The sequence below is a fragment of the Astyanax mexicanus genome, chromosome 3, assembly GCF_023375975.1.
Source record: "Astyanax mexicanus isolate ESR-SI-001 chromosome 3, AstMex3_surface, whole genome shotgun sequence".
In the NCBI taxonomy this organism is placed as follows: domain Eukaryota; kingdom Metazoa; phylum Chordata; class Actinopteri; order Characiformes; family Acestrorhamphidae; genus Astyanax; species Astyanax mexicanus.
The window spans coordinates 26,962,674-27,251,031 of record NC_064410.1 but is presented as its reverse complement, the minus strand read 5'-3'; the positions used below and the strand labels follow the sequence as shown (position 1 = coordinate 27,251,031).

The 288,358-nt window shown below is 37.7% G+C and overlaps 8 protein-coding genes, 3 long non-coding RNA genes and 1 other non-coding gene across 32 annotated transcripts; 5 read left to right on the top strand and 7 right to left on the bottom strand.

The window, feature by feature from the left end:
- Positions 1-42,191: 42,191 nt before the first annotated feature.
- Positions 42,192-46,224, top strand: LOC125799500 (uncharacterized). Of its 2 annotated transcripts, none has more exons than XR_007438465.1 (5): positions 42,192-42,401; positions 43,493-43,643; positions 44,112-44,178; positions 44,675-44,795; positions 44,906-46,224. It is a non-coding gene; the product is annotated as an uncharacterized LOC125799500 (long non-coding RNA). The 2 variants fall into 2 exon arrangements; XR_007438466.1 differs by having other exon boundaries at positions 44,656-44,795.
- Positions 46,225-99,351: 53,127 nt separating this feature from the next.
- On the bottom strand, positions 99,352-108,530 carry LOC125799465 (uncharacterized). 2 transcript variants are annotated; one of them, XM_049476249.1, is made up of 3 exons: positions 108,453-108,530; positions 107,956-108,036; positions 99,352-103,186 (listed from the first exon to the last, which is right to left on the bottom strand). In XM_049476249.1, the coding sequence occupies exon 3, from the start codon at positions 103,034-103,036 to the stop codon at positions 101,492-101,494; it is 1,545 nt and encodes a 514-aa protein (XP_049332206.1). In that variant the 5' UTR covers positions 103,037-103,186; positions 107,956-108,036; positions 108,453-108,530; the 3' UTR covers positions 99,352-101,491. The 2 variants fall into 2 exon arrangements, with proteins under 2 accessions (XP_049332206.1, XP_049332205.1); XM_049476248.1 differs by having other exon boundaries at positions 107,960-108,036.
- A 7,134-nt stretch (positions 108,531-115,664) lies between these two features.
- Positions 115,665-144,849, bottom strand: LOC103032585 (uncharacterized). Of its 6 annotated transcripts, XM_022666814.2 has the most exons (14): positions 144,728-144,849; positions 144,508-144,615; positions 140,792-140,853; positions 134,846-134,922; positions 133,115-133,179; positions 132,456-132,573; positions 123,736-125,546; positions 120,899-121,107; positions 120,751-120,817; positions 118,606-118,754; positions 118,320-118,528; positions 117,742-117,904; positions 117,017-117,127; positions 115,665-116,615 (listed from the first exon to the last, which is right to left on the bottom strand). In XM_022666814.2, the coding sequence occupies exons 7-14, from the start codon at positions 125,499-125,501 to the stop codon at positions 116,506-116,508; spliced, it is 2,784 nt and encodes a 927-aa protein (XP_022522535.2). In that variant the 5' UTR covers positions 125,502-125,546; positions 132,456-132,573; positions 133,115-133,179; positions 134,846-134,922; positions 140,792-140,853; positions 144,508-144,615; positions 144,728-144,849; the 3' UTR covers positions 115,665-116,505. The 6 variants fall into 6 exon arrangements, with proteins under 6 accessions (XP_022522535.2, XP_049332202.1, XP_049332203.1 ...); XM_049476245.1 differs by lacking the exon at positions 132,456-132,573; XM_049476246.1 differs by lacking the exon at positions 144,508-144,615.
- A 4,379-nt stretch (positions 144,850-149,228) lies between these two features.
- On the bottom strand, positions 149,229-152,854 carry cks1b (CDC28 protein kinase regulatory subunit 1B). Its single transcript, XM_007230512.4, has 4 exons — positions 152,705-152,854; positions 151,851-151,933; positions 151,576-151,703; positions 149,229-149,670 (listed from the first exon to the last, which is right to left on the bottom strand). Exons 2-4 carry the CDS (start codon positions 151,907-151,909, stop codon positions 149,621-149,623), a joined length of 237 nt encoding a protein of 78 aa, XP_007230574.1. The 5' UTR covers positions 151,910-151,933; positions 152,705-152,854; the 3' UTR covers positions 149,229-149,620.
- Positions 152,855-156,190: 3,336 nt separating this feature from the next.
- znf687b (zinc finger protein 687b) lies at positions 156,191-171,266 on the top strand. Of its 2 annotated transcripts, none has more exons than XM_007230509.4 (10): positions 156,191-156,268; positions 158,623-160,954; positions 161,143-161,432; positions 161,549-161,733; positions 162,890-163,066; positions 164,229-164,391; positions 164,697-165,032; positions 165,785-165,897; positions 166,184-166,286; positions 167,657-171,266. In XM_007230509.4, the coding sequence occupies exons 2-10, from the start codon at positions 158,644-158,646 to the stop codon at positions 168,236-168,238; spliced, it is 4,260 nt and encodes a 1,419-aa protein (XP_007230571.3). In that variant the 5' UTR covers positions 156,191-156,268; positions 158,623-158,643; the 3' UTR covers positions 168,239-171,266. The 2 variants fall into 2 exon arrangements, with proteins under 2 accessions (XP_007230571.3, XP_049332200.1); XM_049476243.1 differs by lacking the exon at positions 156,191-156,268 and adding an exon at positions 156,309-156,655.
- On the top strand, positions 164,460-164,598 carry LOC125799536 (small nucleolar RNA SNORA13). Its single transcript, XR_007438518.1, has one exon. It is a non-coding gene; the product is annotated as a small nucleolar RNA SNORA13 (small nucleolar RNA).
- A 2,645-nt stretch (positions 171,267-173,911) lies between the features above and the next one.
- Positions 173,912-185,335, bottom strand: aqp10b (aquaporin 10b). Its single transcript, XM_007230514.3, has 6 exons — positions 184,977-185,335; positions 183,383-183,509; positions 182,979-183,116; positions 182,732-182,850; positions 180,220-180,437; positions 173,912-175,460 (listed from the first exon to the last, which is right to left on the bottom strand). Exons 1-6 carry the CDS (start codon positions 185,061-185,063, stop codon positions 175,259-175,261), a joined length of 891 nt encoding a protein of 296 aa, XP_007230576.3. The 5' UTR covers positions 185,064-185,335; the 3' UTR covers positions 173,912-175,258.
- Positions 185,336-188,789: 3,454 nt separating this feature from the next.
- Positions 188,790-197,023, bottom strand: hax1 (HCLS1 associated protein X-1). Of its 2 annotated transcripts, none has more exons than XM_022666818.2 (7): positions 196,867-197,023; positions 195,039-195,286; positions 193,702-193,928; positions 192,875-192,935; positions 192,639-192,760; positions 190,291-190,408; positions 188,790-189,078 (listed from the first exon to the last, which is right to left on the bottom strand). In XM_022666818.2, the coding sequence occupies exons 1-7, from the start codon at positions 196,935-196,937 to the stop codon at positions 189,005-189,007; spliced, it is 921 nt and encodes a 306-aa protein (XP_022522539.2). In that variant the 5' UTR covers positions 196,938-197,023; the 3' UTR covers positions 188,790-189,004. The 2 variants fall into 2 exon arrangements, with proteins under 2 accessions (XP_022522539.2, XP_022522538.2); XM_022666817.2 differs by having other exon boundaries at positions 195,039-195,289; positions 196,867-197,020.
- A 1,417-nt stretch (positions 197,024-198,440) lies between these two features.
- On the bottom strand, positions 198,441-225,947 carry ubap2l (ubiquitin associated protein 2-like). 12 transcript variants are annotated; one of them, XM_049476235.1, is made up of 30 exons: positions 225,832-225,947; positions 223,101-223,241; positions 221,267-221,344; positions 220,124-220,234; positions 219,420-219,594; positions 218,528-218,623; positions 218,389-218,434; positions 216,537-216,581; positions 215,976-216,082; positions 214,730-214,792; positions 214,559-214,611; positions 214,381-214,466; positions 213,434-213,614; positions 212,901-213,102; positions 212,298-212,617; positions 211,937-212,100; positions 211,220-211,340; positions 211,080-211,119; positions 210,791-210,986; positions 210,641-210,704; positions 210,174-210,510; positions 209,788-209,876; positions 208,961-209,014; positions 208,769-208,850; positions 208,182-208,402; positions 206,846-206,951; positions 205,003-205,148; positions 201,416-201,499; positions 201,129-201,323; positions 198,441-200,167 (listed from the first exon to the last, which is right to left on the bottom strand). In XM_049476235.1, the coding sequence occupies exons 2-30, from the start codon at positions 223,197-223,199 to the stop codon at positions 200,072-200,074; spliced, it is 3,657 nt and encodes a 1,218-aa protein (XP_049332192.1). In that variant the 5' UTR covers positions 223,200-223,241; positions 225,832-225,947; the 3' UTR covers positions 198,441-200,071. The 12 variants fall into 12 exon arrangements, with proteins under 12 accessions (XP_049332192.1, XP_022522545.1, XP_049332191.1 ...); XM_022666824.2 differs by lacking the exon at positions 225,832-225,947 and adding an exon at positions 225,654-225,825 and having other exon boundaries at positions 201,416-201,483; positions 204,999-205,148; XM_049476234.1 differs by lacking the exon at positions 225,832-225,947 and adding an exon at positions 225,654-225,825.
- A 2,946-nt stretch (positions 225,948-228,893) lies between these two features.
- On the bottom strand, positions 228,894-256,285 carry tuft1b (tuftelin 1b). The gene is made up of 11 exons (XM_007230528.3): positions 256,189-256,285; positions 243,585-243,652; positions 243,437-243,503; positions 243,281-243,346; positions 241,757-241,846; positions 237,889-237,987; positions 236,639-236,856; positions 235,830-235,935; positions 235,308-235,391; positions 233,201-233,292; positions 228,894-230,140 (listed from the first exon to the last, which is right to left on the bottom strand). Exons 3-11 carry the CDS (start codon positions 243,467-243,469, stop codon positions 230,068-230,070), a joined length of 861 nt encoding a protein of 286 aa, XP_007230590.3. The 5' UTR covers positions 243,470-243,503; positions 243,585-243,652; positions 256,189-256,285; the 3' UTR covers positions 228,894-230,067.
- Positions 256,286-265,389: 9,104 nt separating this feature from the next.
- Positions 265,390-266,759, top strand: LOC125799477 (uncharacterized). Its single transcript, XR_007438455.1, has 2 exons — positions 265,390-266,512; positions 266,548-266,759. It is a non-coding gene; the product is annotated as an uncharacterized LOC125799477 (long non-coding RNA).
- Positions 266,760-283,081: 16,322 nt separating this feature from the next.
- On the top strand, positions 283,082-283,949 carry LOC125799464 (uncharacterized). Its single transcript, XR_007438441.1, has 3 exons — positions 283,082-283,141; positions 283,308-283,343; positions 283,830-283,949. It is a non-coding gene; the product is annotated as an uncharacterized LOC125799464 (long non-coding RNA).
- Positions 283,950-288,358: the final 4,409 nt, after the last annotated feature.

Below are 288,358 nucleotides of genomic sequence, written 5' to 3'. Positions count from 1 at the left end.
TTGTTTTGCTTTCCATATGTTTTCTATTTCTCGCAATGAAGAACTTGCTTGCATATTCTTGGCTATATTTTGAGTCCCCATCAGAGCACAACAATATAATGTTAATGTTTATACAGTTTAGAAATATCAAGCATCGTTTGGCTGGAAATAATTTTTGTTTTAGTTATTTCATGAGGCTAAACAATTTTTAACCATGTTAGAATTCCTTTCAGGATTTCTTTTTTTATTATTATTTTTTTCTTTTAAAGTTTTTTTTTGGAGGGATTTTTTCTCTTTTGACTGATTGTTGCTCAGTGCTGTTTTCTGGGTGTTTGAGAAGGCGGGGGTGGTGCTCATCACAGGAGTTTTGACCCTCAGAGACAGGGTCCTCTGCAACAGTACTGTGAACATCATCTGAACCAGAGCACTTCATGAGGAGAGTCTCAGATGAGAGACTGTGTTTGGTCCAGCTGTCGGTCGATGGCTGGACTGCGTCTTCACCGGACCTGCTGTGATTGAAATGTTACAGCACTGGTCCAGGAAACTGGTTTCAGATCTGGAAGAACTGAGCGATCAGAGACCGCTTCAGACAGCACCTGCTCAACCATCAACACCACCCACCCCCAGCAGCCAATCAGCCCAGTGGATTCACCCCTCAGCCTGAGCCAGCAACAGAGACGTGAGACCAGATTTTTTATTTTTATGCCTGTTTACTTTTTTCCATTAAAAGGAGTGATTTTATTTAATTTTTGATGTTTATGCCTCATGTAGAAAATGTTTGGTTAAACTTTAAATCTGGTGGTGACTCAAATTATGACTGTTTTACCTTTCTTTTTAAGAAAAAAAAAAAAAGGGAGGTTTTAGCTTTTTTGGTTTCTCTTTTAAATAGTGTTTCTCATCAAAAACTTTGATGAATTAAAAATAATATCTAGTTCAGGGAAAAATCTTTAATTTCATTGTAAACAGTAGCCAAACATGGTTGCTGGGCAGATTAATACATTAAAGGCCTATCACACATTGGCCCTCAATTTTCACTGGAAAGTTTTTTTTTTTTTAGGTTTACATTATGTAATTTATGTTGCCTAATGACTATGATTTGTATAAAACATTTTTAATAACAATCATCTCCATTAAGGCTTATGTAAGGGAAGTTGTTTACTGGCTTTTGACAAAATTAATACATATAAACTCAGATGTAGTTGTAACTAGCTAAAGTAACCAAGCATGCTGGCTTAAATAAAAAATCAACCATTTAAAATCTTATTAATACATCAATGTAGACTATCAACTACAAAAAGAGCTTTGCTTGCTCCAAAGGTTTTTTAAAAATATATATATAGGGTAAGATAGAAATCTTTCTCTTATATGTGCATTAATATTAATGCTAAATTAATTCAATATATATAATAATAACTAGCTTGCTAAACCACCAGCTAACAGTCTTGCAACTATGCCAAACAAGTGAAACTTAAATATGTTTTTATTTTTTGCAATTAATTTACAGGTAGCACAGTTCGCAAAATATATATTGGAACTGAACAAGGAAAATAAATATTAGGCCAATAACTTCAAACAGGACCACTGCAGCTCATAGCTTCAAAATCACTGTCATAGGAACTAGTTAGTCTAAACTTAGGTGGACCATGCCTACAACAGCTTGTGGACACAACTCCACACACATTTAAATTCTAACATCAGCCAAATGTTTTTAGACTCAAGTTAACAGATGGAAAATAAGTTTACGAAGGATATAGAGGAAATGCACTGACTGCATCATACTCATCAGTGTTTTGGAAGAACTGAACTCTCTACTTAATAACTAAAATAAAAAGGGGGTGTTTTATGCTCTTTGTGTGTTCGCCCTCAAATAACAGCACTAATCAGACTAAATATTCTGAACAATGCTTTAAGGATTTCTGAGTATGTGTAAAGTTGAGGATTGTGGGTCTACAGATTGGCATTAAGAATTTTGGCACATAACAAACTATTTTAAAATAAATAAAACTAAGATTAATCTGAAGTGCACAAATAAGTTTTAGATGTGCTTCAAAGGAAGAACTGGGTGATCCCTGATGGATATAAACTGATAGAGAGTTACAAATCTTTGGTGCATAAATACAGAATGCAACGCTAAATGTTCTCAACAAATGAGCTGGAATTGTCGATCTGTCAGGAGTCCTGATATATACTTAGCTGCTAAGCAGTTAAGAGATTTTTACACTTTTTACACTAAATGAATATTAAAATCCAATCTAAATAATCTTCTCTCTTTTTTATGTGTGTGAGTTAGAACTGTAGCTGCAGCATTTTGACCACAATGTAATTTGTAAATTGTATAGAATAATAATTGTAATCCAGAGAATAATGCATTACAATACTCTAATCAAAACAAAGGTGTAGATCAGCTTCTCAGCATCTAGTGTAAGAAAATGTCTAATTAATGTATAAAAAATATATACATTATTGTGGTTGAAGATTAAATTAGACAATGTGAAAGGTTAAAAGAAAATATGAAGGCATTTGATAAATAAATGTTGAGACTATGTATTCTATAGTCTAGAGCGAAAACAGTGACAATGTTGAAAAACATTGACTTGATTTTAACACTTTTAAACTTCATGTTGTAATTCTGGAAAAAAAAAAAAAAAGAGAAAGTTAATGTAGTAAAATTTGTTTATGAATCTTCTCAGATCCATGGTGGGCATGACGAGGCAGGGAGAGTCCGGCGTGGGGACTGGTGTGCAATAGGCCCCAGCATGTCCACAGCTGAGATGAAGAAACACTTGTTCTCATACTCTGTATGCGGACACTTGTCATTACTCCCGGGGCTTCTTAGGCGTTATGTAGACCATCATGGAATCTTGGATGATTCCATTTGGTCTAGAAGGGGGGAGTGAAGGGTGTGATTGGAGATAACCACACCTTCACACTCTTATTCTTAAATGTTTTATACATTTATATATACAGTTATTATTTTTACTGTTCACATTATAATTCACTTAATAACCTTATGATCTCTGCTCTCTTTTTAACTGTCACTATGACAAGGCTTTGGAGGTTGGTTTTTTTTTTACTTTTTTCAGGAATCAGGAAGGTCAGAGTGTTTTCATCAACAGTGAGAGCTGTGAGGAGAATGTGACCCTGAGTGGCAGAGAAGCTTCACTGCTGTTCTGCTGTTCTGGGACCAGTGCATATGAACTAGGAGACAACAAGTTATCTGAGTGAAGTGCTGGAAACCTCTCCTCAGATAGCCAGAAGATCTTTACATCCACTCTTTTCCTCTGTCTCATCTTCTCACAGACTTTAGGACACTTAAGGACTGTCTGCTGTGTTCATGAAGGACACAGTGCTGAACAACATCATGATAAGAATCTGTTGCTCAGACAGGCTGGAGCTAATCACGTCATTAAAACTGGACAACATGCTGTTAACTGGACTCTGCTGACGTAATCATATTGATAAGTTCTGTACAATCACATGTCATTTGCAAAATGTATAACTGCTTGGATGAAGTATGAGGAATTCTCTCTGGCCCTCGACTGGCTTTAGTTTATTTCTTTCTTTCTTTCTCTCTCTCTCTCTCTCTCTCTCTCTCTCTCTCTCTCTCTCTCTCTCTCTCTCTCTCTCTCTCTCGCGCGCGAATGTGTTGACCTATCGAGATTTTATTTGTTGATGTACTTTTACTCTTTTCTAATATATATATCTATTAATTTTTGTTCCGCCATATGCAGAAGAAAGGCCAGTTTCCTGCAAGTTACAGTAGATACAATAGAGTTAGATACTGCATTTGGGCTAGACCGTTTGTTTAATGAAGGTAAAGAAAATTAGCTGTAAAAAGAAAATTTCATTATTGATTCAGAATCAAAGGGGGGAGTGTGATGGAAGGTGTTTATTGAAATGATTCATAATCAATGACGTGTGATGATTCATAAACAATGACGACTATTAATGATATTACTTTTTGTTCTATGCGATGATAATGTGTACTGTGACCATTCTACCCTCAGTGAGCTTTTTTGAAATGCTGAGTAAGAGTTTTCTCTATCTGGCTATGTGTATGTGTTAAGGAATGCACGTCACAGTTGTTCTACAAATTCTGGCACCAGGGTCATCTTCCTTTCTGCTTGCAATGTTTTGAGAACCAGCCTGATATGCTCACTAAGGGATTATGTCATATCACATGTCAGAAGAAGTTGACGTGTCACAATGGTGGCACTGTGCCCATAATTGGGAAGTAAGGGATGGGAGGATCTAAAAGGTATAAAGAGAGCTTGGCACCTCTTGCAAGGCAGGAGTTCACTCTGTATTCATTACGTGTGGCTTCTCAATAAATCTTGTTACTCATTCTGATCAAGACTCAGAGACTCTGAATATTTCTTTCTTCCTGTCATTATTTTTCCACCACACTACGCACCGGTTTGGGAAACACTCTTTAATTAACGATCAATCTTAAGTACGAGTTAACGAAGTTCTTAGCGTTACGAAGCTTTCGGGAAACCCACCCCTGTACTTTATTAAAGTACATTTGAAAGAAAATATGTACTATCTTCTATGTATTTTTGATGTAGAACTACAAATAAACACTGTAAACCTAAGCAATATAGATAATTTCTTTAGTAAATTTTTTGTTCAAGCGCAATAAAGGCTAACATGAGACACTGTCAGTACTATCCAGTGCCGGTTCACCAAGTGCGCACCTAAATCATGTTTTACAGTAGCCGCGTGCACAGCGGCGCTGGGGGAGATCCTGCTCACGCTTCTCATGCAGAGACTAAAACTGGAACAGAAATTAGTTTTACAGCATTATGTATGTTTAAAATAATACTACTGTAAGAGTTTAAATGAACAGGATGGCAAATGTAAGAAAATTAGTTTGATGTTTGTCACTTTTAATTGTTTGATATCAAACGCAAGTCAACACAAAATGCAGTTTTTAAAGGACCATGTAGATTTGGATTGTTTTCTCCTTCATTAAAAAAAATCATTTTGTGTTGTATTTGAATAATACAGATCTGGAAAAAAATAAGAGACCACTTCAGTTTCTGAATCCGTTTCTCTGATTTCGCTATTTATAGGTATATGTTTGAGTAAAATGAACATTGTTGTTTTATTCTATAAACTACGGTTAACATTTCTCCCAAATTCCTAATAAAAATATTGTAATTTAGAGCATTTATTTGTAGAAAATGAGAAATGTCTGAAATAACAAAAAAGATGCAGAGCTTTCAGACTTCAAATAATACAAAGAAAACAGGTTAATATTCATAAAGTTTTAAGAGTTCAGACTGCTCCTCCATCAGTCTTACACACTGCTTTTGGATAACCTTATGCCACTCCTGGTGCAAAAATTCAAACCGTTCAGCTTAGTTTGATGGCTTGTGATCATCCATCCTCCTTTTTATTTTATTCCAAAGGTTTTCAAGTTAGTAAAATCAAAGAAACTCATCTTACTCATCTTTTTTTTCCAGAGCTGTATTTAAATTTATTTGATGATCTGAAACTGCAAAACAAATAGGAAATCATGAAACACTGTGTGAAACACTTTTTCACACCACAGTATATAGACAAGAGTTTGGAGTCTCATAAAACATAAAAATCAATATTCTCATATAACACCACTATATTTGTAAAAACCTAATTTTCATGTATTAAAGGAATATGTTTTAAGTGATCCTACTGTAGCATTTTGAAGTAATGGGAAGTGTATTAAATCAAACTGCAAATGACACATTACATTTTGAAGAACCTTTTTTCCGGTACTATCCGGTACTACTCCTGGAAGCTGTTTTACGTACTTACATAACTTTCTCCAACATTTTTATGTATGTGTGTTTGTAAAGCTGTCAGAAGGACATTGCTGCTTTCAAATCATTTTGAAAATATAATATATTTATGACATAGGTGCACATGTGGATGAGTGCAACAATCTTGTATTTACTAGTGAAAACCTTGAGTTTTTTGATAAGTTGTGACACATATCGATAATAAAAATGCTGATTTAACAGCAACCCTAACAGCAGTCTATTTTTTAATTATTTACTTTTATCCATCAATGTAATAATCATAAATGTACATATGCTACTGACATTTCTACTATATAATAATATCACTCAACTAATGCTCATACTTTGCTCTTTAGGTCGGCCTGTTCAGTGTGTGTGTGTGTGTAAGAGGCTTGTGTGTGTGTGAAGACGCAGCCTGCTCTTCCCTCACTGGCTGGACGCAGCCTGCTTTTCCCTGATTGGCTGGACTGGACACAGTGCGGCGGCCGGATTTATTTGAATAAAGTTGAGCCGGAGGGCGGAGCTGCGTTAAACGCAACGCAACCCGGCATGCACCGCGGCATGCAGCGGCTCTCTCCATTGATTTTATGTATGATGTTATTATGATATTATTTTAGTAAGCAGTCGCTGTTAACTGAAATTATAAGATGTAAAATGTTAACATTGTCTTCCTGGTCTTGCCTAGGCTGTAGCAATGAAGAAACAAAAAACAATAACAATATTCTAAAGTGTATTGCAGCATATATATATACATATATATATATATATATATATATATATATGTATATATATATGATTTTACAGCTTGGTCCCCCCCAGTTCAAAATTTCCATCTGCGCCCCTGCAGTCTAGTATTGAACAGAGTGGTTTGTGAATGGGTACAATGGCTGCCATTGCCTGTATGTCAGCGACAAAAGGCCCACCTACAGTAACCCTACAAAAGTATTAGAAAAGTGAGATTCTCATTTGAGTTTGACATTGAAAATGTGGAGTTTTTCTGTTGAAAACAGTGAACCTAGCTTGTATGCACAGTCCTTTGTATGCTATCCTAAGCCATGACACCACAATATACGCTACTGAAAAAAAAAAATGATTAAAGTATACTAAGCATTATTATGCTATAGTGCACTATAGTGTTCTTGTAGCCACATTATCAATCAGTATATTTAATGAGTGCTAAAATGGAACAACCTATTTTGTACTTATTATACTTTAGTTGTATAAAAATAGCACAAAAGTCTTACTTAAATTGTGCTTACCTGTACTAAAATGGAACTATTTTGAACAGGGCATCTGTGAACTGATATACTGGAGCCAAGTCGCTGCGCTTTCCTCCCAGTGCGCTGTGATGCTCCTCGGTAATGCTGCATCAGCAGCAGCTCGAAAAGAAGCGGTGGCTGATCTCACATGTATCGGAGGAAGCATGTGTTAGTCTTCACCCTGCTGGTGTGTTGGAGCATCACTAGTGATAGGGGAGTCCTAATGAGTGGGTTAGATAATTGTGTAAATTGGGGAGAAAATGGGAAAAATTAGGAATAAAATTATAAAAAAAAAACTGATTCAGATGTTGCAAACAGGAAGAGCATTTAACAGATAGGATGTTTCTGTTGGCATGTCAGTGCTCAGAATTCCCCTTTTACACATCTCAGATTTATGACACACAGATAATTAGCTATATGTAATTAGCTATATATTACTGACTAGCAAGGCTAATTAATGCCAGTGAAAATGCTTTAAGCAATTGCACTTAACCATGTTTACTTCCATGACCACAGAGGCTTTTCAACACCTCTTGTTATCTTCTTTACGTGCCTATATTGTTGGAAAAGCAACAGTTTTAAGAGCCAGTCATGGTGCGAGTCTGGGGTTGTGCTGTGGCCCCTGCCAGGAAAAGCACCCCCTCTTAGCAGCATGTGGTTTGTCACTTGAATCCAAAGCTGGGACAATACGCCTAGACTAGTTTGTTTCATTTTGACCAAACAAACTTAAATACATCTCATTTCACAAACCAAAATTCTGAGTCACGATATGTAGTAAAAGATTTAAAGCTAAGTTCATGCCATTTGTTGTATGCTGCTTGTCTGTATTGTGTGTATAAGCAGTGCTTTAATAAACTACCTGTGCTCTTTCTCAATTCTCAGTGCTTCGTTTTAAATTTCAGGGTTCTTGGAATTCTATAAAGATTCTTTAAAAATCATCAAAAAACAAGTGGTGTAGTTTATTATGTTCAGTCCCTTAATAATATGCACCCACTTTAATCACACATTCTCACTGTCCAATGAAAAACAAGTATCTCCATTTTTGTCAATTTTCATTTTACTACATAATTTGAACACACACGTTCTCTTGCGCTGATAAATGGACTAATAAAAAATTATCCCAAAATACTTAAACTAAAATATTTTTACATTGACTTTCATTAAAAGTTAAAAAGGTTTTCTTTCTCCTATAAAGTAGCTGCTTTGGCGATAAAAAGTCCAAATTACTCTAGAGACCAGGTTGGGGTTAATCAATATTTATACAGGAGAGCCATTGCTGATACAGAACATCACTTCAAAGCTGAAGACTTTTCTTTTGTGCAACAGTCTGCTTAAATTCCTTGTTATGAGAGGCAACTTTTTCCCAGTTGGGCCACTGAATCAAGAAGCTGATTTGTTGTATTAGCTGTTTGCACTTGTCTTTATCTCTGCTGCAGATGCTTGTTATCTCTTTCTCTTTTTTCACGTCTGTTAGGTCACATCACTGCAGACACTGTTTGTCATGTTGTCCCAGCAGGACCACTGTTTGGTCTTCAGCCTTGTGTGGGCTGGTTGCACTAATTGGTAGCACCCAGGCCTCAGCAGACTGGCCAGGGGACCTATATTTACAGTGTCATCTGTAGCTGACAGTTACACTAAGCCAACCAGTTTAGGTGATATTTGGATTGGCTGCCAATCAGGACAATGGTTTCTCCTTTATACCATCTACTGTTTGCTGAGATGTGATGACAGCACTAGTGGCATGGCTTCTTCCAAGGCTGTGTGTGGAGAACTTTTACTGGGATGTCCTTGATTCCAACAATCACTTGCTTACCTGTTGGAAATTTCTAGAGCTAGATAATCAAACGTTGGTTGTTTTTTATTATTTTGCTTTGTGCCTGATACACATGTCTTAAGAGTACAGCAATAGGGGTGAAAGGAAAAGGTTCCTCAGCTAGAGGGCAGCTGTCAAGTTCTGCACATTCATCAGCTGGCCACCACCATGAGATTTTATTGCTTGTAGATCATCAATGTCAAGTGCTGTGGTGAGTCTGACTGTTTGACCTATAGACTGTATATAAGAGTGGACTGGGTGACAGTGGTTGAAAAGTCTATCCAAAACACGCAATACGCTCTCTGGTGTCTGCAGTACAGTTTTTTACCCAAATCAATCCCATGTAAGTAAACAGAGTAGAATGGAAACCTTTTGTTATACATACAGATTTTTTTGTCAGTTCTGCAAATTCCACCTTCACCAATATACCCCTAGTGATGTACTGTATGCTAAAGAGTGTGGAGATGAGGGGATAGCCAGCTAAAACTGACTGACTGATATTGTGAACATGCAAGCATGTTTTTACGACAATACATGGCATATAGATATATAGTACCAGTCCAATTTTTGGACACACAGTCTCATTTTTTTCTCTACATTGTAAATGAAGGCATCATGTTGTAACTTGAAAGTAATAAACAGAACAAAATATTCTATGAAGCTTATCTGGGCTGCTGTTAACGTCTGGTTTCTGAGGCTGGTAACTCAGACACTTGGTATCTCCTGTGCAACGGAAGTAACTCTTAGTCTTCATTGTCTTGGGGTGGTCCTGATGAGAGCCAGTTTCATCATTTTTTCATCTGTTTTTTTCATTAGTTTCAATGTTTTAATGGTCTTTGTGACAGCACTTGAGGATATTGAGTACATTAAGTTCTTGAAATGTTTAAAATTGACTGACTTTCATTCAATATTTCTTAAGTATTTTGTCTTTACTTAGTTAAGTAGTCATCACACGGATTAGAACATTACTCAAATGGGGCTATTCACTGTATTCACCAACTCTACCTCTACACAACTTTACAACTGATGCTCTCAAACACATTAAGAGAGGAAGAAATTCAAGTAATTAACTCTTGAAAAGTTCAGCACAGCTGTTAACTGAAAACCATTCCAGGTGACTGTACTTTATAAAACTTACTAAGAAAATCCAGCCAAGATGAGCAACTAAGCTCCTCACCTCTCCTTTTTTTTTTAAATAAGCTCCATAAGAACTTAACAATAAAACACAGTCCATGCTGAACTACAACAGCTGACATAAATTTGCACCATTTGCCTCATTATTTACAGTATAACATTACACTTAAATATTAATACTTTAATATCATTTTTAGCACCTTTATGTTTTATCAGCAATACCACTGAGTAGAGCAGTCCTGGCTGTTCTAGTGCATATAATATAATATATAAGTAATTAAAGCAAACATATACCGTGTTTATTAGAGGGTGTTTGTGTGCGAGAGAGAGAAAGTAAGAGGTGTTTTGGCAGAAAGGAGGCACCTGGGCCTTCCTGCTGCAGGTGCAACACTAATAAATATTGAGCACTATAGCGTGGGCACTAGCTGTCGGCCGTAATTGTGGCCGTCCTCCCTCAGTAATTGTGCGGATAATGAAGACACAGAGGAGCCAGAGAAAACCATCTGTGCAGGTACAAGAGGGAGAGCGTCCACCAGGACCTGGAGAGAGAGTGAGAGAGAGAGAGAGCTATGCTTTTTAGGTAAATGTTGCCATTGGTTGATTTTTAAGGTTGCAGATGTCTATTGGTTGCAGATGGGCTTTATGGTAGTTGTACACCGGTGTTTACAAAAATACCCGAAGGGTTAATGCATGAGAAGGTAAGGAAATTAGTCTGAGTGTGTGTGTGTGTGTACAAATTCCAGATTGTACACCTTCAACTTCAGGACATTTTACAATTTGAGAACAAAAATGAATGTCCTCATTTTTTTTAAGTTATGAGAGTGTCTGTGTGTGTGGCCCCATGCCCAGTCATGTCTGCAGATGATTATTAATTATTATTATTATTATTATTATTATTATTAGTAGTAGTAGTAGTAGTAGTAGTTGTACTCAGGACACTTAAGTCTCACACATTGGGCTCTCATGTACAGTAAAACTCCCATTTTTAATTTTTAACTTTGGATGAAGAGGAGACGTCAAGCATTTCTGACAAATCTTGGCATACACCACTTAATAAATTGACAAATGTACCTACTCAACAGCCAATCAAAAAATAGCATTATTGTATCTGGGTAAAATTTACATGATTACATCAATAACTTTCCAAAGAACATGATGCAGATTCAGACAATGCAGACACATTGGACAATTAGGGAGTGAAATTAGGGATGAGTAGTATAGAGTGCAGTATATTGTCGCATGGTATATTGCTACTAGAACAGTATATCAATATTTCTTCATTAAAAACTTTAGCCCAATCTGCACCAGGCACCACATTTCAGACAAAAATCACACCTTGTCGTTTTCTTCAACTTAATAACTCAGAAATGCCTCAACACATCAGCATAAACCATATATATCCTCAGTAATAAGCACTCCTTTAAAGGTTTTATCAAAAATAACTTTTTTTGTGACTCGTTTACTGCTTCATTTCTCAGTTTTCAGTTACAAACTCACAGTATAATAAGCTGTGTATAACTACACGAGATGATATCAACGCATGGGCTTGTAAAAAAATGTTCTGAATTATTGATTCAAATTTGAACTTGATTTATGAAGCAATTTACACAATAAGTCAACTTTACACTTAACCCATTGTGTAAGCTCCTTAAAATGTCCAAAAAAAACACACAGATCACATGATTATTCATAAATATTTGAAAATATCAGCACATTTTAATGTTTAACTGTATCCCAGCTTTTAAATACCTTATTATCCAGTTTCCTCTGCTAATTAGTGACTAACTTAAACAAAACATCACACAAAGACTTGTTTCTTTTATTGAATTTTGACTCCAAACGGGAAAGTACATGGGGATTTTTTTTTTCCAGATATTTTCTGATTTGAGTGGCTCCCCTCTCAGACAGCTCATAACTTACAAAGTTATCAACTATCATATACATTTCCTAAACTTATTATATTCTTACTTGGAATGAAGAATAAATATCATTACATTGTTAATAATTCTTTTTTTTAATTTTATTATTATTAAAAAAATTATTCCATGTTCGATCTTTTATTATTCTATTAATCTCTGATGTTAACCTCTAGGTTTTTGCTATGATATGGTTTTAGTATAGGTAGTGAAATATTGATGCAGATATCGTATAGAAAGTCATAGTTTTGGTATCATGATAACATCCCCCTCCACACCCCTGTGCACAGACACCTCTTGCCAACACCATGTCTGCACTTCCTGACAAAATCTCACTCTGAACTGACTCTAAACTTAGAAATAGTAGAAGAAAAAGTAATAGTAGTAGTATTAGTAGTTGTAGTAGTATTTAACTATTTAAAAATTACATATTATTATTACTATTATAGTTGTTTTGTGTGTGTACATGCGTATCTGTGTGTTTATATGTGTGCCTTCTGAAAACATATATCAGCAAATGCAGATGGTGCCCAAGCCCCCCACCATATTGCCATGTCAACAGGATAATTCAATTTAGAGGACAAACGCAGGGCACAGGGCAGTGTGAAAAATAGAAAGATAGAGAAAGAAAGGGAGGGCAGAGAAACATTATCATTATTCTTTCTGTGCATCTTCACAAACACACATTTGCTCGCTTACTTTATATTCTTTATCCACTTCCCCCGATATTCCTCACTGTGCCCATTACTACAGATAGAGCCAAAGAGGGGCAGAGACATGGGCAGCCAGACAGAGAGAGAGAGAGAGAGAGAGAGAGAGAGAGAGATGGAGGGGAGATCAACAGTGGAGAAAAGACTTTAGGAAGGAGAGGGAGATGAAAGAAGGAAAGGGGTACACAGATAGACTTTCACTGCTTTAAACCTTTATAGTCTGAATCTCTGAGGGGAGAGTCAGTTCACACAGGGCAGGCAGTTTAGTTTTGTGTTATTTTGTTTTGAAGTTTTCCCACTAAACTACTGGACATAATCTATGACAGCACATGAAATATACTTTAATAAAAAAATAACACACCAAGAAATAGAAGAAACTTTATATGTTTGAAATATATATATATATATATATATATATATATATATATATATATATATATATATATATATATATATATAATTACGATATTAGTGTACATTTAAATAATGTATTTTATTATAGAGTTAATATCAGCATAGTAATATTGGAAATGCTGTGTGCATTACAGAAAGAAAACAGAATTTATATATTTTTTACATAACTAGAACTGAAAGAGTTTAAAAAGAAAAATTAAAGCATCACAGAACCTTATTGCAAGGGGGAAATAGCCATTCTATGGACACAGTGCAGGTGTATATACAGTTAATATATACTGCTTCTTTCTTTTTCCTAATCTAAACCTAAGTTGTGTAAAATGTATGTTCCTGCTTACGAGAATAGCATAGTGCCGAGTATCCAAATAGAATTTAAAATGTTGTTAACAAATAAAGCTATTTTATTTAATGGACTAGGTTGTTTTTTCTGTCATCCATGAAGGCATAGTAGTGGATTATGCCTTCATGGGGATCTCAGACAATGTGCTGTCATGGTTCAGATCATACCTCACTGGGCGCTCGTTCAAGGTGTCGTGGCAAGGACAGCTGTCCTCAGCCCACTCCTTATCCACTGGGGTTCCCCAGGGTTCAGTACTGGGTCCCCTTCTCTTCTCAATATACACTGCCTCTCTTGGTCAGGTTATCCACTTACATGGCTTTTCCTACCATTGCTTTGCTGATGACACCCAGCTATACCTGTCATTCTCACCTGAAGATAACTCAATCTCTGCACGGATATCGTCGTGTCTCTCTGACATATCACCTTCAATTAATCTCTCAAAGACTGAACTTCTGGTCATACCAGCAAAACCATCTTTTCAACACAACTTCTCTATAAGCATCGACTCTCTCTCTCTCTCACCGACAAAGGTTGCTAGGAACCTGGGTGTTCTGGTTGATGACCAGCTCTCCTTCACGCACCATGTGGCCTCAGTTGCTCGATCCTGCCGCTTTGCGCTTTACAACATCAGAAAAATTAGACTTTGCCAAACATTCACACAAAGCAATCCAGACTGTTCTCATACAGAGTTCGCCAATGGTGAACAAACTACCGTCCACTACCAGATCAGGAGAATCTCTCACTATCTTTAATAAACTCCTGAAGACAGAGCTCTTCAAAGAGCACTTACTCTCCTAACACCTCTAACACACTAACTACTTCTAACCTCATTTCCTTCTTCCCCTCCTTTACTCCTCTTTCCTATTATTCCCCTTCGACCTCCTTTAAACCCTGTCTAAAGATGTTTTTACCTTTAACTTATATTACTTTGTACTTAACTAGTGCTTTGGACAAAAGCGTCTGCCAAATGTAATGTAATGATTATGTTCTGTTTAATAAAAAAGCTATAGCGAGATATGAGAACAAAATTGCCTCCATTATTATTAAAAACATATATTAAAAAAAAGTACACTTTTTTCATTTTATGTAGCTGGAGTAAATTTAGAAAGGTTTATAAGGAAAAAAAATGAATGAAGGCAAGTTTGCTGTTGGGCCACGTTGTCATATTAGGACAGGGCTCAGACACGCGCATGTAGCAGATATGTTTTATTAGAGTAATCAGGTCAGTAATGGTTAACAGCAATCATTAGGGGAAGACATACCATAAACGAAAAACAGTCCTGGGGTCATACACAGCAGAGCAGTATCAGAAAAAAAGGCAAAAATCAGAATAAAAAAACATTACTCAGCCGTAAGTGTGTGAGTCCACAGGTGTAGAACATTTAGTTGATTAGCTTCCTGGAGGTGCAGAGTCATGTGATCGTGTGATGAAATGGTAGGGTGCGTTCTGGGTAACGTAGTCTGAAGACTGGAGAGCACAGGCAGAGCCAAGTGTGGGAGAGTTAGATGCCTTATGGTGCCAGGCATGACACACCTCTAGCCTGCATATACATATGATGTGCTTGCCCAATTATTCATACCCCTTGCATTTTTCATACCATTTTGTCACCTTACAACCACAAAATTAGATGTACTTAATTGAGATTTTAAATTATAGACCAACACAAAGTAGCACATAATTGTGAAGTGTAGTTTAGTCTCAGTATAAATATAAACACCTGTTTTATGAAGGCCTTATGATGCATCATGAAGACCAAGGAACTCAGCAGACAGGTCCGAGATAAAGTTGTGGAGAGGTTTAAAGCAGGTTTAGGTTATAAAATCAAATTAATCCATCACCCGGAGCAGGGAAACTGGTCAGAGTTGATGGGAAGATGGGTAGAGCTAAATACAGGGCAATCCTGAAACAAAAATCATGTTGGGGGCTGCAAAGGACTTGAGACTGGGTAGAGATTAACCTTCCAGCATGACGATGACCCTAAACATACAGCCAGAGCTACAGTGCGATGGTTTAGATTAAATAATATTCTTGTGTTAGATTGATCCAGTCAAGTCCTGACCTAAATCCCATTGAGCTTCTGTGGAAAGACATAAAAATTGCTGTTCAAAAACGCTTAGGCTATTTTGCAAATACGATCAGCTGGTAAAGACATACCCCAAAAGACTTGCAGCTCTACTAAGTATTGATATAGGGGTACAACCCCCCCCCCCCCCCATATTTTATACAAATTTTAAAAACCATGTATTAATTTCATTCTGATTCACAATCATGTACTACTTTGTGTTTGTCTATCACTTTGAATCTCAATACAAATACAAATTGTGGTTGTTAGGTGATAAAATGTGAAAACATTCAAGGGCTATCAATTATTTTGCAAACCACTGTAAATCTGGTTACCAGGTAGGCCAAGTAGATATCCCTACAAATTCCTAGCTGTGTGGGTGAGATTTATCCAGCTCAAAATGTCAGTTGGAAACCCAAACCCAAACCACAGAACCTGAATTTGTCAGTAAAAATAATATCTTACCAGTCCATAATAGGCTGAGTATCTTGTTCATGAAAAACACCACTGCAAAAGGTGCCATTCATTTTTCACCCAGGCTACCACACAAGCCAGAACCACTAGTGACTGCTGACATGTTTCCAAAACACAGGTCAGGAAGATGTGGAGGTGTATGCTGAAAGAGTCCAGTCGTACAGTACACTACATAAACCTGGATGTAGTGCTGAAGGTTCAAGATTTATCAACTTCACTTCACTGATCCATATGAAACACATTAACGGCACGGGAGCAAATTATACCCCGCGCTGGCTGTAATTCTGCCACAAACGCAGCCCCTCTCTCAGGAAATGGCAGGACCATTCATGCAGATACCGTTTGATCGCTGCAGCTATTCCAGGCTGCTTTAAAGCCCACTGCAAAGAGAGCTTTCAAGACATGCCGCTTTTTGATAATTGCCCACTGTCTAGAAAGGTCTTCCTTTCATTCAACAATTACTGTCGTTGAGAGCGTAAGTGCTAGACTTTTCTCCCCCCTTTTTTCTTCTTTCTTCCTGAGCAGTAGTTATATCAAGCACGTGGCGTCAGACCTCAAAAAGCTTTGACGAATGAGAGCGGGGGTCCGGAGACACCTTTGAAGCTCATCAGAATAGTAGAGCTACTTTTCTGTAGGGAAAAATAAAATAAAAAAAGCAAAGAGAGGAAAAGAGCAAAGAGAAGCGAGATTGAGAGAGAGGAAAAGAGAGCCTTGTACAGTAAAGATAAGGTAAGGGAAGGAGGGATGAAAAGAAAGGAAATCGTTTGAAAGAAATGGTGTAGAGTTGTGCACTTAGAGAGAGTGGATGAAAAGATAAAAACATAGAAGGAGAGCCAAATTACACGGGTGGAAAACGCAGGAGGGAGAGAGTGCCTTTCTATGAGGTACAGAGACGGAGGGAAAGAGCGAGCAGGACGGGGGGATAGGACACTCGTGTCCTGCGAGAGAGAGCATGGTGCAGTGACCGTGAAAGTGCTTAAATAAACACTGCAAGAGAGGAGAAGAGGGAGGGGGAGAAAGACGGAGGCAGCGAGAGGGGGAGGCAAGATAAAGAGATGAACCAGCAAATTGGGCCGAGGAACAAGAAGAAAAAAAACATGGAGAAGAAAAAAGAGGACAGAGGAAAGAAAACAGCTGAGAGGGGAGGGGGATAAAAAGAGAGTAAGAATTAAGACTGAAAGGAGGAGGCAGGGATATATAACTAGATAACGAGGCAAACATGTAAATGGTGGTACAGATGGACAAAGAGACTGGTGATGCCTTTTTATTCACTACATACACTTCATACATGTATGAGTCTAGCAGCCTGTTTGAAGTACCATCGTATTCTAATGAACACTGGCAACACTTTAGAATGAGGGCCAAAATTTTATCTCTCAAAAAGCAGTACTGGTTGTACAGGACCAATGACGGTAAAAAAAAAACATGGACGTCTTGGTTCCAGTATCTTACGTTCAATAGAAATGCCAACAGAAGGTTCAGCACCATGCTAAATGATGGGAAAGAGGGCGTGGCCATCCTACCCACCCTGTGTTAGCCGTCAGTGTTGTTAAACCCTTTCAGACCCTGTGTCAATTACAATAGACATCATGTTTTTTGTTTTTTTTTCCATCAGAACAGATCATAAACCAGCCAATGAAACAGTAGCTTAGCCCCACCCACTGCACTTAAAAAAAAAAAAAAGAAAATCAGCAACTCAGACATTTGAGGAAAAGTAATACAAACTAATTTTTACTAATTCTTAGTGGTCAAGAACTCTTTGTATCATGTTTAGAGGAAAAAATATTGATTTTATTATAGATTTAATATCAGGATAGTAATATTGGAAATGTTGTGTACATTACAGAAAGAAAATTGTATTTAAATATATTTTTACATAACTAGAACATAATTCAGGTCTGAAAGGGTTAAAAAAGAAGAATGAAAGCATCACAACATCTTATTGCAAGGGGGAAATAGCCATTCTGTGGACACTGCTTCTTTCTTTTTCCTAATCTACCTATTTACAATTCAAAACTTTGCAAGTTGTGTAAAATGTATGTCCCTGCTGACGAGAATAGCATCATATATCCAAATAACTAACTTTTAATTGGGACGTATTGTATTATACCTCTTTTTTCACAAGTTAGAAGAGATCTCTGGTCTGCATCTATTCATGTTTATGAAATTCTTCGTACGAAATCACTCTCACAGAATTATATGAGGAAGGGAATGTGGGATGTCAAATGGAAACCACATGCTTAATTAACCTATCAATTACTGGTATATTCATATAGTGTACAAAGCCTTCATTACCCTCATATTCATTCATTCATACACACATTAGTTAATGGTGAGGAATTTAACCTTGCAGTTAATAATATGTTTGTTCCTGCTTAATTCATCCTTACTTACTGATGAGTTCAGCCTTAATGAATCCCTTAATTAATGTCATGTCATGTACCCTTATTATAAAGTGTTACCAAGACATCTCACCAGCTCTGTTCTTGGCAGTTTAAGTGCCTTTTTGAATGAGCCATTTTCATGCAAATGCAAAGCTGTTGCTGGACACCATGCCATGTATACACTGGGCGTTAACCACACGTTAGTGTTAGCTTGTGCTAAATGGAAAAACTGTGATAGAAACACAAAACTCATTATTTAAAAGTACTTACATCATCACTCATCACCTCATCTGCTGACTTGCCACAGACAGTAGTTACAGATCCCTTCCTCAGACGAAGTCTGCAGGTTAATCCCGCTGTGTACTCTCTGAGTTCTCAACCAGCAAAAAACGTCACTTCTTCAACTGATCCAGTGGGTGGGTCTCGGGTGAGAGGTGGTGCCAAAGTGGTTCTATGCACAGCTCTTTATTGTGACATCACAATAAGAGAGCAATCCAAATGGCTAATAGAAGAATCTGATTCCTGAAACCTGTTGAAACTCTTTCAGCTGAAATCAGGCAAAAAGTGATTTCAAAACGTTTTGCCTAATATGATACAAATTTAAATGATAGATTCATTACTACTACAAATGTGGATCTTACTTTTAGTTACTGTATCATTGCCTTTTTTACAGCCCATCATTTTTGCAGAGATTTCTTATTCCATGCAAATTGGTCATTTTGTTCCTGTACTTGTTCCAATACATTACCTCAGCTCCTCAGGTAAAAGGAATCCCATCTGAAATGGCCTTCAGTGTACAATATGTGGGCGTGTGAGGGAATGGTATACATGCATTCACATTTATGTCAGTGGTCACATGGCCCTCGTGTCACTTGTGTAACTCCCCTGAAAGAAAAACACCAGAGCAGAAAGGAACAAGCGGCTGAAGCGGCGATCAGGGGAGGGGCAGCGACAAAGAGGTCACGGAGGAGGACGCCACTGGCAAGAGACCAGCGCGGACGGAATGAGACGGACTGACAGAAAGACGAGAGTGACCTCTCCCGCCCAGGCCGCAGTCACGTGCACTATTTCTCCTCTCTCTTGCTCTTTCACCATCTCTTTGCCTTCCCCCTCGCTCACCCCCCTCTCCCTCACTCCCTCCCTTCTTCCCTCTCCATTTCTCTGCCTCCATTTCGCTCCATCGGTCCGCTAGCTTGAGGCGCTGCTGTCCGTTCTCCTCTTTCACCCTGTGATGGAGGAATAGCTTGTGGAGTGAGGGAGCAATGAAGCGAGTTTCTCTCTCTCTCACTTTCTTTCTTTCATTCTTTCTCTCTCGGTCACTCCTGCAGTGGGAGTCATTATAATGCTGTGGAACTTTCCGGAGTGGGGCGCTCTGAGAGCGCAGTAATGAACTTCAGTAAATCACTGGCAGTGACGGCTCAGATCACTGAACACTTCTGGATCCCCAGAATGGTGGAACAATTCAGGAGATGCTCCCAAACTCTTTGATTACCCAAATGTTTTATACTGCTATCAGTGGTGTAATTTAATATCTGCTAAGAATAATAACCATAAATCAAGAGTGGCTGTAAGTCAATATCCACCAATCCAGCTTGAGGTTGTTTAAAGGTTGTTGTATAACCACCTGGGAATGATTAAAAAAAAAAAGCAAACACACACACATTTACAAACTGGTAAAAACACACACAAATATAGCCCTATAGCGCGTTGCAATGCTCTTTGCTATCCTAAACCCCCTTAACAGTCTATTTTTATGCCTTGCGCTCGCTCCGTTAAAAAAGCATCAGAGTTTAGGAATAAATCTACACTGGTGGGTAGAGGTGGTCTAGAAATGAGGTGTGTTTAGGTACATTTCTGGCGTGTTTCTATCTGGGCGGCACGAAAATCAGTCGCCCAATCCTATCTTAGCCAAGCAGGAGCGCCATGCACTTTCACTTTAACAATAAACTGAATAAAGAATAGAATAATATTGCTGTTTCCAGCATCTATGCACAGGTAAGTATTCTCTGCTGAGACTCTGCTCTGCTCTGCTGTTCAGATATCAATGCGACAAAGTCTGAGCACACCTGACTCTTCAAGGGAATAAGAACTGGTACACTAATTGATTTGTTTCATGTTACACCCAAAACACTCCCATGATTAACTAAGAGAAGTAGTTCATACCTTTTGTACATTTCTAACAGTGCATGACATATTTTTTTCTCCTGTGTGATGTGCTATTGAGCAGTGCACTATAGATCGCTAAAATAGGGCCCGTACTGAGTGTTTTAGAATGATGGGCAACCAATTGCTGCAGCACTCATGAAGTTATAAGGGTTATGGTTATATTAGTAGTAGCTTTACTCAGTGCTCTACCCCCTGAGCCACCATTGACCTATAGCTAGGGTTGCCACCTTTCAGAATTTAAATTAAGGGCCGCCCACCACAGCTCCTCTGGGCCATGTCCACCATAGGCCCGACACTTCTGAGACGCGGCACCCGCAGAAGTGGTATTTTTTATTTTGTGGTGGTGTTTTTAGTACCAAGAAAGTAATTAGTCATACTTAAAGCTTGAAATCAAATCTTAATTTAAATATGTTTGTTTGCAACAACAAACATTTAAAATATAAAACAAATAAAATGAGAACTCAATGTAACTTTTTATGTGTATAATTATAGGGACACATTTTGAACCATGGGGTCATTTTTACTTAAATAGGAGGAAACTGAACAAACAAAACAAGCTTGTAAACTTATAAAAACTAATAAAAATAAAGTGCAGTTACTCCTTCCCTCAGCAGTTTTGGGTTCATAAGAAATAATTTCTTTTTAGATTATTTTTTTGTACAGATTTCTGTGTATTGTTTGTCAAAATGTTTATATTTGGAAGACATACAGTTTCCAGTGATGGATTAACAAGATTAACAGTTAATAAATACATTTGTTAAGAGAAAAAGTAGAACAAGAGAACCATAAAAGACTGGCAAAAGTTCTTATTATACAACAAATCTCTGGTGGACACTCTTATTCACCCTCTAACCCAACACCAATAGCATGAATAATGCTCCACCAATGGAACTGCCACAACTAAATCTCATTTACATATAAACACAACATATAAACACTCAAACACACACTCATATTCCCCCACTCCCAACAACAACATAAAACACCGCAAAGCATTCCGGCAGTGAAGCAAAATCAAGAGGCAAAAGCACTGTGGTTGAAGCTGAATTTGAATCCTTTATTTTGAACATTTTTAACACTATGGGATCCACTGTGTAACAAAAATACCAATTGAAGCTCGTAGCTTGTGTGAACATGGCTTATGTAGAAGTGTGCTCTACAAAATCTTGTGGCAGATATTCTTTTGGATCCAGTTCCAGACCTGCCTGGTGCATTTCAATAATTAATTTCCATTCCATGTTTGTCTTTAATCAGTAATGTTAACAGACTCAATGTAATGTTACTATTGAAAGCTTATTGGTTCATGCAACAAATATGCAATACAAGCTTTTTTAACCTTTATTTTGATATTTTATCCTAGTGAATCTGTTGTCTGAATATAACATTCTGGTCTTGTTTACATTTACAGAACACAAAAAGGCGAAAGAAAAAAAATAGGAAACAATGGTGCGAAAGAGGTCTTCAATCTGACAACAGATTTACTGGGATATAATATTGTATTTTATACATGAATTCAACAGCCTATTAGTGTATGTGTTGTGCTGGTACAATTATATCAGGTACAGAATTATAGCTTAGTGGAGCTGAGGTCACTGAGAGCCACTGATGAAGGGCCAGAGGATGGCTAAAACACATTGTGCAGAATAAATGAGCTGTAGTGTGTAACAGGTCCTATGGTGGTGTATTTCTATTGATAGATGGGGTAGAATGTGGCTGGTAAATTGTGCAGCAACAAATGGGCTACAGTTAGTATTTGTAAACCTGCAAAGTGCAACTATGGAGACAGCGTAAGTGTGCCTGATAAATGGCAAAGCCGCGTAGCTCATACAGCAGGAAGATGAAACAGTGGGCTTCATTTGTAACATCCCCGCCATGTGTCACAACTGCCCAGGCCTGCAATATCGAGCACTGCTTCTTCCCAAATACTCCCCAAATTTTATCAGCATGTCTCCATTCCAACAAGAAGAGGGAAGAACCCAGTGGACAGTGTTTACTGCAAAACAAAGAGAGCATTCAGAGCTGTCTCCCAGCCCACTTCTGAATTTATGATCACTCCTCTGTGCTGCTGATCCGCACATACCAAGCACTTCCTACTACAGAGGATAATATTTACAGTAGCTATCAGTGTGTGGCCAGAGGAAGCAGTTACAGCTCTGCAAGACTGCTCCAATTCCACTGACTGGATCAAAAAATGTATATTGGAAAATGTATAGTTTATACATTCATCATTTGAATACAACAGCTATCCTTCATAATTTGTGACAAAGTTCATGATGTATGGTGGGAGGGTGTGCAGATCAATCCAAAAATAGATATTCTCACTCACCAACCTTGGTATTGTTACTGGATCAATATTAGCATGATGGGATCAATAGGTTCCTCTTTGTTCAGTTCTTTCCCCCCATTTCTACAAAAAGTAGACACACTGTAAAAATGAAAAAGTGCACTACATTTTTCCAGTTTTAATGCCAAGTCACTTTACAGTATATTACAACAGTAAACAGGTGTATCTCAAAACATTTGAATATCTTTGTAAAGTTACTTTATTTCAGCAATTCTGTTCAAAATGTGAATCTCATACATTATATAGATTATAATATGTGTTACACACAGAGTGATCTATTTTTTAATTGTTGATTATGCCTTACAGCTAATGAAAACCCAAAAATCAGAGACATGTCATCTGCTGGTGTTGATCCACTATGTTATATCAAGTTATATCTTTAACAGTACTGTGTAAACTAAGACTTTTAAATTGATGTTTCGTTTCATAATGTCTCTTAATATTACACTCCTAATTAGGCAACTGATTGCTGACAAATTTAACATACACACTTCCCTCTGAAATTTTCTGCATTTGATGTCCATTTTTCATTTCTTTGGAGTTGTAAGATGCTTTGGCTCGTTTTTTTTAAAGCTACAGCTGCGCATTCTCTCCGCTTTTAGCCCATTTTCTGCTCTACAACTGTGCATTCTCGCTGCTTTTAGCCTCTTTGGCCTGTTTTCTGACACCTAGTGTTTAAACTTTGAATCTCACATTATAAAAACCTACGAGCCAACTTTCATTTTATTTCTAAAATACCTTGCGGGCCACTTCAAAAAAGTCGTAGTTTGGCCACCCCTGTTCTAGTGTTTTCCCAGAGAATCTTATAGCACTATATGCTTCCCTCTGCTGACAACTTTTATGGAGATACGAAATTTCTTTTTCTAGCAGGACCTGACAACAGATGAACCTGATGGTCCTCAGTTACTGAACTACATTACAACATCCTCGTTTCTCACTTTCATCATTTGCACTTACCTGACTGCTGCACCCAGTCACTTTAAGAGATGTTGCATTCAGTTATGTGGACCACTTTAATTATGTGCAGTGGAAGCACTTGCAACAATATTCCCAGCAGTTAATGAGTGTCAGTTTGCACTAATAAACCTGTACATGTGCACCCCCTCATCCACTGTGCTTCTTTAGCTTCTATTCTGTACAATAATTTGTACAGTGATTTGTGTAGTTTATTTAGAGTTATAGTTATTGACAAATGATGGTAATGCATTGTATTAAATAGATTTACAAGCATAATCAATGAGCTTTAATTACATTTTATTACATACATAATACAAGTAACATATTTACTCCCATTTTGAAATGTATTGCAGGTGTAAAATGCAGGACTGGATGTATGTTCGTCAGAAAAATAAAGAAAAATAGCTTGGAATCATTCTGTCTAAAATTAAATACAAATAAAATCAAATTAATAACACTGCATTTTTTTGCATTTTCCACAACGTCCCCACATCGTTCAGATTTTATCTTGCTTAGCTTAATAACTCATAAAAACTAAAAAAAAAATGCTGATGCTAAAACCCTGCATATGTTAGATACATCAAAGCCTGCAGAGGAGGAAAGATTGAGAGCAGATTTTTTTGCTCTCCTAGTCAGTTTGCTGTAATGAGGACAAAATATCCATGCACAAATTTTACAGGATACAGACTCAAAAACACAGTCTTTTAACAACATCCAGCAGTACTCTCACATTCTTCACCCGGTAGTGTTTGATTAGTACAGATTACACAGCTACACAGTGACTTTACCTCATCACTAGACCTAAACTGCTCTTATTTCAGCTTATATTTTGAAATGTGAGGCAGGCTGGGCTGAAATGTTGGAATATATGTACATTAATAAATGAAATGAAGTTGAGCAGACAAAACATTACATATATTGGGTTCATACTGTTTGAAATGAAATACAAGTCAGATTAATAAGTGTTTTTCGATGTTAATTGCTATCTCACACCCAGTCAACAGTCTATTTTTACACCTTGCGCCCACACCATTACAATAGCGTCAGACGAACGTGATGGTCTGGAAGTCAGGGGTTCTGGCGTATTGCTATCTTGGCTGTGGAAAACCCAGGTGCGCCACTAACTGATTTAAACCCTGACAACAGACATTGGTCAGACATCCATATGTATCTTAGGTATGCAGGTGCGCCGTGCACATTCAACACATGTACACCCCCACTCATTACACACACACACACACATGGACACACAGCAGTGTACAAACCCAACTTTTGCATCGACAATAAACAGAATACAGAATAAAATAACATTGCTGTTCCTATAAATAAGCTAAATAAACTGTTAAAATACCAATTCACCAAAGTCAAAGGAAATGGCAAGTGATATGCTGATTGGTTTATTCACGTTACACCCCAAAACCCACTCATTATTAATTAAGAGAATTAGTTCATTTCTTTTTCGTGTTTTGAGATGCGCAAGGCATATTTTTTTGCATTATCACAATACCAAAGACATGCTATACATGTAAGAAATGTAAAGAACCACTATTTTTTGCTGTTGTTGTTGTTAGTATTTTCAATACAGTCCCAATTTTGTCTGATATGGGGTTGTATTATTTTAGCTTGCTTTGGATAATGACTCAGCCCAACATGCTGCCAATAAAGTGCTGCTGATGTGACATGAAGAGTAAGAAACATCAAAGCCTGCAGAGGAGTTAAGATTGAGAGCTGATCTCTTTCAACATTAATCATTTTTTGTGAGCATTGCTCTCCTAGTCAGTTTGCTGTAATGAGGACAAAATATCCACGCACAGATTATACGGGATACAGACTCAAATCCAGCATCCAGCTGTACCATCACATTCTTCACCCGGTAGCGGTAGCGGGAACAGATTGCACAGCTACAGCTAGTGGTGGTAATAAGGACAACCTGCTGTTAGCATTGATTAGTCTTTAGTTTGTACCTCAATCAGAACTTGAGGAACAACCGTGACGATCGCTCTGCTCTGAGTGCACACAGCTCTGCTTTTAGATCTGGGAATACTCCAGCAAGCAGAGAATGTTATAGGAAAGTTTAGCAACATTTTAAAATATATAATAAATAAATATTGTTCCAGGAACATTCTGAGAACAGTGACATAATAATTTTATTAGAACGTTTCTTGCTAACCACTTTACAGCTAGATGAATACTAACATCGTGGAAACATAAAAAGTAAAACTTAAAACATTGTGATGTAGATTTGTCGTTATCAGAACGTTTAAAGGTCTCCTTCCACTAAAATTCAATTTTTCTTGTTCTTTGTGAAATACTACAGGTCTCTCTGCCTTGTAAATGCAGGCTGCATATAAAACTGTTCTTCAGTCTCTCTTGTCTGCAGTAGCTGAGAAAAGAAGAATCCTCAGAAATATGAGTTAATCAGAGAGATGTTAGATGTCTACATCAACCAGTGAATTTGCGAGTCTGCAGCATTAAAAACACTCAGTGCTATATCTTTATAACTAAGGCTGTATCTCTGAAAACATTTTGTCCTTTGAGTTTTAGAGCTGTAAAATTTACTATGGGGATGAAGGCAGGTAGGTATTCTCTGCTGCAGTGTTGTTAGCCAATCAGAGGCAATATGTTTGCATGTATGAATATTCATGAGCACGAGCCAAAAACCTGTCATTCTTCAGAGACCACTAATTTAGTGAAATAAAGCAGGGCTAAATAGAAACACCTGAGCACTTTTTTTTCCACACAAAACGGCTCACATGGCATTCATTCATACTAGAGACCACAACTAGATATTTTAAAATGAATGAAAGAACAATAAAATGAGACCTTTAGCATTAAATATTTCCCTTTGACCTCCTTTGGGTCCTGTCTAAATATGTTTTATCTTTAACTTCTATTACTTTTGTACTTCACTATTGTAAGTCGCTTTGGACAAAAGCATCTGCCAAATGTAATGTAATGTAATATAATGTGTTTAATTCACCTGTACATCTTTGTTCCTGTGATAGATAGATGGATGGATGGATGGATGGATGGATGGATGGATGGATGGATGGATGGATGGATGGATGGATGGATGGATGGATGGATGGATGGATGGATGGATGGATGGATGGATGGATGGATGGATGGATGGATGGATGGATGGATGGATAGATAGATAGATAGATAGATAGATAGATACTTTATTTATCCCGAAGGAAATTTAGGCAAAATTTGACAGATTAAATTGGAAATTGAGACAGTTAAACAGAACCTCTACATTTTGCAGAATAAACCTTCCTATTTGTACTCAGATAACATTACGATGTGAAGCCTGTATGAGTGGCCCAACTGAACCACATGAACGTAGGTTCACTGGGTAGTCATTAATGTTTCTCCTGATTCAATAACACTTTAAAATAGTCTGGAATCACGTTTTCTTTACAGGTGAATTCTATTGACCATATTTACAATTTTATTTTCCCTCAGATCACAACTTCTGTTCTGAAGTTTTTCCGTCCATCCACAGCGGACACAGTTCGGTTTACTGTTGTTATGGATACTGGTCCGCATGCAGTGATCTAACGCAGGAAGGGCAGTGAGTGATTAGCGTCCTCCTTCACTCCTTCAAAAGGCTTTTAATCAGCGGAAGCTGGAGCTGCAGCTGGTGAGGGGAAGTTTTGATTCAGTATTCAAATGCACTGGTTATTCTGAGCGAAATGGGGGTTCATTAAAAACATGTGAGGAAAGGCAGGCGTGACACAAGTGTGTGAGATTATACCTAATTGTGGACAATCCGTGAGTTGGCAGCCCTGCTTTAAACTGAGAAAAGGCTGACACGATGTTTCCTGTGTAATCAGGTTTTAACACGGTATGGACAAAATTATTGGGACACCTCGGACACTATAAATATAATTTTTACAAACATAAAGAAAAAGAGGACAAAAAAAACGAAGCAGCTAAAATAACACCAAGACTATAAAGAAAGTAAGATGGAATTAAAATAGGTAAAAATATAAGTAAAATAGGTAAGGTAAAACAGAAGATTAAAATAAAAGATAAAAAGCCAAAAACAGGGAATAAAATAAACAAATGGATGAAATTAATAAAATAACTAAAGTAAATTTTTTATTTACTTAAAGGTAAAACATTATAATAAAATAAAAGATAAAAGAAAAACTCAACTAAAACAGTTACAGGTTGTCTGAATGTGGTTAGAAACTAAAAGAATAAAATGATTTAGTGACACCAGCAAGCTGAGTTTTGAAGTTTCCTGTAGTGAATTCCAAATCATGAATCAAATCGTAAATCAAAAATGTAATCAAACTGTTGTTGGAACTGTGCTTTACCTCAAACTTAAACAGTAGCAAGTGTCTGTCTGTTTTTACCCCATTTACTTCTTTAAACCTGTGTTATGATTGGAGTGTAATCATTACCACATGATGCAAACACAAAGGTACTCAATCTACCTTTAAAGCTCCACTAGGTAGGATTGAGATTTTGTGATCGTGGGCTCCCCCTACAGTTGTAGAGTGTAATAAATGTATACAGCACTGTCGTAAAACTAATATATATATATATATATATATATATATATATATATATATATATATATATATATATATATATATATAATTTTTTTTTTTACATATATACAGTAGACTGTTATGTACTACATAAATAGTGGAAAATCCACCTGCATGTAAGCTACTTTTTCCATCAGAAAGTAAAAAGCACACAAACATAATTACAACCATCATCAATTTGTCTCTTTTAGCATGAAATGTTTACTTTATTGCTTTATTGTTATCACGACTGAACAAGACATTTCTTCTGTGTCTACAACTGATAAAACAGCACTGTTAGCCCTCACCACCAAACAAGCACAGCATGAAATAATATTAAAACAAGAACACAGTATCAGTAAAAGCTTTTACAAGCCCCAGACTAAAATGTATATTTCAGTTTGGGGCAATTTACTGCAAGCTAAGCTTACAAACAGCCATATTTTACACTTAACATGATATATTTACACATTTAACCCGATCACTAATGCTAATGCTAATCGCAAATGCTAATCGCTGCTAGCTCCCGCCTGCTAGCCTACAGCTTTAGCAGTTAAAACAAACAATTTAACTCAACTTATACATCACATTTTTACACTCTGGTTGTTTTAATAACCTTTTAACTCTCTTATTAACATTTTAAGCTCCCTACAAAACAGAAATATTCACTGATTTACTTATAATCTGTCTTTACCTGGTACTACCTGAACTCACCAAAGCTTCTCCGGTACAGCACAGATGAGCAGCACAAAAGACGAATCTTTTGAACGAATCTTTTTAGTGAACGGATTCTAATGATTCAGTTCATCTAAAAGAGCTGCTGTGCCTATCGCTACTAGTTAGCTTCTGTAAAGAATGAACCAACTCCAAATAGCGGGTTTTTGTAGTTCTTGTAAAACTGTTAGAACTACATACAGGTCAGAAAGCAGGTCGCAGTTCTGGAAAGAGGCGCAGTTCTCGCGAGCGTTGGTCACGGCCGCCTAGGAAAACTTACTGGTTTGAGCTCAGAGGAGCTCCGGCACAGACACGAAAGGGCCGCTATTTCTCCTATTACACCTCAATGGAGCGCTACAATGAGTTTCAAGCTGTGATTTCACTTCTTTAAAAAGTTTAATAATCAAGAAAATCCTACTTAGTGTGCCTTTAAATGACTAGTCCTGTTGACTAGTGACTGTTTTACCTGTCTAAATGTGTATTGAGTGTAATTATGTGACCGCATAGTACCTTAGAGCCAATACTAACGTACCAAACCTTCTATAAATCACAATAGTCCTGTGGTGAATGTATCGCCTGACAAATAGCGAGAGTTTAATAACTGGGGAGAAATGTAAAATTCTTATTATAGACGCCCCCTGATAAACAATTCCAAACTGAACAGGGCTTTAGGTGCTGCAGTCTAATAGAGCATTTCTAAACCCCTGGTCCCTTGGCTCCTGTGTCTTGGGCCATAACGGCTAAATTGTCCCTGGATTTTACAAGGCCAAGTGCTAGCTCACCAGGCATTACTCAGAGCTGCACCCCAGTTTTTATTTAATTAGACCTGGGCTGCTAGCAAAGCACAACACTTTGCACTTAGCAAATTAAAGCAGATGTTTGCTCTCATCTTTATTGCCATTTTTCTGGATCCAGCTATTTACAGGCGCCGCATCAGGGGACAGCACACTTACCTTTGATATTGTTTCATCTTTTATTAGTCCCAGGTCAGTGGAACCGCCACTTAGCATCAATGAGACTTACCGACACTCCAAGGTCAGGGGCTGCAGATCCTCAAATTAAGTCCTTCTGTCCGTAACAGCACCCTCACTGAAAATTCCCGGCCCTGTCATCTCACTGCCTTAAACAGGACTAGTCTCGCAAATTCAACCCTTCAAGGTCTGTCTGAGACTCAGTTTTCACAGCCCTGCTATTGAATGAATTTATCAGTTTGCAGGTTGTGGCTTTAGACGCAGAGTCTCGTCTTGTCTTGGCTTCAGTGATAAAAATGATGTGCAGATTTGTGCTTTGGAAAGTAATAAATTGCTTGATTCATTTAGTCTGATTTCTAATTCTTATGCTTTGTTCATGAGTGCCATTCACAATTCTTAGGCCTTATAAGAAATAGCCGCAATTTATTTATTAAAAAAACAGCCTTTTTATAGTGCACACATTAAGAAAATGAGCACTCAGCTTTAATGGCACCAATGTCCTCTGTTTTTTATGTGTAAGCATAAGTGCCCACGCATCTTACTGTTATGGGCTGTTGAAGTGATACACAATAAAAATACATACTTACATTATTTTCACACAGTGCTGCTCTGCCAGTGCAGTAAACAGACCTGGATAGATTTTAAGTCATTTAGTGGTGTTTTTTTTCTGGCTTTACATTTATGTGTTCTCAGTGAATCACCTATAAACCAGTTACCACAAAAGAATGTCTATATCAGATCATAACCAAATGACACTGTATAAACACTATATGCTATAGTCTATATAGGAAGTGTAGGAAACAGCCAATTTGACTTTGATATTGGGGTACAACTTTAAAATAAGTCTATCTTTATAAAGGATTTATAAATGGTTTGAAAATTAGATTATTACTTATTATTGATTAGGTTGTAAATGCCTTAAAAACATTGATAAGCAGTTAAAGTTAAAGTTTAGTAATTTAATTTATGGTAAATAGTTAAACATAATTAGAAATATATTAATATGACAGGTTTAATGCTGACTGATGGAAAACCCAAAGTAAAATAAGTATCTAGAAAGATCTGAGGTTCGACAGTAGAAATGAACTTTCAGAAAGCTTCAGCTCACTGTTGCTATTTACATTTATGTGTTATTTATTTATGAACTGCTTATAAATGGGTTTTAAAGTATTTGCAACCAGATTAATAACCATTAATAAACTCCTTTTATAAACCCTTTATATAGGTAGTCTTATTTTAAAGTGTTACCGATATTGGTATAAACTGTCCAGATCTACTGTGTGTGAGCAGTCGTAAAATCAAAAGAAACAAACTGAACATTCTCTGGATAAACTGGTGTGCATTTTTTTTTTATCTTACCTATTTGAGACGAGTAAGAACTAAAAAGCGTACAAACTAAACTTTGACTTTGTACAGGAAGTTGTTTTTGCAAATGTCCTCATATGTGGACAGTAGTTTATTTTAACATTTAAAATGAATCCTTGCATGAATTTGGAATTAGAACAACATAATTAGTCCAAAAACTGAATTTTAGCTTTCTACAGTAAATCAATAAAACTAGTTTTAAACATAAAATTGGATTAGAATTTTAACCTGGCCCATGTTTCTGTCTGGACTGGCTGAAGAGACTTTTGACTGGGATTCCCAGTTGAGTGTAATGTTTTTGTCATGTGAATACTAGATGGAATGGACAGTGTCTCCATATTAGGACAAAGGGTCAACGTTTTAAAAAATGAAGTATCATTGTGCAGAGAAGCAGAAATGTAGGTTAATGTCCTCATTTAAGGACTCAAGGTCTCAGTAACAGATTCATGAGTTATTAAGAGTGAGTGGAATATATGCAGAGTTGGGTAGTAGAATACAAGTAAGGTTACAAGTGTTACATATTTAGGATACAAAATATAGTAGCTAATCCATTAAAATAAAAAAGTAAGCAATTTGATTACAGGTACATTTTACAGTTTTTAAAGACTACAAACAAGGATTGCATTACAGCCTAAACACTAGAGCTTCACTACTCTTACATGTCTGTGTCTAATTCAGTGAACATGTCCGCTGCTGATCTGGTTCAGTGTAACTTTTTTTTTTCTGACACAAGCTAGTTCAGTGTTGACAGTCCCAACACGGTGTGCAGTAAAAATGTATTCAAAATAGAAATAGCTGACTAAAGGTTGAGGTGTTTTCCACATTTTTTTATATTTTAATATAATATTTTAATACAATAAACTGTAAACTACATATAATACACCAGCACTAGCACTAGCCTTTTGGGTGCCCTATGCACAAATGCTTTATTATTACAATTGGTTTAATTATGTTTATTTTAGCTGTAAAACTTGTTTCATTTCTAGTTTCCGCACAAGCAGCTTCTCCCCCAGCTCTGCTGTGCACGCGGCTACCGTAGTAAAAAGTATTCACTTTCACACAGATTAATCCTTTTTTTTAATTTTCTTGCTCATGTCTATTAACATGCTTCACATTTCTATTTTAAATATGTCATTATTATGTATTTATGGCATTTAGCTGACCCTTGTTACAGAGGTGAGCCAATGTAGTTTTGTCTTGAGTCTTGCCCAAGGACTCTTGTTGGTGTAGCACAGCATAGTTAACCTGACCTGGAACTGAATCCCAGTCTCCAACATGGTCTGTTGGTTGGTGTGGTGTTATCGACTACACCACACCAACCATGATTTCTATTATTATGATGATTTTTCACACATTTTTAGTGGCCCTAAATGTCCACATGGGTGGAGCACCGGCACTGTTATACACTGCGGAAACAATTCATAGAATTGCAAGATGTCCTGCAGGTCAGTTTAGCTTTGGTTCTTTGGTTTCATGGGACATAGCAAATGTCATGTGATACAGAAGGATACTACTACAATGTCCCATGACATATGGCATGTCGGTGTAATGCACTGTAACATGAGCAGTGGTTAAGTTGTGACCTATACTATAGGTTCTCACCTATTTCCCACAAATAAACGTTTCAATATATACATAGGTCTCTCTGCAGATCAAAGGTTAGCATTAGCACCACATTCTACAATCACTAGATCGGTTAAACTGGCACTTAGCGTCCGTTCCTGCTGATCGTATTGACAGGGCCCATTTTAGGAGATGTGGCGCTATTAGCTTTGATGCTATGGCTAAAGACGCAGCCGTTCAGTGGTCTCTGGGTCAGGGAATAGAGCACTTAGCTTTGATGTAGCTACAGAGTTGTTTATGCTGTCAGTGCTGCTGTCAGGCTCAGTGCTACGGTTCGGGCAGCAGTAGCGGGAACTAAAGGAGCAAAGGGTGAGCCAGGTTAGCTGTGATGTGAGGTTCAGCGCTTGTTCGTGGGCACAGAGTGCACCATTAGGCAGCTTCAGTGATATCGACCTCTGGAGCCTCATTTACATCAAATGCATTAGCACATCAGTGAGTGTGTATGTGAATGTGTGTGTGTGTGTATCTGTCAGTGTGTACAGTACATGTGTGATTGGAGGGATGATCAGTATTTTAGTAATTTTACCAGCTAATGCCTTTTATATTTTTTACACCATGCCTCATTACACGAATACTAAAACGTACGCTGTAATAACAGAGGATAATGACAAGGATTGTCACAGTTATTCCCCCACAAATACAGGATAGTACCGAAATGAGCTGTTTCTTTCATCACCGCTGTGCTCTGGAGCTGATTTGGACAGCTCTGCGAACGGTGTGGAGCTGTATGAGTCAATATTTTGCAGCGGCTCTTGGATCAAAACCAGAGGCCTATATAATTAGCGAGTGCTGTTCTAACCTCTGAGAATTCAAAATGGATTGTAAACAGATGGATGGAAAAGGTGAAGAATTAGAGTGTGTAATGGGCAAAAAAAAAGAGGTGAAAAAAAAACAAGAGGAATGAGAAGTAATGCTGCCGGAAAGCGCAACAACAAATTGCTGCTGTCAAATCAAACCCTCATCACTCCTATTTTCTATTTACAATCTGAAAAACAGCTGCCCTTTACATTGACTGTATAACAGGTCAGAGAACCAGAGCAATGAAGCAAGTAGAGCACTTTTACCTGCACTATTTATCTAAATGAAAGACTTTCTGTGTAAGTAACTGTGTTAGCAACAGTAAGTTTAACAGTTCAGTCTTTTTTCATTTTTCATTTTGGGGGATTTTTTCCAGTATATTTAGTAACCTACAAATATTAACAGGATACTGGGTTCATACACCATTTAAACCAATACATTTAAATGACTATTTCATGACTTTCCTAAGCCTTCAACGCAAATATTTATGATGACCATACAATATTTTAAACATCACCTAAAACATATACCTAAAATAAATCTGATCAAAAAAACATTTCTTTAAAGGGGACATGAAACACTTCAAGTATTTAGTTTAATTCACAAGATGTATTTTCACTCTAACAAATTTTATAAGTTTAACAGTTGTCAGTGAAGCGGAATTAAAATAATAAGCAATCTAAATGTCATTTTTTTAAGTAAGGGCAGCGCCATCTTGTCCCAGCGCTGAAAGTGACGTCACGAGGTTGGTTCTCGCACGCCTCACTACTAGAATCTATGAGAATACCGTAATTTAGCGCCTCAATAAATAATAAAATCCAAACCAAAACTCAATGCAGAGCGGGGGGGCTCTTTTGTATTGTCCCTGTGTGTAGTAATACTGGGAGTAGTGAAATTTAATAAGGTGAGGAATGAGAAATATTTACTTTCACTTTCATACCTTCAGCGGGGGCTCGCAGCACTGAAGCGTGAGAATCCTCCGGTTAGCTGCAACGCTAGGGGTTAGTGGCGAGCACTTTCTAGACCAGGACTATGTGAAGGAGAGGGGTTTGAGTCAGGAGCATTAGCGCCGGATAAATAAGCTGCAGTCCGAGGCTTTTTTTCCTCCGTTTTTTATTTTTCCTCTGATCAGCTGGAATGTACAGACCGTCTGACTGATGGTAATGTTACTATGAGAGCAGCAGCTGTGAGCCGCACCAGCCAAACAACACGCCCACCCAGCAGAGCAGCGAGAGGTACCGTTACCGAAAATCTAGATAAAATAGATAATTTAAAGATAACATAGCTAGCGTTAGCTACTTAGCTAGCTATCTTATTCTAGCTAGCCAACGCTAGCTAACTAGCTAACACTAACTAGATGAAGCTAAGTACCCAGTAAGCATTCTAACTTCTAAACTGAACGGTTTATCAACCAAACAGTGCCTGGATGTTTCAATATCCACTTAAATCATGTTCGTTTCATTCAGTCTTAATGAACTCTGGACTTTGCATGTTAAATAGCTAAATGTATATAAAATAGCTGGTTAACTGGATGGCAGTACCTGCTGTGGACGCGCTGCAGGGTTCTGCACGGCTCCACGTAGAGAGAGAGAATAAACACTCCCCAAACCCCTCGCTCTCAGAAAAGCATCTAAAAAGTTCTGCTCAGGTTTATATAGGAAAGATCTCTGAGTAAATGCTCCATGTTAGCCTAGTTCAGCTTCGTCTTCATCCATAATCTCGACAAACAATACGCTCTTTTCCTCTAGCTATATGCCTGGGATCTTAAACCAACCAACCTCGTGACGTCACCAGTGCTGCACGGGCAACATGGCGGCGCCCTAGCTCAAACGTAACAAACATAAATATATTATAATTTAGTGTGTAAACATTTTATATAAAAAAATCCCCCCCAAATAAATGCCATTATATTTAATACCTTAGAAAACTTGTACAAACTGAAATGTTTCATGTCCCCTTTAAGCAATGCTGACACACGACCTTCGATAATAAAATGTGTGTCAGATCCTGAGAGCTCCATTGTTAAGTGCTAAATGACTCTAAACTCTGAGCTTATTCCATATGCTGATAAGCATTTCTAATGTTTTAACCTGTAAACAGTGCTTCATACTGTCACAGGTTTTAGGGAACAGTGAGTCGCATGTCACGACACACAGCTCCTGTCTGTCACAGCTGGCACACATTGGACTGATTAGGCAGCCAACTGAAATGAGAAGAAGACTAAGGATACATGGACTCAAAAACTGTGAAGTTACGTGGCTAGAGCCCCATTGGGATATCGTTATGTTTGTTTGGGTGCGGTGGAAACATTTTTGGCAAAATAAAGGTTGAATAAATGTTTAAGTTCACTCTCTGTCTCTGTGTTTTTCTGTGCTTCTGGACTGTTGAGTCAAGGCCCCTCTCCAGGGGCGCTGTCACAATAATTAATAAACAAAACAAGAGTAAACAAAAAGTACAAAAGAGAAAGCAAACACAGGTAGGGTTACAAACACAAAACAAACAAACAAGACTAGGATAACTAAACTACAAAGACAAAACTAAAGAAAAAAAACCTGATTAAACATGACGATGAAAACCAGGCAAGGAAAATCAAACTAAGAAAACCAGACTAAGAAGAATAAACTGATTTTTTCTTTACTAAGAAAACATAAAAACAAGGAACAACCAAGAACAGGACACGCACACGAAAAACCGACAGACCTGACAAAGCATACAAAAGCCTAGACAAGCAACACTGAAACAAATGGGCTCTATATACACAGCTAGACAGGGAACACCTGGGGCTTTCACTTTTTACTTTTATGTGTTAAGTGCCTTGTGAAAATACTGCTTGTTTCCACTAATATGCATTTACCTATTCAGTTAGCATTAAGCAAAATCAGCTATCACATGAGAGTGTGAAAAGTCCTGAGAAGCTAGTAAAACAGGACAGAGTCCCAGAGTTGAGATGATATTGATAAAAATATTAAAAGTCACAATCGTTTATTTTAATCCCATCAATATTCACACCTCTTTTTCCTTCCAGACAGATGTAAAACCTCTAAATGAAATGTGTCCGCTGATGTGTGCCATACTTAGCCTCTAAACACATACTGTATATAAGTTCTCCTCCAATGGAAATTAAACAGTTTCTAAATCGCTAAACTAATATATATATATACATATATATATATATATATATATACTTTTTTTTATAGATGTACTCATACGACACAAAGCCAGTCCATAATATACCACATGTACTAAATGTATAATGTCACAGTGATTGTAATCTACATCAACAGATCCCATCTCAGAGTGGAAGTTCTCATCCAAAGATGGTCCTGAAAACACATATTTTTATTTATTTACAAAAATAATTTAGATCATTTAGAACATTTTAGTAACAAAGTAAGTATACCCTTTGAAAATTCGTGGGTTTTTTTTTTTGGATAAATTTGTCAAAATATGTGATCTGATCTTCACACAAGTCAAGGGTATTGTCTTTAGTGAACACATTCATTTAACATATAAAGTGGTAGCGGAAAAAGTAAGTAAATCCTTGGAGTCAAAAGCTGGTTGATCCCTGCTGGCAGCAATAACCTAAAACACGCACTTCATGTAGCTGTGGATTGAATTAAACCTACACATCATTCAGGTGGGATTTTAGCCCATTCTTTTAGGCATATTCCTTAAATGCCTCAAGTTTACAACTCTCTTCAAGTCAATCCAGAGCATTAGAGGTCTGGGCTCCGACTTGGCCACTCCAAAAAGGAGATTTATTATTATTATTTTTTAAAGCCATTTTGTTGTGGACTTGCTCCAGTATGTTTTGGTCATTGTCCTGTTGCATTACCCAACTTCTACAGAGTTCCAACTGATGTACAGGCATTCTTACTTTATTCTGTAGAATATTGTAATATAATTGGGAATTCTGCTTCCCCTTAGAGCTCTAGACAAAGCTTCATTCACTTTGGAACGGCATTCTATAACAAAGCGGTTGAGAAATGCAGCCCATTACCACAGCAGCTTAGAGATTTGTAGTTCAAGCAGTGTTGGTTTTGAAAACTACTAAGGTTGAGCTCTTTTTTTTAGATAAGATCTTTTGACTTATATACCAAACAACCAATCCCAAACCCTCTCTAACACAAACTAAGGGAGGCACTGGACCATGACTTAAACTAAAGACTGCAAACCTAGTGCTAATATGGAGAAAACCATTGTAGTGAAACTGTAAAGCAAAACAGCCACAGTTGTGAAACTGCTGTTAAAATTGGGAAGGCAGTAGGGATTTTAAACTGCAGAGTTGCTACAGCAACCAGAAACTCTGAGCTGTTTTCCTGTGTATACACATTTTACTCACCGCCTCTGTCTCCATTGGGGCTGCCACATTTGCATTTTTCCCCACTAAGTTGAGGTAGTTCAAAAACGCAGTCTGGCTGTTAAAAACATGTTTGGGCTACTTTCTAGGTGCAGTTCAGCAGCAAAAACCTTACACACTTTATTTTTAGACAACAGACAATAAATTAAACAATAAAACAATAATAATAAAAATTAAACATATTTATGAGTGAATATTGATTCTAGTGTTGAACATCTGGCAGTCTAAGGCCAGTTGTGCTCACAGAAGAGAGATGGCAGGTTTGATGGTGATCAAGTGCTAATATTATATTCAGCTTAAGGATGTGACCATTCTGACAAAAACCATTGCCTTAAAAGAATGTTTATGATAAATAAGAGCTGATTAAGAATTGTTAGATGCATAAAGATTATTTACAAATATGTTTTATGGGGGTTTGTTTTAAATTCAAAGTATAGATATGGTTTAATACAATAAAATGTGCCTTTTGTGTCCATAGCATAGTTGTTTAAATTTCATACAGTCTATAAAATGTAGAGGAATGTTACAGGACCATTAAAAAGATATTTTGTGTAGTAGTAACTTATAACATGACCAGGATGTAACATGTTCAAGTTTAAGCACTGGCAGCTCTTGTCAACAGAGCTTCAGCCATGATTTTCTTATTTGAACTGTGGAGTACATCACGGAAATATGTGTGGATTGAAGCCTCCGAATCTGCCCATTTATGTGTTTAAAGAACACATATATTTTCTTAAAGGTTTGAAGACTTGATTATTACATTAAATGAAATTTTCACCTTGAGATAATCGCCCCTTTGAAATCAGTGACATCACAAAATTTACACTGTTTTACTTTTTTAAGGGACTAAAGACACTTACCTTTTCAGCGATTAATAATAAAAATGTCACTGTCAGGTAGGGAGCAGCAAGGATATGTGGAGAGCGGACGTACTTGCGAGAATCTATTAATAAACATGAATAAACAATCAAACAAATCAAACCAAAAAAAAATAATATAAAATAAACCCAGGTAACACAGACTGCAAAAACATGGCAACATTTTATCTGACTGACGATAGACATACAACCACTGACAAGGGACACTAAAACAAAGGAGACTATTTCTACACACGGACAGGGACGGGAAACAGAAAACACCTGGGACCAGGTAACAAGAGGGCGGAGCTACCCACAGGGCACACATGAAGGGGAAGATAAATAAACAAACATGAGGGCAGGACAATGAGAAACACACAAAACAGGACGAGACCATGACAGTAACTTAATATTTCTCATATTGTCTTCAAAATAAAATATTGAGCTGTTCAGACTATTGTGGTAAAATATCTAAGTAATTAAAAAAAAATTACATTAAAATGCAACTTTAAAATGAACAAAGTCACAATAACCACATTTACACAATTAACATATTTGCAGCTCTAGGTCAACCATGTTTCAATCAAATGCAAAATTGTCACTAATATTGTCCACCCTGTCATTGTGCACCCTGCTGGCAGCTTATTATAACAGAGGGGATGCATGCATTACGGGTGTGAAATAAAATGTGAAAATATCGATTTTTTGGGGGATTAAGCTGTAAAATATAAATTCTTTCTAATCTGTAAGTTATGAGAGGCCAAAAGGCACAGTATTCTGATAATGACTCACTTGCATTTCAGGCTAGTTTCAGCTTCTGCTTTGCAGTCCTACAGCATTTTATCACGACAGCAACTAGATGCACAGGAGCCGTTTGAACGACAAACTCTCCATCCATTCATTTGTGAACTATTAGCATATTCATTTACTCTTCCTCGCTGCTGTTATCAGGCTCTCTCGCACTCTCTCTTCTGCAATAAACAACAAAAAGATGATTGATCTGGCAGCCTCCCCGATGGCCGCCGGCCCGCTAGCTGTATCACACGCTCGGCGGACGATAGCGGCGAGCTCCTTTGTCTTACAGTTCCGCAGCTTAATGAGGCTCTTTATCAAAGCTCTCGCTCAGTCCCCCTCATTCGCTTAATTGAGATGCGCTTGTTTTTGTCTGTCGAAGCGGTCCAGCAGCCACATTGATGGCCGACGTCTTGTTTATGTCATATGTGACCGAGTCTGATCAATTCTGCCCAGGCACCGTGATTGATCACCGATAGCCAGTCACCGTTATTGACTGTAGAGGCCGGGCATTAGCAATTTTTCAAGATTAGACCTTTCTCTGGTCTATCTGGAAGCCTCACTCTCTTCAGGTTCCTCCCTCATTCTCTGCGTCCATCGCCCTCACTCTCTTCTTCACTCTCTCTAGGTTTAGCCCATTTCATCTATCTCTGTCTCTCACCACCTCCCCTATTTACTCCATCCATCTCTCTCCCGATGCTCTCCACTGGCTCTTACTTCTTCTTTCATCTCCACACCCCTACAGAGGAATTTCACCGATGTTCAAAAACTCTGCATTCTTCAGTGATTAAGATTTAGAGCGCTTTAATTTTGCCTAATGCTCTAGGCAAAAAATAAATAGCCACTGTTGGTTACTGGTGGAGAACGGGTAAAATCACAACAAAATTCATTCTTAATTCTTTACCCTATCACTTCCCCAACCTCACTTACATACAAGTACATTTACTCATGATTGGGTATTCACATATTCACTTCTCAGAACTTTTTTGTAACGTATGCATATTTCTATTTCTATTTCTATGGCAATAGTCAGCCTCTGTTAATTATTTAATGACCATTAGCAACATCTACTGCACTGCTCCGTTTACAGATAGATCTTTATCTTGTATAGTAAGTTTTTATAGCCTTATATAGTTTCTATTCTCCTGTGTTTAAATATGTTTCTTATTGTATTGTGTTGTTGCTGCTGGATACCTACATTTCTAAATGTCTGTCTGTCTGTCTGTCTGTCTGTCTGTCTGTCTATCTATCTATCTATCTATCTATCTATCTATCTTCTGAACTCTAGGCTGTTTTGGTGTGTTTTTTCTTTGTTTTTTGTCAGTTCCTCTTTCAGGTCTTATAACACAGTAATTATAAAAAAATATAATTATTTAAAATGTAAAATGAAGCAGAATTATTATATTTTGTTGGAACTGGTCATGTTTTGGCCAATATTTTACCAAACGCCTGTTTATTTATTTTTTTACTTATTTTTAAATGTATAGACTTAGAGTATATATATTCACACCTAAGATATCTTTTCAAAAATGGTTAGACTAGAGTGTTTATGAGATGAAAGCATAAGAATATTGATAATAGTTCATTATATGGTTTATTACTTTGATAAAATACATGGAGAGCATCAGGCGGACTTATTTTTCTTGATAATCACACCTCTAGGAGACATGTAGATTACTAAAAACCTGACACTCAGAGCAGCCTATACCTTTCAGTATTTTGATCAGGGCCAATATGGCCAATAATATTTCAACTAATAACAAAACTGATTTACTAAACTAGATATTTATTTTCAGCTGCTTATAATAACAACAAATATCATAAATTATCAGTTATCCTCACTTTATGCACATCAACTGGTGTTCACTGTCTATTGTGTTCAACTGCACTACCTCCATTCTACATTACACACACATTAAAGACTGTACTTTTATACTTTTCATTTTATTTATTTTTTATTGTATTTATATGTATCGTTATATTTTATCTTTTTGTAACGTTGTGTACTATACACACCTGTGTCACGTCTGGTGCTGTTAGCTCCTCTGTCCCTTCCACACCAAGCTCTAACGGAGGTTCTCAGGTTAACAACTACACTACCCAGAATGCACCACCCGCTGACATCACGCACTCACCTGATCACGTGACACCTCACCTGCTTCCTCCAGGAAGTCCCGAATACTGATTACTGGCACTATAAAGGTGCACACCAAACAGACTACCACGCCACGTATTGTAGGTTCTCCTCTTTACAAAGCGTTCTATATCTCTTGTCTCAGTTTATCTTGTGTATGACCTTGCCTTTGTTTTCTCGACGCCGATTATTGCCTCTGCCTCTGATATTGGATTGTTTGTGTATGACCTGGACTGTGTTTTCACTACTGCCTCTTGGATTACCTCTGATACTGGATTGCTTGTGTATGAACTCTGGAGGAGCCGCTCGCTGCAGCCTGTAGGAAGGCGGAGTTGGACATCCAACCCCGCCCACATCCAACTCCGCCCATGTCCAACTCCGCCTTACGTCTAAAGCAACACCCACCTTACGTCCGTCACGAACGCCTACATTTACTCCCGGTAAACAGGAATTGTAGCCGAGAAAGCAGCTAAAGCATCTATCTGATTTATATCTCCGGTTATGGCGGTAAGTACAAATATTGAGTTATTTTTTAAGTTAACAGAGCTATTTTTATAATGTCCTCTTGTTTTTCTATATTATATTTTATGAATAAACGGTGAGTCGTTGATACGCACATGAAGGTTCTACATCGGCGCGTGTACCATGTGGTTTGTTTGCTTCTAGCTAGTCATATTGCCGTTTTTTTTTTTGATGGATTCTAATGCAGAATTGCACCCAGTCTTGTCTAATTCAAACTTTAGTTATCTTACCTTCTGTTTTATGGGCTAAAATGCTACCAATTAATGGTATCACAGATAAACTCTCATAGCTAGTAGTGAGCTAGGCATCAGTTTTGTTTTTAAGGCATAGCTAGGGGTTATAGTCAGCTAACCTAAAAAACTTTTTAAACTGTCTATACAAGAAGTTAATTGGCTAACAAGATAGCAAGATAATCTAGCTAACTAAAATTGGTTCAAAGTCTTAGTCATACAAATAAATATTTGAAGATATCAATGCTTAATCCTCCTATTTAATTTGTCAGGAATAGCAATGGTATTCCCGGGTTAATTTGACCTGGTTCATTTTTAATTATCCAAAATATTTCTGAAACCAAAATAATCCTAACCAGAAGAGTAAATATTTAATAACTAACTCCATTGCTGATTGTTCTATCAACATTTAGTACAATAGTGTACAATAGAGGTAATAGTTCAATTAGGATAATTCACTTGTTTTTCCATTTTAAAAAATCTTACTTTTTTTTTGTTTTACTACTTTGTTACTTTTAAATGACCAACACAATATTTTTACATATAAATGAAACATAACATTACAATTTCGTTTTAGTTTTAGTTTTTGCAGGGGGTTGTTGCAAATATGAAATTAACCATTTTCATGTTATATGTTAATTATACAAATAAAGGCAAGCTGAAGACGTTTCATACAGAAAAAATACTTTTACTATCTTACTAAATGGATCAATTTGACACGTAACGTAACAGGAAGGTTAAGTCGATGCACATTTATTACCTTTGTACTGAATGTAGTTACAATTAATGTGCACCGATATAGTAATTGTAAGCTCATGTTGTGTTTTGTTGCTTTCTGTTTTACAGCATCCAACACATGTCCAGGCCACTCCTGACCCTTCACGGTTTGGCCAGTGTGGTGTTTTCAAATGCCCCTGCTTCAGTTTTGACACTGACCAGCGATTTAATAACAGCCTACATCTACAAAACCATATCAAACAAGCAGTCGAGAATAACGGTATGGGGAAGTATTTCTTTAAACAGAGAGAGAGATATTGATTTTATTGGCTATAACAAAACATGTAAATGTAATATCTTGAATCAACAAATGCACTTACATCTTACACTCAATTTATGGGCATAATGAGTTGAAGAATATTAATATTTATAGGCTTAATTGCATGTTGTGTGCATTTTGGTCTTACAGTTTCCTTCATCTCTAAACTGCACACCTACAGCACACTTTTATTGTGTCTATTGCAGCCATACAATACTATGCAAAGACCAGTTCAGACATCATGTATCTCTGTGCAGCAGTGCAACCAAGACCACTATAGCAGAAGTGTTTAATCCACAGACTGTTGCTACTTCTGATGCACGTCCAGCTCCCCCTCTGCCAGCTACTCCTGATATACCTTCTCCCAGTTCTGGTCTTGCTTCCTCTGTGCATGGTATTAATTATATTAATTATTATATTTTCTCTCAGGAAAGTTCAGCGTGTTGAACGTGTGACTGATGAAGGAGATAGAATGGGCAACGTCTCCTTTGAACAGGTGTGAGGGTGTGGATGTGTGTTTTTTATTTCGGGTTAATTTAACTGGGCCATTTAAAATGTTTTACTGTTGTGGTTTGTTTTCAAAAGTCTGAATTGGGCTGAAAAGATAAGTTGACATTATTTGAAATTTCGACTTGACCTAGTGTTGACTAGTCATTTCAAGGGCATTTGAAGCCCATAAGCTATTGGAGTGCTATCATTTTAAAGGGATAGAAAAGCAGAGAGCTGTTTTGTTACGTTAAGGCAGAGATTAGTCAACAGAATGACGCTGACTACAGTCTTCAGGCAAAAATGCTAGCCATTCCTACAGTAATCAGAGATTGGGGATATGATTGAAATAATAAGTGCCGACTCAGATTAATAGAATACCAAAATAGTAATTGGTTGCAGCCTTAGAATGTTATCTGGTCATTTTTTTCAATTACTATAATTTTCATGAATCAAAATCTACATGCTTCTGTAATGTTTTTCACAGATGCCCCTTATTCTCATAGATACAGTTCTGGAAGAGGGTGACAAAGCTTTTTTAAAGCTGTCACTGGTTTGTCGTCTCTTCCGGGACATTGTTTGGACAACAATCATTCCGGGCCCGGGCACATTTCGAGTGGCTTGACAGTAAGCATGATATTTCAGTACAGTTAAGATGTTTGTTTTCCCTTAGAAAAGGAATTACACTCATTGATTTTAAAATCATTTTAAAATTCTTGATTTTTTTAAACCTAAAGGTGTAGTGCCATGAAAACATCACAGTGCTGCATGTAAAGACGAGTTTCGCAGGATGTACGAACTGCAGTGCTGCCAGAACTGTCAAGAAACTTGTAAAGACTGCATACTGGGTATGTTTGTTCTAAATAAATTTTGATAATTTTTTCCTGAGGTCAGAAATTGGTACGTCAATATATTTAAGGTATTGGGGCTTGAGAGATTGTTACTTTGTGAAAGTGTGTGCTTTTACTTATATTACAGGCTACGTTGGGCATGGGAGACGAGGGGAGCTTGTGGCATTTTACAGCGAAAACGAGCACCCTGGATTCTGCAGCCAGCTTCATGAGTGGCAGGGTGTGTGAGTGGCAGGGTGTGTGAGTGGCAGGGTGTGTGAGTGGCTGGGTGTGTGAGTGGCTGGGTGTGTGAGTGGCTGGGTGTGTGAGTGGCTGGGTGTGTGAGTGGCAGGGTGTGTGAGTGGCAGGGTGTGTGAGTGGCAGGGGGTGTGAGTGGCAGGGTGTGTGAGTGGCAGGGTGTGTGAGTGGCTGGGTGTGTGAGTGGCAGGGTGTGTGAGTGGCAGGGTGTGTGAGTGGCAGGGTGTGTGAGTGGCAGGGTGTGTGAGTGGCAGGGTGTGTGAGTGGCAGGGTGTGTGAGTGGCAGGGTGTGTGAGTGGCTGGGTGTGTGAGTGGCAGGGTGTGTGAGTGGCAGGGTGTGTGAGTGGCTGGGTGTGTGAGTGGCTGGGTGTTGCATTTTTAAATAAAGACTTCTGTATTTGTTTGACCAAAGCATGTAACCAAACATTTTAAAGGCTAGTGTGCCAATAAATGCCAATAAAGATATTGTATTAGCTTGGACAAAGTGTTTGTAAATGGAGTTAATTTCCCTGGGAACTACTGTCAGCCATACAAAATTGGGAGAGGAGAAGCAGGAAAGGGATATTATTATTATTATTATTATTATTATTATTATTATTATTATTATTATTGACAAAATAGCTATGTATACATATGATATTTTAATTTCTGAAACCACAGCATTTGATATATTGTACTCTATCGTTATACACTATCCAGCATACCATTATTACCACCTGCTTGTTTCTGCTTCTATTATTATTTTTTTAGCTCCAATTAGCATCTAGGACACTTTAGTTGCATAATGGTTTACTGGTGTATAATATACAATAGGTATAAAACACTGTTCACTCTATTAGACACTTCTACCAACAGCTGCTTTACATTGTGAGTGAAAAGTCAGAGACAGAATCTTTAAATCTGTTGCTGCACAGTTTGTTGCTCATCTGCAAATTCTTCATCAGTGCCCATGGGATGCTGCCTACTTGATGCTGAATACAGGACGCTGCCCACATGATGCTGGTTGATGGAGCATTTCCTGTCCAGTAGTGACAATGAGGTGTTTAAATTCTCCAGAGGCACTACTTTGTCGGATCCACTCATACCAACACAGCTCTTAACACCACTATGTCAGTGTCACTGTAGTGTTGTGAATAACCAACAAGCCACATAATAGCTGCTCTGTGGTGGTCCTAAATTGTATGCTATACAGTGCAGCTGTGTCATTCTCATCTGTAATATTTTCAGCACCCTGTTGACAGTGAAGATGCAGAATTACTTCTAATATCATTATTATATATTAGCTATGACTATGACACAAATAGCCTTCCCCCTGCTGAGTGGTGATAAGAAGCACTCTGTCTATCTGTAATATGAAGTATAGAGCATTACAGTACAGAGAACAGGTGTGATCTAACAATCAAACACTTTAATAATCAGATGCACCCTTTGACCAGCCTCTACCAGTGCAAAGCCATGACTGATAATGTGCTCTTTATTTCATATGGAACATAACCAAAAACTGTATATCGTAAGTTTTAACTTTATATAATAAGTAAATAATGATTCCTATGATAGCTAATCAATAATTCTGGAGATATTTACCAGTCTAAAATAAATTTATAAAATCTACACACTCTGGCAACTAGTTTAACAAATTTAAATGTAAGGATTAATGCAGTGAAATAATGGCTTACTCTGCTGGTGAGTGGGACAGATTAATGTATAATGTATTGTGATATACAGGACAGAGGCAATTGATCTTTTGGAAACAGCAAACCGTTGTATGCAATTATTTGCTTATTGTATAAAATAAAGGAGAAATGGCACACGTGATGAAAAAGAAGAGCAAGAGTTCCCTCTGTTACACAGAATGAGTTACCAGCCTCATAAACCACAAGTTAGCAGCATGCCATATAAGACATTTATTTACAATGTTAAACCAAAAATGAATGAGAAAGTGTTTCCAAACTTTTGGCTGGTACTGTATATATAGCCTATTTTTTGTGATATCTGTGCATTACACTACAGCATGTGTAGTGCTGTAGCCAAGGCTACGTGGTGGAACTACTCACAAGATATGCGTAAATTTAGCGCAACATCGGCGTTATATGCGTATTTCACATGGCACACAGTGCTTCTTGAACAAAAAAGTAGGGGGGTTGGCGTACAAGAGCACATGTGGGCGGGGTTGGATGTGGGCGGAGTTGGATGTCCAACTCCGCCTTCCTACAGGCTGCAGCGAGACGTACTTGGAACTCTGGACTGGTTATCGTTTATGGTATGGTTTTGCCTTCATTGCTCTGTTTACTGGTGATCACCCTTTTCTCTGTATCGACCCTGATTGCATCTGTTTATTTTTATAATAAACATATATTGCTTTTATCAGTATCTGCACTTGTCTGCTATTCTGTGCTGACCATGACAACCTGCTGCTGGATGTCTAGAATTTCCCCATGGGGATCAATAGAGTATCTATCTATCTATCTATCTATCTATCTTAATAAAGAGTTATTCCACAAAATGATAAGAAAAACACTTATTTAGGACACACAATAAAAACTACATACAAAAATGTAAACTTTTTAGTCTAAATAAATTAAAATGTTTAGAGCAAAACAGCTACTTAATAAAAATGTGCAAGTAAAATAAAAAACATATAAAGTAGTGCACAGCATACCTGGCTTTAGTTTGAGTGCAGGTAGTTTCACACTTTTTCTGTGGAAACTTTTGAGTTTATCATTTACTGATATTATTTGGTTTAAAACATCATAGAAAATGTTTAAAGCACTAAAGGTAAATAATATTTGTTGGGGAAAAGCAAATTGCCCCTTTTTTTTGTTTTTGTGAGGAAAGTCCTTTTTTTCAACACTTTGAGGAGTCAGTGGCAATGATGACGTCACGTGATTTACTCAGAGAACCGAGAGTGAATGTAAATACAACTTATTATATGTTTTGAGCAAATAAGTAGAGTTAGAATGAAAGAATTAAACAAGGAACTTTGAAGGAGATCTTACTTTTTAGGTGTATTTCTCAAAAGATTTCTTGTAGATGCTTTACTGTTCTGATATGTGATCACTATTTTTAGAAAGAGTAAGTACCGCCCTTTCTAACTATATATGGATTATGATTATGTGTGAGGGAATTCCTGAGTAATTAAGCTAAGAACTCAAGGTGCAATTTTGGATGTAAAATCCGTCCGTAGGTTTCTAAGGGTTAATTGTGATTAATTGCATTTGTTCTCCTGCTCTTTAAGACTTGCATGTTTGAGTTCTGTCACTTCAAATTCGAATCATTTAATGTGCTGAGTAAAAGGTTAAGGGTAGTGAGAGTTAGTTCTGAGATTTATTCCATATTTCAGCATAAATAAAAAGTAATCTATAATATGAAGAAAACAGTAGCAACACTATGTTTACATCGCTAAATAAAATAGCTAATACACCACCAGGCTCTGCAAACTGGTGGTGTAATTGATTTCCCTAGTAAAAAAAGTAGATTAAAGTATACTGAGCATAATTATTCTTAAGCGCAGTAATATGTACTTGTAGCCACATTATTAATCAGTATATTTAAAGAGTGCCAAAATGAAAAAAAAAATTGTACTTATAGTTTAATTGTATAAAAATAGTACAAAAGTCTTACCTAAATTGTGCTAAGTGTATTTAACTGTACTAAAATGGAACTATTTTAAGTATACTTAAATAACATTTAAACATACTACTCTAGTATGTAACCCCATATATGTTGTAAATTTATACAGTAAAATTATAATACATTTAATGAGTATTACAACTGTATCACTATTATACACTGGGTATATCAGAAATTTTCTAAGAATTGATGTTAAATATATATGATCTATTTCCATTAGAGTACAAATATGCTTCTTGTTCCTGTGTTTTGTAAGTAGCACACTTCTAGTATACTTTGTTGGGTATAAAAATATATGTTAATATACTGTACTACAATTTTTTGCGTGTTACAAATTTACTTTTGTTTTTATTAGTAGTAGTAATTTAATTTACTTTCTAAAAAAAAACTACTGTAACAGTTGTTTTTAACACACTTTTCTAAAACTGCACAAAGGTATATTTGGAAATAGGTATTTTAGAAGTATCTTAAATAACATTAAACTAAAAGTGTACCTCATAGTAGTCTTTTTAAAAAAAAAATCTGGATTGTACTTACACATATTACACTTACTATATTGTAAGTACATAAATCTGTTAGTATACTTAGAGCATACTTAGACATTTCTCAATATGTTTTAAGTACAATTAAGTGTATATTTATTTCACCAGGGTTGCCTTTGCAAAAAAATATGCTTTTAAGTTTTCAGATTGATTGCATGCATTAACATACACTGAAAAAATGATGCGTAAAATTTACTTAAAAAACGTTTGCAACTTTCTGCATTTGCTTTTTTTAAGTAAATTTATTTCATGTAAATTTAAGTAACTTCAGAGTAAATAAGTGAACTGAACTTCAGTCAATCTTTTCTTATAGTAAACTTGACTTAATTTATTTTTGCTAAATCAATCCTTTCGTTTAGTAAACTTTACTTAATTTCTGCATACAATATTACCTAATTACAATTACTTAATTTAAACAATATTTTTACATATAATTTTAGTTAAAACACACATTCAAATATTTACATAATCTCAAAGATTTATTTTGTAAACAGTCTCACTCTCTCAACACATGGGTGGCATGTAATACATACTTTTAAGCACTAAAAAGAATGTTTTACATGCCATCCATGTGTTGAGAGAGTGTAATATGTGTGTTTTAACTAAAAAAAAAAATACATTTCAGGAATTATAATATATTATGTATCCTAAATTATATGAGTAATATAAATGAAGTAATTGTAATAAGGTAATATTGTATGCAGAAATTAAGTAAAGTTTACTAAAAGAAAGGATTGACTGAAGTTCAGTTCACTTATTTACTCTTTATGTAACATTTAAGTCTTGAAACCAAGTTGAACTTACTTCAATTGTGCCTCCACCACTGTTTGCTTCCCTCTGCTGTTTAAACTACACTTGCTGGAATATGTGGGTGGGTGGGCCGCAGGGGACCAATCACAGCTGCTGCTGTCCGCATCACATAGCTACATTTCTAGGGGAGTATAGACAAGGCTACACTGTAGAATTGCCTCAAAAGTATAATTTGCTTTTCAGGGTATTAAGGTGCATAAAGGGTATATTGTGTTGCCTCTGAAATAGCAATCTGCCAAAGACAGAGCGGAGCTGTCTCTTAAAGGGAGTGGCAAGTTACACACTGATTGGTTTATGGCAAATTACACTCAAAATACACCTATTATTAATTTTAATAATTAGTACATGCTGTTTGCATGTTTTAAGATGCCCAAGGCATACTTTTCCTGTCATTATCGCAAATAATATTGTGACTGATATAGGCAACTCTTGGAATGCAGGTATAATGCTTAGGTATGGGGTTGCAGAGGTTCTTAATGTTTCTGTTTTGCATTTCTGTCCTGTAATAAACCATCCCAAACAATCTGAATATTTACACAATATGGGGTGGAGTATTGAAAACATGTCCAAGAGCATCCCACACATTTTTAAACAGTGATCGCTCTGCCGATGCGGTTGGTCATGACATAGCATCTGCGTCTTTAAATCAAGCTCTTAACATTTCAGATGTATGTGCACGAGCATTATCCTATTGAAATAGGGCACTAGAATGTGTATTCAGAAAAGGCAGGGCCACTGGTTGCTGGAAGCTTTTTTAATGTAAAGTTGGACTTTCAAACTGCCTGCAATGTTTGACAATGTTTGACCAAAGATGCTCTGGGATTGTACAATATTGTGACAACATTTCTGTCATTTGTTCTTTCTGGGTGCAAGTATTATTGTGTATTATTTTTTTATGTATTTAGTTTATTGAATTTTTTAAAGCAACAAACATAAATTAGTGAATGAACTGTTCCAGACGTTTTCCAATTACCAGACAGATAACTAACTGCTCCATCTGTTATGTGTGAAGAGTTGTTTTACAGAGGACCAATATTTGTGAGTAAATTGGGATCCCCTGTGTTGCTTTACTTTCAAGAATCCTCCATTAAATAGATTCCGTCAGTTAGTGATGGTTCTACAGGTTCTTAAGGAAACCTTAAAGCATGGTTCTTTAAAAGCGCACTGCTCCAGATAACTCCTTTCAGCTGTGAGTTTAATTCTCTTACCTTTCATATCCTTATCTTACTCTCTGTTTCTGAACCACTTCTACGGTTCTTTATGTCCCACATGTCTTCCTTCTGTCCACATTCATTCGTTCTCCCTGTCTCCTCTCATGTCCGCCTGCACTCCCCCTTTTCCCCTTTCGCCATGCGAGGCCAATTAAAGTAGATCCCAGATTCTTCTCTGACTCTGCAGAGATGCTCTCAAGGGCCACTAATTAAACACGAGCCATTCCCTCTCTCTCTCTCTCTCTCTTTCCCTCTCTCTCTCTCTCTCTCTGATTCTCTCTCCCTCTTACAATCTCCGTCAACACCTCTCTCCATCTGGCTCACTCCGTAGCCGTGTGCTTCTCATTTTTCCTCACTCCATCATTCTCACCATCTCTCTTTCTCCATCAACACTGCACATCCAGTATACTGTTGCTGTCTTGACTAAACCTCATACCAAACCATAAGTATTGGGACACTTAGTCACTTATAGTTTCTTCTAAAATTGTCTTGCAGGGAAATCCTCAATGTAGCAGGGTATCTCAAACCAAACTTAGCCCCTGGGATGGTACAAAGCTGACGTTAACATTCCCAAAGGCGGCATACGTTTGGTAACCGATGAGGTGTAGTCTGGTGATATTAACACACTCTTGCCTCCATAGTGAAGTGGAGAAGTTTTCCTTGTGTGCTGTAGTGTGTCCGTGCAGACATGGAAGAAGTAGTGTTGCCAACTCCTCAGTAAGGAAAGTAGCTAATGGCTGACCTTAAAGTCGCTAAATGACATCATCGCATTTGCATAATACATGTTTTTGAAGCTGTAAAGGAATAACGTTGTGGGAGAGAAAAAAGTGAGTAAAAAACACCCTAAATATGTTACAAATGTTACAAATAAACAACTACTGTTGCTTTTTAAATAGTCAGTTCTCAAAATAAATTAATTTTTACGTAAATTACATGAATCAGTTTTTTGCCATGTTGTTAAATGTTATTATAAGAGCAGCAGTTTGCCGGAACTGTTATTCTAAGTTTTTTTGTTTGTTTGTTTTTTGTTTTGTTTTATTTATTTATTTATTTTAAGTTTTCTTTATTTTCAAACCTATTATAGGCAAATTGGTCAATGATGAGATAGCTAGATGATTAGCTTCTTACGAAGAGGCAGACACTGTGAGCGAGATGAGGCTATGTGGTGAATGAGGTGAGTGAGTGACTGAGACTGTGAGTTAAATTCAGTGATTCATTTATGTAAATACGGGGCGGAGTCAGTCAGTGGCAGCTTTGGGCATGCGCAGTTGATTTACAGTGTGGGCGTGGAGGGATGTGGGTGTGCTCTGAGTGTGAGAAACTGCAGTGTGAGTGTTGTGGGGCGGGGCTCACGGCGGCAGCGAGCTGCTCGCTGAGGGCAGTAACTGAAGAGCGTGTGTTTATCTCAGAGTCGGCAAAAGTCTCCAATAACACCGCAAAAACTCGATAGATTTGTAGCTACTCGCTTTTTTTCAAAAAAAAGTCGCTAGAGGGTCTGAAAAGTCATAAATATAGCGACAAAGTCTCTAAGTTGGCAAAACTGGGAAGAAGTGGACTCTGACAATAAAGGGGCGAGGAGGCGCTCCGTCTTTAGGTTTCTGGTCTTTAGGTGCTCTGTGGGCTCTGTCCAGTAGTGGTTTCTCTTCCAAATTAAGTACATTTTGAAGCAGTTCAGCAGTAAAGTTTGTAGGTTGTGGACCTTCAGAACCTTCTGGAGTCCCGGATATACGCAAATTATTTCTCCTGGAGCGCTAGTTTGGACCGCTAGCTTAGCCACCGTGGACTGCTTTGCAAAAGGGTGGCATTAGTGGCCCCTTGATCTGGGGCTACGGCCCGGTTTCTGGGCGTCTGACTTGCTGCGAGTTGCGGACATTGTAAGCAATGAAAGGGATGAGCGAGAAAGAGCAGAGTGTCTTAAAAGTAAAATAGAACTGCAGAGACTAAAATAAATGAGCACTGTGCAGAAATAACTCGAATTTTAAGCCTTAATTCCTCAGAGCTGTGGGGAAACACGCCTACATCCTTCTCGCACCACAGCACACCCCCCCCCCCTTCCTTTTCAAATCAAAAATATTTTATTTGTGTTGGAATTACCTATCTTTACAATTCAGGAAAGGCTTTCAGAATTTGTTTGCATTCAGCAATAAGAGCATTGGTGAGGTTAGGATTGCAGGGTGATCATTACTCCAGCTCATTCCCAACTGCTCAACTCATCCTAAAACTACTGAGAAAACACTGCAGCTTGTCCTGCCTCAGTGCTCTCCTTCCACACTCCCAGACAGTGTTCATTTTGACCGCAAATTTTGATTTAGTTTTAGTCATAGTCTTGTGACCTAAATAGCATTTAGTTTTAGTCATAATTTAGTCATCTGAAACGTTTTTAGTTTTAGTCTAGTTTTAGTTGACTAAATCTCTATCTTTAGAATATAGTTGACTAAAATTACAGTCAATTTAATCGACTAAAATGTAAAGGATGCAAATGTTCATGCTTTTTCATCAGTTCCCTTGAATTATTACCTATAGACAGATTTTAAAGGATCTAGTTTTATCTCCAGCACTAACCCAGCACACCTACTGTAGCTACATTCTATAAATGAGCTCAAAAACACACCTTCACTCACTGTCCTGTAGAGATGCTCTCAGGATGTACTGAGAGACTTCATGAGCTAAAGTAAGAAACTGATGAGAAAGTGCTGTAAGGAACTTCACACAGACTTTTGGGTTCATAGCTTCACTTATTTTATTGTTATATTTTCGCTACATCTTTTTCCTTTCTGACCTGTTCCTGCTTTCAATGCTAGCTCTAAGTTTTCTTACTGTGGGAAAAGAAAAGGCGGGTACTGATTGGATGACTACCCCACTTGTCTTCTTCACCTTCGCTAAAGTAGCAGTGATTGGATCTCTTCCTAACTGGTCCCTACCTTTGACAAAACTAAATCAGTTCTGATTGGATGTCGTCCCTGCCAAACATTTTCGTCTCGTTTTTATTTGTTGACTAAAATATCAGTTAATTTCGTCTCATTTTTATTTTTTAATGCTGTTTTTATTCTGAAAAAAAGCTTTGTTGACAAAAACTATGCCGAAAATTATTCGTCAACGAAATTAACACTGCTCCCACCATTTCTCAAAAACCAACAGGCGATGACGTCACAGTCAGCCGCTCGCCTTCACCCAATCGCGTTCCGCTCCGACGCTCAGAGTCACCTGTGTTCTGAGGAAGTTCCAGTGTTCTGTCGAGTTGTGCTACCCTATCAAACCGTGCTACCCTAGTGTATTTTTCAACCTAATAATACTATAAAAGCAACCTATTTAAAAAAGCGTGGGTATGATTTTTGGAAATCTTGAATCAATATTTTAGGGTAAGTTACAGATAAAAAAAAGGTGTGATTAGAACCCGTTTTTGTGTTTTTCATGATCTGTTTTATAGCTTACACATTTTAATACAAGTAATGACAGGGAAGTCCTGTTGTTTAGTGCACCCAATTAAAACAGAATTACCTTAAAAACATATGAAATATTTTTTTAAAAATGCGGATCCACGCTTGCGCACTGGTGGAAAAAAGCACATATCGATGGGTAGCACAACTCGACAGAACACCGATTCACTCTAAGCTTGGATCCTGTTTATAAGGCTTCAGTTTATAATCAAACTATGCAAGATCACTCCACAGCCTTAAACCCCTCTAACCCATGCCTGGTGTTATGCTTGGTGCCAATAGGTTCATGATTTTCTATCTATAGAGACCCTTATTATATTGTCAGAACCCTAAATTGACTAAAATGTCCAGTGAAAGAGTGTTTGCCCCTTCATGATTTCTAATTTTGTTCCATGTTTGTCACTTATTAATGTTTCAGATCATCAACTTATTTAAAATATTAGTCAAAGACAAGACAAGTAAACACAAAATGCATTTTTTTGTTATAAAATGAGACAAAAAATTGTGTAAAAAAGTGATTGCCCCCTAAACCTAATAACTGGTTCGGTCAACTTTAGCATCAACAACTACAATCAAGCTTTTGCTGTAACTTAAAATAAGTTTTTCACTTTTTTTTTTGTAATTCCGCCACATTGGAGAGTTTTTGAGCATGGACCACCTTTTTTTAGGTCATGCATCTCAAACATTCAGAGGTGGACTTGCTGGTGTGTTTTTGGATCATTGTCCTGCTGCAGAACCCAAGTTCATTTCAGCTTGAGGTCATGAACAGATGACCGGACATTCTCCCTTAGGACTTTGTGTAGACTTTGTAAGTCTTCCAGGTCCTGAAGCAGCAAATCAGCCCCAGACCATTAAACTACCACCACCATGTTTTACAGTAGGTATGATGTCCTTTTTCTGAAATGCGGTGTTACTTTTAGTAACGTTTTACGTTTATTTTACGGGTTAAAAAGTTAACTATTGTCTCATCAGTCCTGAATTCTGACCTTAACTGAGACAAGTGACGCCTGCAGAACTTTGAATGTTGTTGTTGAGTCTTTTGTGATCTCTTGAAGACAAAATTAGTGGGCGGGCTCTCTTTTGTCTACATTGTGAATTATTACAGACGGAACACATAAAGAATCATGTTGCAAACTTATTATAAGTGTTACTTATCCTGTACAACAAAGGTAACTCTCTGTCTTTTTACCCAGGGGCAGTCCAGATGAGAGCCAGTTTCATCATCCTTTAATTGTCTTTATGACGGCATTTGGGGATACTTTCCAAGTACTTGACATTTTTCGAAAATTGCCATAATATGTATTAGAGCATTACTCAAACAAGACTATTCACTGTACACCAACTCTACCTCTTCACAACTTTACAACTGATGCTCTCAAACACATTAAGAATACAAGACATTTAAAGTAATTAACTCTTGACAAGTTCAGCACAGCTGTTACCTAAAAGGCATTACAGCTGACTGAGAAAATGCCAAGATGTGCAAAGCTGTCTAATCTAAGCAAGAGAAGCTACTTTGAAGAATATAAAACATTAATCATTCTGGTTTGTTTAACAAATATTGTTTATGAAATAATTCCAAATGTTTTTCTTCATAGTTTGGGTAATTTTAATATTAATCAATGCAGAAAACATTTAAATAATAAAAAACACTGAATTTAACGTGTGTCAAAATCTTTAGACTGGTACTGTATATTAACAGTTACATTTACAGCGCAGCTGGTTGGCTACACAATATATAAGTATAAATATATATCTAGTGTATAGCTGCTTTGTGACAATAATACTGCCAAATTGATTTACCTGTAATTTGAAAAAAAAAAAAGAAAGAAACAGAGGTTGAATTGCTATGACAATTATAGTATATAAAAAAAAATGAGGAAATATTCAGGCTGCCAAGTGACTGCCATAAAATATTAAATCATTAAGTTCAATCTTGGTTTTGCATTCGTACCCACCATTAAGCAGCCCACTCCTCTGCCTCTCCTACCAGTGCTCCCAGTGACTTTACTCCACTGCCAAATCCTGAGGTGGTCTCACTAATGAGGTTGCCATGGAAATGCAAAGCAGACTTCTTTCTGAGGGCAAGTGGTTAACTTGCGACTGGAAAAAGTTAGAAAACATTTGCCCTCGCCAGAAGTGGTGAACTAACAAAGATCTCTCCAAGAGCAAGGCGTTTAATAGTTGACAGGGACCACAAGGGTAACTTCTAAGCAACTGAAGGCCTCTCTCACATTGGCTAATGTTAATGTTCATGAGTCAACACTCAGGATACAACTGAACACCAATGGTGTGCATGGTAGGGTTGGAAGACGAAAGCCACTGCTCTATAAAAAGAACATTGCTCGTCGTCCACAGTTTGATAAAGTTCGCATGGTAAAATAGAACATTTTGGTTTGCAGAAATAAAAACACTACTGCATTCCAGCATCTGTGAAGCATGGTGGTGGTAGTATCATTGTTTTAGCCTGTTTTGCTGAAAATGTCAGGACATCAGTCCATGAACTGAATCTCAAGAGAGCGTGGGTTATGCAGCAGGACAATGACCCTGAACACACAACTAGTTATACTAAACAGTGATTCAAGAAAAAAATAAAGTTTGGAATGTTCTGGAATGACATGACCTTAATCTAATAGAAATATAGTGGAAGGACCTGAAGCAAGTAGTTAATGTGAGGAAACCCACCAATATCTCAGAGTTGAAGCTGTTCTGTATGGAGCTGTTCTGGGCTAAAGTTCCTTTGAGCCGGTGTGCACAGGACTGATTATCAAACAGTTATCAAAAACATTTAGAGATTGTTTGCAGTTATCGCTGATATTCAGAAACTTTTGTCACTAACAAATATCTAATATTGGACAAATTTCCTTCAAAAAATAAGTGGCCAAGTAATTTTTTTTATCTTTTAACCTTTAGGACTTCTGATAGAAAATCTAGAAAATCTGATGATGTTTTAGGTCATATTTATTCAGAAATATAGAAAGTTCTGAGAGTTTTATGAACTTTCAAGCACCACTGTATATGGTTCTAAATTTGCAACAATCAAAACCCAGGTATTAAAACAGTTCAATTGGTTCTAACGTTTGATGGGAAAATAATTTAAATAAACTACTATCATTAAATAGAATTAAATAAATTACATAGCAGTCTGTAAACAATGCAAGATGAGGCAATTTTGGATACAAAGTGACGTGAAGGCTATAATTGTAAAAACTTCATCTATTGTCCAAAAGATGTTGTTTTCTGTACATTTCTCTGCTCTTTTCCAGTATTGGTGGAAGTATGGAGTCATTTGCTTCTTCCTTTCATGATGCAAACCAAGATCAGAAAATACTCTCACTTTCCTCCTCTCAAGCCTTCATTCCTCAAGCAAGACTAATCCTGACTAAACTCACGGGATTTTTCTCATATGTGGTCACACTCTTCTATTCCTCCCTCTCTTTCCCTCTTTCCCTCTCTCTCTCTCTCTCTCTCTCTCTCTCTCGCCTCGCTGCTCTTGAAGTGGCACTAATCCTCCCCCTCTCTTGGTTTCATCTCACTTCTCCTCCCGTTTCTGTTTTTACTTTCTGTCATTACCAGAGCAAAACTAATCTTCCCTTCATCCATTCTCCTGTTCATCCCATGCATCCTCCTCACCCTCCTCCTACTCTTCTTCTCATGCCATCTCTCTTTGTTGATATACAGTCTTATGTGTCAGATTCTTTGGCCAAGTGACACAGTTGTTGCTGCTTTATTGTGAAGTAGTAAACACAGCCTCTGTAGCTAAACTAAATACTATGAAGCCTACTGAGTCAGTCGCCGGCCACAATCATTACCACCCACTGCTCTGTCCACTGTGGGTGGTGATGCCTTCTACAATTGGACTATACCAGAGGTGAAAAGTAATGAATTACATTTACTCACGTTACTGTAATTGAGTAGATTTAATAAGTAATTTGTAATTTTTAAGTAGTTTTGTAAATAGGTAAATTTAAATATAACTTAAATACCTTAGCTAATGATCATGGATTACATAGATCCCTTTTTTGTACATTAAACAACGCTGAACTAAACTGGAGACATATCAAAGTGCCTAGGTTAGCTAACAAGTTAGTTAGCTAGCTAATCTATCTAACGGAGCTGCGCTACATTACGTGCTTAACCTGCGTCCACAAACTGAGTTTACCTTTCTGAAAGTCTTGGTGGTGAGAGAAATACCTCATAATATTCGCTGTGTTTATGTTCCGCTGTTTGCGCTTTTTTCTTCTCCATGGCAGCGCAGCTAAACTTTTCCCAGCAGTGTTTATTACAGTTAGCAGGAGAGACGCTGTGTAAATCAGCTGTGTAGGCTGGGGTCTGTGCACGCGGTTCGGGGAAACCGGTGTTCTTTACGGCACTGCGCATGCGCCAGCCAACATTTTTTTGTATGATTTCATGTTTTTAATGATAATTCCTTAAGTTTTTATTGGGAACATTAAACAATCTTTTTTGTTTAATACATCAAATAATTAAATGTAACTATGTAACTTTTAATCAAAGTACATTTTAAATTAGTACTTTTTTACTTTTACCCGAGTAGATTTTTAGATGGGTACTTGAGTAGAATTTTTAAAAAGTAAAGGTACTTTTACTTAATTACAACTTTTCAGTACTTTTTCCACCTCTGGACTATATTAACTAATTAAGTGAGTTTTGAAGGCAACTGATTGCAGGTTTATTAAGGGTTTATTTGATTACAATTTTGCGAATCATGTATCATTTTTATTCCACTTCACATTTATGTGTTACTTTGTGTTGATCTATCAATTAATATCTCAATAAAATACAATTAAGTTTGTGGGTGTAGGGTGACAAAATGTAAAAATAAAAAAATCAAGGGAAATGAACACATTTGCTGTAGTATCAAAATCTCTGGTATCAAGTTCTCTTGGTTCTAGTTCGGTATCCTCTGCCCCTTTACATCACTGCTGTCACGACGGCCCTCGTGAAACCTGACTTGAATACCACCTCACTTCATAATTAAAGACCCCTCTCAAATATCCTCTTCCCAGCCAAAGTGCTAGACATTTACAATCCCACCTGCCCACCAACAATACATCCCCTTAAGCCCTTCCAATCCCGATTCCACCCACTATACAGCAAGGTTATGAAGGATCAAAAGGATCTCCTGTCTGCTAACTCCAGACGCTAAATCTTTTCCTTATCATTGACCTCAGTGTGCTGGAGTGCAGTTAGTACAGTAAAGCCAGAGGAGTTAAGAGAGTTACTACTCAGTGCCTGATTGCTTCATGCGAGTCAGACTTGAGTATTGTCAGTCTGTGGAGTTCCATCCAAGTAAAGTCTCAGGTCTTTCAGGTTCGAGTTGAGTCTTGAGTCTAAATGCAAATTTAAATACAGTGGTGAAAAAAAAAGTATTTGCCCCCTACAGATTTCTTTTGTTTTTGCTTTTTTTTTTGTCATACTAGTGTTTTTTCGATCAACAAAAAAAATTTAATTCTCTGAGTTGGAGCGTTTTCTCCCTTTTTTTGGTTTGGTTTCACATAGGCACCAATCTAAATCTAAACGCACCAAAATGCGCACCAATAAACCAAGCGAACAGGCTGTGCTCTCTGATTGGTCAGAGCTGTTTGGCGTGGGAGTAAATAAGTAAATACAGCAGGAAGATTCTGTGTTCCAGCGCGAATATCTGTGCTTTAACACTGAACGCTGAAACGCTGCGCTTTTAAACACAGTGTTTGGACTAGCAGCACAGATGTAGCCGATACATAGTAAACACGGCTGTGAGTAGTGAATGCAGCACAGACCGCACATGCATGCACACAGCGTGAGTTTATAGCTGTGGTAGTCAGCGTTATCTGGATAATATATCAGATTAAACTGTGCTTTATCAGCAGTTTAGCTCAAATAAATGGACTATATTTAATAGCTGGGTCGGATCGAGACGGGATCACGTTCTCACCACAAGTGAACCGCTTCAGAGTTCACTTGGGACCGAGACCACCTCCTCTAGCAGGTCTGGTCCGGTTCTTTTGATCCGCACCCGAGTGGCATTACTGTTTTCACACCTGCTCAATCGAACCACACTAAAGTTACAAACGGACCAGAGTTTGTTTTAACGAAACAAATAGTGCCGGTGTGAAAATGCCCTTAATTGGGTCTCAAATCTCTGGGCTACAAATCCAAGTAGAATCTCAGCTCTCTCATCTGGGTCCCTGAGGTTCGAATCAAGTCTTGAGTTTCTGTGGTCCACGTCTAAGGCACTGATCACACAAATCCGGATATTAAAAAAAAAAAAAAAAAGGTTTTTGTCTCCATTTTGGCCTTGTTTTTTTTCGAAAACGCCGTCCAGGTGGAGACTTAAAAAAAAAAAAAAAAAAGCTTTCTGAAAACGCTGACATCACACAGCGAGTCTGTGCATGTCTGCTTTTTTTGTTTACATTAGCTTAGCCTGTTCAGAATAAGCCTGAAACTTGAACAGCACCTGGATTGGTTCCGTTCTGTCTGCGTTTTGTGGATTAATAACATGTTTACGGAGGCTCCACAATGCGCTGCGTGCAGTTTTTTTACGATCCTCCTGTCCGGAAGTACAAACCATACAATGAACAGAGATGCTGATTCAGGCCTGGACCAACAAACACCTAAAAAATTAAGTAATTGTTGCTGAGGAGTGACGAGAACATTTTTTAATGTCTAGAGAATCCCTGTTCATTTCAGTGTGTTTTTGAGTGGTATGGCGTTTCCGTATGGACAGGATTTTTTTTTAAACATGACAAAAACATCAGTTTTTAAAAATATCCGGATTCATGTGGACTGGGCCTAAGTCTGGAGTGTCAGTTGAGTTTGAGACTATGAGTTGCAAGTTTAAGTTGTCAGTATCAGTTGTCGAGTGTCAGTTGTATCTGACATGAGTCTTTGAGTTGGGAGTCGATGTCTCTAGTCCACTGTGTAAAGGGCTGGTCTTTTAGCATTGTTATGTTCCCACTTTCTTGATCTGAAGTGATGGTGCACTGATAAACCTTGACTTCTGTAATGCAGAATTGCATAAGAAATTAATTGGAGGTCTCAAAATGAGATAGGTCTTGGGACCAGACCAATTAACTACCTCACACATTCAGGATCGACATGGAGAGTTTTTTGGCTACAATAAAAAAACTTGTTAAAATCTAAAGCGATTTCATTCTGTGACTATGCTTCTGGGAGGGTGCATTTTTGTAAATGTCAAAGACCCTTTGGCATGCAGGCTCCCAGGATGTTCACCCAGGCCACCCTGACATTATCTAGGTTAATGTCACTTCCTGTCACTCAATAATAACAATAATAACAATGTGTTGGAACCTAATTCTAGTTTTCAATGCTGGCATGCCAAAAGTCATGGGATGGCAGTATGCACATTGGTCTGTGCTTGGTAGTGCTACCTCAGGGAAAGATTTGGGAATCCCCATGATTGTATGGGTGGTTGTGAGTTGTTATCTTGTTATCTTGTTATCTAAATGATGTTGAACACTGGTCCCTGTGTTTATAGCATTTTTAAAGTGAGAGTTAATGCAAGGCCTGATAGTGAGTGCCTGATGGATGAGACATTTAGCTTCTGAAGTTGTGGGGCATTACCACCCAAAGTAGACAGCAAAGTGTGTTGTAATGATAGTGACTGATGTCATCTAGTTTAAATGGTTCATTCAGACAGACAAGAAATAAACAGACAATAAAAGAGGGCCGTTTCAGCTCCATTGAAACAAGGTAAGCAAACCAACCAATTGCCTTGGGTCCCGATCTGGCCTGGGGCCCCCAGAAAAAGACTGGTTCTGAATTGAAAGCAACGACAAACTGTGCGAGCACCTATTTACATTCTGCAATGGTCAATGCAATCCCCCTCAACATGGCCCCCTCCTCTAGTTGCTGACCGTAGAGCCAGTCAGCCAGGTTAGTGATTCCTGCAGCCAGCAAAATATGATACAGTCATGAAGCCAGAAAAGAAAGGACAGGAAGGAAGAGAATGGTGTTTTTTTTGTTTTTTGATAATATGTATATGTTTACTATGTGTGCAGTATTTTCACTGTCCAAAATATTTTATTGATATAAAGAGTGGCTGAACTTAAACAGTGTTTCCGAGCTGTGTTTGTTTCTGTATGTTTTGGGTAGGCGGGGCCGGGTGGTGAGGCGTAGTGTCATGTTCTCGTCCTGTTCCGTGTCTTTCCTGGTCTACCTCTCTGTGTTTCTATAATTTCCTGTACCTGTCTGTTTCCCTAGCTCTCTGCGTTTCTTACCTTGTCTCTGCACCAGTCTTCAGTGCTCCGACGTGTTGTTTGTAGCTCCGCCCCCTCGCTACCTGTCCCCAGGTTTTTCCTGTCTAGTTTCATATACAGCTTTAAAAAAACAGATTTTGCTATTTATAGGCATATGTTTGAGTAAAATTAATATTGTTGGACAACATTTACAGACAACCCATATTTAAAAAAAATTGTCATTTAAAGCATTCATTTGCTGAAATTGAGAAATGGCTAAAATAACAAAAAATATACAGAGCTCAAGTTCATATGTATAAAGTTTCAAGAGTTCAGAAACCAAAATTGTTGCAATAACCCTGTCAGGAAGGATGGATGACCCAGGCAGGGAGACGAGGAGAGGACGCAAGTGCAGGTATGGCGAAATGAATAATTTAATAAATAAATATAAATAAACAAAGAAACAAGAAACAAGTAAACACTTGAACATAGAACAGGGAGCTATATATAAGGAACTGGGGAATAAACTAAATAACTGAAAATAGATAAACATATAACCGCAAAACCAAAACAAACGAGAGAAACTAAAGAACATAAACAAAACAAACTAGAGATAATAATAATGATAAACAAACAGGGAATATATACAAGGAGCTAAACTAGGAATCAACACAAAGCAGGGTATATACAGGGAGCTAGGGAACACGGAGCTAAACAAGAAACTAGAAAAACCAAACATGAAATAAACAGAGGTAAACACAGAGCAAATAAACGACTAGAGCTAAGAGATACGAGGAAAGACAAAACAACAGGGGAAGGTGCAAAGACCGACGAAGGACAAGTGACAGAGGAGATCTATTTAACCAAACAGGAAACACACTAGAATTGGAAACACCTGGGGAAGGGGCGGAGCTACAAATGAGACATGTGGTGGAAAAGTACTGAGACGGGAGACACAGGGGAGCACAAGTCACGTGGGGAAGACACACAGAGACATGAGACAGGGCTAAGACGTGACAAACCCTGGGTTTTCATTGTTTTCATTTCACTCATTGTTGTCATGCATCTTGGCATGTTCTCCTCCACCAGTTTTACACAATGCTTTTGGAAAACCATCCATCTTCCTCTTGATTATATTCCAGAGGTTTTCAACTTGGTAAAATAAAAAAAAACATTTTTAAGTGGTCTCTTATTTTTTTTCCAGAGCTGTATACAGCCCCTTAGTTTTTATGATCCCTTGTTGGTTTTTGTATCTGTTCTCCTTAATTTCTAGTCTCTGTTTATTCCTAGTTTTTTTTTTCACATTTACGTCTGGTTTATTGTCTGTTTCTGTTTATTAAATTTATTTCTTTACATTTGCTTCCGCCTCCTCGTCTCCCTGCTTCACACACCCTGACACATAGGGTTTTTTTTCCTGTGGTCCAGGGGTGTCAGTGGGATGTCTTGAAAGAGGCCCTGGCCCAACACACATATTCCACAGATCAGAACAGTGTTCTTTACCCTCCAAGAGCCATGGCAAAAGTCACGGGACATGTCACTAGTAGCTGAAATGATTTTCACTTCACAGTAAGATCACCCTGAGCTTGTCACTTAATTTCCTTAGTGCAACTTCTCTCCTTGTTAATTAGAGGATGTTCCTAATATGTGCAGACAGCCAGATGGCTATGCATTTGTTAGAGTCTATTCAAGGTAAAACCTCCCTTACTCTCTGACTCACTTTAAAGGCTTGCCAGCTAACAAAGTGACTTTTATAAAAGGTGTTTTTTCTCTCTCTCTCTTTTACCAATGGACCAAATGAATATTTCATGTCTAGCTAAAAGCATTGTCTGATTCTCTGTGTTCTAATTCATTTGAATGAGCATCTCACTGTTCAGTAAACATGAAAAACAAATCACTACACATCTTATATCTGTATAGTTCTGCCAAGGAAAACTGTTTCTTTTTCATTTGCATGAAGTGAAATGGAATGGAATCATGAGATGAGTAAGTGGAGACATCAGAAGTGATTCAGACTGCATAATATTCCTTTTCACATACAAATGTTTAACCATCTAGAAGTTTCTACTGAATTTCCACGTTTTTTTAAACGTTTTTTGAAAGATTACATTTTGTAAAGGGTCTCTTACGAGACGTGATATTGATATTGAAATTTTTTTGACTAAGGAAGCAAAAACAGGGCTAGAAGAACATGCATCAAGCATGAGCTGAAAATGCATTAATCAACAGAATAAACTGTTGATAAACTTGTTTTATATACAGAGGAGTTTGCTCTCAGTGTTCTGTGGTCACTTACAGGAACATATTGTACATTTTTAGGGTGCTCTTACAGTTCAGATTTCCCAACTGAGATGGTGGAAAGCTAATGGAAGGCCTCGATGGTGGGGCATTTGTCAAAACAGCCATCCTGCTTCTCTTTGCAATCGGGTTTAATTTGGGTCTGTTTTCTGCAGACAGATACAAATGTTGTACACAGGAAGTGATGTAAGAACTGTGGTTGGCTTTGCTAACATTGATTTGACCAGATAACTCTTTTTCAGCACATAGACACACCTGTATGGCACCCAAGCAGAGGAAACTGTCATATCTGCTAATGTTATTAAAATGCAAAAAAAAAGAAGAAAAAATGCAAAAAGAAAAATGTATTTATATATATATATATAAACCTATATATACAAATTTTCCAGTCAGACTTTTATATTTTAGTATTAAACCTATGCCATAGCCCGACACAAACCTACACTAAAATACAACTAGGCAATGCTGAGCCGCACACACATTCCTTTGATGCTATTCCCCCTGCCGTGTCAGTGCACAGTCATAAACACACACACATACACACCAGATCAATTTAAGAGTATATATTTTTCTGGGTAATTTAGAGTATCCAATTAACCTGATCTCCATGTTTTTGGACTGTGGGAGGAAACCAGACTCCCTGGAGGAAACCCACAGAGAGAACCTGGAAACTCCACCTAGATAGGGACTTGAACCAAAGACCAAAGACCAAACGTGCTAACCTTTAAGCCACCGTGCCGTTAAACAAAAGAAGAAAAAAATAGAACAGGTGTTATACTAAAATCTGTCTCCCCTTCACATTTACACCCATCACAAAGAGGTATGGGTTGCAAATGCTTACACTCAATACTCCTGTATCTACTGTAACTGTAGATTAGCCCTTATTTATAAAGGAAAAAAAATGAAAGGAATCTGGGGGTAAACTATTACACTCATTGTGCTGCTTTTCTATGCTTTTTCATAGTCCACAGTTGATTGTCTCTACATGACAGACGTTTCAGACTTTTACCATGCTTATCAATGTACAGAAATAAGCCAATGAATGTATATTTGCATAGTGAGGAATGCAGTGCACTACGTTATGCAGTACATAATCCAGTCCCTGAGAGTTTATATCATTTAAAACAAAATTAGATTTCATTCAAAATACACATCATGCATCAATGCCAAGAAACTAAATGAGAAGCACTAAAGCTAAAGCTAAAACAGGAATAGTAAAAAGTGTAATTAGATTATTTTTGTGCCACATCTTCCTCACGTCTAAGCACCTCCAATGCTAACTGCGGTGAACCTCCCGCAATTTACTCTGCTTGCCACTGCCATGTCTAATTGTCTTCTAGAATATGCTTTACAGACCTTATTTAGAGACTGATTTATTTGAATCTGCACATATTTACATATTTATATGGTTATAAATATAAATTACCCCAGTAGACTATTTTAGCCCCTTAATAAATACGGATGAACCTCGGCAGTTAAGAATATACACTATGTTCAAGCAGAGGCAGAGACAGAGAGAGAGGTGCCATGAGGTGATTTGGTGAGGCCTATTATAATTTATGGTATCTGTGTTTAATAAAATCATTAATTATAACAGTATATAAGGATTTAAAATAAGTCATGTACTGTGTATGGTTACTGTTTGGTTACAGTGTGAGAATGATTGCTGGGAAATGGATTTTACTGTATACTGTAGCGCAGCTTAGTGATGCTGTGATGCTATGCTGAGATTAATGCTATGTTGTTGATTAGCTGCAAGTGTTGTAGGCAAATAATAAGTGAAGTAATTCACTAGCCCACCGCACTCTGCAAAAAACAAAATTTATTTGGGGCTTTCATTTGGCGCCCCCTCTAGTGCAGCCTTTTGCGCCACTGTGTGTCCCTTAATTGTTTTGATGTCCTTAGTATTAATCTACAATATAGAAAATAAACTAAATTAAGAAATAAAGAAAAACATTGAATGAGTGTGTCCAAACATTTTACAGGTGCTGTATGTGACAATCCCAGTATTCTGACCACTGAATCCTCCCCTTCAGTTTCAATAGAGTCCAGTTTGTCATGTTGCAGAGCAGTGAAGCTCTTATTTCTGATTTTATTTCTGAGTCCTATAAAAATAATATTCTATCAGTTTACCAGAGTCTTGTGGTCAGAGTTCAGACAATCGTTTTTTTATGCAGGAGCCGTTCCACTGTTGTAAAGCAAAGCCTCTGACTGACCACAATTTTTTCTTCTTCTTCTTCCACAGAATCAATTACAGTCCTGCACTTCAAATAACTTTCTGATCCCTCGTAATAACCTGTCTGTCCATCCTCGCCCGTACAGCCTTTACTCTAGTCTCTGGTAACGGCATGTCTCCTTTTGCTGCTCGTGTGGTCCTTTGAAACGGCTTTAAATCTCCGGCTGTGGTCCCCACACACATTTATTCGTCTCTCTCTCATGTTCTCCGGTGCTCCCTCTATCCCCCCGCTCGTGTCCTTTTGTGTCTCCGCCGCTTCTTTGACAGGCTGCTGTGAGCGAAGTTAGCTGCGAGAGCCGCCTGTCAGCCTCTTTTCCTCTGCCGAAGGAGGATATCGAAGCCGGCCACGTAATTACAGCCTTATCTTAGCCATTCATGGACCCCTCAACCGATGACAGCGAATGAAAAGGCCTCCAATTAAGCAATTATCTTTAGAGGTGCTGCCTAATTCAGTCATTTGAGCAGTGCAGGGGGGCTGGGGGAGGGCTGCGTCACAGCCGGCGGCTGATAACTAAACACGGGGAAGCAAGATGAGACGTTTTAAGGCATTAAGCATGAGGATAAAAAGTGGGCTGGGGAGGGTCGGGTCGGAAACTGACAAATCCGTCAGGGCAGATACTTAATCGTGGACGCATAATGACCGGCGCACATTTAGCCTACCAAATAGCTTAATTTCCTTTTTATGAACGCATTCAAAGGCACTGCACAGCGCAGTGCCTTAATATAGTGTACAACTGGAGCCTTTAATATAAACAGTGGTGAATGGCTAACCTGAAATGGTGTAAAACCTTTAAATTCTGTCATTTTTAATTTCAAACTCACCTATATACTATTTACGAATATGTTTTTTTTTTATATCACAAAAACATTGGCTTTTCTATCCTATTTTGCTTCCTTTTCTAAGAATATCTATTTGCTTTGTTCTTACTGTTTCCTGGCTTGTATTTTATTAAGATTTTAAGTGATAGACCAACTCGAATGAACATATAATTATAGAAAGTGAAAAATGGAAAAAGTATTCTGCAAGTGCAAACCTACCAAGACATGGCCATCCACTCAAACTGAAGAGAGCACTGATCGGAGAAACAGTCAAGAGGCCCTTGGTCGATCAAAATCCAAGAATTAAAAAAGGTTGGGGAGAAGGGTCAGAAACTAACATCCGTCAGGGCAGATACTTAAATGTGTATGCATGATGGCCGGTACACACATGTAGCTTTCCAAGCAGCGTAATTGCCTTTTCATAGATGCATTCAAAAGCACCACAGAGAGCTGTGTCCTAATATAGTGTACAACTGTACCCTATAAATACAAGCAGTCGTGAATGGCTAACCAGAAATGGTGTAAAGAATTTACACAGCCTATAAACTACACTGTAACAATACTTGAACAATAAGTTACTTTCTAACTTACTTTTTCATTTATCTTAACTCATTAAATTAAGTTTAATTAGAATTTATGAGATTTCAGAACTTTCAGCTCTGGTTTCTATGTTAGTTTAATCAAGTGAAAATTTGGAATGAGTTAAATGAACTTTAATTTATAAGTTCTAGGTCAAACCTTTTCCATTGGCTCCTGCAACCATTTATTTGCATAATGTATGCATATTTGCTTCCTTTTACTTGGTTTGTACAAGGTTAGTTACAGTATGTAATCAGCGAGCTGCTTTGCCAGGTGTTGTGCTGAATTCTAGCTCTCTGTCCGAATTTGACTCCCCTTTGTGTACATGCACGCCCTGCAGCAGAATGAGTGTGTAAGATTTTCCTCAGATTCCTTTTATTTCTGTTAATTAATAAGGGTTAATCTACTATTATGCAATTTTTCATCTAGAAAAGTGCTTTCACACTGCAAACAAACCGGATCAGGATTCAGTAGATCTGGATCAAGACCACCTCTTTAGAATTTAGAGTTTCCAGGCTTTCAGCTCTAGGTCAAACCTTTCCAGTTGGCTCCTGCAAACATTTATTTGCATAGTGGGCGTGTCTCCCTCTCTCCTTCACTCACCATTAGTGTGTAGTTGTGCCCCCCAGGCTACCTTCTCTTTTGTATTCTGTTATATTTCATGTAAGTGTTGAATAGCAAGCCTCTGTTGCCGTTTGCTTCATGAATGACTTTCACTTATGTCTAAAAACTACTTGCCATATTCAACATTTCACTCACAAAACTGCGCAGAAATCTGACCCCACGTAACTTAAATAAGTTGTTAGCGAATAAAAATAATACTTCTTCATTTATTTACTTTAAAACTTTAAGGCAGCTTTTGAACTTAAGTTTTTGAGTTAAAGCTGCTGATATTTATACAGTGTATTTACCATTTAAAGATATGTTTTTTGAAGAATTATTCACTAAAAAGTGAAAGAAACAAAGAAGCTTCTACCTTATTTTGCTTCCTTTTCTACGAGTGTCTATTTGCTATGTTCCTCCTGTTTCCTGGTTGTTAGTAAAAAGGCTGAGCACAGAAGCCTAGGCTGAAAATGAGGGGCAGCCATTAAGCCCACCCACACACACACACACACACAAAAAGATCCCCTTATGCCCTTTGCTCGCTTCCTTATGTTTCTTTGATAAAGGCTTGCCAGCACATTCAATAGTACCATCGTTTTTCACCCATTTTCTTTGTTTCTGCCCCCCACCCATCCCTCTTTTCTCTCTCGACCCATCTCCTCTACTGCAGGAAGCCATTATAGCCATTTCCACTCTCTACCTAATTGATCTCTCTCTCTCTCTCTCTCTCTCTCTCTCTCTCTGTCTCTCTTTCATTCACTCACTCTCTCCACCCCACTCTCTTTCTCTTTGTTTTTTTTCTCTCACACTGTCTCTCTCAATCACTTACTCTGTTTTTCTCTTACCATCTCTCTCTCTCTCTCTCTCACTCTGTTTTTCTGCTACTCTGCATCTGTTTCTCTTTTATAATCTCGTTGTTTCTCTCTCTCAGACACACATACATACACACTCCCTTTCTCTCCCTCTTTTCTTTACTCTCTTACTCTTTCTCTATTCTCTATTTCTCTATTTTAAGCTTTTTAGTTGACTTTCCTCTCACTCCATTTCTCTCTCCTGTCTTTTACACACTCTCAATCACTCTTGTTTCACCCTCATACTTTGTTTGATATAGATCACATGTGTCAAACACAAGGCCCGCGGGCCAAATGTGGCCCGCCACGTCTTTTAATGTGGCCCGCGAGAGCTTGTAAAATCTTAGTGTCTATAATAAATAGGTCAGAAGCGTTCTTTGACCAAAAACTACATTTCCCACAATGCTTGTCGATTGTATTACCCGCGAAGTTACAGCTTACTGCCACTACACGGCAGTGTAGTCACTGATGTGGAAACCCTGCCGGAGGGAAGGTGTAACTTCGCGGGTGGAATTGAGACATGTTTATCCCATAATGTCCAGAAAAAGAAAAGTTGATGCAGACGGACGGCTGTGCTTCAAGGTGAAAGACCGGTATGCCTTTTGTGTTACGAAGAGTGTTACTGACCAAAATAAACGCTTGTTAGGAGAGATATAAGTTATGTGTAAATATTTATAAGACAATACCTGACAAAATCTGTTTTAATGTTAATAAACATCACTGTGACAGCGCTAGTCACAGTTTCACCGCAGTAAAGGACGAGGAGGTGAATCACTTATCTAACCAGCCTGTACTGATTTCTGCCCCAATAACCCTTTCAATAACCTCCAATAGCCTTTAATAGTCTTCAGTAGCCTTCAACAGTCTAACCTTGCAGCCGTGGTGTGTTCTAAACTCCGTAGTTATAAACATCCTGAGGTTAGCAGCACGCTAACTGACCTGTTTATAATGTAATCCCAGCAGTGACTCCGTGACTCTGCTCTAAACTGCTGCTGTTAGCTGCTTGGGCTGAAAGATGAACTGTAGAGAGCTGTATTATCCGGTTAGTGGGGTTAAAACCTTTATTTCCTATACAGAATAACTTAAAAAACTGTAAAAACGCTCCAGACTGGCTCAGCTGAGCCCTGTAGCCCGTGGCTCGGCTGTAGCTCTGACTCAGTAAAGACTGCGGGCTTGTGCTGCTGCAGCTCCGACTAGTGGTTGGATGAGGAAATGCTAAATCTGAGGAAATGCTAAATCTGAGGAAATGCTAAATCTGTCACATGTTCTTAACAGCTCACAATTTTTGATTTTATATTTATTAAGCCTCTTTTCAGTATCAAACGCTTTGATCAAAGTTAATATAACTTGATGTCATTTCTATTCACTTGACTAGTTTGGCTCTTGATTGATGGAGTTTTTGGATTTCATAACATGACAAATTAAAAGGATTTATGTTAATAGAGCAACAAGCAACCATTTTTTTCCATGCAACTGTAATATTTGATTGAGTAAATAATATATTGAGAGTTATTTAACATTAAGGAGTAATTACATTAATTTTATATTACATCTGGTTACATTTTCTTATATTTATAAGTTACATCTGGCCCTCGGAGGACAGCCAATATGCCAATGTGGCCCTCGGCCAAAATGAGTTTGACACCCCTGATATAGATTGTCAATATCAAATAGATTGTTTCCCTCTCTCTCTCTCTCTCTCTCTCTCTCTTTCATACATACACTCTCTCCCTTTTTCCTTCACTTTCTCCTTTATATCTCTCTCTTGCTTTCTTGTTTCCTTTTCTCTCACATCATTTCCCTCTCACTCTTACTCTCCCAACCTCACTTTTTCTCTTTTTTCTCACTGTCTCTCTCAATCACTTACACTGCTTTTTTTCTCATTCTCTCCCTCTTTTTCTTTCACTTTTACTTGTATTGTTCTGCTGTTTGTTCTGTTTCTCTCTCATTCTCTCATGGTTTCTCTCTCTCTCTCTCTCTTTCACACACACACACACACTCCCTCTTTCCTCTACTCACTCTCTCCTCTCTACGTCTCTTTTTTTTGTACTGTTTCCTTTTCTCTTACTTCCAGTCTTTTTCACTCACTCTCAATATGTTTCCCTCTCTCTCTCTCACACACATACACACACTCTCCCTCTTTTTCATTCACTGTTGCTCCTCTATTTCTCTCTCTTGCTCTCTTGTTTTCTTACTGTTTCCTTTTTATCTAATTTTCTCTCTCTCTTTCTCTCACTTATTCTGTTTCACTCTTTTTCCTGCTCTCACTCCCTATCTCTCTCAGTCACTCTCTACGTCTCTCACATGCTCTTGTTCTTTTACTATACCGCCCCACCTTCTCTCTCTCTCTCTTTCTCTGTCATTACTGTTTTTTTTCCTCACTGTTTTTCTCTTTGTTACAGTTTTTCTTGATTGTTTACACACATTTTCTCAAAGCATGCCTCATACCCTCAAAAATCAAACACACAAATCAATAAAACATGCGCACACAATGGGCAAAACCCCTCGATTCTTCTGCAAAATGAAACTTTACATTCAAAACAATGTTCTCTCCTACCAAAATGATATTTTGTTTTCAGATGATGCACACAAAATATCAACTGAATAAACCTTTATAAGATCGTGTTGAAAACTGATGAGCTCAAAGTAAAACACTATGATGAATAGAAAACACTTCTCCATTTATCATAATGTCTCAGTCCTTTTTATGTTCACATCGAAAACTATGTAGACAGCGTACATCCCATCGAACACACAGTTGCATATACTGTGGTCTAAATACTAAACAACAGAGAAATTTACTGTTTACAGTTACAGTAAAAAAAACTATGCTGGCCACAGCACCTCTTTCACATCACAAGCACTGTTTTTACTGATCAAGCAGTGGGGAAATATCCCCTAGCATGGCGAATGCAGTCATGAAAAGATTCAAAAAGTAAAATACTGTAAATACTGTGTAAAAACACAGTATGAATACATTTCCTAAATAACTGAAACATAACATTTGATTTCTTAACTATTCTCATTTCTGAAAGTCCAGATGATGAATGCTAAAGTGTGCCTGCTCAGATTTGGCTGAGCTCACCTGTTCCTCTTTCATGCTAAAGCTCTGAGTGCTGATTATAAATTTGTGTGACAGGAGTTTGCCCACGTGATGAGTCAGTGTGCATAGTAGGGTAATTAACTTTAGAGTTTGGAATAACAGTGTGTTCCTTGTAAAAAACAGAGATTTTCTTTATGTAAAATTGTGTGAAGTGTTTTAAAGAAAATGTGCTTGTAGTTTAGCAGAACTGGTTCATGGGTTTGGTACATGAGTTACATTTTGTGATCATTGTGTCTCAAGTACCAGTATTTCTGTTCAGACAATCGAGAAAAACTGTAATTTCTCTCTCTCTCTCTGTCCCTCTCTTTATTTCTCGCACATTCTCTCTCTCTCTTTTTTTCGGTCTACTCCATCCCCCTCTCTGAGAAGGCTATGGTTTGTAATGGTCACACTATCATCATCATTGATGTGCTTTTCTTTCAATTTTTTTTAAAAGAATTTCCACCTTTAAACTCTTTCCCCTCTGATCACGCTGTAGCTTCCTTCTACACACTCACCTCCCCTCTTCCTCCCCTCTTCCTCCTCTCTTCCTCCCCTCTTCCTCCTCTATGCTCTTTTGTCACTCGAGCGATGTTTGCTGGCTTGCTTTGATGTCTGTAGCTTTTGTAATATGTTCCTCATCTATCGGTCTGGCAAACATGCAAATGAACAGACATGATTTCAAATGGACAACCAGAACATTAGAAAGAAAATGTTGACGAGAAAGCGAATAACACAAGGCTTTTCATGGCACAGATTTTAGTATTTTCTAACAGAAGCTTAGGGCCAAGCAAGCTGGGGTGTGTTACTCAAAAACATTCAATCTTAGAGGGTTTTTACATCTGAAATCTGCACCAGACTCCTCACCACATTTTTATATCTTTGTCACATTGTGTTCATTTGATTTGATTGTTAGTTTTGGTTTCAGACTACAGTTTAGTGTGCAGACTAAATAACTTTACTACATCCTGTCACCAGCAGCTATGTGGGCGGAGTCTCTCTGTGTTTTGAGATTTTTTTTTCACATTTTATAAGAGAAAATTAATCATATTAATCAATTAATTAATTAATCACAATTAATTAGACTTGTTTTTATTCTTAAGGCAAACAAAATAATGAGTGTAAGATTGTCCAAATGGAATAAAATCTAATGTATAAATAAGAACAATGTTCTGTAATTAATCATTATAAAAATCAGGATTTCAGATATTTAAAGGCTGCTATTTCCCAGTGAGTGAGAAAGAGTGGTAGGAAATTAGGGTTAGTTATGAGATTTAATCTATATTTCAGCACAGCTTCCTAAGAGTTTTGGGATTATAAGGACCCCGGTTAGTCCAAAAACTAAAATTTATTTTTCCACAGTAAGTAAATAAACTAATTTTAAACATAAAACTCAATGAGAAATTTTACCTAACCTGTGTTTCTGTCTGGACTGGCTGTAGAAACTGGGATTCCCGTCATCTTGTTTTCAGTCAATTAAGTGTAATGCTGTCATGTGACCACTAGACTTTATGGGCAGTGTCTCCATATGAGGTCAAAGGGTCAATGTTTTAAAAATTTACATTATTAGTATCAAGGAGCAGAGAAGCAGAATTGTATTGTCCCTACATGAGGAGGCAGGGTCTCAAGAGGATATAAAAAGTTATGTACCTTCTGAACTTGACAGTATCAGTGCTGTGTTTACTGTACATCACTAAATACAACTTCTAGTGCATCACCAAGAGCTGTTAACTCAAAACAGTAAGTAAAAAACTAGGTTCAAACATAAAATTCGATGAGAAAATTTACCTAGCATGTTTCTGTCTGGACTGGCTGTAGAAACGTTTGACTGGGATTCCCGTCATCTTGTTTTCAATCAATATAGTGTAATGTTGTCATGTGACTTTTTCTGATCTGAACGCTTGGGACACATCTTTATATCAGCAGTAAATGGATCCTTTATGTTGTTAGCTACCCAGTCTAGACTTGCTCACAGCTAGGCACAGCAATAGGCTACTCACTTCAGGCTAGACCGCACCACTACACCACTGGTCAGACCTGTGGAACACTGAAGTGTTTCTTCTTCTTTTGCTATAAATGGATCTCAGCGGGAGTCCTTCTCTATTTGAACAGTGTGTGTGTGAAGTGGCATTGCTTGGAGGCATTTCCTTTAGCATGGCCTCAGTGGTTTCCACAAGCTAAGTATCTGCAGGCTTTAGCTCCAATTTAGTGTTTGGAGTTCCCCTGACTTCACTCCAAGCACTTCAGCTGAAATATCCTGTACTGAGAATTGATTCTACTGTCCAGCTCTGCTGGATTTGAGCTATCTAAACACGTATAGTTCTCTAAGCATTATTCTAAACCGCTGGCTGTAAGTGGGATGATGGAGTACTTGGTGGTTGGTTGAACATTATGTAAAATACTTGGCAAACTTAAAAAGCAAGAACAAAGTTCTCCTATTGTAAACAGATTATTATAAATTATGTAGCCAACACTAAGTGCCTACAAATGATACACAAGCAGACAGTAAGAAAATGAGTGTGCAGCTGCATACTACACGTATTTATGTCCAAGACAAATGTGCTCTTTTTAACGGCTATGAATTTCTCCTCTACCCAGTAAGCAGGCCACTGCACAACGTTTTTGAGAAAGCAGGTAAAGGCCAGGTCTAAAACCTAATTATCTCTATAGTAAAAAGTCATATCTGAAGCTTTTGTTAAACACTCCATATATGCAAACATATGCATCTTAACTCTGTTTCTGTTGACAGATTTTACACATAACAATAAGAATGAATGTCAATAACCAAAGACAAACATTAATATATATAAAACAGAGTAAAAGGTTCAATAAGCAGGGTAAGAGCACAGGTTTGCTCAAACTTTTGCAATGCACACAACATTATGGGTGACAAACCAAATTGTTGGTGCACGTCTTGCCGGTGCATCTGTGACCAAGACAGCAAGTCTTTGTGATGTAACAAGAGCCATGGTATCCAGGGTAATATCAGCATACCACAAAGAAGGATGAACCACATCCAACAGGATTAACTGTGGACACAAGAGGAAGCTGTCTGAAAAGGATGTTGGGGTGCTAACCCGGATTGTATCCCAAAAACATAAAATCACTGCTGCCCAAATCACAGCAGAACTCAATGTGCACCTCAACTCTCCTGTTTCCACCAGAACTGTCTAATCCAAACTGTTCTAATCCAAAATTATCAATAATCAATCCAAAAATTTAAAGAACTCTGAAAGTGTCCTCAAGTGCAGCAGTAAAGACCATTAAAACATTATAATGAAACTGGCTTTCATCAGCACCACCCGTGAAAATGAAGAGCAACAGTTACCTCTGATGCACAGAATAAATTCAAGGTTATAACGGTTTAGTTTATAATTTTTCATTATAGTTTTTTTTTTTTCATTTTCATTTTTCATTTTTTTCTCAGTTATTTTTAATTAGTTTTTTTGCTAGTTTTTATTAGTTTTATTTTGTTATCAATGCTTAGTTTTAGATTTATGCTTAGTTATTATTAATTCTAGTATTTGTTTTTTTTTTACTTTAAATTATTTGTTAGGTGCAGGATTTAAAAAAGGTATTATGTAATAAAAAATATATAAATATTCAGTTACTGTGAAACAACCAACTGTTCACAAAAACTGTAACAGTCCACAAACTAGCAGCCTTAAGTGCAAAATATATGTAATGCTGCTGCTTAATTTAGCCAATAGAACCCACATAAACATGAAACACACATAACGTCAGAGTGCTCAATCTGATAAACACATAAACAAACTCAGAAACTCAATAAACTCTACAGGTTTCAGTCATTTTAACTCAGAAATAAAAAAAAGGAAATAGACACCTTCAAATAGATGACTTCAGTCTTCTTTTTTAATCTGGGGAAAAAAATCTAAAAATAAAAACATGAGAAGGTGTGTCCAAACCTTTGACTGGTACTGTATATTGATACTGTATATACTGTATACATTAGAATGGTAGGGGTAAGAAATCCAAAGGAATTAAAAAGATCAGATGTATTTAGTTGTATTGGTAGTGAATGTATGTACACCAATCAGTCACAATATCAGGAGGCACCCCACTGAAACCCCACACATGTCTGAATCTCAGGTGGCTCTTTTTAAATATATTATGCATTATATTACGCATTTAACACACAAGTTGTGCACTACGCAGACAGCAGGGAGCCAATTTAGATTATGCCTGAGTGAGGGAAAGCACACCAATGTTAAATTACTATATTTATACCAATATAGTTATTACTTCAAATAAAATCTCACTGATTTGGGCTTTGGCTCCACAACAGTAAAATTATATAGCAATTTATCATGAGATTAGATGGTAATAAGATGATATAAACTGTAGCATTTTGGATAAAAAAGCTGTATCATCCTGTGCCGCTACACTTCACTCTGTGCACTCAGTCCAAACACTGTGGTACTTCATTCAGCTCAAGTGCACCAGCCTGCTCTTTCTCTGTACGAGAACCTGTGTTTACACCTTTTACAAAAACCAGGATCAAGCAATATCCATTCGAGTGGAGTGAGGATAAAACACATTTGGCCAGATCTCAGAATCAGGCCAGTTATTCCGCTCCTCACTGAAGCATCTATCCTCTAGATGAAAAGGGGATACAGGACTGAAGAAGTGAAAAAGGCCAGTGAGTGGGATTTTCACCTGTATGTCCCAGATAACACGGTAAAATATTAATGTTTTTGATAAAATAGCACATGCAGGTTGCTGTATTATACGTACTGTGTCATATAAACTCCATTATATTATGAATGTAAATTATTCTGTTTCTTCTTATATACTGTAAGTCACTTACTCTCCTGGAAAATCTCTTTAAATCCATTTACAGTTTTTTGTTTGTTTGTTTGTTTTTGTTTTTAAAACCTCTGATTCTAGAATCTTTTCTTGGTTCAGCACCTTCAGGAACTCCTTCTGTAAGGGTGCTTTCACACCTGAAAGTCTGGACTGTGGTCCAAACCAAGGTTCATGTGTTTGCTACATTGTATATATTTGGTCCGCTTATTTTTGTTTTCACACTGCAGTTTAAGGAGCGCACCAAAGACCTTTGTGTGATACTTCTACATCCTTTCATCATCACTTACGTATCGATGCGTTTTCCTTTACTTTACGCTGATTGGTTTTTAGAAGGACATGCGTCTGACGTTGGCGGGTTGATAATTCAGCGGGTGGTTCATTCGGTGGGAAGCCTTTCCAGGATAAGGATAAAATGAATGAACAGATTAATTTCGTCTCCATAGTAGTGCTGCTATTGTGTTTTAATACCAGCAGCAGCAACTTCAGGCTCTCAGTACTCTAGGTTAGTTCAAATTCGCCAAATGAACGTGCTGGTCCTGAAGCAGCTGTAGCCATGGCTAATTTTCCTGCTTTTCCTGTTATTTTTCTTCTTCTGCTACCGTTGTTGAGGAACGCCTGCTCAGCTTCCTGTAATTGGTCCGAAAGTTCGAACCATTAAGAAAAGCGCTTTCACACTGCAGGTGAACCGGACCATGGTTCAGAAGATCCGGACCGAGACACCTCTCTTGGTCGGACCAAAATCTGGTCATTTGGTCCGGACCGTGGTTCGCGGCCCCTTTCACACCTGCTACTTTGGTTTGGACCAAACTGTCCGAAAGTCCGGACCAAACAAGGCAGGTGTGAAAGCACCCTAAGATGCTGAGAAAACTATTCTAGGTGACTCTACCTCATGAAGACACAGAGATTACTAATAACTAATTATAGTTCTAAAATGTCTCATACACCCTTTAATGCTAAATTCACAAAGCGTAAAATGCACAGTTCATATATCATCTGCTCAAGGACAAGGAAAATTATTTTCTGGTTGATATTTTATTTATATTTTATTTGTAATTTATCTCCCAGTCTTTCTAGATAACATAAAGATAAACTGCTAGTTAGATAAGGCCTACGCCAATAAATGTGTTCTAGCTCTATTTATTTATTTATTCATTCATTCATGGCAAGCATTATAAGTTTACACTTGAGTAAGTAGATGCTAATGTTATCTCTGAAGGTATAATAAAATGTTAAGTAGTTTACAGACTTGGTATATGTTAAAAAATATATATATAAACACCACAGGTTTACACAATTTAACAGATTATTTGGTTTGATTTGCGAATTATAATTAGTTTAAACACCTATCAGTCTATCTAGAATTCAGAAAAAGGAAGTTAAGTTTAAGCAGCGATCTCACAGCACCGAAAACTGTTCACAGCTGTGGCTACCCGATTTGTGCCCCAGCTCAATTTGCAGTGTGCATGCGCTGCACAAATCAGGCAGGGGGTACAAATTAAATAGTGACACCCCCTACTTTACCTATGTTACAAGGGAAAATGTAAACTGTAGCAAAAACTAAAACAACAAACTGAAAACAAAATGGAGAGCACTGAACGTCTCTCTCAGGTCTTTTCAGGGGTTTTTTTCTTGTCCTTTTATAGAGTGTGCCCCTGGTGGCCAGTCATGGTCCTGCGACTAAAAACTCAGAACAAACAGCACAGAGGGCACACAAAGAAAAAAATATATACGACCAGGGGTCATAACACAAATGAGCACATACAATTTCCACTGTAATAGTCAAAACATCACTATTAGCAGGGCCAGACCGAACTCTATAGAGACATCCTTTTTAAACACTATTTCAACATGAGAAATTTGTATATATTTTTTTTCGATTTCTTACAGTGACAAGGGTTAAGTGTTATATGTCAAACCTCCGATATAAAGACAGCTTTTTAACCAATGTTCATTATCTACACTCCACGAATGACTAAAGCAGACTACGCAGTACATCCTCCCATCCAGATCATTTATCAGAACATGTTAATTATGCGCACAGTGCTTGAGTGCACCTGTCAGGAGGCAGCTTTCTAGAAGACATCTCAATAAAATAATGACTCTCTCTCATCACTAATCAATAAAAACGCTTGTGCTGGTGTCATATCAAGGTGGTTGAAGATTGCAGTGTCTGCCTCATTCAGATCAATACACACACGCTTCGTCTTGAGCACTTTTTGTAACTCCACATCGCCACATTATGTCCCTGCCATTTATACAGATTCAGTTACTCTGGGCAACCAGGACAGCTTGTAGTACATATACAGTTTCTAATAGCCACAGTCAATCGTCTTAAAATACTGAGCCTTTTAACAGAAGTGTAACTGTAACCTGCTGGAGAACCCAATCCGTTCAGCTAATGTATGTGGGATGTTTTAACTTTTTTATAAATACACAACAGTGAAATGAAATAAATAATACAGCAGATTCAGTCATTTGTGTGTGAATGTGAAGGGACTGTTCTACAATAAAAAAGTTGGACACACCTCTTCTCACCTCTTTTCCTTCTTTTTTATGATTTTTTTAACTGTAAATTTAATAATGAAGACTATATTAAAAGCTGTACAGGGCCACATGCGGAACTACTTTTCTAAACAGAAAAAACTGAAAATGTGTTGCACTTTAGATTTTTCTAAGTATCACATTTATCTTTGTGGACAGATCTGCACACTCTTTGTATTTTAATCTCAGTCTCTTCATGAGGAAGAGTCAGCTGGAATAGTTTTCTCAGCGTCTTGAAGGAGTTTCTGGAGGTTCTGAACAATAGCTGCTGCTTTTCTATGGCGTCACATCAATGTCAAAAGTCGAGCACAAAAAAAACAGGTGAAAAAAATGAACCAGCGTGTTTTAAAATTTTGCGTGTGTAAATTAACTTCTCCTGAGCACTAATATGAAACTAGCGAGCAAAAAAAAGAGAATCGTGTGCGTGCTGAAGAAAATGTTGCTCTCGGGCTTCATTTTTCTCCTCTCGAGTGCTTTTTTTCCTCGCGCGCTGTGTGAATTACCTGCAGCAGCAGTTTGTGCTCAACTGAGTTGTTTGCGCTCAAGTTCTGAAAGGGGTGGTTTTGACAGTTTGGGGCGGGGCCAGGGTCACCTCTCTCAGCGAATGCTATTGGCTGATATCTCCAGGGTTCGTGACGGACCACCTACCTCCACGAGCCGGAGGAGGGCAGAGAAAGAAGGACGGCAGGAGAGTTAGCTAACTGGCTATGCTAACATCCACACAACCTGCTCTGTCTGCCTGAGCTCTCATCTGTAGTGACCCGCTCTGTGTGTCCGCGTTTAGTGACCGGAGCCACCCGCTCTGTCTGCCCGGGCTCTCGCCCTGTAGCGTCCGTCTCTTGCCTGGAGCTATCGGATGCCGGCTCTGTCTGGCGAGGCGATCGCTCTCCGATCGATAAACTAATCAGCATGTCACCTGCCAGTTACTTTAAGGGTCAGGTAACCTTAGACTCTGAATCTGAATCTGTCAGATTGCTATTTTAACAGTGCAGGGCTTCTGCTCTTCTCAGCAGAGAAAACTGACCTGTGTATTCACGCTGTGAAGGTGTGTGGAAAGGGAACAGAAATGATATTTTATTTTTTTATTCTGTTTGTTGTTGACGTTTAACTTGGGTCTGTGCTCTGCTGAGCTGGGTGTACCTGCGTCACCATGACAGAAATTAACGTCTGACTGTAGACTGATGTCAGGGTTCAAATCAGTCAGTGATATACCTGTGTCTTCCGCTGCCAAAATAGCAATACACCAGAAATGTATAAAACCGGAATACACCTCACTTCCAGACCACCACGCCCATCAGTGTAGATATATTCGTAAGTGTGTTTGCTAATTTAATGGCACAGACACAAGGCATGATAATAGACACTTGGAAGAGTGTAAGATACCAATGAGCATCACAACACGCTTTGTGCAGGGTGTAGAATAGGGCCCATAATGTTCCAAACCTTCCGGTTTAGGAAACACTCAGCAGCTTCTGAATTATGGAAAATTTTGATCAGCAGCTGTGAGAACAAGTCTAAAACTACACGCATCTGTATGATTTTCTTTTCGCTGCAAATACGCAGGAAAACAGCATCAAAGTCGACAGAGAAACTTGTAAAATGAAAAAGAAACAAATCAAAGTCACTTCGTACACTTGGCCTGTGCATGGGACGGAGCTGACGTGGTTGTTTTGTCCAGCAGTTATCAGACGTCTGGGCTCCCCCCTGGCCTCCAGTAACAAACGTAGCACACAGGCGAGTATGTGAACAGTTACATTCACAACGCACTCAGACTTCAAAAATAGAACATCCCATCTACCTGATACCCACTATCAGACCTTGCTTAAACTTCATTCATGTCACCTCGCCATGAGCACACTGGCCATTGTCAGACTCACTCACTAGATAACACCTCACAACTTATATAGGTGTGAGCCCTCCCAAGCCACCCATTCATGGAAACACTTCATAATCAATTTACATACTCCTATCCCATGATGTTTAGCATGGGCTGTTTATCTCGTAGATTATGATTTTGGCACAAAAGATGATAAATGGCGCCATAATTGATTTTTCTATCATGAACTAAATATCATTTATGCACATGTCACTTACACACAAACACATTGTGTAATTCTTGCTTTATAGATTCTCCAGAATATTGTTAATTATTGTTCTATTATTCTTCCTAATTTATTTTCATGTCCGTGTACAAAACGGATTGTAATTTTCCCTAAGGTTCTTTAACAGGTGTTTACGGAAATCTGTATTCCTCTTACTCTTCTTTTGCAGTGAAGTATAATCTGTTCATTTATAAAGGCTGGAATGTGATTATTTCATGTATGATTGGCCTCATAGTGCATGACACCTAATGTCAATAATGCAGTCTTTCTTTTTAACATAAAAAAGTAAATAAATTAATACATAAACTGAAATCCTATTCATCAGGAATGTTCTACTGTAGACCTATCAAGGTTGCTAAAGATGTGCAAAAAGGTCGCCTGAAAAAAAAAGAAAATTGCCTTCGCTTTTAGCCGACTCTGAATAATTCATACAGTCATTTATTAAGGCCAGTTTATAACATTATGAATATTAATCCTTGAATGAGATTTGTATTTGCTCACATAGATTATCCTCATTAATCATTGAGAGGGGGTAACGCAATGACTTTGCTTCATGGAGAAGTCTCCTTTGACATACTAATGGAGACACTCTTGCTCTTGAGGCTTTGCACTTTAGCAATCTTTACCCCCCTCCTTTTCCCTCATCCTCTGTTTTCTTTTTCTTCCTCAGTTCTCCAGCCGCCCCCCCTTTTAGTCGGCCTCCTGCTGTGATAGTGACACCCAGACACAAACACCCTCCGCGCCACCTATTTCCATCCCTCTGTCTGACCTTCTTTTCCTCTCTCTCCTTTTCTGTTGCTTGTAAAATGTATTCTGCTCGTTATTAAGTATGTATTCACACAAGCCATTTGAAAAGAATTTTTTATTTTTATTTTAGCATCATTTGCACATTGGGAAATGAAAACGCATCATTCTGAGGATGAAGAATGGTAGTGCAGAAATGATGGCAATGACAAGAACCAGAGATTCAAAGCATTTAAATATGATATAAAATAAATAGTGGTTGCAAAAGTATTTTGAAGCAACAGGCCACGGTAGAACATAGGGGTGTAAGGGTATGTGCAGTCATGCTAAGTCAACATGGTCCAAAAGCCACGGTTTAGTGCATGCAGTCACCAGGAGAATATATGAATATACAATGGTGTGAAAAAGTGTTTGCCCCCTTTCAGATTTCTTTTGTTTTTGCTTTTTTTTGTCATACTTACATTTTCAAATGATCAAACAAATTCTCATATCAGACATAGATAACCTGAATAAATACAAAACGCTGTTGTTAAATGATAATTTCATTTATTAAGGGAAAAACCCACAATTTAAATCCACCTGGCACTATGTGAAAAAGTAATTACCCCCAAATAATTAATTGTGATTAACCACATTTTTTGGAAAGCTGAGTTCAGTTTCACTAACCACAACTTAACCTAAGCACACAGGCCTGATTACTGCCAAAACTGTAGAATGATAGAAATAACTTAAATCACAACAATACTCCAAAAGGGCATGGAAAACTCATAAAGGAGGTCACTAGAGCCCAGAACAACATCTAAGCAACTGCAGGTCCGTATATAAATTTATGTTTCCAACCGGAAACTATAAGCCTAAAAAAATGTTGTCAATTTGGTAAGATAACTTTCCATGTGGGAGCCAAATTCTGCCCCCCATTTGAATCCAAATTCAATCAGTGCACAAGTGTCAGACAGCACAATGAGTGTAAAAGATTACCCTCATGTTTCTTTTATTTCTGTTTATAAATACAGTTATAGTAGATAAAGGAATCACCACCGTACTAAACCTCCAAATCATATTTTGGGGTTCGCGGCCCCTTTCACACCTGATATTTTGGTTTGAACCAGACTGAAAATCTGAAACGGTCCTGAGTAGATGTGAAAGCACACGCTCACATTAAACAATAGGATTAAATACAATACCAGTCAAAAGTCTGAAAACACCTTCTCATTTAATGTTTTTCTTTATTTAATTATTTAATGATTTTTCTAGATTGTAGATAAATATTAAATACATGAAAACAATTAAGGGACACATAAGAATTTTGTAGTAAACAATTAATTGTTTGTCCTCCACAATCCCCTAACCTAAACCCAACTAAGATGGTGATTTGGGATGAGCTGAACCTCAGCGTGAAGAAAAAGCAACAACTATTGTTCAGCACCTCCAGGAACTCCTTCAACACTCAAGACTTAAGAGAAAACTATTCCAGGAGAATCTTTCTCATGAAAATACCAAGAGTGTGCAGATCTGTCCTTAAATCTAAATGTGGTACTTAGAAGAATCTAAAGTATAAAACATAGCTATAGCTGTATAGCTTTAATGTTTTCAACATTACATTTACAAGTTAAAAAATCATAAACAGAAAGAAAATGAGAATGAGAAGAAGTGTATCCAGACCTTTGACAAGTATTGCATTTGTTCTTATTGATTCATGTTTTAAGGTTTTGTATATAAAACATAAAGTATAAAGAGAAATCAGAGATGGTATACATAAAATAAAAATATAAAAAAATGTACAAAGAGATGATATAATATATCATGTAGTGTAAAGAATGTAGTAGTGATATACACACTAAACCTACACAATAAAGAAATGATGTTCATATGACAGTTAATCTGCAACAAAGAAATTATGCTGAATTTTTTATTTAGATTTAAAATTCTGAAATTCAGGCTTTAATTGCTTTGCCATAATATACAGTACAAATTGAAATAACACCACATTAAATAAATTAGCCTAACACTTCATATGACTTTGCATAGAATAAAAAATACAAAACAGATATGATAATTATGAAGGAAAAAAACAGGACAGCTCAGTGCCAACACAGAACTTCGAAAGTAAAAAAAAAAAAAAAAAACTCTGAATTTAAAAATCACTAATCTATCCAATATTGAAAAGTAGGCTACCTAATTTACTGGGTGTGAGCCTTACGCCTTAACAGCAGAGAAATGCACTATAGTGCTTTCTGTTTTCAGAACACACAATGCATCAATTCATTTTTATCTTCCTTGAGAGAGCTGTGCGTTTTTTTCTTCACATTGTTCTTAATGATCTTGCTGTTGAGTATGTAACTGTACTCTTATATTAACAATGCTCCAAAGACCTCATTTCTGGGTCAAATATGAATTTAAGGCATTCTAGGTACTGTTTTAACAGAAAAGTGAATTAGCATCTTGGTGTGTTTTCCCTGCATGAAAAATCCGAGCTGTAAATGTTAAAATGAGTAGATTACTGTTCATGTGTACTACTGTGTGTGTGTGTGTGTGTGTGTTTTCATCAGAAATCTCGCAATCCCACAGCTTTAGCTGATTATTGGGATTATGGAGAAAAACACATGTTCTGCAACATGACAAATGTACTTTGAATCAGCAGGGATCTTCACTCTGCCAGGTAGGCCTCCTTATAGTGACAGATGGAAGGTGTTTGCTGCTCTCCCTGTTGTGCTGTTCCAGGTTTTCTAATGGCTTCAAACAACCTCTCACATTAAGCAGCAGCCTGGATAAACTGACCATCTTACTACTACATCTCAGATTTCATGATTGTTCATGAATGAATGCTTTCATAATCATTATTTAGCAAATCCTACAAGTTAAGGACATTATCTAAATATAAAATAAGATCTAACAAATGACTGGTATTTATCACATTTTATGTACTGTATTTTTTGCACTATAAGGTGCACTTAAAATCCTTTAATTTTCCCCAAAATCGCCAGTTACCTTTATAATCCGCTACGCCTTATGTATGAATTTTACCAATCAGATTGTAAGGAGCAGTAAAGCCACTATACTAATAGAGTTTCAGCACCGAGACTGAAGCAGTATTAGCATTAGCATTAGACCACTAACCCCGCTCTTTCCCCGTTCAGAGGGGAGTATTTTTGGACTTTATACAACAGTTAGTTCTGACCTCACAATCTGATTGGTTGAGAACTGTTGTAGCCATGCTGACATTTGTGATAACATCACGGCCTTCTCACACTAAACTTGTATCACTCCGCCGACGCGTTGCCGAATAACAGCATATATACACAGTACAGTTTTGAATCATCACTTCCACCTCCACCAGCAGCAGCGTTAGCTTAGCACAGGCTAGCGCTCAACCACGGCATGCTCGCCCGCAACACTGGCTCGTCTTTTGTGGAAAAAAGGGAAGGAAACTCGCTTGGCTAATGCCGTCTGACAGCCAGGACGGTAACTTAACCAGCCAGACTAGACTAAGCTAAGTTAATGCTGAGCTAAAGCAAGCTACGCTAACCTAACCACCAGTGATGGTAGTAATGGCGTTAAAATAAACGGCGTTACTAACGCCGTTACTTTTTTCAGTAACGAGTAATCTAACTAATTACTCTGACTGTAACTATAACGCCGTTACCATTTCCGACACCCCGTTACTGCACGTTACTTTAGCAGCTGAATTAACTTTTTTTTTAAACTTAGCGCATACAGACAAAAGGCCCTATGGTACACCCCGCGCAAGGCGTGGTGGTCTGGAAATGATGTGTGTTCAGGTAAATTTCTGGCGTGTTTTTATCTTGGCGGCGGGAAAAAGCTTTGCGCGATCGATCACCCTGCACTCCAAAATACTCCATCACTTCTTTACCACAGAAAAATAAACCTCACCAAGAGCCTTCAGCAATCAACTATAAAAATTAAATATACTTAAAAATCTGCACAGCAACTATAAATTATTATTAGTTATATTTATTTCTGTCAGTTATAAGGATTTATATTTATGTTTAGTACACAGACTAAATAAATGTAACTTAATATGGGCATTCTGCTGTTTAAGAATTTCAACAGATGCTTATTCTCACTCAAATGTTGGAGTTTTTGAAATGGAAAATTAAAAGAGAAAATAACTTTGACTAAATATAAATTTATTTTAGTTAACTTTGATATTATTTAACTGAATTTCACTTTTATATCTGAAAAATAATGCACATTGTCAACCTGGCGCTTGGTGCTGCCCGCCTATTATATAAAACTTAAAACATTTGAAATACACAGAAATATAAAGCTATATGTTAGCATTCGTTTCTTATCACCAGGGCAAATTTAATAAATTTATTATTTATTATTTATAAATATATTAATTCATGAATTAAAATCTCGTCCAGCGCTCTGAAATGTCAGGCACGCAAAGTGGTGCTTGGCGCAGCGCGCGGTATTGCGCTCAGAATAAAATCTCTGTCTTCTAAAAAAAAGTTTTAATAAATAAGGTCGGACAAATATAGTAAAATTAATGTTATTAAACTTACTAAATGCAGTAAAGCCAACAAATGCACTGTTAATTAATAAAGAGAAATCAGACAAAATGCGCTGCGTCTCTCTCTCTCTCTTTCGCAGCACGGAGCTGAATTCAGCGCGAGGCTATACATAATATAAAACTCAGTTCAGTTAAATAAAAATAAGTAAGGACCTCTAAGTTCATCAAATATTGTCAAATATAAAGGATAGGTTGAGGTTTTGGTGAGCTGTTTTCATGATTTGAAACTGAAACTAACCGAAACTTTTATTATTCTGCGCAGAAAGCCTGTGATTGTTTTAAATGAGTTTTTTAATGCATTGGTTTTGTCCATTCTTTTGTTTTGTTTATACAGACATTTTCCCTTTGAGTGTGGTTTGGTTTGTTTAATTTATATCCCCAGACACGTATTTGGTTTTTCCGGGGGTTTTTTTTCAGTATTACAAGTCTTAGTAATTTTCTTTGTGGAGTTTTTTTTTTTTTTTTTTTTTAATTCGTTAGATTATATTTTTGTCAACATTTTGGGTTTATTTTCGTTTGTTATTTTTCTAATAATAATAGTAATTACATAATTCATTTTCTTTTGTTCAGTTTTTTTACAGGGCGAAGTAATGCAATAGTTACTTTTACTGGTAACTAGTTACTTTTATAGTGAAGTAACTCCGTTAGTAACTCAGTTACTTTTTTGGAGAAGTAACTAGTAACTATAACTAATTACTTTTTCAAAGTAAGGTGCCCAACACTGCCTGTATCTGTGTATAATGTGAACAAATCTGTCCCTGAAACGCTTCACATGCGCACATTGATATAATTGTATAAACATCGCCGCCTTCACCAACAACAACAAAAAAACGTCAAATTTGAAAGACGACTCGTAGCTTTATAAAGGGAAATGGATGTGTTAGCATCTCATATGTGGAGCATCTTTTGCTGGAGTGGAGAAACAGCAAACAGCTGGTCTGAAGTTCATGTTCAGGTCTAGGAGAAGAAAAAAGGCCAGGTGGTTTAGCTTATATATTTAACCTGACAGGCCTAAAACTCAGCTATTAACAAAATACACAAAGCAATACTGCTGCAGTTATATCAGTCAATTTTTATAATCAATAGAACATTTTGTATGTAGGTTACGTTCCACAAGAAAGGAGATAACATTTACACCTCCTTAAACTTTTGGTTAAAGACAGAAATTTAGCTCCCTTACATGTAAAGAGTTGTTCCACTGCAGCCAAAAAAAAGTTCTGGGAGCTTTTTACATTTTCAGTGACTTTGCCTCTGTCTCTTTAAACTTTTCTCATCCAGTTTTGTTTTCTGCCATGTTTTTTGCTGAAACTAATGATTTACTTACTATTCTTTGTTGGTTTTCAGGCCTGTGGTATTTACACTTGACAAATGAATAAACAATGTTTGGTTGCTTTATATATTTTAAGGTTCATTAAGAAAAAAAAATCTTTAACATTGTCTAATAGAAATCAGTTGATGTTGAAATTCTAACATTGAATTAACATTCATTAAAGGGTTTTGAATGGTTGGGCTGCTCTGTTTTACTCACATTAATGCTTATAGGTAAAAGGTGCTTCCCATAAATACCTATTTAAAAGTCCCAGTCTACACTGCAGGACAGTACAAGATACAAGAAAAGAACACAAACAATATGTACATATTTAATTCAAGCAAAGTCTGACAAATACAAAATCATACATATAAAACCATAACATTGAATAAATGCTAAAATACACAAAATCACACTCAAGCTAAAGTGGAAATACCCAAGATAAAATATCACTGCAGTAAAAATAGTAGAAGTCCTCTCTTCAATTAAGCAAAAATGCAGCAGTATTTGCCTTGAAACATACCTAAGCATAGGCACTCCCACAACTTTACACTGAATAAAAGTACAGAAACCAATAAAATGTACTATAAAACTGTCCTACATTGTTAAAAATGTGTGGAGATGAAGTTTCAGTTTAAGAAGAACCAGTCAGTTCTGAGAAGCTGCTCCTCAATTTTAAGCAGTGGCCTCTTCCTCTTCACTGGTGAGATCATGGTCTTCTTAAACTCCACATTGTTGGAATATGAGGATTGAGGGTTTCAACCTACCTTCAAAACAGAAAAAAACATTATGATCATTTTAGGTTTAAAAAGAACATAAGGCAATCACATAGTAGAAACCCCATTTAGTCACTGAAGCCCAGTAAAATGTGGAATCCAGCAATAGTATTGAACCAATGTACCACAAGATAACTAGTATAAAACAGGTCTAAAACAGAACCCTGATTTCTTCAGTGAATTACAGAGGAGAAACAAATTATATATTAATAAACTATAAACATACTAAACTGACTAATTTTAACTACTTTCTCCAGTAGTTTCACTCTTTACTCTCCCTGTTTGTAAGGCCTGTGTTTGGTTGGTATATTTAACAGGTTTCCTAACCAAAAACCTTACAAACATTTCTGCCTGTTCTGTTAAAAAAAAACACTTAGTTTAGTAGTTTAGCATTGAAACTCTCACCTGCAGCAGCCTTAAAACTTTCACAAACAGACAACTACCCCAATCAGCTCAGATATAGGTGAACAAAAGCACCAGCATCTCAGTTTACCACAATTCCCATGTCCATGAACCCCTGGATCTGTAGCCTATCTAAAGGGGAAAACAACATTATCTACCAAAAGATAAACTAAACAAGTAAGATTTTAGGCTAGACTTAAAGATCAAGACTGTGTCTGAGTCCTGAATATTTCCAGAAAAGTTATTCCAGAGGTGGGGAGCTTTATAAGAGAAAGCTTATTCACCTGCTAAAGATAATCACAAACAGTGAACATGATCAGTAGGATAATATTTTTGGACACATTAAACATCAAGAAACAAACCTTTTTTTTTTTTTTGAACCACTTTGACGGAGAGCTTCATAGCTTCATAGCTTCATAGCTTCATAGCTTCATAGCTTCATAGCTTCATAGCTTCATAGCTTCATAGCTTCATAGCTTCATAGCTTCATAGCTTCATAGCTTCATAGCTTCATAGCTTCTCCTGGTGAACAAATGAATGCCCATACTGAACTGGTCTGTGCCTCCTCTTTTTAAAGTCTTAGCCCCTCCCTCCAGCACAATCCAACTGAAGAAGCTTCAATTAACTAAATTATCACACAAATAAATTAACTTAAAGTGTATAAACCCATGTGATATAAACACTGAATCATATGATACACATTAGAGCATAAATTAATAAATTATACTACTGAACACATGACAGAAACCTAAGACTACACTATAAACCCCCCTGCCCCAACTTCAGGAATGGTATGTCCCACTCGGAAAGGCGGGAAACTTCCCTATAACTGGGCTGATTGGGGTGATTGCTTCTGTTTGTGAGTGTTCTGTGGTTTCTGAAGGTAAGGGTCTCAATGCTTAATGTTCCTTTTAGAAAAGTAGAGTAAGTTTTTGCTTAATTTAATTAATTTTTTTTAAAGTTGTAAACAGAACAGGTAGAAATGTTTGAAACGTTAAGGCTTGAGAGCAGGTTTTGGGAAGTTAAAAGTTAAAGACCCAGTAAACAGCAGTGATGGGAGTAAGGGCGTTGAAATAAAACTAACGCAGTTACTTTTTTCAGTAAGGAGTAATCTAACTAACTACTCTGACTGTAACTATAACCATTACCATTTCCCATAACCGTTACCATTTCAGACACCCCTTACTGCACCTTACTTTAGCAGCTGAATGAACTTTTTTTTTTTTTTTTTACTTGGAGCATACAGACAAAGGGCCCTATCATACACGCACGTCCTTAAAATAGCGTTGGACTTTTGGAATATATTAAGGCCGATGGGCGTGGTGGTCTGGAAATGATGTGTTCAGGTAAATTTCTGGTGTGTTTCTATCTTGGCGGCAGAAAAAAAGCTTTGCGCGATTTTTCACCCTGCGCCCTGCTGCTCCAAAATACTCCATACCATCCCTTCTAACTATAAATTATTATTAGTTATATTTATTTCTGTCAGTTATAAGGATTTATATGTTCAGTACACAGACTAAATAAATGTAACTTATTATAGGAGAATTTCAACAGATGCTTATTCTCACTCAAATGCTGGAGTTTTTGAAATGGAAAATTAAAAGAGAAAAGAACTTTGACTAAACATAAATTTATTTTATTTAACTTTGCTATTATTTAACTGAATTTCACTTTTATATCTGAAAATAAAGCACATTGTGGGCGTCTGGTGCTGTCTGTCAATTATGTAAAACTTAAAACATTTGAAATACACAGAAATATAAAGCTATATGTTAGCATTCGTTTCTTATCACCAGGGCAAATTTATTAAAATATTAAATATAATAATTCACTAACTAAAATCTGGTCCAGCGCTCTGAAATGTCCAGGCACGCAAAGTGGATCTTGGTGCAGCGCGCGCGGCATTGCGCTCAGAATAACATCTCGGACAAGTATAGTAAAATCCATGTTATTAAATTCACTAAAGCCAACAAATGTACTGTTAATTAATAAAGCGAAATCAGGCAAAATGCGCTGCGCCTCTCTCTCTCTTTCTCTCTCTCTCTCTCTCTCTCTCTCTCTTTCGCAGCACGGAGCTGAATTCATCGCGAGGCTATAAATAATATAAAACTCAGTTCAGTTAAATAAAAATAAGTAAGGACCTGTAAGTTAATCAAATATTGTCAAATATAAAGGATAGGTTGAGGTTTTGGTGAGCTGTTTTCATGATTTGAAACTGAAACTAACCGAAACTTTTATTATTCTGCGTAGAAAGCCTGTGATTGTTTTAAATGAGTTTTTTAATGCATTGTTTTTGTCCATTCTTTTGTTTTGTTTATATATAATTTTTTTTTTTTTGAGTGTGGTTTCGTTTGTTAAATTTTTTATCCCCAGACGCATATTTGGTTTTTCCGTTTTTTTGGGTTTTTTTTTTTTTCAGTATTACAAGTCTTAGTAATTTTCATTGGTTGTGTGGAGTTTTTCATTTCCTATTTTTTTTTAATTCGTTAGATTATATTTTTGTCGACATTTTGGGTTTATTTTCGTTTATTTTTCTAATAATAGTAATTACATAATTTATTTTCTTTTGTTCAATTTTTTTAAGGGGCAAGTAACGCAATAATTACTTTTACTGGTAACTAGTTACTTTTATAGTGAAGTAACTCCGTTGGAGAAGTAACTAGTAACTATAACTAATTACTTTTTCAAAGTAAGGTGCCCAACACTGCTAACCACAGTCCAGATGGCATGCTAACCAACACCACCCAGCAAAACAGGCAGAAATGCTCAAACATGCGCAGCGTTCACCTGAAGATGACTCCACTGAGGAGGAGAATTTTGCTTTCAAGCTAACTTTCCTGGTGTTAGTCTGCCTGAACCGTACACCGTTAGTTAAGTTTCAGGTTGTGTGTTATCACGAATAACATCATGGCTGTGATGATCTACGGCACTCGCCTTCGGCTCGTGCCTACAACCAAATCACAGCCGTGATGTTATTCGTGATAACACACTCCCTCTCGTGCTCTATTGCTTAAGTAGCCTGCTGTAGCAGCATTAGCATTAGTGGCTAACTAGTAACCCACCCCCCCCCCCCCCCCCCCCCCAAAACCACAGCACCACAGCACTACAGTCTTCAGTCATCTGTGAATGGAGAAAGAGCTAGCGCTTATGCCGGTTAGCAGCTAATGCTGTACCCAGCCTTAGTGGAAATCTGGAATTTTTTTTTTTTTTTTTTTTAAGAATTATACTTTTGTTTACTTAGCTAAGCTACGCTTTTAGTTTTAGCAAAGTTACTTAGGTGAAAATAAAGATGTTAGCTAACTGTGATATGAAAATGTTTTTAAATAATTTACTGAATTATCTGAACTGAAACATCAGCAACTCAGACATCCGAATGCTGACGTAAATAAAAGGCACAGCTTTAAATAATGTGTAAAAAAAATAAATAAAACTAAGGTAGAAAAACACATGCCGTAAGCTTTTTAAGGCTGTTTATTTAATTGTATGCTTTGCTGTGTGGATAATTAATAAACCATCTGACTATATCTGAAATCCAGCTCTGAAAAGCACCCTGGTCACAAAGCCACAGTAAAGAGAAGGCTCCCTGACATATAAGCATTTTCTGTAACAAATAGTGTGTGAGCTTATACTGCCCTCTTGTGCAAAAGTACAGAAAGTGCAATAAAAAACTTTTCTGTACTGAACATATAAAACTATTCTTGAAATAATTCCCTCTTTTTAGGCCTCTCACTCATTTTTATTGGAGGAATCCTGGCCCAAAAAGGACTGTAATAAACAGTATTATTGTCTAACAAATTATGTCACTAATATAATTATTATGCATTAGCACAACAATGCAATTACACACATTTAAAGAACAATTAACTTGTGATAATTCTGAATATTGAGATATTGCAATTGGAATAACTGTTTAAATACATTAAATAAATAAAGTAAAATCAAATAAAGTAAAACAAATCAAATAAAACCAATTAAATCTACATACAAGCTCATTCAAATTAATTTGCTGCTCTCCTTGTTATAGAAGAAATTCAGAGTGACATGAACCTCTCCGTTCACCCCGGCATTTTCCTTCAAAAAATATTGCACACTTTCTGTAAATCCTATAAACTTCATTTCACTTCTCAAATATCTCTGTGAAAATCATGAAAATCATCAGGGGTGCCCAAACTTTTTCATACCACTGTATATATTGAACTTTACAGCATTTTCATGCACAGGATAATGTTCTGTTTTTTTTTTAATAATTATCTCTTTTCCTGAAAATAGTTGAGTAAAAAATAAAGCACAGTGAACACCCCAAAGCACAGTATATTATACCCCAGAGGATTGTATCACACATTTAATTTGCATATAAGTTTAAATAAGGTAATACTTATCATGCTGAACAATAAAAGCAGTGTCTGTACTTCCTGCAGAAACTGAGGAAAGCATATCTTCCACCTCCCATCCTCACCATGTTCTGGAACTGCAACATTTTGGATCGCAAGACCCTACAACGGATGATAATGAAGGCTGAGATGATCATCTCTGCAGACTCTGCAACAGCTTCTTCCGCCAGGCAGTCAGACTCCTCAACACAGAGACAGAACTGAACTGCAACCACCACCACCACACACCCAACACACTCAGACAGAACTGAACTGAACCCCCATCACTCTACACACACACACAAACACAGTGTTGTGCGTGAACGAGTTCAAAAGAACGTGCTCATTTTTTTGTGAACGCTGAACTGAACGCAACACATTTTTAATAAAGAACTTGAACGTGAATTAGTTCACATTATGTGTCATGAACGGCAGACACGCCGCATAGCAGACAACGACGAGATCGCGGAGGGCTGGAGAGAGAGCGAGCGCTGCAATAAAAAAAAAGGCTAGTGGAAGTGAGATTTGCTTCATTACCTTCATTCAAGAGTTTTGCTGATTTCATACACACACAAACATATGTATATATAATATCAGATATATCAAATAATATATACATATTTCATATTCTATATTCTTTTTTTTAATTAAATGCTGGTAGATTTCATTGCACTAAGTATAGGACTGGTCTACCTTGTCTGTACTGCTGCAAGTTTCATCACCTGGTAAGAAACCCACAATTGCAGTGTCATGAGCAAATGTCTACAGTGAGCAGTTTCAAAGAACGTATAGGGATTTCTAGCTTGTAGTGTGAAAAAAAGTATTTATTTGAATATCTCACGAAAAAAAGTAAAATGAACTGAACTTTGAACTAGTTCAGAATTAAAATTGTGAACTTTGAACGTGAACTGTTCACTTTGAGCATGTATGAACTGAACTTGACAGTAGCGTGCACAGACATTTTGGGGGGCAAGTGCTCAGGGGGGGAAAGGGCACTTTTTAGCGCACGTGGAACACTTCATTACAAAAAAAAAATACACGCATATGTTGAATTAAATTTGACTTTTATTTGTAACATTCTCTGTCACACCACCCACTGATAAAATACATATACAATATTGACTATATACAGTTATTGTTAAATTGTGTCTTTGCCCCCTAAGTACAAGCAAGCTAAATACAATTTTTAAAATGACCTCTGAACCAATCACAAAAATGCATTTTACTTTACCTCATACAATTAAGACAGTATCAGACATCCCAAGTTGCAAAAGTTGATTTCAGGGAGGTTACCCCCCCGCACACACACCAAATGATATCGAAACTTTACTTTTCTCGCTGAACTGATCTGCTGCTGCAGTGCGTGACCGTGAGGAAGAGAGAGGTCGGGTGTGTGCGAGCTGATTTCAGGGCATTCTGTTTTCACTCGTTTTTAATCGCTCAGGTTTTCAAAAGATAATTTCAAACCAGCCTAAGTAAAATCTTAATAATAATAATATAAAATAAAAAATGAAAAAAAGTTTCAAAAGGGCACTTTGATTGATAAAGGGCAGAGTTGGTGTCTGTGTCTGCACGCCTGATGTCTATGTCTGGAACTTGAACTAGTTCAGAAAAACAAAAACAAACACACATACACACACTTATCACACAGAGACTGAAAAGTCTCTTCCCCTATCAGCAATATTTGCTGCTTCATTCTCTAAGAACTATAACTCTATCTACCTACTCAGTAGCGGCTGTGATTATGTATGTACTATAAGTTACAGTATGTTACACATCTCTGCACCTTATCCTCACTATACACACTTCAATGTACTGTATCGTTACTGCACTGTCCTGTCTGTTTAACTGTCTCTCCTCTGCTCTATTTATTGTATTTATTGTAGTGTTACGGTTCTATATTGCACTTTCTTTACACATTTGCACTTCATATTCGTCTGTTGTATTGTTGTTCACTGTTGCACCATGGTTCCGGAGTAATGTAATTTCCTTACACTGTGTATCTGTACTGTTGTAATATGTAATAACAATGAAAGTCTCTTGACTTGACTTGAAATACTGCCAGGATATACATCTCTGAACAAAAATTAAGAGGCCACTTTACTCTGAATCAGTTTCTCTGATTTTGCTATTTATAGGTATATGTTTGTGAGTGAAATGATCATTGTTGTTTTATTCTATAAACTACGGACAACATTTCTCCCAAATTCAAAATAAAAATATTATAATTTAGAGCATTTATTTACAGATACAAGAAAACAAGTTCATATACATAAATATTTAAGAGTCCAGTTTAAGAGTTTTGAAATCAAAATTTTGGAATAACCCTGTATTTAAATCACTGTTTTTATGCATGAACAAGTTTTGGCATGTTCTCCTCCACCAGTCTTACACACTTCTTTTGGATAACTTTATGCCTTTACTCCTGGTGCAAAAATTCAAGCAGTTCAGCTTGGTTTGATGGCTTGTGACCATCCATCTTCCTCTTGATTATATTCCAGAGTTTTTTTTAATTTGGTAAAATCAAAGAAACTCATAATTTTAAGTGGTCTCCAGAGCTGTAGACTAGGTATACATGCTTGACCTGCTAAGACCCACATTCTGTATGTGTGTGTGTGTCTACATGATAAGAAGTCGCACAACACAGGAAATCGCACAATACAGGAAGGCCTGCAGGCCCTTCATATCAAAACCACGAGTTCACCCAGTGCACACACACATATATAATCTTAAAACTTTCCTCTGCCAGAATCAAAACACTCTAGTAGAACAAAATGTGAAGACTTTTAAGGTTAACAGTCAAGGGAAAAACTTTTATTCAAAGTTAAAATCCTGCTTTTCTGCCACCACATACTTTTTAGAGTAAAAAAAACATCCGGCGGGCTGCAGTTCTACAGAGCAGAAAAGTCACAGCAGAAATATTACGTTAGATGCCAACCATAGGGTGCAGATTGGGATCAGCTTTTTATATTCTACACTGTATTTGGTTTTATCCTGAGCAACAACCACAAAAATCTTTGGAAACACACTTCCCCAAAACATTTTTGTTAAAGTTCTTTTGCTCAATAATCCTAATAAAATTAGTCATTTAAACTTAAAGGGTAAGTTCGTAAGATTTTTTACACTGTATATGGCCAAGTCATAAGGTTGTGTAAAACCACATCTGGGCAATTTGTATTAATTTTTAATACTAAATAAATTAATTCCATTGCACATTTAAAGATTTAAGATCATTTTCTTTTTTATTTTTGTTTACAGACACAATAATGTGATATCTGATTATTAGGAGACACTTTTAAACACAGTGACATGGATAAGCTCTTTGGGAAGATAATAATGGTATGCTTGTAATATACTGTAACATCTCACATACAAGAGCTTTTGCTGTATATAAAAGCAAAAAAACTAATATAATAAAAAAGAAATATAGTAAAATACAACTTATATACGAATAAAATAATCACATTACATAGCAAAATATTCCCAAACAGCTCAATTGATTAAAAACTGTTAAAGCTTTTTTTTTACATGGGCAACAAATCTGGAGAAGCGATACTACTAGTTGATATATTAGAAATGATTATATATGCATATACAGTAGAAAAAATATGTTTAAATGTTTAAACAAAATTGAAATAAAGCAATTATTAAAAATACATATAATGTATGTTATGTATGAAAAATATAAGGATAGCATCCAAAAAGCTAAAAAAATAAAACGGGATAAACTGGTTTATATAAGAGTAAAATATATATAAAAAAGGGAGATGCCAATAAAAAGGGAGATGGGGTGGCAGGCATAAGCCCCGGATGTACAATGTAAACAGTATAACAGGGTGACTCCGCTCCAACAGAGAAACAAAAGACAGACGGGCCAAATTCAATCAAATAGCCAAACAAAAAAGAAAGTATGATGAAATATATCTTGGTTTTGGATCCACTGTAGCTGTAGTTTGAGAACCTCTGCACTATACCAACACTGGAGGAAAGTACAAGAAAACCTTTAAAGTTCTGTCCAAGTTCTGTTGTTGCTGAGTGGAAAGCAAAGACCTGGTCTTGGCTTCAAGTTTTAGGATCAGCCAATGTGGGAATTGCAAAAGGGACTCCGAGAACTCCAGAAGTTACATTTAGAAACTTTTGATGTGTGGTGGAAATTTGTGGTAGACACAATAAAATCAAATCCTGAGTCGTATGTCGAAGTGAGTAACAGGCTTTATTGAGAGTTAGGTACACAGATGTTAAGCAAATCTCTCTGCCTAAGCAACTCTGAGCTCTGTGAGCACAGCAGCAGATTCTTATAGCTCCCCCTCCCCAGCATCCTTTCATGGTTACAAACATGAATCATGAAATTTCGAAATATATCATAAGCTTCCCTAATATGGTAATCCTACTCAACACATTTACTGTCATTCAACACTCTAGGACAGGGGTGTCCAAACTTTTTTTGTTGGGGGACAGAAGGAGAAATATATTTGAAGTCACGGGCCACAGACTCTATAATAAAACAAAAAATGAAATATACCACTTTAAATAATACATTTTCCTGATTACTTTCATTTACACACCATTTTACTTGACTTACTATCTTTATCTATCTTTGACTGAGTTGTGTAAACTTAGATTTTTCAAATTGATGTTTCATTTCATGATGTCTCTTAATATTAAACTCCTTAATTACGGCAACTTTTAGACTCTTTGGCCCATTTTTCTGCGCTACAACTTCACCCTCACTGCTTTAAGACTCTTTGGCCCGTTTTTCTGCGCTAAAACTGCGCACCCTCTCAGCTTTTAGACTCTATGGCACGTTTTTCTGCGCGAAAACTGCGCACCCTCTCCGCTTTTAGACTCTTTGGCCCATTTTTCTGCGCAAGAACTGCACACTCTCTCCTCTTTTAGACTCTTTGGCCCGTTTTTTCTGCGCTACAACTGCGCACCCTCTTTGTTTTTAGACTCTTTGGCCAGTTTTTCTGCGCTACAACTGCGCACTCTCTCAGCTTTTAGACTCTATGGCACGTTTTTCTGCGCTAAAACTGTGCAGCCTCTCCGCTTTTAGACTCTTTGGCCCATTTTTCTGTGCTAAAATTGCGCACCCTCTCTGCTTTTAGACTCTTTGGCCAGTTTTTCCTGCGCCACAACTGCGCACTCTCTCAGCTTTTAGACTCTTTGGTCCATTTTTTCTGCGCTAAAACTGCGCACCCTCTCTGCTTTTAGACTCTTTGGCCAGTTTTTCCTGCGCCACAACTGCGCACTCTCTCAGCTTTTAGACTCTTTGGCCCATTTTTCTGCGCTAGAACTGCGCACCCTCTCCACTTTAAGACTCTTTGGCCCGTTTTTTCTGCGCTAAAACTGCGCACTCTCTCAGCTTTTAGACTCTTTGGCACGTTTTTTCTGCGCTAAAACTGTGCAGCCTCTCCGCTTTTAGACTTTTTGGCCCATTTTTCTGCGCTAAAACTGTGCACCGACTCCGCTTTTAGATTCATTTGCCTGTTTTCTGCTTTACAACTGCGCACTCTCTCCGCTTTTAGACTCTTTTGCCCGTTTTTGTGCGCTTAAACTTCACTCTCGCTGCTTTTACACTCTTTGGCCCGTTTCTGACCCCTAGCATTTAAACTTTGAATCTCACATTATAAAAACCTGCTTAACAGCGGGCCAACTTTCATTCTATTTCTAAAATACCTCGCGGGCCGCTCCAAAAAAGGAAGCGGGACGCAAATGGCCCACGGGCCGTAGTTTGGACACCCCTGCTCTAGGACTTTCTATCAGAACACATAGTTTACATTTTCCATAATAGACGATAAAGTTCAGAACAGGATCAGCCAAAAATCCCAAATCCCAAAAATCAATGTATTTACAAAACAACATAAGTAAAAAAAAACATTGAGGTGATCTTTTTATATGGTTTGTTCCTTTGATACAAATTGTTGTTGACATTATATATTTAGCATTTTTTCCAAAAGAATCCAGGAATGCACAACAGCCATACAAAAAGATAATCACAGAAAAAACACAATATATGATACACGATTATATGAATATGACATGCAACAGGATGCTGTGAATGTCCTGTGAAGCATCTATACAGATGTTTGATGAAATGCATTTATTGTGAGCATCTCTTACTTGGAACATTCCAATGTGGTGTCCAAACGCAAAACTGTAAATCAGTCAGTCTTTGAAGGAAAGGGGATGTTCTAAAGATGACTTATAATGGGTGATATAAGTTTGCACTGATTAGTTAGATAAGGCAGATCATTTCAATTGATTTAAGCTGAATCCAAGATGGCGGAAAAGGTGCTCTTCCAGATCTGGGGGTTCCGTTTCCAGATTAGGGTTTTTAAAATACATGCTCTAAAGATGTTGCGAAGTTGATTCGGACATGCAACCCATCTATGATGAATTCATTTGGTTTTGCCAAAGCACTACCTCTGGGTTCGATCACATTGACAAAGTACGGGTACACGTGAATTCTGATGTCACTGGGCATCAGTGCATCCACATGTTGCTGAACAGCATACTTCAGTAGGAACGTGTGGAGGTATGGAGTCAGAGGGCAGCCCTGACACAAGCGTGCTTTTGATCTGCCATCCATCTGAATAATTCTGCACAAGGCCTGAGGAAATCCTGCCCAAGAAGCAACATTAGTTAAAGCCCTTTCAAGAACATGCCTCTCGACAGATTCTGGAACTTTGTGGAAGAAGTAAATCATTGATACGTGTGTTTTCTGGTTTGGCTTCTGGTGACTCCTTGACTGGGATTCTAGCACTTCATCCAAGTACTTGGCAAGGAGAGCTGCCAAGATTACATAGTCAACGTTGAAAAAATGAAAGCCATTCCATGCAATGGAAACATTGAAATAATAGTGTGCTGCATCAATTGATCCATCCAGAATTCTGCTGTACAAAACCTGCAGATATTGCAGTTTTGTAGGGTCAGTAGGGACACTCTTGTACACAGATGCAGAGATTCGATCATGTCTTGGTGTTTCTGAGACTTGAAGAGACTTGATGGCCATTGTAATGTCCTCAGTTTTGAAATACAGAGGTCCCTGGATAGATATGAAATATTTCATGATGTTTGTTGGTATTGGATTATACATGGAGTGTACAGCAGCATTGTTCAAGTGGAGGCTCACAGGAAGATGGTCATTAGAGCGAACATCCTCAATTTCACATTTCTCTACACGCCACAGACATTCGCCTGGTACAAAGAAGTAGTCAAGCCTTGAATTACTTTCCCTCCTGTAGAAAGTGTAAAAGCGCTTAAAATTATATTTCCATCTCCAGACATCCACCAGCTGAAGAGACTGCATGAAGAGCTTGAGCTCCTTCAGCAAATCAGAGTGACCCTGATTTACTGTTGGCTCTTTTTTGTCAACAAAGGGACTGAATACAGTATTGAAGTCACCTCCAATCACCAACAATCCGATAGTATTACTCTGCAGATACTCTGAGAGCCGTCTGAGAACGTAGTCTTGATCTTCATTTCTGTCAATGCGGCCTGGAGGTTGATACACACACGCCAGCGTATACAGCTGGCCATTTAACCTACACGGAAGAACTATCAAAAGATCTTTATACCTACAAATTGCTTTCTCATTGCATTCAAACCTGACACTTCCCTTAATAAATATAGCTACCCCCTTTTGAGCTTGCTCAGACTCAGTATAATACGTGTACCACCCTGGAAAGTTTTCCTTAACGCTTTCTTGGCCTGTTTTAATGTGTGTCTCCTGAAAGAAAACAACATCTGCTTTGTTCATTTCCTCACGCAAGTCTTTCTGCCTGCAAGGGTCCTGGCTTCGGTTTGGACGCAAAGCAGTGTCGAGGCCATTAACATTCCAGGTGAGGAAGCGAAGCTTGTTAACATGGCTAGCATCCATTCTTGAAGGCAGATGATGAGGATGAAAAATACTAACAATAAAACAAAAAGCTGCTTTTCCAAATTTGATTTTCGAATATCAGTAAATCTAAGCCAGAGATGGCCTGCAGATATGGATGAAATGGATGTTGGTCTGATGGACACTGGCTTCCTAAAAAAAAAGGGGTAAATCAATAGTTAATGTCAAAGGATTTTATGCATAACATATGTAGAAAATATGTAGTGAAGTAAAAGTGGATGTAGAAATAAAAATTATACTCATTTAGCATTTTAGTGAATTAAGTGAATTTAGTACAGTAGTAAAGTAGTTCTACTTCATTACTATACAGTTGCAAGAAAAAGTATGTGAACCCTTTTGGTCATTAAATGTGTTCTGATCTTCAAGTTACAATGGCAGACAAAAACAGTCTGCTTAAACTAATACCATTAAAAAATGATATGTTTGGATGGTTTTATTGAACACAACATGTTAGTATTCACAGTGCAGGGTGGAAAAAGTATGTGAACCTTTGTTTTAAATAACTGGTTGATCCTCCGTTGGCAGCAATAATCTCAACCAAACGTTTCCTGCAGTTGCAGATCAGACCTGCATAACAGTCAGGAGGAATTTTGGACCATTCCTCTTCACAAAACTGTTTCAGTTCAGCAATATTTTTGGGATATTTGGTGTGACTCTCTCTTGAGGACATGCCACAGCATCTCAATTGGGTTGAGGTCAGGAGGCATTTCTTTCTGTTAGAGACATTCGGTTGTTAATTTACTTTTATATTTTGGGTCGTTATCCTGTTGCAACATCCATTCTCCATTGAGCTTCAGTTGGTGAACAGATGGTCTTAATTTTTCCTGCAAAATGTCTTGGTAAACTTGGAAATTCATTTTTCCGTTGATGACTGCAATCCGTCAAGGCCCTGAGGAAGCAAAACAGCCCCAAACCATTATTGCCCCCTCCACCATGTTTCACAGTTGGGATAAGGCTTTGATGATGGTGTGCTGTGCCTTTTTTCTTCACACACAGCGTTGTGTGTTTGTAAGAATATGGAGGAGTTTTGCCTAACAATGTTCATTGTTCATTGATTAAAGGGTTAATCTGTGTGTTACTGAATCAGCATTTAACTTAATCAGTATGTTATTCAAGCATGATTCATGATGATTCACGTTGTGTCGTTTTCTTGCAACTCAGCATGATTGATTCCACAGGTGTCCAGAGATACTGTGTTTTTTTCCAGCAGAACCAAGAGTAACCTATAGTCTGATAAGGTTGGGGTGACCGAGTTCTCGGCTGATTGGATAAATAACTGCTTAGGTGCCAGGATCCGGTGTGGTGTGAGGAGCCTCCTGGCGAATGCCTGTATTTATTAGACTCCACTGTCTAGAAAGGAGAGTTGAGTTGGGCGGGGGATGAGCTTCTCCCCGGTTGGACTAGAGAGCGGGAAGTCCTGGTCAGACAGCCGAGAATTCTGGAAACCTCAATTTTCTCTCACCTTTGGGGTTTTCCTCTTACTTTTCACCTTTTTAATTTCAATTCATTTTAATCATAGACTGTATATAGCTGGACAGAGCATCGTCTCTTAAAAGTGAAGCCACCACAGGTCGGGCGCCCCCTGCTGTTCGGCTGCAGAAAGCTGTGTAACTCCACCCATCCCCATAGGTTTCAATGGCGAAACAGACAACTTTCAATCACGTTTTTTCTAATATACTGTAATTCCACCTCCATTATTTAAATGCAACAGCTAGTGTAACCTCTGCTTATATTGTCAAATTTTTATATCCCCACAGAATTCGGTTTTTAGAAGGTTATTCAGTTCTATTCAAAAAAGGTGTGGTTATGGTAAAAGGGCTGCTTATGGGCGGGACCAATAACAGACCGTCAGCTCCGCTCCGCCCCGCTCTGCAGTCTGTGACCGCGAGGCAGCCCTCAGGGGCGGGGTTATTTAAATGAGTAGGCTGCTATCCACAGTCTTTCTCCTTCCTCTGGTCTCTACTGCGCAGAATCAGGTGGCAGGATCGCCAACATGGCAGAAGATTTTGGCTTCATTTTCATTGAATGAATGGGAACGGAGACACGGCGTCCATCTTTTTTTACAGTCTCTGATTTTAATCATCTTTTTACTCATTTTTGATGTATCCAAAAAAAACTGTTTTGCTCAGAAGATTCTTTGAATAAAATCTGACGGAACTACAATTTTTGGACTGGATCTCCTTTTTCTTCTTCATGACGTATCACGCCAGATACATCAGAATTCGAACAGTAGATAAATAATCTTTCAGTGTTCCTTCCACACAACTCAATTTTGGTTTCATCTGTCCACAGTATATTTATATTGTGGAACAACCAGGTGCTCTTTTGCAAACTTCAAACATGCAGCAATGGTTTTTGGACAGCAGTGGTTTCCTCCCATAAACGGCATTCTTGTTTAATGTTTTCCTTATTGTAACTTTGTCAACAAAAATGTTAGCATGTGCCAGAGATTTCTAAAAGTCTTTAACTGACACTCTAGGATTCTTCCTCACCTCAGTGACTGTTCTGCGCTGTGCTCTTGCAGTCATCTTTACAGGACAACCACGCCCTGGGAAAGTAGCTATAGTGCTGAACTTTCTTCATTTGTAGACCGTCTGTCTTACCGTGGACACATGAATATCAAGGGCCCTATCGTGCATTCTGCACAAGGCATGTGGCCAGGTGCGTTGCTATCTTACACCCTGTCAACAGTCTATTTTTACACCTTGTACATGCATGTTAAGATAGCATTGGACTTTAGGAATATATTAACACTGATGGGCGTGGTGTTCTCGAAGTGAGGTGTGTTCAGGTAAATTTCTGCCATGTTTCTTCCTTGGTGGCGGAAAAAAGAGCTGCGCGACTGATCCGAATAAACCACGACAAAAGTCAACAGTCAGACGCAACCATGACTGGATCACCGCACACCATCATTTCTTTAACACAACAAAAAACCTTACCCAGCCTTCAGCAATCAACTATGAATACAAATATACTTAAAATGTGCACAGAACTATGTTATTATTAGTTATATTTATTTCTGACATTTCTAAGGATTTAAATTTATGTTCAGTGTACAGACTGAATAACTGTAGCTTAATATTGCAGATGTAGGCTTCCTGCTCTTGAGAATTTAACAGATGCTCATTCTGAATCCTCTCTCTCAAACCCTCTCTTAGTTTAGGAAATAAAAAATGAAAAGAGAAAAGCATTTTGACTAAACATAAATGTATTTTATTTTACCTCGCTTTTTTAACTGAAATTCACTTTTATATAAAAAAAAAAAACTAAGCACATTGTTTGGGTCTCAGCTGTTAGCCAGTTATTCAACACTTCAAGAAATGTGAAAAACACAGAAATATAAAGCTATATGTTAGCGTTCGTTTCTCATCACCAGGGCAAATGTATTACAGTATTAAATATATTAATGTATTAATGAATCTCATCCAGTGCTCTTAAATCCCGCAGGCATGCATAGCGGAGCCTAATGCAGTGCGCGACATTGCACGCGGCAAGAATGCCCTGTGCCTCATCTCTTTCGCAGCGCAAAAGTTCAGAGCAAGGCTAAATATAATATAAAAAAATAATGTCAAATATAAAGGATAGGTTGAGGTTTTGGTGAGCTGTTTCAATAATTTGAAACTAAAACTAATGTTTTTTCTGCGCACCATCTGAAAGCTTGTGATAGTATTATATGACCTTTTTATATTATTTATTATTATTTTTTTTTATTAATTTATTTATCAAAGCTTTTATATATTTTGTGATTACCATGTAATTACTATTAATTTTGTAATTTCTTATCATTTAACTTTACTTTTACTACTATAATCTTTTTCTTCATAATATATAAATCCTTTAATTTATATGTGTCAATTTGTATGGTCTTTTTAAAATTTCCTTTTTTTTTACATACAGATTTTATTAAATTAAATTTCTTAAAATCTTTCATTTATTTTATTTATTATAATTTTGTTCCTTATTATTTCTAATGTCTTATTAAATATTTTCAATCCCTTTTAAACTGTAAATGCTGGTTGATTGTAAATGACAGGCACTCTCAATGCATGAAAATAAAAGTTGATTGATATTCAGTGTTGCAAACCCAGCATGTACATAAACAATAAAGAGAATAAAATAACATTAAGATTCAAACGAACAAAAGTCAGCACGCACCTGTGTCTTACAGGGAATGACTACTGGCACTCTTATTGGTTTATTTTATGTTACGCTCAAACCACACCCATGAGTAATTCATTGAATAAGTACACGTTTTTTGTGCGTTTTTGTGCCTATTTTTGCGCCCTCAAGATACCAAAGACACAGGACACGCCCCTAAGTCCAGAGACTCAAAATTAACTAGTGCGCTATACATCACTAAAATAGGGCCCCAAGGCTTTTAGAGATACTTTTGTAAACCTTTCCAGCTTCATGCAAGTTAACAATTCTTGATCGTAGGTCTTCTGAGAGCTCTTTGGTTCGAGGCATGATTCACATCAAGCAATGCTTCTTAAGAAGAGCAAACTCAAAACTGGTGTGTTTTTTAGGGCAGGGCAGCTTTAATCAACATAATCTCATCACATCCTGGCTCCAATTAGCTCCTAGAAAAACCATTAGCCTAGGGGTTTACATACTTTCCCCCCCTCACTGCAAATGTTAACATGTTGTTGTTCAATAAAACCATGCAAATATATATATAATTTTTTTGTATGGTATTAGTTTAAGCAGGCTGTGTTTGTCTATTGTTGTGACTTGTTGTGAAGATGAGAACACATTTAATATTCAAGTAATTTGTTTTTTGCCTATACTAAAACTTCTCTGCCTATACTAAAACATCTCTGCCTATATTAAAACGTGAAAGATTCTTGCCTATACTAAAAGGTGAAAGATTCTTGCCTATACTAAAACGTGAAAGATTTTACCCACGTCTTTCTTGCGCAGTGGAGTTTGTAGACGGCCTCTTTGCTTTTGGTCACAGCTTGCCAAAGTCATCAATGAATGTTCTGTGGGTTCCAAAAGGCAAACATTTTAGACTGTAGCTGCTTGCTTTAGATGTCATCACCAGTAATTTTCCAGTAGCAACCCTTTTGCACACAGTTTGAAAGTTACTGAAAAAAGAAATCTGAATATGCAAATATTCAATTACATTTGTTTAATAACTACAGTAATAAAGGAACAGTTATAATGGTGAAAAGATGGTGGTACCCCGTTTAAGCTTTTACCTTCACTTTACATGAACAGTGTATTATTTAGTCACCATGCATGACAGTGCATTTCAGGAATGTAACATCTAACTGTAGCTGAACAACTGTTTTTCTACATTTAAAAAGATTCAAGCTACCTCCAAGCAATAGATTACAGCAAGCAAAACATTAATCCTGGCTCTGACCTTCAGTTGACTTAAAAAAAAAAAACTTACATTTTCACAGCTGTTCTCTTCAAGACTTGCTTTTTACAAAGGTGAAACCATCCAGCGATGAGTTTGTTTATTAGTTAGCGCCAGCCCACTGCTTGGTTGTTGTTATTCTACTTTGGCGCATGCGCGCTGTCTGCCCTTCTCCTGTGTGTACCCTTCCCCCGCTTCGCTCTTCAGTAAAGTTGTGCTGTTAACACACACACATACTCTCTCGGCTGTGAGTTATTCCTAATTACTGGCGTGGTGGCAGCGCAAAGTTACCGAACCCAGCCTTTCATCTCCACTTTCTCCAACTCCGACGAACGTGTCAGCAGGCGAGGTGGTAGTTTGAGTGAACTACAATTTACGTGATGGCAGCTAATATCAACCGTGCACCAAAACAATGGTGTCTGACCAAACAAGAGACTCTGAATTCATTCGAAAACTGGAAACACAACCTACTATACACACTCTCGATGGATCCCGTGTTTGCTCCATTTCTCATCGATGGCACGTCATGGGGTAAGAAGAGCCGTGATACTCCTCTCCGAGGATTTCAAGATGATGGTGAGTCACTTGCTGCAGCACACAGGCGGACTGCCCAACAAAAAGTTCGCCAGTTAGAACTCATGCTAGGCCAAATTGCCAATTACTGCCCTGTGATTTCTCGTAACACTATTGTCAAAAATTCCACATCCGTGGAGGGCATATGGCAAGCCATTCGTTTACATTATGGCTTCCAAACCACAGGGGCTCAGCTTATTGACTTTGTAGACATTCATTTAGAAGCAGACGAACGTGCTGAAGATTTATATCAGCGGCTTATGGCCTTCACAGAGGATGGTCTCCTTAAGGCAGCCGGGTTAACTCACCATGGCGTTACTCTAACTGAGGATGAAGAGCTGTCCCCGTCCCTTGAGAATTTTGTAGTCGTGTCATGGCTGCGTTTGATTCATACTGACCTACCTAAGCTTGTCAAGCAGAGATACGGCACTGAATTGCGCACTCGTACATTGGCGTCTATTAAACCCGAGATTTCCCAAGCTCTAGACTCCCTGCTCTCTGAAATCCGTTCAGCTGACGACGCCAAAATCATGCGAGCAGCCACCTCTAACCGCACATACAGTGGCGCGGTACCCCGTCAGCCCCTCTTCGGTGCCCTCAAAACACAGATGCGATCAAGCCCACGAGAAAAGTCGTGCCCCCTGTGCACACAAGCAGGCCGTCAAAACAACACACACTTCCTCAGTTCATGCAGATATTTACCCGAACAAGACCGTAAATTCATGCTCAAAGCCAGGCAGATTGTCTCTGTGCTCGGTGAGGAATCCACCGACCCATCCACTTACCACGTATATTCTGATGACGAGCCACCTCCCCCTGTGTGTCCTGAGCTCACACAGCCCCACACTGCCCGCGCTGTTCAAGTCAGACAGTCACCGTATATAGACACCTTTTACAAACACCACCATGCACGCATCATCCTCGACACAGGCGCCACTTGCAACATGATCAGACTGTCTGCTGCGCACCGCCTTGGTGTTCACATGTCCCCAAGCTCCCAATCCGCTCACCAGGCTGATGGTTCCTCTCCCATGAAGGTGGTGGGCGAGACCCGTCTTACTTTCAACCGGGGTGCCAATAAGTTCCACTTCGACGGCCTGGTTGTGGAGAACCTGGATGTGGACATACTCGCAGGCACCCCCTTCATGTCTTCGAATGACATTTCAGTGCGTCCCGCCAAGAGACTGATTACCTTAGCCGATGGCGCCGTGTTCCCTTATGGCTCCACCGACACAGGTCTCTCAGAGAACGCGGTTCGCCGCACCATTACGTTGCGTGCCCCTCCTGTGTCAACCACCATATGGCCTGGTGAATTCCTTGAAATTCCGCTCCCACCCCACGCTCCATCGGATACAGCCTATGCCATGGAACCCCGCCTGGGGACACGCACAGGCAAGGACGTCACAATACATGGTTGGCCCTGCCCTGGGGTAGTATCCAGCGTCGCAGGGAGGATCCGGATCCCAAACCTGTCGGGCGAACCGCACGTCGTGAAGCGCCACCAACACGTCTGCCAAGTGGACCCCCTCTCCACACTGACTGTTCCGTGTCATGCGGCTGACACACACACCGTCATGCCTATGGCCCGGCACCTTCCAGTTCGACCCGCTAATCTCCAGCATTCCAGGGGCGTCCAAGTTGATCCAAACAACCTCCTCCCTCCTGGCTTCAGAGATAGGTTTCACTCCTTGCTGGACCGATACGATGAAGTTTTCGACCCTGCTATCTCTGGCTACAACGGCGCCGAGGGCACGTTCGAGGCCAAAGTGAATATGGGTCCAGTCGAACCTCCACAACGAAAAGGTCGCTTACCACTGTACGGCAGAGACAAACTTGCTGAGCTACAACAGAAGTTTGACGAGCTGGAGCGTCTGGGCGTCTTTCGTCGCCCTGAGGATGTAGGTGTTTCGGTGGAATACCTCAACCCCTCCTTCCTCATCAGGAAACAGAGTGGTGGTTATCGTTTAGTAACCGCCTTTGCTGACGTCGGCCGCTACTCAAAGCCACAACCATCCCTCATGCCCGATGTTGACAGCACCCTACGTCAAGTTGCTCAATGGAGACACCTCATTGCCACAGATTTGACAAACGCATTCTACCAGATACCACTGTCACGCGACTCCATGAAGTATTGTGGCGTGGTCACCCCCTTCCGTGGAGTTCGTGTCTATGCACGCTCAGCCATGGGCATGCCCGGCTCGGAGACTGCACTTGAGGAACTGATGTGCCGCGTGTTGGGTGATCTGCTGCAAGCTGGCGTGGTGGCGAAACTTGCTGATGATTTATATTGCGGTGGCAACTCACCTGAGGAGCTGTTGAACAACTGGTCCTGTGTCCTTCATGCTCTGAGTCGTTGCAACCTGCGTCTCTCTGCATCCAAGACCGTCATTAACCCACACTCCACTAACATCCTTGGGTGGGTGTGGACCCAGGGTACGCTTAAGCCAAGCCCCCACCGTGTATCTACCCTGGCTGCGTGCGAGCCACCTAAATCAGTGGGAGGCATGAGATCCTTCATTGGCGCAGTTAAAGTAATGGCCCGCGTCATCAAACACTGCTCTGCCCTCCTTGCCCCCCTTGACAATGCCATAGCAGGGAAAACGTCACAAGATCCCGTCGTGTGGACTGATGAGTTACACTGTGCCTTTAGTAAGGTGAAGGAGTGCCTCTCCTCTGACCGTTCAGTCGTCCTGCCCCGCCCAGATGATCAACTATGGATCGTTTCTGATGGCGCAGTTAGGAGACCTGGCATAGCTGCTACACTGTATGTGATGCGCGACAACAAGCTCGCGCTTGCTGGTTTCTTTAGTGCCAAGTTACGCGACCATCAGTTAACATGGCTGCCCTGTGAAGTGGAGGCTCTCGCCATTGCTGCGGCCGTCAAGCATTATGGTCCCTACATTATTCAGTCGACGAATAAAGCATGCGTCCTCACTGACAGCAAGCCATGCGTCCAGGCCTACGAGAAGCTGTGCCGAGGCGAGTTTTCAGCAAGTCCCCGTGTGTCTACGTTCCTCTCCACGGCGAGCAGATTCCAAGTGTCGATCCGACATGTGGCTGGCGCAGCTATCCTTCCATCTGACTTCGCCAGCCGTAACCCTCCCGACTGCACAGACGTGACGTGCCAAGTGTGCACCTTCGTGCAACGCACCCAGAACTCAGTAGTCAGGCTGCTGTCCATCGATGACATCCTGGCAGGTCGTGCAAGACTGCCATTCACAAGCAGGACGGCGTGGCGATCACTCCAGTCTGAATGCCCTGATTTACGCCGTACCCATGCTCATCTTACTCAAGGAACCCGACCATCTAAGAAGCTTACGGACATCAGAGATGTCAAAAGGTACCTCAGCGTGGCATCTATTGCGAGTGACGGCTTGCTCATCGTTAGACGTGAAGAACCCCTCTCCCCATGCCGGGAGTGCATCGTGGTTCCCAGGCAGGTCCTCGACGGCCTTGTGACTGCGTTGCATTTACAGCTCAGTCATCCCTCTGCCAACCAGCTCAGAAAGACGATGGGCAGATACTTCTTCGCTCTCGATATTGACAAGGCTGTCCTCCGGGCCACAGAGGGCTGTCATTCGTGTGCGGCCCTCCGTCATACGCCTCAGGCCATCATCGAACAGTCATCATCTGCTCCCCCCGCTGCGATTGGTGTCGCCTTTGCTGCTGATGTCATGAAACGCGCACGCCAACTTGTGCTGGTAGTACGAGAGTGTGTGACGTCGTACACAATGTCGATGCTGGTAGATGATGAGGGTAGTCAGACCCTGCGGGATGGACTCATCAGGCTTTGTGTGGAACTACGACCCCTGGACGGTCCATTTGCTGTGATACGGACTGACCCGGCCCCTGCTTTCAAAGCCCTGGCTTCTGACCCGCTCCTCACAAGACATAGACTCTCGCTGGAGCTGGGTCGAGCGAAGAACCCTAACAAAAATCCTGTTGCAGAAAAGGCGGTGCAGGAGTTGGGTGAGGAATTGCTGCGACAGCAGCCTCGCGGTGGCCCCGTATCACCCAGACTCCTGGCAGTCGCAACTGCATGCCTAAACTCCAGACTGCGTTCCCGCGGCCTCTCTGCCCGGGAGATGTGGACACAGAGAGACCAGTTCACCTCCGCCCAACTGCCCCTCGCCGACGAGGAACTCATACGTTTGCAGCACGAAGGGAGGATGAGGAATCACGTCCACAGCGAAAAGTCCAAGGCCCCTCGTGGTCAGACCCTAGTCCCATCTCCAATTGGGGTCGGTGACCTTGTCTACCTCCACGCTGACCGCAACAAGGCATGCAGCCGTGACCGATACCTTGTTGTGGCTGTTGAGGGTCTCTGGTGTGGCCTGCGCAAGTTCGCGGGATCGCAACTTAGGGACTTCACTTATCGGGTCAAGTTGTCGGACTGCTATAAGGTCCCGGTTACCGGCCCTGACATCACCCGTCCCTCTGAGGATGGCGACGCGTCTGATGAAGACTGCCTTCCAACCCCGGAGGCACCCCAGGTGGTGCTTCCTCTGGCACCTGCTATTCCTCCGGAGATCGCATCGGTCCCCTCCAATGCTGGGCCCTGTGCGCCCTGCTTTGTTCCGGGATGGCAACTGCCTGCCGCCGGTACTGTGCCCAGTAACCCGCCTGAGGGCCCAGGGCCCCCCTGCATTGACCCTGGCTGCACACCCTCCTCGCCCAGGCGTGGTGCCAGGCTACGTCGGCAGCCGTCCCACCTCAGTGACTATGTGTTAGACTTGTGATGGACTCACGTATCCTTTCTTTTTGAGTAATGTTCTGTGTAGTTCTCACTGTGTTGATGGGTTCTGTGTATGTGTCTTATGTGTTCGGATAGTGTTCCTTGACCCGTGCTGGCGCGCTGGTTGCCCTTGTGTTGTTGGGTTGCTTTGCTGTGTTTCCTCTGGTTGGGGGCGGGTGTGGGGAAGAAAGGTGGTCACGCCAGCCCACTGCTTGGTTGTTGTTATTCTACTTTGGCGCATGCGCGCTGTCTGCCCTTCTCCTGTGTGTACCCTTCCCCCGCTTCGCTCTTCAGTAAAGTTGTGCTGTTAACACACACACATACTCTCTCGGCTGTGAGTTATTCCTAATTACTGGCGTAGAGTATATAACTAAAGCTCCATCAACATCTTTTTATACTGCAATATGAATCTATACTGCAATATAAGACTCAAACAAGCAGCAAGATGTTTGAGATCTAACGGGAAAGGACAGTCCGCTCCACCCAGCAGCTGAACAGGAAACACGTGACACAGAAACACACACACACACACACGCACGCACGCACGCACACACACACACACACACACACACACACACTTTCCTTGCCCATTCCTTCGTTGGAGGATGGTGTGAATGCTGAATTTAACGAAAATGTACTCTGCACAGCTCTGTAAAACTTAAAATCCTTAATTTTGACACCACAGTGTACGAGCTGTTTGCAACAGTGTGGGCGGAAGTACACCTTGGCATTACCTACCCGATCTGTGCCCCTGCTCATCTCGCTCAGTTTGCAGTGCGCATGCGCGGCACAAATCGGGCAGGGGGTACAGATCGGGGAGTGACAGGGGGCAGTAGAGATCAGCAGTGGTCAGGAGAGGATAGTAGAGATCTGTATTGATCATGAGGAGTAAAGCCAGTAGGGGGCAGTAGAGATCAGCAGTGGTCAGGAGGGGTTAGTAGAGATCTGTATTGTTCATGAGTAGAGCCAGTAGGGGGCAGTAGAGATCAGCAGTGGTCAGGAGGGGTTAGTAGAGATCTGTATTGTTCATGAGTAGAGCCAGTAGGGGGCAGTAGAGATCAGTAGTGGTCAGGAGAGGATAGTAGAGATCTGTATTGTTCATGAGGAGTAGAGCCAGTAGGGGCAGCAAAGATCAGCAGGGGTCAGGAAGGGTTAGTAGGGATCTATACTGATTATGGGGAGTAGGGTCAGTAGGGGTAAGTAGAGATCAGCAGTGGTCAGGAGTGGATAGTAGGGATCTGTATGATCATGAAGAGTAGAGCCAGTAGGGGGTAGTAAAGATCAGCAGTGGTCAGGTGGGGTTAGTAGGGATCTGTACTGATTATGAAGGTAGGGTCAGTAGAGATCAGCAGTGGTCAGGTGGGGTTAGTAGGGATCTGTACTGATTATGAAGGTAGGGTCAGTAGAGAGCAGCAGTGGTCAGGTGGGGTTAGTAGGGATCTGTACTGATTATGAAGGTAGGGTCAGTAGGGGTCAGCAGTGGTCAGGAGGGGTTAGTAGGGATCTGTATTGATCATGGAAAAGTAGGGCCAGTAGGGGTTAGTAGAGACCAGAAGGTGTCAGTAGGAGTCAGTAGGTGTCAGGGAGAGTCAGTCAGGGTCAGTAACAGTAGTGGGGGTTCAGCAAACCTTTATAGAGGTTAATATGCCTGTATAAGGGTCAGTACAAGGCATTAGGTGTCCGCAAGTATAAGCAGGAGTCAGTTCAGCTCCTTAGGAATCAGCGCATCAGTACAGCTCACACTGGAGTCACATTGGAGTCACAAAACTTTACAACACTTTATCTGAAATGGAATTTTAACAACTGCTTGTAAATATCAGCTGTAATGTAAATTAGACAATCACTGTCATTTATTACAACAGGAAGTAAAGAGATCTACTGAATAGGATTGCTCATTATGAACTGTGTGTTCTTTACAACTCAAATAAATGGCAATCTGATGATAAGGCTTGCTTTATTTACATCAAATCATTTGTGTACAATCATTTGACAAATCACAATACATCACAATATAGGTAGATTAAATAAACTCTCAAAAACAGTCATGTCTTTTATATATTAAGAGCTTAAATCAACACAAACACTCTAAACTCTAAACCCCAGCATAGCATAGACTAGTAAAAATCTGCCCAAACCTGTGTTCACATCATGGTTCAACAAGTATGAGCTTAGCATGATATGTTAAATGGTAAATAAACCCCCTGATTTTAGATAACCTCGCCCTCAACTCCTCAAAAAATGGGAGTAGTAGGATCACTGGGTGATGTTTTGGTTTAGAGGCAGGGCGCAAGGGGGAGCTGATTTGGCTGAGCAGTCTGTCTCTGATAGAGGATAGGCGAAGCTGGTTAGACATCACCAGAGGTGTGGTATAACTGATTGACTGATTTGCATATTGTAAGTGTGCACGTACCAAAGTACACAGACACATCATGCTTGCTCATAGCTCAGTTGAACCTGCGAGGGCGCTGCAGAGGCGGAAATGACCATAATAAAAGCATAATTTAAAGGTTAGAAAAAGGTTTATAAAAAAATATTACACAACTTCAAAAGGAACACATTTCAGCTATTAATAAAACGATTTAGGGTTTAGTGTATTTTTAAAACAGCATTTTATTATATCTGATATTTTCTACTGCTTGGCTTACCTATAGAAGGACTGCAACAACTGCAGTAAAGAGTAATCAAACTTTAAGACATTTTCTGCATGTGTCATTGAGCTACAAACGCTATTTATTGTTGCCAACAACTTTAAAATTTAAAGGTAAAGACCGACTGAAATTACACGTCATCAAAAAGGTTATATAATAAGGGGCTTCCGCTTGCCCGGGAATCACAGATATAATCTGGGGCTGTACCAGAAGTTACTGTTTGGTTTCCATCTTTAAAATCTGTAAAACAAGAAAATGAAAAATGAGTTAAATTAGCATCATCTAGTCATATGCACCCATATCTGCATTTTAGCTAGGGGCACTAAAGAGTATCTGAGGTCATATTTAAACATTTTCTTATTCATACATGTTTTTGTTGAGACAGAATCAGAGGTGTCATACAAACAGTTAAAATGCCTGAATTAGCAGGTTATTCGTAAAGATAATTTTTTATCTTTCCAGCTTGAATGGAAATCTGACTAAGGATCTAATCTGTCAGTAGGCAGTCAACTCTATTTTTTTCTAATATTCAGAATTAGAGTGTCTGTTAAATGCATAAAATATAATATGTGGATATGTACAATAAATAATAAATATAAAATTAGATTCAATGACCACTTTAAGTCTGGCATCCGACTGACCTCTCAGATCCTTCAATTTCTTCCGATTATTCCGGTCTGCAACGAATCTCAGCCATTTCATAATTTCTCTTTCTGTGTCAGTATGATCTATCCCACGATACAATGCAGCTTCTAGGAAGAAAGAGAACAAGAAACCCAATCTATTTGTATTGCAACACTGGTGATTTATACCGCCGTCTCTTTTTGAACTGCTGCTAATGTAGCTTTGCCTAGTAGCCAGCGCATTCGGAGGAAAGCGCAGGGTCTCAGTTCTGATCGACATCACCCTACGAGTGAAGAGGGAAACAAGCGCCATCAACTTACCCAGGGAGAGCAACGCCAATTGTGTCATTGAGTTATTATCCATTACTTCTCTGATGCAGCATCCATTACACAATCCTCTAAACTCATCACTCAGCAGTTTAAAACCCCCAGCAGCACTGCTGTGACTGACCCCTTATACCAGCAAAACACTCAACAAACACACAACCACTGTGCCAGTGTAACTGCAGTAATAAGAATGAGCCATCACCCAAATAATACCTGCTCTGTCATCAAGAACAGTGTGAATAGAGGAAACAAGTATGTAGAGAAACAAATGTACTATAGTCTGCAATTATAGAACTACAAAGTGCTCCTGTATGCTCAGTTGACGTACAAACATGGTTAATGAGTGTAGAAACAAGGAGGTGCTCATAATTTTATGCTTAATTGGTCTATGATCTGCTGTTAAAAAGTGTACTAACCTTTGATTACTCTACTTAATGTCAAGACAGACATTGCCTTTTTATTTTGTCTTCCCTTTTTCCAACTGAATGCCTCAGCAAGATCTTCTGTCATGACTGCCTGCATGATTGTCCTGATGATCTTTTTGTTACCAGTGCCTCCAAGTGTCCTAAGATGTTGTACCTGTCAAAAGAATGGTTTGTTTTTCATCACATTAAAACCCTGATTTTATTTACTATGAATCATAAATACAATAATTTGTCATTACAGCTGTTTATTACTTTCTAACATTAGCATTTAAATGCCAACTTGCCAATTGGGTAACAGCAAAGTCTGATATTTAATTAGGGCAAATTAGCCTAATGTGAGACATTTTTGCATTCAAGGTGCTTTCTGTTTGAGGGTTGTGCTACACTTTTCTAAAATAGGATTTTTTTAGAGGCCAAGTGATTTTGATCACATGTTATCACAGCTTGTGTTAGCCCATAGTTCAATTTAAAGAATTTAATAATCTAATAATAATTTAATAATCTGGAAAATAATCACATACAGGTTGAACATTCTCCATCATTGCATTTCCCTGAAAATCAAAACTCACATAGTTTTGCATATTTGTGTCATCTTTGAGTTCCTCTTCAACTCTGTTGACTTCTTCAAGGCTGGTAAGAGGCAGTTTGGGCTTGAATGTTTTTGACAGCATGCTCCGTCCAGGCTGGTCCACTCTCTTCAGTAATACTCCTAACATGTCAGAATTCTTTTGGACCTTGCTGTTGATTTCTCTCAGCAGTTTCATGATATTGTCTGTCTCTGTTCGGAAAACATGCAACTTAGTTTGTCTTAAATGAATAAATAATGAACAAATTATTAACATGATATTTGCTTACCATTTGGTTTTGGTCCCAACTGGGTACTTGGTGCAGCTGGATGTAAATGAGAGGTTACAGCTGACTGGGATGGGCCGGGCTGCAACTTTTTCTCTGTAAATAGCTTTTTTCTTTTTAGAGGTGATGGTCCAGGTTGTGGTGAAGGAGGGCTTTTGTAAAAAAAAAAAAGGTTTGCACATTCATATGAGCCTTTTTTTATTAAATATAAAAGAATGCATTATTTTATTAAAAATGCAAATGGTTAAATTTGAAAATGATTAACCCACCATTGTAAATTAGGTGTATTGGTAAAATGTATAAAACTTAGGGTGTTTGCAATCAACCAGTCAAACAGAAATGATAAAAATAGCTAAACACAAATGTCACTCGTAATGACTACTGCAGTTTCTGTATTACTCAATCCCTTTATAAGAAGCATATTTAGTATCTAGAAGAACACCCTTCTGCTTTTATGACCTGCTGAAAACATTAAACATTAAATTTTGATGTCTCGGGTGTTTCTGTGGAATCTTGGTCCATTCTTCATGGACATTGCGTGTGCTGCAACCACTTTCTTTAAAATTGATTAAAGACTTCTCTATGGGATTCTCTAAGTGATCTTAAGTTGATTGTCTTGTTGGAAGGCCCAATGATGCCTAAGCTTTAACAGTGCCAGAGTTCCTGTAATTCTGAATTTATTCTGAATTCTGAATGCGTCCAACTGTATTTCTAAGAACATTAAATGTCACTGCTATCCTTTTTTATCATTTCCCTTTATTTGCAAGGCAACCGTTGTGTTAACTTAGCTATATTTATTTTAACATGCCATCAAATGTCACAGTTTACATCCCCTAGCCAGCACAGGTCTTTATGATGAATTCTAATCAGTGAATTGACAGCCGTAGTCATTAAAAGTGCCATATTGTGTTAAATATAGAGAAACCACTTTTTTCATGTTAAGCTACTTAAACAATTTGTTCACCCTCATTTGATTGGTTTATCATATAACTTACTCTAGAATCTAATTTACACTAGTGCCTTAATCATTATGAATTTAACTACACGGTAGAATGGTTTTAGCAAAGTTTGTTAATCTTAAACAATTTCTTAAATGGTGATGATCAGTAATTTATTACTAAGGAATTATTTGAAAAAGCTGTTTCCACTCATTCTCATATTTCTTAATGGGCTACATTAAGCGGCATGATTCCACCTCTCTTTGGCCTAAATATTTTGGAATTCATATGACTAAAGACGAGCATGAGTAACTCAGCTAATGGCTATGCAGATTTCAGTTTAAACTTGTGAATGTCTAGTTTTGGAAACACAATTACTGTAATTTTCACACTATAAGGCACACTTAAAATACTTTAACTGTCCCAAATATCATCAGTGCGCCATATAATCCTGTGCCGCTTATGTATTAATTCTACGAGTCATGAGCAGTAAAGCCACTCCGATGAAAAGCAGAGTTATAAAGTTTTAGTGAAGTTTCCTCAGCACCGAGACTCGAGACTGGAGCAGTATTAGCATTATCCGCCTACTGCGCTAAGTGCTAGCTTTTTCTCTATTTAGAGGTGAGTATTATTAGCCTATAGCCTGCTGCTAACCCCAGCTAGCACTGCTGGAGCAGCATTAGCATCACCCGCTAACCATCCTAAGCACTAGCTTTTTCACCGTTCAGAGGTGAGTATTATCGGCCAGTAATCTGCTGCTAAAACAAGCCACGTGGGACAAAACGTTATTGCCCTGGCTTACCAGGTTCCTTGGTTTAGCGCTGTCCGTGGTGTTGGGTATTAGCCACTAACCGTGGCTTGTGTTAGTGGTTAGCTGCTAATGCTGCTACAATCAGCTTTTGTGAAAATATGGAAATCTAACCTTACTGTTAATAAACGGAAGCACTTACTTACCCAAATAAACAGTTTTCAGGAGAGAAATCTGTATAGATTAACATCCAGCATTTGTTTGACTTTAAATTTATTTTTTTTAAGAATTACAGTTTTGTTTACTTAACTTATCTTAGCTTTGCAGTATTAAACACCAATAATCATAACAATTAAACCACACAAAACAAATATAATGTTATCAGGTGCTGGGGGTTAGGTCAATGTGATGAGTTATTATTCCATGTTTATTTAAAGTTTGTTTTGAGACAATGGGACTTACATTTTTTTCTTTGGAACTTCTTGGCTTCTAAGCAATTGTTGGATTTTCTTTGCAACATCATAGGTGTCTTAGGAAAGATTAAACATGCTTTAATTTTACTTTAGCATAATAAAACATTTATGAAAAGTGATTAATGTGCAGCACATACCAAATTCTCCTTGCACAGTCACATCTACTTTTTCCCACAGCTTCCCTTGTGTCACCGGTACACGGCTGTCGATAACAGCTTGTGTGATGCTTTCAGGTGATTTAAATGGTGGCCAGTGGGACTGTTGTTTATCCTCAGTTAGCCAGGTTTTTGCTACCACCACCACTTCCGCAGAGGGTTTTAAGGTAACCACCGCATACATGGTTTGCCTAAAGACACAAGACAACACAGTGGGCAACATTATCCTGGTGTTCACTGTCAAGATTTTATTAGCACAGTGTTATCTACACTTAATTGCTTATGAAAAGTCGATTTTCATGAGGAAGAAAAAAAAGTGCCTCTATTCACACTATAATACAAATTAAATGGAAGCTTATATTTTTACCAGTTATGACCAGTTTCTGAACACCAGAATTAAGCATGTCACTCTGACATGGTAGTTACCTGACCACGGAAAAACACTGTAAATTCCAAATTCCAATGCAAATTCAGTAGTGCAAATTCCCTTCAGAAAACATATGCAGTATTTGGCACTGTGTGAACTTTAGCATTTTTTAACACTAAGAGCTAGAACATTGGTCTTGCTTTCTCAGGTTGGTAGATTGCACCTCTTTTCTCCCCATAACTCAACACAGAACAACACAATAAGAGCCAACACAGGCATCAGTTATATGATATAACTGAACTATAGCAGTTGGGTTTCCTTCATTTTTCTGATGACGCTGTAAAAAGAAAAATATACAACGGCTTCAACAAATGACATGTCCTAGCCTCCAATGTCCCAGCCAGGTGGTATTATGTGATGTAGTTATGTGTTCTATGTATTTAATTGCTAAAACTAATCACTTTAAATGCACATAAAACTGCCAACTAAATGTACAGCTATACAATCAAACTTTGGGGCTTAGAGTTTAAATATAATTTCAATTGTTTAGTCACCATATCACCATCTTAGCAAATGTTCCTTTACACCAAAACCCTCTACAGAGGAGTAATTGTACTCTTTAGTAGTGAAAAATCCAGAAAATCAGCACCATGAGTCATTAGGTAAACTCTGGAGTGTTTTTTCTTAATTAAGTTATTAAGTAAACTTAAATCAAATAAAAGAAAAAAGTAATGTGTTCCTCAGTGTAACGCTGTCAGGTGGCATAAAGCTAACGGTTAGCTGCTAAGGCTGCAGCCTTAGTGAAAATCTGGATATTTAAGCCTACTGTCAATAAACGGAAGTGCTTTAGAATTCCGAATAAACATTTATCAGAAGAGAAATCTGTGTAGATTAACATTTAGTGCTCCTTTGACTCAAAAATGTTTTTTGTAAGAATTATAATTTGGTTTACTTAGCTTAGCTTTACTTTTTTATATACTTTTCTCAGCGTGTCTCTCCACAACCATGCAACAACCAATCAGAATGTTTTCTGAATTTCCCAGGAGCGAATCAGCGCTCTGATAGCAGACGCTGAAGATTTGAGGGCCAAATAAACAAAACTTTCTCAGCTGCGTGAGAGAAAAGTACATTTGAAGAGGCGCCTCAGCTTATAAATCCGCTGTTTGGGACTATTTTGGGCAAAAACACAGTTAGCAGATAAAGCACAGAGTGATATCAGTTTGGTATTTTCTTAAAGTATGTGACTGGCTGACAATATTTGTTGGTTGAGTTAACTGAATAATATTCATGTTTACATTTTATATTACTGAACTTTATTTAAATTTGCCTGTTTTTGATTAATAGTAAGAATAAGTGTTCCTTTTTAATAATAATAATAATAATATGTTGTGATTTTAATTCCTCTGTGCTTTTTTCTTATTAATATTGGCTCTGCAATTGTGATTAGTAGCACCTAGTTGATTTGAAACAGAAAGGGTTAAAAGCACACTGCATGTTGGAGCTAGTTCATATTGATATATATCGAAACCGAAACGAAACCGTGGCTCAAGAACCATGCGTGATACGAACCGAACCGTGGCACACTGTACCGTTGCATCCCTAGTGACAACCCTGTTCCTTACTAGTGTCGCATAATGCGCCTTATTATGAAGTGCACCTTGTGTATAGAAACAGACCATAAAAGACGTTTTGATTGATAGTGTACCTTATAGTGTGAAACATACGGTACTTCATTTAGGTTTGCCTCCGTACTCTGCGTGTAGCTGGGTAATCAAGGCAGCTACTATTTTAGATAGGTTGCTAAAGTGATCTGAACAATGCTGGTTAATAAGTTACAACATGCTAATGTGAACTGCTAACAGTTTACAATGAAGGAGCAGCCAGGCCACAGCTGCTTACTACCTTGGCAGCAACCAGTATGACAGAAACATAAGCCAGAAACAGAAAGCTACTCTCTGTATTGAGTGTGTATCCAAATGTCAAGTGTGTGAGCTCTTGTGGGATAATACATTTGTTGACCAGTTTTAGGAGTATGACATCATCGTTTGCCAATCTGGCATCCTGTATGAACTGTGCCTCTGGGGACGCTTCACATGTGTCGGAGGAGGCGTATGTTAGTCTTCACCCTCCTGGTGTGTTGGGGCATTACTAGTTATAGGGGGAGTCCTAATGAGTGGGTTGGGTAATTGGCCTTGTAAATTAGGGAGAAAATAGGATAAAAAAAGAAAAAAAAGAATGACACCTGTAAACTTCATTCATGTCTAAACACATCAATTTATCAGATGACAAGTCAAAATTTAGGAGGCACCTTATTCTGGACTGTTTAAATTCTTATATTTAACACCATGTTGTTGTTTTTTTACTTTCGGTATTATTCCGGAATACAGTGGAAGACAATTAATTTTATTAATATAAACATGCAGTTTTTTTCTCCTGTTTGAGATTTCCTTACCTATAGTGAAACGTTGAACCCTTCTCTTGGAGATCATTCTCCACCTCACTCTCATCATCCTCTTCATGGTCACTCTCCTCACATTCTTCCTGCTCAAAATAGCTTTCGTCATCCTCCTCTTCACTATTGACCAGAGTCTCTTCTCCCTCTTCAAACTCAACATCCCAATTTTCGACCTCATTTTCTTTTGGCTGTACCACAGTGTCCGTCCTTTGAAGGTCATTCAAACGATTCATCAGTGATGCTTTTACTTTGTCCTGATCCTCAGTTGGAACGCAGACAATCACACTCTGCTTGAAAACAAGGATTTTATGCTGCTCTGAATGCCCAAACAGATTTGAAGAAATGCTCTTCAAAATAAGGGTCATGAGCACTGGAGTTAGAGGGCAGCCTTGACAGAGCTTCTTGCATTTCTCTGATGAAAATGCTGAGGTGTTTCCATCAGAATCAAAATCCTCTGCATTTCTAAGGAGGTTTTCCATGATTACAAAATCTTGACACGAGGCAGAATTGTTTTTTGCTTCTGTGAATCGTTTCTGTTCCTCTAAAGCCTTTTTGATGTAGCACCACTTGACTTGTGGGCATGGACTTTTGAAAGCTATCCCAAAAGCAGCTAAACCCTTTGGCTTATGTCCCTTGTACTGAGACTCCAGGTGGTCTTCTAAGCGCCTTGCTAGAATTGTTGCAATGATGAGATAGTCAACATTAAAGAAGCGTTGCCCATCACTGTGAGGATTTTGAACAGATTCACAGAAGTGAGTTTTCTGGAAATCAAATGAATCACTGAGCATCCTGCTGTAGAGGACCTTTAGATATGGAATCAGATCTTGAATTACTTCCTTGTAGAAAGAAACTGGAATGCCGTCTGGTCTGGGGGTGTCTGATACTTGCAGAGATTGAATAGCTGTCACAAGATCAATCTCGTTCATCACACATTTGTTGTTTTCATTTAAAGACAAATCAGCTTCCACTATACCAAATCCCCTTTTATGATGCAGCAGTTGGCCAATGTAGTGTATTTCTACATCTTTCTTGTAAGAAATCACAGCAACGTTATTGACCTGCAGGCTCAGGGGCTGGTGGTCAGGCCTCTGCAAGTTGTTTATTTCACAGGTTTCAATGCGCCACATACATTCTTCTGGTATGAAGAAATAATCGAGCCTTGACTTTATGTTGTTTTTGTTGAATGTGTATTCCCGTGTTGCTGGGTTCATTCTCCTCCAGACGTCTACCAGTTGAAGAGATTTCATGAATTTTTCAACACAACCTCGGAGCTTGTCATGTGATCTGTTGTTTGTCACTTTGCCGGGTTTGGATTGAGTTTTCTTGTCAATGAAGGGATTAAGCACCGTGTTGAAATCTCCTCCAATTACAAGCATTCCTGTGGCCATATGCTGCAGATACAGTGTTAATGTATCCAGGGTTTTCACATCTGCATGATGGTTATAAACACTGACAAGCGTGTAAAGTTGATCTCCTAGTTTACATTTCAGTACAAGATAAGATCCATTAATGTCCTTTTCAACACTGATACTTTTAAAATCTAGTGTTTTTCTCACTAGTATCGCTGATCCTTTTCGAGATGAAGTGTACTGAGTGTAATAAAAGTTCCATTCATCTCCAACATCTAACCTGCAGTTATTGTTTTGACCAATGTGAGTTTCTTGTAGGAAAACAACATCAGCATCATACAGTTCTTTACACTTCTTTTGCTTAAGTCCATTGATATTCCAGGTGACAAACTTAATTGTCTTTGCTGTTGCCATTGAAGTAACTGATCACTAATGCTTGTCTGCCATCCTATTTTCTTCCTGTCAATATGAATGAGGAAAGTAAAGAAAAAAAGTTTTTTTTTGTTTATCACAACAGGTAACATTCTGAAGTTACTTCTCTAATCAAATGGTATGTAAAATCTAGATATTAAATTAATCCATCATTTATTTTTTATATAACACTTCTCTGTTGGTAATGAATTTGTTTCTGTGTTTTGTTTTTGGAGAGCACATGGACCAGAGACTAGAGCCCCCCCCCCCCCTTTTTGTTTCGCTTGATGTTTTGTGTTGTGTCATCTCTCATCTGCAGTGCATACATATATAGTGTTAAAAAAGGGAACTTTTGATGTGAAAGCATGCAAAAGGCATGAACTAATTCTCTTAATTAATCATGGATGTGTTTTGAGTGTAATGTGAAATAAACAAATCAGCTTTTCACTTGCCATTCCCTATAAGGGCCAGGTGCGCTCTGACTTTGGCACATTGGTATTTTATCTGCATTTGTGTGCTGAGCACGTGCCTTGCACATGGTGCACCTGCATAGCTAAGAAGATAGGTATGGATGGGTGACTACTGACCGTTGGCAGGGTTTAAATTGGTCAGTGGTGCACCTGTGTTGTCCGCTACCAAGATTGAAACATGCCAGAATCAGTGTAGTTTGAGGGTGTAGAGATGTCAGGTCAGACAGTCACCACCTGCAGCTTACACAAACTACAGCAGATCTCGCGGTGTGGCTCTCATAGAAATAGAACTTCCTTCTACTATTATAGCATAAAACTGCATGGATATGAGCTAGAATAACAATTACTATTAGGAGAAATTCTAAATTATAAGCATTGAGTACTATATATATATATATATATATATATATATATATATATATATATATATTAATTTAGGTGTGCATTTCCCCTGTTATAACAACAACAACAGTAATTATGAATAACAGTAATGGGCCTGTTCTGACTATGTAAAGTAGAATGCTTAAAAGCGTCATATATTATAAACACAATGACCAACTGACTAATATTCTTTAGTACTACTTTAACTACATGCATGCAAATTTTCACCCATCTAACAGACATGAAACCAGTCACCAGAAATCTCCAACTGAAAACAGCCTGATTTTTCACATTATTTACATGGGAAACACGCCTCCCCAACAACTTAGCCTTATAAAATATTATTAGTATGTAAAAAAACATCAGATTTTGTTATAGAAAATTTACTTACTATCACAGCATTCACAATACAGTACTGAACCGCAGATAAAGAATTTGGAAAAAGTCCTTTTTTGCTTGCTCACTTCTCCTCACAAACATGCATTTATTTTTAGAGCAACCGGAACGTAATATCCTCAAGTTCCTAGCGACCACACAATGTAATGTTTTCACGTAAAGTTGAACGTGAATACAAAGCTAAGGATGTCCATTTCTAGATTCTTTGTTTTTAATTGGTCAACAAACAACTATTTTTCTTGAGTGACAGTCTTCTGCACCAATGGCATGAGCGCTGGATCACGTCTGTTATTGGTCCCACCCATAGACTGTATATAGCTGGACAGAGCATCGTCTCTTAAAAGTGAAGCCACCACAGGTCGGGCGCCCCCTGCTGTTCGGCTGCAGAAAGCTGTGTAACTCCACCCATCCCCATAGGTTTCAATGGCAAAACAGACAACTTTCAATCACGTTTTTTTCTAATATACTGTAATTCTACCTCCATTATTTAAATGCAGCAGCTAGTGTAACCTCTGCTTATATTGTCAAATTTTTATATCCCCACAGAATTCGGTTTTTAAAACGTTATTCGGCTCTATTCAAAAAAGGTGTGGTTATGGTAAAAGGGCTGCTTATGGGCGGGACCAATAACAGACCGACAGCTCCGCTCCGCCCCGCTCTGCAGTCTGTGACCGCGAGGCAGCCTTCGGGGGCGGGGTTATTTAAATGAGTAGGCGGTCTCTCCACAGCCTTTCTCCCTCCTCTGGTCTCTTCTGCGCAGACTCTGGTCTCTGAATCGCCAAAATGGAGGAAGATTTTGGCTTCATTTTCATTGAATGAATGGGAACGGAGACACGGCGTCCATCTTTATATACAGTCTATGGTCCCACCCATAACCAGCCCTTTTACAATAACCACACCTTTTTTGAATAGAGCTGAATAACGTTTTTAAAAATGAATTATGTGGGGATATATAAATTTGACGATATAAGCAGAGGTGACACTAGCTGTTACATTTAAATAAAGGAGGTAGAATTACAGTATATTGGAAAAAAACGTGATTGAAAGTTGTCTGTTTCTCCATTGAAACCTATGGGGATGGGTGGAGTTACACAGCTTTCTGAAACCGAACAGCAGGGGGCGCCCGACCTGTGGTGGCTTCACTTTTGAGAGACGATGCTCTGTCCAGCTATACACAGTGTATGGTTGTGACAGATTTGCTTCCTTGTATTTAGAGAGGTTGGGGCACTTTGGAGAGGTTTTGAACACTTTGGAGACACCTAGTACCTGGATACCTGATATAATGCTGTGTAGCTTCTTAAGGCTTTCTTGTATCTTTTTTAAGTTTTGTCATTTGTTTGGCAAGACCCTACTGAATCAGAAAGTGTAGAGAATGACTGATGTTTCATCACAAACATCCATACACACATTGGAAACTCCAAATATAACAGGCACTTTTTTTTTTTACATTTTTTTTTCTGAATTCGATGTTCTCAAATGGAACCTAAATAATGGAAATAAAAGTCTGGAAGTGAATTATTGTTTAGATCAAAGCGTCTCCTTTATTTTAAGGCCAGAATGGTCATTGTGCTATATCTAAAACCTAAGATATCCAGTGTTATAGCGTAGTAGTACAAATTGCATGAAAATGAGCTTAAAATTGGATCTGCGGAATGGAAACTGGATGAGCCTATGAGTTCAATTTCAATCCATTTTATTTAGATTTTCGTTGTTATTTCAGTCTAGCCTTCCATTGTTCGATGGTTTTGGTTTCTATTGTCAAACAATAATCGCACAATTTATTTCAGTAAGGTTTTCTAACTTGAATCTTTCTTTCAGTGAGATTTCTAGTGTGATTTAAATGTTCCTTTATTTTTTTAAACAGTGTAGAAATATTATTTTTAACAGAGGCTTTTGTTCTTCTGTCACATTTGACCGATTTAGAAATTTTCTTCCTTCCATGATTTTGTGTATCTAGCACACAACATTTTCATTCAATTTAACTTTTGTACTCCCTCTGTGTTCCTGTACAAAAATGATCTCTTTAAAAGTTAATATGTAACCCCATAATAAAAGTGTCTAAATAAGATATAACATAATAAATATTAAATATGTGTATTCAGGTATATGACGATTCCTCAAATGAACATTGTTTATGTCCTACACTCTCACATTCGTTTGTAAAGCAACACACTTTTTGTGTGCAGCAGACACACATAAATTAGTAAAACACATGGTACCAACCACATGGGATACCTACTTAGCAACACCTACACAACTCCCTCTCCCCAGGGCTGTTGCATATTAAACACTCAGCAACATCCGGCACTGCATTGAAGTGGGAACCTCCTAACTGCACCCCTCATCAAAAGCTCTTTTCTACTCAGTAAAGTTCTTTGATGTGTTTAAACATGAATTTTGTAACATGTTTTTAATTACAAGAGGGCATATGTCTTTTATTTCCTGATTAAAAAGTACTACTTTTTTAAAACAAATGTTCTTGCTCAACAATGACACAAAGCAATGTAATACACGGCACAATATGTTTTGTCTGAGTTTATGTTATAGTCAACATAATCACGACAATATAGGTGACAATATACACATTACTGATAGTACCTACTACAATTAGCTATAATGGCTAATGTTTGAACAAAATAACAAAACCAGTTTAACCTGAAATGAACAGAATAGGAGGGTTAGGATTGTGTTTGTCCTTCCTAAGAAACAAAAAATGAATGTGTTCCCATCCCTATCCTGTTGTAAAACAGCTGCTCCACCAGTTCTACAGATAATGTAGTTTCATTTCCTCTGAATCTCACTCACTTTCATTTCATGGTTAATCCTATTCCTGAAACAACAGTGTTGTAAAAAGCGTGTCTATAATAAAATTGAGCTCAAGTCTATGAGAATTACAGACAGTAAAAATTAATAGAAATTCAAAATGTGTAATATTCACCTAAACTTGATTAAAAGTCTATCACAATATTATACAGTTGAAACCAAAAGTTTAAAATACACATTATAAAAAAAAAACACATATGCATGTTTTCTCACTGTCTGATATGAAATCAGAATAAACCATTCCTGTATTAGGTCAGTTAGGATGACTTAAATTATTTATATTTACCAAATGCCAGAATAATGAGAGAGGGAGAGAATTTTGAGGCATTTTATTACTTTCTGCAAAGTCAAAAGTTTACATACACGCCTTTACACTTTAAAAGTTGGGACAGCCCATATAATGATGCCATGTCTTTGGAAGCTTCTGATAAGTTCATTGGCAACATCTAAGTTAAGTAGAGATACACCTGTGGACATATTTTAGGGCACACCTGAAACATACTGCTTCTTTTTGTAACATCATGGGAAAGTATAAAGAAATCAGCCAAGATATCAGGAAGAGAATTGCGTTCTTGCACAAGTCTGATTCATTCTTTGGTGTAATTTTTTAAGATGCCTGAAGGTGCCTCGTTCATCTGTACAAACAATTATTTGCAAGTACAAACAAGTTGGGAACGTCCAGCCATCATACCGCTCAGGAAGGGGACGGGTACTGTGTCCCTGGGATAAACATTCTTTGGTCCGAAAGGTGCAGATCAACCAAAAAACAAAAGCACTTGGGTACACAGGTACTGTATCAACATGGGCTAAAAAAAGCACCATGCCAGAAAGAAGCCATTACTTCACAAGAAACATAAAAACGTCAGATCAATGCTTTGCAAATGCACACAGGAAATGACCATTGTTACTTTTGGAGCAAAAAGGTAGAAGTTTGCAAGCCTAAGAATGCCATCCCAACTATGAAACACGGGGGTGGAAGCATCATGCTGTAGGGTTGTTTTGCTGCATGAGGGACTGGTGCACTTAACCCCTTAAAATGTCTTGTCCCGTATACGGGCTACATGGGAAGGTGATACGAAACATTTTTTTCTGCAGTAAAATAACTTATTTTCATTCTCCTAAAGGACACATGGAGAAACTGCCTGTTTTCTCTTTACTTCACTTCTGCATGTTTAAAAAAAGAGGTAAACAGGAGACAAAGATAACGAAACTAAAGGTTTGGAGGACATGAACTGTTTGATTTGTATTTAGGACTTTCAATGTTATGATATTATTCATTATATTTTTACTTTAGCAGATTTATTAAATATATTTTTTATATTTTCTATTACAATTATAATTATGCTTTTCAGTAGTGTTTCTTATCAAACATCAAAGCTTTTTATGTAACGCTTGAATAGAAATCTTCAAGATTTAGGGATGCAATGTCGGGCAGACAATTGACAAAATTCCTGGCCTGTTAAGAGGTTAAAATAGATTGCATCATGACGAAAGAACATTATGTGGCAATACTGAAGCAACATCTCAAGACATCAGCCAGGAAGTCAAAGCTTGGGCACACATGGGTCTTTCAAATGGACAATGACCCGAAGCATACAGACAAACAGGTTACAAAGTGGCTTAAGGATAACAAAGTAACAAAGGCAATGTTTTGGAGTGGCCATCACAAAGCCCTGATCTCAATCATATTTAAAATTTATGGGCAGTTCTGTCAGGAGGAATGGGCCCAAATTCCAGCCAACTATTGTAAGGTGAAGAGTAACTGTTTATTATACCTTGGGTGTATTGACAAATATCTTTCAGTTATGATTACTTAACTTAGTATCTATAAGTACATAATCATTGTGTGAAACCTTGTATTTTATATGCATTAATCAATACTCACATTGTACTTTATATACATTTATATAGAAGATTAACCAATAACCACAATATATATTCTTTACACATATAGTAAAACATTGTTTGATCAGGCATGTGATTAACACATCTATTATATGACAAATTAACCCACATGATACATAAGGCATTTACTAACACATAGGATCTATTGTATGGCGGACTAACCACGCGTTACTAACACATTAACATATAACATATGAAATCTATTGTGTGACTTGCGTAGCTCAGGCTTGAAGCATTTCGTTCACTGCATGACCCTAACTAACGGCCATCAACTCGACTGGTACACTCGGTACGAGACTACATTTCTACAGAGGAGGCTTTTAGATCAAAGCGGCCTTCTGTGTGTGGGGGAACTTGCAGCGGCTTCAAAGAGAGGGGTGACGCGCACACACACAGATAGTGCCACGATGTTCCATTCTGGAAGAACACAGTCAAGGCCAAACACTAGTGGTCCAGTCAGACACGTGAAACTTGAGTACTAACATGTGAAATTACGCATGCTAACATGAGATGATTTTAGCAACGCCTCATCAACAGGTTTCACGTCATTTGGGTGTGGACCCATCTTTCATTTCTTTTCTACAACAAAGGAGCTTGGGGAAGGATACCCAAAATGTTTGACCCAAGTCATACAGTTTAAGGACACCAGTAATAAATACTAATGAAATGTATGTAAAGTAATAAAAATGCCTTAAAAATTCTCTCTCTCTCTTGTTATTCTGGCATTTGGCAAATCTAAATAATTTTAGTAATCCTAATTGTTCTAAAACAGTAAAGGTTTATTCTAATTTCATGTCAGACACTGAGAAAAACTATGCATATGTGTCTTTAATATAGTGTATGTAAACTTCTGGTTTCAATCGTACATTGCTGTTTTGTTACTACAATTAGCTATAATGGCTCAGTCATTTTTAAATGTAACCTAAAACCAGTGAACCTGAAATGAACACAACAGGAGGGTTAGCACTGAATGTTCACTCACCCCTTTTGTGTTGTGTAACAACTGCTCCACAAGTTCTATATGTAAAGTTGTTTCGTTTACTCTGAATCTCGATCACTTTCAATTCATGGATAATTGTATTCCTAAAAGTGAGCTCCACCTAGAGCAAATCAGAAAATGAAAAAAGGGAGCAGGCTACTTAAAAGTTGTAAAATGAAGCACAAATATTTGATATGTGTGAACTAAAGGGTATACTGACATGTCTGGGAAAATGTTCATTTTACGGGCTTTGTATTTCTTGTGCTGAAGCCCAGCTTTTTTTTACTTTATATTTCTATTTTATTATAGTGCTGTGTTCTCAGTCATTTCTACTGATATTACTGAAATTATTGAAAATGTGTGTGAATTACAGAAACAAATTTTAAAACTCTCACTATGGACTAAAAAAAACTAGAAAAAGCCTCATCCCCACACACAACATTTCAACACAAGTGAAGCACAGCCTGAGGCTTATATCTCATTTTATAATTCAGGCGTGGTTGCAGTTTATTTTGTGCTTAAGTATATTACCTCATAATGTTTTACCTAACTATTGCATAGGTAAGTATTGCAGTGGAAAACAACTTACATGTGTCATCAAGATGATCGAAAACCCTAAAAATATTTTAAAAACATATACGGAATGATCAGGTGAAACTTACCCTGTTACACAGTCCTTTCTTTATTAGTGTTCGAAGTGTCTGACGGAATTCCACTGGCCTTTGTCCTGTACAAGAAGATATGAGGATATATTAAAAGATTTACAGCGTTGTAAAAAAAGCGATTAAGATTAGACTCTCTGTCTGTTGCTGTCAGTGTAGAAGAAAAACTGCAATGAAAGAGGGTTGTCCTTTTAGCTTAACTTTCTGATGTGATGCTGGCCTGGGGAGGAGCCAAACAGAGAACAGAAAACACACCCAGATACCAGCACAGCTTTATTAAAAAAAAAACCCTCAAATATCTTTGAATAGTTATTTAATTAGCCTTCCTCTTGACCATCTCTACAAAGCCTTTTCTTTCTACTACTTTGATACATATCAGTTTAGTTGTGTCTCTCTCTTACAAAGGAAATAAAGCGATCTCTAAACAGTAACACTATCCTGGCAGTATCATGACCTAGAGTACACTGTAAAAAGAACATAGTGAAATGGACAGTAATTGCACGGCAACAATTAGCTTGAAAGATTAATACAGGAATAATCACAGTGCTGTAATTATCACTGTAATAGGCTGATGTATTTTAAAAGCAATTGTTGCATTCCCATATTTCTTACACATAAAATCCTTTAATTTTCCCCAAAATCGTCAGTGTGCCTACTAATCCAGTGTGCCTTATGTATGAATTTTACCAGTCAGGTTGAAAAGGAGCAGTAAAGCCTCTCTGCTGAAGTACAGCGTTATACAGGAGTTTCAATGAAGCTTCTCCAGTGCTGAGGCTGCAGCACTATTAGCATTAGCCGCTAAACCCCAGCGCTAGCTCTTTTGCCATTCAGAGGTGAGGTATTATTGGCTTGTGGCCTGCTGCTAACTCCGGCTAGCACTGAGTATATCAGACTGTAGCCCATGTTAAAACATATGGGCGATTATATTGGACAGTCCTCTGTTAAAAGGAGCTATGTGGGAGGAATCATTAACTAATATTGTTATGTTGTTTAGGTAGTAAGAATGCACGACTCCGTACTACCTTTCTTAAACTTTATCTAAAGCTCTGCAACATGTACAGCAGGGAAGCATCACAACATCACTGCTTCAAGTACTACTTCTACATATGCATATCAACTCCCAGGGTAACGGTATGCCACCTACTGGTGTGGCTGTATGCAGACACAACAAATATCACCCTGGCTTACTGGAAAACTCAGAGTTCCTCAGTGTAGCACTGTTGGGCCGCAGTTACTAGCTCAACAGCAACTAGTGGTTAGCCGCTAATGTGGAAATCTAGAAATCTAAGTAAATAAACAGAAGCACTTTACTCACATAAATAAGCAGTTTTCAGGAAATAAATCTGTGTAGATTTTATTTCTATCACTCGTTTGACTTCAAAAGAAAATGTTTTGTTTTTCAGTTTTTCTTAGCTTAATATTAGTTACCCCACCACCACCGAGTGGCAAGACCTGCTGAATTAAAAGGAAAAAAGAACACCCCTGTTCTCTATTAGTGTTGATTAATGTGCCTTATAATCCAGTGCGCCTTGTGTATAAAAATAAGCATGTTTTAGCTAACGTTAGCTGGCTTAGCTAATGTTAATTACTTTATTTTAGTGGGAAATGTTTTAGCTAACGTTAGCATATAGTTAACTATGTTTAAGACAGCAGTACGGAAAGTGCAACACTTTCAGTTGATATTTAGACCAAGTTCTATTTGGTATAAACTTAATGCACATACAGTCTTACCTTAGCTTTGAATGGTGATACAGGTACAGCTGGGGTTTACTGTAGAAATTCTGGACCTCTAAAATGTCTGTGGATCCCTAAAAAAACAGGTTTTCAAGAGGTTAATTTTTAAAACACTGAATTATTAAAACAGAAAAAACATCACCAAATTACACATTTTTGGTTGTTTCTTAATTAGCCAAAGTTATCACAGCCTTTACAAACAGATAAAACAAAAGAAGAAGGAGTGAACTTAAACTTCTGCTGCTTACAAAACAAAAACAACTCTGGGTCTGGAGGGCAGCAACCAGCTTTTCTAGTAACAAAGCATGCAGGGGCATGCTCTACCAAACCTTGCCAACAGAAACACAAAATGTTAAATACAAAATGTCCTTGCATAACATGATTCATTACTCAGCCAGAACCGCATTTCTTCAGCACAGGGACATTCGGATGATAGTTTTTACCATCAAAGGCTGGTATTTTTTTATACATGTCCTTAAAGTCCAATAAATACATTCTCTAACTCTCATGTCCCTCGATGAAGTTCCATATCCCACATCCCACAACCACCACCTCCTCTTTGAATCAGTCACATTTCAAAGAGAAAAAAGCTCCTTATATTAAATAAAGATGTGGCTTTCTAGCTCAAAACAGAGGCCACAAAAACTCCATCCCACATTCTCCACCCACACCATAGTTACATGCCAGTGACACATTCAGTGTTTAGTTAATTGTCTGTTCAGACCGGAGAAAATGGGCAGATGATTGTATTTATCACCAAAAAGGTTTTCACTATTGTTTAAATATTGATTTAAAGATTTTTGTTAAGTGCATGAGTAAACATTTCTGTTCTTGGTCTTTTCCAAGGTGACCCCCCCCCCCCCCTCCATGTTTAAAAGGTGCATAGATTTTGTTAGCTTGCATCTCAAATATCATTGAGATATTTGAAATTAAATAAATAACTTTATTTAATTTATTCAGATTAAAATGTGAAACTTGTTTATTAAACAGATGTATTACACACAGAGTGATCTGTTCTTTTCTTTGTTGATGATTATGACTTTCAGTCAATACAAATCAGCCAAAAATCAGTATCTCAGAAAATTGGAATATTACATAAGACCAATTTGTACTTTTGGCAGTCTTGGTTTTGTGCCAAGTCCTGCTGGAAAATGAAATCCGCATCTCCATAAAAGTTGTCAGCAGAGGGAAGCATGAACTGCTGTAAGATTTTCCAGGAAAACAGCCGCAGATGACGTGGCTCTCGAAACCATCACAGACCATCAATCAGTAAATTTTGCATTTCATTTGTAAATCAAGGGATCAGAGTCTGGAGGAAGAGTGGAGAGACACACAGTCCAAGCTGCTCGACATCTAGTGTGAAGTTTCCACAATCAGTGATGGTTTGGAGAGACATGTCTGTCATCTGCTGATGTTGGTCCACTGTGATATATTAACTCTAAAGTCTAAAGTGCAGTGTTTTCCCAGAAAATCTTACAGCACTTTATACTTCCCTCTGCTGACAACTTTTATAAAGATGCAGATTTGATTTTTCAGCAGGACTTGGCACACTGCCCACACTACCAAAAGTACCAATTGATCTTATATAATATTCAAATTTTCTGAGACACTGATTTTTGGGATTTCATTGGCTATAAGCTATAATCATCAACAATAAAAGAAAAAAAACAATAAACACTTAAACAGATAACTCTGTGTAATACACCTATATAGTATGAGTTTCACATTTTGAACTGAATTCCTAAAATAAATAAATGTTTCAATTATATATATTTTTTTTAGATCTGTATGTTCATTGGATGAAAGCTCACGTTATACACACTACATTTTACATTATATACACTGTTCTTTCCTATAATTTGTGGTTGTGGTCAGTAGAAATATGATTGCACAAGAGTTGCCAAATCACATTTATAATGTAGCCATAAATCTCAATTTTCATCTTTTAAATAAAAAATAAACTATTTTTAACATATCATACTATTGATATCATTCTTCTCATTTGACAGCACATTAAGAAAGCAATTAATCAGGACTTATTAACACCAAGAATGAGATTTTTACAGACATTTATTTATAAAATACCATGCATAATATTTGTGCAAGCACTAGACATGGGTTCATACAACTCTAAACACTACACATACATTACATTAAACATTAAAAATGTCACCCCCACATAAAAAAACAAACAACACATTGGTAAACAAATAAAATAATCAAGCACAAGTGTACCTGGTTGAAATATGCTGTCAGAAACCTACATTTAAATCCAAAACTGTTATATACCAGAAGTTTTCTTTAAAAATATACAAACCAAGTTACTAAATAGCACATTGTAAGTAGTACGTTCAAAAAATAAAATCACTCATATAAACTTAATTCAGATAAGGCCCACATTTAAATTTTAAAAAGTATTTTTACAACATCAACATTAACCGTTGATGGACCAAAGTTAAAAATACACTAGTAAAACGTATTTGGCCATTAGAATAGAACTCTTTGAAAAGACTGTAAAAATACAGTTAAATGATTCATTACCTTAAAGATTCAGTACTAGTACAAATCTTTTAGCTACCTCATATTATTCTAATTTCCAGTTTTCATTGCTCTTGTAGCCATTTTCAACAGAAGATAAGGCTTCTACAGATAAGTAAAATACTTCGAACACAATTTTGACTTTCTCATTTGAATACACAGCCCTCAACTTTAGTTTTTTATGTTTAATTTCCTTGTAGCTGCTCTGACCACATTCATCCACTAATTTCCTTTGTAATACACAGGCTTTTTTTTACATTTTACTTTTTTTCGTGTTTACTTTTCTTGTAGTTAGAGCTGCTCTGACCACGTTCATCCACTACTTTCATTTTGAATAACGGCCTTCAACTTTACTTTTGTTGTGTTTAATTTTCTTCTGGTTAGAGCTGCTCTGACCACATTCATCCACTAGTTTCCTTTTGTGAGAATGTGCTACAGATTCTTTTGACTTGAGGCTCAGATTGAGACTGACAGGATTGTGATCAGAAATCCTTGAGTTTTTAATCTCGCACTTGTCAATGGACACTGCATCAGTCTCTGGAACGAATAAATAGTCAATCCTGGACTGCACAACATACGTGTATTTCTTCTCTTTAGGATTCTGAACTCTCCATGTGTCTTTAAGCTTTAGTATTTTGATGAATTTTTGCAGATTTTCATTTGATTTCTTATCTTTACGCTGATAATTATTGCAGTCTATTTTGGGATTCAGAGCTGTGTTGAAGTCTCCTCCAATCACTAAAACCCCATCCTTTCTGTTCTTCAGAATGCCGGTTAAGTTACTAAGTAAGCGAGTATCACCTTTAGCATTATACACACTCACAAGGTTGTACTTTTCCCCACAGATGTTGATGTTAACTAAAACGTAGCATCCATTATCATCAGAATCTATTTCGGGCTCACTGTCCGGAAGTATTTTTGCTTTTTTTACCAAAACAGCGACTCCTCTACAACGTGAACTGTATGATGCATGAAAAGACTGATAGACTGGGTCATTCAACATTTGAGAGTTTGATTCACTAATTCGGGTCTCTTGCAAGAAAACAACATCAGGGTCCAGATGTCGCAGCTCTTCCTTGACATCGTGTATTTTGTTTTTCAGACCGTTGACATTCCAGGATAAGAAGTTAAGCTTGCCTGTTCCCGACATGACTGGATGGAGAGAAATAACACCACAATAAACACACAAATCATTTACATCACTAAAAAAGTGTTACCCATTACCCAGTGGATTGTAAGGTGATTATTTTGAACTTTTTTCAAATTTGTCTTTGAATGCAAAATAATTATAGGGTGTCTTAAATGTAAGAGAACATCCATATAAAAAGAAAACATTTTGTATATAGAGCCCCTTTGTTTTGAGTGCTTTGTGTGTGTTTAGGTTTGAAAGATTGGTTTCTCCATGCCTGATCATGGCTGTTGTTCTGTTTTTTGTCCAGTCTTCTGCTTTGCTTGCTCAGTTTAGTCTCCTTAAATTTGTGTTCGTATTCAGGACCAAACCTAAATGAACGTAGCAGGTAACCCCCTTGGCCAGGTAACCTAGACCTGCTCCCAGGCTACCCACTCCTGTCCAATCGGTGGGATTCAGGTCAGCTCCAGTACCAGCAATGCTAGCTGTCTCTGTTCCGGTCCCGGTGTTAGCATCCATTTCTGTTTCTGTGCCAGTAATGACTGCCATTCCTGTGGTACCCACCACTGCTGCTTCAGTTCCAGCGATGCCAGCTATCCCTGTTCCTACTCCAGCAGTTCCCTCCGCTCCTGTGGTACCTGCTGCACCTGCTTCTGTGCTTCCTTTGTTTCACTGTTCCTGGTCTGGTCTTTTGTATGCTTTGGGTGTGTTGAGATTTGTGAGTTTCGTTTTTCCATGCGTGACAGTTATTGTTTTGTTCTTTGTGATTCTGTGGCAAGAGGTCTTTGACAGCGGATCCTATGTTTACAGCACCCACCGCTTATGCTCCAGTGCTGGCTCCCAGGATGATGCCTGTCTACATGCCTGCTTTAGGGACATCGGCACCTGCTCCTGTGGCAAACCAAGGTCTTTAGCCTGTTCCTGTGTCCACGGGTTCTGCCATCCCTGTTCCTGTGCCCGTGACTTCGGCCACCCCTGTTCCTGTGGGTCCCGCTGCCCCTGTTACTATGTCTGCAAGTACCACCGCCCCTGTTCTCGTGCCCGCGGCTCCGGCCACTCCTGTCTAGTCTGCAGGCTTAACTTATATAGTGTCTTTCCCAAACCCAAGGACACTTTACAAACATAGGGGAGAGAAAAACAGCATAGAAGGAACAAACTACTGGGAGTAACATGTGGAAAAAAGTAATTTTTTAACAGTGATTTAAAAGAAGTTCAAGTTGAGCAATTGTAAAAAGGAGGAAGAGAGTTTCAGAGTTTAGAGGCAGCTGCACTGAAAGATCTGCCACTTAGGTTAGAATGCTTGCTTGAAGGGACCATAAGAAGACCAGATTTCAAGGAGTGAAGACAGCGGGAAGGACAATACAGAGAAATGAGTTCAGACAGACGTGAAGGAGACAGACCATGGAGAGCTTTGAATGTAAGAAGAAGGATTTTTTATTTAATTCTAAAGAGGACAGGGGTAAAAGGAGTAAAATTTGCTGTATGCTAGATGGAAGTAAGAAACCTAGCTGCGAAATTCTGGATGTATTGGAGACAATTTTGTAGTTTAACTTGGAGTCTGTATAACAGTGAGTTGCAGTAATTAAGTTTCTAACATTTTAGCATTGCTGTCACTAAGCTAGTTGAGCAATAGATGATAAAACTCAGCATTCGTGACTAGCTTAATACGAGAGTCAAAGGTGAGACTTGAGAAAAGGAGGCAGCCAAGGTTTTTAACAGAACATGCTGGCTTGATATCAACACCATCAATATTGACTGAAAATTTTGAAACATGGGAAAGTGGTGTCTTTGTTCCAACCAATAAACAAACCAACCAAGGAAGTGCTGATGTAGATTTGAATATCATCAGCTTATCAGTAAAACTTCTAAAGCACGTTATCTCCCACAGATGTTCCCAGCATCGCAGTGTGTATAGAGCCTCTTTGTTTCAGTGTTCCTGGTCTGGTCTTTTGTGTGCATATAGGTTTGTGAGTGTGGTTTCTCCATGTCTGATCACAGCTGTTGTTCTGTTCTTTGTCTTCTGCTTTACTTTATAAGTTTCTTCTTCTTAGTTTTGTATTCACAGTCTAGTTATTTGTTTGGTTTTCTTAGTCTTGTTCATGTTTTGTGATATCCTACTTGTGTTAGTTGTTTTGCTTTTGGTTTAGTTTGGTTTGTTTATTAAAATGTATTACCTGCACTTACATCCGTCCTCTCATCCCTCAACATCCGTGACACCAATAATCAAGTCACTTAAAGTATGTACGTATGCATGAAATATTTATACATTTACTTACCCTGTTACACGGTTGTTGCTTTGTTTATTACTGCTGGAAACGAGATTCCACTACCCTTTGTCCTGTGCAAAAAGATATAAGGCTATGTTAAAAGATCTGCAATGCTATAAGTCTGAGATAAAACTCTTAATTTGTCAGGCTTGGTGGTGTCAATTTTATGCAGGAGACTATAGTTTCCAAATGTAGTAAAGACTTACCTTTTACATTACAAATCAATAAATTCATGTACTAACCTGTGTGATTAAAGTCACTTAAAATACCATAAAAATGTAAATTATATCACATTATGTTTTCTTGAAACAGTGGCTTATGTTAGCGTTGCGTGCTCTTGTGTTGGAAGCTCAGGTAGGTAAAACAGAATGTAGCTAAAAACAACTACAATACATTTCCCATTAATTGCACTGCTGTTTGCTCAGTCAGTTGTACTGAAATTACTTATATTATTTATTTGGAAAAATCTAACTGTATATTACAGGATATTTTCTGCTGAGTATGTTTATCTCACTTGCCAAGATGGAACATGGAATGGAAGATGGAATTTATACTCTCTCCATAAGCCAGTAAACAGACATGTGTGTCAAACACCAACTCAACTGCATGAAATGGAAGGCCAAACCAATAAGCACACGATACCCAATCTAATTAGCATCAAGATACCCTCCAAAGGTTTGTTCAAGTAAATAAACAGCAGATGGCAAATGACGTTGAAACTCTTTGACAATTTAAATAAAATAAAGAAAAGTGGATTTACTGTGATTTAGGGTTTCAGAATCTTAGCTATTCTCGTATCTGAACAAGCCTTGGCATATTTCATGGATTTATAGATCAAATACAAGCCATAAAAACTCCAAATAAATACAACATTCACAGGAAACAATGTCAATCAAGACACATTCCCATCAATCTACCAGTGGAACTAATATTGATATTATCAACAGAACTTTCAGCTCCTAGTATAAGAGATTCTGAGCTTTGGGATATCACTGTCTATGACTAATGATCCCAAATTTACTATAGTTCTAATCTGGCCCAGACCAGTGACAACATCTGTAACAAATCTAGCAAACAAATTTGGCCTGGCTTATTTTTGCACAACATGCAAAACCGGCACTGTTTTGCACATCTGATTTGAATTTGTCTACAACTATGAACTTTATTACATTTGGCCCAGATTTGGCTCAGATCTATGACTCATATCTTCATATCTGTTCCACATGTAGCACAGAGTGAAACTGGTCCAGATCCACCCCACCTTCTCTACAAAACATCCTCAAACCCAAAATCTATAGCCTTATTTGTAAACATGTTCTAATAAAGGCTACATTTTAACATGTATTGGTTTTGTTACTTTCCTACAACAGCTCAAAACACAGTTTACATAATATATTTTTGCACTACATGCACACCAGATTATAAAGCGCATCAGTAAATGTCTATTTTCAGGTCTATTTTCATACATACAGCACACTAAATTATTAGAAACATTATCTGACACTAGTAAGGACGGGTGTCACCATGTTTTCCTTCTAAGTCTGCAGGACCTGTAAAGCTAAGCTAAGTAAACAAAACTGTAATAAAAAAAAATAATAATTCTTTAAATCAAATGAGCGCTGGATTTTAATCTACACAGATAGAAAACTGTTTATTGGTAAATAAAGCATTTATTTACAGTAAGCTTAGAGTTAGAGGCTAATGCTGCCCGACAGGGCCACACTGAGGAACCCAGGTAAGCCAGGCTGACATTTGATAATGGTTTGTCTTGAGTAGCTTGTTTTAACAGGGTAAACACGCAGGTTTCAGTCCGATAGTACTCACCTCTGAATGATTAAAGATCTAGCTCTTAGCGTGGTTAGCGGCTAATCCTAATACTGCTGGAGAACTAAACTGAAACTCCTGTATATAAAGCTGAGTGGCTTTACTGCTCCTTAGTTCCTTACAGTGATGTCAGTAATGCGCTCCCTTCCCCAACCCCTCCGCTTTGGGAAAAATGTAAGGATTTTAGGTGCGCCTTACAGTGCAAAAAATACGATAAATATTTTGAAAGACAAATGAACAAATACAAAAAGACAAGAATTTAAAGTCATTTAAATTAAAGTTTTTAACTTGTCTAAAGATATTCTTAACAAACAGTATATGGTCTTTTTTAAGAAAAAGCACATATCACAACTTAAAATATAAAATTTGTGTACATGTGTTTAAGGAGACTATTAAAATGTATGTGTGTGTGTGTGTGTGTGTGTGTGCAAGCTGAACTCTTTTATAGTAAGTAAAGTAGTAAATTGATTCAGTGAGAAAATCATTGCCAATAAATTAGTTAAATCAAATGCAAGAAGGCCAACCAATTACTTAAATTGGTTGAATAATAAAAAATTAACAGTGTTTTAAAAAGTAATTTTAACAGGTTGTTTCTGTTTTGTGCTACACCTAGTAAGCAATAGCACTGTTAGCTTGGTGTTAACTCAGACCTTATCTAGTTAACTAACAATTTCTCAATGTATGCTGCTAGCTAAGCGTATGTGTTGTTCCTTTAACAGATTTTAGATGCTTAATAAATATACTTTCAAACTACAGATTACCTGGACGGCTGCTCCTTTTTTACACTTTTTGTGTGAACTCTCCACTTTTTCCTTCTCAGATTGGTCATGGAATCATTTTTGCACTGTAACCAGAACTATTTTATTAATTTATGGGTTTTTTTTTCTTTTATTCTATATTTTTGGGTAAAGGAAAACAGCTAATTACTGCGTAACTTGGCGGCAGAGTCACCAATCCCACCACTAATCTTCACATGTGCTTTAAAGTAGAAATTTGGTGCGAAATGGACTTGGGTTGCTGTCAAACATGATAACATTTGTCGAATAGCCCACCTCTGTTCTCCCCCAGCTTTCAAAAATACTAAGCTTTTAGCCGATGCTCCCAACAGGCTTGCAATGATAGTGATAGGGTCATAGTGTTGCACATGCAAATAAATTAACTAGCTAAAAGTAGCTCCACGAGGCACAGAGAACTTTAAATGTGCACAAGTAGTTAATTAAAAACACTGTTCATACACACAGTACATGGATGAATAATGGGCAAAATGAATACAGTGGAAATGCAAAAATATTAAAGGAATATTTTCAGCAACAACTAAAATTTATGAACTTCCTCTTCAAGCCTTGTAAATGGTGTCCAGATTGTGATTTCCTAACGTGGGCAATGCTGTGTTCCTATAACTAGCATAGTAAGGCATAGTAAAGGAGCTAAAAGCTTTACACCGAATTACTTTAAATTACTTTAAATCACAAAATTTGGACTGCTTCTGGCCCAATCGTACAGACCAGATATGATTTGCCAACAAGCAGACATATCTGTGAATGACTCAGATATTATAAGACAATCCCGTATTGGATGCGGGCCAAATTCGAAATAAAGAGGTGACTGTAATAAGATCTGGATTAGATTTGTCTGCTTTTAAGGGTGGTAGTTGCAGGCCCAAGAAAAGAAATAAATAAATAAATAAATATATAAAATCTAGTAAAAGGAAAAAATGCACAGCTTTGCCAATTACCTCCCTCCTACTTCTATTTTATACCTGATAAACTGCTATATCAGCAATTATTAGACATCTGGACCCCTCCCAAACATCGCAAGAACATATTAAGCATTAATTGAAAATTGAATGGAAACAAAATCACAAAATATAGAATAAAATAAATAAAATGTGTGATACTTACTTTGTCTCTAACCTAAGACCACCTACACAGAAGGACTTCAAATGGAACCACAGGTTAAAATGGAAAGCACAACTGGTCTTCCACAGCCTTTACCTGGTCTCCCTCTAGCTACATTTGAATAAAATTCCATTATATGAAATAAAATATTTATTAAGACCAAAATAAATAATTACTACAGTTTTAAAAATGTGCACGACATGTGCAAACAAAAATTTCTTACCAATCTCTCACTGCAGCTGCAACCTCCTTAATATTAGAACTACAGAAATGCACTGCCGGTCTTCCAGAAGTTTGCCTCCTCTTACAGGCAAAACCGTCCAACAAGAAACCAATAAAAAGGTATCGTGTTCTTCCACTGTGCACTCACATACCCTGGAGCACAATTACACAATTACATGAGTCACGGGTAAGCTTAATAAACAACCTGCCTTCTATCTTGTGAGACACCAATGACACTAGGTCCTAAAGCCCTGCAGTAAATGTAATTTATACTGTTATATAGTCTTTAGGATATAAAATTTACAATGATGTGAGTCAAAAACGGAACTTACAATCTGATGCTGTCAGTAAAGTGTAAGGAGATAAAGTTCTGTTGTGCTGCCTCTACATTGTGTAGCTTTAATATAAGGGGTGGTATAAAAGTGTTGTTCATATGGGTGTGTAACAGGGATGTTACGGTTTTTGCATAACAGTCTGTTCTGATGTTGCCTGGGATGAGTCAAGTCGACCTCAGGAACAGAGAGAGAAAACACTCTAAAAAGCAATGGAACATTTTGTATTTTTGAATACACATACAGCTGGAGGTCACTTTCCAGGTCCACTTTTTAGTAATTCAGTTCAAAATATGAAACTCATATATTATATAGATGTATTAAACACAGAGTGATCTACTGTAAGCATTTATTTATTTTATTGTTGATGATTATGGCTTACAGTCAATAAAAAAACCCAAAAACTCAGTGTCTCAGTTAGAATATTATATAAGATCAATTGGTACTTTTGGCAGTGTGGGCAGTGTGCCAAGTCCTGCTGGAAAATAAAATCTGCATCTCCATTAATGTTATCAGCAGAGGGAAGCATGAAGTGCTGTAAGATTTTCTGGGAAAACACTGCACTGATTTTAGACTTGATAAAACACAGTGGATCAACACCAGCAGATGACATGTCTCTCCAAACCATCACTGATTGTAGAAACTTCACACTAGACCTCAAGCAGCTTGGACTGTGTGTCTCTTCACTTTTCCTCCAGACTCTTAAAATTATCTTAATCATCTTTAATCTTATCTTAAAATTATAGCCAAAATGTTTTGTTACAATGCATTTTCTATATATAAAAATATATACATATATATACATATATATACATATATATACACATATATATATATATATATATATATATATATATACATATATATATATATATAATATTTTTTTAGTATGTATAGTTTATATATATATATATATATATATATATAGTTTTTTTATATAGAAATTGCATTGTAACAAAACATTTTGGCTATTGTAACATACATACTCTCTGAAGCAGATAAGCATGAACCTATTGCCACCATGCTTTATACTAGGTGTGAGCTAAAGGGATTTTAAACCTCACAGCGTGGAGCTGTAAGAGGGAATTGTAAGAGGGACAATATATGGCTTATACTTGCCAAAGTTTCACATGCATCTTAATGATACATTTAGAATTGTGTAAAGCTTAACTAATTTTTTTTATTGATATTTTTCTTGTTGTTTTTGGCAAAAAGTAAATATCCAAAGAACAGTACAAACTGTACCTTCTAGCATTGAATTGCAAGTAGGGATCATGTCTCAGTATCACGTCTCATCTTCCTAAAGCCAAATGTGCTTTTCAAAATGAAAAACAAAGGCAGAAGAAAGACAAAGAAAGGGCAACAATGTGCCATTTATAGCCTTTCATAAGAAAAGCAGGTGTCTAAATGCTGTGAAAGAACCTTTTGGCTTAGTTCTGAGACGTCCAATCATACAATGTTATGAAAAATTTGGGCACCTCTGATCATTTTCATGATTTTCCTTTGTTGTTCGGATTTATAAAGGAAATTTTAGTTCTTTATTCCAGTGCCCCACATTGGATTTTTCTCCTATACATACAAGTATATATTGTGTAGATAAAAAAAAATATCCACTATAAACACTTGCATCTTAAGAAGCAGTAAATCCCAAAATATTGTCGTGATTAATCTGATTACATTTTTAATCAATTGATATCACTACAAAAGATACAAAAACTGTGTTGTTAACCATATACTTACTTCTAGATCTGACATAGATCATAGAATAGAACATGGGACATTCCAGGATTTTGGTACATTTCCTGTCCCACCACTTAAACTTCAAATGTACATATCCAAAATATCTAAATGACTATTTTTGTGAAAAATGTACTTGTTATAAGACAAACTGTAAAATTTGGTGGAAAAATAAGCTCCTTAGATATTATTTAAAAGACTGAATACTTTGGACCACCTCAAAAAATGGCCGTTTTCTCTTGTCCCACACATTGGGTGACCAACTCCTTTGCCAAATTTAACAATTAAAAAAAACTATAAATAAATGACTTCCTCTTGTATATTGTTGATATGCATCTCCTTTACTTATGAAAACAACTTCTTTGGTCTACATTGTTTTGCATGTGACAGTTTTTATGCTGTTAAGTTGTGTCCCACAACATGCGTGCAGCCCTGTTACCATAAGGAATTTTACCTGCAGAGAAAGAGTTAAAAATATTTGGCTACTGGCACAAAGGAAGTGACATCACAAGGACATTTTTCAAGTTTTTTTTTTCCAAATATGTTTGTCCAAGTTGTGTGTGTCACTCAGTGAACGCACCCTGTTACTCATATTGTAAGACTAATAATGAGTAGAGTCAAATTTACTTTATATACTTATATAATCATATTTGATCTTGATCTTGTATACATAGCTAAATTTTACAGTTAGCATCTGTTCCTGGGTTAAACTACAACTTAGCCTAGATTTGCAACTCTGTTACTCGCAACCCTGTTACTTTAAGTTACCAAATATATTGCATAATCTAATTTAAAAAACTGCTTTGATACCTGAGCTTGACGAATCAAACTTTTTGATAGTCTATTACCTGTATTTAATTAATATATGACTAAAAATTATCAAATTGAAGATCAAATTTTCAGAAATGACCACCCCTGAAATGTACCAAAATCCTGGAATGTCCCACATACAATAGCACAAGACATAAAACTGCCATGAGTTTTGGGTGTATTTGGGTGTGATCATTTATTTAAATGTTTTGTGAAGAGGAATGGTCCAGAATTCCTCCTGACCATTCTGCAGGTCTGATCTGCAACTACAGGAAGCGTTTGGTTGAGATTATTGCTGCCAACGGAGGATCAACCAGTTATTAAATTCAAAGGTTCACATATTTTACCCCCCTCGCTATGAAACATGTTGTGTTCAATAAAACCATATTTTTGTGTAATATTAGTTTAAGCAGACTTCGTTTGTCTATTGATGTAACTTAGATGAAGATCAGAACACATTTAATGACCAATTTATGCAAAAATCCATTTCTTGCAACTGTATAAGGGCGAATTAAGCACTTCTTCGTAACATTTGCAAAAAACTATGGTAATTTGTGGATCAGTATTACTTGCTTGTAACCCATTTGTAGTAGCTGATAAGCAAGTTACTAACTTAGTAGCAGATAATCTCTCCTAACATGGACTTAACTTGATACCCCTCTGCATGTATTTTGTGTTTCATTCAACAAATATATATTTTAGGAAACCCTATATTGCGTCGTTTTCTGTTGAGGACACATGCAACATTTTTATTCCATTACTTCATACATAAATTTAGCCAGTATCATTAGCTCTGGCTTCAAAAATATGAGTATCAATATGTCCACCCATTATGTTCTACTGCCCACCCACCAAGCAAAGCAGTGTAGTGCAGGGACAGGTCTCACTCTGTGAAATCAGGATGTGCATCTAGAACAGTCTATATTATCTGAAACATTAGATAAATAAACTGTACATCTGATCCAGAAACAAATCCAGCTTTATTTCAAAGTACTATGCTGCACTCTAGAGGTGAAAATGATCACCTCTGGAGTTCTAACAGAAAAGGCTGAGGTATTCTGTCTACTGTCTTGCAGGTTACATCTCCGTCTCAAATCTAACACACTCCATTTAACTTATCAAGCTCTCCTAGAGGCAGTAATGAGCTGGATCATGGTTTTAAGGCTTAGTGTTGAAGCGTTTAATGTTTGAAGCAGTAAATCCCCCAACAGCAGTCTGCAATCTAAAGAGCTTCACATCCTCAAAACCTCTCATTTAAAGCCATTTTATTAAATGGTTATAGATACGCTGATGACGGACAGCCAAAGTGGTTCTTTTTAGGCTATTCAGTTAATTTGCAAAAACAGATTAGTGTCATCCTTTAACCACACCTTTATCTATCTTTGCTTTTTTTTAATTTTATTATGGACTCTCTAGCACCAGCTAGAAATATATACTAAAATTAGTAAATTAAAATGTGAGCACAAACTCTTGTACAAATAAATGTTGGAGGTCCAAAACAATAATTATGAAACGTCCCCCTAAAATGTAATGGTGTCAACGCTCGTGGATTATAATGCACTATCACCAGTTACACTAAGTGTCACACAAGGCAAAATCTTCCACAGCATTACACAAATCAAGTTATTATACTTCAGAACGTTTATTTGAAAAATATATAAATATTAAGAAGATGTATAATGTTCACAGTAGTAAAAATAATCCACAGAGTTTCAGAACAGCACAGGAAAAAAATGACATACAGATGTGTGCAAGTTATGTCTGGGTAGAAGAAGAAAAAAAAAACAGAGCCCTGAAAGGGAATAAGCGTTCATTTTCTTATGCTGGAATGGTGGAACAAGTGGTTTTCAGGATAGAAAACCCTGATTGATACCACATATTCTCTGTTCCGTTTTGAACTAAATTAATCAAAATGAAGTTACAAGGAACTGAGAGAATCAACACCAAACATTATCTGGTGTCTGTTTACAATTTGTCTTTGTCTTCTGATCTTCATTTTAAGCCGCCTTCTGTGACTAGGATCTTGGTGTGGGTAGAGGCCGGCGAAATAGTAAGATGTGAGGTTCTAGGAGGAGGAAAAACAAAAATGAACATAAAGTCACCAATAAATCCACCAGCACAGTAATCAAAGAAGAAAACTACAGAAACTGGGTCACAGTGCAGAGCCTTCCAGTTTCAGCAACTCAATCACGCAGTTTATTGTTTTTTCCTGCTCCTGCATCACACTATTACATAGAATCAGGTATATAGCAGCCCAAGGAAACACAAATAAGTGCAAATAAGGCTGCTGTTTCATATATACCTTTATACTATTTTTAATGCAAGACTACCAATACACATAAGGGAAAAAAACTATTTATAAACATCAGACCAGAAACTGAATTAGGTGCACATACATGCATATAGGTGAGTGTACAACTTTATAGTAATTTAAATAAATGTATACAGTGCTTTTTAAATTAAGCTGTGGGTTAATTCTGAGATTCCAGGGATTTCAGAATTACAGAGCCAACTCTATTGCTTTGGAATTGATTGCACTCAGGGATATTAAAGCTTTTCTGCATCGGTGTATAACTAGTGTTAGATACGCTGCTGTACAAAATAAATAAAGAAAAAAAGAAAGTCTTCTTATATATTCCTTGTGTCCCAGGGACAAAGCTCTTAAATCTTTACTGAGGTTACAGAGGACAGCTGGCCTAATACAGTCTTTCAATGACTGTTACTGCAGATATGGTACATCACAGTGCAAAATAAATATCATGGCAATCTCTGGATTTTAATAATTGTTAATGATGAAATTATCTTTTCTTTCTCCAGGGCAATGTAAGTATATAACATTAGCACAGGGTAAAAATTTTACATAGATGTCAGGAAACCTTTTTTTTTATTAATTCCAAACAGTTTGTCAACAGTGGTGATTAGGTGATTCTTAAATCAGGTTTTTAAACAATTTTGTAAACATACAGACAACATTGAAAGTGATGCACAAGCTATTGTTACCTTTACATTTTATTTCTAATTTTTTATTTATTTATTTTAAGTAAGCAGTCTCTTTTAACCTTACATAGCTTTTATATTAAACAGGACGCAAACATAACCTTCTTTTATTTCAGTTAAGAAAATGTGTGAAATATGTAAAATCACTATCATATATAAAAAAAAAAAAAATAAAAAAAAAAGAGTTCTTGACCTGTTTCTGAGAGAAGCACAGGCTTATCTACTGAGATGGTCGTTGTCATTAGGGTTGTGTATTGGCAAAAACCTAGCGATACAATACGTATCACAATTGCAATGGTTTAAAATTGTTCAGAACTTTTATAGTATAAAACACATTTATAACATCGAAATAAAAGAAGAGTTTACTTTTTTCATCCAGTCAGAACAGTGGGATCTAACAACAGAGTAAAACACTGCTATGTAGTAACGGTTTTATCACAAAACAAAATCAACCACTACTGACACCAATCTTCACATCTAAACTAATAATTAAATATCAATACTGTATTTTTTAAAGTTGATACACTATTGTAAAACAAACTATTATGATACTTCGATATATCAATATATTTTTACATCCCTATTGGTAATAACACTAAAAACAGCCAGTTAAGACCATGCATGTTATGACTCTCAAAGTTTAGAGTTCACACAGCTGTAACATATCTGCCTTGGTTACAAGAATTCGGGCAGTGTAGATGATTTAGAGGTAGGACTGTGTCTTATGTATAAAGTGACTGTGTATACACTGTATCTACAGTAAAAGACCCTGTTAGGACAGCTGTCAATTGTAACATAAATAAATAGCATCTAGCGTTAGCTATATTATCAAAGTCTGATCTTCCTTTACGTTTTTAAATAAAAAATATTGTGTAGAATTGACTCAAGCAATAACCAATTCCATAATATGGAATGAGAATTGACTCTAGAACATGTTCGTGCGTGTTTGTGTAGTTCACTCATTCCCACAAACCTGGCTGGTGAATCATGTAATGGACCCATCCCTGGCTCTGCTGAACGCCCAGATTCCGCCACTCCGTCTCGGACATCAGATGTGTCTTGGGGACCCGTTTGGCGATGTCTTTAGGCAGCATGACGTGCCTGAAAATAAAAAAACCCAGGCTTGATTTACTAAAGAGCAGGGCTGCTAGTTTAGCTGGCTTAGTTAACTATCTAACTAATTATATTTTGTCTTACGACAAATACAAATGGGCAACCGTATAAGTTAAACGTATAAACAGATATTACCTGTACTCGAACTTCTCGTCGTCGTACTTGTCCGAGTAATAAATCTGCTTTTGCGACATGTTGTGATAGTTTATCTAGGATATCTGAAACAATGTGAAGAGGAGTCACGTTAGCCACATAGTTAGTTTTCTATATATAGTCATGAATTATCAGCAAAGCGGGTTAAAGACCGTGGCTAGTTATATAGGTTAAATACATGTGAAGGACTGAAGTAGAGGTGGGTAGCCCAGGTCCAGAAAGCAAAAATCCATCCCAGGGTTTTGTACCAACTGCCTGGGCGGCTCTGCTGCAGCTGCGCTATACACATAGTAGCCCAGGCAGTTGGTACAAAACCCTGGGATGGATTTTAGTTTTTTGGACCTGGGTTACTCACCGCTAGACTGTACCTAGCATCAGTATGCCTACACTCAACGTAGGTTAAGCTAGCTAGGTTAACCTGGCTAACTAGTTAGTTAGTTAGTTAGTTAGTTAGTTAGTTAGTTAATATAGAGAAGACGAATTACTTAACGAAACTTTAGAAAGTGGCTAGTCATGGACTTGCTAATAGCTAGCAAGCTGTGTTTATTAATAGAAGCTAACGCTAACTAATAGAGTAAAGTTACAGAAAATACTAAACTAGCTACTACAGAAACACAAGTAAAACTCTACTGGGTTTCTGTAACAAGTGGGACAGCTGACATAAAACTAGGTTAAGTTGGATAACCTAATATAGGCTATCTAGCTTAACTAGCTAGCTAACTAACTAGTTTTTCCCCCATGGAATAATTTAACTAACTGCATTAATCCACCTAGCAAACTCTAACTAACTTTTTAATAGGTAGCTAACTCAGAATTAGTGATCATACAGCACATACCGCTTTATCTCCAATATACTGCTATAGCAGAACTCCACCAGTCAGATGAATGTATGGTAACGTTAAATGTGCTCAGTTTCAGTAAGCCTGACTTTCACTGACGAATTTCCCTCTCAGACACTCTAACCCGCCCTCCTGCGTTCAAATCATCAACACGCCTTCTGATTGGACATTCCCAAATATGTCACACGCACGCGGCTTTAAACTTAAACCTCATTGGCTATTAAAGTTGTTTTGCTGTTTTATAGAAATCAAGATTCAGTGCACATATTAGGTGTTTTATAATCGCTTTCTGTAGTCTGTAGTGTTTTAAATACGGTTCGATATAGCCCATGTTGTTCAGTATAATTCTTATCTCACGCAAGTGTTAAAACAGGAAAGAGCAGCGTGCTAGCGGCATCTGGTGGTCAAAATCATGAAGTGCCAATAAAACAGTTCTGGGTTTAGGCAAACAAATCTGAGCACTTCTAAGTCTAAGATTTTTTTTTTTTGGTTAACAATATTCAGCTGGCTTTTACCAATAAATGTGAATTCAACTTGCCAAATCCTGCTGGAAAATGAAATCTGCATCTCCTTAATAAATGTTGTCAGCAGAGGGAAGTAGGAAGTGCTGTAAGATTTTGAGGGAAAACACTGCACTGACTTTGGACTTGATATAACACAGTGGATCAGCACCAGCAGATGACATGGCTCTCCAAACCATCATCAACCATCAGTAAATCTGCCTTATATAATATTCTGAAACACTGATTTTTTTGGGTTTTATTGGCTGTACAATAAATCATCCACAAAAAAAATAAATAACATTTAAAACAGTTAACTCTGTGTGTAATAAATCTATATATGACTTTCACATTTTGAACTGAATTGAAATAAAGTAACTTTTTCCCCATTTTTTCCCCAATTTACATAGCCACTTAACCAATTATTCTCTTTTGCAAAAAGAAGAGTCGTGCCTTTCAAAATACAATTATCTTCCTGCAGGCAATGCACCATCACATGCTACAAAAAACATTATCCTATTATGCTATGGGCATAAAATGAAATAAAAATGAAAAAAATATATATTTAGAACCTTTCGGGCACCTTTTAAAGGAAGATCTAGGAATGAGGGCATCTTTGAGTGTGGGAGGCAATACTTACATCATCAAATGATGCATGGATGTACAAGTTCTATAGATAGAGTTGTTAAAGTTATTTTATACAGGGCTCATACAGCAATATGTTACTTCATCTGTAGATATAATTCTCTATTTAATTAGATTTCTTTTTCCAAAATGATCTTTCTGTGAATCTAATAATAGTTTTCTGTATGAAATTATAAGAATGTTAAAAACTAGATTCTGCTTAATAAATTGTGACAAAATATTTTTGCATGTTATAAAATATAAATTAAGCAATTTCCAGTATCAGTGTGTCCAAAAACAAGCCAAAATTGAATTCACATAATAATTTAGAACATGTAGTTTGAATCACTATCTAACAGTCTGATGGAAGATGTGAGTTAAGTCTGATTTAGCTATTGCAGCATTTTGTTTTGTATAACACTTTATACCATGTGTCTGTGAAACATGCTGTACAAATACATTTAACCTACTTACTAAAATCACAGACTGATAAAAATGTTCCTTATCCCAAAAGAGCCAATAGTGACATATGTGTCAGTGTCACAGACCCTTTAAAAAGTCCATACAGTCATGAAGTTCTTAAGGGACATATACTGAACCTCCTGAGAACATCACAGGACAGTGTGTGAATGTGTCTTCGTGACCTTATGTAGGTAAACTGGGTTAGTCCTTGACATGAAACCAGCTCCTCTTAAAGTGTACGAGTTATGAAATTGTTGCTGTCATTTAAAATAAATCACACCACTATTTGGGAGTTTTTTTCCTATGGGAACTCTTTACAGACCTTTTTTATAACAAGCTGATTATTTGAATTACCACTGCTTTATCATGATGGCCCTAACGAAAGTGATCTAAATAATATTGCCCAAAGGCACAAAATGAAAAAAAAAAAAAAGTATCTTATCATATAGTAAAAATATATACAGCCAAATGTATCTCTTTACATATTCTTGCAGAGGAAAATATTTTATTTATGACTCATTTGTACGGCTCATTGTATTGGACGTAGATATGCGATGTAACATGATTTTAAAATTTATATAAATAAATACATAATAAATAAGGTATGGCATGTTTTGGTGGGTGTAATAACTAAAATAGGGTTAAAATATGTACAGTCATGTGCTCACAATAAGAAACCAACCTGAATGAACTGCTCACTTTTCAGTTTTTAATTTGGTATCAGTTTAAAATGGGCCTGGGTTCTTATAGATTTAATAAAGTTGAGAAAAGGTGTAAACGACATAATTAAAGCTAAGCGTTAATAAGCTGAGCTGACCTCAGTTGGCATGGCCTGCACACAATTACAACCACAGCAGCACCTCAGCCAGGGCACACTGAGTGCGAGGTCCTGGAAGGGAACTACAACTCTATTCATACGCGGCAGAGTGACAATTCATTTATCCGTCGCTGTGTAATGTATAACAATATTTAACTGTATTTAAAACTTTTATACTTCTGATTCTGAGCCAGGTTTCAAAGACGCGTGTTGTTTTTCGGCTTATATTATTGTCTCGGCGCGATGCGGTGATCTTCCTGGTCCTGAGCGTTGTGGGCTGGTGACGGGAAGTTAGGGCCAGAGTTGCCAGGTTCGCGGTTTTCTCGCCAAATTGGGCTTGTTTAAAAAAAATCCAGTTGCGGGTGAAAATTTAAAATTCAGGGGTGACGGGGTGCGTAGGTACATATTTAAGTAAAATTAATATTGATGTTTTATTTTATAAACTACGGACAGAATTTAAAAAAAAAGATCCAAATAAAAATATTGGCATTTAGAGCATTTATGTGCAGAAAATGAGAAATTGCATAAATAAAAAAAATACATACATATAAATATTCGTAAAGGTTTACGAGTTTATATTTATATCTGGTGGAATATCCCTGGATTTTAATCACAGTTTTAATGCATCTTGGCATGTTCTCCTCCACCAGTCTTAGACAATGCTTTTAGATAACTTTACGAAACTGGCGCAAAAATTCGAGCAGCTCAGCTTGGTGTGATGGTTGGTGATCTTCCATCTTCCTCTTGATTATATTCCAGAGGTTTTCACTTTGGTAAACATCTAAGAAAGTCTCTTATTTTTTCCAGAGCTGTATAAATATGTATATAATTATGTTACTCTTATATGTTATTGACTGTAATATAAAACTGTTATACAAGAACTAATAAAGCACTAATGTTGCAATTTTATTAATGACTTTAAGATAAATAGGAATGCTGATAATAAATCCCTTTTAAACAAAAAACTAAAAGTCGTACACCCAAAGTTGTCATTTGCTTCAAATATGTGTGACAGACATATATTTTGGGCTAGTTTAGGTTTCTGAAGGGCGGGTTTTAGACTAACTTTGGGCTGGATATTTTTGTTGGACCTGGCAACCCTGGTTAGGGCGCTTCAGCTGGAGAGAGAGAGAGGATAGTCGGGAATCTCCAGATCAGGTAAACAAGCGGCGGTTTGCGCACGGAAATGTTCACAACGCACGAATTCTCCTATCAGATTAGAGGCGCGTGTGTTAGAGGGCACGCTTTAAAATCCAGATTAGTGACATTTGTGGGAATGGCAGTGCTGCATTCACACACAGTGGCCTTCGTTTAAATGACCCCTCTCGCTGTCTCGGTGGCCGGAGAGCTCCGCCGTCATGGAGGAAGGAATAGGGAGCCTCAAATAAACTTTAGCCAGCAGGCGAGCTAGGCTAGGCTAGGCTAGGAACCAGTGGACGTCTGTGTGCTTTAATTATTTATCTGTCTAGCTCCATAGATAACATATTAAATGGTGTGTGCTGTTGTGAACAATACAAGAGGATTAACACTGGATTAAATACATAGGTATAGATATATGTATGTATGCAGTATCTGTATGTGGTGTGGTTGTGGTTTGATATGGTTCACAATTAGGTAGCAGTGATGCGTTGCTGTGGCCACAGTAGAGGTGGGTAACCCAGGTCCAGAAAGTAAAAATCCATCCCAGGGTTTTGTACCAACTGCCTGGGCGGCTCTACTGCAGCTCAACTATACACAGAGCCGCCCAGTCAGTTGGTACAAAAGCCTGGGATGGAGTTTTGCTTTCTGGACCTGGGTTACCCATCTCTAGCCAGCAGCTAGCTAGCTGGAGCGGTTGCTAGGTTAGCTTGCCAGCAGATAGCTGGCTAATATTAGCAAGTGGTCTGGCTCAATTGTAGTTAGCTATGTGCGGCGAGTTTTTTAATATTTTAGACCTTTTCTCGCTTATACTCCTTTATAGCTATGCCTGTCAGTACACTAGAACGTAGCTAGCGCTAGTTAGCTATTAAACATATCCTCAGACAGCCTTTCTTTGGCCTACTATGTTAGCTAGTTAGCTTGCTGCTTTGTGTTTTATAACGGGGAAAGCTAGCTAGCTAAACTAGCTGGTGGCCTCTCTGTTGACAACTAGAAACGTGTAAGCTACCTGTGGTTGCTTACTATCGAAACTAAACCTAGCTAGCTAACAACTTTACTAAGCTTTAAGTTACTAGATTTAATGCCATTCGTATTTAACCCCCTGTGACATATATTTTATTTCATTTGAAGGAAACACAAGCACTGCATGATGTTATCCTGAGGCAACTAATGAAAAGCACTATAAATAACTAAATGAAAACATAAAAATGTATTTTAAAATCTAAATATAATTCATCATAGATTGATAAAAAAGGAAAATAATTCTGTAATTACAAATAAGGGGTTGATTGAAACCCTCTATGGCATGGTGTTGCTCTCAGTCAACAAAACAATTTTTGATTGTTATATTGTCTTTACATTGGTTTACTAATATTGTACATGTACAGCTCTGGAAAAAAAATAAGAGACCACGTACAAATGATGAGTTTCTTTGATTTTACCAAATTGAAATCCTCTGGAATATAATCAAGAGGAAGATGGATAATCACAAGTCATCAAACCAAGCTGAACTGCTTGAATTTTTGCACCAGGAGTGACATAAAGTTATCCAAAAGCAGTGTGTAAGACTGGTGGAGGAGAACATGCCAAGATGCATGAAAACTGTGATTAAAAAACAGGTTTATTCCACCAAATATTGATTTCTGAACGTTTAAAACTCTATGAATATGAACTTGTTTTATTTGCATTATTTGAGGTCTAAAAGCTCTGCATCTCTCTTTGTCATTTCAGCCATTTCATTCTGTAAATAAATGCTCAAAATGACTATTTTCATTTGGAATTTGGGAGAAATGTTGTCTGTAGTTTATAGAATAAAACATCAATGTATATTTTACTCAAACATATACCTATAAAAATAATATCAGAGAAACTGATTCAGAAGTGGTCTCTTAATTTTTCCAGAGCTTTATGTGGCTATTTTGCTTTCATTTACTTACTAAAACAGTGTTTTTTAATTGTTGTTTTAAGGCAACATTAGCCTATGTAGTTAGATGACAAGGCAATCGTTCCAAATCAATGATTATTAATTTTTTGGATTGATATATCAAAGGGGCACCTAGCTCTAAAAAAAAAGTAGGCAGTATCTTTTTTCAACAAATTTAAAAATCATTCCATAGAGGGTTCATAGATGTAAGCCCGCCTGAGCCACTAATTCTAGCCAAAAAAATCCCCAATGCACCTCAATAAACACGTGTGAAAAATTTAATCTGTGACAGGCTGCAGAATAAACCATGTGTTAGACGTAATATTTATTAATGCAATAATCCTGTGTCATGTATAGACTGTATTCTGCATGTGTAATGTTGCACGCCATATTTCAAACATAAACAGAATATCTGATTTCTTTTCTTCTTTTTTGTTTGGATATTGCACAGGTTTGAGTCTACTGTCCCGGCATGGGGGACATGAAGACCCCCGATTTTGATGACTTGCTGGCAGCGTTTGATATTCCTGATATTGATGCCAAAGAGGCTATACAGTCAGCGCCTGAAGACGTAGAGGGACACCAGGGTTCAAGCAGTGGATCTCTCTCAAAATCAGGAGAGAGTGGAGCTGGAGGAAATTCAACCCTTAGTGCCCCCAGCCCAGCCACAGATCCACAGAGTGACCCCTCTATTGTTAGTGTAATTGTTAAGAACCGTGTGCGAACCGAAGCCGTAGACAGTGGTGATGTACCATTGTCAGAACCACTTAACCATAATGGATTTGTGTCCTCAAGTGGGCCAGCTCATCTTTCTCAGTCCCGTAGCCAGCCGAATGGGGAGCAGTGGCCATTGTGTACTTCAAAAGTGAATTCAGAAGCCACTGGATCCACTAACACTTCCAAACAGGGCAGCAACATATTCAATAAGTTGAAACCTTTGATGGCACAGGGAGCTGGAGACCCTGTTGGAAGGGCCAGGAAAATGCAGCTTTTGCAGCAGCAACAGCACTTGCAGCAAGAATCTGGTTCAGAGGGAGTTGACAAAGCAAAAGCTGCTGTTATTCCTGGTGGCACAAGTGGAGCAGCTTCCCCGTTTTTTCCTCCTCCCAAACCTTATCTCCCAACTCTCACCACAGTTCCTTCTTCGTCACCCTCATCTTCGTCTCCTTCTGTTGGATCTCGTGTATTAGGGGCTGTTGCCTCTTCGCCACTTGCCACAAGCTTGACAGAACCATTTAACGGAACTCCACGCCATGGTTCATCTGGATACAGGCGTGTGGACTCAGAGGAGGAGGATTCAGATCCTGATTCTGGGGGTTCATTAGTCATCCAAGAAAGTCCCGGTTCTCCCACTTCCCCAAAACGTTCACGCAGGCTCAGATCTCCTGCTGAGAATTCAGAGTCTCCGTCACTCCCTAATTCAGCACCCATGTCCTCTGCCACATATCCCAAACCAGGGGATGTCCCATTGGCCTCACCGGCATCCCCTCAAGCGCAACAGAATTGGACTTCCTCACCTGCTCAGACAGGGACTGCAAAGAGCCCACCACCAGAAGAGCGAAACCCTGAGCATGTCATTGAGGAGCGAGACTCTCCAGAAAGTCCAGAGCCTGAGATCCCCAAAACTACAGTGACTATGTCTGCAGCCTCCAAGAAATCTTCCAGCCCAGCAGTGGCTACTTCACCACCTCCAGGCCTCCGAGAGCCAAAGGAGGAAGAAGAGGAAATGGAGGTGGCCAAAGGAACACAAGAAGATAGTGGAGATGAGCGTAATTCAGAAAGCCAGGACAATGGACAAAAAGAGGACGAAAAGATGGATGTGGAAGATGAGAGTGATTCGACTCAGTCTCCAGCAACACCTAACGTCAGTGCACCCAACCCTGGAAGAGGTGGAGGCACCCCAGCTGATGGTGTTGCACCCTCAAGACCCCTCAAAGTCCGCATCAAGACCATTAAGACTCCCACAGGAAGCATTACCCGAACCGTAACCCGTGTGGCAGGAAAAGGAGCTGCTGCTGCAGGTGCAGGCAAAGCCACGGACACTGCAAAGGTTCAACCAGGAGGTCGAACTGTTCCTGCCAACAGAGCCCGAAAAACAGAGCCCACAACTGGTCGAATTGTGAAAGGTTCCAACCTCCCTGTATCAACGTTAGAGGCCAGCAGTGCTATGCTGGCAGCAGCGAGCAAAGCTCAAAATAAAATTCCTGTCTGCTCTGTCAAGACTAAAGTGTCCGCCACAGCCGTCAGTATAACGAAAGCTGCCACCTTGCCTGTGACTCCTGCTGTTGGTGGCATCAGTGTGCGTGCCACCACAGGTAGAACAACCAATGGAGCTACCCCTAATGTCCATGTACCTTGCAAGCCAGCTTCAATTGTCAACAGCACAGGAGCTGTAATTTCTCGCAGCCAGTCAAGCCTGGTGGAAGCTTTCAACAAGATCCTCAACAGCAAGAACTTGCTGCCCAGTTACCGTCCAGACCTCTCTACCCTGCCACCCCCAGAATGGGGGCTCCCCATGCCAGCTACAGGCTACCGTTGCCTGGAGTGCGGCGATGCCTTTGCCCTGGAGCGAAGCCTGGCACGGCATTATGACAGGCGGTCTTTAAGAATTGAAGTTACTTGTAACCACTGTGCAAAGCGCCTGGCTTTCTTTAATAAGTGCAGTCTGTTGCTGCACGCTCGAGAGCATAAGGAGAGAGGACTTGTTATGCAATGCTCACATCTGGTTATGAGACCAGTTACTGTGGAACAGATGATTGGCCAACAGGACACCACTCCTATCGGTATTACCTTCATTTCTTTTACTTAAATCTGTTGTTAAAAACCTCAGGTTTCCAACCCTAGCCTGGGACTATCAAATTTGCATAATTTCATCAGGACAAGGATTGGAAACAAGTGCTGTAAAGTATAAATAGTTCATCTTAAGTGTAAAAAATGTATTTCCTTTTTTTGTTTGTTTGTATATTTCTAGGTATGCTTTCACCCTCACCACAACTGTCGTCTCCCTCTAACCAATCCGGAGTCCCACCTGCTTCCACCTCTAGTCCACTAAAGGATTCCCCCACTCAAGCCACAGCTTCTACCCCTCTTAATCCTGCTCGTCGTGCTCCTCAGAGTCCACATGCCCTAATGCCTCTTCCATGCAAGAAGGGAGAGGTCTTGCAGTACCATAATTTCAAATGTCCTGAATGCCAGGTCCAGTTTTCAGGCAAGGCAGAGCTTGTGGCCCACTTTCAGCAAATTAGAGCTACACATAATTCAGTGAGTATTAAAGTTTTCTTGAAATTATTCTTCCATTGCATACTTTATTAAAGCAAATTGCACGAGCAACATCAGGTGAAAGGCTTAATTTTTGATGCTTTTTGTTTTTTTCTCAGACCTGTACGCTTTGTTCTCCTCCAATGATGCTCCCTAATGGGTGTAGTGTGTCCGCTCATCAGCGGATCCATAAACACCGGGCTCCTCATGTATGTCCAGAGTGTGGAGGCATTGCTCGCCAAGCCAGTTTTCAAACCCATCTCGAGGAAGCCTGTCTGCACTTCGCAAGACGCATCGGCTACAGGTCTTAATTGCTGCTTTATAAATGTCTAGTGTATATTGTATAACATTTTTCATGTACAAAGACTTGCATTAAATTCCTACTAAAATGTTGCAAATCCAGATGTATCAAACCGAGTAAAAGCTGAATTCAACGCACACACTCTTTGTACATTGCAATCAACTTTAAATTGAGCTTACATGCACAAGCACAGCCTTGTCCCCCACAGATTATAATATGGTTATTATTATAAACAGGCTTTGGAATAATCATATTAGTAAAATGGAGTTTTTTCTGCCATGGGTAGGAGCCAACTAAATGTTTTTTTGGTTCTCTGTCCTCTAGGATAAAAAATAATAATAATAATGGAAGAATGCCATTTATCATCTTGGGCCAAAATTTTATAATAGTCACGGAAAATGCTCTCCTCACACAGTGTTTTTGTGTTTACACAACTTTAGAACATGAGGCCCCTCGTCCTCTTACTTCTATTGCATTTTTAGACCTACCCAGTTTGGTGCAGCAAAATGTTGAGATTTTGTTACATGTTTGATAGGTGTGAAAAATCCATTCTTACCTGAGCACCAATTAACTAAACCATGGTCGTGGTTTACACCTGGTTCTCACCAAATGATTCAGCAGCAAGCTTTTGTGGCAAAGTGAGCTGTACTGTCTGGCAGATGAGTAAAATTATAGTAACATTTTTCACGTTGACATTTCTTTATGGTTTAGAGACGTGTTGGTGTTAGTGGTGAATAGAAAGAGCCCTTTTTATTGTATTCACATCCTGTTGCATTATATACATTTTATCAAAAATAGTGTTTGTAAGAATGGACACTAGATACTATATTCTGGTGATATGCAAAATATATGCATAATTATGACATCAAATAAAACTTTATGCGCCTGCATTAGTTGGCACACCATAGAAATATAAATCAAGCATAAATCATTCAATTGGAAAAAAAAAACAATGACAGGAAAACTATAACATCTGGTGCATAATTTAGCAAACAAACCAAAAAAACATAGATTTAGATAATATAATTTTTTATGATGGGTTTTTATGATAAAAATGTAAGCATATTCATTTTATTTCATGATTTGTTTTAAGGTACTGTTTATAAATGACATTACATGTAGTCTTGCATTGACTAAATCGTTCCTCTCTGTTTAACAGATGCTCCAGCTGTCAGGTGGTGTTCGGTGGTCTGAACTCCATCAAGTCTCATATTCAGACTGCTCATTGTGAGGTGTTCCACAAGTGCCCCAATTGTCCCATGGCCTTTAAGTCTGCCTCCAGCGCCCAGGCTCACATCAGCAGCCAGCACCCTACTCTCACCACTGCGCAGGCCAAGTATGCTCTAGAAAATGTGCACAACACATCCTCAGACATGTACACCACTGACATATGCACAATTTTAATATTTAGCTAAGCTGAGATGCATGGTTAAATTAAATGGTTGCTGCTGATGCTCTGACACTTAAAATAGATTGTTACTGCACATAAAGCCAGCAGCTTTTTCTTTTTTTCTTTTCCTAATATGCATTTTCTTGTGTGTTTAGCAAAAAAAAAAAAATCCAGTGCATGAGCCTGTACACAAAATGCTTATTGTCGTAGTGGCTTTATGTTTATTTGTGTTTAGCTTTGATTAAATTCTGTTTTGTGAATTTATAATTATTCTTATATTCTGCTTATTTGGGTTGAAACTGTAGGTTCTAAGATGCATCTCGATTCGGACCTGTCAACATGTTTGCTTTTTGTGTAATGGGAATGCATTACGCAAGACTTATGATTGATTGATGCCATGTTCTAAAGTGTACATATCTTTGGTCTCATGTTGTCCCAAATTTTTCTGTGTGAGTTTGTATGCGGCCGCTCGCACTGTATGCCGCTTATCGGCGTTGGTTTATGGCTGGTTAGCGCAAGCGCTAATCCAGCAGGCTACTTATCAAGCCATTAGCTACTTTCTTCCAATGTTATCCTCCGAACTTTAATAACAATGTCACTGTGCTGAAGACTCTATTGTATGCTTTGTATAATACTTTATTCTTAGGCAGATTAAACTCAGATCAGCCACAACATTTAAACTAGCTGTGTACATTACACTGGTCAGCCATAACTTTATAATCACCTTTTTGTTTCTGCTTCCCCTGTAGCTACTGTTAATATTATATTAATCCTAGATTTTTGTATAAATTATTTGAATAATTGAAATAACTATACTTTTTAAGCAAATAGAAATAGTGTAAAAAGCCTATTAAATAGCAGGATTCATTGTGTATCATTACAGATACTTTCATGCAATGAGGAAAAAGAAATCCATTAATTGTTTCATAGTCGCATCGCAGACCTCTGAATTGTAATCGAATTGTAAGATGCCTAGAAATTCCCACCTCTACCTCGTAAAAGTACATTTGTTTTAAGAAATTAATATAATATTCTAGTACAACAGCAGTGTTTTAAAAATATCATAATATTCTAATCAAATTTCTCTCTCTGTATCTCTTTCTTGTAGGATGATTTACAAGTGCGTGATGTGTGACACAGTCTTTACCCAGAAACCCTTGCTATATATGCATTTCGACACTCACCTGGCCAAGCAGAAAGTCCACGTGTTCAAATGTCCAGACTGCACCAAATTATATGCTCAGAAAGGTTCCATGATGGAACATATCAAGGTTAGATACGCGAATGCATTTTATTGATCCCTCGTCTGTAGTTTAATATGCTTTATTTTACGAAATCTTGCCTTTTTGTGTTGCCCATTCTTTGCTTTTCCCTCAAAAGAATGTGGTGTCAGCAAAGGCATACAGTAAAGTCTTGGTTTGGCCTTTACTAGGTAGCTTACATGCTGCCTATTGCAAAGCTCTGTACCAAGCACACTGTTCAATTCAGACTTGTATGTCAGCCTTGTGTGTCAGATATTGTGCAATGATGTCACCATCATCTTTAATTGGTCTTCTCCTACTTGCTTTCTTCCCAGACTGCCCACAGAGGCCTGACAGGCAAAGCAGAAGCTCCCCCTGCTACCTCAGCCCCTGCCCCAGCCTCTACAGCTAACCCCAGCTTAAGAAGCAAACAGCCAGGAGTAACTGTTGGCTTTGAGGAGTGTGCCCAGGGACAAGGGGAGGAAGAGGAGAAAGAGGAAGAAGGGGAGGAGAAAGAGGAAGAGGAGGACGAGGATGACGACAACGATGAGGAAGAAGAGCAGCCGAGTTCTCCGGAGAGTGAAAGCATGGAGTGGAGGTGCAAGAAATGCAAGACGCGTTTCTCTGACAGAGAGGATTACATTGACCACATGAAGATGGAGCATGGCATGGTAGATAAACACAGCACGTTTCAAAAATTAAAACAGAAACATAAATAATTACGTTTTGGTTTTAAATAAATGGATGTGTCCTTTTTCTTATATTTAAATACTGCTGAACATACAAAGATAAAAACATGCAGATGTCTTCTAATTAGGGCTGTTAACGTTAAAGTGTTAACGCACGCTGTTCATTTGGAATCAGTTACGCGTTACTATTTTTTTAACGCAAGTTAATTAAGGCACCAAGTTTGACCCCTACTTTCGCTGTAATCTGCCCCGATCCCGCCCAACACACTGATTAGTTTTCTGGCCGAATAATTAAACAGCGCGCTCTGAACTTACGCGCACGCACGTGCACGCACACATGCACTGGCGCACGCATGGACCCACACACAGACACGCACTTTCCTGCTTCCTGCTTTCCTGATTTTTATTCTCATCAAATTAAGTTCGAATTTAGAAATCCTCACAACCAAGCTGAGACATTTACAATCCAATTTATCATGCATTCTTTATTCCAGCACCCTGCGTTGGTTTTATCTCAAGTATCTATTATAATTTGTATTGACACCACCAATTTACATATAATTGCATTTTACGTTTCTTACATTCATTCTTTTATCTACATTTAAATATCCACTAACACAGTTGTGCCTGAAGAAAAACAAATGTGATTAATCACAGTTAATCACAGATTTTGTCTGTGATTTTTTCCATGTATTGATGTATCGTAACTCTCTGGTATATGTATCTACTTGTAGTCAATGAAGAAATTTCCATGCCGGTTGTGTGAGCGCTCCTTTAGCTCAGCCAACAGCCTGCGTCGCCATGTCCGTGTCGTTCACGAAGGCACCAAGAGAGTATTCCATTGCCAGTGAGTAAAGCATTTGTCAGCACAGCTGAAACATCTTTGTGCAATCAACCACTCATCACAAGCAAACCTACATAAATTAATTAATAACTCATTTGAGAATTATGAAACATTTTTACCTAAAACCAATTTATTTTATGGTCATGTGTTGAAGTTCTTTAGATAAGGGGGATTTTTTACTGAAACAGATTAAGATAAACATGTCTCCTCTTCACTGAACCTTGCAGTAGCCTCAGGAGTACCAAGATAGATTGGATCGGTATCTTAACTACGTTTCCTTACTTTTCAGGTATTGTTCAGATGGTAAGCGAACATTCAGCAGTCAGCTTATCCTGGATAAACACATCCGAGTTAGACATGGCATCCGATCTAGACAGCCTGCAGACAGACAGGTAAGAAAAGCCTCTTTTTTCTGTCTTGGTGATAATCTGTGACATATTCAGTGATATTCTGTCTGCTGACCTACCAGATCAATCACCATAAGCATGAAGTACAAGTCTGGATGACTTTATTAACTGTAATATGTGCAGCCAAGTCTGTTGCAATATTTACTTTACTGACTTTTCTTACAATATGTGGACTTTAGTTTGAATGTTCTAGTCAAACATAAATGAATACTGAATCATCCAGACTATGATGGAACACATATGGAGATACATTTAGGTGGCTTTTATCTGGGATGATGTTATCTTGCGTTTTTTAGGGCTGGTAACTCTGATGAACTTGTACTGTGCAACAGAGGTAACTCTTGGTGTTCCATTCCTGGGGTGGTCCTGATGTGAGAGCCAGTTTCATCATAACATTTTTGATGGTCTTTGCGACTGCACTTGAGGATACTTTGAAAGTTCCTGAATTTCTTTTGAATTGACTGACTGTTTTCTTCACTTAGTTGAGTAATTCATGTCATAATATGGGTAAGAACATTGCCAAAATAGAGCTATTCACTGTATACTAACTCTACCTCCTCACAACTTTACAACTGATGCTCTCCAACACATTAAGAGACAAGACATTTAAGTAATTAACTCTTGATGAGGCACAGCTGTTAACTGACAACCTTCTTTGAAGAATATAATATATATATATATATATATATATATATATAACATATTCTGGTAGGCCTGTCACAATAATTGCAATATCGATTTATCGTTCAATAAATGAACATGACCTTAATAATTTTAATTTTCAATTTAATAATCGTGATAGCGTCTATTGTGTTTATTTGTATGTTTGTCTTTAAAAAGTGTATAATTGCTTTTTTTATGCTATTTTGTTATCATTATGTCAGTGACATTTAATAGTCTTAAAATTACAAAAATATTGTGTATCGCAATAATTTTTGGGACAATATATCGTCCAAAAAAAATGTCTTATCGGGACAGGCCTATACTCTGGTTTAATACTATTTTTTTATTGTTTTCTAAATAATTCCATATGTTTTTTTGTCTTTATAGTTTGGATATTTTAGTATTTTATGAACATTTTAAAATAAGTGTGTAATTGCAATGTACTGCTATTGTAATTATATATATATATATATATATATATATATATATATATATATATATATATATATATATATATATATATATATATATATATATTATTGCAATTGTTTTTGGCACAATTTAACATCCATGTACAAAGTTGTTGTGACAGGCATATATGCATCATTTCAGGATAATGGCATTGTTGCCCCCTACGCGTGTTCTTACATGCATGTTTAAATATGTAATATTTTTGCTTTATTTGTTTTCAGAATGCCCCTAACACTAGAAAGCGCTCAGCTCCTGCTGATGGGGCAGGCAGTTCCTCTGAGGTTGACTATGAGGGTGAGGCTTCTGCTGCAGGAGGGACTGATGCGACGGACACTGGAGGAGAGGACACTGTGAGTCCGGTGAAAAGAATGCGGGCGTCTGAGAGCCGGCCTGCAGAGGAAGAAGCGGACGATGGTACGTTCCGCTGCACACCGTGTGGCTTCAGCACACAGGACTGGGAGGAGTTTCAGCGGCACATTCCCAGTCACTGTGATTCCGAATCCACCCTGCAGTGCCTGCAGTGCGGCGCCTGCTTTACTTCCTCTGGCTCCCTGAGTCGCCACCGTTTCATCACGCACCGCTTACGGCACGACCACCAGGACAGCCGAGGTGGGAGCACGTCACCAGGCGTGTCGCCGAAGGACGGATCGCCCTCATCGCCCAAAGCGGGAGACGAGGGGGAGGGGGGTATGAGCTGCAGAGTGTGCGGCCGGCGCTTTGATAAAGCTTCGGACCTCAACACGCACTTCCGCACCCACGGAATGGCGTTCATCACAGCACATAAGACAGACAAGCCCCTGTAAAAAAAAAAGAAAGAAAGCAGTTGTTATTGGAACTAAGGTGAGGAGGAGATGCACACCTGCAATGAAGAGGAAAAAAATGCTGCTAGATGAACAGCTCTTTGTACCTTTTCACTCACTGGCCAGTCAGTGGAGTAGGTGGAGTTCTACTGATGGGAGGAGGATAGGCAGTAGAAGTTTTCTCTGTAATGTCCAGCTCCTTTTTGTGTCTGCATTTGTTCTACAAAGATTTGCATGAGTCACACCTAAAAAAGAACCTCACTCAACTGCAAACTCCTACCACCCAAATATAACAATGCTGTGCCGTAGCTTTAATGCATGCAATAAATACGCTATATGTGGGTACGCTATGAAATTGGTATGAACAATCCAATAATAAATACAGAAAATACTATCTTACATACAGTCCTTACAGTATATTTAAGTCAACCATTTATGAACAAGCAACATGAAGTATATTTTAAGACACAATTCACATTTTGAATGCTTTTAATTAGACATTCTAGACAATAGTCTTTCTCCAAATATATTTAAAATTTAATTAAAAGGGGTAGAGGAAACTGTTTCCATGCTTGAAAAATAAATTAATGTAGATTCTCTTGGTAAAATGCAGCTTGAATAAAAGTACTCATCACTGTAAATGTAGTAAAATGTACTAAAAGTATTTAAGGTACACTGACATGCTCAGACGTCAGTGTGACATGCCTGTTTGCATGGACTATTTTAGACAGATGCTGCTCTTGACCCAGATGTTGATACACAAGTAACACTATAGATGTGGAACTTTAAATTCCTTCACAACTCTGGAGATCATTGGACGCATACTTATACAGGAGTGAGTGTTTCCATGCCTTCCTCTAAGTTAACACTTCATAATCAGTATATACACTGCTATCCCATGACTTTTATTGATTTAGATGGTACATTTTAGATGCTTTAAATGTATTTAAATTACTTTTGTTACATCCAACTAAATCTATCTATTATATTAATATAATTTTATGTTACTTGGACCCTGTAACATGTAACACTAACAGTTTAGCATTTTGAACATAGTGGTTTCTACATTGCTTATAGCTATTGTTTACAATGCAATTCAGTTAAAGGAGAAATCCAGTGTGAAATGGACTTGGGGTGTACAAGCTTCTGTTGAATAGCCCACCTCCTTTTACCCCCAGCATACCAAAATACAGCTCTTTTAGTGGATGATTCAAACTGACTTACAATGTTAAAGATAGAGTTTCCCATGCAAAGAAATCACTATTTTTAGACCATTAACAAGCTCAAAGTAGCTCCATACTCCAATGGTAGAATTCAATGGTAGGGCTCTGACATTTAAAACAAGGCACTGTTTATAAACTCAGTAGTTTTAGGTAGTTTTCCGGATGCCAATATCTTGAAATTAAGTAACAATTAGTCAACTGGCAAGCACAAATTAATAGGTAGGATATTGAAACATACTGCAAAATGAATTATGTTGAAATGGATGAATTGCAGCTGTTGCTGGAAAGATCTCTGTAATATTCATACATTTTTACAGAATTGCAGAATTTATTTTGCAATCTGTTCCTCTATTCTACCTATTAATGGTGTATAAATAGTGATTTCTTTGCATGGGCAATGCTATCCTTCTATAACTAGCATTGTAGTTCTGTTGGGAGCATCGGCTAAAAGCGCTGCATTTCAGAAAGCTGGGAGCAAAAAGAGGTGGGCTATTAGACAATAGTTTGTACTTATCGTACTTCACTACACCCCAAGTCACACCGGAGTTCTCCTTTAAAAGTTCTTTTGGAGTTCTTAACCATACAGAAGGCATTTTAAGATTCTTTGAAGTAGTCAAATAACTCAAAGTACTTTTATCTAAGTAATATTTTACCAAGAGTATTTTTGTACTGAAGTCTTGTACTTTACCCTCCCCTTCAAAGCTCTGTTTATTGTTTTGGATCTGAAAGTAATATACAGATCTTACATGTGATTTGTCCTTCATGTTGGATAAAGTTGCTACTGTTCACACTAGTTAGGCTTCTGATCCAGGGACTGCATTAACACAGGTCAAAACAACCCACTCAGAGATCAGTCGTTACAGCCAGAGCTGCTTAGCTGTTTTCAGCCGAGGACCACTGTTTCACCTGGAGCTGGAGTTCACAGAGCATTAAAGCAAAATAAAAAAGGGTGCTAGTGAAGGTTTTTCCTCTTTGTATAAAACACTGACTTTTAATAATAATTATATTGTATCTACATTGTACTATTGATATTTATTTATATGAATCATTCGTACTGATTGTGAGTCATTTGATAACTTTCTGAACGTGGAAATGAAAAGGTGACAAATGTGGATTTGTTTATGTCAAAGAATAGACTTTAATATAAGAAGAGATAAACGGGGTCATGTGGGTGAAAAGGCTTGCTAACTGCAAATGATGGTTAAAGTCAAAAGGTCAACAGTGAAGACGTCAACGACAGAAACCACTCGTGACTGGATTTTGTCTCAACGGGCTAATTAAGATGTGTATAAATGCAGTACATTAATGGCTTGCTCTGGTTGTTTTGTTAGAAAACGTGAACAAGTTTAGTCTTTTGTATTTGTATATTTTTTTTTTCCTTAGCCGATTTCAGATATCAATAACGTGGAAGTATCGTTTCTGGGTAAGGAGCCTGATGTATTTTTTACAAATTTATTCAAACTAAAAAGGAGACATTAAGTGTGATGGATTGCTGATGCATTTTATTAAATACAAAAACGTTTTTTTTTTTTTCTTTGATAGTAGTCTTTTCTATCCAAAGTGTCTGTGCTCGTTACAAGCCACATTTCTTAAAAATGCGATATGAACATATTGTGGTCATGTGAGTCATTTGTGTGTGAATGTATGTGTCTAAGCTTAAAGTCACATGCTGTATGTCATTTTACATAAGAAGAAAAACAGATATCTGTCATATTCTATGAAGAACTTGGGTCTGCCTGCTTCACTGCCGTACACTTTGTGTCAATTCTACCTTGTTTCTGAATAAAATGGCAAATTGTCACAGTTCATCTGCTGGCCCTCTTTTATAAATATCATATAGGATTCTATAAAATACTAGAGACAAGTACACTGGGTTAACCAGTACATGCTTTAATTAGTCTGGCCCAATCCCATTTTACGCCTTGGTTCTACCACTTACCACTATTCCTTCTTTTTAACCCTTCCCCTCAGAACAGAGTTACAGGGAGAAGGGTTGAAATCCTCCCCCTAAGAAGTGGGAGAACCTTTCAAGCACCCAATACGTCATTAGAGCGCTAAAGTTAAGTAACCTAGCTGCTGCTTTTTAACTCGTTAACTTTAGGGCTTTATTGTATGTTTTCAGAAAGGGTGGAGATGATGAAGAAATTAATTATAACTGTCCATTCTATAATTTCTCTATAAATCCTATTTCACCCCTTGGGCCTACCACTTACCCCTAACCCTTCTTTTTTCTTAGGGGAAAGATTTCATAACTGTTCCAGAGGGAAGGGTTGAAATATGGGAATTCCATATTCTTCCTTATTCTGTCTCTTCACCATCATTCATCTTCATACTTACCCACACAATTGAGCTCAATAATGGAAAAGTAAGCAATATAAAGTATAACATTTTATTTCATGTCACGTTTCATGTAAAAATATTACAAATATTGGAAGTACTGTTTTTTTTACACAGAACAGGCTTTAAACATTTACATCTCTTTTAAGCAAAATTTCTGTATCTCTATTTGGAGAAGCATTTTTAAAAACAGACATTGAACATGGAAATCTTTACTTTATGATACTAACATTAAAAACCCTCTATACATATACTGATATCAAATATAAAAATACATCTATTTACTAATTACTTGACCAGCCCTACATTGTCAAGTGCTGTGCTCAGACTGCAGGCAAATCGGATTCATTTCTAAAATCAGATCTCTTCAGATGAGTGTTCACACTATTATTTACAAATAATCTGGGGTGGGTTTCCCGAAAACGATCAATCTTAGCGAATAACGAACGAACTAACGAATGACGTGAGTAAAGAACGAGCCAGTTCTGCGAGTGTTTCCCAAAAAGCTTCGCAACGCGAAAATTAACGAAGGAGGTTAAAGAACGTCTTTGTTGACTCCTCCCCAAAAACAGCGCACTCAATCGATCCACAAATATCGATTCAACATTGCCAATATGCAGTATTTATTCACTATTACACCCTAAAAACGTAGAAATGTGTTGTAATCATCAATATTATACATATTCTGAAATTTAAATTACAAAAGGATGTACTTTGGCATTAATAAAATACTCCTAAAGATACATATGACTAAATAAATACTCGAAAATCTAATCTATTAAAAAAAATTAAACTTTTTTACTTTTTTAAAACTATTATTGTTAATATATATATTAATATAATATATATACATATATATATATATATATATATATATATATATATATATATATATATATATATATATATATTAATATATATTATACTAATATTATTAATAGTAATTTGGCGAGTAATATTAATTTATTATTATAATTATTAATAATAATATAAAAAATATAATATATAAAAAATATAAAAATAATATAATAATACATATACGTATGTTATATATATTATACCAACATGAGTATGCTCATCCAAATCACCATCTCAGTTGGGTTTAGGTCAGGGGCCATGCACCTTTTTGTTTACTAGATAATTCCATATGCGTCAATTAATAGTTTTCATGGTTTTAATATTAATCCACAATGTAAAAAAAAAAAAAAAAAAAAAAACATTGAATGAGACGTGTCCAACTTTTGACTGGTATTTATATATTTGTGAGCTGACACACCCCAGAGTTTGCCCAGATGAACGGCCACAATGTTGGTTAGAATCACCTGATTAAGGAATAATATTAAATATTACCTGCACATTCACCGATACCCTTTACAATACGTGTAGGTGTGATTAAAGACACCGCAGGCGTCCCCTGCACCAGACCTACAGTACCAGGAATTTTCCCAATAGCATGGAAATATATAATGTTGTGCTGTAATTCCCGGTCTGGTGGGAATTGTGTATATTTGCGTGTATTCCACAGTAACAGCCTGATTACAGAATCCACGGACTTGGTGACTTTGCAGCTTTGCTTAGACCGTGAGCATCATCTGCAGGAATCTGGATTTTAATAATGGGTTTGCCCAGTTAGACTACAAGCCACAGACAAATTGGCATTATATATGGCATTATATGGCAATATAATATAATATAATATAATATAACTCATTCACTCACTTACTCACTCATCGTCAACCGCTTTATCCGTTTAGGGTCGCGGGGGGGCTGGAGTCTATACCAGCCGGCTATACACCCTGGAAAGGCCGCCAATCCGTCACAGGGCAGACAGACACAGACAGACACACAGACACATCCACTCACACACTCACACCTAAGGGTCAGTTTTTAATTTTTATCCGACATCCAATTAGGTCTTTGGACTGTGGGAGGAAACCGGAGCACCCGCAGACACGGGGAATATTATAATATAATGTAATGTAATATAATATAATATAATATAATATAATATAATATAATATAATATAATATAATATAATATAATATAATATAATATAATATAATTAATAGTAATATAATATAATTGCTTCAACCACGGAAATGAACATTTTTCTCCCTTAAAATTGGCGGTCCCTGGTGTTTAAGGTGCTGAACTGCAAGTAGAGATCCCCTAAAGAAGCTCTCTAAAAATAACGACTGGGTGAGGGCACTCGTTAATCTGCGAGAGAGTTTACGTAGTACTTTAGTTACGCACGGGTTTGGGAAACACTCTTTAATTAACGATCAATCTTAAGTACGAGTTAACGAAGTTCTTAGCATTACGAAGCTTTCGGGAAACCCACCCCAGAACAGATTTGTGTGACCAGACATCACAAACATATTTGCATGGGTTATTGTGTTAACAAGGTCGTTAACACTTCTTGGTTTTCCAAACTTTCATCATTCTTTCATTCATTTGATGAGATTGTTGTTTATCACGTTGTTAGTGAGACAAAAGACATGTTGATACCTGATTCCAGTGGCCAGAAACTCCAGTCTAAAGCCCTATCCAGACGGGATTAGTTTCTCAGGGGGACGTCTGTGAAAAATATTTCAGACTTCTATTCAGTGATAAAACTCTTGCATCCGGACTGCAATTAAAAGAACAGGACGACCAGGGAGTTCTCTGTGGAAACGTGCACCCAAAGTGTAATTACGGTGTGTGGCAGGAGGTTACACTGTAATTTTGTGTCAGCAGCAGTTGAAAAGAGGTGGTGGCTGCCTTTAAATGTATCAGGGGAGGCATGTTCTGTCTTCACTAGGGGTGGTGCAATATATCCCTATTAAGACATAGAAGCTTTAAAATCCCTAAAACTCACTAAAGTTTCTGCTTCTTTACTCCATGTGGTGGCGCTAATCAAAATGATCGAATAGGGTAAACCTGTGGTGAAGAAAACTGGATGCAATTTTTTTGTGAAACTGACACCAATAAATATCTATAGTTCCTGGTATTTAATTATTTAGGAGTATCCTCTTTAGTAACACAGATGCAGTGAAGCAAATTGTCTTGCGAAAATGTTCTTAGTTGAAAATTTTGTATCGTGATGTCATCGTTATCGTAAGCGAAATATCATGATAATATCGTATTATGGGATGCCCTTTGATTCGCTCCTAGTTTTGGGGGCATTACTAGTGGTAAGGGGAGTTATCAACAGGGATTGGGTAATTGAGCTTGCAAAAACTGTATTTGGATTGGCTGTCTGAACATAGCCATGTTCTTTCCTGAAATTAATCCCATCTACCTACACACTGCTCCTCTCCACTGTCCAACAAAGGATTGTATGAGTTCAAGAGTTCAAATGGGTGCGTTGGGAGCATGGAAAACTCCAAAATGTGCAGAAAAATAGAAGGAATTCCAGGACCAAAGTGGGTAATCTGCACATCAAAAAAGAATCCAAACCCTACCTTCCACCTCCAGGATTCCTCACAATGCAACCTGATGCCAGGCTGTGGGGATTTCTTTTGGTTTTTCTGAGTTTTCTTCTTGTACACCGTCCATGTTCACTTCCTTTGTCATGTCTGGCAAAGGATGGTGCACAGCAATCACCAACTCGTAAATCAATGAGCCAACAAGACCACCGACACAGGTGGCCACCAGAGGCACCCACCACCATCCGCCTCCAGCCCTGCCAAAAATGAGAGAGCTTCTGTTAAATAAAAGAACCAGTATCCCGTGTGTTATGACTTTTTCCATGTCCTGTGGAAGCTAAAGAACGCTGTACTGTACTGTACTGACCTGCATTTAAAATTAATTTGCTAAGTGCGGACCACGCCTGATAGAAGTAGAAAAGCAGAAAAGCAGGAAGAAAAAGGGGAGGGAACTCGGGGAAAATTTGGGCTGGAGTTCTGAACTGCGTGCTGAAGAAGCGTGCAGTTATATCCCCAAAATATGGAGCTTATAATGAAGCTAGTTTGAGATGAGCCTGTCTCCAATCGGAGGTATAAGTGGTACGCCTGGGAAGACCACCGTCCGAGAAGCTTGATGACGTGCTCGGGGATTCCTTGTCTGGAGGCGTTGGATGCTGCACCGATGCGGAATGAGTGGGCGGAGAATTGGTCTGGTGAGTAACCGTTGACTGAAAGGATGCGGCGGAAATGTGTGTGGAGCCAGTGCCTTGTGATTATACTACCAGATTCCGTAGAGAACAGAGGATCTGAAGGTGATGCTTGTTGAGAGAGCTGGAGATTTAGGTGGTGGACGAGTGGTTCGTACGGGCTGAGGGGTGAGTCAAGTTTACACAGATGGAGGATTGTGGTTTTGCCAAGTTGGTCAGTTTTGCTTCGTTTGATTTTAAAGGTGAGAGTATCCGAGTCCAGGATGCTGAGATCTGATATGAGGGGGTATGAAAAGGAGTTGTGGGAGATTTTAAGTGAAGTGAATTCTGAGCATCTGAGGAATCCGAAGTATGCCAGGAGAAATAGCGATTGGAGCGTGGAGGATGTTGTCGGAGGGTACAAGCCTGATCGGAGGGTTTGAATGCAACGATGGAGGATTTCTGGTGAGATGGGAGCTCGTTGATGTGAGGATGGAGTTTCTGATTTTTGGATTCCTTTCAGGGGAAGGGAAATTTGAGGGTGATTAGAGGAAGGGTGTGGTATGCCAGTAATTAGTTTAGTGAAAAAATTGATAGCTGCCAGATGGACTCTGAGTGATGAGGAACGGGCTGAATGTTGAGTGTGAATGAAAGTAATATAAGCTGCTATTACGGATGGATGATGAGAAGGGAAAGATATATTATGTGTGGAGTGGAAATTTTTGTATGCTTTCCAGCTTGACCAGTAGGTAGAGAGTGTCTGTGGGGAAACGGCTGAAAGGATGGTTTGTTGTGCTTGGAGGATTAGTTCGTTCAGACGGGGGTTAGGTGTAGTGTAGTTATTGAAAATGGAGGTACCAGCGTTGGGTTGCAGTCTGCATGCGGAGCCAAGGATCTGAATTTCTGGAATTGAAAGCGAGAAAGAGAGTCAGCAATGGAGTTGGATAAACCTGGGATGTGGACAGCTTTAATTATAAACTGATGCTTAATGGAGTGCCAAGTGAGGCAACGGATAAAAGGCATTATTTCTAGCGATTTTGATCGACTTTTGTTGATGATGTGGACATCAGCTGAACATCAGAAGGGCTGGAAGCTGCGTCGGCATAGAAAAAGGAGATCCCGTTCCAGTGGCGGAGGAGAGAGAGCCAGAAACGGAGCTCCGACGTGCAGTATTCGTCGAGCGTGACGAAATGGTGGAGGGATCGGACAGAAGAAGACAAGCGAAGGAGATGGGAGATGAAAGAACGACCCTGAGGTATGATTTGGGTAGCATAATTAAAGTGGCCGAGCAGGGAAAGAAGTTGCTGCTTAGTACGGGTGGGAAAACTGAGAAAGTCGGAGATGAAAGAAGTGACGCGATTAAGCTTTTCCTGAGGAAGAGAAGCTTGGAAGGAAGCGGAGTCGAGAATAATCCCGAGGAATTCCAGAGACGTGGCGGGACCCACGGTCTTCTCCTCCGAAATCGGGACTACGAGACGAGTGAAAGTGCTGGTCACGGCGTCAAGACCCCGCGAGGGGGGCGAGGAAGGTGAGTCAACGACGAGAAAATCATCCAGGAGGTGGAGCACGAACGGGAGCCTGTGTTTATTCAGCAAGATCCAGCACAGCGCCTCAGCGAAGGAATCAAAAAGCTTGGGGCTGCTTTTGCACCCAAAAGCAAGGCGAACGGAAAAGTAAAACTGATTGTCCCAGCGGACTCCAAAAAGGTGCCAAGAGTCAGGATGGAGGGGTAGGATTTTAAAAGCTGAGATGATGAAGACGATAATGAAACCACTGGAGAGCTCCTGTTGCAGAAGGGAAGACATGACATCGGGCTCGGCCAGAGCGGAAAGGAGGTTAGGACAGGTGAGAGAAGAGCTCGGCGAGGCGATGAGACCGGGGTAAAAGCCAAAGAGAAAGCCGTCCAGAAGGCTGCAAACGAAGGAGGTGTTAGGGTGAGCAGACAGGTCAGTGGCGAGAGCCGGTACGTTGACCGGGGTGGAGAGGAACCGCAATAGTCAGCTCCGGCCGAACTTGGGGGACGCGTTGGGCAGCAGGAGAGAGCGTGCGCCAAACCGCATCGAGAGCAAACGTGCAGCCTTCGACAGGAGGAAGCAAAACAACCCAAATGGTTGAAATTGCTGCAGACCATCTGCCCGTCGAGAAAAACGATAGGCCGGCCAAAGCTGTCGCGGGTGCCCGAGGAGGACGGGCGCACGTGAGCGGCGCACGCCGAGGAATGTTGGACGGGGGCCGGAGGGGCGGTGGAGGCTGCCTGGGAACAAACAGAAGCAGGGTGAGAGGGGCCGCCACACGCGTAGCAGGAGAGGGAGCTACGTCCCGCGAAAACGTGGCAATAAAGTTCCAGGTCCGGGCGCCCCAGAATGTAGCAAGGTTCCACTGTTGAAGACGAGCTGCGGCGCGGGCTGAGAAGAGGCGGTGATATTTGTAGAAACCAGAGCCTCCGAAACGGATAGCCATATCCAAAATAAAGGACAGATAATCGTCCAATTCCTGGCGACGTGATGGGAAAGCCGAACAGATGACATCCCTGAAGAAGGCAAAGGCGAATTCGGCTGCAGAGAGGATTTTGGAGACGCGAGGGCTTGGTTGATGCAAGGTAAGCGAGATGTCGCCGGTGTCGATGACACGGGGAGCAGAAGAAGTGGAGGGGAGAAGTAGGGAGGAAAGATCGACATCCGCACCTTGAAGAATGCGGTTCCGCAGAGAGGAGGAGACCAGGGGAGGGTTGAACATCCGTGCGTTGGCCGGGGGGACAACAGGCGGCGCCGTAGACAGGGAGAATGAAGAGCACGGAGCTCCGGTGATGGGCGCGGCGAGTGCTGCAGCCTGGGGGGAACAGGGATAGAAGTGGAGGGGAGAGGCTGGACTGGCATAGAGTGAGAGAATGGGAAAGGCTGGCTGGAACGGTTGGGGAACGGCAGAAGCGAAGCAAAGGGGAGGGACGACTGAGGGAGGGGGTTGGACGGCTGAGGGAGGGGGAGTTGGACGATTAAGGGAGGGGGTTGGACGATTGAGGGAGGGGGTTGGACGATTGAGGGAGGGGGTTGGACGATTGAGGGAGGGGGTTGGACGAATGGAGGAAGCGGGGGGGGAGGAGAGAGACGAGAGAAAACAGCCGGGATCGGCAATGAAGGAGAGAAGGAGGCAGAGGAGAAGGGGAGGGGTTCGGGGCCCAGAGGAGGAGGCGCTGAGGCCGAAGCAGGTGGAGGGTGTGCCGCGCCTGCGGCACGAGAGGAGCCGTGGCGATGAGTTGAGCGGGTGACGTCATCGGACCGCGACGCCGGTGCGGCTCCTGCTCGCTGTTTTCCACCCAACGAGGAGAGATAGAGCGAAAAAAGTTCCACTTTGGGAGCAGAACGGGGGAAATGGACGCCGCGGTCCTTCAAAACCCGCTGTAACTTAACAACAGTCCAATCGGACATGCGAGGAGGCTGGGATTTATCAGAAGAGAGGGGCTCGGCCGAGGAAGCCGGGCGCCCAGAGCGGCGAGCCCGACCAGGAGGAGTAGGGGAAGGAGGAGAAGAGCGGCGGGAGCGCCGAGATCCGGGGGTGCGTTGGTGAGGACGACCAGCCGGGAGGAAGAATGGGTAGAACCAGGAGTAGAACCAGGAGTAGCCGGAATGGAGACGACAGACCTCAAGCGATGAGCCCGGCGAGAGGGAGCAGGAGCAGAGACAGGCTGGCTGGGAGGGAAGAGGTCCTCATCGGAGGCGGTGAGTTGGAGGTCCATGGGGAGCAAGCAAATGCTGGCAGGTGAGTGCGTCAAATTCGATTGTTGCGAACTTTCGTCACGAGAGGTAGTTAGTTAGGGGAGGTATTTATAGGACAGTTGATTGATACGGGGTGGAGTTAGAACGTAGAGTTTGGGCGTGGTCCTTCTCCCAAACTTTTGTTATTACATAACATCATTTATGATGCATACATGCACAGGAAATAAAAACATGATAGAGGAAAATACAGTGAAGTTGTTAAAGATGGATGTTTTAAAAATGATGTTAAAACCTTCCAAAACAAATATACCATAAAACAAATATAACAAATATACATAAATGTAACATAAATATAAATTAATTAGGAATATATATATTTTTTTCTAGCCAGTTTCAAAGGCCAGATACCCCACCTATTCACCAGTAATGCTTTCAACACTAGGAAAGTGAAGGCTTGCACATGCCTCCTCCCACCCAGAAAAAACAAGGCCAATTGTGTTCTCTCGGACTCTGGCTGCTGATGGCAAGACGCATGACCCAGGATTAGAATTTCTTTTAAATGAAACGAGGATGGTGTGTGTGTGTGTTTGAGAGAGAGGGAGAGAGAGAGAGAGAGTGTACATGTGTATTAGGCTGACCTGAAAACTTCAACACCCCAGCCGGCAATCCAGCTGAACACTCTGGGTCCGAGGTCTCGTGCAGGGTTGATGGCGTAGCCACTGTTAGAACCCATTGAAATGCCAATTACCAAGACAACCGCTCCCACCAGAACCGGCTCCAGACCAGCAGGGGCTGGCGTGTTGCGGACATCTCCCAGCGCCAGAACACACACCAGCAGAGCTGCTGTGCCAATTACCTGAGAAGCATGCTCATTGTAACCAACTGTTCAAGACATAGCGTTTACAGGACACTGAACCAGGAGATACAATTTATAGAGACCCCTATAACAACAACATCCAGTTTACAGTAATGTAAAAAAACTCTACTAACTACACTAATAAGAAACAGACTGGATGTCAGTGTATTATGACCTAATATTTCATTCTTTTATGTTCACCACCTAATTTATTTTTATATTTTGCCATAAGAAAGTTTTACATCCTTTTTGAATCAGTATTAAAATCTTGCTGGTGCATTTCAAATAGTTAGCAAACCTCAGATTAACAAATGTAATGAAGAATGTCACTTGAAACTTTGAAAATGGCAACATGTACAGTATATGCCTTTGTGGTGTTATCTTTTGTCAATATACCCAAAATAAGGAATTAAAAATGTGAATAATATGGTAATAATCATATTTTTCTTCTCATCCTAATATAACACCAAATCTAATCTCAACACATTTACTAAATGCCTAATTTATTCTAAACTAAATTCATCTGGGTCATGGTATTCCTAGGATGTATTCCAATGAAGCTTTTTGGGATCAACGGATTTAGTTTTTTCATATAAATTAAAAAAAGAATAAAAAATAACTAAATATAACATAAAATTTGACATAGTGATTTATGCGTTATATTTACTTAAAAAAATATAAGACATGATGGTTGCAGGTACAATTATCATCATCATTGTCATCAGCTATGCTATCCAACATTTTGGGGGCCCCTATCTAACACCCTGTTCAATGTGCATGCAATGCTCATTGCTATCTTTTACGCCCTGTCAACAGTATATTTTCATTTCATTTGAATAGCAACTCTGCTTGTGAATATATCTATGCTGGTGGACATGGTGGCCTGGAAGTGAGGTGTGTTTTGTTACATTTCTGGCATATTACTATCTTGGTAGTGTATCACTGACTGATTAAAACCCTGACAACAGTCACCAGTCAGATATTCATTGTTATCCTGGCAATGCAGGTCCACCACATGCACTCAACACGTGTACATCCCCACTCGTTGCACACATACAATAACACACAGCAGTGCATAACCTCAACTTTTACATCAACAATAAACAGAATATAAAATAAAATAACATCGTTTTTCCTGTAAATGAGCTGCTTGCGCTCCTTCACAACATGAACAAGCAGTTAATTTTTTTTTCAGCTGAGAAGCTAAGAAGAGCCGCGCTGTTTAAATAGCAAGCCGCAAAAGTCAGAGCACACCTGTTTTTTTTTTTTTAAATAATGGGAAGTGAATATCTGATTGTTTAAAACACACCCATTTAATAATTAAGAGAATTAGTAATTGTCTTTTGCATTTTGAGCTACGCATGGTGTCCTTTCAATACCAAAGACAGTGTTGATGCACAGTTGATTGGTCGCCTATAGATCGCTAAATAGAGCCAGAAGTTGTCCTATTAATGAATGGTAAGAACTAGTGCTGGGCGATATGGAAAAAATCATATATCACGATATGGAATTTTATATATATATATATATATATCATGATATATCACATTTAAGTATGTTTTAAGTATGACAAAATAATATTATTGCTTACTTTTTTCCAACTTTATTTCAAAGTGACATTAAACCCAACTTTCACAAATGAGAATTGAGGTAGATGCAGTAGCTAATTTTTTTTTAAAGAACAATTCGTCTCTATTGTTCATGAGTTTCATAGCGTAAAGCATGTCGTAAACCGGCGTGTCGGCTGCGCTTTCCTCCGAGCGCGCTGGCTGCTCGGCAATGCTGCATCAGCAGCAGCTCGAAAAGAAGCGGTGGCTGACTTCACATGTATCGGAGGAAGCATGTGCTAGTCTTATGTGTTAGTCCTAATGAGTGGGTTGGGTAATTGGCCGTGTAAATTGGGGAGAAAATGGAAAAAAAAAATGAAATAAAAGTAAAGAATAAATAAATAAAAATAACGTAAAGCAGCGTCATGTCCAAAACTTTTTTGCGAAGATTACTTTATCATCACTTATATAAACTGAGTTTATGCAAATTGACTACGCCAATACATTTCATCGTAGCCTTTTTTATATATTTGCATGAATAATTGATGAAATTACTGTAGAAACGATAGGGCAGGTAAGCAGCACGACAGACACTTTTCTTTAGTCCCCGCGATATTTATCGTCATATCGCACAGCACTAGTAAGAACTGTTAGTTAGTTTGCTTAGTTATGCATCTCTATCAAATCCGCATGTAGGAAAATGCTGATCAGAAATGATCCAATATTGTGATTTAGAGGAAAGCTTACCTGATCTACGATTCCTCCCCATAAACTCAGGTAGTCTGCAGGATAAGTAGAGAATATACCTGCTGTGGCTGTGGCACCACTCACTGTAAATTCACCCCCACTGAACTGGAAAATGGCATCTAGAAAAAAAAAACACACTTCAGTACATCAGTACTGCTGTTCACTATCACACACTGATTCTGAATGATAACTGCTTTAATTAAAGTTCTATATGAAAAATATTCTAGCGCTGGCTGATTTCCCTCACCATAGTACTGCAGAGCTACAGTGGCCGCAGCCAGGAAGGCCCCGAAAACCTGCGAGACGACATAAAACGGAAGTCGAGTCCAAGAGAACCTGCCCAGGAAACACAGACTTAAAGACACAGCCGGGTTCAGATGAGCTCCTGAAACAGAACAGACATAAAAAAATATAATGTTCTTCACTGGACATTAATATATGTACTATCAATAACTCTACCTGCAAGAAAATCGTTCAAATGAGTATTTCTTTACTCAAATCTGAATTTCTTTATATATTAACAAACTACCGTTATAAATCATATTATATATTATATTCAACCTATTCATCATTTATCAATCAGTTAATCCCTCACACGACCACTTTCTCTATCTGTCATCTGTCCATCTTCCATTAAAAACAAGGTCTTACCCGATACACCTTTCGACACATAGATTCCAAAAGTAGTTCCCAGTGCAAATCCGAGATTGATTGACAGGTATTCTCCTTTAGTGTTCTGGGATGTCGTCACCTGAGCAACTGAGCCACAGCCAAACAGCTACAGTGAGAAGATACCAGTTAATTCAGTTTAGAACAGATTAATGCTCAGAAATATTCCACTCATATTGTTCCACAAGACAGATGTGATGGTACAAATATGCAGGAGCCATTAGTGGTGGGGTCATGCACTCATTATGCAAATAAATGATAAATAACAGGAAGCAGCAATTGTATTAATTCAAGTCAGTACAACTAAACTTAATCGGGTAAATAAAACTGTTTTATATTACATATCTTATTTATTTTTATTTATATTTATATATCTATTTCACCCCCACCACCACTGCACCTTGTTTTTGTCTCATGTATGTCTATTTGTGTCCCTGCTGTATTGTACACATAGTGTCTCCCATTCTCTTTTATTATATCTATTATCTGTACTTGCTGTAAAATTGGGAAGGAGAGTAACGTAATTTCAATTCTCTGTATGTCCTGTACATATGCAGTATTGACAATAAAACTACTTGACTTGACTTGACTTGAGTTTTAATTTACTCAAATGGTAAACATTAAGTAAACATAACTTGAAAATTAGTTATATTTACTTGAATTTTGCTAGGCAATCAGTTTCCCAAATTTAAAAAAAAATCTAATTTGTTTTTTAGAATTTTCTAGAATTGTAAAAATATATATATATATATAAATAAATAAATAATTTTCCCAAATTTTGGAAAAATTGGGAAAATTCAGAGAACATTTTACAGTGTTCTCTGAACGTAGAGACAATACTTTCCCAAATTCCTTAAAACAGGAACACTGAAAATGACTGACATTATCTGTGAATCTTATATCATGGATAATCATCTAAAATGACATCTTAGTTTTAAATTAAAAACTAAAAGCCAGTCAGTTTAAATAAACTAGTTTTTTTATTTTATAAAAGGCCTATTATGAGGCTTTACTATTATATGAGGCTATTAAAAGTATGAATGTTTATTTCTATCAACATAGAAGTGACATCGTGGTGGTAGATCATTAATCTACTACTGTGATTTGCAGGCTGAAAACCTTTTCTATTACCCTCTTTACCCTGCCGTGCTTTAAAGTTCAAAGTCTTCAACCCAGCAAGTAAGTAATTCTCCTGAACGAGAGACATAAGTTATATATATATATATATATATATATATATATATATATATATATATATATATATATATATATATATATATATATATATATATATATATCAATCTCAAAGCAAATTCTGTAAGAGAGAAAAGTTGCATAGTTTTGATCACAGGCACGATAAGCAGTAAGAAAAAAAGTCTACATTAGTTGAAATCGCCTGTTTGAATAAACAGCATTCATTAAAATGATAAAATTACATTGACTGGCATTTATCTTAACACTAAGATTCTGTTTTTAATTCTGCCATTTGATACTAAGAATGAAAAAAAAAAATTACCCAGAGTTTATAGAAGATACTGAATAACATTATTGGACTACATGAGAACTAAAGACCTACTATTAAAATGTACACTCCAAGAAACTCAGCCAGGCATTCTTTCACCAGTCGGTTCTTGATGTGGCATCTTTTCAGCAGTCGGTCCATTCTGAAGAGGCTGGGTTCAATTCTTCTCAAAATTCACTCTAAGTTGAGGTGAACGAGCACCGGTACATTCACCACAACAAACCACAGACCACAGACAGACTGAAAGCAGCTTAATCAGCACTTATTAACTTACTACAGAACAAACAGCCTTCTAATGACCGCTCAGCAGCTCTGAAGATCCTCATTCAGCTCGTTCAGCACTGTCTTCACCGTGTGTAAAGCATGGATCAGTGTGTATGTGAGAGGATATTGCTCCTCACAGCCATTCACTGCCATAAAGTGATCAATGCCAGAGTAATGTTTTGCATTCTGTCTAAGGAGCACAAGAGATGAACCCCAGATAACAGACAATAAAATACGTGGAATACAAATGAAGCATAAAAGAGCAAAAGACCTTTTATAAAATGATCAGAGAGAGAATCAGGGTGTGTAAAGATCTTTCGATATCATTTAGATAAAATAATATTACACTTTGATGAACATAATACCCTAAATCTCAGTAAATGATATACTATTAAACATTGGTTCTGTATATTCAGTATCAGTATGAAAAACAAATCATCGAATATACTCATATTTAATCTTTTGATCAATATACAGCTCTGTAAAAAATTAAGAGACCACTTCAGTTTCTGAATCAGTTTCTCTGATTTTGCTATTTATAGGTTTATGTTTGAGTAAAATGAACATTGTTGTTTTATTCTATAAACTACAGACAACATTTCTCCCAAATTCCAAATTGAAATATTGTCATTTAGAGCATTTGTTTGCAGAAAATGAGAAATGGCTGAAATAACAAAAAAGATGCACAGCTTTCAGACCTCAAATAATACAAAAAAAAAGTTTGTATTCATAAAGTTTTAAAAGTTCAGAAATCAATATTTGGTGGAATTAACCTGGTTTTTAATCACAGTTTTCATGCATCTTGGCATGATCTCTTCCACCAGTCTTACACACTGCTTTTGGATAACTTTATACCACTCCTGGTGCAAAATTTTATGTAGTTCAGCTTGGTTTGATGGCTTGTGATCATCCATCTTCTTCTTGATTATATTCCAGAGGTCTTCAATTTGGTAAAATCAAAGAAACTCATCATTTTTAAGTGGCCTCTGTTCTTTTTTTCAGTGCTGTACACTTAAGAAAAGTACAATTAAATAGTCTTGCCTATGTAAAGTATGCTTGGCTTGTAGTCTGAGGTGGAATACATTAGAGTAAATAGTACATGAGTGGCCCTGAACCTGCTCATTTAAAGTGTAATTAACCAACACATAACAGATAAACCTTTGGCAGATTTTATTGAACCTATTCTTTCAAGGTGTGAGAGTTTTGTAACAGGATTCATTACTACATACAGATCCTGAGTATTTCTTGCTTATATTTAAATGTGTAGTCTAATATCAAATCTAATTAAAGAACAGTTTAAAGACCTACATATACGTACACGAGTAGTATACTTCACACTGCACTTAACTGTAAAGTATTATGTCAAGTTCACTTCAAAGACTTATAAGTATGATTTAAGTATAAAATCACCAGACTAGTAGTTTACTTAAAAATATACTTAAAAGTATATTTTAAAAGCTATAAAAAAATAAATATTAAACTTAGATATAAGCTTTTTGTGTACTCAAAGTTTATTATAGGTATAATTAAAATGCACTTAAAAGTATACTTTAACTTAAAGTAAACTACTAGTTTACATCTAAGTTAGTTTTTATTTTTGCCCATATTAGTAAAATAGTTGTGTACTCAATGTGTACTACTTTTACAACCAAAGCATACTTAAAATTATACTTTTATATAATAAAATTGGGCCAATATAGTTCCAAGAAGTATTGAAATAGTACACTTACAAGTTTTACAAGTACACTGACAGACATCCCAAGTTGCAAAAATACTAAAAACTGATTGGCTGACTCACAGACTATTTCCAGTCAGAACCCTCTCTGTTTTGCATGCGCTCCATGAATATGCACATGAGGGGAGTGTCTTCCTCTCCCTCTCTTTCACACACGCGTTTAGGGAAACCTGTGTCCTGCGTGCACTCTTGTGTTCACTCTTGGGACACTCGTTTTAGATTCCTGGAGATTTTATCTGACTTGCCAGAATCAGGGAGCCGGTATTGATATGCGGTAGACTCACACAACTTTGGAAAGACTTAAACAGTCTGCATTGATCCTAGTATACTTATTTCATAATACATACCTATTAAGTCTCCCGTTTTGGCCGGAAACCACCATATTTTACTCCTCTTTCCCACCGTCCTCCCATATTAGTATTTCTCGTAAATTTCCCATATTAAACTTAAGAGAAAAAAAGAAAAACAAACAAAAGAGAGAATGTGCCCAAACTTTTGACTGGTACAATATGTATAAGTGGCATAAAAACATTTTTTAATCATAATAAAGTTAATACTTACAACACATTTAACTAGAACTGATTTCTACGGTCTTGTGAAAATTGTCTGTCCAGTGATTTGTTCCAGACTCTGCTAAATATCACTGGATTAAAAACAGGTCATTTTTTTAATGCAAGCAACAATAGTCACACAGACAGATGCAGCAGTTGTAGCACCTGAGGTTAAGGAAATTAATTAAATGAGGAAATCTTATAAAAAAACAAGCAGTTATCATCAGTGTGTTCTATCGAATTACTGACAGCACACAAAAAGGAAAAACTAATACCTAATCTCCGTAATGATTATAACTTCCTACAACAACAGGAAGGAAATGAATCACACAAGGAAATAATACAAGAAAAAAACAAGCAGGTTATGATCAATCAAATTACTGCTTTCTTAAACAGAAACACTTAATTCCTTGTCTCCACAGTAATTTTACAATACCAGCCAAACTTTAGACACATTTTCTCATACAATGTTCTACACTGTAGATTAATATTAAAGACATAAAAACAATTAGGGCACAAGAGTGTGCAGATCTGTACTGAACACTAAATGCGTTACTTACAGAATCTGAAGTATAAAAAATATTCTGGTTTAACACTTTCTGAATACAGAATAATTCTTCATGTGTTCCTGTATAGCTTCAATATAGTCTTTAGTATAGAATTTACAATGCAAAAAAATCATAAAGAGAAAGAAAATTGTATACCCTTTTTACTTGTAATTATGTCTGGGTATCATTTTAATATATATATATATATATATATATATATATATATATATATATATATATATATATATATATATATATATTCAAGTTAATGTTTCAGTATTACGATTTAAACAGGGTAAAGCAGCTGTATTTTAAGAGGAATAAGCTGTAAAAATATTTAAAATTGGAACCATTTACCGATTCTTTAATGTAACTGATGAACAAATGTATAAGCAGGGAATGCTCTTCTTATTAACTTCTTCTTATTTTTTTCTCTAATTCAAGCATGACATGAAAAGGTTTCATCTTTGATAAGAAACATTTTCAATAATCCTTATTGTAAGTGTAATAGAAAAAATATATATATATTCAGTAAATCTGCAAACTGTCAAAATATAATGAAAACAATTGGAGCTTTCCTGAACTGTATTGAATTTTAAAATCAATGTTTACCACATAACACATCATTTTATGTCCTCCAAACCTTTCATTTCTTTATGTTTGTCCAGTTTCATTATGTTATGTCCATTTTCACTCAGACAGAATTTGGGTTGATTCCTGTTACTGATCTTAAATTATTAAGTGAAATAGAAAGGAACTTACAGCAAGAGACATTTGTATACTATTGCTTTTATTTGTACACTGTTGATCAGAATGAAACCTATATACAATTCAACCCATAAAGGCTCTTAAAAATAATTATTACATTTGAAACAGCGTTTAATAAAAGGAGATCAATATACTAAAGAAATTTACATTAAATATGAAACTGTGGCAGCTTATCAGATCAGTATCAGATCAGTATCAGATCAGTCTTCTGTCCATTCATCCTCGGAAACCACCGAAGAACCTTCTGAACATGGAGAACTCATCCTGCATGTCTGAGAAAGGAGAACCACCTGTGAAGAATATTTAAAAACAGTGTGAATAAGGTAAAACTGGATGATGGGAGATTCAAATAAATTAAATAAAGCAGCACAATGGCACTGATTTAACACCATAACCCTAGAAACCATTTCCTTTTACAGCATGTTTTTTTTTTTTTAATAAATATTCCCTGCCCTGGGACTGAAGTACCGTATTTTTTGCACTATAAGGTGCACTTAAAATCCTTTAATCTTCCCAAAAATCGTCAGTGTGTCTTATAATCCGATGCGCCTTATGTATGAATTCTACCAGTCAGGTTATAAGAAGCAGTAAAGACAGTAAAGCGTTATACAGGAGTTTTAGTGAAGTTTCTCCAGCACCAAGGCTGGAGCATTATTAGCATTAACCACTAAGCGCACTAACCACTAGCTCTTCTGCCGTTCAATAATTGAGTATTATCAGCCTGCAGCCTGCTGCTAACCCCAGCTAGCACTGCTGAAGCAGCATTAGGATTAGCCGCTAACCATGCTAGCTCTTTTATTGTTCAGAGGTGAGTATATTGGACTGTAACCTGCTTGTTTACCATGTTAAAACAAGCTATGTGGGACGAACCGCAGTGTAGTGCTGTCGGGTGGCATTTATTAGCCACTAATGCTAATGCTGCTGCACCCTGACTTTGTGGAAATCTGGAAATCTAAGCTTACTGTAAATAAAAGCACTTTACTCACCCAAATAAACAGTTTTCAGGAGAGAAATATGTGTAGATTAACATCCAGCACTCGTTTAACTTTGTATACTTAGCTTAGCTTTACTTAACTTAGTTACCCCACCACCACCACCACCCAGTGGTGAGACCTGCTGAATTAGAAGGGAATCATGGCGACATCATTCCTTTCTAGTGTTGCATAATGCGACTCATAATCCAGTGCATTTTATATATGAAAATAGACCAGAAAATAGACATTCATTGATAATGCGCCTTATAATCCATAATTTTGTGCACATATTTCCTGTTTTCCAAGTTTTAACACATCTCACATAAATAACGAGAACTTCCTGAGTTGTGTTAGAAAAGGAAATCACTAAAATGTGCAAATAAAAGGAGTACTCCAGTTCCAGATCTAGGAACCACTGCTAAAGCACTGCAAACAACCAGCACTTATTTTTATGATCAAAGCAGATGTAATACAGTCTGTGGATGAAGAGTGGGTGTCTGTTCAAAAGAAGAGAGTGAGAGAGCTGACCTGGTATGAGGGGACCAGGCTGATCCTGTGGACCCTCTTGGACACCTGGCCCTGAGCGCGTCACTGTAGTCTCCTCATTGCCCTGACCATCCCTGACTGTACGTCTTTCTTCAACACTCTGTTCACATCAAATGAATACAAATAACGAATTAAACACCAATAAACATTAACCTTCTTAATCAATAACTTTTCTGCCTTAACCCTCTATGGCATGGTGTTGTTCCCAGGCAACAAACCACTATGTTGATTAAACCATTCCTTTAATTTTTGTAATGTTCTTTTTTTTTGTAACAAAATTTCTCAAAACATAATATTTATTTTCTTATTCTTATTACAACAATGTTTTCATAGTTGTTGCCTCAAGGCAACATTATGCAGCTATATCTCCTTTGTTGGAAATCATGCTAAATGTTGCAGTGGTCATTTTTATTTTCCATCTACAAAATGAATTACCTGTGCATAAAGGGTTAATGTGACACAAATCTGATTTTAGGGCGGTCTGGATGGATTAAAGTTTCATTTATATGTGGGGTTCTAGATCTGATAGCTATTCGATGTGCACGCAACATGAATGTGAGAAGTCAGATCAAAATTCATGTGTCTTTTTGCCTGCATGCTAGGGGGTTGCCATATCGTATCGTTCATGAAAATATCTGCAACATTTCTGACAAAAAAAAAACTGTGATTGAGTGATATATTGTCTATTTTGTTTTTTACTTTAAATTGATTGTTTGCTGTTTATATGCAGACACTAAATATGCTGCACTTTTGTTTTTTGGTAGATTTGTGTTGTTACATTACATATACATTTTTTTTATATTTGTCATTTTTCATTTTGTAACACTTATTATTTTATCTGAAATCAGAGCCTTGGTAAGTTTAAAGTAGACAAACGGTATTGTTTCTTTATGTATAAAACTCTTATATTTATACTAAATAAAACTTATCAATATTTTCTTGTTGATTTGACACTAATAAGTTACTAATAAACACTGACATCACAAAATACCAGGAAATATTGTGATATTTATTGTGGCACAAGCTATGTGCAAACAGGTGTATATAGCAGTGTGTACTAATTGCACCCAGGTCTAAGTAACAATGTGTACTATTACTAGTCTTTCAGTGGAAGTCATCGTAAAAAGTGTTTGTTCCAAGTTTTCTCATGTGTTTGGTGTGTGTTTACTTTAAGATGGCGGCACCCGGAGATGGGTGATAAACAGTGGTTTTTAATAAACTTCTGCACTTTTTAAGTTCTTAATGCCTCGTTTTATATGTCAGGGCTCTCCAGGGCTCTCTACCAATGAGGTGTGGTGCTACTTTGAGCCTGGATAACGGTGTATAGTGCGATTTATCTGTGGGGGCAAAATATGCCCCATTAAAACCCATTCTAGCTAAACTGCACAAAATTGCTGGATCTCAGAAAGCTGCAGAAAAATGGAGGTGGGCTATTCAACAAAGGTTAGTACTCTGTATCATGTTTTACTACACCCAAAGTGAATTTTACACCAGAGTTCTGCTTTAATGCTGATTACGCTTGAGATGTACTGTTTATGAATAACTCTAAAGTTGCCAACAACAGGACATCATTAAAGGAGCTTGAATTGGCAGTGTGAACACACAAGTGACTGTCAGAAATCACGCGTTCACATTTAACGCAAGAGGCCTCACAGGCAAGGGACACAATACTGTACAGTGATCAAAGGAAAAGAGCAAAATTTCTTAAATGTAATATTATTATTTTGTGATTTCCCTAACAGACCAGTTAGATTATGTAGATTTCTACAGGTACAGAGTCATTCAGGATACTTTACTTTTTTTCCCTTTTTCTCACAATTTGGCTATCCAATTGTCCCACCCCTTTGTGCGTCCGCATCACCAGTGGCACCTGCGACCCTCGGAGGACGAGCTGATGAGCACACGACACGTGTGAAGTCAGTCGCCCCCTTTTTTTTTTTGAGCTGCTGCTGATGAATCATTGCCTGAGCAGCTAACGCGCTAGGAGGAAAGCACAGCGGCTAGGTTCTGATACATCCGCTCACAGACGCCTCATGCCGCCTGGCGCCACCTTTAAGCATGATGGGGAGAGAGCGCCATCTACCCACCCGGAGGGAGCAGGGCCAATTGTGCTCCCTCTGATTGCCGGTAGCTTGATGGTAAAGCTGCATGAGCGGGGGTTCGAACCTGCGACCTCCTGCTCTTAGTGGCAGCGCTTTATACAACTGGACCACTCAGCTCCCCATGTTTTACACATTTACTTTAATGTACACATGTAGAAAATTTTAAAATAAGTGAAGTATAACATAAGCAAGAGTGTAATGGTTGTTACAGCATACAGGATCACTCACCCCATCTGGTTTAACCACTTTGGTAACTGTGACCGACTGAAAGAATGATCTCGTTTTTGGCTGCGATGGAGCTGGAGTTAGAATCTGGTCCAGCCCACCAGAAGACACCTGTGAGTCCAGATCTGGAGGAATGATAAAAAAGAAGAGCAAAGTCAGTCAGGAGAAACAGCAGTGGATCATAGACAGGTCACAATTCCTGTGAGGGGAGAAAAAATATAAAATAAAAAAAATCACACCTCCATCCTCTTTCTTTTCCTCATCCTTTCGTCTTGGTCCATCACCCCAGATGTCCTTAAACTGAAATTATATAAAAACGCTTCATTTAAGGAGAGAATTACAGTAAACTTAGATGCTGGTGCTCTCGTGCTACATTATCTGCTTGCACTCTAGTCTCTATCCAGTTACTCCTAAAAAAAATAGTAACTATTTTATCTCTCATTCAGGATTTTTTTTAAATACACATGAAAAAGAGCAGTACCACTAAAAATTAGGGCTGCTGCAACTAATGACTATGTTAGGAGTTGACTCATTAGTTATAATTTTTTCCAATTAGTCGATTAGTCACAATTATTTTTTTATTATGCCCTACATTTTCTACTGGTGAGGCTCAAAATAAAAATGAACTGTGTTGTGAACGGCTGTGGCAACCTTATTGGGCTAGTTTAAGCTTCTAACTGGTGGGTTTTAAACAGAATTTAAGCATGATTTTTTGCTGGGCCTGGCAACCCTGGTTGCAGCAACGGTGACTCTGCTTTCTCTTTATCACTTCAAAGACAATAGAAAGCTCTATATGTGGGCTTTAAACACTCAGAATATGTTTAAATATATACTCAACTTAACTCAAAACAACTCAACATTGTTGTTATTCGCAGCGCTACTGGGAATTGTGGGAGCAGCGTAGTGAAAACCAGTGATATATGGCCATAACAAATAATAAATAAACTATGGCAAAAAGATTTTTGATGGAATGTTTTGTCTCAACCAGATTTCTATGAAAAAAACTCATTTCCGATAATGTCCACTGTTCAAATAGATATAAAAATAAATATGAACTGAAATGTACCGTGGAAAATGGAGACCTGTAGTGGAAAGGGCTCTTAGGGAAGCTCGGGGGTTCAGGTGATGAAGAATTTCCATCTTTTGGACTCACAGAAGGGGGACTATGGGGAGAATTGTCTGGGCTTTTTAACATGAAATCTCTTAGAGAATTTCCACTATCTCTATCTCCTCCTCCTCTACTCCTCCTCTCATCTGTTCCTTCATGAGGTGGAGCTTCAATACTAGGGAAACCTAAAGATAAGAAGAAGAAAAAAAAACAGTTTTGTTTAGTGATCTTCAGTGGCCTCGACAGTCAAGGAAATTTATTTAGTCAGAAAACATTTTGTGGGATGTGGTAAAACAGGAGATTTGCAGTCTACAATTATTCTGAGAAATTTGTAGGAATTGTGTGATGTAACCACGAAAAGTTGGACTACAATCTTAAGGAATGTTTCTAACAATTCCTTGGAAAAATGAGTGTCAAAAATCAAGGAAGGCCCTAACTGGAATTTTTAACCAATTACTAGGTGACTGTATATACACATATATTTATGGCACCAATTGTGGGTTTTGTAGTTTGCATTCACTTGTAGGAGCTTAGAAAACTGATGCGCTGTTACACTATATTCACAGCCATAATGCTTAAAATTTTTTTCCAGGTTTAAGTTATTTTTCATTTGTGCAAAAAAAATATGATCTAATAATCTGGTCATCAAAGAAAACCTTTCCTTCTTTCTATTCCTTATTTTTCCTCTTTCTTTTTACTTTTTTATAGCCATCTAATATTTGAACATGCCTCACAAAGGACAAGGTGTGTTTAAAGGAAAAAATATACAATTAGACAACAAATCAGAGTCCCTTTTAACCAGACCTAAAAGGTGTGAAAACGCCTTTAAATGAACATATTTAATTAAAAATAAAATTTCACCTTTTATAACCTTACATTGACTTTTTATATTTTTTTTACATTTAAATATCAATTATTTTTATTATATTTGTTATAAGAAGAAATTACAAGTAATCCCAGAAAATTGGGCGATTACATTTTTTTTTTTCTCAACCGATAGTCCTGTTTACCGTCGATTTTCATCACAGCCAGCAGATGGCATATTTTCCTTTTACTGCAGGAAACAGTGAACGAGCCAACTGCTGCCACTTAATGAGATACAGGCAACCAATGGTGAGAAAAAAATTAACATTCATTGTTCAGGTTGAATTATAGATATGTAGAATCTATTCTTCACTATAAAATATGGAAGTAAAAAGTCAGCAGAAAAATAATTTTCTACAGTAAAGCACAGATAACAAAAATGTCTACTAAAGTGAGGTAACCAAGCATTTCTACTTCATTACTCGACACACCTGAAGAAAACGCATCTCCTCCAAAGCGGCCCAGCCCCTCCAAGATCAACTCCATCTCCCTGAACATCTGCCCGAACCCCGGCGGCTCATGTATGCGCACTCCGCTGGGTCCGAGACTGAACCCGAACCGGAAAGACTCGTCTAACAGATCTTCTTCCCCCGGGCGGCTCGTATCTTCATACAGAAACACAGCATCCTCATCATCATCATCTTCCTCATCGTGGGTCATTCCATCGAAGAAGGGCTCCCTGCTGAGAGAAGCTCATTAAAAAAACTCAGTTTAACAGACTGAACAGAAACTGTTCTAGAACAACTAAACCACACACTGAAAACAGACTGGTACCTGTAGGGAGCCAGCCAGCCAGACATAAACAAGTGACTACAAAAGTAAGGTTACTTTGTGTATGACCAACAGTTTTATTAACTAAAATGTCACTTCCATTTACTAGAATCTACTATCATTTACTATTAAAAACTCTCATTTCACAGGTCAGCTATGACTTTAGTTTTACTAGTAATAATATACTATACATATATATATATTAAAATCCCAGATTTCACAATATACTTAAAATCTGCTTTTAGCTACAGTGTACCAGCGAGCTAGAATTTACAGGAAACGTTGAAGCTCAGCTCGCTGGAATAACAGAATTATTTAATATATAATAGTTTCTAATCACAATCAGAAAGCCTGTGATTGTTTTAAATGAGTTTTTTAATGAGTTTATCTTTTTCCTATTTTATTTTAATTTATTTATTTTTTTTATTTATGTATTACTAATATTTTTTTATTCTAATGTTTTTATTTTGATTCATATGTTCTTAGTTCATTAATATTCATTTTATTTCTCATCATTTTACTTTACTTTGTAAATTTACATTTACATTGTAAATGAGGGTTACCTTCAATGTATTTCCGAGAGAAAAAAAAGCTTGATTAATTGATTGATATGTCTAGTATTAATGTGCAGTTCGAATATGTGCAGTTTTCCATCATATAGGTAATTACTGTGTCTCTAGGTGGGACTAGTAATAATAACATTATCTCTAAAACAATACACAATCTCTAAAATTGCACTAGACATCAACTAGCAAAAAACTTTATTATGGATTTAATTTAGTTATTTACTTAGTAAAATTTTACTAACTTAATTTTATTATTATTTACTATTATAACTTTGTTTTTTAATTGTAAATGTAAATCAATAGTATAATATCACTACTCAAAGGTGTGTTCAGAATAAGTTTGCTTGGCAATATGATCTTCACTACAGTACAGAGAGCATAGCTGATTAGGGAAAGTGGAGCTCTAGTAAAACCTGCAGGTCAGAGATCAGTAATTCGAGTTTATAATAGTAATAATAAGGAAAACCCTCTAATTATGTTGTTATTTAAGTGTTATTTGGGGCTAATGTGCTGTTATTAGTGTTGTCATGATCTGATGGCAGAGATAGGTGAACAGACTGAAAGTGTTAGGAACGCTATGTAGTTAGCTTACTTGCTAATTAGCTTAGCTGTCTGTATTTATCTGAAGGTTCAACTCCTCGGTCACTTCTTTACAATGTTTTGTGTAATTAAGAGTCTGGGGGTTTGTTTCTGTTATTAAATGTCAGTTATGATGTGAAACTCTGTATAGTTAAGCTAGGCTAGGCTAGGCTAAGCTAGTCTAGTGTACTGTAGCTAACTCGCTGTGGAACTTTCTCGCTCTCCTCTGTTTATTATGATGACATAGCGCTGAGCTGCTGTCAGGCTCTCTGAGTTTCATCACACGGACTAGTTCAGCTGCCTCTTTCTCCCGCAGACAGAAACACAGAACCACTCCACCCACCTGCGACCGTGTCCACCGTACTGCCCCCCGGGCAGCCCGAAGAATCCGCGGAACAGATCAAAGACGCTCATTTACCCCTGAAACTCAGAGCAGCGCAGAGAGAGCAGCCATAACCGGCCCAACCGACCACCGTCAAACAACCAGGTCACGTGACTAGAGGGGGTAGTGACGTAGCGCAGCACGGAGATCCCGCCCACTTCTTTATCCCCGTATATAAAAGGTAAATATTATACAATTACAATTACAATTTTATAAAATAAAATACCCTTAATTTCAAACATGTTTATTTAGACATAGATAATTATACACACCTTGGTAAACAAGGAGTTCAACTAATATATATATATATATATAAAAAAATAATAAATCCATTGGTACGTTGAAGCTTTTCAAATCCCACCATTTGAAAAGTGTTTTTTCTTTATTTTCGTATAGTTTTGTTGCTGGATATATTAATCGTGACATTTGCCTATTGATGTTTCTATTTAACCACGTTAGATTGTTGTAAATAGAAAAAGTAAATATTGAAAAGCACATGAGTAGCTATATTGGTAATGGCATTTTTTTTTTTCCTTATAAAATGTGCGTGAGTAAAGGACTTGTATATTCCCATGTTTCAACAGGGTAATACTGGTAGACGAGCTGATGTTGAACTTACAGCCAGAGCATTAAGTCTTCTAGCTGGAGTTTAAAAACTTTAAAATAATAAAATAATTAAACATTTGATATTTATTAACTTTGATTCTAGTTTCTGGATTTGTCAGAGCAGCAGAATACCCAGACTTTTAATTGAAATTTAAAATACTAAAGTCTGTGTTAAATTTGTCTATAAATGTCAGTTGTTTTCAAAGTGTGGAAACCTGTAAGAAATTTAAACTAGAACACTGTTCTTCACACAGTTTGATTTCCTACATGGAAAGTCAGAACCACCTCACTAATCCAGAGTTCAGAATCCACAATGGGTGCACTGCACTGCACATCAAGTAGTACAGTCCATAAAAAAAAAATGAGTACAGCACCAGACTCAGGTCTTCATTTAGAATTCAGCTACTCCAGGTAAATCAGAAGGGGCATGATGCAGGTCTGTAAACTGTCTCTAGCATTCAAGCTGTCAATCACTTTTACACCCCCTGTAACCCCACAGAGTTATAATTGTAGAACTTTTTTTTTTTTTTTTTTTTTTTTTTTTCAACTGATTTGCTGTGCCAATATTAGCACAGGGAAAACTAAAAATTTTAAGTCGATACTGGATATGGAAAGACAGTTTACACTACAAAAATTAAGAGCTGGTTTGTATTTGACATATATAGGGATGGGTGGACCCACACATCAGACTGTGGTAGATTGACAGGATTTCACACTGGTAATGTTCACACCAAGAAACCCAAAAAAGCAAGTACTTAGTGTGGTCAAATCACTTTAAATACCTTTTTTCATGAAACGCAACATGCAAATCCCAAACCTGCAACATAAGGTAAAAGCAAGAGCTGTCCAGGTGTTGAGCAAATCTGGGATCTTCTTCAGATTAGCACAGAAGTGAGGACTGTTTAGAAAGCATGGGACATCCAGAAAAGTGTTTTTCTTAAAAAAGACATTCACATCCAAAATGATGAAAATGTCTTTTTCCTGTTTATTTACTTAATATTTATAATATATATATTTTTTACAAAATAAAAAAAACATTATGAAACAAAAATGTTTAGTCTGTGTGTAAGTGAATTGAGAGGGGGAGGAAAAAAGCCATTGAACAAACATGGACTACAGTACTTGTGTTTTTATATATATATGTACAAGACAAGTTTATCCATTTAATTTTTTTTTTTTTAAAACGCACAGTACAAAAAGAAAAGTCACTGACAAAAAAGGAAACCCATAATACAATTCTCTCCATCAGTACTTTCCTAATTATCATAATATTAATAAAATAATATTTGGGGAAAGGTGATGACTCTAAGGAGAGGGAGAAGATTGCAATGTATAATGTCAGAAGAAAACAAAAATTAAAAAATAAAATTAAACAAAAACAAAATGTATGCCAACATATTTGCACATACAGAGCGACCTACGGATATTCTGACCTGTCCAGTTCACAGCATCTGTCCAACAGCAGAGACGCTGTGATGCCTCTGAGGCCAGAAGTCATGCCAGGTTATCCTACCCTTTCCCACCCACACAAAACAGAGCAACGGGATGAAAAATAAGGGAAAACAATACACTGGGATGCTTCATAGAAAGGAGCTCGAGTATGCATATGACCAGTGTCCTCTTCATTCCAAACCTGTACAATAATTACGGGCTCAAAGGGTTTATTTTAAGTGAGTCCAACATTCACACACCAATGGCCACCCTTATTAGAGACTCGTGTATGTAGGGGAGAAAACCAAAGAAAACAAAAAAAAAAAAAAAAAGTACTTAAAAAAAGAAAAGAAAAAGAACACTCCCACACTTGAAACATATCCAACATATTTGTGCCCTCGTATACATTTTTATATATCTATATATTTATATTTGGTAAAAAATAAACTCCACAACTGCTTTAGCCGATCTAGCGCAATACCTCCCCCCAAAAATAAAAATTGGTAAAAACCTAACAAGGAAGGAGAAAAAAAAAAAAAGATAGGGAAACAAAACCCAAACACACACACAACCACTAAGATGGTGTATCTGGGTTTGAAAACTGATAGCCCAAGCAGGGTGCAAAGTAGAGAAGAGTGGGAAAGAAGGGGAGAGCGAGCGAGAGACCAACAGAGGAACGCCCAAACAAAAACCCTCAACTTCTCTCCCATTATCCCCAGTCCTTCCAAAAATTAACATCCATAAGAAAAAAAACCTTTAGAAAACAGCTCTATGTTACATATGACAGAACGAGAGAAGGGGTTGGGGCATTTTTTTTTAACACAATACAAACTCCAAACACTCAATACTTGGCTCTTGAAGGCCTAAGTTACTAGAACCATACACCCTCCAAACCCCTTCCTCTTTAAGACTCCTCCTCCCCTGGCCACCCTGCCCCTCTCCACAGTGCTACCTCTTAGTACAGCACCACCACTGGTGCAAGATGGTACTGCAGAGACACTAGACAGGGAGAGGCGAGAGGGGCAGTGGAAGAAGGGCGCAAAGAGGGGATTTATTTTTCTTTTTTAGGGAGGAAGAAAAGGGTCCCCTAATTTAGCCTGTCGTACACCACATTGGAATATCGGGAGGGTTAATTGCCTCCCCAGTTATAGCTGTTGTAAGCAGACTTGTTGATCTGGGACTTCTGCTGAATGGAAGCATTCTGACTGCGCTGTCCAGAGCCACTCTGAAACAGATGGGTGGGGAGAGAGAGAGATAGAGAAACAGACACTTTAAAACACAGACCGATAATAAAAAAAGGGAAGAAGAAAAACAGAGCAGCACATCTATAGATGTAAATAGAGTGTGAAAATTCTGTCAGACTGATTTGAGGTGCCAAAATTGTAAAAGATGTTTTCAAATTCACAACACATTTTTCCCTCAAGTTGGACAGGCTACAACTGCAAAAGACTACGCAGGATTTATTGGAGTGGACATGATGGAGCTGGAAAAACAAAATTTATAAATCCTTGTCTGATAAATCTTAAATTTCCACAGTAAAATTGCAGGGTCATTCAGACATTCAACTTCAGACAAGGGCTGGGCAATATTGTAGAAAAAATAAAATAAATAAATATTAAACATGGTGCAACCAGAAACTTTTTTGTATTTAAGTTTAGGAAACATGTACAATGTGAAAATCTGTGGAAAAAAAAGAAGCAAAATGTCTATTGAGATTCTCTCTGCAGCTACTATATATAAAGATGTACAATCTCTATTACACCATTCTGAGGATTACATTAAATAAAAAAAAATTATTAACCTCCCATTGCTACTTCAGACTGGTCTCTCTTTATAGGACTTATATGGTCCTTGTTTAATGTATTAACAAACTGATCTCACTCTGGTGTTTAAGTCTAGGCAAATATTTTATGTCTGTAGGATATTTATTTTTTTATATTCAAATTTAAATGGATGAACATAAACATTATCAAAATCTTAAGGCTCTTTAAACAAAGTAAGATCATGGCCATCGAAGACCATTTATGTCAGTGGTACTGATAATAGCATGAAATACAATATTGTTCATTGCAAAGTTACTGTGATTAACAATTGTTCTTCTCTGTAATTTAATGCAACCACCAATTGGTCAGGTTTTTTATGCATTACTTCAGAGAGTTTCTAAAATAGTCATGGTGGCTCCTCACCTGTCCATCCTGCTGTAGGTGGTGGTGTAACATCTGGGAATGTGGCTGCTGATGGGGAGCCAAAATATGCATGAATGGGGCAGGAGCATAGCCAGCTGCAGCCGGAGGATTGATTGGACCACCACTGCCCAATGCTGAGGGCAGACTGAAGGAGGCGCCAGGTGTCCCCGTGTGGAAACCCTGCTTGTCAAATGACTGGAAAGAAAAATAGAAAAGATCAACACTAAAAAACACAGAAAAAAGTGTCACAAAAGAAATAATAAAGAATTTGTTTATACTGGACTCACCTGTGTCTTCGTGTAAACAGACCCTGAAATGTCAGGGACTCCAGTGTTGCTGGAGGTCACTGAAACACCTGAGGGAAAGCCAACACACACAAAGGCAAAGAGCCACAGTGTTATTCTAACAGAACCTCTGCTAAACACAATAGACAAACACTGAAGCTTCACTCAAAAGAAAAGACTATGTATCTAATAGGATTCACCAACCCTGCTCCCGCTTAAATGTTCAGCTCTACAAAGTAATTATTCCCCTGACCTGATCTAATTTCTGCCTTCAGGAGAGCTTGGTCAGCTGAATGGGGTGTATTAGACTACGTACTAGGGGTGTCACGATTCTCTAAATCCTCGATTCGATTTTATTTCTGATTTTAGGGTCACGATTCGATTCTTGATTTTCTTTTTTTACAGCAGAGGCCTATGCCAGTTTTAGGCCTATGCCAGTTTTAGGCCTATGCCAGTTTTAGGCCTCTGCCAGGCCTATGCCAGTTTTAGATTAGTCTATGGTCAGTCATTAGTTTGATTCATCAAATTTACAATATCTTATTTCAAAAGGTGGGCTTGATATAAGTAACGCAAAGTGATCTGTAATACACCATATTAGGCACTAATGGTCAAATTGAAATAATTTGTAATATATATGTAATGCCATCTAGTGGCTTTTTTTGGTAGCAGCAGTTTTGCACTATTAAAACAGCAATGTGTCAGGGTCCCTGAGAATGACGTTTTTTTTTTTTTTAAGATATATTATTAACTTTATCTGAGAGAAAGAGGCTCCTTAAGGTACCAAATCCATTATATTTAAGTCTAGACAAAACATTTATATTTTTATAAGTTTTTCTTTAAGATGTGAATGTCCACTTTCTTTGGAGAAAGGTCTGCTCTTTGAGCTGTCACAATGTCCGTGGCGTCGGCTACAGTGTGCTGCGCCATTTACGTAGCATGCTGCGTCATTTGCGGGAGGGATCATCGATCCTTTTTTTGACTTCGAGGCTCGAGACCATGACATAATTTCGACACCCCTACTACATACACATTAAAAGCCACATTGCTCAAATCATACTTGATTGAAGGCTTACATTCACAAATGTAAGTGACCTGTATCTGTGTGTAATGTGAACAAATCTGTCCCTGAAACACCTCACATATGCACACATTGATACGTGTATGAACATTGCCTTTTTCACAAGCAACCAAAAAAACATCATATTTGAAAGTTGACTCGTAGCTTTATAAAGGGAAATGGATGTTAGCAGATCATATGTGGAGCATCTTTTGCCGGAGTGGAGAGCAAACAGCTGGTCTGAAGTACATGCTCAGGTCGAGGAAGTGAAAAAAAGGACAGATGGTTTGCTTTTGCTGTTTTTGCAGCTATAGCTGCACCAAGAGATGTGTGGGTACGAGAGAGAAGCACAAAGTGCATGCGTAAAAGCAAAAAGACGCATTAATTCCGTTTTGATCGTTCACATTCACGTTGCATGTCCACGAATCAGATACGTATCCGATTAAGGACCACACATAAACGTAATTTAGATCAGATTAGGAAAAAAAATGGATTTGACACGTTCACACATGGGGAAAATAAATAAATAAATAAATAAATAAACAAATAAATCAGATCTGAACCACATTGAGCAAAAAAAAAATCAGATTTGAGTCACTTCAGCCTGGTAATGTGAACGTAGCCTAGAGACTGAAGATGGCTGTAGCTCTTCAGGGCAGAACTGTGACCCCTGGTCATTACAAATGAGTAGACCCGTATTAACAGATTATTTGTAGCAGCTATCTTGGAAACACACGCTATTGTAACAAACCAATGTTAGAATTATTAGGTATACAGGAACAAGGCTATAACCAGAAAATCATCAGTAACAAGCACAATAGTGTTGGATTTAGATGGCAATACCACACACAAACAGTGCCACTAACTGAGAAACAGAGGGAGGACATTTTTAATTAAAGACTTTACGGTTAAAATATGCAGTAAAAATATCAGAAATAAATATGTATACTGAATGAGTGTGATTCTAATTAAATCAGAGGTGGCACAAATTTGGAAACACACTACAGTATAAGCAACAACTGTAAAAAAAAATAAAATAAAATAAAAATCACACAATGTGTGCAACTCCTCAGGATCATCCAAATGGTCATGGGCAAACTTAAGACGGGCCTGGATTTCGTCTCTGGTGTTTTCAGACAGCTCTTTGGCTTTAGCCATGTTAGTAGTTGGGAGTCTTACTAATTGTTTGGGGTAGACAGGTATCTTTATGCAGCTAAAGATCTCAAACAGTTGCATCTAATTTAGAATAATAAATGGACTAGAGGTGGATCTTTTAGGGACAGACTAACAGGACTTTGAGGGCCAGAATTTTTGCTGATTGGCAGCTGTTCAAATACCTATTTGCATCAGGAACACACAAATAAATTAGTAAACAAAAAACAAACATTGTGATTTCCGGATTATTCTTTTTCTTTTAAATGTCTCTCTAAGTGGGAAAACTTGCAAAGTCACAGGGTGTTCAAATACTTATTTTCCTTACTGTATGTCTGGCTGCCCTGTTTTGTACCTTCAATTATGTTATCCATTCATATGGTGCAGTGACTCAAACAGGCCATTTACAGGATATAATGATTTAAAAGGAGTTTGTAAAAACTAAAGACTTTTACCATAACTTTGGAAATTATAGTAATTTATACACAGTTTCTTCATTTTCTTTACTGGCTCAAACTAAAGCATGTTGGTTTCAAAGCATTTGCCCTGATCTGAGCAGAGTACAGCTCTGTTTCACTTAACCTCCCACTTTTACAACATTTTCCACAACAGTCTCAGAGTTTGTAACTGAGGAAAGCCCTGATTTACCCGACAGATCTTTGAACACACTAAGTTTTCTACAATGTGTACCGAAGAAGCTCACCAGTTAAGATACACCAGGTAATAAACATGAAGCCAACAAAATCTACTTCTGAGATTGACACAAAATAGTATTTACAAAACTAACTTCAAAATTAGATACAAAACCTGCGTATCTTTCCTCCTTTTACAATTAATTAATTTTAACTATGATCAGACATCACAATTCACTTCACTCCACGGTTGGCAAAGTTCTAATCCAGTTTGCAACCCACAACAAATTCACAGCTTTAAATAAATAAAAATGAAGCTATTAACATTCATATTATTTTAAATTCTATTTAGATGGTTAGAAAATTAACTGTGCACATAGGCTTACGCAACTGTATATATGTGTGTAGTAATCCCACCAATTCACTTAAATATGCCTAGACTTGGCATCCATCAAAAAAAATATTCAAAGTTAATTTCTAAATGGGCTGAACGATATAACAATCCTGATTTGTTGTCACATTGCAAGATGTGAAAAGTTTCTCAATCAGAACTGAATTAAAAACTACAAAAGCTAAAATTTCTTGCCAAAATTCCAGGACAGGATCAGTGGCGCTCAGGTGGCATGCCATGGCTTCATCAAGCTTCCCCTGGTGAGGTTAGTGGCAGTGACAGAGGGAGGGGTGGAGGGGGGAGAAAAAATAAAGAGGGAGGGAAAAGTGGGATTTGGCGTGAGACTACACTCACCAACTCCCGGCGCGGTGACTGAGCTGGCGGGCTTGTTTTGCGCAGAAGCAGCGGCGGCGGCGGCAGCAGCAGCGGCAGCCACAGCGGTGCCATAGCCGCCCTTACAGAAATCCCCACTCCCAGCTGAAGCCTGGCCCAAATCCTCATAGCCTGCAAACGGTCAGACACACAGCCACAGCCCCACAGCGTTAGACACACACCAGGCAGGGCCAGAAGGAGGGAGTGGGGAAAGGAGGAGGTGGAGCAGTGGAAGAGGACAAGCAGTAAAGCAGCAAGCAAAGGGTGTGCACACACGCATGTGAATGTGTGCGTGTTCTATGTTAAGGGCACAGAACAGAAGTAATGTTCAGTGTATGCACGAAAAAAAAAAAGTGATAGGATATGGGGGGGAAAGAAAGAAAACTAAATCAAGATATTTGAAACAGAAGAAATCAACTAAAGAGGAAATCCCACATAATAGGGAAGACAAAAAACGAGAATTTGGATAGTAAATGAATAAATGATGGAGGCAGAAACTAACAGTTTCCTTTTTGTTAACTAAGGGAAGAAATAAATAGGACAGCAAAAAAGTGTATATGGAGTAAAGCAGTAAAACTCAAAAGTAAGAAGACACTGCCAACACATGGTGAACATGACTGGAAAAGGAAAAAGCAGGCAGCATGTGGATAAGCATGTAAAAACCCACCACCTGAAACCAGGTCCACACCTAACCTCACCACCCTGTCATCATTGTGAGCACTGCCACTGAAAGCAGCAGCTACAATGTAAGGCAAGGCAAAGAATGAGACTAGCCACTCGCCAATAAATGTAATGCAATTTTTGTCCTATAGCACATTTCTTTTTGCTACTTTTGTGCACATACAGTAGCCATTCTTTAAAACGTCTTAAGGGTAAAATATAAAAACAATGCACATTTAGGTCCATCAGGTACTCAAATAATCTTAAAAAAAAAAATGAAAGAAAAGTTGCTATTCATAACAAAATCCACCTACAACTACCTAACTATTTGTTTCACCACACCCTGAATGCTATATTAAAAAAAAATTCTAGTTTGAATACTAATCCCTGTGGACTTTTCCAACTTGCATATTTACTGTAGTTTTCTCAGACGCTGCCATTATTACGTCTACAGATTAGGGATGTCCCGACAACATTGTATTGCTCATATTCATTTGATTTTGAGTATCTGCCGATCCAAGTTGTCTTAAAAATGTCTCAGGCTTTTTAGATAAGAATATTTTTAACGGAGTGTAACAGTTTTAATGGAGGAAATAAACACTAGTGTAGCTGCATATTGAGTGTGCATGTATGAAAGGGTTCACACAGTGATCGTGTGTCGACAGTTTGGAGGAAAATGAAGCGAGGATAAAAGTAGTAGATGGCTCAGTAGGTAGCTAGTTTGCTGGATTACTCGATAACAGGTGATGCCGCACGTCCCGATTTCCTAGCACACCAGCCCCTAGCTGAACTCACTGCTACTTGCCTCACCTGAATGATTCTTCCACTCATGGAACTACAACACCTCAGTGATCCAGATATTTTCACTTTATTCAGATCCTTTGAAAAACTACACGACCAGACACTATTTACAATCACATGATCATATCGGGGACATCCCTACTAAAGGTACAGAGCAATTGAACAACAAACGATATCTGGCTAATGTGTGATTTAGACACCTCAACACGTGTAAACACTTATTCATTGACTGATTTAGAGTGTTTCCCTACGCATGTAAACACACACACACACACACACACACACACACACACACACACACACACACACACACACACACACACACAAAGACCTGAAGCCATTATTAACTAAAATGCTACATAACTTACCAGTGCTATATCCATGGGATCCATAACCACTAGCCTGTTGGAAGGGTGTGGCTGAAGCATTGACACCAACATTCACACCATGTTGTTTTGAGGAGGTAGGTGCAACCTAAAGAAACAAAATAAAAAACAAGTCCAGACACTTCTGCAGAGACAGCACTGCTGCAAAATAACTTGCATTAAAACTGACAAAAGTACATTATACAGATGCAATAGATTAAAGATGACCATCAGAGGCTTTTGCAGAAGAAAAAAAATAAATAAAAAAACCCATCACAACCTTAAAGCAAATATCCGTTATTTTTCAACTTACATCAGCTTTACAACAACATTTGTGAAGGTCAAGTGTTTCAACTCCACAAGTCAATAGGGGTGGGAATCGTTTACTATCTCACGATTCGATTTGATTCCGATTTTGGGGGCCACGATTCGATTCAAAATCGATTTTTGATTCAAAACGATTTGAATTATAAAAATTTCTGCTTCTGGCTTATGAATCTTATTGAAAAAAAACCCTCCATAATATACACTGGTCCTGGAGCAGGTAATGTGTTACAAAAACAATAAAATGTGCAGGAATGTGGGTCCTCAGTGACAGAGGAATCACTGGGATATCACAATGACGTTAATGAACAATAAATAAATAATAAATAACACTGCTTTATTACCAGGCTACTAGCGGTGGTGTGCAGGTGACGCTGCTGGGCTGATGTGATGATAGCAGTGGAGCGCTAAAGTTCAGGAGCAGCTGCTGATTAACTAGTTAATTTAAGGTCGTTGTATTTCTTCAGAAAGGGGGCAGGAGGTGGAGAAATTAATTCATATTGTCCATTCCTTAATTCCTCTGTGATGAGGAGCTGAAATTAGCTCTGATTAGCTTATTGTATTTTTCCGTTCCGCCTTAAATGCTGCAGCCCGCTGCCACCTGTAGCGTTATTTAAGGTGGAACTGGAAAGTTAGCTAGTTAGCTAGCTAACAGTTACTGAAACTAACTACTAGCGATCTTTTTTATGCTTGTTATGAAGCATTCTGCCATAAAACATTGAAACTACACGTTAATCTAATGTAATATAGTGCTTGTTCTGCCATCTTACCGGTGATTCTCAAACACCTACGCTCTGTGTGTGTCTGGAAGATCTCCGTTTGAAAGGACAAGCGCTATCCCCAGGGTTGCCAGGTCCAACAAAAATACCCAGCCCAAAATCAGTCTAAAACCCGCCCCTCAGAATCGATTTTGGGACATTTTAAATCGATTCTGAATCGTAGTAAATGAGAATCAAGATTCTTATGTGAATCGATTTTTTGGCACACCTCTACAAGTCAATAAAGCAGTTCTCACCGGAAACATTGCAGGACCGTACTGGAAAGTGTTGGGCAGACCAGGCACACCAGTGTAGTAGGGCAGGCTGGTGTAGCTGTAGCCAGGGGGCAGTGCAGGGTTTAGGAAGGGCTGTTGGGTGGTGTGGTGCGTCTGGGTCTGGCTCTGCTGAGGTTGAGCCAGAGTAGTCGCCGGGGCTGGAGATGACGTATCCCCACGACCAAACTTTGTCAGGTCCCCAGCTAAGGGAGGACAGGAGAGAAAAGTTGATGAGGGTTCAACAGTGGAAGAGGGGGCAGGGGGGGGAAAAAGAAATTCAAATAAATAAATAAAAATGCCAGCCATCATATTTCAATTTTGCTTCTGATTTAACACTGTAGATCTGATGGGTATTTCTGAATAGCTGCTCATTTTCCCCTGAGTTGTCACAGGAATCCAAGACATGGTCAAAACCATACTTGGCATGATTGAGAGATGCATTATATTTAGATTAACAGCCCAACAAGCTAAATTTTTCTTTTACAACAGGCCTTTGAAAACGATTGTCAAATACTCAAGCACAAACATGTTTTGAGAAATAGAACAAGGAAAAAAAGAAAAACAATTACCAGAATAAGGGTTGCTAGTCAAACTGCCTTCCCTTCCAGTAAGTGCTGTTGTTGGGGTAGCAAATGGGATGCTGTAGTAATCCTAGAGAGAGATTTATACTTGAAAATTAGCTGCTTCAAGAACAGGCAACCAATACTTAAAAATCTGTAAAACACACAATACAAACAAAGACTAGTTATTAACACCCTTACCAGTGGTATCCTCGTCTGGAGCATCTGAAGGTCATCGTAACCATAAACCTGGGGCTAAAAAACAACAATATGTAACCCTTCAACATAGTGACAAGTTATTTCAGAACAAGAGATTACTAAGGAAAAGTTCAGAGCAGAATTCAGAGCAAAGTTCATGTGTTTGTTACAATTTACATCTAGTCTGGTTAGTTTTGGTTTCACACTGCAGTTTACTGAGAATACTGAAGAATTTCCTTGTCATCATCATCACCTACACTATACTGCCAAAAGCTCCAATCAGTTTCATGACCATGTGTATAAAAACCCAGCACCTAGTCATTCAGACTGCTTCTACAAAACATTAGTGAAAAAATTGTTCACTCTCAGGAGCTCAGTGAATTCCAGTGTGGTACCATGATAGAATGATATCTGTGCAAAGTGTCCAGTCATAAAATGTCCTCACTGCTAAATATTCCACAGTCAACTGTCTGATATTATAAGTAAGTGGTAGCAGTTGGGAATGAAAGCAACTGTCAAGCAACTGAAAGCATTTTACGAGATCCGTCACTTTCTGGTTGAGCAAGGTCAGTTGAAACTGAGGTGCATAGTGCACAGTCAGTGCAGAGTCAGAAAAGTGCTTTGGTTTGATGGATCTAGACAGAGGCTGGATCAAATTTAGGTGCAAACTAAAGTCCAAAAGACCATACTAACGAAGGTATGTGTGAAAACAACCTTAAATCTGCTTGACCTGGTTTGAATATGTAATTGTTATCACTTGTTCACATAGAAAAAAGAGAGAGAAAAAAAAAAGAAGAGGCCACCAAAAATACAGCGAAGGACATTCTCACCGGGTATGCATGAAGCAAGCCAGGAGCCATGATGTACGGATTAGGCAGCAGGGGGGGCACTCCTGGTGGCAGATTTGGAGGTGCTTTCCCTACAGGAAATTGAGACAGATTTGTATGCTACTAAGTAACAAATAACCGCATTTCCATCATACCTACAATCTATGTGGCCTATATACAGACATGCAACACTTTACTGTTGACTGAAAAGTGTTTCCATATCTGTACCAAACTCCTTCCCAAACAGGTTAAAGCAAAACTTGCCATCCCTAGAGAACACTACAATACTTGTCAAAAATGGCCCAATTTCCATTAGGACCCCAACCCTTCTACTGAACCAGCCCACAAGTGACCAGAAATTAAAGTTCCTCCTTGCAGCATATTCTTACCTGAGGCAGCTGTGCTGCGTGATGAAGAGGCTGATGAAGGTGCAGCAGTAGCTGATGCCACTGAAGACGAGGCAGCTGCAACAGCTGTTGGGGGAACGATGGAGGTGACCCCACCAGTGCTGTTGAGACCCATAGTCAAACTGCTGACCGGACCCAAGCCTGACTGGGCAGAAACGGCGCTTACAGACGAAGAGGCAGGAGGAACAGGTGCGCTGTGGGAGACTGGGGCAGTGGAAGAAGAAGAGGGGGCGGAGGAAGGGACAACAGAAGGGGCTACTGCAGATACCGAGGAGAATGAGGATGAGTGCAGGCTGGAGTCTCCATCCACACTTGAATGCTTAAAAGCAAGGAAAAAGAAGAGTATTGCAGAAATTAACAAAAAATCAATCAACACTGAACTTCACACTGAAAAAGAAGTCCTGCTTTAAAAGACAAAAAGAAGTAGCAGAAAAAGCACCAATATTTACCAGCAGGCTTGTGTTGTTTGTGCGGCCCGATGACGTCAAACTGTTCTGTTGTGTAGGAATGGAACTGAGGAAAAAATAAAAATAACATTCAGAGATTCTTTTCCAACCACTTTCACACTAAAACAAAGATCAGTTTGGAAAAGTGCTTACTTGTTGTGTTGTGGAGGAGGAATCGAATTGGAAGAAGGGTCTTCATGCCCAAGAGCAGCGAGAGGTGTCTGATGGGATGTGGTCAGCAGAGAAGTGGGACCTGACGCTGTGTCTGTTAATGAGACTATATTTGACACAGTGGAAGGTGGAACTGCGTCAGACGTTGGCTTTACAGACAATGCAGAGCCTGCTGCAGCTGTACAAGGAACAGTTATGGAACGCAAACATACATTAGGACCAACCAGGACTGATAAAAAAAAGATGTAGAAAACCTACAAAAAAATCTTACCTTCCAGAGACTGTGTTGTCTGTATTGAAGTGAATCCATTCTGTGTAGATACCAAACATACAAAAATTTTATTCATAACAAATACAGAATAAGTAAATCCACAGACACAGGCTGATAATATGCCTAGAAGAACAAGGTACCTTGGTTTGCATGTCTTTCTGTGGTGAGGATGAGAGAGAGGGTGGATAGCGCCGCGTCTGACTTGTTCTCTGTTCATACAGATCCATTTGAGTGGGGTTGGACAAGGCTGGGGCCTGCTCACTACAACACAGATAAATTAACGGCATTTACTACAAACTAAAAAATTAGGTTAAGCATTGTATTTTGTGAAACAGTTTACCCATTTTTACAAAAGCTCTATCCAGATGGGATTAGTTTCTCAGGAGGATGTCTGTAAAAAATATTTCACACTTTTACTCAGTGATAAAAATAAAACTCTTGTACTGGACTGCAATTGAAAAAACAGAAGGATCAGTGAGTTGTTTTTGAATTTCTCGGTCACATCTCGTGTTCCACTTGCTGTTGTGTTTACTTAGACCTCTGTGGAAATGCTCGCTCAAAGTGTAATTACGGTACATGGCAGTGGACAAACAGCTATTTTATTAAACGTGAGGTGACAAAACTCACAAGATGGGACTAAAATTACCGGAGGACCACAGAGTTCAGCAAAAAACAGTAGGTAATTCAGCCTGTAATTTTCTCAGAGAATGTCTGAGAAAAACAACATACATGGTCATTCCGGAGGGGAATAAAATCACAGAGGACCCCACCCTCATAAGAGAGAAACTAACCCCATGCAGGTAGGACTTTTGTTCAACTGTCAAAATAGTATAAATATAAGCAGTAAGAACTGAGACCTGAGGCTGTTCTGAGCAGTGTTTGCTGATGCAGTGGTGGTAACGGATGCAGTGGAGTCATACTCAGGGAGGACCGGTTCCGAGCCAAACTGTAATGCTCCAAACTGCAAGTTGAGTCCAGATATATCCGCTGAACCAGGCATCTCCACTGCTAAAGCAGGAATCTGGCAGCAAAGAAAACATTTCATTGTATATATGATGCAAACAAATAAAACCAATAGAAACGTATTTACTTCATATGTTTTTGCTCATTTCAAAGCATCAAAATAACTAACCTGGGTTACCAGACCATCTAAAAAGCATAAGCAATAAAATGTTAAAAAAAGAGAAAAATAAATGCAAAACCAACCAAAATACTAACTTTGGTGGCAATGGAGGTTCTCTTCTTCTGCTGTTTCAGCTTATGCTGTTGCAGAGGCAGGGGACTAGAGGCCTGTGGGTCAGCAGGTCCTGGAGACATCTGCTGGCTTGAGGCAGGTCCTGGTGGCTTTGGGAGCGGGGTGGAGACAGTCTGGGCCAAAGATGATGAGGGGGCCGCCTGGGAGGGCAGGGAAGAAGTAGATGGAGGAACTTTATCCTGCAGAAAGGCATCCATCATGGAAGATGCAGTGGAGGTGGGCTGGTAGGGCTGCCGCTTGGTGAAAGGACTATGCACTAAGGAATCTGTCTGAGATTTTATATCTGTGGAGAACATCATGGAGGAATTAAACCAACAAATAAAGAAACATCACCACATATCCAGTGCATGTTCTAGGATAGTGTGTCTAATGTTCGGTGTTGCTGAAGGTTTTAACTCCAGTAGAGCAGAAGCACGTCAAGAGTTTTTAAAAAACTGACAAAATGATTAAACAAGTGGAATCAGGTTTTGCAGCTGGTTGTTTATATTAAAAACCTGCTGCCACACCGGACCCTTGAAGACAAGATTGGACAACAGTCCACGCCAAAAATTTCTTTGCTCTCTTACCATACTGTCCCAGTGCAGCAGGGCTGGTATCCCAGGTGGATGGGCCTGTGTTTGGGGGTCCGCTCTGAGAGTGCTGGGCTGCCAGCTGAGCCAGAGCCTGGGCAGTCTTGAACTGTTCCAGGAACTGAGAACCACTGGTAGAGCTGCCATTGTTGCCTTTTGAGTCTCCCACCTCACCAAAACCTTTACTTAACATGCTCACCTAGTGGGACACAATGTGTTTAGTATTTAGATCTAGATAAATACTAATTACAAAATTTGACAGGTGGCAAACAAGTTTTTTTATGTGACTTCAGCATTTAATGTAGCTGCTGCTATAACAAAAAATGAAAAGAAAATTCTACAACTAACTAAAAGCTCTGCTAGTCTTCCTAGTAAAGTTCAGAGACAATAGAGAGCTTTTTTCCCCTTCCCACAGTCCCCTCTGTGGTAAAATAAGGCCCAAAAAATGATTACTTTTTATACATCAACAAATAAGCTAAAATGCAGAACATTTTTGTACAAGATCAAAAACAGTTTCAATACTCCCTTACCACACTGTGTGAACTGTAGGAGGAGCTTGAGGAGGGCTGTGAGAGTGAAGCAGGTTGTTTGGAGTTGCTGAAGACCAGAGACTGAGACAGAGATTGGGGTTGAGGAGCTTCAAGTGGAGCTGCCTCCGTCTCAGAAGAGGAAGAAGGGGGTGTCTTGCCCAACAATACTGCCAAATCAATCCTGTGATTAAGTGGGTAAAAAGACAAAATCAGCAGTTGCCTTACTGATCCATCAGATATACTACGGATCAAATCAGATCTTGGTATTGGATGAACGTTTTCAAATATGTTTATGCATTTTTAAAGTAGTTGTTAGTGATCTTCCAAGCTAGCTAATAAAATACCAATCACCACAAGGTAGTTTAGTACTAATGTTGTCACACTTATTTTGACTCGTGTCTTAAAACCAAATTCAGCCAGTATACAAAAAACAACACAAACAGAACACAAAGTTTTTTGTTGTTTTTTCATAATGCTGTACAAAAATCAGACATCAATTTTATTAGGCTCCTTTAACGCCACCTAACATGATTTCAGCGATTAGGTGCTCCACAACATCTGAATTAGATATAGTTGCATTGTGAAATAAAGCAAAGCAAGTCTGAATGGTTAAACATACCATGTGTGAAAATTCAAGGTGGCACCAGTATAACAGTAACAGTAAATCCAGGTTTGCCACATTTGTAGGCTTCAATATAAAAAGGTGCACATTTTGGTGACTGAATGACCTCATTAGCTAACTTCAATAACGCAACACTGCCAGCAACACATTTCAGACTGACAATGAAATAGTCCACTAGTTATACCCATTTTAATGCCATTTCAGTCAAGTATGGTGATTAAAAAAATTCATGTATGACTGTTCCTACAAATGTCACATTTTAGCTTTCAGCATAATAGATTATATAACATTGTGTAATCTGAGAATAAGGATTTCTTTAGCATACCTCTGTCCAGCAGTTATAGTGACATTCTCTTGAGGCATTGGCATGGTAGCCACACTGGAGGCAGTAAATATCTTGGTCTCTGACAACTTCAGACACATCAAGGAAAGAAAATTACACATTGCACAATTATTTTTTTGCCCAGCAAAAAAAAAGAAGAAAAAAAAAAGGTATTACTAACATCCTCATTCCAGTCTTCAGTGCCCCACTCTTCTGTAGCAGTTCTCCAAGCACCTGAAAATGAAAATAGATAGGATAGACGAAGAAGGCACATTAAACCACATGACTAAAGAAGACAAAACTAAATCAGTTCCCAATTTGGGATTGCTACACACAAGGCTGACACACTTACCAGGAGCAGAGTCAAACTTTTGGGGGTAATTTGTTCCTTCTCCTCCAGTGAATTCAAGTCCTGCTGAAAAAAGTAAAACCAAAATGTTCTTAGACAGCCATAAAGACCAAAATGGCAAATAGAAAACAGATGAGCAGCCAGAAAAAAAAGAATGAGGATATTAAAAATATACAGTTATGTATAGGCAGCACAGAGTCCAACAAGTGACCTTAACAGATCTTAAGCCGATTCTGACTAATATTTTTGTATAAACACAGTTAGAATAAAGGGAGCCAAACATAATATAGGCTCATTTATAATCAATGTTAAATACTGATGCATACAAAGCCTTCAATCTGTGCTTTGTGTTCATTTGTACGCATATGGACACAGAGGTACCACTTAAATATGGAGGCAACGTAGCCAGTAAAAAAAACAGTCATATTGGCACATCAAATATTTATCGGACAAAAATGAAAACATTCCAGATAAACTTTGAATTGATTCATTCAATTAAAAGTTTATCTAGATTTTTCTCTTCTGTAAGTTTTTGTTCTTGGTCAGTCCACGTCTGACTATTTTGTCTTTCTTAGTAAATACATTAGTGACCACATCAATTGTTTGTTGTCCATAAAGGCCCGTATCCTCTGGCACTTAAGCCCTGACACATCCCGACTGTTTCAATAGCGAGAGCCGCTGCATGTCGCAGTGCATGCTGAGCTGCGTTGCATTAAGCACAGCGCAGCCCCACCCTCCAGCGAAAACGTTTAGCAGAGCTCAACTTTATTCAAATGAATCTGGCTGCCGCGCTTTGTCCAGCCAATCAGAGAACATCAGGCAGCGACTTCACACACATAGGAGCACCACACACAGAACAGCCTTTTAAACACAAAAAAGCTAAACTGTTAGAATATGGATTTATAGAATTCTAGATTACAGTGAGATTGATTCAATTAAAAAAAATCTTAAACTTATAATGAACATCTGTTGCTTCCTCTGAATATAAAAAAACGTCACAGAAACGCCCACATGCGAAGAGCCGAAAGATCGGCAAGGCGACATGTGTTGAAAAAAGCCAGTGGACACGAACTGTAACATTTTACTTTGAGATGCCCTATAGTTGATGTACTGATCAAGTTCGCTGCCAACATAACGGACACACAGAAGTGTGTGGGAGGTGACTGCTACATTGTTTAAAATAGAAGTTTTTTTATAGTAAAAAGTGTATAAATTAGCCTTGAGAAAAGGGTATTAAAGGGATACACACTGGCTCCATCTTCTGGTTCCAGGTTGCCTGTGTTGCTCCAAGTGCTTCCCCCAGCATAACTCTCCTCTGTCTGGGCTGGCTCAGCATAGTCTGCTGGGTTAAACGTACTGCAACAAGAGAGACAAAGAGGGAGGCCATTACTGGATAGCACAATTACTAATGACAAAACAGGGAAGTGGGGGAGGGTAAGGATGGGAAGGACCCTTCAAACATAAATAAATAAAAATGAAACAATCCAAGCCCTCAGATCCATCCTAGTACACTACACAAGCTACATCAACCAAAACTATACAGTAAAAAAACAGCTTCAAAAAGGTACGTGAAGGTACCACTTAAGAGATAAATATTTCAACACTATGCCTCCTATCCATAAAAACAGGCAATCTGCTAACTACAGTAGCTTAATATTTTAAGTCCAAGACCAGAGAGGCAAATAACCTCCAGGTCACTGGCTTCTTTGCTACCTAAACCTGCCCCCTCCCCTCCTTCCCACAGGTTGCCCCACGTTTGGTTCCACACATTTTGTTTGGCATACTGACAAACTAGTGACATTTAACTCACCTTTCATCCCCTGACAAATCGTATCTGGGGCCCTTATCAAGCTGGCTTTAGAAAGAAACAGGGACAGTTACAAGCAACACAACACAGGGCTAAATACAAGGGACTAAGAGTGGTGTGGCATCTAACTTTCAGCTGTATAAAATTGTAAGCACATGAACCCAAATTATCCTTAATGCCATACATTAGATACAATAGCCTGCTACAAATGGCACAGATAATTGAAAAAGATTAGAGGCAAATATGTCTCAACTTGTGCCACAGTTTCAGATAAATTAGATTAAATTCCAAACCAAAAAAAACCCATGCAAAGTCCAAACACACACTAACAAGCCATCATTCAGTATGAAGCCTAACAACAGCAGATGCAGATCAAGTGACGGCCTAAAATCCTTCCTGTCACTGTCTACGCTGCCAATTGCAAATTGACTGAAACTAGTATGCTTCTAAATATTTTAACAAAATTAGGTGACTAAAAAAACAAAATGGTCCCAAAACAAAAAACAAAACAAGAACATAGGTTACATTCTTTACACATTGAAATGGCAAGAAGGCACTTGACTGCTGAACCATTTACTTACCAGTTTGAACTGTTAAAAAGATACACCATGTCCAAAATGTTACAGACACTGCAAAAATAGATTGTTGAGCAATGACTGCTGATAACGGTGGTATTAAGTTTTGGACTGTGAGGCAGTGGAACTGCATTCTCTGCAGTGACTAAATACAGTTTTAATAGTCATTATGTTTGGAAGTGATATTTCAAGCTTCCATCATCTATACAGCTAATAGCTCCTAGTCTTACAAATTTAGCTTTAGTAGATGAACACAATCAAATCCTCACAGCAATCGATAAAGCCTTTCCTGAAGATTCAAGGCTGTTACTGCAGCAAAGTGGGATTAACTCCCTATTAATACATATGCTTTTAAAATAAACATTAAATGACAAGTTTGCTACAAAAGTTAGACATGCAGTGCACAATGTTAGAAAGTAAAATCTGCTAATGGAGGTTAACAGTGAGCAAACATGGGAGATAAACAGTAGACACCTAGATGATGCAGAAGACTTAAACACACCTGGAATGTTTGTACTAAAGCTGCACAACATTGGAAAAAAATTACATTGTGATATTTCTTTTTTTTCTGTGATATATAAAAGGATGAAAGATGTTATGATAATACTGCAATCTGTACATCAACAAGTGGAATAAAATTTTAAAATAACATTCTGGTATATACGTCATGTAAAATGCTGTGTGATTATTGTTGTATTTTAAGTCTTAAAAGTTTATATAAAATAAATAAATAAATAGACATTCTACAAAGAGTTTATTGCTCTACATTGGTAAAACTATACATTGTGCAGCCCTACATTGAACATACACACTCCACACGGTCAAAATGCTTCAACACTGGTTACAGAACAAGAAAAAGAAAACCAGGCCTAAATACCCTCAGAACTAGGTCTAACATGCAGGGGTTATTAGACATTAGATCTACCAGAATTGGGATTAATCCTAAACAGTTACAGGAAGGTGCATGGTGTCGCATGTACAATGTGTAGTATACATAGTCCACAAGCATCTAAAAAAATTGAAAGTCAGAGCTCATCTCATTTTTAAAAAGTTAGCAGTGTTTGGTTGTGGTAACTGTGTGTATGACTGTGCCTAACCCAGATCCCTGTGTAAAGAAACACTGTTGCACTGTTCTATGAGCTTCCTTTCAAAGAACTGAAAATATATGAATGAATTATACAGTTGGCAGTAACTGATTGTTTCCCAATGAAAGACTGAAGGATTTTGTTGGGCACATGGAAAAGGTGGGTAGACGCTGTGCACTAAAGTAGTGAACTTACCCCATGCCCTGAGCTGAAAACCTTCCACCTCTCCTACCAGCCCCACCTGAAGGAATCAGACACGTTATAAGTTATGACCAAATAAGTGACAAATTAAATAAGGGCTCTGCTTTCAGTAAGAAGGAATCCAAAGACCAACCTCTCCCTCTTCCCCTTCCCCGCCGGCCACGCTCCGTCCCTCTACCTGCCACTCCACCTGTCTTTGACCCATCCAGACCATTCTCTTGCCCACGGACTGCAAAAGAGAGATGCAGAGAAGAAAAACATAGAATTAAAAACAATAAATAAATGAACAAAGAGGAAGGAATGAAGATGCAAATGATGAGAATACAAGAATGAATGTGAGTAAAGAGACTTAACAGCACAAACACTGAATAATCAATCAAGCAGTCATCAACTCTCAATGTTGAAATAGAGATATACATAGTAAATCAGTAAGAGTTTAGGCTACATTTACACAAAGGAAAAAGTAGCCAAAAATTTGTGCCATTTTGTGTGGCAGTGTGAATGGCAAAAGAGAAATAATTATGAATTGGATTCAATTCACTTATTTATATTTATAAAAAAAAAAAAAAATTGGGAGGAGAAGGAAAAAAAAGTACAAGTAAAACTACACCTCAGCAGATGAGTACAAGATGGGTGGTGTCAAAGTGAGATAAGACCTAATATAATAATAATTTTGGGCAAGATCTCTGTAAAAATAAATAAATAAATAAATAGAATTACAGTGAGCTTAAAGTAAACCTTGTATTTGGTGAGAAAATCTGATTTGATTCGAGGCACTTTTACCAGCTGTGTTCTGCATCATATAATTACAGACTCCACAATGACACTATTGGTTTAATTGAAATGTGCATCTCTTTATTTGCATCTCTCTTAATACTGTCTTGTGCACTACAGATAGCAGGTGTTTGCTGATAGACTGTATCTAAGGTAAGTAATTAATCATGTTCCTTTTTATTTTATCTTAACTGCTCTTATAACATAGTGCAAACCTGCACATTGCTGTGTCTCATGACAACAAGACTTACACTCTCTCCCACGACTAGCTCCACGGCCCCTTCTTGGTGCCCCTCCTCGGCGACGTGCTACATCTCTCTCCCCTCCTCTCTCCCGGTTTTCCTTCCCTTCTTCTCCTCCATCTGTCTGCCCACTTTCCTTTTGGCCTGACACTCCTTTCTTTTTTCCAACCATTTCCCATGAATCCTAAAGGACCAAACAGAAATAATATCATCTTACTTGTGCATGAACATGAAGTTATGGGTCTAACGTAGCTGTGGATTTTACTTATAAAAATGCACTTATTTAGACGTCAATAAGAGTAAGCACAGTACTCAATTTAGATAAATCAGAAATGTATCTGTTGGAGCTTTATGTTGCTCTCTGACTCACACAGAGACTGAGGGAGAACATCGGGTAGTAGCTCTGATCTTAATCTAGCACACACTGTCCCCTTCAACACTACTGAGGAAGCTATGGAGGGGTTCTGGCGTGCTTATGATGGATACACAAAAAAGCATGTACTGTCTTAATCCAAAACTGTTTCAGCCAATTCTGTCAGTGAGTTTAACACAAATTAAAAAGTCTTAAACAATACTATTATGCAGTGCTGTTATTTTTTTTAGGAAAACAGTTAACAGTTGTCCCACTTGAGAACATTAAATAGGACTCGACAAAAACAGATGACAAATAAGACTGACCATAAGACCACTACAGACCAGTGGCCTTAACTCACAGTGTCCGGGCTTCCTTCCAGTAGAACATTGATGGCTCTATTGACATCTCCATTGCAGTCATGCAGCGCAATCATTGACTCATCTTGGTCCTTTCCTGTGATGTCACTCAGCTGGACAATGAGCAAGAAATAAGATCAAGCAGGTAAAAAAAAAATAATAAGCAGGCAATAAAAATAATAATTAACTCTTAATTATTGAAAATAAAACACAATCAGAAATAACAGAAGGTGCTGGAATTGTTTGTAAATAAGTAACATTTAATAGGACTCTGAACATATTTCTACAGTGACCTGGAAGTGTCACAAACAAGCTGAAATGTAGTAAACCATGCATGCAAAGATAAAGAACCAGGCCATTTTCAGTGTTTTTGAGCCTGATGAGCGTGTGTTGGAGCTTTATGTTGCTCTCTGACTCACACAGAAACTGAGAGAAAGCATCCGGTAGTAGCTCCAGCTTTACTCTACCACACACTGCACCCTTCAACACTATAGAGGGAGCTATGGAGGGGTTTCTGCTGTATTCAGCATGTGTGTGATTGAATGTTATACATTTCAGTGAAACTTTAAAGGAACTCTAATAAAAGAAACACAATGTCCATACCTTGTTCAGTAGAGTTTATCATGCCAGCAAATTAAATAGTTTCAGAATAAACAAACTGAAGTCACTAAAGACAGATAATTTAAACATTTTTTTAATCATTCCAAAGTTTCCACTGCAATGTAAGTTACTGAAAAAAAAACTTTAGTGACTAACCGAGTAACTCCCAGGCTACTATCAACATATTTTTATATATATTTATATTTTTATATATTGTTTACATTTTACATGACTGTTTCTCACTCCTTGTACTGGAGACACCCTGCCCTGGGCATTTTACTGAATTTCCTACTTTAGCACACCATGTTACCCTAAATAAGCTTGTTCAAAAATTACTGTTTGGGAGCAAGAAAGTGACTAAAATGTAGCACAGCAGTGACCATGATAAAAAAAAAAACAATCTTAAACACACAATCAACATCATGGAGAATCAACACCGAGTAGGGCCACGCTATTTCAAACTAAGACGAAGTGGATAAAAAAAAAAATCTGTACCTGAGGAATAAGCACCATTTCACAGTTTAGAAAATAATGACTATTCTCACCTGCTTAACCTTCTCTTCAAAGTCAGCATCGTTGTGGTCCGAGATCATCTGCGCGAGTCGGATCTGCTCAGCGGTGGCCTGGGCAAGCAAAATAAAAATAGAATTAAAATACATCACAGCGATATTTTAAACATTTCTCTGAACATTCACCTCATGCTCAATTTTCACTCAGCCTTCCTATTTCAATAAGAATCTGATTACATTTGTGATTTTTGGCATTCGACAGAGCAAGCATGAGGACTATTTTCTACAATGTGTGGACTTACAACAGTTTTTCTTAGTACTAAATTTGTGTTGGTTAAGACTACTGTGAGTTTGGAAGATATTTGTCACTGTACACTCAGGAGTAGACAAAATATTACCAACTTTGAGTTGGCATCTGACGTTTCGTGCCACAAGTAAAGTTGATTACATAGTAAGATACTTGGAGGCATGAGAAAAATAGCACGACAAACAATTCTCAAAGGATTACCAAACATATTGTGGAAAAATGACTATTAGTAAAGTTAATTGCAAGAAGGGAATTAGCGCAGAGCATTCAGGAAGCAATACGCAGGACTGACTGTTTATAATCATTTCCTATACTGGGGTTACACTCTTAAACAATACTGCCTAACTGGTCATTGTGGACTAGATGTATTTATAGTTTGGTGAATTTCCTCTTCTATCAAACCTGATTCAATTCATCAAGCTAGTGTGGGCATTTAGTTACTACCACCTAGATTAACTCTTCCAGAAAGTTTATTAAGCTTAATTAAGACACTAGACAAATGTCAAGCCAACCACAAACTCAAAATATATAAACATCAAACTATTTTTCTAGCCTTTAACTAAAACGTACACTCTTTTCAGATCACTGCCAGCAAGTTAGTTTGATAGAACATTATGAATTTAGAATTTATGAATTTTACAAACCACTGTGATTTTTATGTCTGTACTGGCCACGACTGTTTTTTACCCTTACTCCTGCTCTGAGTAAAATACAGGTTAAATGATCGCATGTTCACCAATGTTCACCATGTTCAACAGAGGTCTAAACGTGGTCATGTTATTGGCCACTGGCACGTTCTGCTTTGGGTCTGAAAAGTTTTCAGATACTAGAGGGGACATAGCATATTCCACCACCATTGACAAGTCGAAAAGTGTTTGGAAACCACAGCAACTCAACAAAGAAGTGGGAGGCCATGTAATAATACAGAGTGGGGCAGCAAGTGCTGAAGACCATAGTGTACAAAAGTCGCCAAGGCTCTGCTGACAACAACGCCAGAGCTCCAAACCTGCTGTTTTAGCTTTAAAGGAGGACAAACCCCATATTAAATGTATATTGTTTTGGAATAAAGCCTCATAAAAGCACTTGTAGGTGTCCTAATACTTTTGTCCACAAAAGTGTATCTGCACATCCTCCTGTGTGAGAAAACCACTAAAACAAACTGAAAACAAGCACAATATCATGCCAATGAAAACGGCATGGTGTTCAAGAGAAATACATTCATTTTTAATGGGCATATGAGGCTAAAAACAGGTAGACTAGCAAATCCCACATTTTTAAACATTAACAATTTAATATAACATAAGAAAAATGTGTTTTGGGGAGGGAGGTAGTGCACTTTAGGCTCCTGTGGTGCAGCCTAAGCTTTTCTCCTTAATGTCATTTTGTCTTTACATTACTTTTACTGTTATACAATACATATAAATAGTTTGGAAACCAAAGCAGTACTTTTTCACTTTTACTTGAGTAAAAAGCTTGAGTTAATGCTTCAACTTGAATCAATACTCCTTCCTGAGTAATTACTGTCAATACTATTGACATACTTTTGGGAAGAGAGAGACTCACCTGAGGCCTCTGCTTGTGCTGAGACTGGCTCTGTGTCTGACCCTGTGTCTGCTGCTCCCAGTTACCCCGGTTTCGGCTGCTGCCCACCGATGTCATCATTTACAGTATATACAAATAACAGTATTTACAAAGGAATAACGCCTAAAGAGAGAGAAAGGAGATTCACACATGAGCCATATACTCTGGCAGCTAAATGCATTTTTTATGTACAACCCTTTACATTACATTACATTACATTAGGCAGATGCATTTGTCCAAAGCGACTTACAATAATGAGTTACATTCTTGGCTTTCCAAGTAAGTGCAAAATTGTAAATGCACAGCCAAATCAAAGAAAGACATTGTCAACATAAAATTAGCCAGAGCCATGCATAAACAGGATTTAACAATTTAATGTAAATGTCAGCTTTTAAAAGGCTGCATCACTCAACAGACTGCCACAACCAACCACGAGGAAATGGGGTGGTGGAAAGAAGTGAGAACTGCGCACTTCCCACTCCGCATATCCCCAAAAACTGAAGTAATCAGCTTAACCCGGTTTAAACGCGTTAACGGGGGTCGAAAGATGGACGCCGTCGTTAACCTTCCCCTCAGTTACAGCACACACAACACACTCAAGTCTGGATAATTGAGCTGATAGATACACAACTAGGAGAAGTAGGCGACGGTACGAAACGTGGATGGAGTCACATAGCTCCCATCACACTGCCAACCACCAGCTTGAAGCTGCACGTCCGCTGCGAACAAGCCATAAATGCGCTCGGTGTGCTAAAACCGTATTTTTACTGATTACACAAGCAGTGGCTCCTCGTCTGATACCGAAAGCCGCACACAAACAGGAAGAGTAGCTAACCGCGCTAGCAATCCGGATTAAAATCGAATGCGGTCTGGCTAAATTAGACATTTGTTTCTCATTTTATCTTTTGATGAGGTTCCACTGTGTAGTTTATATTTAGAAAGTGGACTGGCTGACCACGGCAGCCCATTTACTAAGTCAAATAGCGAACTACAGAACTGCGAATCCGTGTTCCTAATTAGCCAGCTAACGCCAGGTTAGCTGACCTAGCTGGTAAAACACAACACAAACCAGCGGTAGGTAGTTAACGTAGCCAGCGAGCGAGCTATCTGAGTTAGCCAAGCTAGCTAATAGTAAGTCTTTAGCTAGCTCCAGATTTGCTAGGCTAACATTTGAAGCTCCTGAAACTGAACACTAGCTAGCTAACTAGATTACACTAGCTAGAGAACTAGAATACAAACCAACCACTACATTTTCGGTAACTCACAAATGATAGTTAGCTAGCTAGCTACAGTTTTATTGTCTCCAATTACACCTCATTTAATACCAGGAAATCAAAAGCAGCGAAAAAACAACATAGCCAGCACCAGCGTATCTACTTAGGTTAGCTAAACTAACTAGCTTAGCAACGTTAGCAAGCAAGCGTCAGTTAGCTTAGCTTACCTGCTAAACTGCTTTAAAAGTTGTCGGCTTGGTTACCTTATCCTACACAAACCTAACTTCAACAAGCGGCTGCTAAACTAACTACGTTTTATTACGAGAATATAGTTAACCTAGCCTAGCGGAACTAAACTACATACAGAAACTACAAAAAGTCCACAATTAATCTCCAAAGCTTGTCGCTGTGTGTTGTAGTCTACTATAACTGAAACCTGTAAAGTTCAGGGTAAGTGCAGGTATGACTTTTTAATACTACTCGGAAACAAAATTAAGAAAAATTTCACAGTAACAGTGGCAAAAAGCACCCCATTAATATTATATTCACAGACTTACATTGTTATTGCTGTATGTTCTGACTATTCTATATTCTAAAAACATAAGTTAACAGTTTTTCACGAACAAAAATGTATTTAGTTAACTGCTCTGACGCCGAAAATAGCGTTCTGTGCAAAATTAGTCAAATTTACACTTCCTCCTGTCTACAGTATTAATTCGGTAAGCTTGAATTTTGAGTTGTAACATAGCTAACGCTAGCTATTTACTGACTGTGACATTTTTAAGCCTTTAAGAACCGTATTAAAGACATTTTAAGATGAATTATGGCCTGTTTTTTCTACTAACTTTATTCAAGACCTTTTTAAAAGACTTTGAGGTTCTGTGAACATGCTGAACGTTAACCCTTAGCTAGTTCGTTAGCCTTGCGCTACAGCGGGCAGGCGAGCTAGGCTAGTGTTAACTGGCTCCCTTAAAGGCAGGGGCGGCTTCACCGCTCACCGCCTCAACCTCATGGCCGACCGGTTAAAACACGGCGTTTACCAGCCGACACACGACCACTCGTCGGAGTTCCGCACACACGTCGTTACACGCCCGACACATATAAACTGTAGTAATTCATAATAATTGTGAGCAACACCTAAACTGGCTACAGCTAGCTGGCTAAGTTTTTTTCTGGGTGCGTTTGTTCCGTCTATCAGCATCGCTGTCGCCAGCCTAGCCGCTCCAGCAGCGGACGCGCTATTTCCAGCCCGTCTCTGTACTCGAGCCCGAGGCCCGAAGGCCTTCAGCGACGACAAGAGATAAACAAACGATGCACTGACCAGAAACCCTTGTGGATGCCTCGAACTTTGGCGACTAATTTGGGCCCCGAAATCGACGTCCCAAACGAGCCAGAACCAAAACACGAACTTCCGAGTCCTAGAGCGCTCCGCCTAAGCCGAGTGCGAGGCCGAACCGACTCGCGCAGACAATAAAGCCAGGCTCGGCGTCCGTCGTTACCTGTTTGTGTTCCACACTGCCGCCCAAAGCGCGCCCAGGCACTGCAGCTTCAGCACACCGCCACCATGTGACCGGCCCGGCCCGCAGCTCCGCTTCAGCTCTCTGCAGACCGTCTGCAGCGCGAAGCTGAGGACAAATCTAATCATTTAACTCACTGTTTTGTGTTTACATTTATTATTAGCTCCAATGTTTTTTATTCAGTTATTTACATGTACTGTGTTCTTATGTAGCTTTGGATTACAAGTGATTCTCTTTTTTTATGTATTTGTCTTTTTTATGCTGTTTGATTGTAACTGTATGTAAATATATATATATTTTTTGTTTTTATTTAATGTGTGATTTGAGCTCCATTTATGCATGAATTAGGGCTGGGCTATATTGTAAAAAAAAGAATAATCTAGATATTCTTTAAACATACAGTTCTGGAAAAAATAAGAGACCAATTACAAATAATGATTAAAAACCTCTGGAATATAATCAAGAGGTAGATGGATGATCACAAGCCATCAAACCAAGCTTGAATGTTTGCAGGAGTGGCATAAAGGTATCCAAAAGCAATGTGTAAGACTGGTGGAGGAGAACATGCCAAGATGCATGAAAACTGTGTTTAAAACCAGGGTTATTGCACCAAATATTGATTTCTAAACTCAAAACTTTATAAATGTGTACTTGTTGTCTTTGCATTATTTGAGGTCTAAAAGCTCTGCATCTTTTTGTTATTTCATCAGTTTCTCGTTTTCTGCTAATAAATGCTCTAAATGACAATATTTTTATTTGGAGTTTTGGAGAAATGTTGTCTGTAGTTTATAGAATAAAACAACTGTTTATTTTACTCAAACATATACCTATAAATAGCAAAATCAGAGAAACTGATTCAGAAATTGAAGTGGTCTCTTAATTTTTTCCACAGCTGCATGAGCAATTATCGATTATGATTTTTAGTTCTTACACAACAACTTCAGTTTTTTTGTTTGAACACAATAAGAATCAATAAACAGGATGCATAAGCTATTGTTTCCTTTACATTTATTTCTTATTTTTTTAAAAGTTTTATTTATTTATTGAATTCTTTTTATATATTGAATAGTGTAAACATAACCTCCTTGTATATTTGTTTAGGACAAGTGTAAAATATGAAAATCACTTCCGTTTACAGGTTTCTGGCAGAAACACAAGTCTATCTACTGAGATTCCCTCTGGCAGCTTCTATATGTAAAGATATACGGTACAATCTTGATCAGTCCATTTTAAAAAACGCTTTAAAACAGTAATTTTATTAACATCCTAGACCTAGCATGAAGGGTGTTATGCAAATAAAGTTCATACTACAAATACTATCACTAATTTAATAGTTGTAGGAATAATAGTAGTAATCAGAAAAATAATGATAATAATCTGAAAGTGACAATTAAATATGTTTTCCATTAAAATGTGACAAACATGTCAACTTACAGCTTTGATTCAAGATGATTAACAAGCATATTACACTAACTGTCTGCTAATACACAGGCTCAGAATTTGTTAGACAAATTACCATCATTATGAGGATTATCTTTAATTCTTTGATGTTAATCCTTTGACTGCCTGATGTCTGGAACCCTTAGGCATCAATAAATGCAGAGTTTCATCTCTTAAGATGCATTTCAGAATTAATTGCTTTGTCTAAGAGTAGTTACATCATTGATATCTTGATGTGCTTTCACTATACTTGATTGATGATGTGGTATGATGTGATATGCTTCAGTTCACGACCCCTTCCATCTGTTCCCTAGACATCAAGGTAGCCCTGTTTTTTTCTGTACAAAGAGTTTTCTTACAATAGACCCCTCTGTATTTACCTTAATAAAGGCATCTCTTTATTAAAGACTTGGACAATGACACACTTACCTTCTAAATAGTTTTGCTGAGCTTTCAAGTGCATTCCTTTATGAATCTAAGAGTGAACCTGATTACTAATCCGAGTTATCCAAGCATGTGCAAACGAAAGAACCATATAATTCCTTTGCGGTTAATGTAGTATTTTGGTAATGTTTGAAATAATCTGAATCTACACTTCAGTACATCTTGATTGACATATTTTATTATTGACAGAAACACAAGACACATTTAGTAGACTTAATTCCTAAGTTTGAATTTCATTAATTTTACCAAATTGAAAACCTCTGGAATATAATTAAAAAGTTGATGGATGATCACAAGCCATCAAACTAAGCTGAACCGCATGCACCAGGAGCAGCATAAAGTTATCCCAAAAGCAGTGTGTAAGATTGGTGGAGGTGAATGCCAAAATTCACGAAATCTGTGATGAGGTTAAAAAAACCAAGGTTATTCCACCATTTTTTAACTTTTAAAACTTTATAAGTGTTCTTTTCATTATTTGAGGTCTAAAAGCTCTGCATATTGTTTGTTATTTCAGCCATTTTTCATTCTTTGCAAAAAAATGCTTTAAATGACTATATGTTTATTTGGAATTTGGGAGAGATGTTGTCTGTAGTTTATAGAATAAAACAACAATGTTCATTCTACTCAAAAATAAACCTATAAATAGCAAAATCAGAGAAACTGATTCAGAAACTGAGGTGGTCTCTTAATTCTTTCCAGAGCTGTATTCCTTCTGCGTTTTTCGAATGTATTTAATTGTTTTAAGCTAATGGATGCCACAAATACAAGAACTGACTGGGAAACAGCTGCCACCCAGGACCTAGGTTTAATTTTATGTGCTGTATGACGTAACGTCCTATTTCAATATATTTAATACTGGGAGTTATCCTTTATTATTTACATTATGGAAGTGTTTAAAGTCTGAACCAATAGATGGCGCTGTTTCTTAATTTTTTTAGATGCCAAAGAAGGGTCAAGTCAAGTCATTATCAACCGCTTCATCCATTAAGGGTCGCGGGGGGGTGCTGGAGCCTATCCCAGCCAGCATCGGGCGGAAGGCAGGATACACCCTGGACAGGCCGCCAATCCATCGCAGGGCAGACAGACACAGACAGACACACAGACACATTCACTCACACACTCACACCTAGGGGGCAATTTTGTATCGCCAAAGAAGGGTATGTATGTTATATTGAACTTTATTTAAATTCCCAATACACAACATAAATACATAGCAAAATGCATAGCAAAACATTAACATCACCACTATACAGCTTCTATAAACATTCTTCTATGAGAGATTTGTATTTCACATTTAATATGGGAATGGTGAGCTGCTTATAGAAACAATAACAGAAAGAGTGTTATCTTTACTGATGTAGAGAGATCATTATCAGTAAACAATTAGCTCCAGATATAAAAAAAATAGTGTATCTAAGCATAAAATACTACTATAATTGCATAGTTGGCCAAATATTTGATCTAGGCCTAAGTCTGTAAGATAGACATATAGACATATAGGCATATAGACAAATGTTATGTATATTACTGTTCATTATGTATATTTCACAATACACTTCACAGTCTGAATGAAGAAAAAAATATGGGAACAAATAACATGTTTTAGTTTGTGAGAAGTGCGTCATTCTAAAACATTGACCATTTATAGTGTTGAATGTCCCACTAAGTTGAAAATGAAAACATTCACATAAAGCCTCGAAGTATTGAAAATATATCCTGACCATCGTACTCTTGGATTCTGAATATTTTCATTTACTTCAGTGTGTTCTTGTACAAAATGACAATAAAGTAGATGGATTTTATCTGGATTCTTACAGAATTGTTACAACACTAGTAATGATGTAACCCTGCTGTTCATAATGCAATTTTTTTATTTTAATATTTTTCAATATTATAGAAGCTGAATATAAACTTAAAATGTATCCAAATTAATCTGCTGTAAAGCAACATTCTAACAACACACTTTGTAACCCAGTCTTTTACAATTTATGTGATTTGCATGGATATCATAGATGTATATTTCTTGCATGCAATGTAATGTAATTAATGTAATCATAGATGTATATTTCTTGCATGCAATGTAATTACAGAACATAAAGTAATAGATTAACAGTGCATGTACTGTAAGGCTGATCTAATCTCAACTGTAAAAGCAATTTGGATATTTTTGAGCACAAACATATATGCTTTAAAAATGATGACAGCTTAAAGAACTAAATAAAGGCTATGCAGTGGGCACCCAGACTAAAGGTGGCGTATGAAACATATACATACATGTACATATACATATATATTAAAGAAATGCAGACTCATTTCCCTCCATCTTTTGGCCTCTCAGGACTTGATCTCTATCACTTTGATGAAGGGCAGAGACTTGTTTCCAGGACTTGTCGGTGTCAGAGGCTTGCTGTGAACAAGAACAGTGTTTTATTAGTATCTCAGTTATAAACCAATTATACATTTTCTTTAGTAGCACTTTTAATTTGATGATAACAACTATGTAAAAACATTTCCTGCCTTATTGCAGTCACATTTTGCAACAATTGGACAAACTACTTCCTGAAGTAGAAATATAAATATATACAAATCAGTTTTCATCTTGCAGGAATCCAGATTGATAAATGGATCAAACATTCTGAAAGTTTCAAAAGCATTGTTTGAAATTAATAATCAAATTAACATCACCTTTACAATCACTCAGGCAACCCAGACGAAGAAAAAGTGTCTAGTGACACTGTGTATTTTTTTAACGGCACCTGGCCTTTTTATTTATTTAATTATTTATTTATTTATCTATTATATTGGCACGAAAAAAATGTGGTTAAAGTTAAAGTGTCTTTAGGGCACAAGTTGACACTAACGAAGGTTATTTTTAGCCATACAGACCATCAGGCCTAATTATTGGTCTTGTTAAATAAGTGAAAGTGCTTATTGTGAAATCTCAAATCATGTTAACGAATCGTGATAACATTAAAATTCTGATTTAACGCATATATATATATATATATATATATATATATATATATATATATATATATATAATAATTTTATTTAAAATTTTCCCCATTTTCTCCCTAATTTACGTGGCCAATTACCCAACCCACTCTTTAGGACTCCCCCTATCACTAGTAATGCCCCAACACACCAGGAGGGTGAAGACCAGCACATGCTTCCTCCGATACATGTGAAGCCAGCCACCGCTTCTTTTCAAGCTGCTTCTGATGCAGCATTGCTGAGCAGCCAGCGCGCTCAGAGGAAGGCGCAGCGGCTCGGCTCCGGTACATCAGCTCACAGACGCCCTGTGCTGCGGACATCACCCTTTAGATGTGGGGAGAGAGCGCCATCTACCCACCCAGAGGGAGCAGGGCCAATTGTGCTCCTTCTGAGCGCAGGCATTTTAATGGCAAAGAGTGGGGGAATGAGTGGGGTTCGAACCTGCGATCTCCTGCTCATAGTGGCAGCGCTTTAGACCACTGGACCACTTGCCCCCCCCCGCAGAGCCCTAATATTAACAACACACTACACAAACATTATTCTATTATATTATTCTTTTATCTCCTCAGACATTTCAGCCCAACAACAGAAGTCTTTGGTAACAGCTAGCTAACAATTTACAAACAAGTTCACACCATGATGATAAAAACTTTATTTTGATTAGATCTGTTGAGCTGCCCTTGGTATAGCTGAGCTAGGGAGCTTTTACAAGTGTTTTTTTTTTATTCATGACTTTTAAAATATTGTTAGTCTAGGTTATAGGTTTTGTTAATAACAAAATATAATGAAAATTTCCTAAAAGGAAATTTAGGAAGACACTTAGGCAGATACGTTTAATCAATAAACGATTATTTGAGATGTCAGTGTGAAGAAACGAGGAAGAATATGTGTGGAACAGAAAAACTTGCTCTGCTTCTCCATACAGAGGACGGTTCTGGAGGTAAATTTTAGCCCTGGCTGCATCTCAGAGTCACGAAGTCTGCAAAACTGTGATAAGACACTGTCTCCATGCCAAGAAGCAATTTGGAAGGCTTCCCAGAAGATAGCCCAAACCACAAACCATGAGCACTTACAGTTAATGTGACTGGATTGCCAAATGGCACTGCAACTATGAACGGAAATACTCTCTGTAATCGGATAAGATAAAACAAAAGGGAAAGTGGTCATGACATAAAGAACCTTATCTCCACACTAACATTTAGAGGTGGGTATGTCATGGTGTTGATTTGTTTTGCATCACATAATACCTTTTACTTCAGAGTTTATAAGCACAGTCCTAGCCGCCTCAGGCTAAGTATATGCAGAGCGCTTCCAATGGGTCAGTAGGTCAGTGACCTAAAGCTTTGGATGATGTATACCAAGAAAGGGTGCCAGGAAAATATATTTAGCTTTTTTCTGGAGTAAATGTAGCTAATAATAATATTATTTAAAGAAACATATGTATTATACTGTGAATTGAAGGCGATTGGGATACTGTGGAACAGTTGTTTTTCGTCATTTCTGGAACAAAATATGCAAGCAAATGGTCAATGTCTATAATACTGAAGATGTTCATTTATATTTTATGATTTTACAGCAAAAAAATCCCCTTAACGCAAGCAAATAAATCATGTCCCACCTGGCCTTATGTGCCAATCTCTTATAATTCACCCTATTTTCTGTAGTAACTCATAATAAAATGCTAAGGCTAAGTGCTACGTTTAAGCACAGACGAATCTTAACAGTAGTGCTTCAGCTTGTTTGTTATTTAAATAGTTCTTTACAGAACAATGTGTTTTAGACTGTGTTTTAGCCCGCACCCTGGGTTGCCAGGTGTGAAAGCAGGCAAACACAGTGTGCTGTCGCCTCAAAAGCGTCCTTATAAAAAGCTAAATCAATGTGTCTGATAGATGGATAAAGCTTAGAGCCCAGAAAAGCTACAAGATGGATGCAAGACTGCGCTGAGCAATAAAGCAATATAGGTCAGAAACAAAAAGTCTGACTCTATTGATTAAATTTAGATGTGATAGAAATGTGATTTATGGGTTGCCAATGCAAAAGTTCTTGAATTTGTCTTGGGCTCCTTTGTGTCAGTGTGCTCAACCTGGCAACCCACATGGGCTTCACATCTGGGGAAGTGGGGAAGGGCAAACAGCTCTCTCCAATGTTTTGGCAGCTACTTTACATGTGTGCTGTCATTTCATACATATTGTTCCTATAACATGCCAATAATGTTAAGTTAAAACATCTAATTATTTTAAATATTCAAAATGTTTACAGAATCAAAGGGGGAACCTCTTTAAGGTAAAACATTTTCATACGAATAATGCAATCACCAAACAAGAGGAGACCAGTTGAGCATTGTAGGTACATCATAACAAAAGGAACATAATGTACTCATTAAATAAATGAATCGTTTAGTGTTTGTATGCTATCATTAGATGGTTGGGCCATCTGACAAGTCTGAACTGTTTCTGTGCTTGTGTATCATCACCTGTATACAATTTGGGCTCCCTTATCTAACTGGTGTGAGCTGGACATCTGATTACCAAGACAGAATTCCACCTGGTCACGCATCTCTCTGTTCTGTGGGAGGAAAAGAGGGCATACCATCAGAAATATATTAAGAAACACAGTAAACAGGTAAAAACTGAGGCTATTCTTCAGCCTTTGTGTTTTATGACTAAACTACAATCAAGGCAATACAAACCAGCTGAGGAACCACTGGTGGTCCCATAGAGTTTAGGAGTATTTGAAAAGTCGATAAATTCAATGTAATGAATTTAACAAAAACTGTTTCTGTTCATTATGTGCTCATTAAAGCTCACACATTTAAAGGAACTATAACTATATGCCAAAAAATGCACCACTAGAAGCAGCTTCTTAAAACTGTTGTTCAGATATTTTCCTATACTTCCTATAGTTCAGTGATATTTCTGCAGATTTTGTTGCACTTTATCCAACTAAACAGGGTTTTATATACCGTCTTATATAAAAATTAAATGTGCACTTACATCTTTGTTTTTTAGGTACAGTTGCTACCAAAGATATGTTCACATTAAAATGTTGTCATATTGCACATACCAAATGGGAAAGTATATTTCAAGGTTACCCAGTCTTGGTTCTGGTGTTCTAACAGCATAGGGAATTCTTTTTTTCTTCAAATTTTACCCCATTTTCTACTCATCTTGGAAAACCGATTACCCAACCCTTGTTCATGGCAACAACTGCTATCAGTACCCACAAATATCACCACTATCAACAGAGTGAAGACTAGCAAATGCCTCCTCCAATACATGTAAAGTCATACACCTCCCAACAAGGAAGGCGTGGCTCCCCAGCACTAATACAACAGCTAACAGACTGCTCTATTAAAGAATATAAGGAGGAAATGCCATTAACCCACCCCTGAGAGAGAGAGAGCAAGGCCAATTGTGCTCTCTCGGACTTCGGCTGCTGACAGAAAGCAGCATGATCCAAACCATGATGCAAAGCAGCTATCCTTGGATCATAACAAAAGTCCTTTGTCTGCTGGACCACTCAGAGCTGCAGAGAGTTTAGATTCAACACATGCTGTAAGGCTATATTACAAGTCTTTTAAATGTAGTTTTAGTTTGGATAAATCTCCAGTTCCTGGACATGCAACCTTAATAAGAACGGTCAGACCTCTTTTCACTTTGCATGCACTGCACTTTAAAATTCAAACTAGGGCTGCACAATATTGTGAAAAACTGACACTGTGACATTCTGCTCGTCTGCTTTATATATTGTGATATAAAAAATTAAAGAATTTTCACTAGATCACACCAGCAGTCAGTGTTCCAACTCATAGTACCCTCTGTGTATTAAACATTGGCGTGAAATAAATTATACTGGGCATATATATTCTGCCTCATTTTCCTTTTGTATCCAGAAAGTTGTAGTTTATAGTGTGTCCAGTGTAATTTGGATTAGGTGAGATTGCACATCCTGCTATGTGACTATTGTGCATATTGTGTCCTATATTGTTCAAACCCTCTTCACAGGTAGACTAAAGCCCTATCTGGATGGGATTATTTTCTCAGGGGAACGTCTGTGAAAAATATTTCACACTTCTACTCAGTGATAAAACTCTTGCATCCGGACTGCAATTGAAAAAAACTGGAGGACCAGTGAGCTATTTGGCTCGGTCACATGATATCAGTAGCTCCTCCATTTCCACTCATTGTTGTGTTTACATGGATCTCCATGGAAACTCATGCCCAAAGTGTAATTATGGTGCATGGTAGTGGACAAATAGCTATTTTATTAAATGTGAGGTGATGAAACTTAGAGATGTGCGTCCAGACGGGACTTAAATTACCAGCGAAAAAATGTAGGTAATTCAGTTATTTTCTGAGAGAAACACATACATGGTCTTTCCGGATGGGAATAAAATCAAATAGGACCCCCCCATAAAAAAGAAAATGACCCCTGAGCCCCATGAGAAACTAATCCTGCTTTAAGGGCTAGGGCTTAAGATCTAGTTCTATTTTAATTGTTGTCTTGTTTTTACTTTTAATTTCTTTGACAACAGTAAAATTTCAGTTTACTCTCAACCCTGTCAGAACCCTGACACTGACCTCAGCATCCAGAAATGCCACCTTTTCCTCCAGGTCATCAATCACACGATCTCTGTCGTCGAGCATGGTCCGAGAGTTCTGCAGCTGTAAATAGACACGTTTTAATGAATTCATTAATAATGGATCAATACAACATTCTGAGCCTATTAACATAATGTGCCACAGAAATCCTCCCATTTGAATGAGGAAGTGAGTGTATGTAGGAGTGTATGAATCAATGTAGTCACATGGTGTAATATGAGATGTGTGCTTGATAATTGACCAGGAAGAGGATACATTATTTATTCATGACACAGGCAAAGTTTCACTCTTTATCTCTTCTACTTAACTGGGTCTGTACTAATAGTCCACCGTTTCTGTAGTCCTCATCCATCATTCGTTCTTTGATTCTTTCTGTCTATCCACCATTCTTTTGCTTTATTAAAGCATTGCCGTTCTATGCTATTTTTGATGTGCATATGCACTGCGTACACTGCGCATCATATATGAAACATGCTCTCTATGTATGTGAGTGTGTGTTACCTGTTCAATCATGTGTCTGACTTTCCTCTGCTGGCTCTTCAGCATGTCATCTAGGTGATGATTTTTCTCTTTCTGAGCAGCCAGCTCTTTCTCCAGTTTCTCGTGCCTAGGAAACACACACACACACACACAGGTTACCTTAAGATTTTTAAGTTTAAATGAAACCAAATAAACTAATGTATAAGGAGACAGTTAACATTTTCCCGATTTTAGCAACAACAAAAAAACACTGTTCTCATTTGTTTTTATATATTTACTAGAGACAGATTATATCTTGATCATTGACTTCTGTTACAAATCTGATAAAATTCTTGTTATTTTTACTCAGTTAGAGGTGTGCCATATCATATCGTATGCAATAATAAAATTGTATATTTATTCTGTTGCAGGCGTGTATTCTTTTAAATATTTTTTTTAATTAAGTGTTTTGTCATATGGCCAAGAGTATTGTTATTGAAAAAAAAAACATTAAATATTGTGACATTATTTTAGGGCCATATCGCCCACACCTATTTGACAGGCCAAAAGTTTTGGATAGCAGTATGTAAATTGACCTCCGCTGATGGTCTAAGAACATCCACAACAGTATACATTGTAAGGTGTTATTTTGTGAGTAATGCTGAACACTGGCCAACATGCTCACGGCAAGGCAATGCTATTTATTGGAGTTGGAGTAAGGCCCGATAGTGGATGCCAGGTAAATGGGACATTATTATGTGTACAGATATCACATGTACTGTGTGGTACCTGATGGTAAAAGATTTCATTCATAAGTGTATTGACTGATGCTTTTGTTTATGTGCTCTCACTTCTTTTCTTTCTCCTCGTCCTTTAGAGCTCTCAGTTTCTGAAGCTCAGCCTCTCCAGCAGCCAGTTTATCACAGAGGCTGGCATTCTCCACCTCGAGACTTGCCAGAAGTCTTTGGAGTTTCTCCATGTTCTGGCCTCGACACTCCGCCTCTTTCTCGGCACGCTGCCCCCGCTCTGTTAGCTCCCGTAGACGCAACTGACTCTCTCTGTTCTCGGCCTGAAGAGGGCAACAGAAGATAAGCCAGACTTTATTTGGAGAAGCTAGACTTCTTTGTTTGATTTCAGTGCCGTGCAAAAGTCATGGGTCCCCCCTTTATTAATGTCATTTCTAGTCAAAACATTTCTTAAATATGAAATTAGCTAAAGGTGTTCTATTAAAAGCAAAGGTCAAAACTTTTTATGACTAAATGTTAAGGGTGTGGAAAAATAAATGAAAGCTTTAGTACATGGACAAATTAATTGGGGCACCTGCTTAGTCACTGCTTCTTCCAGAAACCAAAGAAATGAAAAAGAGTTTATTTTTCTTTTGTGGAAGTAACTGTCTCTACTGTCCAGGAAAGGATTTCTGATCGATTTTGGAGCTTTGCTGTGCAGATTTGATTAAATTCAGCAGCAAGTTTACATGTTAGTGAGGTCAGGATGTTGGATGATCACCACCCCACATTATCCTTAACTCACCAACTCATCACAAAAGAACTGTATGGAGCACAATAATTTTTTATACCTCTAGCCAATGCCTGGCATTAGACATTGTATCAACAGGTTTATATTTATCCATGTATGTAATTTATGTGCTCCAGAGAGTCCTATAATCTGTCCTGATGCTGTCAGTCTGCCTGCTCTGGACTCTGAACTCGCTAAACACGACTTCACTTCCCAGCATGCACTCACACCGGACTTACCTGACTTTACCGATCAATGTCACGCTACGGCGTTCCCACTCTCCAAGCTTCTGATTGTTCACACCTCTCCTTCTGTGTATATATAGCCCTCAGTTTGCTTTCTTGTTGCTGAGTATTGAATCTAGTTTACTAGCTTTTCCACAATGTGTTTTGCCTTGCCCAGTTTACTGTTTGTTTCTTTACCTACTTCTGTGTCGTACTTTATAAAATATGTTTTCTTTTTTTTCTGAGGCAAAAAAAATGTAAGTAACAAATGGAGGCCTCAAAATTCTTGCACAACACTGTATATCGGACAGGAAATGCGAGTGTATTTGTTTAGTGTGTGAGCAAGTGTGTATATAAGGTACCTGCAGTGCTTCTCTCTCCTCTTGGTGTCTCTTTTCCATGGACTGCAGCTGAGCGTACAGACGTTTGGTCACTTCTCTCAACCTCACACACTCCTCCTCCTGACAAGAGAATTCATTCTGTTTATTTCACAAACATCAGTCTTGTTACATTAACATATCAATAGCTCAAGCTACCATATCCTCACTTTAAGTGTTTAATTTTGAGCTGCTGTTCAGCAAAGAAAGAGACAGATACACAGGTGCTGCTGCAGGCACTATTCCAACTCACTATTTACATATCAAATGAACTGGTTTTACATTTTTTGAACCGTTTTCCCATTATTGCCTGTCTGCAGGCTTTAAGAAAATTAATTGAGGTCATGCAGATTATTAAGGCAACATGAATGTCTGGGAATGTCGTATGATCTCTTACCATGCAATAAAATGGAGGTGGGGTAAGAGTTGTTTACTGAGCTAGAAGCAGCTCAGACCAGTGCGGTTTCACAGACCCTCATCAGTGCGACTTTTAGCAGATAGGTAAAAGTATGTGTGCGCGCCTGTGTGAGCATATGCGCATGTTTATACACTCACAGGTTTTTGTGTACAGACGTATGAGTGTGAGTGAGAGAAGCTGAGAGTGCATGTGGAATTAAGTCAAGAAGATTCATCAAATGACAACATACACTGACGTGCCAAAGGTCATGGAACAGCAGTATATAAACTGACCAAGAAGTTTCTCCTCAGGTGGATAGCTTGGGAATATCCACACCTGTATACGTTGTAAGGTGTTACCTTGTGAATGAGGTTGCTCTTGCAAGACAACATGAAATATCGGAGGTTAAGCGAATAAAACATTAGCGCAGGAACCAGGGGTGATTTTTGGGACATATCACACCTAATATCAGAAATAGGTAGATTGGTCCCCTTGGTTCTGATACCACAGAAAAAGCAGAAATTGTTTTAAAATAAACTTTTATTTTGAAAGATAATTTGGTTTGCTATGTTTGTTGTTAGCAAGTGGTTCTGGTTGTTATGTGGTCTTTCACTTTGTTTAGGCTTGGGTTCAGATGCCTGATCAGAAATGTCCTGCATTCAGCAGCTCCAATGACCCGAGCTTTCGCCTCATTGGGCACCAGCTTTACACGAGAGGTCAGTGATGAGAGTCATGACTTACAACAACAACAATATACCGCAATAAAAACAGCTTTTGGGTAATATCTTGTTCTGCTACCAGACTAGGAGGGTTTGGGTTATCTAAAATTTGTTAACTGCTGTTAAAATCTCTATGAAACGTTACTTTATAATAGTAACCAAATCTGTTGTCATTATATTTTAAATATTAGGTATTAACTGATCAGTTTTTGTCATATATGTATATAATTTGGACATTGCACGCATTATTTTTTTTTAACAACAGTAAATGTAATGTGTAGTAACATGTTTAGGTTGTAAGTGACCTTTGGTTGGATTTAACTAAAAATAAACAAAAGTATGGAAACATTTGTATGTTTTTTATTTGTGATTAACTGTAATCCCACAAATGTTGTTCTATGTCACTATAGGGGGGCTTTGATTCATATTAGTAAATGTGCCCCCTCCAATGTCAAATCCGCTCCTACGTCTTTGGTATAAAACATTTCTGAAGTTGTGCAGGTATTAAACAGTCCTCGATCTACAGCATCACACGTGTACCAGGAATACATGTCAAAACCGACATTAAGACCTACAGAAGACGGATTGTGATTGGTGGTGTCTGGTTAGAAATGACTCTGCCAGAAATCCTATTCACTTTCAATGCAGGGAGACCCACATGTATATCCCACAGGTCTGGGCATTGTTCTTTAGTCACCATGGGATGTGGCAAAAGTCATGGGACACAATATTAGTCCCAAATCACATAATATTTGGCATGTCAGTGTAATTTGCTTATTAAATTGCTACTACTGTGTGTTAAACAGGTTGATACTAAAAAGGCATTCGTTTCCACCCACTACCATCTCTTAAATGTTAACCTAAATGTTTATGCTACCCTGTCTACTGTCTTCTACAGGTCAAATTCAGCTGTCTGACCCCACTCTGGACAAATAAGGAAACATACATTTATGAGACAAAATGATTATTAAATGCTTATTACACTCTTTATATTCTGTGTGACACTAAAAAAAGCTCACTTTACAGGACCTTTACAGTTCACCAAGTCATTAGCAGCACACTTTAAGTCCTTTATGTTGTAAGATGGAGCAGCCCCAGATCAGACCTGTTGTTCCAGCAAATTCTACATGTATACACAACAGCCCTGTTTACAGGATGTAAAGGAAAACAGGACTGATTACACCACACAGCTATTTTCCATTGCTCCAGGGTAATATGTTTTGCAATTATTGGTGGATAGGGGTTAGAATGGGCCCTCCAATAGGTCTGTGACACTGCAGCCCAAGACACAGCAGAGTGTAATGAGCAGTGTGGCAGTTTCCTCCCAAAACCATCACTTATATTATCTTACACCCCATAAACAGTCTATTTTCGTGCCTTGTGTATAATAACATTAGAGTTTGTACTGATTGTCATGGTGGTCTGGAAGTGAGGTGCGTTCAGGTACATTTCTGGTGTGCTGCTATTTTGGTGGTGGAAAACACAAGTGTGCCACTGACTAAAATAAACCTTGACAACAGTCAATACTCATTTCTATCTCAGCTATGTGGGTAAGTAAAGCGTATACCTCAAAAATGAACAAAAGAAAGAATAAAATAACATTGCTATTCCCTTTAACAAGCTGCTGGTGCACCTTCAATGTGTGAATGCGCAGGTCAGTATCTTCTACTGACACAAACAAAAGCCTGCTGTTGTTAACATATCAACGCGCCAAAGTAAGAACACACCTGGCTCTTAAAAGGAATGGTAAGAGACACACTGATTGGCTCATTTCATGTTATGCCCAAAACACACCCATGATAATCAAGAGAATTAGTTTATGCCTTTTGCTTGTTTCGTGCTGCATGATATGCCCTAAATCCAGCTCTCTGGTGTGCAATCAACGTCTTGCCTACAGATCCCTAAAATAAGAGCTTTGTGCCTCTTATGACCACCTATGATTCATTCACCACTGCTGACTGGAATTCACACACAACCGATGTTTTGGAGATGGTTCTAGTTTGTCATCTGGCTCATATAAAATTAAAGAATCAATTTGAAACTATGTAAAAGTAATATAATATGTTGCATTTTAAATGGGTTATGATGGATGAGATGCATTATGACTAAGATTAATATAGACATTAGGGCTGGTTACATGGTTGATGGAGCTAAGTGGGAGGATTATATAAAAACCGAAACTTCTTCCATTTGTAAGTGTGTCTATATCTATACAATTTTGAGGCATAGTTGTCATGGGCATTCTATGCGCTGGTCCCCAGTGTGCTTGCTTCCTGTGAGTAATACCACGGTTCACATGTAATAAACTGTCAGTTTAAATAATTACATTAACATAAGTTAATGTTTCAGAGAAACAGGTTTTTTCTTGTGTTAAAACCAACAGCTTCATCATCTTTACTGTAGTTTTAAATGGCAGACAGTGAAATAAGACTCAAGTCTCCGACCGCAGCTCAGCTGAGCTCAGGCTGAGAGATAAATGGGAGGCTAATGGAGAGGTTCATCTTACACACTGCACTCTTTGAAGCATTCACTCCACTCGAACAGGAATGACACATGATACTGTGGGCCAAGTGCTTTTCTTTGTGTGAGAGAGGTGTGGTTGCATTCTGCATTGAGACGTGTGTTATGATGCAGTGAATATTATATTTAAAATAAAAGGACAATAAAATATATGGAAACATTTTGTTTTACAATCTTTTTGTGATTACTCAGATTCTTCTGCAGACAGTTATTTTACCGGTGTCTCTGAGACAGGCCCATCCACATTGGAGTTGGAGACAGGAGAGTTGCTGAGGGGCACGCTAACTCGGACGCCGTTGGGTAGAACCTACAGAGAAGAAAAATGAGGAAAAAACATTGGGTAACATTTCAAAAGATGTACAAAGTAAAATACTGAAAGGGAAATAGGTTATAGGAAAAAGCTTGTATTTCTGTACAGTAAATCTGTCTAATGGGTAGTTGAGAAGTACTTTAAAGTTTTTTAAAGCAAAAGTTGACAAAAATGTCATTTATTTAGATGTTTAATTCCAAAATGCAAAATATAAAGTGTGTCTTGCTTTGGTAAGAAAACCATACCGCACTACATCATTAAAGCTATGTTTACACAGCAGGTATAGTGTCCCAAATCCGATTTTCTCATCAAATCAAATTTCTTCATTAGCATTACAGGAGCTAATAATGAGTTCCAGTGGCTGAGAGCTAGGATTGCACATTTTTAGCCATGGCCACTTGCTTGGTTTGCATCCTTGGTGTATATTTTAAGTTACCCAGAAGTACAACTAGGCAGGGGCAGCAGAGAAAATCCCATTGAAGACAGGATGTCTGCTGTTTCTGCACCTGGGTTTTCATTTATTGTTATATGAAGAAGTTATAACAGTGACCGAAAAATGAACTGAAAATGTTAAAGTACATCTGTCAGTACACCTATGTCACATTTTTATGATAAAAAAAAATAATTTAGGCCATTTTTCCCTTCTGTGTAAATGTAGCCTAAGAGTCCCTACACAAGACTCCGAACACTACATTTGATTGTTTTGCTGTATCAAGTTGCACTGGAAAAGATTATCGAGCATCAAGCACAAATACAAATGCCTTAAATGTCAATGTATGTCAATTTACTTTCTTATTAATATGTATCTTTATTTTAAATCACATATACAACAATATAGAATTAAACAGTTTTGATCTTCACTCTTTACTCACACTGGGATGAAGCTACCCATATACATCACATGATGTATTAAGGAAGCTATAAGCAAATACAGGGGTTGGACAATGAAACTGAAACACCTGGTTTTATAGCACAATAATTTATTGTCCTGATGGACAGTTCCAGTGGAAACAGGAGAGTTGAGGTGCACATTGAATTCTGCCGTGATTTGAGCAGCCGTGGTTTTATGTTTTTTGGATACAATCCGGGTTAGCACCCGAACATCCCTTTTGGAAAGCTTCCTTTGCGTCCACAGTTAATCCTGTTGGATGTGGTTGGTCCATCTTGGTGGTATGCTGACATTACCCTGGATACTGTGGCTCTTAATACATTACAAAGACTTTCTGTCTTGGTCACAGATGTCTTGGCCACCAGGTTGGTCCAATTTAGCCATGAAACACACTAAAATGACAGGTGTTTCAGTTTCATTGCCCAACCCCTGTAGAACAGTGCTAGCCAATTTCTATGGTGTACAACTACCCTAGTTATGTCATTTGTTTTACAATTTGCACAAGCAGAATCACTAATAAAACAAAATGGACTGGGTAATACCTTGTTATTGTTGTTGTTATGTCTGGCCGCCATTTGTTCCCTCAGAGTTTTCAGACAGTACCTCACCTATAAGGAAACAGAGAAGAGCTATTAACTGCCTCTTTCACTTTCTCTCTCTCTCTAATCTGAGAGCGAGTGTAAGATGTCTGTACTGACCTCCTGTATTTGTGATACTTCGTCAGTCAACATCTTTGCTCCTTGTAGCAACTGCTTCAAGATCCACCTACAACACAGAATCATTCAAATCTCAAACATGCACATACACACAAACCTGAGTACACAAGCAAATCTGGCTAAAACTCACCTTTTAAAATGTTAAAAGGATGGCTGGGAATCAGATCTTTGCAGCTGGTACACACAGATCAGTGAAGTCTGTTTAAGAGAGAAAAAAAACAGTTGGTGAGCAAGAAGTGCTCAAAGGGCCCTCAGGACGTTTCAGAATAATAACGTTAAATGACAGAAATTATAGCTTTCCTTCACAAAGTCAGTAAATGTTTAGCCTCAAAATACTAATGAAAACAGGAAAAATCTTGTATATCTTATTGGTTTGTACCAAGAGTGCCAATAAATGTGGAGGTCACTGTATACATTGTGGGTTATGACTATCTAGAACAGAGGTATTTAATTAGAATTCAGTACGGTCCAGTTGGAGAAAATTTCATCAGTCCAAGGTCTGGGCCATTTTTATTTTGTGTTATGATTCAGATTTAGTGCTATATCCTGTATACTATATATATATATATATATATATATATATATATATATATATATATATATATATATATATATATAGTCCCGTGAGGTTGTTTGGACTATGATAAAAAATATATATAATAATAAAACGCCTATCTGGACAGATTTTGTGTGTAATCCATGTCTCTCTGTCGCACTTGCTGTGTCTTTAGTTTCCGCCTGTTCTCGTTTTTCCGCCAGTTCTTGTGCTCCTTTTATAAAGACGTTTTTTTCCGGCCGCGTCCCAATTCACTAGCCGGGGCAGCGGTCTGCACAGATCTGATTGGTAGAGAACAACGTTTGGTGATTTTACACCACAGGTGGTTAGTCTGGGAGTTTACTGCGCAGCAAAGCACGTAAACCATAAACACAAGAAAAGTTCCGCCGCTTTAAATGAACACTTTCAGAATGAAATTCTTCTCTGTAGTTTATCAGTTTGGGTCTGCCTTGGACAATGTCTGGGTCCACCTATTAGTGACCCCTGATCTAGAACATAGATGTAAGGGTGTTAAGCAGGCAGTTACACTTGTAAGATGAACTGCTACACAATCAGCTGCCCCACTTAGAGTATAAATAAATTAAGCAAAACAAATGTAGCATTGTTTTACTTTTTCCATTTTTAAACATATCATATTTTAACCACTATCCTTTTTGTGCAGGGCTCCAGAATAACATTTTTTTATTACAACAGTCCCAGAACCATGCCCAATCTTCCTAAGAGCTGTCCCAAATTAAACCCTAATATTTTTTATATATTTTATATATAGCAATAATCTCATTAGTTTTTTGGATGTTCCTGACTATATGCCTTCCTCCTCTTACCAGCAAGCTGATTGGCTGCTGAATGGGCTGCTAAATCTGCTCAGACCATCAGGAAAACTCCCAGTCATATTTCCACCATTTCTCTTCATGAACAACTTATAACTGTTTTTACTGCACAGTCAATTATCAAATGTTTCCAGTATGATAAATACTGCAATATTGTCAAATACAGATCAGCCATTACATTAAACCCCCTGCCTAACATTGTTTACGTCTGTCTTGTGCTGCTGACAGGCTGAGGCATGGACTCCGCAGGACCTCTGAATGTGTTGTGTGGTATGTGGCACCAGGACGTTAGCAGCAGATCCTCAATGCTAGTTATGTAAGTGCAGTAAGTTGTGAGGTGAGGTCTACATGGATTGTATCCCTGTAGCTCTGGGTGTCCATAAACCTGTCATTACTTTACCAGTTGTAGCATGTTGTGTAGGTGCTAACCAGTGTATATAAAAATACCACAAAAAAGACCCTTAGAACATTACAGACGGATTTTCCGTCCAAAATCACACCTTGTGTTCTCAGCTTAATTACATAGGAATCCATTCACACATAAACATAATCCATATATGGTTAGAAAGCGTGTAACTTATTCTTTCTAAAAATAGTGATGACATCCATGTGCAGTAAAGCTAAATCTAATAGAAACCCATTGAGAAATCACCTAAAAAAAAGTGAGATCTCCTTCCCCAACCAATATTATTAACCTTTAGTGCTTCAAACATATTTATATGATGTTTCAAACCAAATAATATCAGTAAATGATAAACTGAAAAGTGTCCACAGAAAAAAATGTGAAACTAACTGAACTCAAAATAAAGCTTGGTATGGTGTGCGCACTACTTTATATAGTTTTTATTTTACTTGCACATTTTAACTAAGTAGTTATTTTGCACTAAACCTAATTTTTTGTATAAAGTTTTCTTTGTGTGTCCTGATCAGAATACTGAAAGGCATTGGCTGCTCTGAGTGTCAGGTTTTAGTAATCTACATTTATCCTAGAGGTGTGATTATCAAGAAAAATAAATCCACCTGATGCTCATTATTCTGATGATCATCAATATTCTTATGTTTCCAACTCTAGTCTAGTCTCTATATATACTCTAGTCTAACCATTTTTCAAAAGATATCTTGGGTGTGAATATATTTAAAGTCTATACATTTAAAAATAAGTAAAAAATATTGACCAAAACATGGCCAGTTCCAGGAAAATATAACAATTCTGCTTCATTTTACATTTTAAATGATTATATTTTTGAGCAGCCGTATGGTTTCTGGAGTAAAAGAACTCATGGCATGTGACTGTCTTATATAATTACTGTGTTATAAGACCTGAAAGAGGAACTGACAAAAACTGAGAAAAAACACACCAAAACAGCCTAGAGTTCAATGAGTTAAAGATGCTTTGTTGCCAAGCTCTCTAGTTATGAAAATTCAGCCTTACATCCCTACATCTGCCCATTTGTCCTGCTTTAAACACATTAACTGTTATGGACTGTTAACTTGCTGTCTACAATGTACCTGGTTGGCAATCTTCTTTGTCTTTTTAATGAAAAGCTTCTGATAATAAATAGTCTGCCAGAGTCTATCTATAACTATCCTGAAGAAAAATGTACAAAAGAAGAACAAACAAAATATTGGTGTTAGAAAGAGGTAAGAAAAATCAATATAATAATAATAATAATAATAATCATCACTAGGGGGGTTATGAAGTTTCAGGTTATGTGCCAAAAAATAGATTACTCTAATAATCCCATATCTTATATAACAGGAACCTGTGTGCTTCCAGTACAAACAAACTGTACAGGTAATCTCAAATACAAACAGCCATCATCACTCATGTCAGCTATTCAAAAAGAGCTTAAATACATGTTGGAGCAGATCTGCGCTTTTGTGCGAGAGGAGAGTGAGAGAGGAAATGAGATAATGTAGAAAAAGAGAGAACAGAGGCGTTATATAGAGTTGTTTGATAACTGGAGTGGTCCACACCTTCAGAACTAACTTCATAAAGTGGTGGTCGGAAGTTTACATACATTCATCATGGGCAGGAATGTCAAGGCAGTGCTGGGCTTTCATTGATTTCTGTGAACTGTTATGTTTCCATGATAAATGAGTGTACATACATATACAGCTTTGGAAAAAACTTAGAGACCACTTCAGTTTCTGAATCACTTTCTCTAAAGTTTGAGTTTTATTCTATAAACTACAGACAACATTTCTCCCAAGTTCCAAATAAAAATATAGTCATAAAGAGCATTTATTTGCAGTAAATGAGAAATGGCTGAAATAACAAAAAAGATGCACAGCTTTCAGACCTCAAATAATGCAAAGAAAACAAGTTCATATTTATAAAGTTTTAAGAGTTTAGAAATCAATATTTGGTGGAATAAGCCTGGTTTTTAATCACAGGTTTCGTGCATCTTGGCATGTTGTCCTCCACCTGTCTTGCACACTGCTTTTGGATAACTTTATGCCTTTACTCCTGGTGCAAAAATTCAAGCAGTTCAGCTTGGTTTGATGGCTTGTGATCATCCATCTTCCTCTTGATTATATTTCAGAGGTTTTCAACTTGGTAAAATCAAAGAAACTCATAATTTTTTAGTGCTCTCTTACTTTTTTTCCAGAGCGGTATACATCAATTATTAATAGAAAAAAAGAATGTTTTGCAGAAGTTAATTCTGGGTGAGGTATCTGATATTTACTAAGGGTAAAAAGTATTAATAGCACACCAAATATTTTGTTACGTATCCTGTAGTAAGTTGAATACCTTGACCAGATTCTTTTGGAAGCCAATAACAACTTTTTTGGCAGAAGTGGTAAAGTTTGTTGATTTCCTTACACTGGTTCCACTAAGCACAGTACATGTTTTTAATAGATTTGACTGAGGTCACAACTTTGGAAGAACATTAGAAAAGGGTAAAGTCAGCATGATTTATCCACTTCTGCACTGATCTCTGTGGTCGTTCATCTGTACATATGCCCCATAAAAATACCAACTGCTATGATTTTCACATCCACATGATTGAATATAATCTATCAGTTAAAACTCAGATCAGCTAAACATTATGATCACTCATGGTTATGTTAGATAATAACTGAACAGTTGTTTTTTGTAGTGAACACATTACATGCGGGAAAAAGATGCAGACATTACATTTTTGCCGATGTACAAAGGATAAGAAGCAGATGACAAAGCATCTCGGAAATAGAAAGGCATATCAGGGGTTCCCGGTCAGCAGTGGTAAGTTCCTATCAAGAAGGGTCTGATTAGGGCCAAACCACAAGCTACTAAGTGCAATGCACTTGAGTGCAATGAAAGTTATCCTGTTATCAATTTAAATGACAGTTGCAGACAAAATATGCCACAACAATCCATTAATTGCATGCTGCTGCATATGAGACTGTGCACATATTTTCAGTACAGAATATTTAGTTGCTTTTATGAGATCTTTTTATAGTTTACAATGACTATCTCTTCTCCTGAAGGATTGTTCCTACCAAGTAACGTGGCAAGGGGCAACATCTGGGGTTCCACAAGGCTCGGTGCTTGGTCCTCTTCTTTTCTCACTCTTCATTTGCTCTCACTCTACATTTGAAATATTAATTTCTCATGGATTCTCATACCACTGCTATGCTGATGGCACTCAACTAATCCTTTTTTTCCTCCTTCCACCACTCAGGTTTCATCCTGCATCTCGGCATGTCTCACTGACATCTCATCGTGAAGGACTCCTCATTGCCTGAAACTCAACCCTAGCAAGTCAGATTAAAAACTCTGATGCTGGCCTACACAGCCAAAAAAGGACCAGCTCCTTCCTGCTTGATGGCAATGGTTAAAGCAAGATCTGTACCAAGAGTCCTTAGAGCTTCCAGTACGGCCTGGCTCCATCCACCATCCCTCAAAACCCACAGAAAACAAACATCCCGACTCTTCTCTGTGCTGGGCCAAGATTTTAGAACAAACATCCACTGGGTGTCAGAACAGTAGAGTCACTTGTGGTATTCAAATGCCTACTTAAGGCTCATCTGCCTTAAATGTAAATGGAATAAAAACAGATTACACCAGCATTTTTGTCTTGGTTCAACACAGTACCAGGAAAGTCCTCAACTCTAACTATGAATGCACCAAACATTTGGCAACCCAAATAATTTTTAAAAACTAAAAACTGTTTCTGTTGTGTTGGCTAAATGAGTAAAAGACTCGAAACAGGGATGAGAAAGAGAGTCTGCAAACACCAAACTCATAGCAGGTTTAGGTTTTACACAGGTTAGAAGTTTAAAACCTCTTCACAAACAGCTGTACAGGGCTAGCCGAGCTAACTAGCCTTAGCATCTGTTTGTTTACTAAAAAAAATTGGCTGCCTTTCTTTGTGTGAATTTCACTCACATGTGACTTGAGTGGCACTGCTGAGGTACATATATGAATTAAATTGCACTGTTTAGAAAATCTTATTATAAGAATATTATAACTAATGTACATTTCTGAAATTCGAAAATTGCAGTGCTGAGGTAATTAGCTGGTTGTGTGAAACAAACTAATTGTTTATTTAAGTGCTTAAATAAATGTATGAATTAATGTATTATGTTTTTTGTATGTTTGCTGGGATATTAAAACGTTAAGTGTAGAACTCTGAACTAGAACTAGAACTGGCCTGTGTGTAGCATGTAGCATCGGCAAAAACACGCACTTCAAAAAGTGCCAAAAAGGATTAAACTCCCACTCCTCCTACTGAGTACTGAGAAACGATTAGTGAAGAGGGGGCATTAAAAAGAGACACTGTAAAGGAGTAGACGTAATTGTTAGGTGTAGCCTTCAACTTGCCCATACATGGAAAAAGACGGGATTCCAACAGGGTAGTCCACAGACACTATATAAAGCATGAGTAAGAACAGTCTGCAGACTGAGTCATCTAGCTAACATTCCCAGCAAACCAGGTAGGCTGGTCAAAAGGTGTGAATGGATGTGTGCAGTAGACTGTGGAAAAAGAACAGCCACACCAGGGATTTAAAAAAAATAGTGTATGAAATAAAAGTATCACACATGCTACACAGGTTACCATCTATGTGATTTAATTCTAAAAAAAAGCGACCAATAAAGTATTTTCCTCGTTAAAAATTATGATACCACTATATTACCAGAATTTAATTTGTAGTTTTAATGTTTTACGGTCATTTTCTTCATGAAAAAGCATAAAAAACATCTAAACATACTAGTTTGTTTCAGCAGCTAGCTATCTAACTAGCTAACTCTCCTGCGTCACCTTAAACGGTGCAACAGACGGCAGAGGCGGGAAAGTAAAATTAACGAATTAAGGAATGGACAATAATAATGAATTGCTCCACCACCTGCCACCTTACTAAAGACATATAATACCCTTAAGTTAACTAGTTAGGCAGCAGCTAGGTTGCTAAACTTTAGTGCTCCTCTGCTTTAGCTATAGCTATATCGGCTGCTTGAAGGTTTCTCCCACTTCTTAGAGGGAAGATTTCAATCCTTTGGCTTATAGTAAACTCTGTTCCAAATGAAAAGGGTTACACTCGAAAACAAGGGGTAGGGGTACAAAATCAAAATAGGATTTGGCCTTTTTTTTCACCATCTAAAACAACAAAATCTATGGTAGTTCGCTGATTCCAAGAAATACCAAGAAGCAAGCAATTGTTTTATGTTAATTATATTATGAAATATTACTTAGATATACAGTTTAATGTTTAGAATTTAAATGTATAGAACATTACATTTTCTGGTCTAGAAAAAATGCTGATATTAATACTTAAAATACAGTATTATGACGGTTTTCTTTATATTGTTTCAAATCTAGTCATTTCTGTTAATCATTTATACAAAATGAACCATAGTACCTTTATCAGTATTCTTATATGTAAAATAATGTTTTAAAAAAAGCTTTTTCCTGAAAGTGCTGAGGGCATTGGAGTTAGTAGGCAAAAGCATTTTTTTTGCTGTACAAGCATGTGGTTGCACATGTCTTTGTTCTGACTGAGCAATGTGTGCGTGTGTGTGTGTGTGTGTGTAATGGCAGGGCTATTAAGGGGAAAAATATTAGTGCTCTGATGTGACAGGAAGAATTTAGAGGTATGCTTTCCTGGATCAGATAGACAAAGAATGACAGCCCTGGGGAGGCTTACACTTACACTTACACTCTCAAACACACACACACACACACACACACACACACCTGGAATGGTAACAAACAGCCAGATTTCATCTTCAGACATCAAAACACACAAGAAAATGCATGCAAAAAAAGAAAAAAGGAATCACACTGAACAAAACATTAGACATACATAGGACAAAAAAGCTAAAACTACACAGCTTTACATTCAGTCAATCACAGTCATAAGGCTGTTTAGATAGAGAAAGAAAAGAAGCTTCCCTCTCTTTTCTTTCGTTACATACAGGAGTGTGACCACGCCCGAGGCCCTCACCCAGACACAATGTTCCTCTCCCGAGAGACACGCCCGCTCTACCTCCAGCTAACACTCTTCATTCTCACGAACTCATCTCCATTTAGTTTCCTGAGTGACCTCATCAAACCACACACACACACACACACACAGACTGTTTTGAGTTTCTGAGAACCGCTGAAGATTGACTGACCAAAAATTACACGGATATGCTAATGTTCTCTCTCACACACACACACACACACACACACACACACACACACACACTGTTTATATACACATTTTCTTTGTACTGTTTACCAGACACTAACCTTCAGCCAGACTCACAAATGTGTCTTAAGAAAGAAAGTCTTCTTATATGTTTCTTTTTACTTTACTTATATGTTCTAAAGTGTGTTCTAATGTAAAAGAAATATGTTGTAAAGAAATCTCTGTATCTGTACGTATGAGCTGCGCTTTCAGTTTTGGGCAAAATGAATCTTTTATGTTAGGATATTTTACCTGCACCCTCACTAACGTTGTTAGGGAAACCACTTCAAACATATGAGTTAGTTATACAGGCTAACACTATCTTTTGCTTTGGACTTAATGGCTGTTTGTGGTGAAGGAAAATGTTTGTTTTATTATAATTCCAATATTTTACAATTAAATTAAATTAAATTACAGATTTTTTTAATTTACAGTTTAATTTCTCTGTTTAAAGTAAAATCTATAAGCAGAATTATTTATCATAAATACAGCTCTGGAAAAAAAAATAGAGACCACTTAAAATGATGAGTTTCTTTGATTTTACCAAATTGAAGTATTGAATTGTTTTTGCACCAGGAGTGGCATAAAGTTCTCCCAAAAGCAGTGTGTAAGACCGGTGGAGGAGAACATGCCAAGGAGTAAACAATGCCCCAATATGTAGTGGAACCATGCATTGTCGTCACACATGCCAATATCCCAGATTTTCTTTTTGGAAAGAAATGTCTGTGTGCTCTGGAGTGAGGACAAACAGGATCATGCCGATATCAAAAAACAGACCAAAAGGTCCAAGTCCAACGTCTGTCATGATACAGTGATGCAGCATTAATGCAGAATAATGTATTGAGATCTTAGAGCAACATATGTTGCCTTTATAACCACATCATTTCCAGAGATATCCAATATTTTTTAACAGGACAATGCAAAAACATATATAGCAAACATGGACTGACCTGTCCCCAAAAGAGAATGTGTGGAGAATGTTTAACAAACTGCAAGAATGTTTTACATGTAACAAAATAACTCCTGAAACTTGGTCACTATTTTAAGTGAATGAAAATTTTATTTAAGTGAATGGCAACTTAACTATGTGGTAAATTCTTTACCTTCCCACCTGTTTCTGATTTGAGGTTGGTAAAGATTTTAGATGGGAGTTCTGAAACAAAAGTCATTTAAAGAGCATCAGGAGAGAGGAGATTCGTCTGGATTCATTCCTCTACCTGCCTGTACAATGGTCTCCTTGTACCACCTTTTTAAGCCTGGAACAAACGTGATCCACTTCCACCACTGTGCCACTGCACAGCAAAGGAAACATGAGGATTCAGGCAGCCACACTATGAGCCCCCCAGGGCCCAGGATCTGCATGTACGGGGCCTTTTTTATTGTATTGAACGCGTAGTTGGAACATGTTTAGGTTTACGGTGTTCTGTGTTCTGAACGTTAGCAGGGCTAAAACAACAGAATGATTGTAGCGTAGTTTGTGCTTTATAAAATTAGATGTAATCTTCGTTTAGGGTTAATCCTTCTCTGGAAAACTGCCACTTAAAGTAAAGTGAGTGATAATGTGTATGTTAGGTGATTGACTCTGTTTTAGTAGTTACCTGACTAAAGGAAATACTTTAGAAGTTGTCTGGTTTCCTTGTTTGTTGATCAGCACAATGAAATGCACCAGAAGCTTCAACAACAACAAGGAAAGGTATTCATTTTACGTCAAGCAGCCCAGCAACAATTTATAGAAGATTCCAGTTAAACATGCCTTCACACTGCCAAGGCTTTGATCTGCTCAGCACAGTGTTGACAGTGACATGGCTCATCACTCCTTTAATTAAATTCTGTCCTCATTTGGCAGAGAAATCAATCACTGATCACACGTTACACTCCTGTGCCCATGTGCAAAGACCAAAGAACATCCACTGGCAGCTTAAAACCAACAAATCAGTCGTCATGCCGTGTGGTTAGCACACCCCATTCTAAAAGGAGGCTTGTTCTGACAAGTTACCTAAAATCGTTTCGGCTGCCTCAGCAATCTGTTACATAAATTAGATGGCACCAGTAAAGAGCTCTTGGAACAAATCTGGCAAAAGACAAGCCTGATCAGGGTCTGTGACAGTTTGTATCTACAGATATGTGATAAATGCCCCGCACCTCACTATTGTACTTTAATGGTTTGTATTTAGTGTTGTAAGTATGGTGTTGTTACTTTGAGAAAGCTGTCATCAACAGTTATGAGAAAGATAGCTAAAGTTCTAAATGTACTTTTTTTTTGCAAAAATAAGAAAGTCTAACCAACATATTTAAAATCAACTGTTTAATTTAAAGGTGGATTCCATTGTTTTGCCTAATTCCATAATACTGTTGTTAAGATCTTAACAAAGTCATTTAAAGATTCACACTGACTCACTGTAACAGTTGTATAGATAGGAACTAGGGTTTGCAAAGTAAATGCATTTTATTTACTATAACCACAATGCTCTGAGTAATGCTATAATGATAAAGTAGCAGTAAATCTGCGAAAAAAATAAAGTCTTCTTTGCGTACTACTTTGTCTAACAATGTCCCATATAGGCCTATCAATTACTGATTTTGTGTGGATGATATATTGTCCAAACTGTGGGATAAACAATATTATATTGTTATGATAATGTCATTTATATATAATATAATATATAATGTATAATAAAATAATGTATTTATAATATGCTTTAGGCCAAAAACTGATCTCAAAACTGTCATAGAACAATGTATCATGAATCAGGAGCCTTAATAACGATTATAGGACCAGCCGAATTTCTTTTCTACATTGTATATTAATACTGAATTCATCCAGACTATGAAGGAACACATAAAGAATCATGTAGTAACTTAAAAGTATATTTAGCTGGCTCTTATCTGGGGAGCTGTTTACTTGAGGTTTCTGAGGCTGGCAACTTATGCTGTGCAAGAGAAGTAACTCTTCCTTTCCTGGGGTGGTCCTGATGAGAGCCAGTTTCATCATAACGTTTTTAATGGTCTTCGTAACTGCACTTGAAGACATTCTCAAAGTTCTTGAAAGTTGAAGTTGAAGTTCTTTAGAGTAACTAATGGTAACCCATGGTAACAGAGTGATTATGGCTAAGGCTAATGACTGCTCAGGTTATATTCCTCAAAAATGCAGGCAGAAAATGCTTAGACACAAAACATGCTCAAAAACAACTCAAAAACATATTAGAAGGCATTCCTTTTGGTTATGATGATTGTGAATATTTTCTTCACAATCATCATAATCAGACAATGAAAACTCATTTCTTTCCTTTAAATACATTTATATAGCTAACAATGCGCACAGTCATAATTAGAAAAACAAAAAAAAATGATCAGATCAATCTAAACAGCCTTTAAACTATTAACTAGCAATATAACCTCACACCCAGACATTAATATACAATGTATAAAATATATGACAGTTTTGAGATCAGTTTTTGGCCTAAAGCATATTATAAATACATTGCATAAATAAAATGCATTTACTTTGCAAACCCTAGTTTCTATGAATATCACTGTTTCTTAATCCCCAAACATCTTTGTGTAGCAATTGTAAAAAAAAAAAAAAAAATATATATATATATATATATATATATATATATATATATATATATATATATATATATATATATATAGTATAAATGCCCTGTAATTTAAAGAAACCTCACAAAAATAATGTAAAACGTAAATAATCAAGGTGCCTTACTTAACAGAGTAAAATATTACCATGTACCAAGCTACCTTAACATTACTAAAAACGAGCAAACTCTTTACAAAATGTATAAAAAAAAATTATAAATCACTATTTCTATTCAAACTTACTTGTGGTCAGATGCACAAAACACAAACAACACAAGCAATGCATAAGCCAAGTGCCAAATGACCTCATCTTCCTCTCTGACTACCCCATTGTTGACAATCCTGCTGGCCTTTTAACCCCCTGTGAATAACTGCCATCACTAAATGATCAATAACCCAATAGGAAAGAAAGAAAGCATCCGATGAGTCAGCAACTTGGAAAAGCAGCCCACAGAGATGCAGCTTAATGAAATGGACTGAGGCTTCTGTACTATTATGGCAATGCTACTGTAATGAAAACCATTATTTTATAAGGAAAACTCAATTTGTTTAACTATTCTTTCTATAGATTATGAACTATAAATATCAGTACATTTTTGCACGTATTTTAGCATAGCGTCTAGCAATAAAATAAGATAAAATTTAACCTGAATTTAATCCAAGAACGTTTAGTTTGATCCCATAAGCAATAGTACAAACTCCCATGGTTACAGAGTGATTATAGCTAATGACTGCTCAGGTTTCATTCCTCAAAAAGACAGGCAGAAAACGCTGAGACACAAAACATGCTCAAAAACAACACATAAAAACACATTAAAATGCATTCCTTTTGGTTCAATTGGGTACTTTAGACAATATTTTCTTCACAATCATCATAATCAGAGAATAAAAACTTAAATTTAAAAATTATTTTCCTTTAAATATATTTATATAGCTAACAATGCTGTTCCACACAACCTGCTTACTCCATGTAGTGGCCAGTCATAATTAGAAAAACTGATCAAATGATAAGATCAGCATAAACAGCCTTTAAACTATAAACTAGCAATAAAACCTCACACCCAGACATTAATCAAAACCTTACTCCTTACCTTAATCCAGACACCTGAACACCGCCTGCTGCTGAGAGTCTGAGCATATGCTGCCCGTGTTTTTATTAGCGAGTCACAATAAACCAGGAATGCTGAACTGCCTTATATGGCAGGGGTGAGGTCCAATAGCAGCCCAGTCCTTCTCCTGTTCCCTCCCCCTGCTGCCTCCACTGCGCCCCCTACAGGACATCTTCACAACCAACGCAATATATATTTATATATATATATATATATATATATATATATATATATATATATATATATATATATATATATATATATATATATATATATATCCCATAATTTAACCCCTTTCAGACACTGCATCCATCACAATGGACATCATGTATTTTCCTTATTTTTAAACGTTCTGTTGCACATAACACTATTTAAGAGCTGTTGTCCATCAGAATCGACCATGAGCCAGCCAATGAACAAGTTTATAAACAAATGAAACAGTAACTCCGCCCATCCACTACAAAAACACTGTGGAAAAACAGTAGTACTATAGCCACTGAGGCAAAGTAACAGCTCATTTTTACCTATTTAATGTGATTTTGAACACTTTTTAATCATGTTTTGTAATGTTTAGAGGTGGTTCATGAAATAAAAAGGTCAATATGAAATACAAAATATTACACACAGGCTTCAAATGCAATGGAATAAAAAAAACTATTAGTTAATTGGATTTATTTGCTACATACATTTTCTTTTTTGTGCTTTGCAGACAAGAAACAGCATTCTTACATTTTTTTCCATCACTGGAGATAATAAAGGTCTGCAAGGGTTAAAATAATGTAAAATTATTACAAATTAAAATAGCAATAAGCATGCTATGGCCAAACAGGAAATCAGCATCGGCCCATCAGTCTCTGTTTTTTTTTTACAAATATTTTTTAACCAACTTTGAATAGTTAAAATTATTATTTTCTTGGTTAAGAGGATACATTTTGCAGCTAATAATAAGTGTATATACAGCCGTAAAAATAGTTCTACCCTTTTTACAAGTTAAAGAACCTTTGCAATGTTATACAGAACACATTTTCTTTTAGTAAACTCTCAGAAAGATTTTTGCATCTAGCAAAAATGTTTTACATAATACTCACATTATCTAATACTCAGTATCTAATTACAGATTTTAACACTATTTTTTTTTCATTACCTCTGTTTAAAAGAAGGTACTATAATTAAAAATCCTCACGAAAATAAATCCTTGCTGGGAATCCAGAGGTGAAGCATCTGTAAGTATGAAGTTATAAAACATAATTTTCTGCAATATTTAAGTACAAAACAATTGCATACTTTAACCTCTCCTCAAGTGACTGTTTTGACTCTTGAGTACTAGTTTTACTCAAGTCTGGATCTCTAATACTTTATATACCTCAGTCCACACATAACCCATAAACAGAAGAGAAAAATGTCAGTACTCTCTACACGCATGTTGGCATGTCAGATATCACGGAACAGAAACTATTATAATGTTTCAAGGAAGCTACAGATTAAAACACTTCCCTGTGCTGTACAGCCGGATATGTGTGTGGGGCCTCCTTTATTGAATGTAAATGTAATTTCCGTTTTGTCTGTTCACATGTGCAATTCTAGCCACACACCCCCAGTCATGATCATTACCACCCACTCTATGATCTATCAACTGTGGGTATAGTAATGCCTTCTATGATGTATTCCCAGTACACAAACACAACACTGTGGCTTCATGAATGTTAAATTCTCATACAAATACAGATATAGAACTTGTCAACCATCTGGCATACAGTATCAGTCTGCGCTTAAATCCACATCGCCTCGCCATGAGCACACTGGGCAGTGTTAAACTTACAGTATTTGGGCATTCTCAAAAAATGAATAATAATCAACTTATATAGTGCTGTCCCATAAATATTCACCATTTCGTTTTGTGTGTACCATAGATAAAATATATACAGCTCTGGAAAAAAATAAGAGACCACTAAAAATTTAATTAAAATTAAAAATCTCTGGAATATAATCAAGAGGAAGACGGATGATTAAAAGCCATCGAACCAAGCTGAGCTGCTTGAATTTGTGCACCAGGAGTGACATAAAGTTGTCCAAAAGCAGTAATATGAATATGCTTTGCATTATTTGAGGTCTGAAAGCTCAGCATTGTTTTTTTTATTTCAGCCGTTTCTCATTTTCTGCAAATAACAGCAAAATTACAAAATATTTTTATTTGGAATTTGGGAGAAATAATGTATAAATAAATAATATATAAAATATATATATATCAGTGGTGATTGCTCTAAGACTGCAAGGGAAGCTCAGCTTCCCCTAAAATGTAAAAAAAAATAAGTATATACTGTGTGTACATGTCACTGATTAAATATGCGCTACACCGCGCTGAACTTAGTTCAGAATCAGCTTCTTTTTACTGGTAACGCCGCGGCTTTCCTCTCACTCATTCCCGCAGCTTCACAGCGCTGCTTTAAACAGTGCACAGACTTCATTAGCGGAGCAAAGCGCGCGGCGAAACGAGGCGAGTCATTGGATAAACACTGGGCTTTGTCCCGCCCATCGGACGCTCAGCTTCTGCATGATGATTGGATGATCTGTCTGAGGCGGAGTCCCTTTTTGATTGACAGCGAAATGAGCGAATCAGCGATCTTTGGGTGTAAACATGCGCGCTGGGAGCATTTTCATTCTGTTCTGAGTTGAACCGGAGACTTTCCTAATCCTTATAGTGGCATTTTCTTTATTAAAAACTTCTATCACTCTTTCTGACTTCTATCACTCTTTTCTATCGCAGTTTCTGCCCAGCGGGTGCTGCTCAGCCCCTCCACCGTCACACAGCACTCACAGACAGACACACTTCACACTAGCCTCGCACCAGTGCAAGCTGCACATAATGTCAGACAGTTTTAATGTTGTGGACGGATTTTGGAGAAGCCATTTGATAGTCTTCCATACGAAGAAAAACTTAAGAGTTAAACAGCAGGGCAGATCAACTGCTCAGATTAATTTGGTGTAAAAGGTGGGGAAAAGTAACAGGTATTTTCAGCTGTTCTGGTATGATAAAGTGAGCTGACTGACTGGAAGTGCTGTAACAAATAAAATGTACTGATGGCCATGCCTCTTGATAAAACTATCTCAGGATATAAATTAACAGGGACCACTAGTAAGTATTGTGTCATCATTAAAAAATAATTTAAAATATTAAAGGGATTATTCAAGGAAATTAAAACTGTTCAAAAAGGAAATAAATATACCTTCCTTTACCAACTTTAAAGATTTTGCATAATATTTTTTTTTTTACTGATCATTTTATTTTTATTCATGTCATTGCGTCTTTTTTACGTAATTGTTCAATGTAAAGAATGGGTACCTTTTTGTTGTGTAGTGAAAACTTGAAAATAATGCCTTTTGTTTACAAAAAAAAAAAACATCTCAGGGAGAGTAGAATTTACGTATAAATAAAACGACATATGTTAAGATGTAGGCCGAAATTGAGCTTTCCCTCCTTGAAAGACCAGCATCCGCCACTGATATATATATATATATATATATATATATCTTTATTTTTTGCTTTGAGCTGCACATTTGACATGTTCTGACTGATGGCTTACATTTGCATAGTATCAAAGCACACTGTTACACAACATTTATGTATAATTAAAGAATGCCTTCAGAAATGCAAAAGTATTAAATAAACTGGTAGAGCTGGTCCTGAGCTGAACAAACACACTGTCAATGCTATTTAATGAGGAACAAAGAAAAACATTATGTAGCTGTGAGGCAGTTCATCGGGTTCCGTGTATCTAAATCTCTAACACTACATACATGGTTGGTTATAGACAACTAATACTTAAAATATACTTATGCATCCAAAATGTTATTTATAGAAATGGGTCAGTTGGGGTTTTCACTGGGGTCACTGATTATGCCACAGAACATTCATCAGCACCTTAGAACAGGGGGCACACATTAGTGTTTGAATCGTAAAATACCTACAGACAAATGTGCATTGTCACCAATGTTTCAAAGCAATATATAGTAATAAATACTAGTCCAGATAGAGTATAAGTATCCACCCACAATTCCCATATCGGTGCATTTACTTAGTGTGTGTTCTCATGCTTTGTAGTTACCACACCTTACTAAAAACACTTGTTCTGCCAAGTGCAGTAAAACAATTTTGATGGAATGGCCTTTAAGCAATGTGTTACGTAAATAAAGCCACCAACAAGCCAAATTCTTACTTATACTATTGCATGGTACTTCAGGTTGACTGCAAATATAATTCCTATTGGTAGACATATGTGCACTCTTAACATCACACCTATAAGCTTACTGGACTCCCATTCCAAAACGGTGTGCATTATTTGGAATTGCTACCTGCTCTCATGATGGTGTGAAGACCTGACACAAGATTTCAGGGAGTGTTTGTGTGTCCATTCAGTCAAAAGAGCATTTGGAGGTCAGGCACTCAGAATTTTAAAGGTACCCTGCCTACAAATGACATCTATTGTAATTCCAATTCATCTCAAGATGTTTTGTGGGGTTGAGGTCAGGCCTCTGTCCAGGCTTTATAGTTCCTCCAGACTAAACTCATGAAACTGTGTTTTCTTGGACCTCGTTCTGTGCTGGAACAGGAAAAAGGGCCTTCCTCACACTTACACATTATAATAAAAGTGCCTTATGGATAATCTGTATTTACTTTGGCATAATTAATGTAAATAACCCAAACAGAACTATAAAAATGCCATTTTCAAAACTCTGAAACTGTTCTGTAACAGTCTTGCCTTGTTTTATTTACACACAAAAAAAAATCCTGGCCTTTTTTCTTTTTTTACAATAAACATATTAAAAGTATGCAATCATTTAAATTATATATCAAATATTTTTGTGCAAAACACAATAAGCTTTAATTTGTAAGACCTATATGACTTTTTTTTTTAATTTTACAAATAGCAAAGTAAGAAAGTATATATATTACATAGCCCAAACACGCACATTAATAATTTCAGGAATTGGCTCTGTATTAAATTCTGTTCATGCCTCCTGACTGCAAGAATAGTTAGGTAGAGGATGTCAATCCCATTTGCAGCATGTATGGAGACTGAATTACACAAATGTGACACCACTTTTACAAGAACAATATCAAATGTTTAATTAACAAAAATATACTATTTAAAGATGTTAATTTCAAGTTATAAGCCTTTAACCCTTTTTCACAGTGGCCACAAAATGTCATTTTCAACTGTACCCTGGTGGTTATTTATTGATTATATATTTTTATAATATAAAAATAATCACATATTTTTCCACACACAAATAGTCATATATTTAAAGTAAATGATGATGTATGCCTGCTTGTACATAGGCAGCCAAAATTTTATTGAGCTACCTATAATATATTTAGAGTTTAATTAAACGTTATCAAAATTAAATTTGAGTTTTAATAAAGGTTAACCAAAACTCCTCCAAGTGTCCCACACTGTTTCCAAATGGCACAAAGTTTCCCAATGGCCAAAAACTTCTCCATACAGCCCCAAAAGTAAAAAGAAAATATAGAATAAAATAATAAAACAGATTTTTATATATAATATATATATATCATCAATGGAGTGTTTCACTAAAGAGTTAATGTACAATTTCTTTCCTGAATCACTCAAACGGCTCCTGCAAAACTTCTGACCAGTTTAAAAGTTTGTTTACAGCAGCAGCAGCTCCTCCGAGTGAACGCACTGTATACAACCCGTTGCTTTCAAAACACAGTGAACGTGTCCCCAAACACACACTACAAGTAATACGGATTGCCTGGATCCGCTTTGAAGGTCTCCTTTGCACTTCACATGGCATCTAGATCAGAGTCCCTCCTGACTTACTGCTGATTCGCCTAAACTCGCTGATTGACAGCTTTCATACCAAAAATTATCCCTACAGTCACTGCGTAACTGGGGGATGTGCCAGAGAGTTTAGCCGGTGGGCGAAGACGTGGGCGGATACACACGGGGATATCTCGAGCTCTCAATGGTCTATTTGAGCACACAATGGCTCATATGAAGGCTGAAACTGTCTACAATTAGACGATATGGATGTCAGTCAAAAAATCAAAACAGTGGACGGACCGTTTAGAATTCACTCCCAGATTTAGTGACGCCTAAATGTCCGAGACCTTTTTAACGTAAAAGTCCTTATGCTCTGTACCTAATTCATAAAAAAAACAGTGGGCTGTTTAAAAATACTCTGATGGATTTTGAAGAGGACATCTAAGGCTAAATGAAAAGCTGTATTTATTTTTTGTTTCTTAACTGTGATAGATAAAATTTTGATGGGGATGTTCAGGATTTAAATACTCCAATAAAAAGTAGTTTTCTTCATCCTGGGTGAGTAAGCTATTTAAAGTATGATCATTCCTACAATTCGGTGCTGTTTGCGTCCCCAGTACTGATCACTGTATTTATAATGTAAAAATTAGTGTGTCAATCGATTAAAAAATGTAATCAGATTAATCACAACAAAATATTTTGATTAACTGCGATTAATCTCATTTGTTTTTCTTCAGACATGTAAAATGCAATTATATGTATATTAGTGGTGTCAATTAAAATAATAGTATATACTTGTATGTTTGAGGGGAGATAAAAATCAGGGTGCTGGAATGAAGAATGCATGATAAATTGGACTGTAAAATTGGTTGTGAGGATTTCTGAATTCAAACTTAATTTGAATATTTAAAAAATATCAGAGATGAGGAGCAGTGCAGGAGTGTGGGTGTGTGTGCGCGCGCGCGGGTATGAGTAAGAGAGAGGCAGATAGAGAGAGAGAGATATCGCTGACCAGGTCGAAACAGAAAGTCTGAACCGGAGTGTTACTGCTGGGCACCGTATGAGCGCGCTCAGTCGTTCAGCCAGAAAATAGGGCTGTATTCGGAATGGCATACTTACGGTGGCCGAGAAAGCCCAGCGCAGTGCAAATAGAAAAGCGCTGCAAAAGCACAAAACACATCCATCAAAATTACAACACAGGCGCAGCAAATAGAAAAACGCGCAGCAAATAGAAAAACGCGCTGCAAAAAGAAAAACGCGCTGCAAATAGAACCACAACACAACGGAAGTGAGTCACAACACAACGGAATTTTCCCGGCCCACTAAACATTAGACGTCTTATGGACGTGCAGATCATGTCTATATTGCGTCGGTCGGTCCAAGACCAATTCTGTACGTCTACACGACGTGCAAACTAGGTCCGCTATTTGGACGTCTAACTATGACCCCACTTGGACGTCAATATGCAGTTAAACATTTGAACGTCGGACTAGGTCACTTTTTTGGACGTCATGGGGACGTCTAATACAGGTGCAGGAAATTAACATTATTTAAGAATATATTTATTTTTAAATGTATGTCAAAATTGTTGTTATCAATATTGTTAATCACTATGAATATAGATTATTTATGATTAAGCATCATTTATTTCTAATTATTTATTTGAGTATTATATTTTTTATCTATTTAATTAATTAACGAATGTAGGTATTTATTTACGTATGTTTTTATTTTTATTTGGAAATGCAATTTATGTGGAAAATTGTTAAGTTGATTTCAACCAGTCAACGCCACTCTGATTTGCTGAGACCGCACGTCATCATAAACTCCACTCTGATATGCCGAGGCAAAACACGCTAAACATTTTTTGGCTGCTGCAGTAGCTCAGCTCAGCTCAGCTCATTCAGTTCAGCTCGCTCAGCTCAGCTCCGCTCCGGACCGGACTCAGCTGCCAAGCTATAAGGTAAGACGATATGTATAAGTTAATGTATTTGTAGTGTTAGTTGTTTTAGCTCTGTGGTCTTAACCTGAACCTGCTGGCGTTGCCTCTCTTCCCAGGCAGTTAGCTAACTAGCTAGCTAGCTAACGATAGCTAAACAGTGGCCATAGTTAAAATGGAATTGGAATTACTTTTGAGAACACCGTAATGCAAATAATATTTACTGTAACCGAAGCTTTAACGTAGAAGCATTGTCCGGTCATTAAGTCAATGCACTAACCAGAGCTAGGCTGATAAGCCAATCTAAGCTAAATCAAAGAACCGTCTTTGGCTAAATTCGCTAAGCTAGCGTTAAGTTATATAAGTTTGTGGCACCCACAATTAACCTAGGCAACTAGGGGCAATATCAAGTGCATTTTGAATAGCGTGAAGAAGTAAGTTTATGTTAATATTACATAAATAAGCAATTTAAAATAGTTTGTTGTGGGAAAACATTTATTAAAATAGCTTAATATGATGTGTGAGAATTAAAACGGCACGATAATTCTGGTCAGGTGTTAAATGTGTATTCCCGCCTTTAGCTTAGCGTTAGCTTAGCGTTAGCTAAGCCATAGCATGAAGAAGTAAGTTTATGTTAATATTACATAAATAAGGCAATTTAAAATAGTTTGTTGTGGGAAAAAAAATATTAAAATAGCTTAATATGATGTGTGAGAATTAAAACGGCACGATAATTCTCGTCAGGTGTTAAATGTGTATTCCCGCCTTTAGCTTAGCGTTAGCTTAGCGTTAGCTTAGCATTAGCTAAGCCATAGCATGAAGAAGTAAGTTTATGTGAATATTACATAAATAAGGCAATTTAAAATAGTTTGTTGTGGGAAAAATTAATTAAAATAGCTTAATATGATGTGTGAGAATTAAAACGGCACGATAATTCTCGTCAGGTGTTAAATGTGTATTCCCGCCGTTAGCTTAGCGTTAGCTAAGCCATAGTGTGAAGAAGTAAGTTTATGTGAATATTACATAAATAAGGCAATTTAAAATAGTTTGTTGTGGGACAAAAATAAATGGCCATCTTCAACATTTTCTGAGATTTCTAATTTGTCTTTTTCTACTTGTGCAGATGAAGTCATGAAATGTGACGGGACAGCCACCGAGGACTTCATACTTCGGAGCATCTCAATCATGCACCACAAAGACGTGGAGGACACACCGCTGTCTCTCAGGACCTAGAATCTTAATGAAAGTATAATGATGTTAAGGGAAGGTGTAATGGAAAGGTGTAATGTAAAGTTGTAATGGTGTTAAGGGAAGGTGTAGTGGAAAGGTGTGATAGTGTTGAGGGAAGGTGTAATGTTAAAGGTGTGATAGTGTTGAGGGAAGGTGTAATAGTGTTGAGGGAAGGGGTAATGTTAAAGGTGTAATAGTGTTAAGGGAAGGTATAATATTGTTAAGGGAAGGTGTAATGCAGGGGTCTCACTCATTTTTGCCGAGGGCCACATTGACATATTGGCTGTCCTCTGAGGGCCAGATGTAACTTACAAATATAAGAAAATGTAACCAGATGTAATATAAAATGAATGTAATTACTCCTTAATGTTAAATAACTCTCAATATACTATTTATTCAATCAAATATTACAGTTGCATGGAAAAATGTTTGCTTGTTGCTCTATTAACATAAATCCTTTTAATTTGTCATGTTATGAAATCCAAAAACTCCATCAATCAAGAACCAAACTATTCAAGTGAATAGAAATTACATCAAGTACAAGTTATATTAACTTTGATCAAAACGTTTGATACTGAAATAAGGCTTAATAAATATAAAATCAAAAATTGTGAGCTGTGACAGATTTAGCATTTCCTCAGATTTAGCAGTTCCTCATCCAACCACTAGTCGGAGCTGCAGCTGCAGCACCACAAGCCCGCAGTCTTTGCTTAGTCAGAGCTACAGCCCAGCCACGGGCTACAGGACTCAGCTGAGCCTGTCTGGAGCGTTTTGAAATTTTTTAAGTTCTTCTGTGTATGAAATAAAATAACCCCACTAACCGGATAATACAGCTCTCTACAGTTCATCTTTCAGCCCAAGCAGCTAACAGCAGCAGTTTAGAGCAGCGTCACGGAGTCACTGCTCGGATTACATTATAAACAGGTCAGTTAGCGCGCTGCTAGCCTCAGGATGTTTATAACTACGGAGTTTAGTGGACACACCACGGCAGCAAGGTTAGACTGTTGAAGGCTACTGAAGACTACTAAAGCAGGCAACGCAGCGTAAGCAAAAAAAAAACAAAAACCACACACACCAAAATACAAGTTAAGATAAAATATGAAAACGAACATAATAAAGCATAAATAATTAAATTGAATTGCGGGCCAGATGTATGTTTATTTTGTTAACCCGTGAGGGGCCGTATGAAACCGCGTGGGCCGGTACTTTGAGACCCCTGGTGTAATGTAAAGGTGTAATAGTGTTGAGGGAAGGTATAATATTGTTAAGGGAAGGTGTAATGTTAAAGGTGTAATAGTTTTGAGGGAAGGTGTAATAGTTTTGAGGGAAGGTATAATATTGTTAAGGGAAGGTGTAATGTTAAAGGTGTAATAGTTTTGAGGGAAGGTGTAATAGTTTTGAGGGAAGGTGTAATAGTGTTGAGGGAAGGTGTAATGTTAAAGGTGTAATAGTGTTAAGGGAAGGTATAATATTGTTAAGGGAAGGTGTAATGTAAAGCTGTAATAGTTTTAAGGGAAGGTAAATGTTTAGTGAAATTGTTATGGTGTGAATCTAAGGTGTATGTTATGTTGATGTAAAATAAAGGCATTAACCCCAAATGAGATTTACTCATTATGTTTATTATTATATTAATGTTTCCCCAAACAGAAAGGGTCAATTTAAAATCAACAGTGGTAAGATGGGGGTAATTAATTTATCCCTTGCTTTTACTGGTTCTTTGCAGGTTGACATGTTTTGAAAAAAGTGAGAGGGTTGAAATGCAATTTATTTGTAAAGCATATTGTGTATAACTAACGTGCATAACTAGTTCCAGAAGGTTGTGAACCTGTTCCAGTAATTGTTTGGCTTAGCTTTGTATGCGTTTCCAGTTAACTGCTGAAGCTGGAACAATGGAACAGTTGCCACCGTCTGAAATGGCACTACAGTTATGCAGGGAGCCTCAAAGTAGTTGGTCTATAAAACGTATACATGTAAATTTCACGTAGAAAAGACGTCCACTACGACTTAATTTAAACTAGAATTAGCCCTTATCCGGAGGTCTGGGGGACGTCAATACTGGACGTGCAGAAGACGTCAGAAAAAAGACGTCGTCTGGCGTCACAGTCTGCACCTTCAGGAGACCAAAATTGGACGTGCAAAAATGACCTAGAAAAGACGTCGTTTCAACGTCTCTTTGTTTAGTGGGGGGGACCTTAAAAGATACTGTACCAGCTAAGCTGCGTCTTCAGTAACGTCTCGGACTTCACTATGTGTACAAAGGACAATAAGTGGCAAACAAGGCGTTTTGTGAAGCAGAACTTTTAATAATATGCACACAACCGTGGTAATCACAGGTAATAAACATTACTTAGTTTTCAGAAGCTTGTTTGCCACTTATTGTCCTTTGTATACAGCTGGTACAGCATCTTTTAAGGTCCCCCGGGAAAATTCCATTGTGTTGTGACTATTTGCAGCGCGTTTTTCTATTTGCTGCGCCTGTGTTGTACTTTTGATGGATGTGTTTTGTGCTTTTGCAGCGCTTTTCAATTTGCACTGCGTTGGGCTTTCTCGGCCACCGTACATACTACTATACTGCATACTGCACTAGTATGTACTGCATACTACACACTGCCCAGTATGTAGTATTCAGCACTGCAACACTTTTGATTGTAGTACCCTAACCCTACAGGGTCCCGTGACACACAGTGCTCTGTAGTGCTCCGAATTCCTTAGAGTGAGTTGTAAACAGAAAGAACATGAAAAATGTCCTACCGTTTCATTATTAAGACTAATGAGATCTGCATACTGTCCAGAACAGCAATCGCTGCTTTTATTTTAGAGTTTAGCAGCTAACCCAATTCTAACAACCATTTAGCAGCAGCCCCCACAACCCAAGTATGTTCCAGTTATATTTAAATATGTTTTCCTATTTATGTTAGTAGATTACTATTTTCATCTATGTAAGTACCAACAAGAAGAAAACATTTAAACAAACTCTCATTCATATTTACACAATTTCAACACAAGTGAAACAATTTTATTAATTTGTATTCAAATAATTTAAAAAAAAATATGTATTAAAACTCAGGGAATTATTTATTAAATCAACAGAACGATTTACTAAACAAAGGTAATTATTTATTAAATTAACAGAACGATTTATTGGAATTATTTTTAAAATAAAGAGAACGATTTATTGCACTGCGTTGGGCTTTCTCGGCCACCGTACATACTACTATACTGCATACTGCACTAGTATGTACTGCATACTACACACTGCCCAGTATGTAGTATTCAGCACTGCAACACTTTTGATTGTAGTACCCTAACCCTACAGGGTCCCGTGACACACAGTGCTCTGTAGTGCTCCGAATTCCTTAGAGTGAGTTGTAAACAGAAAGAACATGAAAAATGTCCTACCGTTTCATTATTAAGACTAATGAGATCTGCATACTGTCCAGAACAGCAATCGCTGCTTTTATTTTAGAGTTTAGCAGCTAACCCAATTCTAACAACCATTTAGCAGCAGCCCCCACAACCCAAGTATGTTCCAGTTATATTTAAATATGTTTTCCTATTTATGTTAGTAGATTACTATTTTCATCTATGTAAGTACCAACAAGAAGAAAACATTTAAACAAACTCTCATTCATATTTACACAATTTCAACACAAGTGAAACAATTTTATTAATTTGTATTCAAATAATTTAAAAAAAAATATGTATTAAAACTCAGGGAATTATTTATTAAATCAACAGAACGATTTACTAAACAAAGGTAATTATTTATTAAATTAACAGAACGATTTATTGGAATTATTTTTAAAATAAAGAGAACGATTTATTAAAACGGAGGGAATTATTTATTAAAGTAAGAGAATAATTTATTAAAACTGAGGGAATTATTTATTAAAATAACAAAACGGTTTATTGGAATTATTTATTAAATAAAGAGAACGATTTATTAAAACTGAGGGAATTATTAATTAAAGTGACAGAATAATTGATTAAAACTGAGGGAATTATTTATTAAAGTAACAGAATAATTTATTAAAACTGAGGGAATTATTTATTAAAATAACAGAATAATTTATTAAAACTGAGGGAATTATTTACTACATCAAGGAAAGTATTGGCTCACCGCTGTTGAGCCCCATCCGCTGTCCTGGCCGCGGAAAGCGCTCGGCCGCGGCAGCGGTGGGTCCCCTCCGCGGAGAACGCTCGACAGCGGTGAGCCAATACTTTCCAAAATAATTCCCTTAATTTTAAAATATATTTATTTCCATAATTTAAAAATCTCTCGCACTCGTCACCATCTTGTTTTTTTCTGAAGTGAGCTGGACAAGCCAGTCGCAATGCATGTTGGGATGCAGTACAGCGCGAAGATAGCTCCCCATGCACACTGCGAAACCGGAGCGGAGTAGTACACCATCCGGGTACCTGTAGTGCACTACAGATCCTCAGTTTGTGCTCATACTGCGTACTGCATACTAGCTTTAGGCAGATTTAGTACGCGAGAAGTATGTAGTATGCCATTCCGAATACAGCCAGAGGCTGTGACCGAAATGGCTCCCTACTCCCTCATTAGTGTTGCGCTATGTAGGGAGATACTAATAAGTTCACTAATTATTGGTAAAACGGGAGTGAATTCATGCGCCAGCACCGGTAGCATAAACACACACAGGTGAGAGAGGGGCTGAACCGTGTTTAAAACTCCATAAACACACTGAACTGAGCTCTGAATTAAAGTTAGTGAAGCTCTGAGCTGATCATGAAGTTATTTATCTGTTTGTTATTTTTACGCTGTTTAGAAGATGATCCTCACATTACTGAACTACATGAAGAAAACCTTAAAAATAGCAGCGTACACGGCTCGCACTGTTGCCAGATTGGGTGGTTTCATGCCAAACGTCGAATTGTGTCTGAAATTGTTTGGAGGAAACGCTGTGATTTGACAGGTGAACAAAACTACCAAGTGTAAAGAGTTGGGAAATTTAACTAATCGGTGTTGCAGTTAGATATCTAACCCTGCAGAGTCGGAGCTTTTAGTCCTGATGATGGAAAATTTGAAGCTGTGTTTATGTTCGTTATTATATGTAAGTTATTTCTTTCTTTCATTGCTTGCAAGGTTGTTTTTATGTACTGTTTTTAAGTTTTTGTTTCGTGTGTCCAATGATACAAGGCACAAAACACATAATACAAATATGCAGATAAACTCATTTAAATATATTTATTTGTAATCAGTGATAGTTAAGATATTTATTAAGATAAGGTATTTTAGTTAAGATCATGTTGGAATAAACCCTGTAATATTGTTAATATGACGAACATCAGCTGTTTGGGTGGTTTTGTCAGTAATGTTGTGTATTTGAAACACGTTTTACCCTGTAAATTGGTTTTATCTGAATCCCACTATAACAATCTGGCAATCCTGTTGGCTCGCTGTCCGCTCCGTTTCTTCGGCTGTCTGTTGCTTAGTTGCGAGACCCGCAAAGCGTTTTGGGACACATTCAGCTCGCTTAGTAAGCAGCGAAGTTTACTATAAATCATGATGCATTATGGGAGTTTTTAGTGCCCTCAAAATCACGTTCGAATCCCTCCTTATGATTCGGACACTCAAAGAAAAATGGCTGACATACTCAATAGTGCCCTAACTAGTAAATAGGGAGCCATTTCGGTCACAGCCTGGATCAGTGTGTTGGGCGGGGGCGGGGCAGATTACTGCGGAAGTAGGAGTCAAACTTGGTGCCTTAATTAACTTGCGTTAAAAAAATAGTAACGTGTTACTGATTACGAATTTACAGCGTGTGTTAACGCTTTAACGTTGACACCCCTAGTAAAAATGTAATATAATTTAATATAAAATATAATTTCTGAAGATTCTATCGAAATAATTGACATATTGTAAATATAATGCATTCAACCTCAAAATAAAATTTTAATACATTTTACAGTGTTTTTATTTATTAGACACTATTGATTAGTTTTTCCCATGTCCCTGGTGTTGTGCATTACCTTTGTGTGATGGGAATATTTGGTAAAATAAAAAAACTCTTTTGGTCTTTTAATATTGTTTACAAGTTTTGCAAAACCCCTCTCTAAACTATAGTTTATTTTTCTAAATGTCTTTTATTTTGTTACAGATAATAATGTTTTTGCACGTACATCATAATGTATCTATGAAGTGCATAAGTGTTTTATGTTGCTTTATTATGATGTTTATATATAATTATACTAATAGATTTTCTTAATATTGATATTAAGTGTGCATCTCTTAAAGCATAGGAGCTGGTTAAAAGTCTCTTTGTCAAATTTTATGTGATAAGAAAAATCCAACAATAAAAAAATGTAATAATTTGTAATCACATAATTTATTATGTTATTTGTCCACCCTATTATGTTCACCCTGTTACGGCTATGTCCACCCTGTTATATATAGGTTTTATGTCTATAATTTAATTAATACAGTACAGATAATTAACATTTTGTTTGTGATCTTTTGCCTGAAAAGAGGCCAAATCATGCATGTGTAAAAATAATCAAAATACATTACATTACAGAATACATTTCTATCTAAACATAAAAAAGTAAAATAATGTGCAGGTGAGAATTCAGACACACGATTCATAAAATATCTGTTTAAAAAAAATGAATAAGAAAATACTTAAAAGCTAAAAATGGACATATTGCTTCCTAGATAATTAATGTTTTGTACATCATTTTAAACTATAAGTCTTTGAAATAGTTATGCATATGTCTGTAACAGGGTGGACATTCTAGGTGAGAGACTTAATAAAAATATTGAAATAAATGCTACAAATTGTATGCCTGAGCTTGACCAAAATTAGTTCTAAAACATTTAACATATCCCTTACATAATAAAACATGAAAGAATTATGATAACAATATTTAATTTTCAAAGTGTTTTGAGGTCCAAATGGCACCCAATCCCAGGGATGACCCGTATATAAATTGGGTTTGAACTGTGTTTTGGCCGAGGAAAAAAACTGTATGCCATGATGAAATATAAAAAAAAATTCTCTCTTATATATATCTGAAATATCTATATCTCTAAAAGGTATGAATTGTACAACTATAAACAAAAAGCAGTTACTACAAGTAGCTAAAACTAGAAAGTCCTAGAGTGTTAACAATAAATTTACATCACTGTAGTAAATCTGAGTATAAAGAATTTTACCCACCACTACCTATCTGATCTCAAAAATACAACAGTAAAGCAAATAAAACATGAACATACCCCCAGGTATGGTGAAGAATTAAAAATTACTGCAAATAGAAGTGAAACTTTTTCATCCCTCCATCCAACCGTTCTTTGAAATGTATCAAATCTAAAATGCTAAGGCAGAAGATAGAGGACATTGTGTTGATTCAGCATTAAAATTTCAACGTTTGCACAACCAGTTGAAACTAAACATTGTTTCAACGTTGTTTTAACATTGAAAGAACGCAACCACATTTCAGCGTTGAAGGTCAGTTGTGTGGCAGTTGGGTCAGCTCATCTCATCTCACAGTAGCAGTACTGCTATTAACTTCAAGGCCTGTTTGCTGTAGAAATAAATATGTATTGTTTTCTTTCCTATTTTTGTAAAATACTTTATTCTACGTTTTATAATCATCCTGGACAAGTAGTTAGACGCTATTTTTAATTTGAGTTTAGCTCCACTCACTGAGGACCTTATCAGTCATTTTCTGATATAACAAGGAAATGGGAAATAAATCAGCTCTACACGCATCAATCAAACCGGTTTGTTTGGTCACCAGAGGGCGCTCCAGAATTAATCCAAAGTGCATGTGTTTAATGGCTTGTAGAGGTCTGATCTTGGACCATATAGGGGAGAGTGGGGTGATTTGTGCCAGTTTTTACTTAAAGTGACTTTAAAGCGAAACTATGACAGTAATGCTTCCAACTAATATATGTACATATTTTTTAGGATGTGGTGCATCCCTGGAAACAGTCACTTTGGATTGGGGGGGGGGGGGGGGGTGGGGGGTTGTGCGTTTGGCGAGAATACATTGGGGTACATTGTGCCATTGATTACTGGAGTAAAACAGTATACTTTGATCTCATGAACTGTACTGCTATATAAAAGCTAGACAAATTAAATTACTCATTTAAGGTTTATTTAAAGTTACTTTACAACAGGGATGGGCAACTGGCGGCCCGGGGGCCGCACACGGCCCTCGTCATCACTCAGTGCGGCCCGCGAATAGATCAAAAATAATTTCATAATTTCATAATAAAAAAAAAATAAAAAAAACGTAATTCTACTTTTGACCGCTAGAGGGCGCTGCCAAACAACCACGAAAATTGACATTGACATCCAGTCCATTGTGAGCCAGCAGGCCAAACCACAGCTCTCTCATTAGCTTCAATAAATGTTGGGCCTCTGTGGTCTAGTTTTCTGCTATTATTGAATGAGCTATTTGCAATCAGTTTTTAAATCTTTTTTGTTCTTTGTTATAAATGAGTTCAAATGCCTTTTGCACTTTTATAAGCAAATGTTTTGTCCTTGTTGCTTATGAAGGACTTGTTATAATGAACTTATTTTACACAGAGGAACTACTGTATTTGCAATCAGTTTTTTAAGCAAACTTTTTGTTCTTTGATATGAAGGACTTCCTTTTTGCACTTTTTTTAAGCAAACGGTTTGTCTTTTGCCGTATTAAAATGCATTAATATGCAGAAAATAGTTGTTGATAAATGTTGGTGCTGTAAACATACAGATATAAATTCATATAAAATTTGTTCTTATTGAAAATCATTTGTAGCGTTTTTCATATTCAATTATTTGAAGTGCGAGGTCATGTGGCCCTCCAATGGTCATGCTGAAAAAAATGTGGCCCTCTCCATCATGGAAGTTGCCCATCCCTGCTTTACAACATCAAAGGCCAATTTGAGAACACCACAGTCACACACAGGAGCACACCAAAAGTCAATTTTCTAAAACAAGGCCTTGCAGAGATTAAAGGTTTATTAGCATAATTAGCATATCTCTTAATTTGACCCTTTATTGAGCCATTGCAGTTTACTTTCACATTTGCATAAGTTGCAGCTATACACTTTAAATAAGTTCCCAATTCTGCTTCTCTGTGAACTATCTGCATTGTTGTAACCAATAATGAGCAGTTCCTGGGGAAATAGTTATTAATGCTCTCTGTTACTTTTTAAAAATGAATGCACACTTAACCCAACCTGCTTTTTTCCTCTCTGATCCAGCTGTAGCAATTACAAAGAAATTATATGTTCATAAGTGGCCCCAGGCCCTTTGGCACAAATTACCCCACTATTTTGGAGAAAATACATCATCCAGTAGTTTTGGACGAACATCATGCTAGCTGTATAGATTCATAGTGTAGCTTTACCAAAGCACTAAAACATGTGTGAAATGTTTTCAAACTTGTCTATAACTGTTCAGACACAACAATCAAAACTTCTTGATCATAGAAATGTTACTTTGAAAGGCAAAAACAGTTTTTTTTTTAACCTAAATGTGCTTACCTCTCATGCAATGAGGCTCTATTCTTTGCAGGATGAGTGAAATGGCTGACTTCTCAAAAATGTGTCAAATAACCCATTTATTCTGTGATTTCCTAGAAACAGGGGGTGGCACAACTTCCCCACTGGCACAAATCACCCCACTTTCCCCTACCTCAATATTTAAGATTTCACTGAACTCTCAATCAGCACTTCTTCTCTGCAACCAGTTGTCTAAAGTAAAATCATAACCACACACTAACATACATTGGGGAAATAAAAGGAAATACATTCATTTTACTAGTGTTTTTTTCATGTGGTAATTTTCAGGTGGGTTTTCTCAACCTATTCCAAAGGCCCTAGCTGAAATCTGATTGGCTATGTGAAGAGTCCCTGTTCTGTCACATATCTGTCTTTTGCCCGAGAGAGATGATCAGGTTATAGGTGGATGAAATTCCAGGCACAAATTAATAAAAGGCCAAATAGGAATGTATATCCTGATGTATGTATTGTTTTAGATTGACAGTATTTGTGAAAAGGGAAAAAAGTTTTAAAAATGAATAAAATGCTGGATTATCACACATGATGTGTGTTTGAGACTATTCTGTTTATGTACAGTAAAAATGCATGTAAAATTGGTAAAGAGTTAATGATAAACAAACATATAACATCTGCAATAAAATGGCAGATTATATAGAATCAAAAAACGAAGTAGATGCAAACATGAGATTTTAGAAGCAAAAGATTGTAGCAGCAGATTTAAAAGATACATTTTATAGATTTTAGTATGTACGCTTTTAACATGACATTCAAGTGTTTGAACATAATGCAACTGGTTTAAAAAATACTTTGCCCCTCTATGATGTTACTCAGAAAAATGTTACTCCTAGATCTGCCACTGTACAAAAGCACTGAAATGGTGGTGTTTTATGTTTTTCTTTTGTTAAACCAGAAAGAAAGTAATATTGTAAATGGAATCACCTATTCAGTCTATGACGGTGTGTCCTTTGAAGGATAGGTAGGCTGTGATGGCAGTACTGAAATGGGACAGTCTACCCTACGGAGTATTTCCTGTTTATGATTCTACCCGCCACAACCAAAGTCAGAGCTGAGAAATGAGCCAGAGTTTTTGATTCTTGTTTTGCTTCAGACCACAAAATACCAAATTAATTAAGTCCAGGTTAATTAATATATAACTATATATTTATTTATTTATTTATATATTTATTTATATTATAAATAAACTAAATAATACATTAATACATACACACACAAACACACACACACAGTAGGCTGTGAAGGATACACCCGGTGGATCCTTCGAGGAAAAGTAGGCGGCATTCGTCGACTGCATTCGAAGGAGCCTTTAAAATGGGACAGTCTAGTCACACCGCGGTGATGTAATCGGCCTTCAAATGAGTCCTTTCAAAGGATGCAGCCCCTGAATTGGGACACACCGACTGATATAATCGTTTCTAAAGGTGCTTACACATCGAACGCGGTACACTGACCACCATAGGATTCAGTTGTTTGTCTAGCGGTAGGGCGGTGCGTCGCTGTCGCGGAGCAGAGCGAAAGGCGGCACATTTTCCCGCCCATAACCATGCCTCTACCGCGCTGCCGCTCACCGCAGTCAAGGTGCTTACACACCGAACGCGGTATGCCGCTCTGCTGGACATTGGTCAGTCGTGTTTGCATTACGTTGCTGCTGACGCCGAGCGTCTCCTGCTGATAATAGGCGGGTTTTTCTAAAACCCGTCACCTCTACGACCGGTACAGGTCGTAGAGGTGACCAGCATCCAGCAGAGCGGCGAGCAAAGCGGAATGCCGATACCACGTTCGGTGTGTAAGCACCTTGAGAGGCCGACGGTTAATTTTTGAAAGAAAAATGAGGTAAGAAAATTATCTTTTCTTTAGACAAAGAGAGAAATATCCCCCTGCAGACCTAATGTATTTCTGAACACAGCCCAGATACCACGTTATCTGGGCATTTAATTTGTGTTAATTCACTAAGCTACTAACTAGCTTACTAACTACTTAGGGTAGCTATGATACATATCTCGGCACCCTCTCCTCACCACACACATTTAGATAGTACTATGTGTCCGTGTTGCCCTGTCTAATAAACTATTCAATATCTGCTGTATTTATTGTATTTTTGTTTTGTAGTGCCCGGTTCTATGTTTGCACAATGTGTTGCATGTTTTTTCTTCTTGTCGTCCATATCAGGGTTTCTCAACTGCTCTCAGCACGGGACCCATTTTCTCATGGCAACTAAGTCGCGACCCACATTAATACGAACCAAATGTATTTCTCAAAAATAGTCTTAAAACCTCATTTTAATGTATTTATTTTTTACAAGCTGCCTGAAACCCACCCAGAACATGTCCGGTCTATATCATTGCTTAATTGTTTACTGAGTGTTTAGCTATTGGGGTAAACTAGTTAGATTGACTAGGTTAGTTAACTTGCTAACCGACCTAGGTTAGCTAACAGCTAGCTAGCTAGTTAGCTTAGTTTTACCTCAGGAACTAGCTAGCTAACAAACGTATCTAAAGTTACCTAATAAGTTACAGTGCCTTAAAAAGGTATTTGCATTTGTAGTTCTTTTCCACAGTTTTTTCACAGTACACCCCTACACGTAAAAAGTAGATTTAATGTTCTACACCAACACAATAAGCAAATAGTTATGAAAAAAGGGAAAAGAAAAGAATACATGGTTTTGCAATTTACAAATAAAAATGTGTAGCCCGCAGTTGTATTCAACCCAGAGCAGTGACCAGTCTCTGCTGTGGTACAAGAAGAGCAGCGTATAATGCACATTTAATATAATAACAAAAAATATATTTAACAATTGTACTAAAAAGCTTAGTGTAGGGGTTATAAGGTACAAGTTACAAGTTTATCCTTATTATTGTCATTAAGATGTAACATTAACCAGGGAATTTCTTGTTTATTTATCTTATTTTCTATCATTTTGCATATGTATTTGGATTGTAAATAATGAATATTAAAAATACATCATTAATTGTTTATTATATCAATATTATTACTATGAAATTAATGTTAATAAATTAATAACAATGAATTTTATGTAAAGACAGCTATCTATCCTGTGTGATCATGTACAAGTTTATTATTAACAACCAAGCCTATTTGTTATTTTAAGTGGATGAAATAATGCACGTAGACACACCTATGGAATGCACTGCACCCAGCTGAAGTCACGGCATCATTGTACACCAAAAACCTGTTGAACTTGTAAAACTAATGAATGTTTTCCAAAACCACTTGTATAATACAGTATGTGCAAATATTAAGTAAGTTTTATTGTATGTTTTCCTCATTTTATAATTTTCAAGACGGGATCAACCTATGGTTATAAAGCAAGAACCTTTTTCCTAAAAGGAATGCATGATGCCAAGACAAGAATTAGACCAGTGATGCTCCCCTTGAAGAAAAATACATTTCTTCTACATAATAATGCATTAAATGTGTGTTACCCATCACAATTCTAACTCTAGAACTGCATATATCAACTGTTTAGGTCTGTGTGACCTAAACACTTATAATGAGGGTATAATAGGGGAATGGGACATCTCCAGATTTTCTTTGTAGCATTCACAACATTGGCAATGTAGACTAAGCTGTCTAGTTGTTCTTCATTCTGAAAATAACTTAGACTGAATTTAGAAATATTTGGTTACGCCTATTCTTATGTGTAGAAGATTATTGGAACAAATTCTTCTAAATCCAAAATGAAAGTGTTCTCTATGACAGCTCTATGTAATAAACAACTTTACATAGTCCATATTAAAGATGGAACGATCAATTGAGTATTGTATTGGTGGATTTTCAGCCAAAATATGCGATTGGTAATCACTCAATTATTTCTGTAATCTGATCAATTTGGAACCTAAGGTTTACACACTTCTGACATTCACATGTTCCACGCTTCATGGAGGAAAGAACATAAAGGTTTTAACCCCACTAACCAGATAATAATGCTGTCCAGAGTGCATTTCTCAGTTCATACAGTGAGTAGCAAAGCTAACAAACACAGCTAAGCACATAAAACAGAAAATGCTGCAGACCATGTTTAGCCTCCACCAAAAGTACAGCAGCAACAGTCAGAAACCTAAAGAAATCATTTTAAATGATTTTAAAGAAATGATGAAAAATTATGAAAATGTTGGGCACCCTTGATCATTTTGGGGAAAAATCCCTAATTCAGATCTTTGGACTGAATCACATTTACCTTTGATCTGTAAACAGAAGAAGTGGTGGACAGAAATTCTCCAGCCCACAAAGCAAACTGCTTCGCATGGCTGAATTTAATCATGTTTTTAATCCTGCAGCATTAGCTTATATTTGCATTGATAAATATCAGAGTAGATGTGCTAACAGCTTTATCCCCTTCTGATTCTGCAGTAAAGGGCTGACTAAGAAGTTGTGTTGTTTAATCTCTGGCACACATCTCTGGGTCCTGTTTTTATTGTACAACAGTCATGCCCGTTGCAATAAGGCAAGCAAATCAATAAATTGTCTAGGGCTCCTAAATTTCTTAAAACAGCCCTGGCTACAGTAGTGGTTGACATACTCTAGTGGTTTTATATCTTTCATCACTATCAGTACATTTTACAGTGAAGCCTAATTGCTCCCATACGTATGATTTAAATACTGCCGCAGGAAGAGTTATTAGGGTAGAGATATACTTTCTGTTAACTGTGTTGCATATGCATGATGGCTGCCTAGCGTATCCTGCATTCGTTTGGTGAGTTGTTTGTGCATGTTCTTCACAAATTAACGGCATTCACATGCGAGATGCAGGGAGGGAGATCGTTTTAAAAGTGGATTTGGAAAAGTTGTGAAGATATGAAAAACAGCAAATATATCTCTAGACTAAGTTTGGAGCAGAGTTTGGGGCATACTTTGTTCACAAGATGCATCCGTGACAGCTCAACATCCAGATTGAACTGCAAAATAATTTTGTCCCAATAACAGAGCACAGTATATTAAAAAACGCTAAACTTTTATTTATTTATGTACCTACCAACCTACCTACCTTTTCTTCCACTTAAAGGGAGTTTCTTCCTCTTAAAAGATGTAACCGACTGCTTACATATTATTCCCTCAACAGAAGCAGCATAAACAGTTTTACCACGTTTTATTTTAAAAAGAAACACTGAATGTTTAGAGATGACAGTACATTTGTATACAGTTTGTGTTAGCTTTGAAACTCATACATCCAGCTCCCCTTCTTTTGTTTACCTGTCTAGCTGCTCTGATGAAATGTCTTTTAGCACACTGCCCAGTTGCACTGCTGCTTGCATGAAATAAGTTTAATTGATCCAGATATAGTTTTCTCACAATGAAAGGTTTTCCATGTTTTACTAAATTTTAGAAACGTTTTAGGCTGCTAACACAATCAGATTTAAAAAGATATTTTAATAGGTCCCACCTTTATTGATTATTAAATTTTTTGGGTTAATCCCCTGGCCCACCTTTTCCTTGGTTGAGGTTGTAGTAAACTTTATATTTGTAATATTTTTCTCTACTCAGATCATGTCATGTTGGCCTAAAATGAAATCCTCCAGGTTATTAAACATGAATGCAACTACAGTACAAATGATCTTTTGATTGTTCCACGCTAAGCTTTCAGAATTTAAGTAGCATATTTAACACCTGCTACTATGGGTAACATTGCTTATAACTTTCCTTGGTTTGTATATTTTTTTTAGGAAAAACACTTACCATAACAGGCTATTACTGAATTCACAGGAAAATATTCTATATAGATTTTTCTATTTTTTATTGCTAAAACATGTGAACATGTAACACTCAGGTAATGATAATTTTTAGTATATTTTTTAAACTAAAATGTTAACAGTTTATTTAAATACACTTTATTCAGGCTGATTAAACTGTTTGTGCACAGTTTACTGTAGTGTAAAGGGTCTTAAAGGTCTTATTCCATCATTTTTTAACTTATTTTGAAATGTCTAGTTGTGGTCTCTAGTATGAATGAATGCCATGTGAGCCGTATTTTTTTTTTTGTGTGTGTGTGTGTGTGTGAAAAAAAAGTGCTCATGTGTTTCTATTTAGCGCTGCTAAATTACTGAATTAGAGGTCTCTGAAGAAAGAAAGGTTTTGGCTCTTGTTCATGAATATTCATACATGCAAACATATTGCCTCTGATTGGCTAACAGCACTGCAGCAGAGAATACCTACCTGCCTTCCCCCCACAATCAATTTTACAGCTCTAAAACTCAAAGGACAAAATGTTTTCAGATATACAGCCTTTTTTTAAATATAATTTTTATTATTTATTTTATTTCTCCCCAATTTACACGGCCAATTACCCAACCCACTCATTAGGAGCCCCCCTACCCAACACACCAGGAGGGTGAAGACTAACACATGCAGCATTGCCGAGCAGCCAGCATGCTTGGAGGAAAGCGCAGCGACTCTGTTCCAAAACATCAGCTCACAGATGCCCTGTGTTGCAGAGATCACCCTAGGAGTGATGTGGGGAGAGAGTGCCATCTACCAATTTTGCTCCCTCTGAGTGCCGGCAGCTTGATGGCAAAGCTGCATTAGCGGGGGTTCAAACCTGCGACCTCCCGCTCATAGTGGCTGTGCGTTAGACCGCTGGACCACTCGGCACCAAGAGATACAGCCTTTGATATAGCACTAAGTGCTAGGTAAAGTTAACCCTTAAACTTCACTTAACGCCAGACTCAAATGGCCCGGCGGCATTGATAACGTTATCAATTCCTCGAGTCGACCCCAGACTGCCCGCCCCGGTGGTGCTCTTTCTTCCTGTGGCTGAGAAACGTATCAACGCCGCGAGCCGAGCTCAGACTGCCTACTCTAGTGCAGTTTTCTCTTACCGCGGCCGAGAAATGTTATCAACGATGCAAGCTGAGCCCAGACTGCCCTCAGCTATTAATAACGTTTCTTTCAGCCAAACTAACACTACTAAACTTTTACCTCACACTTGGTGATTCAGTGCTTGGGGGGTTTCAAATGTGTCAAGTTGTGCTACCTTGTCAAACCATGCTCCCATAGTGAATATTTAAGGTCTCGGTAAAATGTGGAATCATCCAGAGGTCTGATTTAAACCTCGAGTTATTTACACAAGATAGCTAATGCTAACTAGCACTGTAAACAAAAGCTGTAAGCTCCGCCTGTGGGCATTCCTGAGCTGAGGCCATGAAGTCACTGAATCCTGCTCTTCCTCACCATTTATCACAAGTTACATTAATTCATACCTGTCAAGTCTCCCGTTTTGGCCGGGAAACTACCGTATTTTCATAAAAACAGCCAATCAGCTTGCTGGTTTTGCTGCATGGGCAGGAGGGTCAGTGTGAGAATTGTCAGTTGTTAGAATTGATACTATTTTTAGGTCACCAACAGTCATTTTGCAGAATTTGTGCACCCTTTGTTTAATTTTAAATCCACTAAATAAAAAAAATATGAAGTAAATAAAAAAGTGAAGACTTTTATGTAAATATATATATAAAAGGGTTTTATTTAGGCTGTAGTATAAGAATTACATATGTAGGAATGTCCACAACATTTCAGTGTCAACAAAGGTAGACCTATCAGATTCTAAAAATCTAATTGTACTTTGTGTTTCACAGGTGATTATTTTAGATTTCTTGTAAACCTGTCTTAAATATAAGGGATACTGAACCTCGGTTAGGCTGATGGGACGACTCGAAGTGGGCATCGGAAAATTTCCCTTATTTTTAAATCTAAAATTTGACAGGTATGCATTAATTAGTGCTGCTGCAGTTTTGCTTTTAAATGATGGGGAAACAACATTATATTCGACAATCTTTTACGTTACTACACTTAATTTTTATACAATTATATTTGACCAAGATTGTGGCACATACATGCAGCGCTCTTACAGTTACAGTGCTGTGTGGCACTTTAGGGACAGTAGGTAAAAAAACAGACAAAACTCTGCTTAACTTTCTCAACATGAAAGTTGTAATGTCAAGCAAATGTACAATACAAAAAATTATGTATGTAGTTTACCATTGGTTTGGCATAAAAAGGTCAAATTTTGTTAAATTTAATAAGATTTATTCAGTGCTCATTTTGTCCAGTATTTTTCCAACTGTCCCTTACCGTTCAGTGTTGAAGGTGTGGGACTAAGGTGGGATTTTGCTAAATTTTTGGTCAGAAATACGAGTTACACATTGCACATCACATACAAGTTAAGGTTGTAAAATAAAAGACCATTAAAACACAATAACTCTTTCTCACAATGCAGACTATTCTGTCTGGTTATTCTTCATTCTTCAGCAGACTTTTATTGGGAACATTTGCGGTTAAGGCGCCGCCTATTTCTAAATTTACATGGTTACTGGAACAGAAGCTTTATAATTAAAAGTGAAAGTGTTTCTACTGACAGCCTCTAAGCTATAAAAACTTCCACTCATTTTCAGTTTGGAGCTGGAGAATGCCTCTTCATTGTGGCTGAATGTCCCTGTAAGTATTCAAGACTTTTATTTTAGTTATATATACTTATTCTTTAAGGTTTAAATAAAAAATTATACACACATTATAGAATTAATATATAAACATTATCCTAATTCTTCAGTGTGTCTATAAATTATAATTTGGTGACCATAACAGACTGTTACTGAATTCACAGGTTGAAGAGAAACAGAATCCATGTTAGAACACACAGGTAAGGATTATTTTAAGTGTTTGTTTAAAATAAAATCATATTTGATTTAAATAAACTTCAGTTGATACTGAGTAAGTATATGTGCTTTGTTTGATTAATTACATAAATGGTTTATATAAAAAAAATATTTAAAACATAATTCACATAAATACTTTGATACAAAGAGAAGACAGAATTAATTAAGCATAAAAAAAAAAAACTGAATCCAGGCATGGCTACATTAGCAAGTTAGATTTGGCCTGATCCATCTAGACATCAATGTCATTAAAATTAGTGTTGATTCACTAACCTATCATATCATAAAATTAGTAACACAAGAAAATATGTGTATCTGTATAACCAGCTGGTTAAAAAGCAGTGAAAAATATTTCTATTAATTGAACCTAATTCAATAAATTAATTGATTAATTAAACAAGATTATAATTTATGCATTTATAGATGTAAACAATATATATTGAACTCTACCTTCACCTTCTACCTTTCAGACAAGCTACCTCCCCCTGGTGAGGTTTGCTTCACCTCCGTATGGCCAGACTCAGTAAGCTTGTCCTGGGGTTCTCCAGAGGGTCTGGATGGGCCCCAGAAATTTAGGGTCATCTGGGAAGTTGGCGGCACAGAACGCAGTAAAACAGTACATGTAAATTACTTTGATATCAAAGACCTGTTACCAGGCACAGCGTACACTATTACTGTGGAAACTATTGGAGGCAACAGCAAGCAATGTTTTTCTGCATCTGTGACAACAGGTAAACTTTTTTCACATTTTTAATCTTTATTATTTAATATTTGCAAGCAACATAATGTTTTCGTAATTATTATTATTACTTATAATTATTTAATAACCATACATGAGTGGAATGCACTTGCAAAACATACAAACATATTGTATAAAATACAAATAGAAAATTTAGGTACAAATATATACAATAAAACACATCCAATAATGAAACCTGCTACTATTTATTGTTTAAGATTTGAAATATTAAGCGCTTTGTTTTTAATCATGCTTTAATTTTCTTCCCCTGAATAAAACACTGTAAATGGAGGTTTGAGCCATTCTTTTATTATGGCTTAAATACTTAATATCTGTCCCAAAAAACTTTTGTTCACAAATGTCTTGCTCTTCATTATTTTATGCATTAACATTTTGGGAGTTTTAGTTATTTTATTAAATTATTTAAATCAAGTAATACCATAATTTCCAAAAAGAGGAGATTAAACTGAAACTGTATTTTTTTTGTATATGTAGGTCAGACCAGCATGCAGCTTCAATGGTTAATGGTTGTGCCATCAATATTAATATAGTTTCAAAGCAAAATATTGTCATTCATGTTAATGCTTTTTTTTTGCCTTAAGGTTACTGTTTGTGTTTTTTAAAGATTGAATTTACTATCTATTTGCTAACGGCAAACACTGAACTCATTGTTAAATCTGTAAAACGACCAAAAGAAAAAAAAGTCTGATAAATGACAAATTAATTAAAACCACAGAACAAATTTTGATTAATTAAGGTAAACGAGAAAAGCACGTGTTCATAACTTATTGTTTTTTTTTTTAACTGTATGTTTGGATGCCAACCTCATCTAGGGTTTTAACCCTTTTTGAGACAAAACATTTGTCTCAATAATAATGTGACATAGCCACAGGTGCTGACATTTCTGTTTTTCAACAAAAGAAATATACAGTATTGCGCAAAGGTTTTAGGCAAGTCTGGAATTTTGTAGTAAAGAAAAATCTTCTTATCTGGGCAGTAAGTGTTTATTAGCTCAGTAAATCATTAGCATTACAATAAATACAAATAGCAATTTTACAAAAAGCAGTGTTTTCCTTAGCACATCTCCCATTTGAATTATCCGATATCGATTTATATAAATGCAAATTGATCTTTAGAATTGTCTTTTTTCGAGAAGGGTAGCTGCAGCCTGGAGCACCAGGCGGAGCCTACCTCCAAGTAGGATGGCGCTTCGTGTTAGGAGGCATGATGTTTTTTTTTTTTTTGGAAATTTTGTGCTTGTAAGTACGGAGCCCGGGAGGGGCCGCGGATAAAAAAAATAATTAAATCAAGTAAACAATATAGCAGTTCGTGCTCACGATTTCTGTAATTCGAGTGAACGATTTATGTAATTGGAGCTGTTTTTATGCGCACTAAGACAAGAAGCTCGGAGGGAAAGAATCATTTTTCTCTCTTGATCTGTTAAAGGGGTGCGGTGAAGATAATCAGTTATCTACATTTATAACATGCTGATAATAATACAGTTAATAATACAGTGTTACAGTTAGATGTACAGTACAGTGTGCAGATTTTGCCGTGGTGGAATCTCCACAGAGCGCAGGGGAGAGCCGACCATGACATCGGTTTCCCGGCCTCGAGACACCTGCCTCGCGCAGTTCTTCACAGAGCTTATTTACCAACAATATAGACAAATACAGTCAATTCCAGTCATGAATAAAGGAAACATTTTAATAATGCAGGATAAATGTGTGTTATTAAAACCAGATCAAAACAAAGTTATGATGCAATGTGAAACTGTTTTTTAATTTCTTATTTTCAACAATAATATAACGTAAAGAAGTATAATTTTATAAATATACAGCTATAAGAATTAGGTCCAAATGTACACTGTAAAAGGAAATAAAGATAATACAAAATTAATGCAATGTGTGACAGTTGTCTGGCTCATATAAGAGCTGCTTTAATTATGTAACACTATATAAAATCTAAATAGCTGGTCTAAAATACTACTACTACTATTATAATTATAAACTTGTTGAAGGTATATTTTCTTAATTATTTTTTTATATAAATTATTAACATATAGATTAAATCTATCATAAAAGTAATAATGATGTAATTTAAGAAGATGTGCATTTCCTTGGAGGCTGGCTGAATGTTATTGAGAAATAATAAACACATTTGCACATTGCATTATAACTTTGTTTTGATCTGGTTTTAATAACACACATTTATCCTGCATAAGTAAAATGTTTGTTTCCTTTATTCATGACTGGAATTTACTTGTTTTTGACTTTATTTGTCTATATTGTTGGTAAATAAGCACCGCGAAGGAGGACTGCGCTCGCGGCAGGTGTCTCCCGCCCAGGGAACCGATGCCGTGGTCAGCTCTCCCCCGCACACTGTGGAGATTCCACCGCCACGGCAAAATCTGCACACTGTACATCTAACTGTAAAACTATTGCATTAATAATCAGCAGGTTATAAATGTAGATAACTGATTATCTTCACCGCACCACTGTAACAGATGAAGAGAGAAAAAATATCCTTTCCCTCTGAGCTTATTAGTGCGCATAAAAACGTTCGAATTACAGAAATCGTTCACTCGAATTACAGAAATGGTGAGCACGAATTAAAGAAATCGTGAGCACGAATTGCAAATCTATCACTCGAATTAAAGAAAACGTGAGCATGAACTGCTATATAGTTCACTTGATTTCATTATTTTTTTTATCCACGGCCCGTCCCGGGCTCCGTATGTAAGTAACCCCAAAGGTTAATTAAGATAATCTATTCTGTTTATTAAATGTTTATTTCTGTTAAAATGCATTTTCTAAGAGTCTAAAAGCATGTTACGCTGTTTATTAAAACGGGACTTTTATTTTGATGGCAGCCTCCAGAACTACTGGGAAAAGCGCGGACTGAATGCGTTGCAGTGCTGCACACAGACAGAGCTTATCTCACGGTTTACCCCCCGTGTGTAAAGGCACAAGCTCTAACATGGGTTAATGTTGGATTGTTTTTATTTATTTTTATTTTAGTTTCTTTAATTTGTGCTTAAGATTGTGAACAATAAAATAAAATTAAACCTTCAGTTAAGTTTCACGCCGTCGCGCAAATCGGGATGCTACACCAACTTGTAGGAGCAGATGGGGGCCGGGCTCAGCCAGAGATGGTGGAAAGCAGTAGTTTGTTCAATGTATTTTTGTTCGTATAGTTCATGTTATACAAAGTTAATATGTTTAATGAGGTCAATAAAATAATAGGCTTGTTCAAAATACAGGCGCGCCTCGCCCTGTTGGTCAGCAAGAGCAGTTGGGGAGGTCGGGAGAAGTCAAGTCGGAAATTCTCCACCTGCAGCCCACGCTAACTACAGCAGATATTGCAGTGTGGCAAAATAATAAAAGTACAACTTCCTCTAGTATTATAGCATTAAACTGCATGGATATAAGCAGTTGGAATAACATCTAATGATAACAGCTAGCTTACTATTAGCGGAAATAAAGTATAGGCACTGAGTACTGTGTATTATTTATATGAGGGAAAATTATATTATATCAGAATGATTCAAACGATTTAAACTTACCTGACCTACTTAATATTTAAATGGTATTTTGGGTTTGCATTTATTTTATTTCTTTATTTTTTGCAGTTTTTAAAACAACAAAGAAACAGTTTGAGAGAATTCAGAGAGAAAAATTAAAGAAATAAATGACAAAATATAGTTTAGTGTTTTACAGTAATAAAATGACGAATGACAAAGATTAGCATCATATTATAATGTGCATTATTTAGTTAAAGAGAAACAGAAACAGCGTCACAAGTATATACAGGGTTAATTGCCAAAAACATCTCCATTTGTATTCTTTTATTTATTTTAGTTTGTTATTGACACAATTGTTTGTAGTTTGTTATTGTACAATGCACAGGAACACAGATTATTTATTACTTAATTCTATCAATGAAGATTGTTATACAACTCAGATTAGGTTCACACAGTATTAGCTAAGAGTTCTATTTAATAGTTAAACAGATATCAATATGAAATATTAAGATATTAAACTATGTTTTTTATCTTTCTAAAAAATCTAAAAAATATTTAAAAATAAGCCCCAGACAAAGGAGAAAAACATTAAAAGTTCATGATGGCGTTGCTCAAGGCTTTTGATCTTGTGATCTACATATGTGCATATACAAAACATATAAATGTCTAACATAATAATAAGTAAAATGTCTACAGGACTTTCAGGCAGGATCTTTCTCTAAATGAATTAATTTTGA

What these genes read in the sequence shown, in the direction of transcription:
- LOC125799465 (XM_049476249.1), bottom strand. Translation starts at nt 103,036, where the DNA reads ATGGATGCTAGCCATGTTAACAAGCTTCGCTTCCTCACCTGGAATGTT.
- LOC103032585 (XM_022666814.2), bottom strand. Translation starts at nt 125,501, where the DNA reads ATGGCAACAGCAAAGACAATTAAGTTTGTCACCTGGAATATCAATGGA. An exon ending in GACTGTGCAAGGAGAATTTG is followed by an intron (nt 120,818 to 120,898) that starts GTATGTGCTGCA and finishes ATCTTTCCTAAG; the next exon opens with ACACCTATGATGTTGCAAAG. An exon ending in ACACAAATATGCAAAACTAT is followed by an intron (nt 117,905 to 118,319) that starts GTGAGTTTTGAT and finishes TTCTTTTGACAG; the next exon opens with GTACAACATCTTAGGACACT.
- cks1b (XM_007230512.4), bottom strand. Translation starts at nt 151,909, where the DNA reads ATGTCGCAAAAGCAGATTTATTACTCGGACAAGTACGACGACGAGAAG. An exon ending in GACGAGAAGTTCGAGTACAG is followed by an intron (nt 151,704 to 151,850) that starts GTAATATCTGTT and finishes TTTTATTTTCAG; the next exon opens with GCACGTCATGCTGCCTAAAG. An exon ending in TTACATGATTCACCAGCCAG is followed by an intron (nt 149,671 to 151,575) that starts GTTTGTGGGAAT and finishes TCCTCCTCCTAG; the next exon opens with AACCTCACATCTTACTATTT.
- znf687b (XM_007230509.4), top strand. Translation starts at nt 158,644, where the DNA reads ATGGGGGACATGAAGACCCCCGATTTTGATGACTTGCTGGCAGCGTTT. An exon ending in AAGAGAGTATTCCATTGCCA is followed by an intron (nt 165,898 to 166,183) that starts GTGAGTAAAGCA and finishes CTTACTTTTCAG; the next exon opens with GTATTGTTCAGATGGTAAGC. An exon ending in GACAGCCTGCAGACAGACAG is followed by an intron (nt 166,287 to 167,656) that starts GTAAGAAAAGCC and finishes ATTTGTTTTCAG; the next exon opens with AATGCCCCTAACACTAGAAA.
- aqp10b (XM_007230514.3), bottom strand. Translation starts at nt 185,063, where the DNA reads ATGGACCGACTGCTGAAAAGATGCCACATCAAGAACCGACTGGTGAAA. An exon ending in TTGGAGTGTACATTTTAATA is followed by an intron (nt 183,510 to 184,976) that starts GTAGGTCTTTAG and finishes TTCTCACTGTAG; the next exon opens with CTGTTTGGCTGTGGCTCAGT. An exon ending in TGGGGTGTTGAAGTTTTCAG is followed by an intron (nt 175,461 to 180,219) that starts GTCAGCCTAATA and finishes CATTTTTGGCAG; the next exon opens with GGCTGGAGGCGGATGGTGGT.
- hax1 (XM_022666817.2), bottom strand. Translation starts at nt 196,937, where the DNA reads ATGAGCGTCTTTGATCTGTTCCGCGGATTCTTCGGGCTGCCCGGGGGG. An exon ending in ACAGGTCTCCATTTTCCACG is followed by an intron (nt 192,936 to 193,701) that starts GTACATTTCAGT and finishes ATATAATTTCAG; the next exon opens with TTTAAGGACATCTGGGGTGA. An exon ending in GCCTGGTCCCCTCATACCAG is followed by an intron (nt 189,079 to 190,290) that starts GTCAGCTCTCTC and finishes TATTCTTCACAG; the next exon opens with GTGGTTCTCCTTTCTCAGAC.
- ubap2l (XM_049476235.1), bottom strand. Translation starts at nt 223,199, where the DNA reads ATGATGACATCGGTGGGCAGCAGCCGAAACCGGGGTAACTGGGAGCAG. An exon ending in GATTTGTCAGGGGATGAAAG is followed by an intron (nt 216,083 to 216,536) that starts GTGAGTTAAATG and finishes CTCTTGTTGCAG; the next exon opens with TACGTTTAACCCAGCAGACT. An exon ending in CTGTTTACACGAAGACACAG is followed by an intron (nt 201,324 to 201,415) that starts GTGAGTCCAGTA and finishes TTTTCTTTCCAG; the next exon opens with TCATTTGACAAGCAGGGTTT.
- tuft1b (XM_007230528.3), bottom strand. Translation starts at nt 243,469, where the DNA reads ATGTTGACTGACGAAGTATCACAAATACAGGAG. An exon ending in GGCCTGTCTCAGAGACACCG is followed by an intron (nt 237,988 to 241,756) that starts GTAAAATAACTG and finishes TTCTCTTGTCAG; the next exon opens with GAGGAGGAGTGTGTGAGGTT. An exon ending in GACGAGGAGAAAGAAAAGAA is followed by an intron (nt 235,936 to 236,638) that starts GTGAGAGCACAT and finishes TGTGTTTCCTAG; the next exon opens with GCACGAGAAACTGGAGAAAG.